Source organism: Corvus moneduloides, chromosome 7 (assembly GCF_009650955.1).
Source record: "Corvus moneduloides isolate bCorMon1 chromosome 7, bCorMon1.pri, whole genome shotgun sequence".
NCBI lineage: Eukaryota > Metazoa > Chordata > Aves > Passeriformes > Corvidae > Corvus > Corvus moneduloides.
In genome coordinates, this window is record NC_045482.1 from 27,583,755 (window position 1) to 27,866,840 (window position 283,086).

The 283,086-nt window shown below is 44.2% G+C and overlaps 1 protein-coding gene across 4 annotated transcripts; it reads left to right on the top strand.

The window, feature by feature from the left end:
* Positions 1-27,127: 27,127 nt before the first annotated feature.
* GLI2 (GLI family zinc finger 2) lies at positions 27,128-217,989 on the top strand. 4 transcript variants are annotated; one of them, XM_032114616.1, is made up of 15 exons: positions 27,128-27,476; positions 69,292-69,453; positions 75,863-76,025; positions 149,128-149,233; positions 175,971-176,173; positions 177,851-178,042; positions 188,396-188,597; positions 190,698-190,911; positions 192,471-192,584; positions 195,993-196,124; positions 199,733-199,882; positions 203,499-203,663; positions 208,112-208,393; positions 211,448-211,784; positions 212,827-217,989. In XM_032114616.1, the coding sequence occupies exons 3-15, from the start codon at positions 75,893-75,895 to the stop codon at positions 215,181-215,183; spliced, it is 4,587 nt and encodes a 1,528-aa protein (XP_031970507.1). In that variant the 5' UTR covers positions 27,128-27,476; positions 69,292-69,453; positions 75,863-75,892; the 3' UTR covers positions 215,184-217,989. The 4 variants fall into 4 exon arrangements, with proteins under 4 accessions (XP_031970507.1, XP_031970506.1, XP_031970508.1 ...); XM_032114617.1 differs by lacking the exons at positions 27,128-27,476; positions 69,292-69,453 and adding exons at positions 58,100-58,109; positions 59,684-59,686; XM_032114615.1 differs by lacking the exon at positions 69,292-69,453.
* Positions 217,990-283,086: the final 65,097 nt, after the last annotated feature.

Consider the following 283,086-nt stretch of genomic DNA (forward strand, 5'->3'; position numbering starts at 1 on the left):
ATGAATGATAAAAACCAAAATAATCCAATTACTTATGGTGCCATCCTTCTTAGACACATGTGCAGGGGTTGACTGTCTGTATCTCTGATTGCTATGTTTTACATTTCTGTAATGTCTTTCAAATGAGGATGGAGATACAGCTGCTGGAATTAGGAGGGCATTGTCATTTGCTCTGTGAAATGGACACACATTTTTGTATGTGTGATTAGTGTCAGAAAACAGGAACTGGAGTAGAGTGTTCAGCATCTTTACTAGTACTCTTGGGGTTTACACTTATTTTTTATTTCATTTAATTTCTTTTTCTGCGGTGAGATTTTACACTGAACCCTAATATACTCCTGCAGAATGGCATTCTCCTGGGCCTATTTGAAATTCTTGATCTTTTCTGCATCTGTTTAAATCCTGCATTCATGCACGTACAGTACAAGGTCAACCCTTTTGTTTGTTATTTTTATGGAGTTTAAAGAAAGTCCAAATACCTGACCGAGGTACCTGTCTGGTGCAGCCTTGTGACAGTTGCAAAATCCTCAGGCTCGGAGAGTCACCTGATTAACTGTTTCTTGAGGAACACAGGGAGCCATAAAATCAGGGGTGCTCTTTGCAGCTAACGGGTGGTTCGGGCTGGCTCCCCACTGATCAGAATGCAGAAGGTGCTGACTTGCCTGCTCAAAGGAAACCAGCCAAGAATATGTTGCCGACTTGTGCTCCAAACAGAGCCCTGCGTACAGGGAGGTTAAGAGCTCACAAACAAACCACAAAGCTTAGCTCTTCCTTAGGTTTATCACCTTCAAATTCAATCTTACCCCACAGCATAGCTGACCAGCTTCAGAAGATCAAAGGGTATGCAAGTAAAGATGATCTGCCAAGAATATTTTGGGTTATTTCTGCAGAAGTTACACTTGAGTCCAGGACTGGCACTTTCCAACTCAGTATTGAACCGAGCCTCCAGTTCAGTGTTATTAGAGGTGTCACACTCCTAGGGGGTTGTTGCTCATCTCAAACACAAAGCTGTGCTGCCTGTTGTGCAACTGTCTGCACTGCTAAAATTCCAAGAACTTGCTCATGAAAGGTTTAGTTTTGGAATGGCTACAGTTAGCCCTGAAATTATAATTCCTTACAATTTTTATCTGCTTCTTTTTGTTTTTCTTTCCAAAAGAGAAACTCCCTTCAGACGTTAGAAGGGATTTTGTTATATTTCTGCTACATTTTATTGGTGTGAATCTTTGGGGAGAGGCTGATGTCTAAAGGAAATTTATTATTAAGAACTAGCTATACTGTTTCCCGGCAGTGAGCTTGTTACTGACACATCTTCGTCTAAACTCTGTAATTGGTAATTATATTTATCTGACCTACATTCTTCCACGTAATTGTACTGAGATATGGTATCTTTCAATTCCTCAGTAAAAATGTCCACACCAGTTGTGAAGTGTTGCTGGGCAGAAGCTTTCACCCTCAAAAGGCAGTAGTATTTTTGTGGTAGGGGGTGCATTTTTTTTAAATGTATGTAGCACTAGAATCCTATGGGGGTAAAAAGCAATGTTGAAATAAGTTAGATATAATGACATGATTTTTCAGAACCTAGGAAACTAATGGTCAATTAAGTCCCAGTGGAGGGTGTGTATTAGCTTCCTAATTTGTTTTGGATCCATGACTGGAATGTGTACGCACATGCTATTCAATCCGGAGCATTCATGTGAAAGATCCTTTGGGTAATTTAACAGCTACAAATGGTACTTCCATCTAAAATTGTTATGTGCTGTGTTTCTGCACCAATTGAGCCTTCAGTAACAGATCTGATGATCAGGTTAGAAAGTTCCCTCTCCTATTGACTTTATCATCAAAAAAAGGAAAATTCAGATTCCTTATAAAGTTCTTCAGAGAATAAAAAGCCTTCCTTTCCACTTAACAAAAAATTTTATTTCCCATAGATAACATGGGAAATATCTTCCTTACTGCTTCATCTCAGAAGTTTTTCAACATTTTGCACCCATGAAGACTGGAGGAGCTAGTGGATTATTAGCATTTTCTGGTATGTGGACCAGATAATTTGACCAAAAACCTTGTTACTGAGCCTTTCACTCTCTGTCTTATTGACCCAAAAATTTTTCATCTGTTCCTTGGGGGCTACTGAGAATTCTGATATTTTCTCCATCTGTTTCTCAAAATTTCCCTTGTGAGCACTCAGCATGTTTCCCTGTTCCTTCCAGATGACCCTCTCTTGCTGTTCCCACTGGGTGTCATAAACTCCATGACTCCTTCCAAGAAACGTTAAGGTGAGTCGCATTTTATTTATTGTGCTGAGTAATGCCATTAACACGTTCCAAATTGATCCATCAAAGAAGTCAGCCTGGAGAGCCTGCTCAGTGAGCAACTTCAGGTCAAATATTTAGGTGGGGCACTGCCGCTCACCTGAGCACTCTGTGAAGTTGTTATTGAAGTGTATCACCCAAAATACCCCTTTGGACTCTGCTGGAGTTGCTGGTCTATTCCATTAAGTCAACCAGCTGCTCTTTTTAGAGCACTCCTCTGAAATGTGAGCACAGGACAGGGAAATTGTTGTCCCACCAGATCATTCATCTGGAAGAGACATTATTAATAAAAGGTGATAGACTTCCCATTGATTTGATATGAAGGGATGTCTGTTTTATAGGTGGTTTGTTTTCTCATGTTTTGAGCCTAGTGCTGAGCCCCTGAACACAGCCTGGCAGAGGTTGAATCTTGCTTTGGGGGAAGTGCAGTGTTGACACTTCCAGTGGCTGCGATGGATGCAGTCTCTTCGTCTGAGGGAAACCAACAAAGTGAAAAAACCCCAGAATGAGATAATTCCTTGCGATGTATTAGAAATATGCAAGCTGCCATCCAGAGAGTCTCAGAAAATTGCCTATTTGTCCTCAAGCTGTCTGTGGGGGACAAGAAACAGATATTTGTTCCCTAAAAACCCAAAGAGGTTAATTGAATAAAAAGTTACACTAAACCTGTTTCTCCTTACATATTTTGCTAGGTGACTTCACTGAAACTGTGTTGTTGCTCTTGATCCTGTTCTCTTCCAGCTGTGCATCCACCTTAGTCTGCACATACCATAATGTTTCATGATCCACCCTTTGGGAGAGGGGGGAGCAACCCTAACAGGAGTCCCAGCTGCAGGAGTGCTGGGCAAGCTGGAAGCCTGGCACACGGGGGAGAATGGGAAGAACAAGTCCACAGAATGACAGTGTTCCTGGTTACCAGGGAAACAATCCTAAATTGGAGCATTTTTTTTTCAATCAGAATATTTGTTTTCATTTGAAATATTTTGATAAGGGGTTTAGTATTTGATTTAAAAATAATTTTCACGGGAATGTCTGTTTTTAAATTCTTACCTTATTTAAAAATCATTATTTATAACATACAGATTTCAGTTAGAAAAAATTTGGTGAGCTAAGTCATTTTCATCTTTTCATAAACACCTAACCTTGTACATAACTTCATAGAAATACAGAGATCACTGATGGGCCTGGAGGGACTTAGAGGGGTCCACTGCTACAGAACAGGATTAACCACACCTGAATTTCCCCCAGCAGGTATTTGTTTAACATGCTTGCAGGGAAGCTCCCATGGTGGAGATTCCTCAGTCATCTTAGGTGATCTTACAGCTTCCCTACCCCCACAGTTAGTAAGTTTTTTCTGATATCAATCTAATCTTTGTTACAACTTTAAAACAGTTAAACACAAATGTTGACTTCACTCTGCAAAGCAATCTTTTGCATGTTTGCAGACCATTATGTATCCCCAGCCTCTTCCAAATACAGTAATGTCAACATTACTTTCTTGGTCAGAGGTCTATAAATCCATGACCTCTCATGCTTGTTCTCTTCATGCTTTGTATCTTTCTGGAAGCGTCATGCCCATGGCTCACATGAATGGTTTTATCCCAGCATGCACATTTCTGATTGCAGAAAGGATCCTACTTTTTAAGCAATATCTGCATCTTTTCCTTTGAGCTGAACAGATATCTCACTATATCCAAAACTGTGTGTTTAAACATATTTTACCCTTCATGCCTATATAACAACAATATTTTGACAATGTAATTCGTCAGTAGCATCCTCCTGTTAAGAGCTATCATCTATAATCTGAAGAAGTGATACAAATCTTAAGTACTCATAACCCTCTTGACTTGTTCATCGAAGATGATCTTACGTAGCCTTCACACCTGCCATTTCTCTGGCATTTTCCTCCACAGTATCCATTTGATGCTCATTAGGTTTTCAAGTTATTTTCCCAGCTTTTTAACTATGTGTGCAATCTTGTATTCTAAATAGGGTTGTTTATGCCCCATGTGTTTCAGTGAGTATTTTGGTAACAGTACACAAGCAGGCGATATATTTGTCCTACACATCTTTGTCCCAGCATTCTGCAGTTCCTTCCCACTCGTGCCTGAAAATTGGAGTACACTGGTTTTTTTCCTTCATCTCATCATTGTTGTTGTATTTTTTTTACCCTTTAGCATTTTTAGAACATAACATATTTTCATGTAAGTAGTGTTAATTATGTAACAGTAATTTATCTCAGATAAGATCTTTTATTTTTGTTTCAATTTGGCAATTAGAATGCAGAAAATTTCAGGCTTTGAACCCTGCCTTTTATGTCAAGTTGTCTGCCCACAACTGATGAGTATAAGTATCTTATTTGCTTCAGAAAAGGAAGTGAAAAAAGTACCATCTGCAAATTTATTGGGAATTTAAATATCTTGGAGGTATGGCTGAAGAAATAGATCATGGAGTAGTCAAAGAGTTGTTCCGTAATAGTGACCACAGAGTACTTTAATTCAACATCCTAAGAATCATTATCAAAGAACATCAGGAAGAAATGTAGATATTGCTTCATACACATCAGGTTAAAGCAACTGGCCAGTGTCTGATGGACAGAGAACTGCATGGGAGGGAACCTAAATGAACCTTTTTTGCTCAGGCATCACAATTTATTGGGGTTCTTGGAAGAGGTCTGCAAGCATGTGCATAAGGGAAAGCCAATACATACAGGCTACCTGGATGTCTAAAAACTGTTTATAATGCTTTTGTGGGAACTGAATAATGGTTGGAGAAGAGGAAGGACTGTTGCATGAATTAAAATGGCTTAAAATGTGTAAAATGGAGTAAGTGGCAACTCTGACAGTGGACTGCTACAGGGATATGTAGAAATGTGAATGGCAGGTCTCACAGTTGAATACTACACAGATCTGTTTTAACCTCTGATCTTATAACCATTCCTGTGTTCTAATTTAGTCAGTGCACCACATGCTTGATCCAGGACTCTTGACTGAATGGTCAGTCTTACCTCATATGTTCCAAATATGTTGCTTCCACATGAACTCCTTCTTTAATGTGACTTCATAGAGATGGTGTTTGTTAGGGAACCAAAACCAGTGAGGACTCGGTACTCTACTGCTTCGTTAAGAAGCTCAATTTCTAACTTCAGTATCAATTACAGCAGACAATTCAGTGCTGGGTACACAGAGGAGTTTGATCCAACATTCCCTGGCTGCCTTCCTGCAAATCTGGATATTGATGTGGTGTCATCTTTAGGACATGGATGTTGTATTATCCTTAGGAGATCTTACTGTGGTGGTACAGAGCAAGCACACTAGGTTTCCCAGTAATGCTGGGATGATCTGTAGTGCTCTGCTTTAATCTTATGGAGAGCATCTCTAGATATTCATCTATCTCTCACCATCCCCCAGGATACCTTAGTGACAGAATTATCACAATCACAGACCATGATTTAGGAATTCTTTCCGTGTTGGTAGAACACCCTAAGTCCCATGTTCTCTATGAACTGCCACGGCACTGCTGTGCTATGGAGGATGTTACTCACTGCACTGTATCTATTGCTGGCAGATTTGACTGCCCTCATCAAACCGATCAGCTGACAAATAGAATGTATTGCCTTGAACGTCAGAGTAGATTTTTCTAACTAGGTCTAGCTACTGAGCATATGCAGGAGCCAGAATAGCAGTTGCCTGCCTTTATTTCATCCTCCTCCTCTGACAAAGCTAAACTAGCTGATGCTCCCTACCCAACGTGATCTTTCAGGCCTTTTAGCATCCTCTATTCAAACACTTCTAACTCTCATAAAGAGAAGTCGTAGCTCCTTCAAGCTTGCTGGGTGGGGATGGCGAAGAGGAATTATTCGGGGTGGGTAGACCCTTGCACACGTATGACTCAATGGATATCATGCATTACCAAGAAATATAACCTCTAAATATCTTCAAATATGTACCTTTCTGACCTTGAGCAAGCACAGAACAGTATTCTCTTGACAATCTAGGCTGTGCATCTAGAAAGGAGTGTAACTTCATCAGTGTCCAACAAAGCAGAGTCTTTTGAACTGTTACTTTGAAATGCTAGCATTGCTCGCTCTCTGCTGATCTGCAGCAGAGCTCCTTGGTGTATAGAAAGTCCTAATGACACAGAACCCTGATGAGCATCACTCTTACACACAGCTCAGCATGGCAAAGTTTTGTTTTGGGAACTGAGTTTTTCGGAGAGGGGGACACTTCACAGGGGTACACAGTGCTGAGGGACATGAGAGCAGTGTAGTGCTCTGAGTGATGCATCTATTTGGTGCGTTTTCTTCACACAGCCAGCCTTAAATCAGTCTCCAGATTTGGGCTGAGGGAAGAGCATTTCTACAGCAGGTACCAACACCTGTGTCTGCTTCCCGTAGTTTAGTCCTTTTCTGCAGCATGGTGCACAGTCCATTTCCAAAGACTGTATGTTCCAAATCTTGTCCACTGTATCCACCTATATTAAGTGGCCAAATAACAGTTATCAGCATTACTAATCTGAGATCACCCACACAGTTTCACCTACAAATGCCCATGAATCACAGTGAACCACCCCCCACCCCCAACAGGCTGTGTCATTAATTTATCCTGTATTTGTCATTTTGCATGGTCCAGTCTTGAAGCTTTAGATCTTCAATGCAGAAGTTTATATTGGGTTTTGAGAGCTGGTTTGTGATTAGAGATGTCTAGGGCTGGGGGGAAGGTAAAGGAGAAATATGTATTTCTTTCCTTACTCTCCTTTCATATACCATGGCAGGGACTGTAGAAACCTAGTCCTGATGACCCAGCTACAATGTTCCAATTTGCTTTTTCCTCTCCCTTGAAGGACTGTAGCTCTTCAGCAAAAGGTAAATAACCCTTTTTCCTCTGACCCAGAAATACTTATATGAGTCATAATGTTCTAAATGTGCCTGTTGGTGTAAAACTACATGCTGATGTGAAATCATTCTTTGGCTTTCAAGGTTGTTTCAGAACAAAGTGGATTATAATTCTTCACGAATGTTTTACTTTATTGTCCTTAGAACTGGGGATGAAGGGACCTATATGTGATTTTATTAACACAGAGCAAATATCTGACTGTTTACTCCCAGTCTCGTAACTGCACCCTGGCGAGGAAAGGAAGGGGAGATGAGGAAAGGAGACTGCAGAGATTTAAGCAATTCTGACAAGGACAGAAAAGAAATCAATGCTTCTAGAGAGGCTCTGTCTCCTAAATTTCTCTATAGTGCCTACTGTAATCCCCACAGAGCAGGATCTTCAGAACTATTGGAGAGGCCACTGAGACTTGAAGTCTTTTATAATTTGTCTTCCTGAGCCAAAGAGATTCCCCTCAAGTACCTTAATGTTATTCAGAATAATGTTATTCTGACTCAGTTAAGCAAAGGGAGCTCACCTTCTAATGAACTCAGGTGGACACAATGCCATAGCTGAAACTTATCTTAAAACCTCAAGTTCCTTGAGACAAACTCCTTTGTGAGTGGAATTAGAGTAGGAGAGAAGGGGGCAGACCAAACTGAACAATTGCTGGGAATATGAAAATTATATAGGGCCAATAATATGTTTATCATAAAGAAGAGCTGGCTAAAAGCTGTAGGAGGACAGTGACAGCTTGCCAGGTTTTCTTGTGGTTTTTTTTATCACTATTTTAAAGTTTCAGAAAAATTATCTGTTCTATAGAAATAACACTTTGAGATACTTTAAAATATATGGCAGCCGGAATAGCCTCTTGCAACTTTGGAGGTGTTGTTCTTTCTGTCTCTGGAGAAACTGTGACCCTGCAGGTCTCAGGTGAAACTCCTCTGTAAGTACAAACGTCTGTCTCATGTGGGCTTTACAGAGTTGGGAGATGCTTAGCTAGCTTTGGCAGCCTGGATCTGAACCTTGAGTGAACACAGGAGGAGAGGAGGAGAGTAAAGACACTGTCATAATTATTCAGGAGGTATTTAAGGCAGTGCCATGGACTCTATTGCCTTGTGTTCCGCTTTGTAAGCACAGCCATGAAAACAGGAGTTCCTCATCCAGCTGCAGATCTAAACCGGAGTTATGAGTACAGGTAAGCAAAGTGTGAGGCAATCCTCAGTGCACCAAGAAATTAGGACTAAAAAAACAATTGAATCATGACAGACCGCAAAAATTGCAGACGACCATGTTCACACACATGAAGGTTTTAAAGGTTTATATGTTCCTCTTTCCTCCTGTATTGAAATCCACATCACAGGCCATAAAATGACTGTCAGAAACTTAAGAGCAATAGCAAAGGGTGTGAAACAAACTATAACATGTTTCTGGCTAAGAGCAAGAAAGAGACAGTTCTGCTGATGTCCAAGGACCCTGTGATGGCCAGAAATCTCCACTGGAGAAAACTCACCAGTGGCTCCTGGGAAGCAGACTATGGTGCAGACTACAGAGAGGGAGGGGAACCAGCAGCACCCATCCCAAAGAAGTTCTCTCCACATTCAAGTATGGTTGTCAGGTTGAAATTTGGGGCTGTGCGTGGATACCCTGACTATGAACCAGATTTAGCAGTTGGGAAGACAGCAGTACAGGATGTTAATGATCTGCTTCAGGCATGAAGCAGAGATGAGGAGATCCTGCTTCCTAATTCTTGTGTTGATTTTCTAGAATAGTGAATTGAAGAAGAAGAAGAGAGAAAAACTGATCACAGAGAGCCTTGAATTGTGCCTACACCTGAGGGTGCAGGGATCTGGGTTTTGCTATGGAGAAATGATCATTAGAAAAGATGGTTTTGAGCCAAGATCAAACAGAAGGGCTGTAAGCAGCAAGAGCAGTGTGATTTTTTTTTCCCTTGCAACTGTTCCTGTGCATACTGTAACTGCTGTACATTGGTGCCATCTACTGCCTGGCCTGGGGCTGTCCCTGCCTGGATCTCTGAGGGCGTCACCAGAGTAAGGTGTAGTGAAAGTGCAACATAGGCTGGAAAAGCTGTACAATTCTCTGTTGATGCCCTGACATAACAAGAGAAATCCTAATTACCCATCCTGATGAAAGCTGCACTGATTTAAAGACAACGGAGCTGTAAACCAGTGATACAGCCCACTTGCCTTGGAGGTAGGACAGAAACCATGGGTGAACATCCCTTTGGCCTGAAGGAAACATAAAGGAATCAGCTGGATTCCTTAACTATGTCCATGTACTATGGCCCAATAAGTCTCATCTAATCCCATAGAGATGCCAACAGCAGTGAGACACTCTGAGAGGCAGGGGAGGAGATCCTGCAGCTTTCGCAGTGCTGATGGTATATGGCTGCTTTCCTGGGGTCAAAGCAGAGGTTCATGTGGCATCCATGCCAGGAGACTGGCACTAGAGCATAGCCCCCAGCTCACACGGTGCAGCCACTGTGATTGTCACCACGAGCAGGCCACTGTGCACTTCTGAAACTCCTCTTTGCATGTCAGGGCTTTTCTGTAGTCCATGTCTCTCTTTTAATGTCATTACTGTAACCACCCATAAAGCTTTCCTTGTGATCTATTAAGCTGCTGTTCACAGTTGCTGTAAAAATAATATATGTAAGGGGTGTGTCCATCAGCTGGTCTGAGCTGCATAGCACAGTTCACATCATCACAGCTAACTCAACTGAGGCTACTCCAGAAAACTTTGTAGGGAAGGTGGGAGAATGATGCTGAAATGTGAGAGAGGTTTTGGTTGCACATAGGGTTATGCTATCAGGGAACTGAATAATGAAGCAGCTGCTCACATGTGTCAGATATTGGTTCCTTAAATAACCACAGAAATTGTGAAACCTCTCTTAATCTAGCAAAATTATTCAGATTGAATTTTAGTAATCTTCATATATCTTGAGTTGACGTATAGGATCCTTATTAAGAGCCTGTGTGCTGCCTCACATTCAGCAGCAGTGGTGTTTTCAGTGAGCAGTGGCATCTGACAAAAAATCCAGAAATTCTGGCAAGGACAGAGAGAAGCAGAAAGAGAAGCTGGAAGTTTCCATGACAGGAAGAGTCTGACCTAAGAGGATGGAAATTCAGCAGGTTATGCTTTGTGCCTTGTATCCTCAGAAAATCTTACAGAGGAATGCTTCATAAACTTCAAGGACTTTAAAATCTGAAATTAAATGCCTCTATATCACATATTATTGATGTCATTCACTGTCCAAAGAAGTTTCTGAGAGATTGAGAGGTTATGACTGACAGTCAAATGACTTAGACACTCAGGTGTGCACTGCAGCATCCAAATCCTCAGGAGCTGCTCAGGCTGGTAACAGTGCTCTCTTCAGGTGGGACAGCCACAGGGATCAGGAGCAGGACCTGACATCCTGCCCTGGTAGAACAGGAATAGGGTTAATATTCCTCTTAGTCCAAGGCATTTGTTCTTATGAGCCATCAAACTGAATATTTACAGGGCCCTTAGCACCACTGTGGTTAAGGGTTTCATCAACACCCTGTGCCCTCTTTGTGAGTGTGCTCTCCTCCTTTTACAGGCAACAGCAGCCAAAATCCCGAATCCCAGGTTTGTGACCAGCCGCCAAGTCAGTGCCCAGGCAGCAAGAGCAGAGCCAATAGCAGGAGAAAAATGCCATCTTCCAATAGACCTGCCCAGAGGAAAAGAGGAAGAGTACTTGAAGACAGACATGGTGTTTGCCTGACTCCAGTTCAAGGTGAAGCCTCATTTAATGGCACAGGTCTCTGTTTACTTTGTGACAGAGATTGTCTGGAATATTTTCAATCTGTGGGTAAATGCTGACTTTTCTAACATGTCATTCTGAAGCCTCGTTTGATCATTATGTTTACAAGGTAGTCTCATAACTAAAGATTCTTTTAAGTGCTTATGGAGTGCCTGAGTTCCAAAGGATCTCTCTTAGTTTCCTCTGCTTCAAATGAAGGTCAATACCCCTCATAAATATCCTAAAGGCAGTTCCTATCCAAGGATAAAAACTTTTGTAGGTAAGAATGTGTATATTTGTTATTATGGAAATTATAATTTAAAACCGCACAAATAACAGGGGTTTCATTCTCTTCTTTAGAAGTTATGGAAAATTGCCTTTCTTAATAATTCAGTTTTATACAAACTGAACATAAACTCTTTCTGAGAACATGAGAAAAAAGAAAGAACGTTTTCTCAGAGCTGCAAATCAGTGGAGACTGCCTTTGAGGAGAAGAAACTTGAGTTTCCCACTGGAAGCTGATCCCACATATGACTTTTAGGAAGACCAGCCATGGCCACCAACAGACACACCGTCAGAGCCAAACATAAGCCTTCGGGGGAACATGATCTGACAAGCAGCTGCCACTGCTGAAAACTTTCTCTGTAGACCCTGACATCTGGCTTCTTCAGCTGCCAGGCTTGGCCTCCTCCAAGGTGCCACAGGAGACAGGTTGCTGCAGCAGGTAGGAAACTGGGACGACAAAGATCACAATTTGATGTGACTGGGAAGTAGGAGATTAGCTTGGCTGGATGTAAGGCTCTAATTTGCAAGCCCTTTGTGTCACCTTTTATTTTCTACGGGTTTGCTTATGAGTTTGCAGTTCTTTATGTATAAATTATTTTAGTAGAAGAATGGAAAGGAATGGAAAGGGCCACACCAGAATTTTCAATCTATGTTTGTATATTCAAAAGTTTGATATAATTTGATGTGGCTTTAAATCAGAGCTCCAAATGCAGTACCTTGTTTCATCTGAAAAGGATGTGCATGCCAGCATTAAAGGTGTCAGCAGAACAAAATTAGATGGGACAAATGTGTTAGTGGTGAAGGTTGACAAGGTGATGGTCTCTTGAACCACCCTGAATATTGTGGACCTGGTGACTGGAGACTCTGCTGATCTCAACATGGCAATGTTCTGGTCCACATCTGGAGCTCAGCTCCCTGCCAGTCTGAAGTGGCTTCATTTGACACACAGACCATCAGCACCTCAATCCTTTATAAGGTGTGGGGGACACCAAGATGAGGCTTTTTCAGATACTGAGTAAGTCAAGATTTCATTTCAAGAGGGGGTCACTTGAGACCTGGATGGCGAGACAGGGTGAAGGGAAATTCATGTTGCTACACTAGGTGTGACTGCAACGTCACAGTGAGAACAAGGTGTTTGTTTTCCCTGGCTTGCCAACTGCTGGCTGTACAGGGAAGGAGGAAAAGACCAAGATGAGTCACTCTTTGAAAGCAGGATTTCTTACTTCTTCCTCTGAAGTGCCTGTTCCCAGTGTGGGAGACAGGCTAGGTCACTGGTTTCAGAGAGGAAACTACTTTGAGTTGAGTCCTGGCACTGTGCAAATATCAGTTTTCCAAAAAGGTTTAAATGGTTCTGTGCTTTATAATAATTTTTGCATATAATTGACTGTACTGCTTTGTTCAAAACTTGGCTCCTACCTAGACTTCAGTGAGGAGGAAAAGTAATTGCCTGAGTTTAAATACTCCCCTGTTTATAATCCAAACACTGCAGTATGGAACCATTGCATGAGAACTGGGAAGTAAACCTGACTACAAGCCAGCTCCTCGCAAATGGGAAACAAATGTCAGCCTTTCATTATCCAAGACAAAATGTAAAGCAAACAGCTTCAAAGGTAATTCACTTTTTAACCTATCTCATTGAAGGATAGAGGTATTCTTTGCAATGCAGAAGAGAATATTTACGATAAATACTTTATAATGGCGAAATCATAGAATGGTTTGGGATGGAAGGGATCTCAAAGATTATCTAGTTTCAAGCCCCATGCCTTGGACAGGGACACCTTGCACTCGACCAGTTTGCTCGGGGCCCCATCCAATCTGGCCTTGAACACTTCCATGGATGGGGCATCCAAAGCTTCTCTGGGCAACCTGTGCCAGTGTCTCACGACACTCAGGAGTGAAGAATTTTTTCCTTTTATCTAATTTAAACCTGCCCTGTTTCAGTTTACCGCCATTGCCCCTTGTCCTATTACTCCACAACCTTGTAAAAAGTCTCTCTCCAGCTTTTTTCTAGGCCTCCTTCACTTACTGGAAGGCTGGTACAAGCTTATGGGCCTTCAGCAAACATATTTTATATCCAGAATACAGCATTATCGCCAGGAATTACAAAAGGTTAAACAGTACCTTTTAATGTCTACCACGAGATGGCAGAGTTGGACTTAGAACAATTACATTTTTGTGTGAACTAATAACTCTGAAACTTCAGACTAAAAAAAGTCTTTGTGTCCTGTAGAAAAACAAACAAACAAGGGCCAGTCATTAAAGAAACATCTTCCCATGGCATGGAATTGCACATCTGTATAAAACCAATAGTAGTAAACAAACAAATCATATCTGACTTGACCTGAAGTTGGACAATGAAATATGGGCTCCCTCCTGAATACCCTGCTCACACTGGAGGGAATTACCTGGATGGTGACATGTAAGAGAATTGAGGAGTGATTTGGTGGTACCTCTTTGTTTTCCAGGGTCAGGCAAAGCAAAAAGCCAGCCAGCAGCAACTGAAAATTAATTCCAAAAATGCCAGAAATGCACCTGATGCAAACATGCCAGTGTTACCATTAAACTTCCACAAATACATTTACCATAAAGAAAAAGTTGCTCACTTCTTGAGAAGTGCTGACCCTTACAGATTGTCTCTCCTAAGCAGCTCCCTCCAAAAATAGCGTCATCCTACAGATCCAGTAGTGTCTTCCCCACAGAAAAGTTGCTGTCTTCAGGGGTATCCTGAGAATCAGATTTCCTGTGCTTCAAAATGGTGGTATGTTCCCCAGGATGACCAAAAGAATGATGCAGAACCATATGGGGAAATTTGGCTGTGTATACACATTTTAGGGCTTCGTTGAAGCCATGTGCAGTCTCCCTTAGTTGTGTGACATTTTGTTGCTGGGTAGCTAGAAGGTGACTCGGGCTGTGCTCAGTTATCACATCGATGGATGCTACATGGTGACTTTTAACAAAGTTCTGTCTGATTCTGTTGTACGTGTACCAGAGCACACACACACAAGAGTAATGTTATGAGCATCATATTTGGTATAAACACATTATATATTAATGTTATACATTTATGGCCAGATGCACTGCCCTTGGGAGGTTAAAATGCCAACAGAGGGTTACTTATGCACGGAGAGTCTTGCCTGTGCATCTCCCACTTTTCTGAAATAGGTCGTTCCACTCTTGCCAGGCTTCACAAAGGGTTTTTTTAGACATTTAAGTGCGTGGTTAAGGTGCGAATTTCACTTTCCCACTAGGTGGCAGATTGTCCTAGTTAAAATCCTCGTTCTGGCCTGTTAATTGAGCATCGTCTTCTTGCCAGCTTTGTAGTTGAACTGTTTCAGGTACAAATACATTGGCACCAGAATAGATATGGTGATGTGCTCTTCACCAATTTGTTTAGAATTCAACAAGTTCATTTACTTACTGATGGATCTCACCTGAGCTCAGTCTGACATTGCAGTACCTGCACAGCACGACACATGGTTCCTGAGAGATGATGTGCATACGTCAGATGCGCTTTGCATCTCCACAGGACCTGCACAGCTCCTCCGGGGCTCTGCAGGAAGGAGTGTGTTGGCCAAACCACTCTCCTACAGATCTAGGACGTGTGGTGTGGCTCTTTGGAATTTCTAGACAGAGGACATCTCAAAAAGCCCAGCACTATGACACAAACCAATTTTTTTTCCCTCTCTGAATGCTAAAGGAATTGAACACTTTTTAAGAGCTGGTAGCTCTCCTGGTTCCATATTCCAGAGTTTTTCAGTTCCCTTTTCCTTCGCAAGTGATGAGCTCCTTTCATTTGGCCAGGTCCAGGACTTCAAAAAGTCCCAGCAATAAAATCTGCAGTCCTGTGCTTGCATGAGGTTCTCCAGGTTCCAGTTCTGGCTTCAAAATTCAAAGCAAACTTTGCTATAACTACCAGATTTTTCTTGTTTCACTCAAACCCATAAATGGTTACAGATTCCTGGGAAGGTAACTTTGACTCACAGGACACTTCATCTGGGTGCAGATTTTTCTCCCCTGGAATTTGTTTTTTATAACCTTAAGAAATTCTGCTGGGGCTTGTGCTAGTGTCACTCACTGAGTTTAATAGAATTTTTCCTGCTTTACTTTGGTGCAGCATCAATGACAGTTGGTCCTGGTGACTTCTCCCTTACCCATGGTTAAGTTTGCTGTAGCGCTCTCCTGGCTCCGCAGTCTGTGCTGAAGAAGAAGATGAGCTGCTTAAGGGTCAAAGTCTCTCCAGCTAAAACTACAGCACAGATTTCCCCAATCAGTGTTGGGGATTTAAGGTCCATTAGCCTCAAAGAAGCCATTGGCACCTGAAATTTCACTTCTGAAGGAACATGTGTGAGCTTTGCATACAAAGGCAAATAACAAATTACACTTGTGGATGTGTCAACTTTGTCATGTGCTGTTGCTTCAGCAATGGGGGCCTTTTAACAGTCCCGGAGAGGTGTAATGTACTCACACCTATCTGTATCTGTTTTCCTAGCTCTAGTGCAAGTCTTTCAAACTTTCATTTGAGAGGATCAATGCTTCCTAATAGGTTTTCAAGGGCATGGAGCAATCTCTCACTTTCCTGTGACCTAGGTAAGGACCTTGGCATCTCACAGAGTTGATTGGAGCCTGTTACAGCTGGACTGACCTGTTGTACTGTAACAGCATCAGACACATAAAGGTCACACAATCTCTTTTTGAGAGGGGGAACAACGCCCCAGACTGTCTATGTCCTGGAAGGTGGTGATCTCACTCTTCACACATGTAATTTGAATTACTCCTGTTGTGGTGGATTAGCACTGATTGGACACAATCATCAGGGCACTTCTGGTGCCCCATGCTGCTGGGAGCTTCCTTGCCCTTGTTACATGGTAATCTTTTCCATGCATTTTGCAGATGTCAAGTTGCCAAAGCAATTCTGTGAGTTTGTTTGTTCTTTCCCTGCCCCAGAATCCTACTAGTTTTTCAGTGTAAAAGGTGGATTTGCAGATCCATCTCTGGGGGAGGGTTTGGCTCTTCAGAGAGCTGTACAAGTCCAGCAAATACAGCCGTGTGGAAATACTTCATTTCCCCCAGATGCAGCCCTTCCTTCGGGCTCCCAGCCTGCTTCAAGCCCATTCCCATTTGTGTCCATCTGCAATTTGCTGCAAGTCTTTTGTTGCCAAGTATTTTTTGACTGCATACAAACAGAAGGTCCCTAGAAACTATCTGAATTGATCTAATGGAAATCTGAAGACCGTGGCAATGAAAAGCCCAGTTATATGGCAGTGACAGGTTTTCTGTGCATAAAAAGCTTGTGACTAAAAGTCCAATACTTCATAGACTGCAGTAGTGGGAGCTTTATATCATTTCCAGCTCACTAATGGTGTTGCCAATTCTCATGATTTTATCATGAGTCTCATGATATTCTTCTTAAAAGTTTAGTTTCTGAAGTCAGGCAATTACATGAGAATCTTTCTCTCTCTCTCTCTTTTTTTAACATTCTTTTCTTAGCAGCAAGTTTCTAGCCCTGATGCTTCCAAGGGGAAAACAAAAAAAGAGGAAAGAAGAAAAAAAAGAGAAAGCTTTGAAAGATGACCAAGGTTTGTCCTGAAGACTCAAAAACACCACGAATGCAAACCAAAAGAGGTACACAGATATTACTGTTTGCTTGTTCCTTTTTAATCTTGTGGGTGTTTTTAAAGCCAGCCTTATGTCCAACTCATGATTTTTGAATGCCTGGGATTGGCAACTCTATTTTGACATACCTAATGCCTATGTGTAGCACTGGAAGTCCTGTTGTGGTATTTATTTTTAGAAAGGCTATTTTAGCTCATTTGGCACATTTTTTATAGCTTCATCTACCTCGTGTAGTTAGACTCATGGGGCCAGATCCTTTGCTGGAGCAAATTAGAGCAAGACCCGTGATTTAAACCATCTGGAGATCTAGCTCATGGTGCAGTCATCTGGCTTTACTGGCAAAGGGATACAAAATATAGTCCCAATAACATTTTTAAAAACTCCATAAACTGTGCCTAAAATAGTCTTCCGTCGTTCTGGAGCAGATGTGGTATATACAGAGAACACAGGATGGAAAGCTTCAGAGGACTTTCTTGATGCTTGTGAGAGTGCATCCCCGTAGCTCACTCCATCAGGTCTGCTTCTCATGGGTTTTGTACTCTCCCCATGCACTGCGCCGCAACTGAGCTGCTGCTTAAGCATGTCTGTGTTGGGTGCTGTAAAATCATCTTCACAAATGTGATTTCCATACAGGGAAATACCTACTGCACTTCCTTCTCTTCATAACCTTTTACTCATTGCAGTGGAACCATGTAGCTTAGCATGAATGAAGGAGCCCCTCAGAGAGTAGCTCACATGGAAATTTCTTCGTGCTGGGCTCCCAAAACCCTCTGAGGTCAGACAAGGTCAGTGCCACTCCGGAGTTGGATACCTCAAGGACCACAGAGGAGCTGCAGGAAGCGGTCTTGGTGACTCAGCTGATGGCAGTCCTCCTGCTGGGTCAGCATTGAGCTGATGCCCAGCATGACATGAGAAGGCAGTGTTTGCTTGGACTTCCTTCAGATAAAGTGCAAGGTGGGGTCTCTGACCATTTCTTTCCAAAAGGTCTTACAGACTATTTCGTAGGAACAAAAATTGGTGTACTCTTTCAGGAGACTGAAGTAGTCAAAGAAATGTGATAGCTAATTCAAATCTAGGAAAATGGATTTAAAAAAAAATTCAACTCATTTCCAGCCCTTTTTCCAGATGTTCTGCAGTAAAACTCCCCACAGCACCATGCAGACCTCCTGAACGTCACTAAACCCTTCCCCTTTGCTGACAGCACTTCATGAGGCTGAGCTCCCCTTGCTGAGCTGTAACCAGTGTTGACTGGAGTTGTTTCAAACTGCTCTTTGACTTTGATTTCTGTGACTGTGTTGTCACTGCACTAGAAGCATGTGAGCCCCTCTCCTACTATTCAGTGATTCCAGTGACAGTCTCTGAGAAAATTAAACATCAATGCTCTGAGTCTCTGCTGTATGTTCTGCTCACTGTCTCCAGTTGCTTCGTGGAAGCCGACTGCTTTGCAGCTCACAGGAGCTCTTTTCAAAGGTGGTGTGGGAAGGAGGCCACTGCTCAGCAGCTCAGTTGCAAATTGTGCAATCCCTGAACCACACTTGTGGCTGGAACTCTTCGCTGGGATGTAGGATGGCCTGTATCTAGGATGGCCCATTTCCTCAGGGACTGTACCCATGCAAGGCCCAGGGCTCACTGTGGTCTTCTGAGCTGCTGGGTTTGTTTATTGTGGGCTTTCTTGTGGTTCTGCTTATGTCACTTCTTGATTGAGTTATTCTCCTACAATACAGTTTGAGCTTTCCACCTTTTGACTACAGCGTGTGCACTGTCTCAGATTATATCAGCTCCAGCCTTTTTCTATGTTTGCTTTGAGTTTTTCTCTGGACTCTTCAGAACCTTAAATGGCTTTGTCCTGGGCAGTTAACTTTTTAGAAAAGCTGGACAAAAAGGGCATTGGCTAGAGAACATTTGGAAAGGAACTGAGGTGGGCTGTGCCTAACACCCCTGGGAGAGTGAGGGACCTGATCCAGGCTGGTGGAAAGTGCTCTGCTGTAATACTTTGTAGATTTACCCTCTTTTTGTCATGGTCTTCCAAAGTGTCACCACTTCAGATGCCAGCTGTGATGTCCTGTGAAAGCTGAGGAAAAGGCTGGACAAGGACAATCCTTCAGGGTGTACCTGATTACTTTTACCACGATTTATTCTTCTGCGGTTGGAACAGGGAAATGTAATTTAGTGGTGTAAGAAAATGTTGACTGGGTTAAGTGTGTTCATTTCAGAACGCTGTGGTTTTCAGACAATTTGGGGGGAGTGTGTTGAGAGAAGTCTCAGGATGTGACAAACTGTTGGGCTGCACTAGGCTCCCATGAGCTACCAGCCCAGTTCTGGGGAACCCTACTGCTCTTTAGGGGTGCTGCAACCAAATGCCAGAAGGACTTTAAACAGTATTCTTTCTGATATTTGGAATATATTCTTAAATTGGGACTACTGGGCTGTACTCTGTGTTTGTCAATTTATTTAGATGATCTTTGAAGAGAGGACTGTTCTTTGCATTGATTAGAATCTCCATGGTCAGTATGGATGTGTTCATGCCATAAGCTCCTGGCTGGGGGAAGCTCGGCTCTCCTTGGGGCTGTCTGGGTGAGTCATTCTCACTATGTTACATTTAGCATTTGGGTTATGTTGTATCAGCTCTGCCAGCTGGAATTGAGAAATTTGCAGTGATACTAGAAGATTAATTGTCTATTAAGAGGTCATATTATCAAAGAGCCAGATTTACCCCATATTTTTATATCAACATAATATAATGGGGTTTTTTTCTCCATGTTTTATGTTAAATAATTATTTGATTGCTGATTCTGAGGAAATCAAAGATTGATAAACTACACATTAGTAGTATAACTTCTCTTCTTGTATGTAAAATTGCTACTACAGTATATTTTCTAGGATTTGTTCACTTCAAATTTTGGAAGTCTTTAGGGATGGAATTTATTTCGTCTTGGTTTTTTTATTAGTATAAATATTGTAATTTTCATTCTGTTTTGGAAAACTTTATTTGAATCCATGCATCCAAATAACTGGATGGTTAGGAGGTGGTAGAAATTAATTTCAGACTTGTGGTGAAAGTTTATATGGTCCTTGCTAGTCACCTTCTGCTGATGCCACTGTTCTGTAAATATATTAACAGATCTAAATTGTATTGGATAAATAAATAGCTACTGCACTTAAGAGAAAGACACTTAATATTGCAGTGTGATTCCAATGTACAGAAGTTGCATGTTTATCCCACGTATGATTCTGGGACCTAGTGTGTACATTATGTTCCACTGGAACTTTATCCCATCTGCTTAGCCCATGAGACATGCACAGATCACCGGCTGTGTGTAAAGCCAGCAGGACCTAGGCTGTTTTGGAAATGTTTGGGATATTTCTGGAAGAGAGAAATCATATTAGTATTTTAGAGCTCCCTTTCTGTGCATTCGATCCTAAAAACCAGGTGCTTTAATTCTGTAGAAGTTTGATGCTATGTGTGTTGCAATGGAAATAACTTTTGTCTCTGTGGATGTGTAACTTCATAGCATCAGTCCCCTAAGTATATGTAACATTCTGCCTGTAAACCACTTCTTGTACAGTCAATATGCATATTTATTGGTAAAACATATGCACACTGTCATCTGTCGAATGTTTTACATGTAACCCAATTTCAAATAAATAGAATAAAACAACTGCATTAGGCTGCAGTACATTGGTAAAAAATATTTATTCTCATCAGAGGGAGCTCTGAAGCTCACGAGTGACTGTGGTCCCTAACACCAAGCCCAATTAAATAGGGTATAGAATCTTGCCACGGTGGCAGTTTGGGTTGTATTCCCTCCATACAGAGCACAAAGTAACACATTAAGTTCAGCAGCGAATCCAGAGAAAAGGGGTATCCAAGCATTAATCATTCATTGCAATGCTTCATGAAAGAAATTGCAGTGAAAACAAAAGCAGGAAACTCAACTATTCTGAGAAGCACTTTGAGATAGCACTAGTTTCAGCTGCCAAGTATTTGCACTATCAATCAAAATATATTTATTTATCAGTTGAATCATATATTAGAACTCCCAGCTATGCAGAATAAGAGGCAGAAGAGAAATATTGAATGTATACATACAAAAATACTGAAGCCTACACTTTCTAGAAATAATACATAAATGTCATTTGCTGACAGAAAAACAGATTGTTGTAAAAGGAACTCCAGCAATGACCTGACATCAGAATCACAATTTCCTGTGTCACAGGTTAGTGAGAAATTGCTTCTTTACAGCCTAACAATTCAAGGAATAATGACCTAACATTGTTCCACTGTGAATTGGGGCAAAGATATATATTTTTGCAGGTAGCAACAAATAAGAACAAACCTTTCAAAGAACTAGAATGCATAAATCCTAAAGCACACCAGAGAATTCACCAGTTTTGACGTAAGCAATCTATAAACAATATAACCAATTTGAAATATATTAGGTATGATTGCAAATGTTCCTTGTCTCTTCAGCAAAACTGGGCTGGACCTCTGTGGGCAGTACATAAGAGTGTTATCATTTAGAGATTTGGGGTCCTTCTGATTCCAGATGTTTGTGCCACTCATTTATTCAACAAATGTAATGGAAATTCACATTGGCTTGATAGAGTTTTCAGACACCTCCCACTGTTCAGCCAGGAGTTTCGTATATCTGTGTCCACATTCTTTGCTCATCTTCATTAGATGTTAGTCAAGATTTACAGTAAAGGATGGGTATTTTGGATGCTTGACTTGAGATAACTCACAGACGACTCAGTTTCGAAGAAGGCAGGCTACCTCCGAAAATCTGAGTACTGAAAAATTGGAGCCTTTTCCGAAATTCTTAGTATTTGTACAACTTTGGCTGTTGTTCTGCAACCTCTGGAGGTGGTATCTGGAGAAAGGGGCTCTGAGATGAACTCTGAGATGTCAATGATATGGTTATACTCTTATTTCTAATCCTTTTATTGCTTTACAGCCCCCTAAAATGAGGACTAGCACAAGAGTTCATGCTTTTGCTGAAATGCCATCCAGCATGGAAGATTTGTAATTCCTCCAAAAGACTTAAAAAAATTGTTTACAAAAGCAAATAAGATGAGATCATTTTGAATGCTTTATATCCCCTTAAAGTCAGGACAGAATAAAGCAGACTGAGCTCTGGCAAAGGATTTTTTTGGGAGACAGCATTATCTAGTAGCCTGAATTTGGGTCTATGAATTGGGATTTCCTTTCCAGGTGTATCAGGGATTCTTTATCTGGCCATGGATTAGAAAAGCATTAGAGATCCTCATTAATACTTATAGAACTGTAAAGTTTAAATGGATAAAGTTTTTTGGCTGGGGGAAAGCACAGACTTATTACAGACACTGGCCACAGTAGATAATGCTTCAGCAGTCCAACCTCAGGACAAATCACTGCAAATTATTCATCAGTATATATACACTGTGTGTATGCAATCCGGCATCATGTGTACAGCACCAGGTTATACATTTTGTACCGACAAGAATTTCTATTTTTCTGCAAAACCTAACAAATTTTCTCTTCCTGGAGCAGAATGAAAAGTCTTCTTGTTAGTTTTCCCTCACAAACTATAAATATAGCTTCCAACAAATCTCATTGACTTCATATCAGTGTCCGAGTTAGCTTTCTGTTCATTGCCAATTCCAGTTGTTTGCAGTTCTTCACACAATGCCATTTACAGGTATCTCAGTTACTATTCTGTGCATTCCTGTGCCTGCTCTCTTCTCCTCCCTATAAGCAGACAACAGATTTCAAGTAACCCAATCAACCCTGGGCAAGAGAATTGTTATCTGGGTCCTCATCAAATCAAGCCTTTTGCTGGGGCCAGATGAATCCCAAAGGAGCCCTTCGAGGCTGCTGTGCTGCCCTGCTCCCTTCTCAACCCGCCAGGCAGGCAGAGCCCTGTAGCCCATCTCCTGGCTGGCAGAGGGGACTGCAGTTAAGAGAGACAGGGAGAAGAGGAATAAAGAATGAGAAACTGCAAAGGATTATGAGAAAAGACCATCCCTCAGAAGCTGAGGATTTTGTTTTCACATATATGCCAAAGAACAGTGCTTCTGCAGGGTCACTTGTTTTCCTTTCCCCACATAAGCACAATGCACTGCTGCTTTTCTACAACTGGAAACACTGCAAGAGGCATAACTTATCCCTAAGCTTTTCACATTAAACTTTCTGTAGTTTGAGCTTGGAGTTGCCAGTCTTAGAGCAAATTGTGCTTCCTTTTTCAGACCTGAGTGAGAAGGGACCTCTCACCATGTGACAACAGGCTGGGTCTGTCAAGAGCAGCCACAAGTGCAGCACTTCTTGAAAACCATGCAGACATGATGGGCTCTGTGCACTTTGAAGAAGCTTTTGTCCTTCTGCTAAGACAGGTAAGGATGGTGTGTGTATCCCTAGTCCATGGTGAATGCCTGTTCAAATCATTTACCATGGGGAATGCCCATTTGCTTATCATTTTATAAGCAGAAATTTCAGTGTGTATAGTCATGTGAATAAGGTCTTGTTTTAGCAGGGCACTTCAATTTGAAGTTGGATAAGATCTTGCCTGGTCTCTGAAATGACAGGCGGGCTTCCAGGCCAGTTTTGCAGTAAATAAAAGTACCACCTTCTTTGCTGATGTAGCATAGAAGTATCATTGCGAAATCACAGAAAACTCTTAGAAGAATTTATGGCATTAGTTCAATAGTCATGATCCAATATAGATTAAACCTGGCAAAAATGGAACCTTCCAATGCAGAAAAAACCTCCCAACCCCTGCCCCCCACCCCCCCCCCCCCAAAACCAAACCAAACCCAAAACCAACCAATCAACCAAACAAAACCAAAGCAGCGACTATCAGGAATTTAGCATTGAAGTTATAGTTTGAATATACTGTGGAGAGATTAAAAATAAAATAAGGTTTAATCACAATGTAGAATGTAGAAAGATGGCACCTGCCTTGAGAAAGTTAACACTGGAGCTTTAAACAAGAGACAACACATACATGAAGGCAGATAGGAATCAGAGCTGCATATCATCCCCATGAGTATTGTCTCACTGTCTACCCACAATTATGATTTCCCCCAGGTAACAGGGCGACTTTAAAAAAAAAAAAGGAATTTACTGTGCCAAAAAGTCTTTCCCATTCTCTTAGTAAAATTCTGAGCCAGCATTGCACATGACATTGTTAATTCATTAAATATCATTGTGATTAATTACATTCGATAGATACGAGGTGCATTCAGGTTCAGTGCAACTTCATTGACCCCAGAGCTGGTACAGCTGTTTAAATCAGGGCAGAACTGATCATGTACTACTTCCCACTTGGACTTAAACCAGACATCATAAAGATAGGAGTTGCATGAAACATGGTTTTAGGCTTCTATCTCCTAGTGATCAGCCCACATGTAATTATTTTCTACATTCTAAAAGAGAAGCATATTTAAATGTGATTTTTTTTTTTCTGGTAGCTTCTACCTGTGAGTATCCTTTGGAATACTCAAATGGGCCTTTTAATTTATCATGAGGATTTATGAGGATTTATAGAAATAAGTTTTATAGACACGAACAGAACAGAATGGAGCATTCCTCGTTGGTTTTTCAACAGTTTTCTTTTAAGATGTACTTTAATAAAGAATTACAGTCCTTTTTCAGAGCTATATCAAACATTTTAACAGCCACGTTTGTGCCTTTTGAGGCTAGTCTAACTTCCACATTCTTTCCATTGACCTAACAGAATTGGGACAGATCCCAGATTAGCAATCCTGGACCTGGTAGTATGTCAGTCTTTTATCATTGTGAGGGGTTTTTTTTTTAAATTGTGATTAAAAAAACCTCTTTCCTTAGTCCTGAACATTTTGGAATGTGTCTTCTATATCCACATGATCATGCTACAGCAAGATATAGTAAGTGCACGTTGCCATATATCTTTACATCCCTACTTGGTTTCATCCCTATCAAGTTGTACAAGAGCAGGAGGGAAGACCAGAGGGAAGGTTTGCACTTTGACCCGTTGTTCATATTTTGGTTCTTTTATGTGTACCAAATGTCAGTCATTCTGTCGTCTATTTAATCTCGGACACCTATGGAAGATTAAGAGAGGACAGTTCAATGAGCAGAGCGGGAGAGGGAAGGATAGATGAGCTACAGCAGGCAGATAATGTAAAAGCCGACTCAAAGTTCTCAAAAAACTCCAGCCGTCGCCGGCCATCATCCTTCAGACAAAAAGGAGGAGTTTCCATTCAGGCTTAAAAATCTCCATATTTTAAAGGATTGACATGTGAGGATTCTAGAAGGGAAAACTGTCCTTCTTTACACAACTCTGAGTTAATCCTTTAATTCTTCCTTCTTTTGATTTTAAGTATGTTCTTGGCCAACAGTCTGGATGTACACATGTTTATAACTGTGCAGCAAGAATTTAGAACATACCTAGTGTTAATGTTTTGCCAGCTTGTCTTTTTGATCCGTCCAAAACCCCCTTATTCTAACCAATCTCCCAAGCTGCCAGGTCATCTTTCCCAAGTAAAGTAACCTGGGAATAAAAGTGGGCTTTGTTTTTAGGAGATCAAAGACTTTTTTTGATCCTACTTTTGGTAACCAAAGCCCCCTCTCTCTTGCGTGGTGCTCCTCAGTACAAGGTGCAATGAAACTCCTCTCAGCACAAAATTATCCACTTGGAGGGGGTAAGGTTGTGCTGCTGTGCCAGCATGGACTGCATGTGTACCATGGAGAGAGGAGGGAATTTCTTTGGATAAAACAGTGGGTGCATATTAATGCGAGACTTTGACCCCCCAAAAAAGTTGCAATATTGGTGGTTGGCAAAATAACCTGTTGCCACACAATCCTTCCCAGCCTATCTGAATGGAATAAATGGGATTTGGGAGTGTATGGGGAGCCAGTTGTCACCTTCAAACACCAGCCTTCTAATGCCATCCAAAAAAGAAAAAAAGAAAAAAAAAAGAAGAAAAAAAAAAAGGTATGTGTGCAAATTTTCATACAGAAGGCACCCAAATTGGTAGCTGGTTTTTAGGATTAAGACTGTAGTGTGGACCAGTCCAGCCAGGTCGCTTTGCACAGGCTAGAAGAGGAAGATTTCTGAGTGGTTTGTGCTCATTTTCCACTTGCCCGGACCTGGGCTGCGTGTCGGGCAAATCCGCTGGCAAATGTTAACTCTGCCCAAGGGACTGAAAGTGAAGCTGGGGGCTGATGTGGCATGCGGTTGCCATGGTACTGGCCATAATCCTGCCGGAGTCAGATACCCTGATGACACAGCGAGTTTGAGCTTGCTCTGGAGTACAGTGCGGTGACCCTTCCCAACAGCATCTGGTTGTATTTTAAACTTTTGATAAATTCCATAGCCAAAGAAATCAAAACAAATCAAATAACAAGCCCAGCCTGGCCGAAGTCCAAGTTCAGGCTGCTGCGTTTCTCATTGGTACTGCTGTTTAATATAGATCGGAGCAAAAGCAAAGATATTCGGGCTGGGAGCGGGGCACTTTTTGGAGAGTCTTTCTCCCCTCCTCGTAGCCTCGGTCCCAAAACACGAGAATTAAACTAGATTATCGCGCTCCGGTGAGGTTGCTTATCGCGTTTAGGGAAGAGTCTTTAATGAATGCTTTTCTCCCCCTAGATGTTCCTGGCGGGTAAAGCTGCCCGTGTGCGGAGATGTTCCGCGGAGCTCTGCTGCTCCAGCCCTGCTGGGGCGGGGGCTTGAAAAGTCGCGCAAACTCGCGGGGAAAAAGCAACCACCAAAGTTGGAGGAAAACCACCCCCAGCTCCATCCCCGCCTCTGCGCGAGCGAATCTGCACAGGCCGAACTTCTGCTGTTTGGGGACGAGGGGGGCGGCTTTCCCCGAGGAAGGGGGATTTGTATGGGTTCGCTGCAGATGCGCTCCAGCTGAGCGGGGTGTGCGGGGGCTCCCGGCGCTCCTGAGCGGCGCGGCGGGGCCGGGCTGGCCGGGCGGATCCCACCGCGCCCCACAGAAAGCCCCGCACCCAAAATGGTGCGGTTCGCCGAGGCGAGGGGGCGATCCGGGATGAAAGGGGCTGGGGGGAGGAGAGAGAAGATCCGGAGCGGTGCGCTGCTCCCGCGCCGAAAGGGTGGGAAGGTTTAGATTTCCCTATTTTTTTTTTAAAGGGCGGGTGGAAGAGAAAACAGACCCTAGAGCCAGTTTTCCTCTTGTGTCAGGGCTTGAAAGCGTTCCAGCGTCTTCCTGCAGGCTGCTCAACTTCATCCATCGTGTGTGTGCATATGTGTGTATATCTATTATATATATAAAGTACGTGTACGTGTGCGCGCCGTGTCCCGCCGGCGGCCCGGGCAGATGGGCAGCAGGAGCTGCCCCGCAGCGCCCCGCACCTCTGCACGCCGCCCCCGGCCCTCCACAGCCCTTCCTCCCTGCCCGCCTCCGCGGAGCTGCTCCGCGGCTGCAGCCGGGAGAACACCGCGCCGCCGCCGGGATCCGCGGCAGCTTTTGGCGAGGAGCGGAGCGGAGCGGGGGAAGAGGCACAAAAGGGAAGGACGGAGGGAAAGTCCCTCCCACGCCCCCCTCCCCCAAGTTTATGATGGGGGTCCGGAGGAGCAGCGCTGCTCCGCGGCAACCGCTCGTCTGCTGAAAACTTGCTGCTCCGCTTTTCGGGTAAAGTTGATGCTTATTGTGTCTTTTCATTGTGCTTTTTATTCTTTTTTTTTCCCTCCTCTTCTCCCGCTTTGGTTGGAGCTGCCCTGCGCCGGTGGGGGGTGTGTGTGAGGGAGGGTACAGATTTGGTGAGGGTCTCTCCTCGCAGCGGGTGCCCGAGGGGGGCCCGTCCCGTGTGTCCCCCCCACCTCGCAGGTGAACGGGGAGGATGGGGTCGCGCGTGTGCCCGGTGTGTGCCCCCCTTTCCCCGTCCAGACCCCTCCGGGACCGTGCCTCCATGGCCATTGTTTTTCCCGGGGGCTGCGGTGACAGTCCCAGCCCCGGGCTGCTGCCAGGACCGCCTTGCCCTGGGTCCCGGAGGACGGCAGGGCTCCCCAAAGCCAGCATTGAGTTTGTCTTTTTTTTCAGAAGAAAAATGAAGTTGCCCCCTCGCCTCCTTGTCATCCCCCCATCCGGGAGGGGCAATCTTTCGACAAGTATATTTGCTGAGGAATTTAAAAAATTCCCTGCTGCAACTTGATCCCTGTGTGATGAGGAGCGGCTTGGAGAGACCCGGACTCCAATCCTATTAAGGACTTAGAGAGTTGAGAGTTTTTCCCCCGGACTCGGTGGCTTTAAAACAATCAAGGAGGAGGGGAGGGAGATGGGCTCATCTAGATGCCTTTTCTGCCTCGAGTGATTGCCATCATTTCCTGGGAAACCTGACTTTTCCAGCGCGGGGGCTTAGGATGATTTATCGGTGGTCCTGCTGCCGGCTTTTCCGAGGTTTATGGGCTTATTTATTTATTTATTCATTTACCTAACCTGCAGCCTGGGCTTCAAAACTTCCCGGGCCGGGGCTGCGGCGTAGCCGCGGGCGCGGTGCGGTGCGCGCAGAGCGGTGCCCCCTCCGCGGGGCCGGGACCCGGCTCGGCCCCCGGTACAAGGGCAGGGTGACCAAATGTTCAGGCGTGGGGGGTCACCGCCGGCCGGGCCAGCGAAACTTGTGTCTTCCTATAGCTGCCCTCGCATTTCATACTGCCCCAGGTGCTGGAAAACTTCGTGCGTACAGAAATTAGCATTTTATTGGCGTATCGTGTTTATATTTTTACGGCCACAGATAAAGGCACTAGTTGTAAAACCTTGTCCACCCCTGCCAATCCCCTTTTCCCTTTCTTTTGGTGTTTTTTTGTTTGTGGCTTTTTTTTTTTTTTTTTTTTTTTTTTTAACAACTGAGGCTCTTGGGATGTACAAGAATTTGAAAGTAAGCGTTTGACTAGCATGTGCATAAAACAGCATTTAAACAAATATTGTATTGGCATGTGCTGTGGAGTTGGTGCCAAAAAAGTTAAGTAAATAAGCCATGAAATTCAAAATACACACAAGTGGAATAGACTGATTTGTTATAAGACTTGCTGATTTTATCTGTTTGTTCAAGCCACCTTGCTTTAAGAAAAACTTTGGAGGTCTTTTTGGTTTTGTTTTGGGTTTTTTTTAGTTCTAAACCTAATATACTTCGTTAGAAAAGAAACTACATTCACCTGGAAAAGAGGATCTTGCTAAATAATTAAATAATTGTTTATGCTGCTGGGATGTTTGAAATGCCTGATAATTGCTGCATCCAGCAACTAGAGTTGGTGAATTGATTTGGTTCAACTTTTCTGAGGGGTGGATATGGTAATTTGTATTTTGGCTGGAACGTCAGGAAATGTTGACACCTGTCAAACTTTGAATTGCAATAAAAATGTTGTATTGAATGTTATTGCAAAACTGACAACTTTTAAGAAGAGAATAAAATTCATTATGGCTTTTCCACTGTAAACAACTCCTGGAAATTTGTCATTTGATTGAAAGCATGACCTATCTGCAGCACTGAAAAGTGCCTGATTCACTGAAGATGAACTTGTTAATCTATGGTTATGTGTATATCCAACCTCTGGTGTGTGTTTGGGAAAGAGTTGATCTTTAAAGCAAGTTGAGGTAAGATTCACTTCATCTCAAATGTTGTTATTGCTTAAAGTATGTGACTTTGAAGTGCCCAGAAATGCAACTGCTGTTCTTCAAAGGAAAACAGATCTCGAGGACTGTTTCCAACTTCCTTTCAATGTCTTTCTTTTTTTTTTCTCCAGTGTGTCAAAAGGGATGTATACAGATGGACAAATACTATTTGTGTTAGGTCATTCAATTAGAGAAAAATTAGAGCCATAGAAGAATTTGAACTAGATGCGTATGTCAATATAAATCTAGCATAATTTCATTGAAGCTGCTCCAGGTTATACTTGGATAAAAGAGAACAGAACTTGACCTCAGACATCCAATACATAGCAGCTTGCATTCCCAAATGTTACACTGAAGTCACATTTAGAAAAGACAGCCTTCTGGATGCATATATTTAATGAGCAGTATTTTTTTGAAAATGAGCAGCATTGTTTTGAAAACCAGTTTAAACTTTTATGTCAAAGAACCATTTTTGTTTATTCTTTTTGTGATTCTAATGATCTTACAGGTTTATACCACGACTTCCCTTTCAGTGGCACAGTTGTATAGAAGCTGCACAGGCTCTAGGGCTGTGTGATCAGCTGTATACAGACAGGGTTACGTGATCGCTACAGTTTTGTCTGACTTGAAAATATGTTTTCATGATCCCGATACTTAATTTCTATTGAGAACCTTTGAATTTTTCAGTCCTCTGGACCCATCTTGTTTTTATTTAAGGATAGGGTAGAACATATGACCTAATAGCAGTTGCATTATTCTCATTCTCTGTTTGCAAGTACAGAGGACACTTGGTTAACTGCTTGCTCCTGGTTTTGGTGGCCTACTGTAAGCCAGTTGTTTGCCCTGTAGTCTGAAAGGTACACAGATACTTCATGCTTTTGTACTCTGAGAAGTGCTCTGTTCATAGTGAAGTTTCCAGTGCAGATTAGTGAAGGTAGTGGATTCAGTAAGCAGTCACCAAAATCTGTATGTATTTGTGGAGCAAACACCTATCTATTGCCCCATCACAAAGCCTCCACTCAATAATCTGGCCAAGGATTTCAAGGCAGTGAGTTTTTTCAAAGAAGCTACTTAGGAACATTAGATGTGACTATAGCATCAAACTAATTAGTTGCCACTCCATTTCTATGAAGCTTCTAGGGCTTTATAGAAATGCAATATTTGCACTTCTCACTTGCTGCTAAGGCATTGAGGTTAAGCGGTCTCTGCTTTTTGTCCGCTTTCTTACTGATGGGAAAGATTCCAGGGCATTGTTCAAGAGCTGCACAGGTAAATATTTTAAACAGTTGCACATTAGGACAACTTGCCACAAAGCATTAAGTGGTATTTAGGGTTTGCTTCAGCTCTGTTGCCAGGACCCTTTTAAAGAAAACCAAAACAACAGGAGGTATTTGGGAATTAATTAATACAACACTAAATAAAATAACAGCAAAGAATGAATCCTTGTATGAATGACAGCAAGAAGGCGTTGTGTTAAAAAGGCAGATAATACATATGTGCCTATGCATATCTACATATATGTACACACATTTGTGCATGTGTGTGGAATATGCACAGTTCTCAACCTGTGCATACAGCAGATCCCATATATGTGCATCTTCTGGAAACTAACTGGTGTTTGGTGTAAAAGTAATGGGAATTGCATCTGGCATAGCAATCTTGATAGTTTAAGAGGCAAAATTGCAGGTTTCCCTTGTGAACAAGTGACTGGAATGGAAATAGTGGGTAATCAGGTCAAATTTTCTACAGACCAGTTCCAGTTGGGAACTGGTAGAACTTTGTAGAAAATGTTAGGTGTGCGCAGTCCAGGACAGGCCACAGAATTTTTGTTCATTCATTCTTGGCTACTGTAAAACCACACCCCATACCCTTTAACTTCTTATAAACAAAGTGAACCCAAATACTAAAGCTGAAATGTGTTGCACAAAGGTAACAGGAAAGTTGTCCCATAATTCAGAAGGTCAGAGCTGTAAAAATTGTTTCGGATTTGTGAATATTCAGTACCACAGAAAAAGAGGCCTGGGTGCCTGGAAGTGGACACCCAAGTTAGAAATAAAATGAAAATAGGCTCCCTTGGGTTCCCATTGTAATGAGTGGAAGCGTTTCTGATACCGTTATGGGCATGACTGCCCAAATACATTAGTCACTGGTGAATCTTTTCTCATCGTTTCACAATTATTTGCGATTGGCTGACACCTTTCTGCAATTATAAATATTCTAAGAGGAAACAATACAAATTAGAACTGTAGGTACCAGGATCTTTGTACTGGATGTATTTCTTTTTACTTTCTAAGTGTTCTTTTTCATATGAAAAGAGTCTTGCAGCTTTATCCTTATTCAAGTCTTTTCTTTTTGTATCTACTGGGGAGAAAACCATTAATTTTGAGGAATGGTGAGAGTAAGCCTTAAGCTGTCTTTGACATTTTAGTTTAACTTGAATAGGTTAATTTTTTTTTTTTTTTTTTTAAGAAAACAAGTTGGTGGGAAGTGTGTTTTAACTGTGAGCGCCCGATTTCGACCATTAGCATAAGAAAAAAAGTTTTAGTGCATTTACTATTGTATTGAATGAAGAGTTCCAACAGTCAGGGAAAAGAAAGTAAAAGGCTGTAAAGAAATGATGGTCTATTCAGATTATTCAGCAGCCCAGAGCTCTGGTCATCTGCCTCTGAAATCTGTGATCGGGATATCACTTTTATCTTCCTGTGCCTTTCTCTCGCCTTTTTCACATGTTCACTTTTGTCAAGGTTTATTGATCACGTTTTCTTCTCTGCAAATCTGTGGAAAATTTAATGAACCAAAAACAACTGAGAAATAAAAGGAACTTTTTATTCATTAGCCACTAGATTGAATTTTGTTCTATAGTCACTACCCTCTTGCCTCTCATGTGCCTCATTGTGTCATTCCTGCAGTAGTTACAGTATGTACAGTGGGGATGGCCACATTATTAATTCTCTTCCAGGGAAAAGTTTGTTTAAAGTTGTGAACTCATGGCAGCCCCAGCTCTGCTCCTTGGCTTTTTTCTGCCTTCCTGACATTCGGATTCTTGACTGTGGTGCTTCTGTCACTAAACCTTTAAGTGTGAATTTCGTAGAGCATTTACCTCTTCAAGAATTAAATGTATTTGCTGCCTAGCAATTAAATCCAAATTTAAATGATTGCAGATTAGTAGTACTTATTTACAGTCCTGATTGTTTTGGTGCTGTGATCCTTGTTCATTACACATCTGCTTTGCCGTGGTGCTGCCCCAGAGCGCTTTGTGATGCAAATGCTTTTGTTAACTTACAAATAGTTTCAGTATCTAGATCATCTCAGGTGACATATTTAAGTCGCTTCTTTTTTCCCAGATGGACTTAAAAAGCTGTAATTAAATGTGGCTTCCAGTATGATTAAGCTTTGCTAACATTTTCCATGGAACGATTTACTTGAACTCTGGCACTTTCTGAACCTGTCACTGAAGATTTTTCAATAAACGCCCCTTTTAACATTCATTTCATTTCATTTAGTGCAGCTTGTAAGTGTAGGGAAATGAGTCAAAATGAAGCATATATCTGCCTGAGAGATTACTTGGGTGTTTCTTGATTCTAAAGAACTTTACTGCTACTCCATGTTAAATGCTAAGTCTAAATCCCAGGGGAATCAAAACCATAGAGTTCTGTAGAATAGTCCCAAATACTCTCCTAATGAATAGTAGCATCAATCCTGATACTTCTAAGGGATGAGCTAAAAGCCACAAAAAGAACTCTGGATTTGAGCTTGTAATTTCAGCTGCAGTGATGGCACATCTGTGACTGCATCTGTTTTTCTGTGCATGGAGTGACTCTGTTCTGTAGGAGTACACACCTGCAAGCTTAAACTGCCTGTAAATCCAGAGAGAGGACTTTGTGCCCAGCAGAATGAACCCTGCTGGGAAAATCTGGGCTTCGGGGGGTGGGGGGGAGGGGCGGGAATAGTAATAAAAAGTCTTCTATCCCCTGTGAAATGTAGGATTTTAGTGTAGATAACTCATTCAGATGGAACTAACGTAATCTCTCCAGAGGAAGACACCTTCTCTGGGATGCTCCGCTACACAGCGGAAGCCGGTGTGGGTCCAGCCCCTCAGAGGTGAGCACCCTGTGGCCACAGTCCGTCACCCCCGCCATGAGGTGGCAAATACCCCCAGCAGGGGACCAGCTCGTTCTTCCCAGAGTCTGCAAGGGATGGTCAGCTGCACATCTTAATTCCTGCAAATGCAGTGGAAAAACTTCCCGTGTTACAAATGCAATTCAGAAGAGTGGAGATGCTGTAATATTACAATTCTGTGGCTTATATTCATCATTAGGAGCTTTAAATACCCTGGAAGTTAAATCCTGTTTTGTTTAAATGTCCTGTAGATTTAGTGATTATATTCTATTCGAGCAAGTGGATCACCTGGAAATTGTTTAGCACTGTGTTAAGCAGTTCGATTCTGTCGCTAAAATTCATTGAAACCTCCTTGAAAACATCTCACCAGTTTTTTTTTTTCAGCTTGGAAAGTGGCATTCCTAGCTAGAATCAGTGTATTGCTCCCCTCCATGCTGACCTGAGGAGCTCTATTAGAGCCCTTTTATCACACCGTCTTTAAAAGCAAGGTCTGTTGATTGCAGCGGTGTTAAAAGAGCATCAGTTCCCAACACCAAGATCGCTCCTTTTCAGAGCAATGCTCAGCAATGCTCCTTTGTGCGGTGGACAATGCAATAAGTCAGACAGGACTTTCTGAGCCACCTCTATAAGGAACTGTAAGGGCTGCTGAAGTACACTTGTGTTAAGTTGAATTGATTGAAATTTAATGGCTGTTAGTAGCTATGAATGGTAATGATTTTCTAGAGTATCTTCACCATGCTTGACATTAATAACTGGAGAGTGTGTATGTGTGACGCTAGTATGTTATTCATTTTTAAAGATGCTTTCTCCCAGTCCTCTTTCCCATAATTTAGTTGTTTTGATGCTTCAGAAAAGAAAAAAAATCTTGGGCTTCGAAGAGCACGTACATCTTGTCAACATAATTTTGTGCTCAAGATTTTTATTTTTTCCAATTCTAACATAAATCAGACTACAATATAGTGAGAGTGATGAATTTGTTTTACATGCCATCATGAATTAATGTTATGCAAATAAAAGCTTTACAGGTGCCGTGATTTACTTAATAATTTCAAGTTCTAATATTTAAGCTCATTCATTATGTTTGAGTAAAAAAAAAACCACAGCATGTTCATATTTTAAAACGTGAAATGTGAGATTTGTGTGCATTTGCTGTGTGTAGTTGCTGTGTAAGCACATTTGATGGCTAAGAAAGAATCAATCAGTGTTTGCATTCGGCATCGTATGCCTGTAGATGTTACAGAGACATTTCAAAGAGAATAATCAAATATTTGTATGCAAGGAGAGGAAGGTGATGGTAAAATATCCTTCATGGATACAAAGAAGCAGAAAACTGCCAAAGAAAAGTTTTTTGGCCTTCAGAATTTGAGCAGGGCAGCACGATTTTGCTATGCAAAGTGGCCTTTATTTCATCCTGAGCAGTTTGCTGCCAGACCTGCTGCCTTTGCCGCATGGTGAAGATGAGCTGAGGAGGTGGTGAGAGCTGTAGGCATCCTGGGTCAAAGGTGAATGCGAATGTGATCGCAGGGTTTTCAGGCTTTGATATGATTTTTAGTGGGCTTCCCAAAGGCTAAGGACAAGGGAGAGAAAGTTTGACACGCAAATACATCTTGAATCTCTGAAGATAAGAATAGATTTTGACTTTATTTCTCAAAAATTGAGGTCACAGTGGTCTGATGACAGGCTGAAAGCCCATCACTCAATTTTTTTGTTTGTTTCTTACTTTTCTTTATTTTTTTTTCCAAATGAACAGACAGATTCTTATTTTTGATACATTGTACACATTGAGTTAGTGACAGCATATCCCGGTTTTGAAGTTTGTGGCCCCAGGATCAAGGTTTAGCACCAACATTCAGGCCTCCCTGCCTGAGTGGCAGTAATTTTACTGATAATGCCATGGAAGAATCAAGCCTCTTAAATCTGGTAACAGTGAATTAAAAGTGAATCTTTACAAAATGCATTTGCTCCATGCACAGGGTCACGTGTCTCTGTGATTGCTGCAGTTCATAGCTGTGGGAGTAGGCTCAAAATTGCTCCTTGACCTCATCAAGCCCAGGGGACCACTGGCCAGGGAGCAGAGTGGTACTTGGCTTTTAGTAATTTTGACAACTTCTCCTTTTGCTCTGTGTTCTTGAGGAACTCAGAGGAGAAATTCATTAGGAGGCACCATTCAAGCCAAGGATTTATCTGGGTGTTAAAGGGCCATTTGGGAAGTGGCACACAGTGTATGTACCGTGATCAAGTTAATTATGTTGCTTTGGCAACCCCAGCTTTGGTATTTCCTGGCTAGGACTCGTTGATGGAATCATATTCCAATATCTGGCGTCATCAACACTAAAATCCTCTACAAAACCAGGTCAGTGTTGTAAAAAAGTAGCAGAAAAGAGATGGAGGATTTTTCTGAAAGTGTTAACAATTCATTGTTTTACAAGCTTTGTGTTGAAGTAAGTTTCTGTTTAGAATTTTAAAGTATAATTCCATTGTAGGAAATACAGTAGCAATATAATTTCTTTTTCAGTGGACTCCAAGTAATTGTTTTAGAATTCCTTTTGTGGAGAATTTCAGCATTTTGAGGTTTTGTTTCAATTCACAATAAGTCAGATTTGGAAATCTTAAATTTCTTTGTAACTGCAGTAACTGTATTCTTAACTTTGCTCTCTGCTTCTGAGAGCTGTAAGGGAACACAGGGCTGAGCACAGCACATGTGTTACTGAACCACATCCATGGCCAATTTTTTCATCTTTGATTTATTATGTGTGCTGTTGGGGGTCTTTCCCCCATTTTTTTCAGAGAAAAGGGAATGAGGGGGAAACACTGTGTGTATTGGGGTTGCATTATCTCAGCAAAGCTTGCACCAATTTACAGACCCTGCTGCAGCCCTCTAAATCTCCATTTTCTATTTGAGAAAACATTCCTACTTCTGCATTTTACTCCAAGGCCTCTGGCAGGGCTTGGTAAAATTTAAACTATATGTTGGACTTCTTCTGAGAAATTCACTGATACTGGAGGTGAGTTCACCCCTCTGGGACAAAGCACATGGGGGAAGTGGGCGATGAAAGGCAGGTCTGGATCTGTGTTGAGAGGACGGGGATGAAACAGGGCAGTGCTGGCAGCTGCTGGAGGTTGCACCATTCTCCCAGGGGCATGCAGGGTGAGAGATCTTCCTCTTCTCCGTTCCAGAGGGCATTTCCAAGGTGCAGATGGCAGGGGGATCTTTGCCAATGCATTTATTTCCTTTAATCTCTTCTCACAGTAGAGAGACACCCAAGAGTCAGACTCCATCCAAGCTGTTGAAGGTGGGAGATAGATGGGCTTTCTTGGTAGAGAGGAACCCACAGCTTGTGAGCTGCCCACTTTGGGCTGGCCCGTTTCTGGTCACTATGGGTTCCTCTGCACCAGTTGGTGGCTTGCCAGGGAGGAGCTGCCTCAGATTAGGCTGGAAACTTTCAGTGCATTGGGTGCAGTCAGGTGATGACATGCTCCAGCTGTCAGGCTGAAGGAAGGGGGCCCAAAACAGCTTGGGACCCCTAACCTTGGTCATTTTGGTGTCTTCCTCCTTTGCTGTTGAAGATGCAACTTTGCAGCCTAAGGGGACCGACCTCCTGGCATCACCCCACTCCCTCCTCCTGTTACTGCATGTGGAATAACTGGTGCCTTCATGGGATTTACCAAAATCAGATCTCCAGTGAAGTGTAGGACCCGCCAGTGGAAGTGAAGAAGGCAACCACTCAGGATGTCTTCTTCGAAGTGACTTCTCTCTCTTTTCATCAGCCATTCTCTTCTCCTGGCGTGGTGCAGCCCAGGGGCTGCCACCTGGGACTGGCTGGCTGTTAGCCCTGCTGTAACAAAGCAGGAGCAGTTGGGGTTTTTTATCTGGTTTATTTTTTTCCTCTCTTGCTGTGTGTTGTTGGTTGCTAGGATGAGGTCTGTGGTCCTGGTGTGCTTTCTGGGTGTGCTAAACCACTTGCCCCACGAACCTCCCATGTAGGCTGGACTGGGAGTCCTTGGTGCAGCAGTTCAAACAGAGTGCAGTGCTGCAGGTGCTCTTTTGCTGGCTGATTGCTTCAAATGTCACACCTATCCTTGGCTTGATGTCTGCACTGTTTCAACATCTCATGTAAGCTAATGCAGTTTAGGCATCACCCGTTTCTCTCTCTGTCTCCCTGGAGGTTACAGATTTCCAGACACCCTTGAGATGGAGTTTTAAGGTCATCAGTGGCATTTTTAGGTCACAGAACTGCAGGACCTTGTCTTCTTGCCAGCTAATCAAATGACTAATTAGTTCGTATATCACTGCTGTTATCTTTCTCTCTAGCTTTGGTTCAGCTCTGCAGGATGAAGCCTGCTAGGAGATGACATCTGAGAATTATTTGATTGGAAACTTAGAGGCAGATATGGTCAAGAGACTCCATATGAGCAATCACTGGTGCCTGTGTTAGTCTCTGTACCCCAATTCATCCACGTGTGTTAAAGCATCTGCCAAAGCACAGTATTTAAAAGCAGCCTTGCTATAAGCCTTTTTATGATTATGGCAGTGAATACACAAAATACACAGCACTCTTAATTCCATTGTAATTTGAGTAATTTCCACAAGACTGTATTTTTAACAGAGGTAGCTGTGTACATATACTTTAATTTATTTAAATCTATGAGCATTTTTACATCAGGGCACTTTATCCTGCACCCTCTAAAATGCTCACAAACAGGGACTTGGGCAGTGCATGCCTTTGTGTGTATCACAGCCACATTAACCCACTTTATTTCCCACTTTTCTCAGGTGTTGATGGCATCTGGTTGTGACAGATGCTTTCTGATAAAGCCTTCAGATCAACATGCCTTGGGAGACATCAGTGCTCTGTGTTGGTACTTGCAGACTGTTGTATCCAAATACTCTTCTTTAATTGTCTTATTAAGTAGAGAATTAAGCTGTGTGCTTTGACTGTTTTGGTGCCAGTGGTTCTTATTGCAGGCTTTGGCACGGCACCACGTTGTGTTTTAAAGAGACAGCATCACTTTAATGATGTGGGAATTGAGTTGGAGGATAAAAATCCGCTGAGAAAATGGCTGACTGAAAGTACGGTACGTAAAATCTGATTTTATGTTCTTCCCCTCAGACTATTAGGTGGGGGGTTTAGTTCAAATGCCTGTGATGATTTAAGAAATAAAAAGCAGAAATTCTCCCTGCTGCCAGACCACAGGCTCCTCAGTGCCAGACTTGCAGACGAATGTCACATGTTGCTGTATGTTTTGAAAGCATACCATGTGTTATTCTTTAGCTGTCTCAGTCTTCCCCCCCCAGCTATATCATCTTCCCCTAGCCAATCTCACAGAAAAACTTTTAATGGAAAAAACCTTCCTCTTCCCCCCCGTCCGGCACAGACCCCAGAATGTGTTCCCCTGTACCTGTCATTCCATAGGAAGGTTTCTGCCTGCAAACTTGCAGAAGTGATTTTAACTTGACTTCATGTAACTCTGCCTCTTATGCTTTAAATCAGGCACTTTTGACACTGATACTGCAGCTTATGTTGTGCGTTAGGATCAAGAGCTCACAAATGACTAAACATATGGTTAAAACTTTTTTTTCATGAAATATAATATGTTTCAGTTTAACTCAGCTGTGGGTCTAGATAACAAACCTCCACAGTTTGCCATTAGAATAATTGCATTTCCAGAAACAATTTTTTACTCCTTCTTTTCTACTGTCTTGGATTAATGTTTCCTCCAGCTAGTGACAGGACTGGACATGCAAACTGGATTACAGCATAGTGTGAGTAGTATGAGCTGAAAGTGCTGGCATCTCACTCTGTTGCCTACAAGGTTAAGTGGTTTACTGTGAGGTTGCAAGAAGTAAACTGAAAGTTAAAAGGCAAATTAATCCGGGTCTCTTGGGTTCCTCCAGTGACGAGAGCGGCTCCCAGGGCATTTGCCTCTCAAATGTTGTTTTGCCCATCCCCCCAACCCACAGCAATGGAGCTTTCCCACTTATGGCCAACTTGTGCTTAGATGGGAGGTCAGAGTCCAGCCACCCCTCAGGTACCTGGCTGTCACTCCGGCAGTGTGGCCACGGGATGCCGCTCCTCCTCCTGATCTGCGGTGCCAGGATGAACGTGGCAGAAAAGTTGGCAGCAGCAGCCTGGTGCTGTGACTCTCGTGAATGGTAAAGGCTGCTTCGCATTAGAGCTGCTCCCTGGGGCTGCCTCCTGCGGGAGGTCTGCTCCCAATTTCAGCAGGGGTAGGAAGCAGCCAGTGCTTGTGCTCGACATCTCTGTTAAGTTCACTGCACCAAAAAAAAAGGGCTACTCAGGAGAGCTGCTGCTTGGGTTTCTGCAGAAAAGACATTGAGTTGGTTCAGTGGCAGAACTTCAGATCACATCTCTGATAAGCAAGAAACTGCTGGAGAGTTGTGTTAGGATAAAGGATAGGGCTGGGAAGACCAGAGCAGATGGTGCAAGGGATCATACATGCATCACACCTATATGTGCTAGCTAGACCTCTGCCGAAAATTCATCATACTTTGTTTGTATTCCTTCTGTTTTTCCTTTTTGTTTTTTTTTTTAAACACTGCCATGAATGGGATTTATGCAAGCACCTGTATCCAGCTATACCGTATAATTGTAGGTGGTATTTCCACCAGCCTATGAGCTTAGGTGCTGGGTGTGCCATCTGATGTCCTAGTTTGCAAGTGTACTGGTCGTACTGGGGACTGAATGTGTCTGCTCACTTACTGTACACAAAAGCTTAGATTTGAATCCATGTTGAAAGGCTGGACCACAGCCTGTGTCTTGAGTGTGTTGGGCTTGTAATTCTCTTTTCAGTAGAAATGAAAGATTTATTGGTTTTCTATGAAAACAATAATAGAAAGTTTGTGTTTCACCTTTAGGTATAATTATGAGTGTGATGCTTGAATGATGAAGTGTACTGTGTTCAGAAAGAAACCTGGCACCATCCCACATGAGTGCAGGGTTTCCACCAGGCTGTGTTTCTGACAGATCAGTTTGACAAGTCCTGTTTTGACTGTGACCTCCTTCCTCACCAGTCTCTCATGTTTGCTGGGGAACTGCAGTGCTCAACTGTACTCAGCAACCTAGCTGTGTTGTAGTGGTAGAAATATTGCTGAGACATGGCAAGTGCCTGTGCTGGGACCACCAGCCTAAGGGAGAATGACTCTTGTGTACTGAGTTGACTGTATAGCTTATGTCTGTGTGGAGGAAAAATAGGTAATATGTTTCCCCTCTTGCACTCACTTCACCAGAGTGCCACCACTTCTCAAATATGGTGGACAGTGGCTTAGCCACTTCATCCACCAGCTCCCTCAGGACCCACAGCTTAGTCCCTTAGAAATACCAGTGAATGTTGCAGCTCTGGCCCCCCTCACCAAGGGCACATGGCTGCTCCTTGTATCCCAGGTTCATGGCAAAGAGCTAGTGAATGATGACTGCTTTGTGAGACCAAGTGTGACCAGGAGGGCACTTCCTGCCTTGTGTGTTACCAGTTCCCTCTCACGTGGACCCCTGTGACCTGTTTGTACTAATGTACAAATGTAATTACTAATGTAATGATCTGGAGCTATGCCTTGAAACCATGCAGAGCTTCTGCTGGAACAGAATGGTGACTTACCCTGCAGCCCTCCACAGACAACCAGTGATACACACTGTGCTTCACTGTGCTTCATCTGCATACAAGTAGGTAGGGGCTGTTCAAGATAATTGCTATAAACTGGAAATGTCCACCATGCTTGGGATTTGCATGCTTGGGACAGACCTTTCCTTTGTAACACTGTCATGGTGGCACATGAGAAGTTACCTGAACCTGATCCCTTTGATTTATGAAAGAACTGGTTGTAAGTTTGAGTATTTCCCATGGGGCTTCTCAGAAAGCAATGCTTTCCCTGCCCTTTCCTTATCTGACAGAGCCCTTCCTGTGGCCTGCAAAGATCACCTTACTTTCGGGGCATTTGTGGGACATGCATGTATTACAGTTCTAGTTGGTAACAATGCCTGTGTGGATTATCTTAGAAAAACTATTGCATTACTATGTAGGAAGTTCATTGAACTTCCATGGTCTATTTTTATAAGGGAGATCTTTGCCCTAAATTCATTGCTCTTTAACAGAAGATCCAATGCCCCAATAGAAGAGGAGGGCTGGAATGTGAAGTTATCAGCCCTCTGCTCTGCTAGACCTGTGGGCTGGTACAAAATCACATTTAGCTCCCAAGCAGCCACTTGGCTCACGTGTAGTTAAGGGACATGAAGGTGTCCCAAGGAGACAGATGCACAGACAACCTGGTTGCAGCTGGGAAAATACTGGGGGGGAAAGAAGGGATGTAAGGCACCAAACCTGTAGGAAACCAGTCTTCATTAGTTCTGCAACTTTTCTGACTACTTGTGCTCTTTTATTAACTTTTTATTATGGCAAAAGTGACTAGAATAAAAATAGTCTAGGTGCCAAGAGGATAAACAGTGAATTAAAGGGATTAAGTTCTGAACACTTTCTTGCTTTTAGAAAGATGTTATAAGATTTACTAGCTTAAGTTAAATTTACGTGACTGAATTACTTCTTAATTTAATAATGAGTTTTGTGGGGTAAAAAATCCGATCTGTTTAGGTGTTTTAGAAAGTCTTAATCCAGAATACATCGTAACTCTTTAGGCCACTATGGGAGAGTAGAGCAGCTATCCTTTGTGTCATAAGCTAAATGAGTGCTGACTGGGATTTGAGTCTTCTGGAAGTCAGCATGACCTGCACGTGGTGTAGGAATTGATAGCAACTCAACATGTAAGATAGCAAGGGAGCTATTACTAATGTTGTGTTAGTTATATTGCCAACAGTGATATTTCTGATTGTTTCAGTTTTCATAAACTCTTGAGATACTTTTAGATAACTTGTTGGAGTTTTTTAAGATATGAAGGTCTTTGTTTTCTAAAGACAGCTCATGGAAAGCTGATGACTGACAGTGGCAATTCTGTTTGAGGTCACCTGCAATAAACTTCTCTCCTGACACCCGTCGATGTAGTCAAGCCAAGCTCCTGCCCTTTATAAGGGTTCAGGGTTGCTGGCAGTTTGTGTTGGGTTCCTCTGAATCCACAGTGCTTGTGTGTGGCTCTTTCTTCCCCCCACAGCTCCTCACACAGCACACTTGCATGTTGGACAGAGTCCAAATTTCCTCCCTCCTGGGGATTCCTTTGCTGTTAATTTAAGTGATGGCAAATGCAAACTTCTTGCCAGAGCTTGCTGTGTGTTTTTTGGATGCTTTTTATAGCTGTTCCCTGAGGGGTCAGCTTTTGTCCTTCCCCACCACGCTTTCTGCTGTGGGGAGAGAGGCCTTGGCTTGGAGCTGATCAGTCCCACCTGGCTTTGAATGCATCTCTGACATGGCTTCAGGACCTCGCTGTCTTCCACAGTTTTCGAAGACTTTTGCTTTGTTGTTGTTTGTACAGAGCTGAGCTTTATAAAAACTTGAGTGGATATGTAATCTTAAAAGCAGAATAAATCATTCATGCCTATAATAGAGTGTGTCTAACTTGTTATTAGATGCTTTTCTGCAGCACTGTGACCTGATGATTTTAGATGCTACATGAAAGTTACAATTAGGGAGAGAGATAACTATTTTTAATAGGTATGCAAAATAGCTTTTCTCTTCAAAAGTAATGTGGTGAAGACATGGTGCTAATATGAGACAGAGTGAATGTGTTGAAGAGAAATGAGTGCCCATCTGCTGTAAGCCTGAACTGTAGATTTATGGGATATCTTCTCAAACTGGGGATATTCACATAGATCAGAGCACAGTCTAGAAAAGCACTTGGTCTCCTTCCAGGTAGACCAGCAGCAGCCAGGAAAGCTGAAAGGCAGGTCTTCAGTTTGAAGTCATCTGTGCCTCTGCTCATTTCCCTTCAAGGGGTCTGCCCTTGTCACCAGAGGGGACTTCAGCACCTCCCCCAGCCACAAGTTCTGCTTCCCAGGGTTATTCTCCAAGGCCTTTGTCCTGCTGCGAGGTTTGTGCTTGCACAACTGAGAATCCGTTTAGTTGTGGTTTTAACCCCTGTCAGCTGTTTTCAGCAGTCCTCCTCTGATTTGTCCAGACAGTTTTGTTAAAGGAGCTGTGCAGCAGGACATGTTCACAGGACAGGGAGGAGCAATGCTGGCTTTATGGAGATGCACATGTTGGAGGAATGTCATCTGTTTATGCTTCATTTTGCACTGGGGTTCTGCAGGACACTGTTTTCTGTGATCATCTGGGCTGTTGTAAAAGGCAGAGCATTTGGTTTAGGACTGAGGTTTGTAATGCCAGTCACTGCATAGGCTTGGTGTCCCATTTCCTGTTGAGTTGAAAGTGTCTAGTGGAATCAGAGAATCATAGGAATGCTCTGCGATGTCACCTGGTAAGCTAGTCAAAATGATGGTGAAGGAGTTCTCCTAGATGGAGAAATAAACCTTCGAGTCTGGAAACAGTGTGGTGGGCAGACTCAGTGTTTGGTGAAGGTGACTTGTGGAGAGCATGCAAGAAGCAGCACAGGACTTCAAAATAGGATTCAAATAGGAAGAACACCAAGATTATCTAGGAGAAAACATCCAGAGGAGTGGACATCCAGCATGCAGCATCTATTGGAATACTTAGGTCCTCAGGCATTAGTAACTGAGCATGAAGATCTTGCAAATTTGCTGCTTTTGGTAACCTAAAAAGACCCCCCCAAAAAACAGTTTGGTTGCTTGTCCTGTGCTGAGACAGCAGATGGGACTGAGGACATAGCGCTAGTAACTGCAGAAAGTGTAATGCATTCAGGTCTGCTTCACTCCATTACAATAGAGGTTGACAAATTGGAGAGAGTTCAGGAGAAAAAAGAAGTAACAAGAGAGCTTGAGGGATTGACTTACAAGAGAAGACCGAAAGAGCTGCATATAGATAACTTGGCTAAAGGATGACAAATGGGGTGGTTGAGATATAAATCTACAAATATCTGAAGGGTGTAAACACCAAGGCTATGAAGAATTATTTAGAGTGGTACAATGGGGTGTAACTAGAAGTAATGGGATGAAATTTAAGAGAAGGCAAATTTCAGTTGAATAATGGGAGAAGCTTTTTGACAGTGTGATGTATTAAGCCGTGGGCTGCTTTTCCAGCAGTAGTCCTGTTGCTCACTATTTAGGGCACAACCCTGTTTGCTTAAGAAGCCAGAGTTTTCTGGAGTCTTTATTAAGGACAGTTTCAAATCATGCCTTTTGTGTTTTATGCATTTGATGCAAAGGCATGCAAACCATACACCAAAGCTGCTGTGCCTCTCCACACATGCACCATGTCTGGGTGTGACATAACAGCTCTCGGTGTTGTGGTGGTGGAGGTGAGGGCAGGGGTGTGAGCAACCTCTTGAGCCATAGCTCAGCCCAGATGGCCCCGCTGGCATGACAAGCTTGGCCAGGTCAGTAGTATCTGCTCTTTGATCAGGACCTTCTTTTACCTCCCACTCTGCTCCCATCCAGATGCTGTAGTGTTACCTTTTAGGGGTTAGTTCACTTACGGTTTCTGGAATAGGTATCAAAGTTATGCTGCAGCTCTACACCAAGAAATCTCCTACTTTGCTACAAAGAAATCAGGACAAACAAGATCCCATTGATGCACGTGGTCTATGATCTTTTATAAATCTACAATACTGTACCTTAACTTTTTCTTTAGAAACTCCCATTTCTTCTTCTGCTTTTCAGTTCACTTGAAATGCAAACTAAGGTCAGAGGATCACTTTCCTACTGGCAGAACACACTGCATTGTCTGTCATTTTAAAATGTCCTCCACAGTAACTGAGGAAAGGTTCATTTCTCTACTCTTTATGCTTAAGAGTGACTCTTAAATGCATTTTGCTTTTCCTTATCTAGAAGGGCTAAATTAGAAAATTAGGTAAACTAGCTGTGTAAATCAAGTTAGAGTATCTCAACTAAAATGGTAGTTTATCTTCGGCATGGGGAAGATGGCAGATTCATGTGAATAGAGAAACACATGCAGCTGTAGCACTTAGCACGCACTGGCAACTTGGCTATTTTGTTGAAGAGAGGGAGGACAGAAAACTTTAAAGCATTGGCATTCTTGGAGCATAAATGAGACAAGAGCTGAAAGTGTCTTTTATAATTGTTCTTAAATGTGTTTTGTATTGCTCGTGCTGTCCCTGAAGAGGTCTGTGTCGGTACCCTTCGGGGAAATTTCTGAATTATATCCTCTCTCAGTCTGTGGGAAGAATGAACCACTGAAGGGTTTCATTCTCCTCTACATGGGAATGAATATTTTTCTTGCTGAAAAATGCAGTTTTGGTCACTTCAGAACTGGATTAATTTGGCGGATGCTTTTCATGGGGAATTTTGTATGTGGGGAAATGTCAAAACAATTGTGTCTTCATTGCATTCCCATCACTGAGAGCTGTGGTGAGAGCACACTTCTGGAGAGGAGAGCTTTGCTTTGAACCACTTTTCACATCCAGACCAAGAGTGGATGTGTGCTCAGGCCCCATCGTCTCAGGAGAGCAGCATAACCACTAAGCTACCTCAAGCTTGCCACCTTAATCTAAGTGGTTTCCATTCAGCAGAAATAAATCATTTATGTCAGTATGACTCCAGAATTATTTTTAAAAAATTGTTTGGTTTCACTGCTGTGCGGGAGTATCAGTTATCCTCCCTACCTTATTTCTGAGGCCACTTTAAAAAGGAATTTTAATTATGCAGCTGGGGGTCTCTAATAGCATTTGCAGGAGACATCATTGGTTTTTTTTTTTCCTGAAGATTGATTGATGATACTTTTGCACCTCTATTAGTAGACTTAGGCCCAACCCATTTACAAGGCAGACTTTCCAGGCAGGCACTCCTCAAGAGGACAGTGCAAACCTGGTCAGGTTTCTTTTAATTGTTGCTGCAAACTTCTCTGAACCTTGCTAGTGAAAGACATCTTTGCAAAGCCAAGCCTAGAGCAACTGAGGGAAGTGTTTGGGGGGAAAGGGTACCTCGGAATAAACTGCAACAAATTTTGGGGTCACCATAGCAGTCCAGGCCACTTTTAACTTCACAGCAGGGCTGGATTATGATCTGGAGCATTCGGAGTATTCCCAGCCTTGTTGGTCTGGGTTGATAACCTGCAGCTGAAGGGCCAGGGAGATGGGTGGGAGCCATGAAGTCCCAGCAAGAGCAGCAGAAATTCATCTCCCAGAAGCCCTGGCTTGCAAGAGCCAGCCTGTGCAGTGTGGCAGACTACAAGGCACAGCAAGCATACTTTTTTGTCAGTATAAGAAAGGAAAAAGCTGCCCTCCCTCCTTATCTGTTGAGGGCAATGAAAAATCTTGAGCCAGTTTGTGCAGTGAAAGGATTAATTTGCTGTGGATGTTTGATTAATAAAGCAGTGGTTTATCTCATTACATTTCTCCATAGTAACTGCAAAAGAGTTTCAGATGTGCGTGGCCTTTCCCGCTCTCCTCCTACTATGAAACAGATGTCTCACTGACTGCCCCTGAAAAGGACAGATCAGCACCCAAACCCTCCTTCTGGTAGGACATGAGGAGAAGCCAGAACTGAAGGAGGGAGTCAGCCCAAGTGCAAGGAACATGCCTTTCTTTTTCTGCTGCTGTATGAGAAAACACATAAATGTGTGTGCATGAAAGCCAGGCAATGGAATCAGATTATTTTGACTTGAAATACAGTATTAGTTTTCTTCATCAGCATTTAAAGGTTGGAAAGTTTTTAGCTAATTTGACGGGGCAGTTGCACAGTTTCTTTACTGCCTTTTGTCATTTTCCAGGGCTTCTATCCTTCATTACTCCCATATTAGTGCCCTGCCTTTATCTCTTGCAAGTCCTGCTCCTCAGCCCAACACCGCGGGCCTCCAAGAGTAAATGTTTATAATGTCCATTTAGCTTTCAGTGAAATCTCTTCCAGCTTTCAAAGAAAGCTCTTTAGTTTGGTCTGCACAGATGTAAACTTTTGATAGGAGAAATTCCCTGTGTTCATCTAATGGCTTCAGGACTCCAAGTGCTGCTGATGTGCTATAGCTCAGTGTCCTTGTAACTTAATGTAAAAACAATGTGCTACCTCTGATTTTGAGTTTAAGCACTCCCTAAGAGTGGATTTAGGCCTTCTATATGTGAAGCATATACTAACAGTACCTTATTTTTGTTTATGTATAAATAAGTTGTCTCTCCGCAAGATCTGTTGGAAGCCAAGTATGGGGTTTAAAAAAGGAATAAATAAGCAATGGAACAGTAATTCTGTCATAAGATGCATTGTGTTAACAGAAGTTTATTTACCTCTTAGAGTAGGAAGTGCTCTGACTTGTTAGAGTTTGTTGTTGCTTTCTGATGTGTTGGGTTCTAACATGGTTCTCAGTGACTTTTGTATTCTGTTTTCCCAAGAAAAGCCTTATATCATAGTTTCAGTTATTTTCCTTGGTAAAACTTAGTATTTTATTTATTGTTAGCTGCCATAGGTTACAGATGAACTAGCTTATACTTAGAATGTCATAGTTCATTCACTTACTTTGCACATTAATTTAAAAACTGAGGAGATAGCACGAGCCATAGGTGATGGAAGCTTTTCCCCGATGCATTCTCCTTTCACAACAAATCTAGCAGTCACTGAAGGACTCAGGGATGTTTCTTTCCATCAACACTCATACAAGTATTTTCCACCCATATATCTCAAAGTGCTTTAAAGAAATGCTTCAATATTATATACCAAGATGCTTGTGTTAAGAAGCTGAGTCACAGATGGACAGTCAGGGGTATCAGCCTGATAATAGTGTCAGAGAATGGGGACCCTTGGCTCCCTGTCCTAGGAATTAGAGCACTGCTTCATGGTGCCCACCTGTGTCCCACTGCAGAAGTGACTTAAGGTCTGCCAGCATTTCAGGATCCTGTATTCTAATGCAGAACAAATTTCCCAGGATTTATTAGGATGTCCAGAAAATCAGCTGTCTTTGCAGTACGTCCACTCTGGATGAATCATTACTTGTCACTTTTCTCTGACAAGATGGGAAACTGAGTGGCCGTAACTCTGAGCTTTGCCCTCCACGTCTCTCCTGAGGGCCAGGAGGAAAGGGCAGTGCTGGGACTGGGTTCATTGGTGTGTGCTGTGGGGTGAGGTGCAGCTCCAGCACCTCTGAGCTAGCATCAGGTAAGCAAGTGATAAGGCAGGCTTAGCAGTGTTCTGGCAGCTCACTGACGAGGTTGAGCAGCCCAATACTGGGTTGCCTTGGACTGGACAGCCCCAGTCCAGAGGTGCCGTAACGTGCTTCATACACAGCACAGCCATGTCTGCAAATGATTTCCAGAGCTAGCAGGCTGGGGACTTTCACTAGGTTAAAAGTCCCTTAGGAATGTAGAAATAGAGGTGAAATAATTAGCAACCAACCAGTGCTGGACCCCTGAATTGGTCTACCTCTGTTATGGTTTACACCCATAAATTCTGATAGCTGTTGTAGAGACATGTGTGTATGGGAGCGGGGAGAGGAGGGGAGAACTGCTGGTAGTGATCAAACTGGATCTTAAACTCTGATTTGTGTTGAGCCAGAAGGGTTTAATTATATATATGTAACATGCAATGAAAAGCAACATGGGACTTGGGTAGACCATATGTCTTAAGTGCTGCTTGGGATGACTGAGAGCTGCAGAACCAAGCTTTAGATTTTGGAGATGTGATTCAGACACAGAATTGTGCTGGTGTCCCTAAACTTTACTGGTTTTGAATAACATTTTTGTAGCTGAGGTTTGGCAAGTATGAAGCCTGAAGCCAGCTTAAGGAAAGTTTATGATGTGAAAATTAAGTTTTCTCTAGTAAGCTGCAGTTTGTCAAAACAACTGCACACATTCCTGTTGGGCTACAGTTTGGCAGGATGCAAAGATTGCATCTCTCCCTTTGAATATGCGAAGAAAATGGAAACCTGGCATTTTAATCTTGCATGGCTTTCTACACATCTCTTTCAACAGCTGGGATAAGCTCCTCTGCTTTATCACACGTTTTCCCTTGTGTTATGAATCACCACCTTCTCTTCAAGCAGTTCACATACAGGATTCTTCAGTCTTTTGAAGTTCATGTGTTTGACTAAGGGGAGCAAGAAAAGGTTGTAAAGGGACTTGCCCAAGGATAAGATGAATCTCAAATTTGGTTGTCTGACAAGAAATGAATTGGAGCTGGTACTAACTGATATTTCTGGTTTTGGGGGAAATAGTTTGGGAAAATTCACTCAGTTTCCCAACAGAGCTCTTAAAAGGGTCTCACAGAAAGGAAATTCCATACATTTTTTTGCTCTGGAAGGAAAAAAAAAAAAAAAGAAAAAAAACAAAACAAAACTGGTTTTAGCAGATTACTCTGAAATGAAAGAGAACAGCTGTCTGCCCCAACTCCCAAATCCCAGGGAAGGAGTGCTTAAAGCCGCCCTTAAGCTTCATGTAGAGCTTGGACTCATGGAGCTCTCACAAGCTTTGTGCTCCTGCCAGCAGCCTGGGATGGGCATCCCGGCTCCCAGGTGCAGAAGGCAGTCCATGAGGTGGGAACAGAAGCTGGGGAGTTTGAGTGTCTGCCTGGACAGCTGCTGAGCAAAGAGGCAGAGTTCTGACCCACCCCATGAGCAGTTACCTCAAACTGGTGCACAGCCACAGACATTTCCAGTGTTGACAACCTGATGCTTTCCATTGGAAATCTCTTGTGACAGGAGCTCCTGAGCTCTGTTACACATGTTTTGGTGTATATGCAATGTGTAGCATATCGCTGATAAGGTTGTATAGTGCCATTAAGATTTGGAGTATTGCTGGAGCAGAGCTCAGTTGGGGAATCTGCTTTGGAAGGTCACTGTTTGGATAGGAGCTTAATGGTGGTACCCAAGCAGTTGTAAGCAGGTGATCAATAAACCAGAAACATCTGAGCTATTCCCTTTGCTTTGCGACCTCACTATTTTATGAAACTTGCCCCGTGTGAATTTGCTCACAGCTGTAAGAGCAATTTAGTTCCACTCATTAGTGATGAAGCAAAGGTCCATAATAAAAAAAGAAAGGATAATACATCACCTAATATATTTTCTTTCTGGGCTTGATGCATATGGAGCACTTTAAAGTATTAGTTGTTTTCAGATATAGTAGAATTATTGTGTATTTTGGAAAACTTAACTGCCTAAGTAATAGGAGACCTCAGCCATACGCTTCACTATTAAATCTTTTCTGAGAAGTATGGAGAAACGTGTTTGCTCTGTGTGTGTTTGTGTGAGTTATGGGCTGTGCAGATCAGTGAAATGCAAATTAGCAGTCCTCTACTGTCCTGTCATATCTCGACTCGCAATAGCAGAGTTCAGAAGTTCATTGCTTGGGGGAGGCAAAAAAAGGAAAAAAAAAAATAAAATAAAAAAAAATAAAGTTTGCTCTGACTTACTTGTGCTTTTATGAAGACTGTCTGGAGCTAAATAACCCCTGGTGAACTTGTATCCTCCACTCCAGCTGCAGCCTTTCAGCTCCAACAAAGACCACTCACTAAATCCAGGAAATCGAGCGGCGCGTGGGTGAGTGGCTGACTCCGCATTCACACCCTGCCTGTGTTCCGGGGGGAGCCGCTCTGCCCGGCCCTGCGAGCAAAACCTTCTGCATGTGTGCCTGGAAAAAGTAATTCCTCACCATCCACAGAAAGCTGCTCTTTCCATTGAGTTTTTCCAGCAGTGCAGCTTTGTAAAAACCACAATAAAAACACGAGGCTGCAGGATTTTTATTCTTTACATTCCTCACTGCACAAAAAGCAGCACCAAATGTTTTTCTGGAAGCAGGATTTCCAGCCATGGAGCAGTGATTTAGGAGAGTAAGAATATCAGTTTCCAAGAATGTTTGGTTTGGAAAACTTTGAGATTTACTTGAGATATCTCCAATCTATTTCCTCTGCTTTGGTTACTCCGTTTCCACATACATTTATTTAGCCACTGGCTGTTGTTCTTTTACCTTCGAAAAATCTGTTTTGATGCCCCTAAACATCGTCTTCTTTGTTATGCTAAGGCGGGAGATAGAGCGGCATGCCGAGAGAAAGATAAAAGCAGTGTTGTTTTATGGATCCTACGCAGTGTACTTTGCAGGAACTTTAAAAATAATTTGCACACTGCTCCTCAGTGGGATAAATGTTCTCTAAGACCATTTACAAAACACGAACAAAAGAATATTAACAAAGACGAGTAAGCACAGATTTCCTCATTTCGCAGGTGAAGAAACAAAGCTCTGTAAAACTTATTTGTTGATACAGGGCCTGCTCAGGGTTAAAAAGGGTGAGGCTCAGCCTGCAGGGCCGTCATGTCCATATGTGATAGTTGCAGTGAGATGGTGGTTTGGGGTGGCTGATTAGCAGTTTAGTCATTAGACTTTGCTTCGTATGTAACATGACATGTTGGAGATGCGTTTAGGTGACATGGATTTTCTATCACTGGGGTGTAAAGACAACCCAGAACCTCAGCTGCCCCTGCCAGATGCTGTAAGATTTTGTATTAGGGAACTTTATATTTTAAACAAAAAATTAAATTTTCTGGTTCTCAAAGACCAGAAGTTTCCTTGGGAACTTCAGCACTGCAGCCTGAAATGAAGCAAGTGGGCTGTTGTGCCAAGGGGGAGAAGGTCCCCAAAGGAGCAGCTCTGGGGAATGCCTGACTGGCCCTGGTACTATCCATGTGCATTTTTTGTTAAAACCAGTGATTAGTGATTTAAAAATAGTTACAATAAAGCTTGTGAGAAGAGGTTAATGCGCAGTAGTTAGAACTTTGCACATCTCCTCCTGACTGTGCTGTTCTCCAGCTGCTGCCTGGTAGCCTCTCTTTGGAGGCAGACGATTTTCAGACTCGCTGTACTCGGGGCAGTGCTCTTGGTCAGTGGCAGATTCACAGGAATGCCATCAGCATAGGACCTAGAGCCCACATGCTCTGTCTGGAAACCATCACGAGTCCACCAATGCAAATGCCTGCCTTTGAGAGGCTGAAAAACTGTCCAAGGGGCCTTGTGGAGCCACATGCATGGACTTTACTGGCCCCTCCACTGGCACCAGGATTCCCCAGTCTCTGCTACTTGTGAGAGAATGTATTTAGAATTTTTCCTCTGCAAGGTGTTGGTCAAAGGCAACTTAAACTGATCCAGCTGTTACAATCCTGTTTCCGTCTTTACCACTCTGGCACTCGTGTAGTCATACAATATACACATTCACATGCTGAAAACTGATCCTTTTTTTTTTTTTCCTTTTTAAATTCCTCCCAGAATCATGGTTTTTGGCAGGATCAGTTCCCTGAACTGATTGACACTGTGATTACATTTATGTGAGCACAGGAGAATGGGAGGGAAGATGGGGGCAGGCAGGACAATGGGTTCACAGCATCCCAGGATCAGTTTGGTGTAGGCTGTCTCCTTGGTTGCTGGAACAGGCTGCATCTGGGGTGTCTGGTGAAGCATAAAAGTGAAGATAATTTGTGCAGGAGAGTACAGCAAAAAAATCTGTTGATTGACCTCCCAAGCCAGTGGAGGTAATCCTGTACGTCAGCTACTACACAGCCTAAGTAATGCTGTCTCTTAGATTTTTTTATTTATTTATTTTTAATCAGTTGGTTTTACAGTGGTTTCACTCTACGTCATCCATGCTTAGTCTTGCTTCTGCAGTGTGATCCTGCTTATCAGTAACTGGGATTATTCTGCAGCTGGAGCTGAATCTCTCATTGAGCAGCTCCAGGAGCAGGGCTGGTCCCCAGAGGCTGGTCTGACCAGATGTACACCAAGAGTTTTGCAGCCTGCAAATGTCAGGCTGATGTTTTTTCCTTTTCTGACTGGACGTCTTTATGTCCTCATAGCTGTAGGTACAGCTGCCTTTTCTTCAACTGCCTACAGCATCAAGACAAAAATTACTTTGGCTTTCAGTGCTTCTGGCTGGGTTGCTATTCTCCCTACTCGTGTTTGCACGAGCATCCTGGGACACAGACTGACTGTCCTGGCCTAGCCTGTCTATGAGCAGCTCTCTGCATGCTCCTAGCTGTGCTTCAGTCATGTCTGCCAATGGGCTTGACAGTAAACTGGAATCATCTGTCTTGCAAATGGTCTTGCCTTTAATTAGAAAATCTTTAATGTCTTCAAAGTCACATGTGGGTGCCAGAGTTTGCAGCTCTGTAATGTAAGTTCCGTTGGCTTGCTGGTTTTAGGTGTAAAGTTTTAAAAAATAATCTCTTGAGCCTTGGGATAGCAGTATCCATTGAACCCTGCTAGCAGATTTTCATTAGTTAATTCTGGCCAAAAAAACACCCCCTCTAATTCATATTTTTCCACCAGTGAAACACTAAAAAAGGTTTTCAATTCATTTTCTCATCTTCATCCCCAATGGCCAGCAGACTATTTATTGTCACTGTCTTTGTACAAGTGCTAATGTGTTGTGTTGTGTTTTTCTGGTTTTGTCCTGTAGTTAGGTATCCTGAGCCTGTTTGTTCTGTGTCAAGCATTAGCTTGTTTTCTATTAATGACATGCTCTTCCTGGCTGCAGCTTTTTGTGGTCTGGCTGGTGCCACCAGGTGTTGTGTATATCGTGTGCTGGGTGGCACTGAGAGATCAGTATGTGACCCCAAACTGCAGCCCCTTTCTGATGAGAGGGCTCTGTGGGCATGCTGTGACTGGAGCCAGTGCAGAAACCATATAGGCTCCTTGGTGTACCCTCCCAGTCACTCTCATCCATGTCCATCCCGTGTTATGGGAACCTACCTTGCTTCAGGCTCTGAAGGAGCTGTGCCAAAGGGCAGGACCTTGGTCGAGTTCTTTACCAATAAAGCCCTTGAGCTTTTTTCCAGTTTTGTAGGAACTAGAAAAGCACAACCATGACTTAGCTCATGGGGTTGTGGAGGAGAGACATAGCCCAAGCCTAGATGGACCACAGGTCTCCTGTTTTCTTTTTCATTGCTATAAATTGTTCCTAAATATTATAGCATGAGGAAAGGATGCTGCTTCTTTCCAGAGACTAATATTCCCAACTTTGGAAAGCACTTTGTGGACAAAGCTTGTTGAGTTGTGCAGAGAAAACTATTAAAATTTATTAATGAAATAAAACAGCTTCATGAGAAGCAACACTTAGTGCTTTGTCTGTGAAGGAATCAGCCTTTTATGAAAGACTTTGTGTTCCCTGATTTATTTATTTATTTTTCCTTTGAATGAGCAAGATTGTTTAAAAAGGGTGGTGGGGAATGTCACTGGGGAAAAGCCCCCTCCTCTACTCACTCATCGATTCTTATAATATTAAAAAAATTAATTTAAATTGCCACTTTCCTCAAAATGAAGTGTAAAGCTTCCATAGTTCTGTTGTTTAATTTCCCAACTGGATATGAAATTAAGGAAATTGTAATTGTTTGACCTCTCGCATCAGGGAGTCTAGGTATTTTTTCGTCTGTTTCACCGGAGTACATCTATATGAGAATAATGGCTTCCCTAGAGGCTCCATTTCTCGTAAAATACAATCTAATGAATTAAAACATATCTCCTCTTCTTGGTGCTTTTTCACGCTGTGACCTGCCTTGGGTTTGAGTTCGGGGTGGCTCCTGTTGAATTGTCTGAAGGCTCTCAGCATACTTTCTCCTACTGAATTGTTCTTCCTGAAGTTTGCCCACTGATTACATCCCCTGGCTTGGGTCGGTTGTCTTTCTTACACGGTTCACTAATTTTTCCTCACTAAGCATTGCTAATGTGCCTTCCACGAACTTGCAGCTTTTTGAGCTTTGATACAGGAACCTTTCCGAATTCAGCAAAAACAACTAAAGAAGCAGGACTTTTTTTTTTCCCCTCCTTTCTTTGTGTCCTTTGTTACTGAAGAGGGCTGCAGATATTTAGCACCGTTTAAAGCCAGACAAAAAAATCCCTCTCATTTGGTGATTTCTCCAAAACACCAGTTGATTATTGTTGGCAAGGAGATCACACTGGAAAGGACTAGCTGTTCTGTGTGGTTTTGAGGCCAGAATACTGCTGGGATTGTCCCTGGTGGCTGGGTGGAGCTCGCTGGGTACCTGCCTGAGAGCCACAGCGTCCTCATGCAGCAGATGGACCTCTCTTGGAGGGAGGGAATAGATTGACACCAAAGAACAAAGCTATTCTTCCCCAAAAGGTAAAAACCAATACACTGAATATCACTGAGGAAGCAGCAAATACTGGTCTTGAGATCTCTGTGCTCTGTATGTCTGACCAGATGGATGCAAGATTTTTCAGGGGATTTAATATACTGTCTTTTAGAAAATAGCTGAGTATGTCAGAGTGTGAAGTAAGGGAAAATTCAATTCAAAACTGAAAAATGCATTCATTTTGAGGGCTCTTACAGAAATTTTTGTCCCAAAATCAGCACTGGGAGAGGTCGGAATGGAGGCTGAACTGACTTGCCATCTGAGTAAGTGTATTTTGCTCTTGAAGAGAGAAGGTGAGCAAACATCAACTTCACTGATCTATTTAGCTCTCAGTGATTGTAAGGATGAGTTCAACTGGATCCATAATCCCTTGCTTAGCTCTTATTTCCCAAACAGGCCACACAAGTGGCCTCATGCACACCCACAGCAGCTGGTAAAACAGCTCTGCTTGCGCAATGGAAGAAGTTGGCAGGAGAGGACTGTCAGGAAGGTTTTGCCAGGATTTCATGGCAGAGAGGTGATTTTGTCAATACCACACAAAAATTGGTCCAGATCCAGTTAGAAGTCAGGACCTACTCTGTCTCCTTTCAGGTATTAGAAGCTCTGATTTATGTAGTATATGCATCTCAGCTCTTAATATGTAAAAATCTTGGAATTTATTTCCCTTTCTTCAATCTCATTGCTGTAAAAGGAGAGGAACTTTTCAGCATGCCCCAAAGAAGAAAGTGACAAAAAGGCCGGCTGTGGTTCAGGGCAAACCCCTCCATCCCAGGCCGGCAGAGGAGGCTCCTGGCAGTGGGGTGACAGCCGGGGTGCTCCATGTGCTGCCAGACCGCAGCGGTGTGTGCGCCGAGCCGAGCAGCAGGATCAGAGCCCTGTCCGTGGCCCACAGGCAGCTGCGAGGCAGCAGCAGCAGCAGCCAGCTCGCTGCCAGCACGGCTCTGGCACCGCAGAGAATCGAGCCCTTTGTATCTAACCATCCAGACCTAATACACTGACATGGTCGTCATCAGATACAGTTGACACATGTTTAAAGGGTATATCTCGCTGCTTTGAACAAGTGGGAAAGTGTTCTTGGACTGCTTTGCTCTCCACATTTCTACGGAGTTTCCCACTGTCCATTTTCCATAGTTACTTACAGCAATTAACTGGAATCCGGGGCTGTGGCGGCTGCACGCATAGTCTCTCAAACCACACCTGTGGCTTTTTTGTGTCACATATAATTCATGACTGAGTGATGCTTCCTGCCTTGTCATCTTTAGTCCTGGATGAATGAATGGTGTAGCTAAATCAGCTTAGCGCCGAACTAAAGCGGTGGTTCATGTTTAGCTGTGGCTCTTACACAAGTCGTGCAGAAACTTATTTGTGTTGGTATGGCTGGGTGTTCACTGGAGGCTCCAGCTCTTTTGATATCGGATCCACTCACAGCTTGCGTGTCCTGCCTCAGCTTTATTTTCCCTTCCAGAGGCATAGATACTGCATGAATCATTGTGTCTTTGCAGAGGCTCCAATGGGCGAAGGTATTTGTGCTGAAACCTCACCAGGCTGTAATTAATCTGTAGACGAAAGGAAATGGTTTTGTGACAGCTAAATGAAGACCAAATAATGCGATGTGATGAAAGGTATGCTCAGCAGTCGGATTCAGGATCTGAAGTTATAAGCATTTAGCTTTATGGTGAGCTGAAAAGTGTTTGAAAAAAGAATTGCCTCAAGTCCCACTTAGCAGCAAACAAAAGCAGAGGAAAACCTGCATATAATTATATATCAATATGCAGAAAACTGAGCAGAGATTTAAAAAATTACACTGTATTATTCAGGGTATTTGAAAACATTTGGTAAACTTACACATAAACTATATGTGAGTGCTGTACACAGAAAGGCATGTGCTTTCTGCATTAGATCTGTGAGATCAGCATACATGCCAGTAAACAGTCTGTCTTTTCTTTGGGCCTTAGTTATGCTGAGATAGAAGACATCTGATAACCTTTACAAAAATATTGCAGACTTTTGTAAATTAGTCTGAGGGTTTTGTTTGTTTCTTTCCCCCTCCTCCCAGACTTGAAATGTTTTGCAGAAGGAAAGAAGTTGCTGATCATCTTGTTTGAAAGTTAAATATTTCTCCAGTGAAAAGTTTGGGGGTTATCTTTTATTTGTCTTTAAAAAAGGAAGTAATATTTTAAATTCATGTTTCAGCTTGTTCATCATCAGTTACACCTTTGATGCAGATTCTCTCACATTACTTCATGTGTAGCTGGGATTGGTTTTAGCAAAAAGGCACAATAGTAAATGTGGCAGCTCCCCTGTAGTTTGCTGACTGTGACCTGTGGAGTAAACACTCAGACTGGTTGATGCTGAACATTTCAAGCAGCAGCAGCAGTGAATCCTTAGCTAACTGTATGATCTTCCAAAGCATTGAGATTTCTCAACTCCACTTTTGTAGGATCACAGAATCCCAGAAATTTCCGGTGACAGAAAGCTGAGGGGGGCTCTCCATCCCCAGCTTCCAGCCCCAGTAGGGCCTGCCACCAACACTAGGTAAAATTGGTCATGGCTTGTCTAGTGGAGTCTTGCAAAGCTCTTTGAAAAGAGGTGCTTCAGCCTCTTGGGAGTGGCCTGGTCCAACACTGCTTGGCCTTCCTGGAGAAAACTTTTCTGAACACCCAGCCTGAACTCTCTAGGGAGTGTTACATCATTTGCCAGTACCAGAAAAGATTTGGCTTCATTAGAGTTATAACTGCAGACTCTTTTATTACATCATGTATACATGCTTATTTTCTCTTTTATAGGCTTTGATAATGAAACTGCAGTTAGACTGTCTGTATTTAAGATAAAGCGAGATTAGGATTACCAAATTTTAATGAAATCTTCATTTCACTATGGCTATATCATAACTATACCTTAGCAGCATTAAGACTGTGACAGTATTGTTATTAGGACTATGATTGTTATCATCACTATCTATCTCTATATTCAATAGGAACATACCATTTTAGGTTGCTATCCCTAATTTTGATAGCAAAAAGCAATGATTTTTATGACTGGGCAGAGTTGCATACTGGTAGGAGAATGAGTTTGATTCTGTTATGGCTTCAGCATCATCAACAAAATTATCAAGTACTGTAAATTTACATTATAATTATGATGTCAGAAGCAATATAACTTGGTTTTCAGGTTGACTGAGAATGTGCCCTGGGAATTTGGAGGAAATATATTTTTCTCATTTGGAAGCTGAATAAGTCCAAACAGAAGTATTTCAAGAATATATATGTAGTTCAATGATGTTATACTCAGCAAGTATTTTATAAATAGCTGAAGTTTTAAAGCCAGAGCATCTCATTTTTGATTCCCATTTTATTTCCTTGTCATAAATGAACTCAGGACTCTGCACCTGTTGTTTTTTTGCTTCAGTATGATTTGCATCCTATACACCTACAGCAATGCTCACTTTTCTCTGAGATGGGAATTACTCATTTAAGTAAGCAGGTTGTAGATAACTCGAATCTTGAGAAGTGAATGTTGAAGGAAAAGCTATGTTTTCAATAATTTGGTTAAGAATAGGACAGTATTTTCAAAAAGTATAAAGAATTGGCTGCTGGAATTTTAGGGACAGTCCAGAATACCCTGTATGTGCAGAGATGAGCCAGGTATCTTAACTCCCTCTGGCTGTGTAATTTCTTTAAAACATCTTGTAATGGACATCCAAAATCCTCCAGAAGTGAACAAAGGTGATGCCTGGGTCACTCGTTGTTAGAGAAGATAATCCAAAGCTGTACAGGACACTGGCTGCTTCTCCAAGTCACCTGAAGGGGACTATTCCTCCTCAAACCAAATCTTTGTACCTCTAGTGACTTAGAGCTTCAGAAGGGCTTCGTCTTCAAGATCTTTCTGGTTCTTCCTTAAGGAAGGCCCTTCTCAGTCCTGCCTTAGGGGTTTTCCAGGATGACTTTGAGGAGGTGGTGAAAGCAAAGGGCACAGTGGTGTGGAGAACGATGCCATCTCTCATATCACAGTGGGTATGTGAGTTCATCTGCTGTGATGGGAAGCAATAGCCCTTCCAGCAGCTGGTTTTGCTCCTGTTGTTGCTAGTGTCCAATGCCAGTCACCTGCTTTGGAAACAAATAGCACTCATTGGAGCTGGGCATCCTGGCTGTGCAGCAGCATGACTCTGTGGGTTTGCTTTCTTACCTTCATGCCTCTCTCCTCCCCTTCCCCCACAGTTTCTACTATGCTTTCTCTTGTAGGCGGCAATATAGGATCAGACTGCTTTTCATTTCCATCACTTTTCCCTGCTGTGACTGAATCTGTTGCAATTAAATTTTAATTGAGATGCACACTGCTTAAATAGACACAAGACAGCGACAGCTATCGCTAATTAATTTTCTTCCAAAATGACAACATTTAATAATTATATTCCTTGTCACTTACATTATTTATACAAGTTTAACTCTGGGAATTTTTTTAAAGACACGTCAGCTGTGAAAGTGCTTTATGGTGTTAATCTCCTGTAAGGCAATTGTGATTAACTTCAGAAGTGGAAGTATGTTTATGATGCATTTCCTAAAATAGTGTGTAGGTCTGCAAGTTTCAGGAAAGATTGAGGTATTTCTACAATAAGGTAGTAGTGTTTCTGGTTTCAGTATTCAAATCTAGAGAAGCCCTAATGGTAGTAGTTTGTGCTCCTGTATTATCTCTGAACTGATGATCTCTAGGCACTTTCTGCCTAGAATGAACAAGCTCACACCTTCTGCAGAGATCCCTCCCCAGTTTCTCACTTCACTTGGCCTAGCACAGAGCGATCATCTGCTGCCCCAGCTTGCAAGAGTCCTTGCCCTCTGCTACCTTGCTCTAAACCTGGGCAAAGAAAATGACCTTTTCGTATTTTAGTCTGAAGAATCCATCACTGGTTGCTGTCAGACAGGGTGTTGGATGAGTGGGACCATTTGTCTGTTGCAGTGTGACAGTCCTTAGGCAGTGCTGTGCCGATTTGGGGATTCTGTCTGTGTTTGAATACATCGTTGCTGCATCATGGCATGACTTCGGTGTTTGCAGAGAGGTGCATCATCAACCTCCAAACTTCAAATATTCACAAAACAGGTAAAAATTTCTTGGGACAGCAGTGAGGAGAATTATTCCAGCCTCTCCTGTGGGGATGTATGGTCGTAATGTTCCCTCTGCAGAACAAAGGAGCTGGCTATTGAAGGTGAGATGCAACAGCCCTGGGGTTTTACTGGCAGATCAGGAAACTTTGGGAATGACTAAAGAGTCTGAGAGTGTTTTTTTTTTCTCAGTGAGGATCCTGTCTAGGGTGAAAGTTTAAGCTGGAAGCTGCAGCAGAGGGATTTTCTGGGTCAGAGAAATAAACATGGGAGGGCAGGGCAGGTTAGACTTGGATCTCTCGGAGGGCCCAAGACCAGTAAAAGTCAAAACTAGATGTGAAAAGTGACTGCAAGTACCTGGGTGTGCATATTTTCTCTACTAGCATAGAGTAACTCTTTAGATATCTTCACACCTTTCTGGTCACTAGCAAAGTAAAGCTGCTCTGGGAACAGAACTCTGGGAAACTTTGTGTTTGCATTTATTAAGGATGTTGGGGATTAGTACTGATGCTGCAGAGCAGAATGAGCTGGATGATGCAACCCCATTCCAGGAAGGCTCAAGAGAGAAGTTTTCCAAGGATGGCAGGAAAAGCAATTGTACTGTGTGCTGCTGTGATCAGAGGAGGCTAAGATGGTGTGGATCTAGAGGGCTGATCAACTGGACATTTATAATGACTCAGCCAAAGGAAATTTGATTATATGTGTTAAATGTGTGTGTAATGAATCTCTTTTGTTGAACATTTGGGACTGTCATAATTATTACATAATTTCAGCATTTTTTTGATGTTATTTTGATTCATTTTATAGTGGATATATAGAAAAATATCCAAAATCATTTTCCTCTGTATTAAGATGGGTTTGAATGAAAAGTTGTCTGGTCATCTGTCTATCCTCATGTACTGTCACAGCAGCCAAATTGCATTACAAAAGCTTTTCATTGTCACTTCACTTTATTTTCCCCTCATCCTTGACAATAGCAAAAGAGACTGGGCAATATTTAGTGCTATTTTGGTGTCTGTTTGGTTTCTTGTGCAGTGTTGCACAATGGCAGGGGTAGGTAAGCCAGGAAACTGCATTGAGGATTTCTTAGAAGCAATGGAACATTTTTGCACCTTTTTTTTATCACATCTCTCAGTAGGCTGTGGTTTCCTACTCTCTTCTTAAACAGGTACTGCAGTTAATTTATTTTGTGCTTATTGGTAATACAGTCACAATACTTGTCAGAGACACAGGTCTTGGTGGCACAGTGAGGTGGGACGACAGTGTGTTCCTTCCAAGTGGGCCTGTTCTGGGAGCTGAGGTCTGCTCCGTTGCACCTGAAGGAACAGGAATCATTTATTCCTCTAACAGATAGATCTCTTCCTATGTGTGTTTTCCCTGAAGTTATTTACACACGATGTTTGCTTTGAGGTCTCGCCTGCTCTGTAATTTGCATGTGGTGCTGGAGTTGCTGACGGTTCGTTCCTTTGGTTGCCGATTCTCACGGTCTGAAACAGGCCTTTAGCTGCCAGGGCCCTTGGGTGGCTGGGGGGGCTGGAACCCAAAAGGCCACAGGTTTGGTAAAAGCTGTAAGTTCTCTGCATGACACACAGTATGAGTGGTTGTGTCCTGGTCCCAGCCAAAGGGCCGGGCAGCAGCCACGTGACCTTGGGGCTGTGTTGTATCATTGCACTGCTCAGCAAAAGGGAAGGCCTAAGCATTAAGGAATGTTCACAGCTACCAGTCCTGTGTTCTGAAAATCTCAGTGGACTGCAGCCATGAAAAGCCAGCCCAGCACGTGCTTCAGGTCTGTTTCTCTGAAGTCATCTGCCTGAACATATTCTCTAAATAAAGACCAGTCTTTGGTTGCGAGAGTGGTAAGGAAAGACATCTACTGTTTTCTCAGCATGCCACTAATGTTTGGGGTATGTCCAACAACTTTTGTTGTCAGAAGATACATCTTCTCTGGGTTTTTCCAATTAACATTTATAAACATTTATTGGCAATAAACCTATGAAACTGAGTTTGCAGTGAAGATAATGGCTCCAAAACATAAAGTATGTTGAGCTGTCTCACTTATAATACATGAAAGGCTGGGAAATGCCCAAGAGGACAAAGTGGTACCAGATGTTGGGTAGCTATGGATATGGTTTAGAGACAAAAAGTTGTGTGGTCATCTATAGCTGATGATAGGTCCTCCATCCTTGTGCCTTCAGTTCTATGAAGGTTTGGACTCCAAAGGATGACTGTAGAGATGGGAAAGAATAAATGTTTAATTGCTTCAGTGGAGAAAAAGCTAACTGGCTTTTCAGTTAAGTGCTAGGTTATGACAGCAATTAAAATGCATACTTGAAGAGGTTTTTCAGTATTTCTAGTGTATAATTTTGAATGTCAAGATTCCATGACACTGTGTGTTGTGCAGAGAGCAAGTGGATATAAGTATAATCTTTCTTCTGGTGAGGGAAAAGCAAGTTATGATAAATGAGTTATGCAAGTGATTATTCCCTTACAGGAGGAAAAATAGAGTTAACTGTGGAACCATAGTACTTGTAAAAACAGAGCAGGTGTGTTCACTAGTTCCTGATTTTCTGAGGGGATCTGGTTCTTAACTTGGAGACCTGTAAAAAAACAGAAGGCAGCCCAAGTTAGTAGTTTCAGTGGTGAAAACTAGTTATGAATGAGACTGGGAGTGGGCAGATATGACCAAACCCACCCAAAGAACACATATTTAGGCCCTGATGGAAGCAAGTGCATATGCATTTGCTGAAGTCTTCCTGAAGCCAATGAGATTGAAAGCATAGTGTGGTAGGCTTTGATAGGCTTTGAAAGAGGAGACAATGGCTGAGGCAAAACAAAAGAGCATGCCATCAAAGGATGTAAAGCAAAGTGACAGGAAAAAAGTGACAAGCTAGGAAAATGTTCTTTGTTCCCACATTCTGAATGGCTGTGAAATCAGCTTTGTGCTCATTAGAGCCAATGTAAAGGAACTTGCTGTAAATGAAAATGAATGGCTTAGAGGCTGGTGTTTTGAGTTCAGATGTGTAGGTGAGTGGCAGGAAGCTCAAGGAAGAGCCAAACTCTGAGACACTGCAGAAGGAAGAAGCAGGAGTCAGAGGTGGCCTAGAGGTAAAATCTTACAGTGGGGTTGGAGGCATCTGAGGACCACCCCAGGTTTCAAACTTGGATAACAAACAAGATGCTATCCACTTCTACAGCATTTGGCATCCTTTGCTACCTTCTAACCACGATCAGACTGCTATGAGAGATATTTGAGAGACAGATTGAAGTTTCTGTGTGGTTGGAAGGAATTAGGTCCAAACTAGGTCAATCTGAGAGTAAAATGTAGGTAAGATTTAGTGGAGAGAAAGCCCGGAGGCAACTGGGCTTTGAATACAGCATAGCTGTGAACAAGAAGGAAGATTGAATGAGTTATAGACACAAGTGGGATTTTGGGTTTAAGAGAGAGGCAGACCAAGGCAGACCAGGGAAAAGAGCAGAAAAAAGAGAGAAAGAGCAAGGAGAGCAAGAAAAGTGGCTGTGACATGGTTTAGGATGGTTGTGGAGGAGTGAGGTAATTAGAGAAAAGAGTAGAAACTTTAGGAAGAGGGAGGGAATTGTAGACAGGAGGTGAAAGAGTTATCTTGTTTTGACTGCTTTCTCGAGGAGGAACTCTAAAAGCCTGCATGCAGAAAAAAGATATGGACATAGAATATAATTATCATGTGCATTGATATACGACAGAAATAATGTACAGCAACTGCAAAGTAAATTGTAATTGTTTCAGTAAATAGTTATATATTACTTATAACTGGTTTAGTTATAACTAAACAATAACTATAACTAAAACTAGATATATGTGTGTGCAGACACACATGCTTCTATAAAAGAGTTCTGTCCCGAAGAATTAATATGAATCCTTTGCATTTTGTCTTAAATTAGAAAGTAGCAAGGAACAAAAGCAAATGAGGAGGCAGTATTTACAGAATCTTCTCAGGCTTGCCTTAATGATTTGGGTCTTATGTAATGAAACAGAATCTTTTTTGTGTCTGGTGGTCACATCAGTCACTGGGCTCTGAAGTCTGGTATAGCCTCTGAAAATCTATGGGGACTCAACAAGAGCAAATGCAGTTTCCATTGCTCAGCCCCTGGCCTGGCTACCACCAAACACAGTTCTTGCGCTTCACTTGCTTCCGCTGTGCAGTCGTGTACGCACAACGTGGTTCCCGAACCTTTCCTCTGAGCCATAGCAACCTGCTGACATTTACTAAAAGTTCACTGCTGGTCTGTGTTTTGTTCCAGTAAGTTTTGGGGACATGAGATATTCCGGCTCATCAGCCCAGCTTGTTTTGTATGTGTAGCAGACACTGCAGGGCTGCAGAGGACCCGACCTCCTTGTATTTCCAGTCTTCTTTAGGTTGTGGAGACTCCACTACTGAGGTTGAGAAGGGAGGTTTTACCCTTAGCTTTTCTAACAAGAGAATGAAATAAATTACAATGTTGTTTCTTTCTTTTTTTTGATGCTGGCAGCTGCTTACCAGATCAAGAAACAAAGTGAGTTCTTACAGGCTACAAAGTGAAGATTGCATGATATTCTGTTGGTGAACGGTTTTATAATCTGTCTCAGTCATCAAAATACTTGTAGGACAGTAGACATAACTGCGTAGTGAAGGAATGTATATTCTGCAACATTGCCATTGGCAGGACATAAACACCTGTCCTAAGTCCTTATCACAAAAGAAAAAAATCGAGAAGTTGGAAGGTAGAAATTAGTTTGGTTGTCAGCAGAGACATACATGCTAAAATTTAATCCTTTTAAATGCAGATGTTTTGATCTGTGAAGGTATGGCAAACCAACCATTAATAATACCCTGATACATAGGTGCACAGAGGATCAAGGTGCTGATCTAGTGTAACCTTCTTAAACCCACCCTGTACTTAAAACCCATGTCCTGTGATAAGTCTTAGACTACAGCAGATCTCCTGGAAAAATATCTGAACACAATGTCAGCTCTGCCATGCTAGAAAGTCTGGCACCAGCCTGAATCTAGTTCTCTTTTCTGTTGAAACTGGGAGCCTTATTTCTAATCTGAATTTCTCTAGTTTAATTTCTGTCTCTTAGCCTTTGCAGTTGTGTATGTGTTAATATACTGATCAAGTCATCCTGCAAGTGCTTCTCTTTAGACCTCTCTTTCATTTTTCTCATGTGAGGCACAGGAGCCTTTGCAATTTTTATCTCTCTGCTTGGACTGTGGGCACCAGAACTGCACATACTGTCAATTCAGGGTTAGGCAGAGGCATTACAGCCTCCCAAACTCTGTGTAGACAAACACATATTGCTTTAATCATTTTAATATTGGTACCCTCCATAGAGCTTCTCAGCCACTGTTTGCCTGCCACAAACTTCAAGTCATCTCCAGGCAGCGTTTCACACAGTCTTCATTTTAATCAATTATTTTCCAGATGTGTGGCCTTGTATGTGGTTGCTTTAGAACCTGTAATCTTTATCTAGGCCATCTAGGGATGGAGAGCATCTCACTGGTACATACCAATCATCTTTATTTACCTTGTCTACAGCCATTTGTCACTGACAGGCTTCATGACTCTGTATTTGTTTCCAGTTCCTGATACACAAAATGATTGTAACTCTCCATTCATATTAATGTTTCCACCAGAATCAGTAATACCAGTCAGGACTAATTTGTGTATTAAAGGAGCTATTCCACTTCTTGTTTATTACTTGTGTTCATAGTGTTACAGTCTACACAATTAAGGAATCTCTTCTCTTTGAGTCCCTTGGTACCTTGATTAATTTTAATCTTGACATCTTGATTTCTGGCTAAATGAGTGCTCATTTTCACCCTTGTCTTTTGTCATTAGCTTAATACCCTCCTGAATTCTTTAGCCTGTCTCCTGAAGGACTTATTCCCATCCACTGAAATGACAGCCAGCCACATTGTAGTCTCTTTTCTCTGTAGAAGATGGACCCGTGCTGCTGAAAACTTAGGGGCTCTGCCATTCACTACTTACTTAACTGTTAATTTCTGGAAAAATATATCACCTTATAACTCAAGTCACAGCTCGCAGAAATGGAGTACTCTTCAAAGTGTTGATTTCATTCTCCCTCATATAATCCTTGCAAGAATTCTTGGTTGTTCTAGAATTTTTGTTTACCAGCATGCTTGTGTCCTTGCAGACTAGGCTTTGTTGTGGTTCATGGGTACATCCCATATAGCTCTGACCTCTCCTACTACAGCAACTTTCAGGTATTTCAACAGTTTGGGGATTTTCAAATGCTAGTTGTGAGCATAAGGCTGACCTTGATAACCTCCATGGGTCCTTTCCAACCCTGAATACTCTTATGTTCCTCTGAGAAACTCTTCTCCCATTCTCATCTGGATGAATTTTTCTCCATTCCCCTGTTTATGAACTGCCAGCCATTTTATGTGGTCTGCATCCTGCCTTCAGCTGGCAACTGTAGTCTATATTATAAAGACAATATGTGGAGTGGAATAAAGTGTGGAATAGCAGCCTGTGTGGTGTGTGTGTTCAGCAGAGGAAAATGAGCCAACTGAAGTGTTGCTTTTTTGTTTTTAATTACATTCTTGTTTCCTTCCCAGGCTTCTCTCTTCTGCATGCTTACACGTGTGCCTCTGGAGGGAGAATTCAATAGGCTGATGAACAGAACTGGAATGTTTAAAAATAAACCAAAATTTTGTAATGAAACATGTTCTGAAGTTGCTATAGGGATTTTTGCAAGGATGCAGTCCTTTCATTGCTCAAAATAAAGATTTTCATTTCTTGAGCCAAATGAAGGGGTTGCTTATCCAAGCTTTGGAGCCTGTTCAGTGTCATCTGGATGGACTAGTCACTACAAGACATTATTACTCATCCCACCCCTACATAAAGCAAACCCATTAAACTTCATTGCATGTGGTTTGTATTTGGGGTTTCATTCATAACAGTTGAAAGTGCCCAAACTACTGCAGCACGGAAGTGAAACCCTGTGAGGATTCTCCTTCAGTCACCACCAAGCCAACAAAACATTCACTTCTCAAAACCTCCCTTGAATCCAGTATCAGGGCAGCTCTTGTCCTGTTAGCCAGATCTCCTGTGCCACCTCTTCCCCGCTCTGTGGAATCTGCATTAACATCTCCATTCAGAATCAGAGTTTCTGCCCCTCTTGTAGTATGTGCAATTTACTTTTTTAATATCTTTTACTCATGAACCTGATGAAAAGTCAATAGGTTATTAGTGATTTGCAATTAGAGTCGAATTTTGTTGTAAACAGTTTAATGGTCCTCCACCCTTAATACAGTCTGTTATCCACCCTGTTTAACTGTAACCCACCCTGGTATAGCTGCCAAGCACCACAGATGTTTTCTCTGACATGTTAGTTGTTAGAGTTTCTGCTCTTGTTGGAGCATGAAGACTTGATGAAGGGGGATTTTTAGGGGTTCTATGTTTTCTTTTTTTTTTTTCCCTATTTTGGTGTGCAAAGGTTTCCTAAAATGAAAACAATACTTCTTCATTAGATACATGTGTGCACACATAGGTACTATTTGTCTTTTTGGTTCTGTTTTTGGAAAAAACCCAGACAATTGTGTAACAGGAAATTGAAAACTTCTTTGGATTTACATCAAAAACACAAACTTAGACAACACTTTGCCACAATTCTCTCACTCTTGAAACAAAACCAAACAAATAAAAAAAACCCAAGTGAAGATTCATGGACCAGTTATAATGGTGACGCATCACTTTTGAGCAATTTGTGTTTACCTGGTGGCATCATCCCATATTTTTTGCAGCATGTTAATGCAGAGTCTGAATGCAGGAGTGTCTTGATTATCTACTTTGACGGTTTTTCACATGTCGGAATTCGCTTAGTGGGAATTTTCTCATGATAAGACATGTAGGATTGGTTTTGTAAAATTACAAGCATGACTTTGTTTTCCTGTTCTACCACAAAAGAGTCTTCCCTCCAGCCCCCACTCCTCCATCTTCTCAGTTCTTCCAAAGAAACAAAGATAACTTCTGAGGGAGAGGAGGGAAAGTCAGGTACCCCAGTCTGCATGTCTGGGCATGGACCACTGCTGATGCTGTGTCTGGCTTTGAGCTTTTATGTCTGTTCGTGTGTTTTGATGATGTATTGTGATTGTTTATAACCCAACATCTGAAAGGTAACTTTTTTTCAAGGCTCTAAGGTTGGCAATTTGAAAATATACTGGAAGTGGGGAAACTATTCAAATGTTCTGCTGTTTTATAAATCAGATTTGTTTGTAATGAAGCAGCAATATTATAGTGACATTAGTGTTTGTGAAAAATATGAACACCAGGCTAAACCCAAAAAATGGGTGAAATGTTAATTTCTCTATTCAGTATCATCTCCCTTCCAACAAATGCAGCCCAGAAAGTAAATGGCTTTAGAAAGGGGAAAATCATTAATGTTGCAATTCAGTGGCCTCAGTGTTGGCATTTGGTGCCACAGTGTCCTAGGATAGCCTGGTCTGTGATTGACATTCCTGAAAGATGCATCTCTCCCACAGGTGCTGTGCCACCTCTGTCAGCCCTGCCCAGGATCAGGGGTCCCAGGGGCTGGGTGCCCCTGTGCAGACGCTGGCATTGCACCCTTGCTGTCCAGGACCCATCAGTGACTGGCTCCTGCTGGAAGGTCTCCTAGGAGCTGCTGAAGGCTGGTTCTGGAGCAGGTAGCTGAATATTTACAGACCTTCCATATGGTGACAATTTCTGAGTGCCACCACTAACTCCACTGTCCTTGTTTGATATAAGTGGAAGGCTGCTGTGGTCAATGTAAGTGGGGGGGACAGCACTTGCAACTCTTTTTGAGATGGTTTCCTTTCACATTGCTGGCACCAGCTGGAGCAGTAGATTCTTTTTGTGCCTAGACAAAGTCTACCTGCTTAGCTAAAGTCTTAGCTGCTCCATGTACAAAGAGTGAGGGAGCACGCTGGAGGGCTGCATTCTTTGAAGCTGTTTGCAGGGCATGTTTCTTCCATCAGAGACCCTTCCATATCACTTTTCTTCCCTGTGTCTCTCTTCTGTCTGTGCACTGCCTCCCTGTCCTGTCCCTGCCATTAGAGATGTCATGTTGTGCCTTCCCCTGCCCCAGCAGTGTGTGTATCTCCATCTCCCATGGAATCAGGTCTGCATGCAATCTCTTGCTTCCTCTTTTCCATGCTTCTCTTCTCTGTTTCCACAGGGTTTGATATTGTCTGTGCTTCACTCACTCACACTTTTCAGTAAGTTTTTAAGGTCATCCCTCTATCCCCTTATTTCTCATTTTCCAAGCTCTTCTCCATCTTTCAGAACTTCCTGCTCTTTCCACATCCATCCAGTCATCCTTGCAAAGATCCCTCCTTCCCTCATGCCTCCTTCCCACCCTGCATTTTTCCTTTCTTTACATTCCTGGACAGAGTTGTGCCTGGAATATCCCAGGATTTCTGGAGCTGGTTGGAGGTGATGTTACTACAGTACAGAGAGACACTACCAAGCACCAGGCAGTTCTGGGTGCACTTTGACCCCTCACAGTATTGCAGAGCAGCTTCTTCCTCGTGCTTTTGGTTTGCTGTTGCCATATGGAAATGGCAGATGGTGTTGATCAGGAAGTTAATCTAGAAGCGTATCCGTTTCATGCCGTACGCGAAGGATTTGTTCATTAAACTTAGAACTCTAATTTAAAGCCAATTAACAGAGTGATTTGAAGAGACTTGTTTTTGAAGTTCAAAAGAGATGCTAAGTCTCTGATTTCAGCCTTAGTACATTCCTGAACCTGTATAACTATTGCAGTGTTGCCAACTCTACTGGGGGTATTTTTGTCTCTTTTTTTGCCCTCTCCTTTTCTTTTTTTCCCCCTTTTCATTTTTTTGAGTGATACAACTTTTGCCATGGGCTGGAACTGTTTGGTGAAGCTTTGTGAACACCCAGATTTCTCAGCAATTTTAACCTTACCTTTGGGAGTAGGCAGGCAGAACTTTTGTGTCTTCCTATCCTGTTTGCTGCTAGCACAGCTCCCTCCTCCCTCCCTTTGGCAGCCTGGTATTACTCTTCTCTGAGCAGGAGTCAGGGCAGGGGGCAGAAAAATAGAATAAGCCCTGAGTAGCTCTGTGCCCTCCTAACACTGCTTCTTTCAGCATGGGTTTGTCTCTGCTTCCTTTCTTCTCGGAAGCTGGTGGGGACCCACCACAGAAGGTTTCTCGAGGGAAAGGGGCAGGAGCAGCCCCCAGACAGAGAGCTACTGCCCCAGTGTACAGCTCTAATTTCCATATGTAATCGACCCTGTAGGACTGGCCCAAGCGGACCATTCCTAAGAAATATCAAGATGGGAAACCTTGTGTCAGAAGGACCTCAAAAGTGATTAGTTCTGCATTAGTATTTATGCTGCTTTTACCTGAGATTGATGTTCTGTAAACAGTTGTAGGTCCTTCAGCAGCAGACAGCATGTTTGGGTAGTCCCAAGATTTAGTAGTGGCATTTAGACAGAAAAAACTTTCTTTAGTAATTCAAAGCTGTTGCTGATATAAAAGAAAATAGAGGGGTCAAGTTTTGCTGTGGTACAGAGCCTATGACTTCACCGGGTTAACTGCTGCTACTTCCCTGTAATTGAGAACATAATTTGGCTCAAACCCTGGGAGACTGAAAAGGATCACAGCAGCCACTGTATTAAGCCAATGTTCAGAGCAGTTGGCTCACACTGAATTTCATAAGTAGATCATGTATTCAGAAGGCTTGAGCTGTATGACACAGTCCAGTGCAAAAGAAGAGGTGGTGGGAGTATGTCCTTGTTTATCTTAACTAAAGCAGCACACCAGGAAAAGCTGTGAAACCTAGGATTGTAGGTATGGGGGTGATGTGACAGAATTGTTTCAGTGTCTCCCTGTGGGTGTGTGAGCACAAACCTGGCAAGAGCTGTGCAAAGGCTGCCCTTGGTTATCCCAGCTCCCATCAGTCTTGCCAGGAGCTGCATCTTGGCTGTGGTGCTGGTCCCAGCATCCAGCACATCTCCAGTGTGTCCCTTGGAGGTTGTGCCACCTCTTTAGCACCTCTGGGGCTGTGCATGGGGAGGTCAGGTAGAGATGAACTCAGACTGAAGAGAGAATACACACTGGTCTGAGAAAGCTCAAAATATTCCCAAAAGTCTGGAAGCATACTTTGGAAATCCCTTTCTGCCCCTACCAGGGGGCTACCAGGCTTGAAGGTGGCATTCAGGATCGGACCTATGTCACACTGTCAGTGGCAGTGCCTGCCCTCTGCCACATAAGATCACTCCCATGGTTCTGCTTAATCTTTGAGCAGAAATAGCCAAAATTGGTCATTCATTTTTCACAGAGAAAAAAAAAATTATGTTTTCTGCCCTGTCTAGGGGAGAAGAAGGGGGTTTCCTGATAAAGAACAAGCCTGAAGAAGGACATAATGCCTTTTACAAAAAAAAGGTGTGCAGAGGGTATGGCTGATGAGTTTATTCCTGAGTTTGCCAGCAGTCCTATTCAGGCTGATACCTTCCAAAGGAGACTGGCATTTTCGGACAGCACTTTTGACCATTCCTCAAGCACTTAGCGGGAGGGATTGTTTTATTAGGAAAGTTTACGGCTTCTTGTTTTCCCTCAAAGGCAAATGTGACTTTGTTGTTTTTAATTCTGTTGGGATTTCTCCCTTTTAATATACAACACAGCTGTTAAAATAGCTGGCATTGTCTAGGGCAAATCATATAGCGCTTTCCTTGTTCAGATCTCAGATGGCTGCCTTTTTAGTGTCACTGCAGAATTATATTACAGGGCATATGAATAGTGCTGGTATTAGTGTCAAAATCAATTACCCAACCCTCCTTCTGCAGAGAAAGCTACAAACCTCAGGAAAAATCTGAGTAATCCATTCTGGTTTTCTAATTCTGAGTAATGACGGAGGGCAGAGAGTTGTGCTTGAATAAGTGCATAGGGTCTTTCTCCACATAGTCACTCCTAAATGCATGGTCTTTACAGGAAAAAGCAGGCTCCCTGTGAAACCCTTTTTCATGCCAAATGGCTTGCTGCTAAGATTAATCTGTCATTGAATTTATAAATTCTGTGTGACACAGAGCAGCAGAAAAAGTTTAGCATCGAACAGAAAGCAAAGTATGTATTGCTTAAAAAATGAATGTTGTGCTCCTGGATAGTGTGGATTGACTGCCTCCACCAATATATCTTCTTATACTGGTAATAAAAACACTTCCATAGCCTTGTGCCTCAAAGGATCTCAAAGCACTTTGCAAATAGGGGAAAGTACTATTTCCTATTTTATGGCTGTGGAAACTGGCTGCAAGAGAGATGTTAAGCTTTTTGCCCAGGGACACTGAGGAGACTGTAGCAGATCCATGATGGGGACCTAAATCTCCAGAGTTCCAGTGCTGTGTCCTGGTCACACGCTGCACTGCTGGGAAGTCTGCTGGTCACCAGCTCTTGGCCACTGTCTCTGAAACCTCAGAGGGTGGGATATGAAATCCCATATATGAGGTGTTGGTCCTCCTTTGCTCACTGGTCTCTGTCCGGTCTGTGGGCAGAGGTTCTGAGCAGAGCAGGATCCAGCAGGACGGATGCTTGTGTCTTCCTGGACTGGGATGGTCAGCTCTGGCAGTGGGGTGCTGTGAAAAGAAAATGACTTTTGGTTGCTGCTGACTTGAGGAAAAGCTTGGAACCTCATAGTCAGCCTGCTCTGCCCCAGGCACCTTTACGAAGCAAAAATAATTATAGACTTATTACCCTAAATCCTGTGAGATCAGACTAGTTGCACTTTTTTTTTTCTTTTTTTTCTAATCTGATATTTGAGGATTTACCTGTTTAATACAACCACTTATTACAAACACTTGAATATTTTTTTTAAGTCGTAATTCATCTGAAAAGAGAGCATTACAGCTGCAAAGACCAGATTTTCAAATACAGGCATGATCTCCTGCCACATTCCAGTTAGATAAATGACACATCTGAAAAACTGGGTCCCTGCTGAGGTGTCTGTGGCAGGGATTTAGAGATTTTGCTTCAGGCATCTCTCTGGAAAAAAAGCACGGCTCTAACCTGCATGTTTCACAGAACAAGTCCTGTTACCAGTTCCTTCCTTCCCCTTGCTGGCTGCTGAGCTCTGCAGTGCCTGAGGATGGTCCCTCACCGCCGGGGCTGCCCCCAGGGTCAGGGTACCCGGAGAAGGGGGGTCGGGGTGCGAGGGCCAGCGTCTGGTTTCAAACAAAAGTGCAAAGCCTTGAAAGGAGGGACTAAGAAGAAACAGGTGGGGGGTTAGTAACAGAGCCTCTGAAGTTTATTTGCTTAACGAACAGAAGCCCAGGCTGTCAGACCTAGGTCAAATACTCCTGCAGTTTGGGTGTATTTATTTCATACGTGGTCTGTAACCCAACCTGATTCCTGGATTAAACCACTGTAAAGTCCTGGCCCCCAGGAACCCATCCCATGTTTGCCAGCAAGCACAGCACATGCCGGGGCAGGACCTTGAGGGGCCACCTCAGTATTCATTGGAGCCTTGTGTCATCAGTAAAGCCTGTAATTGTGGGTCCTGTCATTTCCAATGTGAGCTTCGCAGTTTATGGCTGCAGACTGTGGCCGCAGATCCATCACTTCGTTGCCCCATTAACGTGAGCCATGCCTGAAGGCTCCTGGGATAAACTGCTCAGGCTGCAGCACACAGCTGCTTGGTGGGATACCACTCTCCTAGAGCCCAGGCAGTGGTGACAGTCCTCCACAACCACCGTGCACAAGGTCCTTCCCAGGGTGGGAATTCCTGAAATTTTTGTGCTTTAAAGTTTTTAGGAGAGTTTGCCTTTTAATCCAAGATGTTCAGGAGTCAGTCAGTCCTCCAGAGCAAAGGGAGGGAAGTTTTGAGTTGGCACAATGGCAATAAAAAATATCAACACATGCAAAAAAAAATTTTCTGGTTTCCCAGATATTTTTCGCCTGATCCCGTTAATTCCAGTAACAGCCAGCGTTCTCCAGAGTATTTCAGGAGCTGAAAATTTTGCATTTGAAACTTGCATGTGAAAAATTGCAGATCTGCATTAAAATTAGAAAGGAAAGAGGAATTAGCAGTGGGTTTTCCCAAGACCAGCCTGAGGCTGGTAGTGCCAGGTAACTGTGCTGGTTATGTGCAAGCAGGAGTCAGGTGGAGACATGTGAAATAAAACAAGTTAAAATGAGGGGAACAAAAGTATTTGCATTCAGAAACAAAGTATGCCTCCTCATTTAAGATAAACCTTGTTTTTACACTAAACTTGGGATACCCATATGTTTGCTTTTGGGAGACCATTTAAGTCTGAATCGTGCAGAAAAAATGGTCAAGCTGACAAAAAGTTGAGGAGCTGCTACGTTTTATCAATTTAAGTTTAAAAACCCAGGTTATTTTTACTTTGGTATCTTCTTGTTTTGTGGGTATTTCACAGCATTTAATCCACCATTTCTAATGGGGGTAAAGCTGTAGCTGATTTTCAGATGCAATTGCTCAGTACAGAAGAACTTTTATGGGAGAGAGAGAGGGATTGGTGTTTTTTAGTCCTCACCAGTGAGAACATGATGGGATATGGCAGACCTGCTGTGGCCTATCTGTAAGCACTGCTGAAAAGTTCTGATCATGACACTGGTTCCAAACCAGCGCACAGCATAAGCACCCTCTGTGGGACAGAAAAAAAACCATTTAAAATATATGTTTATCTGAATTGTATTGGAAATTTTTAGCTGATTTTTTTCTTAGGAAGGTCTAGGTCATGTATAGGATGGATAAAGCAGTTTTATGTGTGCTAAATATTTGCATCTCACCTATCCTATAATCCTGGAAAGCCCTTTGGACCTGTAAACTTTACTGTGTAGACCAAGTTTAGCTGGGGAAAGACTGTTTTTTGGTCTTGTTCTTTGTAGGTCTGTGAGAACACCCAGCCCTTTACATGGTTGCAGCCTTTGTGCCTGTGACTGCTGTACTGGCTGCACTGCTGGAGTTAGAAACCCTGGAATTCCTCGCTGCTTGCCGTTTGCTTTTGAACTCTGCCAAACCATCAGCCTTCCTCATGGAGCTGATTTTGCCTGTGTTGTGAGTGGTGACCAGAATCTGGTTTTGTTTTATGTCCTGTAGGGTTCCTGAGCTGGAAGATGCCCGTCTAAGATGGAAACTTCTGCTTCAACAGCTGCTGGGAAAAAAGAAGGGAAAGGTGCTGTTCTGGAGGGCAATGGCTTTACAGAGACGGGGAAGAAACCCGCTCCTTTAGCAGCAGCAGGAGCAGCAGTGGCACAAGGAGGTACTTTATGTTTTCCACAACTTGAAAGCAGCAGGGGTGTTTTTCATTAGACTGTAAGAATTTAATAAGTATGGTGGCATCTGTCTTCCTGTGAACATGCTGAGTTTATTGGGGTTCTTGGCTGTCAGAGGAACTGGCAGCTGTGTCACTGCGTGGCATCTAAACGTCACTGGAGTGTGATGGGTCACCACCACTCCCAGAGAACTGGGCTGGGGTGAGGGGTGGCTGCTGGGGAGTTGGGGCATTCCATCAATGCTTGCCACCAGCTGACTGGTGCTGCGTAGTGTTGGCAGCAGTGTGCCCTCCACTCCTCCATGGTGGAGTTAAAGAATGGCTGGTGAGACTGGCTGGAGATGGGGAGCACCTCATTATCCTGGTCAGGAGGGAGTGTTGTGTGCCAGCTGCGATCCTGCTAATGAGCTAAACAGACTACATGGCCTTCAGTCATTGCTGCTGGGATTTCATGGTTAGGGAGGAGTTTGGGAATGTCCAGACCCAGTGCAAGAATGCTCACAAAGAAACCTCTCCACTTGTGGCATTCCTGTTCAAGTCAATGTGTTAAGCAAGATTTTGGTCTTGCTGCTGTTGGAGTCAGCTGGGAAGCTCTTGTGGACACCGACGGGCATGGAGCCACTACTGGTGGGTGTGACTCTGGTGTGCAGGTGAACGTGCAGGCGTGGTGCTCCTGCCTCCTGCTGCTCGCTGTAGCAGGCAAAATACACCCCCATCTCTGGCACACGTGTGCTGGTGCATCTCCAAAGTAGTGCCAGGGCCCATCATCGTGGCACAGCTGTGGGCAAGGCTGTGCCTGCTGGGGAGCCACCACAGCTGCCCTTGCTGGGGACTGGGTGTCCTCTCTGGACAGGATATAAGGAGGCAAACTTAGAAGAGGCTGCACCAGTTCAGATGTGACAAGAGACACCCCAGCTGTGTAAACTTCACAGGCAGCTTTTTTTTTCTTTTTAAAATATACTTTATTGCTAGCCAGAATCTACCTCAAAATGAACCTGTCCCCTCCCCTTCCTTCACTGCAGGGTGGTTTTCCATCACCCCAGGAGAACAGAACGACTCTTCCGTGAGCTCCTCTCTTTCTTACCTAGCTCAGCTGGAGAGTTCGAGTTTTCTGTTGCCTGAATTTTGAAGATAGTTTCCAACCAAGATGGCTTAGATCTGCTTTATCTCTCCTTCTTTTTCATAAACTTTGCTACTCAGGTTTCTTTTTCACACTGACCTGTGAAGATTCAGATGTACAGAATAAGGTAGGAGTGGCTAGATTATAACCTATCAGATTAGTTCATGTGTTTGATAAACTTTTTCTTAAAAGCAACCATAAAGTCTTCTACAAAATTGTTTGGGGGGAAACAGTTTTGTGCTCCTGGATGGCTCTGAGCCACTTTCCTTGTGAACACCGCACAAAGTGCAGAAAGGAAGACTTGCCAGGAAGCAGAAATAAGGGAGACAGCAATGTGCAGAAGTTTGGCATCCCCAGCACACCCCTGAAGAAGCAAAGGCTATAGGAACTACTGAGGCAGCTCACTTGAGGTATCATCTCAGTGACTGGCAGACCTGAAGGGTTGACTGGCCCCAACAAGCATGTGCTAAAATTCACAGCCTGTAGATAGCTGTTATGAATAAACACTTTCTCCCCACTTGGCACTTGCCTTGAGAGTGCCTCCACTGAGGAAGCAGTCACAAACTTTCCAGAGATCCAAATGAGGATGCCCTGAGGTGGAGTGTCCATCAGCCCAGTTGGCATCCCTGGAGACCTAATTGGTTTTTAAGCGTCCGGTGTAATATGTTCTGTTAGCAGTGTGCTCTCACCTTTGGAGAAAAATGATTTATGGGCTCAATATTTCTCCTTTTATTAGGAAGAAGTGGAGAAGTAAGTTGAGGATTGTTTGAAGATGTCAGGAGAATTGTGATGAAAGCGTTGTGTAATGAGATGTAAAGAGTGAAATCTATGTCATGCTGTGAAGAAAAGTGCTCATAAATGACCCAAAATGGGCAGCAGTGGAGCAGCGTGTGGTCGAACGCTGGCCCCGGGACTCTGCAGGTGATGCATGTGCTCTTGTGGTTCGAAGGGCTTCCCTTTGAACTCTGGCTAGACATAATACAGGCTCCTGAAAGGGAGCAGCATGCTTGTGCGTGTGCTTGGAAGTAGGAGAATTAATACAAAGTTGTCTTCTAACATGAGTTAACTGCAAGGTGTGATCTAGCAGGTGATACCAAAAGGCTGGGTAGAGATGAGACTCTACTTACATGATATTCATGCTAATATAACGTTTGATTCCCTAAACTAGAGTAATTACTCACAACAGGCCAGAACTATGAGTATTTGTGCTCATATTTTTCCAGAAGAAAGCAAACGAGGCTTGGAGATTAATTAGGAAGTTCAGCTTGAGATGGGGATCAGCTTTAAAGGGTGGGCCTCTGAGCTTCCCACCCTGCTTTGAGGCCATATGAGCAAGTCTTTATTCTCATCCAAGACAAACTCTTGATTTCATTTATTGCAGAGGTTTTACTCTTTGTACTAGCACATGAGAAAGTGGCAGTGAGGCTCAGCCAGTGCTGCAAATCACCAAGCTGCTCTCCAGAGCCAAACAACTGTAATTTGCAACACATTTCTTCTTTATTCTACTGAGTCATGCTGAAGGAGTGCCCTCATAGCATGTTTTACATGTTTCTCAGGTCATAAGGTTTTCTTTTTCACTTGTAGGAATTAAAAGATTAATGTGGTTTTGTTTATAATTAATGTAATTGAAGGAATAAGCTGAATATTAGTTAAATAATTGAAGAAAAACTATTTAAATATATTATTATTTAGACTGTATTATTATAAGATGCTATGTTCAGTCTGCATTTCTAGTTCCCTTGCTTTGGATATTTGTCCCACATGTTTCCAGCCTCTAACAAATAAGGTTATGGCTGTGGGAAAAGAGATCGATATTGTTGATGCTGCCAGTAGCGAAGAGTCCTTTTGTATTAAAAATTTGCATCCTATATTTTTAGTCTTCTGAAGCTGCCATTTTAAACATCATCTGAGACAGATTTTTATAGTAACTCATTGATCAGATGTTCAGAAATTGGCCTCACAGATACGATATCAGGAAGTCTCTCCTAATTTTCTATTTTTCCATAAGTCATGTTGGCCAGCGCCTCTTGTCTCTTGCAGTAGGGGCACATGTGTCTGTGTGACTGAGATGGGAACTGTTTATAATGGCAGTGTGTAGGAGCTATAGACGAGTCAGATCTGCAGAAGAGGCTCTCCTTTTGTTGGCTCCACTTCTGGAAGGGCAACTTGTAACAATTTGAATTCAGAAAATCCTTTTGTTGAATGCAAAAGTCCATATTGCTGTGTAGGGTAGGAGGGTTTGGTGCACAGCACCGCATGAGTGAGGCTGTGTTGTGTCCTCCAGGCTGGCACTGGGACGTCCTCTGTACCTACAGGCATGAGGAAGCCTGGGCACATGGCTGTAGGGGAAATTTAAATGAGCCACTCTTTCGAAGGCAGAGATATTTAGGAAGATGAGTTTCTCATCTTGTAATAAAAATTAAATACAAGTTTTCCTAAATGCTAACTGTCTGACTTTAACAAGGCCCAGAATGCACCTTTCCCTCTCCACGCCACCCTCCACATGACACAAACTCCAAGTTCCCAAATTGATGGTGTTTATGTTTGAAACATTTTTCTGATGTCTGGCTCTGTCAAGACTAATTTTAGCATTTCTAAAGCTGGGTAAAAATACAGCCTCATTACTTTGATGTCAGAGCATAGTTTACTATTAGTATATTCTGGGGTTTATCATTTTAGTCATGTTTAACACAGCTACAGCAGGCATGCACTATTAAATCTGGCTTATTTTACATTCCTGTCCGAAATTATTTATTTGGAACAATTTCCTCTCTATCAAAAGACACGGCTAATGCTGAGTTTTAATGTGTTATTTACACACAAAATAACCTATTTACAACTCAGTATCTGCCGCAGGGAGAATGAATGGGGCAGTGCTCCCTTCATCCTGTTGTATCTGAGTTTAACAATCTGGATTGCTAATAGAACCATTTATCACAGGGTGGTAATTTATTTTATGTTAGCTGCACAGGTCTCCCTGCCTCTGATCTATGGAAATACTTTGTATATAATGAAGTTCAACAAGTCATTTGGTGTAAACATGGGGAAGCCAAGCTGCAGAACTAGTAAGACTCTGGCTGTGTTTTTTTTTTTTTCCAGGAGGTAACGACTCTCCTCTGATATTAAGGCTTCAGTTGATGAAATACAGCTCTTTGCCCTGTGTGTGCTGTAAAGGCAGAGTATGGGGCTTTTCTGCAGTGGATCAGAGATTGGGATGGAGTTTGGTCACTTGATTTATGGCCTGGCAGGAATGCTTAGTTCTGCAGAAGTAGCACACTCAGCCCTTTCATAGGCAGAGGAGAAGGGCAGGGAGCACCTCCCATCGCTCTCCAGAGGTCTTCCGTAAGCAAGCCCCAAGTGGCACTGGCAGGGAGTCCTTATGCAGTTCAGCTTGTCTTAGTGCTAGATTATGGGAAGACCATGTAAATGAGGAGGAGGAAATGCCAGCATCCCAGCAGACCTCAGCGCCCTGAAAAAATATATAGTTTGCGTGGCCCGAGACTCAGACAAATTAGAATGAGAGCAGCCCCAATGAAGTCATCTCCTCTGTCCATCCTGGAGAGGCAGGGATCTTCTTAAATAATGTTTTTCATTCAGTTCACATTTTCCAGGAAAAGGAACGTAAGCAGTACAAGCACATTCTTAGCTTCCCTGCCCAGCACTGCTTTGCTGTGTACAGCTTACAGTGCTGAGGAATGTGTTTAACAGAAAAGCTGGGATTGGCTCCCAGGGAGAAGGGGGCAAGTGGTTAAAACTGAATGATGGGAAAATCCCCTAATTCAGACTGAGAAATCCTCCTGACAGCCACTGTTGCTTCTCGTGCATCTACTGCAGAGTTCAGTGGCCCCCACCTTGGGTAGGGCTTCAGTGCAGTGCTGCCACAAGAGCAACAGAAATCAAGAACTGTATTTCATCTCTGACTGTTTCTGTCAGCCTTTCAAAAAACTAATTCTGTTGGGTCTTAAAGTGTATTTCTTTGCTACTGTAGCCCTTCTGAGTGGACAGATTGCCTACAGTCTCTTTTGTGTAGCCACTCACGTCCCTTTGGGCAGACTGGTGCAGTGCTGAGACTGTTCCTCTGTCACGGGATATCAAAGACAGTGGCAAGTTTGCCAGCTTTGAATCATGTTGGTCACATGACAGCTGCTCTTTGGGATAGTTTAGAAGGATTCATGTAGAGGTGGATGAAGTTAAAGCCATGCTGCACCACTGTTATGTTCCCTGAGCAGTATCTGGTGTGTGGGCCTGGCAGAGAGCTCTCTGGGAGCAGCAGGTTTAGTTCTTCAGTTACGTGGCAGAATTTTGATAATTAAGGTTGCCACAAACTGTGCTACAAAAACACATAATCTCTTCTGCCTGCCCTTTCTCCTTTATCCATGGCTTGCAATGCTGTCTCCCTAGTCTCTTCTTTAAAAGAGTCAGCAATACATCCTTGCTAGGCAATCCTTTGCTTTGCTTAAATGAGTGATTGGAGTCTGACTTCTTGGGTTTTTTTTCCTCATGGGGGAAACTCCTTGTCCAAGCCTCTCTACTGACTTTGTGTGGTAGCCAACCCTGTGGGCAAAGGTGCAACCCCAGAGTAGATAACCATTAATGTTTACAGACTTTCTGGTTCAAATTGTGTAGCCCTTAGATGATGCAACAGCTTAATGGTTGGACTTGATGATCTTAAGGGTCTTTTCCAGCCTAAATGATTCTATGATTCATAACATCAGTGTTCCCTGATTGTACACAGCTCCCCCACACTGTCATAGCAAAAGTTCCTATAATTTCAGCCCATTACAGATGCAAAGGCACTTTTGAAGACAGAGTAATTTTATCTCATCCCTAACCACACTGCAGGCTTGAATGCCAAGTTGAAGAGCTTTTATGAATTTAAAATAGAAAAAGTTATTCTTCACAGGCTGGGTCTGGCACTGGTGAACCCAACGATTAAGTACCACCTGGAAGACCTTTGTATGTTGTGAGTGTATTATATTTTCATTAATAATAGTTGTAATAATAATTGCGTCCACGTTTCTATTATTTTGTAAGCTCCAAAATTTTATCTGGCAAATACTGATAAGTCTTCTTTTCTGTGGACCCAGCTTAGACTTCATTAAAGTGCCCCTCATAGAGTACCTAAATATAACCTTTTTAACTGGTGCTAAACTTACCTATTGTGGATTGGTCATTTACTGTCAAGTAAGAAAATCCAGTGGTGATAATGGATTTTCTCCTGGATTGTCTCCTCTGCCAGCACATCCCCATAGTTTGAAATTTTAGTATCTCTGACAGCTTTTTGCCTGAACATCTGTGAATTTGCACAGGTTTGATAAATCAATTCTCCCAACACCATTCATTAACCATGGCATTTCAGCCTGCCATAATCATGGGAGGACCAGGGATGGGAGTTATTTTGTCTAAAGTTGGCTGCCCAAGTGTTAGGTGTCTAGTTTGGGATGCTTTTGCATTAGGGTGGAGTGAATCACATTGTGCAGGTGCCTGCTTTATTCCCTTGAGGGCTTCATGCCTGATTTAATGTTAGGTGGAAAAATCCCGGACTTCCCAACTTTGCCAAAATTGTAGAGTGGGGTTAAAGTGAGGAACTAAGGTGGGACTACATTAATCTTTTAATGCCTTTCATTCATGTTTGTCAGTCCATAGCCTTATGAGCAGTCTGGGAGCCCTGAACTGAAATCTCACGCCATGGCTGCTCAAGTCAGAGGCAAACTCAACACCCAGATGTCAACACAGCCAGGGGAGCTGCTTCCCAGAGCTGCTCCCGCTTTACACCAGCATTGGCAAAACTAGTGTTTTAACAGCCCATTCAGAGATGGGAAATTTAAAATCCCCACTAAAGAGACAAGGGAAAAAACCACAGCAAATTCTCAAGGCTACAAAAAGCTCCTAAAAATAACCCAAGTGGAGGAAGTCTATTAATGCAAAAGTAAATAATTATGTTAAGGGAAGCAACTAGAGAGGCCAGTTGTGTAAGTCACTTTAAGGGGAACAAGCCTTAGATAAAATCCATCCTTTTATCACACAGATTGTCTACCTTTGGATGCTAAATAATTGATGGGGTTTGGCAGAGCATTCTATGGCTGCCTGCACAGAGCAGTGGGACTGCTCCCAAGGTCAGACGAGTGGCAAAGAAAAATGTTCCTAGAAATGCTGTGCATCCAATACCAGCAGCAAGAAAGAGGGCTTGTATTCCCGGCACCTCCTAAAGAATTTGTGCATGGCCTTGAGAAGACATCCATAGACCTTGCAGTGAAAAGAGGACTTGGCATTGTTCCTCAGCTTGTTAAACTGCCCCCCATGAAATCAGGTGGTCTGTTTTCATGGTTTCGTGTGGTGATGAGTGAGGTGCAGAGGCCTGAGAGGACACAGCCAGTTCCACTGCACTATTTTTATTATTTTTTATAATTAGAGAAGATGAATTGTGCTGTCTGGTGGCTTCTGGGAGCCCAGGGCTTGTGGGGGGATTTCTTGCTTTGTGCAGCCCTCACACTGCCTCAACACTTCAGCCTCTGTCTGCGTATGAACATCCTGGCAAGGCAGGGAATGTCATTGCTCCCATTCTGCAAACAGGAAGCACAGAGGATTTTTTCCAGTGCTAAAGTGGCTGAAATGGATTGAGCTGTTTCAGAGGGATGTCAAGAAGTGATTATCTCTGGAACTTCAGAAGTTCATATGTGGTGTACATGGGACATCAATGATAGTAGAGAGGTCTTAGCCCAGATTCCTTGGTTCACCATATCCACTAGAAAGCCCTTGCTCTCTCAATGATATGCCATGTAATCATGGTCAGATGACTCAAATTCTCATGCCCATCTGCCAAACGGAGGCGTTGTTTCTTTCCCTTCAGGAGAGCTGAACACAAGTTGTCTATGCATCATCCAGAGCCTCTGAGAACATCACGATGCAGCAGTCAGCCTCGTTCGTCTTAGTTGCATAAGGGTATGAAAATGCTCAGTAGCACAAATAGGATATTACTGAATTTAAACTAATTCAGCAGTGCCTTTGTCCAGTACCTAGCACAGTGGGCTCATAATTTGGGGCTACAGTTTTTTCCAGAACCATGTGAGACAAAAATTGCAGAAACTTTAAATTCTGAAATCAATATCCCATGAATTCTGTGTGAGGACTATGCTTGACAGGATGAGTTCTCTGTTCTTACTGGTAATGACAGAGAATAAAACCTCAGCCAAGACTTTAAATTTAGCTCTTGAAGGAATGAAGGGGATATAGTATTTTCATGCAAACTTCTTCAGGATTGTGTTAAACTCGTGACTTTACATGTGTTGGAAAATGACCTGCGCTGGGTGTTCTGTGACTTCCATAGTGGTGTTGGGTTGAAATCAGGCAAACCTTCCTGGAAAGAACTGAGCAAAACTTGGGCATGTAGGCTGAGTCCAAAATGAAAATAAATAAAAAATTTGAATGTGATCCCACATGAACACAAACAAAAAGGTTTTCACACAAACTTAACTGAAATCAATTCTGCCTTTTCTGTAGTTTGTTAGAGAGCTCAGTGGGTGTTTTCTCCTCTCTTTTTTAATACCCCTTTTCTTCTCCTGGAATCCCAGATCTTTTTAAGGCCATCCCATTGAAAATTTTTCCAATTGTAAGTAAATCATAAATAAGAACAGGAACATTGAAAGCAAAATATTTATATTTACTGACACCAGTATCTGATTTTTAAAATACAGCGACATTTGCAGGGACTGAATGGTGCCATTTTAGCCAGAAAGCTGTTCTATTCTGTTCTGTTCTCTTACAGTGATCAGCTCCTGACTGACAGATTTTCAGAAAAAATCACAGCTTGCAACAGATGCATCCTTAAGTAAACAGTTAAAGTAGATGTTTTGATGGCTTCAGTTGTATTGATATAAAAGATCAGTGTCTGACATTCCTGAAAAACATCCAATAGAGGAGGTATCTTCTTCTAAGCCCCTGGCCCTTTGTGTGCTGCTTCAACAATAGTTTAATCGTTCAAAGAAAGCAGAGATTTTATGCACTGAATGAGATGCTCAGAGCCAAGAGAGAGTGATAAGGAGTCAGCACCACTGATCCTGGAGCCGGAGTGCTGCGTAATATTTAGATTTTTCCCAAATGAAGTTTTTGTTCTGTTTGTGAGGTGATAAAATGATCTTTCTCACTCAGTTTTTCTACCTGAGGCTCACCCTGGTTTGTGGCTGCTCTTTGTGGGATGGACCAGCAGCAATGGGGGGAAATTAAGCAGAATCCTCTCCTACATCCTGGCTGGTGTGAATATCCATGTCCTGTGTTAATGTGTGCAAGTGCCTTCTTGCAAGTGAGGCTTGAGGTTAAGCTAAATCTCTTTATGCCGGTTTGCAGGTACAGCTGGTGATGTTCTTTCAGAGGAATTTACAGCTACACTATAAAGTAAAACCAGAGAAACACAAAGGCGAGGACTTTAGGCATTGGTTTGCACGTCCCATTTTAATGAGAGGAATTATTATGTGTTGTGGGAAGCTGATCCGACTCCCAGAGGCTGCTTGTGTGAAGATACCCAATTTTTTGGTGGCTCCCTACAGTGAGGGCACAGAACTGAGCCTGGAGAAAATTAGTTTCAGTTCCTGATGAAGTCCCAAACTTCCTTCATGATTTTGGGAAAGCTGCTTGACTTCCCTTTGCTCCCTCATTTATATAATGAACTCGGGTTGTTCTTTGGGCCTCCAGGCCCATCCATCAGCATCTGGTTAGCATGTTTATGGCATCGGTCACACGGAAACACTTAACGGGTCAGACTGTGGGGAGGTTGCCATTTCCCACTCCCCACCACCTGCAAGATGGTGTTGCTGCCCCTGGGTGCTGCCTTACCTTGTTCATATGTCTTAGGTGTCACCCTGCTGCTGTCCAAAGGGGACCATAAAACAGTTTTGCAGGGTTGGGGAAGATAAGGTTAAGTTCTTAGAGTGAAGGTGCTTTCAATATCTGTAGTGGAGAGACTGTTTGGGGATATAGAGGTTGAGTGTATTCCAAAGGGCCATGCTTTCTCTGAAGTGAGAAAGTTTTTCAGGTGATCTTACATGGAACTCAGCTGGAAAACATCATGTTGTTAATAGCTATGTAAATATTCTGTATCAAAACAAGAGAAAATTATTTTTCTTAGCTTAAAACGTTTTCCTACATGCATAGTCTATGGGTGAGCTCCAAGTACCTGGGTGGAGTTTTGAACACACCTGGATGAATTTACAGAAGTCGTGGAGAGCTTCAGGGTTTCATCCTGACCCAAGCAATAGACACCCAATAGACATGTATATTCACCCAGTCTAGCAATAGACAGTGACCTTAGCACAGTCCTTTGTAATTAGACTCTTGGGTGCAAGGTGATGGAAGGATAAAATCACTCTCATGGGATGACAGCTTCAGAGAGAAACTTAGTTTCAGCTGTCTTTCCCCTTAGTCTGCTGTGCACATGCATGCTCTGATACTGTGATCAGCTGCAGAGGAGTTGGCAGTACTCGTTTGGTGCAGTTTTTTCCCTTTGAAAACTCCAGAGGAACTTTCCTGTGCTGTTACAAAGACGTCCTTAAAACATCTTTTACTGCAGGGTCCTGTGTTTCAACTGCTGGAGCAGCAACTCTTAAAATAGATATGAGATGACTGAATGTGTGAAAAACATTTGCATCTCTTTTTCTGAGCTCTGTGCATTCTACATCACTTCTGCAAGCAAGTTAAAAGGGTTGAGAGTTTTGCAAATTTTTGGACTGCTTTTAATTCCACTCAGAACAATGTCTTTGCAGATGAAATAAGATCCAAGGCTATCTTTTGGTCACATGGTGTCACTGACACTTGAAACAGGCTGGATTTATATGTAGTTACTAAAAAATATATAGCAAAATTAAAGTTTCAGACACTGAGTTGACACACACTGCCCATTGTAAAGATAAGTAACGGCTGTTATAAGAACACTTAAATGGTTACCTTTGGGACATAAAAGAGATCTTTGAAGACAGTAAGTCTTAATACAGAAATGTTTACTCATAAAAAATACATTTGGAATGGGGGAGGGGAACACATTTCCTATTAATGTGGGGTTTACCTTTTATCGCAGGTTGTAGCAGGTCTTTAACCTCTGTAGCACTTGAGTGAGGATAGAAATGAGCTTCTCTAAGTATCAGCCCAAAGGGCCTTTCCTCAGTGCCTGTATCGGCAATCGGGTTTTAGTTTATTCTTTCTTTCTGTGGCCATAATGAAAAACTATTCTTTTCCAACCTCAAAACCTTCCTATAGTTAAGTCCTGAGGGCGGAATAGAAATGTCCTCCTGAATTTGCTTCACTTAACCTTGTGTTTTGTGAGATACGGAGCTGATGGCCCAAACCAGTGGGGATTTGAAGGCAATGTCAGCTGAATAAGGCACGAGAAGAGAAGAAGAAACTGGCCCTTGAAAGCCATGGTTATAGATACCACAAAGAAGGGATGATGTCTCTCTAGACACTTCCAAAGGGTGCAGGTCTGCCCAGCATTCCCAATCTGCCTCTGGGTGCACATGAAGTGGGTGGTGGCTCATGTCACCTGTGAGTTTTCTCGTAACAGTTCTGCAGGTAATTTTGAAATTCTTTTTCCAGGCAATTATTATGTTGAGTGAGACAAAAGAAAATGCCAGGAATATTTGATCAGTGTGAACCCCATAACTAGGGAGAATGTGATTTCTACTTCAAAGTTTTGCAAAATTATTGCTTGATGGGGTAGGACACAAGGTGCCAGTGATCTCAGAGTAGTAGAGAGAAGCTGAGTGTCCTTCATGGAAATCATGGTGGATTATAGTCAAAAGGCTTTACTCAGATAAAATAATTTACAGAGCAGCAGAAGTAGCCTGGACCAGTTGTGCGGGAGGAGGGCTGAGGGATGAGAGGGATCCAAAGGCCCTTGACCAGCTGCTATACAGAGGTGTAAGAAACAAGAATGGTTTGAGCCAAGAGACATCTTTTTGTGGGATATTCAAGAGGAGAACTTGGTAAAGAGAAAAGTTAGGAAATACTGCACACTCAGAGAAGTGTAAGAAGAAACTGGCTGGGTGCAGAAAAAGACAAAAGGTAGAGAAGCTGGAAAAAAGTACACATTATTGTGAAGATGAGGTTACCAAGGTGAGATGACTGGATTTCTGATGAACCTTTTCTCTAAGCCCATGGCCCAGTGCAAAATTAGTTCTTCACATGCCAGTGACAGAGCAGAACGATTGGTGGGCTTTGTTATTCTTATTCCAAAACATCATGCTCATCCAGGCAGTAATCATGTAGGTAAGTAACAGAAATTAGGTTTTGAGTCACATACTGACCTGTCTTTGTAGTTAGTACAGCATGTTCTGGTCACGTAATGAGAGAGAAGACAGATTAAATGAAAGGCAGGATTTTCATTCAGGAAATTGGTATGGTAATGACAGATATGGGGTCTTGGCGTGTTTCAGATAGGCTTCATCTAGCCTCTTCAGGTAGCAGATACAAGCACGGCGCTCACTTATATTCACCCAGTCAAGCATGAGGAGGTAACAAGTTCTCCGGGGAGGCTGGTATTTAATATCTGCCAGATGCCTGCTGGAGAATACTAATACAGATCCCAGATTTAGTGTGCCCTGGGAATGCAGATGGTTGGTAGCAACATGCCTGGCCTGACAGCCACATCTCCCTTAGCTCCATGGCAGAGCTGCCTGGATTTTTATCCCCTGCTATTTGGATTGTAAAAGTGATGGCTTGGTCAAAGAAGCCTTTTACTGACTTCCCTGGGAGGAAAGTTAGCAGGCAAGAGAGGGAATGACACAGGAGTTTCTGTTGGGGTATCACACTCATGGATGGGGGAGCAGCAACATCTTACCCTGGATGTCTCTTTGACCATTCTCTTGGGCAGGACAAGCCAAGTGCTGTGAGGCAGTGAGGGCCACAGGGAGGATTTGTGCTGGAGGAGAAGCTTCAGCCAGCTCCTGCAGTGTGTGTATTCCCCTCTGAGACCACAGCAGGGGCAGAGGGAGGGTGGCAGCCCTGTGGAGATCCCGCAGCTTGTCTTCAGGCTGCAGCAGGGAAGGAACTGCTATGAGTTTCACTTTCTTACCAAATAAAGGGAAACAAACCCCAAACCCCTGCAAGGCTACATATAAATCAGGGCAATAAAACTGCCTGTGGTCACAATCAAATTATACGGTCTAAATCTATATAAAAGAACTGGAGCAGGTTCAGTCCAGCACTAATGTCCTTCTTGCTGTAAGCAGTGAATGAGGGGTGAGGAGGAGGAGGGAGGGCGGGCACGGGGCTCCCAACACCAACACACCGGGGAAACAATTTGCTGAGGTGGTTGAACTACATGTTTTCAAAATCTGTTTGTGTCCATAAGAATTTAAGAAAAGGATGTCGTCTGCTTACTCGGTAACTTGTGTGTGGCCTGTGAGTGGTTTCAGATGCCGGGCCAAAACCAAATAATCTCTCCTTTAGGAAATTTGAAAAGTATGCATGCATCCCAAAAAAAGAACAGAGATTTTCACTGATGTCCCATGCTCCTGCCACAATGCCCTGTGTAATTGTGGCACTGTGTGCTGTTGAGATGGGGAGAGAGAGGTTGCTGAACCATCTCTGCTAGAAACAGATACCAGATATGATTTGGGCTTTCATGAGACTCTGAGTTAATAGGTTGTTTTTAACGGGAGAAAGGGATACCAGGGTACATAATATATCTTCAGAATTCAGCTGAATGCTGCAAAAATGTCCATATTAGGACATAATCTTCACTAGAAGTGAAATAACAGAACTAGTGAACTTTCACAGTATGAAGAACTTGTAGATGAAGTTGAAATTTCTGATGGTGTAGGAGAATTTTAAATTGAAGAGTTTCGCTTCTTTTCTGAGTACCCTGGTCACGCTGATGAGTTCATAAATCTCTGTGGTGTTTGACTAATATCCTGAGGATCTGCACTGTCCTACTCAAAAGTGGTAGCAGCCTTCAGTATTAATTAAGGTCTGTATTAGGGAAGAGCAGGGGGAGAAAGAGGGGTCTTTCAAGTCTGGCAGCCACTGCTTTCAGAGGAAATGAGCAGAGACTGTACATGCGCAGCTGAAAGCCGGCAAGACTCCCCACGTCTGCACAGCAGCTCCATGGGGCCACCAGAAGGTGTGAAAGACTCCTTGGCTGGAGGGAGAAACTTAAAATCTTCTGGGGCAAGAGGGTAAAAAAAAGCCAGGAAGCTAAAAGCAGTAGGAGGTTTAGGCACAATCCATTGAAGACCACTGCAGGCACCAAGAAATTTAATAACCTGTTATATTTATGTAGCGCATTTCATCCTCAAAGCATTTTGCGAACTTAATGATGTGCAAACTATGTGCACACGTATCCTTTCATCTGCCAACAACTGTAGCTGCCTTCAGTGTGAAGCCTCATGATGGCTGCTTTGCCATCACAACAGTATAGAACAGCAAGTGGAAAATGCCTGAAGTGCAGGCAGATTTAGGGAGGCAAAACATAACCTTTGGGCAAGACAAAGGGATTGAGAACACTTGTGCTGGCAACGTATGGCAACGTATGGTATATCTTCTGTGACTACAGTCAATCAGATCTTTGAGCAATCCCATCAGATAGAGCTTTCTGTCGGGAAAGCTGGAAAATTCACCTTAGCTGTCTGGAAATCTGGTCTGAGCTTTCTTTTGTGCCAACTGGCAGTCTCCCACCTCAAAAAGCAGTTGCTGGCTCTGACTCACATGAGCTGCTTTTCCACCTGAGATCCAATGGGATCAAGTGACAATGTTCTGCAGATGGCCACCTTGTGATGTTGTCCATTTCTTAAATTTTCCCACCTAATGGCATTCTCATCTCAAAGGAAGTGTGTTTATTTTGGAAAAGGGTCAGTAAGTGACCGTTAGAGATCCTGAGAGGTCTACAAGTTGATAGCATCTCAAAGCTGTCAGGAAAGAAAAAAAAAAAACGCCACACCAGCAGTTTTGCCCGTTATCATCCCAAGGAAGTTCTGTATTGTCAGACACGATAGTTTTCAATGTCACCTGCCCTCTAAGAGTTTTGGTGTGCCGTCTAATCCCCCAGCTTAATCAGTTCTGCAGGGATGCACCATGATAACTAAAGATCATTTACCTGAATTGCTTTTTAATTTCTGGAATGGGAAGCTGCTTGTGCAGCAGGATAATTACATTATAATTTACAGCAATCCAAAATCAATAAATTTAGTCATATTGGTATAGAGAAGGAGGATGAAAATCCCCCCACCACTAAATTATTTCACACTCTGTACTTGATGTTCCAAGAATTCAACAATAAACTTTGGGGGATGGGAGAGAGGGTTGGAGAATCACTGGCCTCCTGAAGCTGGTCAGTAAATCAGCTTTGCCCGGCAATTTCTATAGTGAAATAACACATGGTGTGTTTGCAGAAGGGGGCAAATACAGTGGATAATGTCCTTTTTCTGATTTATTTTAATTATGGAATATTGAAGGAGAGAAAATGCTTTGTGCTCTCTGGCCCCTTATTCCGGTGGGGAAAAGCTGATGAGCCATCGCCAGCTGCAAGCTAAACCTGGGCATCTACCTGAGCTCTGCTCCCTGCCTGAATGTGACAGTGGAGTTGAATAATTATTGGGATGAGCCACTAAGGGAGCTGGTGGGGTTTCAAGCTCTTGATGTCTTCATCAAGATGAGATTGGAAGCTTTCCTCCAAGTTAGTATTTTTTCCATGTACAAGTTCTTTGGCTCATTGCAGGGAGAAATGAATGAAAGCTGGTGAAGTGCGCTGTAAGGAGGGGTGGGCTGTGCGACATCGGTGTATCCTGAGCTTCCCTGTCCAGGAAGGACCACTTGAGGGATGGGTTCTTTTTTTGGAGTGTTCAAAACACAGCAGTCCTCTGGTTGCTGGACACACTAAGGGAGGAAGGATGACTTCAGTGAGAAGGTTGGTCTCAGTGGGTCTTTGTGCCTGCTGCCAGCACCTCTTTGGTGCAAGCCAAGCCCTGGCAGCACCAGTGCGAATGTAGCCCCTCCCTTGGCCACCGGCCTGGTGGTGTCCACAGCACTCCGTGTTTTCAAGGGTCCACCCAGGGCTCAGGTTTGGTTCTGGTAGGTGAGAGGAATGGCAGATAGACACAGGTAGCCCAAACACACCCCTCCCTGATTTAAGAGAAATATTATTCGAGCAGATAGTTCAAAAGAGTTCAGTTGGGCACATGGCAATTGGAGCTGTGGTTTTGGTTTGGTTTTTTATTTCCTTTAAAATAAAGCTTCCTGGTTGTATTAGATCCCACCCGTGTCTTCACTGAGGTATGGCCTCAGTGAGGTATGGCTGAATTCATCTCACAGGAAGGTGTATTAGGTGTTTCTGGACTTCCCCCACTCAGACTGACTCAATTTTATTTTTCCTTTGAAACCACAGAAAAGCTGTCGATGCTGCACCCAAAAAAGGATGTTGTATGAAACGGAAATCACTTTGTCTCTTGTATTTGAGGAGGATTATGATCTGGCATGACCTCATTATGGGTTAGGCGAGGATATTTCTGGAAATACTAATTAAATACTTTTTCCATCCCTTGTGCCCTTGCAGCAAGTGCAGACTTTATAACAAGAAAAAGAGGGGAAAAAAAAAAAAGCTGTCTGCAAGGAGTTTTTTCAAGCTCTTTCTCCACTCAAATGAAGGAAGTACAGTTACAGTCATGGTAGCAATATTAGAAGCTATTAAACAAAGTTTTCCTAGTTGTGATGAACTAGAGGAAAATAATTATCTGAAAGAAGATAGTAAATGTGAGATTCTTTCAGTGCTTTTGTCTGTGCCTGACTTCAGGAGTCTGAATAATTCTTGTTATTTCAGCAAGATCACTCTGGACTGCGGAAACATCCTTCCTTCTGCAGTTTTTTTGCTTTAGTTGCTCCCCCCCATTCAGGTTCAGTGAGCACAAGCACTAGTGCACAGCCCCACAAAGGACCCTGTTGGCAGCAGCTGGTGGTGAGCTGTGGCATGGGCTGCAAATCTGTTACACTGGCACAGCCAGGGAGGAAATTCCATGGTACCATGTCCTGATGTGTTTATTAATGGATATTCTGCTATTTCTTATGGTGGTGTTCTCCTCCTGGGCTTACCCATTTTGCTCTCAGAGATCTGTTCTCAACTTGTGGCATTTCAGTGAGTTTTAGCAGCTCTGAATCCCGCCCTGACCGTCTGAGCTATTTCCTATTGAGGTCAGTGGGAGTCTTCCACTTAACTTCAATGGAAGTTGGACTTGGTCACTGACAAAGTGTCTTCAAAAATCGCCTTCAGCAAATAAGCTTGTAAATGTTAGCACTAAAATAGCGACACGCAGGCCCAAATTTATCTGTATTGAAAACACATGCTATCAGATAAAAATGTGTTCCTACAAAACCTTCCGACATCATGATGAGGAGGCTGTAAAAATTTTTAAAATTTTTTAAATCATATATTTAGCACTTTGGTTTGCTAGTCTGTTGTGTGGCATATGGGGTTGAGTCTAACAAGGGAAACACCAGACTTGTTTGAACGAGCGGTCGGTGGCTTTTGTTTCCAGTTATTGTTCTAAGTCTAGAGATGTGGTTCTTCTTTTCCATATGAGTGTGAGATTTTGTCCAAATTTCAGTATTCCACTGGTATGTAACAATATCCAGTCCTGCATGTTGTTTGAAGTCTCACTACCTCCATGGAAATGAAACAGGACTGCTATATTGTAGCCAAAGGAGGGAAATGAATCCTTTCTCACGATAACTTCAGGAATTGCTTCTTGACCTGCAGAAGAACAACCTTACGTTGGAACATCGCAAATGGAGAGAAGATACAGGGGAATTGCTGACATTTTTTCACTTTTTCTCTCTCTGTACTTCACAATGGCTAAGGTAAATGAACGCTATGGTTAGGGTGGCTTGTGGCAGCTGATGAGTGGACCATGGCTTGTCTGTCATCAGCATTCTCAAGTGCTGCACTTGAGTGATGGTTAAGGCAAATGGAACTGGGTGATGGCTTAAATGCCTGTTGTAAATTTTCGAGTCCCAGGAGTGGATTGATAACGGATAACTTGATTCAGAGCAAAGCAGGGGCAGGGGCAGCTGTGGATGTGGTAACTCCATCAGCCATCCCAAGCCCTGCTGCCTCTGCCTGTCAGAGAGCTAGGAACACCTGGCCTTCAGCAGAAGAAAATGAAAAGATTTTATCCTGGCTCATCTGAGATGACTTGTCTAACCCTCTCCATCCTCCAGATTCAAGTCAGTAATGTTTGGAAACTCCACCCAGCCACATGGGTGATGCAAATGCTGTTGTTTCCTTTGTTTCTGGCTCTCTTATAGAAGTAGGTCTTTGTAGGGGTCAAAATCAAAGCTCTTTCTCTAAAGTCTATTAAAATGAACCTGACTGTCTGGAACAGGGAAATATTTGTCTGGGTAAACCTTCTTGGGGAGCTAATGAAGCTGGAACTCAATGGATAAAACATTGAGATGTGCTGGAGTTTGCCCAGACAAACACTTGGACTTTTCCAGACCACATCTTTGCCTCCAGTGGGACATTGATACTCGTATCAAGGTGTCTTGATGGGTCCCTGTGTGTGGTGGCAAAAGCAGCCTTTTGGTGCAGCTTAGTTTTTTTGTTTGTTTGTTTTTGTTTTTGTTTTTGTTTTTTTTTTTGGCCAAAGCATCTGCTGTCTGTGCTCAGGACTTCAGGAGGGTGGAGCAGGGTGTGGAGGAAAGGTACTAGGACCCATCCCACTACAAAGGAGCTGAAGACATCCACAGTGCTTTGCAGATTGGGTGTGGGGTGGCTGATCCAGCCTGGGCCCATTATCTTGAGGGGAAGAGCACAAAGAAGCACTGTGCAGAGATTTAACCATGCCACAACATTTTTGGCTTTGCAAGAGAAGGGGTCCCCTTCTTCCCCTTAGCGCGGGAGGCTTTTAAGAAGCTCCGACCTTCTTTCTCTCCAGCTCTTGAGCTGAAGTAGGGCTGTTCCTTTGGGTAAATGCACTTGTAGGATAAAGGTGCAGATGGTTCAGGTCCTGGTCACTACTGTTACAACATGCTGTGAGACTAAAGCACAGCTTGGCACAGCCACTGAGCCCAAGCCGATTATGCGAGAAAGTAACACATGAGCAAATTCAGGGTGAGGCGGAAGAACATTATGGGATTTAAAAATCTCAGCCCTGTTATTAATTTCTCTGGAAAAGGTGAACTAATGATACTACTTTTAATTCATTAGTATTTAGGCTAAAAATATGTTGGCTCTGAAAGAAAATTATAAAGTAAAGGGGAAGAGGTAATAAAATCTCCCCTCTTCTTCTCCTCCTCCTCTTAAAAAAATGTTTTGCACAAAGACAATTCACTGATTAGAAATGAAAGTTGTAGTCCCATGGGGCCAGGTTGGAATTACTGCATACCACTTTTCTTTGAAATCAAGGCCTCCAACCTTAATGTCCAGGTGGGGAATTCCGGTGGCTTTACTCTAATCCAGGCAAATCTGAAATCCAACCCTGTTGGGAGGAAACAATGTGGGAAACAGATTCATCTTGATCTCGGCTTTGTGCCTTGGAAAATGATTAAGACCAACTGTTAAGCAGCTCCCGATAGAGTTCACAAACCTGCCGGCCTCTGTGTGACACAGATTTCTCAGTTCAGGCTTCACCCCTTAAAATAACAGATGGAACTGATACGGTTAAACTACAAAGTGGGTTTCCATTATTCCCCAGTTGTTTAAATATTACTTCTGTTGCTGAAAATTATTTTTAATCTGATTTCTTTGCTGCAATTAATTTTTTTTTCCATTTTCTATTGTTACTTTAACAAAATCAAACCCAAACAATTTAATGCTACTGATGGGCTGCCACTGTCACTTCTGTGAGAGCGAGGTCCTGAGACACTAAATCCTGTGCAGCATCACGGAGGTCACACACATGGTCCTATCAAACTCACGCAGTGGGGTTCCTTCTATACCCTTTTTTCCTGTCTCGATCTCAGTCAAGATAACTGGTTTTATAGCAGCTTTTGAGGATTTCAAAGTGATTTAGAAAATCAAGTCCTTTGAGGTAAAAAAGTATTCATGTTCTGCACATAAATAGAAGCGGGAAGCAGAAAAGCTGCTCTTTGTTAAAGCTTATTTTGGCAAATCCATGAAGAAAACCTAGGACTCGCAAGTCCATTTACTGACATAGTTGTTAATAAAATGCCCTCCAGAGAACCTGCTTCTATAAGATTTCAGACCTGGTGAATGCTGGAAGAACATCCTGGCCTTGCAGAAGCCTCCTGAAAATGAACCTTAAAAAGTTTGGAGGTCTTTATGTTCCTGCAACACTGGTTAAGGGAGGGCATTAAGAAAATAGTAACCAAACATTATTGTAATCTTTGTTATTCTTTTTTTTCTTTTATTTATTGGATGTGGTTACAATCAACACCCATGGGTAGCAAAAGTTGTTGCTGGTTTGATTCTCGAGTAATTTTGCAAGTAGTTACTAGCAGATTTGTGAAGTTTGGCACCAGACTATGCTATTCAAGGGTGGGATTTCAAAAGCTTCCAGTGGAATTCGGAGCACAGATCCCTCCGTTTCTCCCCTGCAAATAGACGTTTTAATCTTTATAGTGGATTTATCATTATTGCAGTTTTGGCAAGAATGTATCAGCAAATTTTGTTTAACACCATTCCTCAGCATTCCATTACTTAAAAGGCATGGATTGCTTTGTTCTCCCTTTTTAGACAGCCCATCCAGTAGGTGATTTTTAAAAGTGCGATTAAATGTTCAGTGTTGTGCACCTCTTTTATGCTATGTCAAGGATAAAGGGATTGATTCTGCTCTTCTTTTTATTTTTTATTCTGAAAATACTTTGCTAAAGCCCTGTGTGTATATATGTGCATGTGCTGGCCACCAGTCCAGCTCCATGCTGTAGGCAGAGTTCATGTCTCTTGTTAGGACCAGGAGGAGCCAAGAAACCAGAAGAACCATAGAATCATAGAATGGTTTGGTTTCAAAGGGACCTTAAAAATAATTTTGTTCCAAACCCCTGCCATGGATAGAGATAACTTCCACTAGACCAGGTTGCTCAAAGCCCCATCCAGCCCACTTCAAGAGATGGGGTAGGCACCACTTCTCTGCAAGTCCCTTTCAACCTTAAAATTGGGGCAGAAAGTTTTGTCAGTTTATCATGGGGGAATGTTTCTCCCATTAGTGGGGTTCTCAAGGTCAGGTTTGTTTTCCTCTTTATCAGCTTTTTTTTTTTAATCTTTTCTCCAATGATTGCCCCATTTCACCCCTTGGAGTCTACCCAGACACTACACATTTGAGCTGGAACTGGAGCTTTCTGGTTTGCATGGTGGCTTGAAGAGTCATTTGCTGCCCCCATTCCTAGTGTCCAGCAGGGATGAGCAGGGTAAAGCCTCCCACTGATCTGTTTGAGGATGGAGGCCGGGCTGTGTTCTGCTGCCTGCAGGTGGTCCTGATTCTCCTTGCAGGGTTCCAAGCCCCTTCTTCACCAAATAGCATTCCATACCCCATGGGTGTCAATGCTCTGCTTCCAGTGCGCTTTGCCGTGGTCCCTGCTGAGTTCAGTGATATTTAAGCATGTCCTTGAAGTTTTGAGCACAAAAGTTGGACTGAATGGGGATGTCAATGTAAAAAACACTGTAAGATTCTGGCTGGTTTTTCCCTTCACCTTTGCAATTTTGTAGAGTTGCTTGCAGTTAAGAATAGGCGTTTCCTTCTTCTTGCATGTTGGGAATGCAGTAAAAAACTGGAGCGCGTAAAAGGGAGCTCTGTTAGCACCAAGCCAGAAGTCCAGCTCAGGAGAAGCTGGAAAGAGTTTGAGGAAAATTCACATCTGTAACTGAGTAGGTTTTTATATAGCAATATACATACTTAATTTATGCTTCCAGCGACAGCAGTTGTATATGCAAAAGCAGGCGTGCAGTTACATGTGCACTTCTGCTTGGGATTCCAGGACTTAAGAAAGAAGTGATTATGATCATGGATGAGTTATACTGTAACGGCTCTTAGCGTTGTATAAGCAGCATCTGTATGCTGTATCATGCACATGTGAAACTATTTTTATTATATTAATTTGATTTCCCTGAGAGATTGCATAGTAAGCATTTGTGTTTCATGGCTGCACAGAAACTTGTCTTTCAAAGAGTCCACCGTTTATGTACATGGCTCTTGATAAGGCAGGATGTATTGAGATGGTTGACATTTACATACTTACAGTTAGTATTTTTTACAATGAAAAATCCAGTTTGTTTGCCCCAGAGGAGTTGCCTCGTGAGATTTTCATTGTAATCGCAAACATATGACTTGCCAATTATTCCATTCAGGTACATTTCTTAATGAATAACAAATTTGTTTGGATAAAGAGTTAGTCCTTTGTTCAATGATTATGAGAGAATGATTGGTGAAGATTGGCTGTGAAGGAGCTTTTGCAGTCACCAGTGTGAGATCTCTGTTTCTCTTTATTTATTTATTTTTATGTTTTGAACAATCATTTCCTCTTAGACTTCTCCCCATGATAAAACTCACTTTTCACAGGATGTAATTTCCTCCTTTTCCTGGTTCTTCTAAAGCTTAGGAAAGTATGGTTCAGCAGTTCAACCTGCTATACTGAGCTATGTCCTTAACCAGATGCACAAGACCTTGCCTCGGAAGCAGTGGAGTATATAAACTTCTCCCTTCCCCAAGTCCATCCTTTAACTTGATTATTTACTGTCAGGTGTTATCCATACAGATGTGCTCAGGTGTTTTAAGACTTTTTCTGAACTCTTGTTCACACTAATTTCTTATGGCAAAAGGTTCCCCTGGGGAGCCACGTGCTAAAATCATTTACATTTGCAGGCAGTGGTGAATGGTGTGTTGCAGCTGACGATCTCAAGTGGAGACTTCAGGGTTGCATTTGAGCAGCCACCTTTGCTTCTGACTGTGTTTTTTCTTAGGCTGACAGCTTCCAGTTTTGAGACTGCATCTGTCACAACCAGGAATTTTTTAACTTCAAAAAAAACCCAGGAGGGCGGGTGCATGGATGATCAGCTCTTCATGGTTTTCATTCTTTGCAACACAATAGCAGGATAAAGAAATTACACGTGGAGAGATGGATTCTAAATAATTATGTTGATTCAGTATACAGAGATATGCCAAGCCTTGCCACAGAGGTACTGATGCTCTGTTTTATGTGGCTTTTACATAGTATAGAGGAAGCCTCATGAACACCACAACAGGCTCCTGAAATCTTCCAAGGGCCGTTCCAGTATCCTACCAGTCACCTTCCACAAGAAGTGCTCGGGGGAATGGTGAAAACAGGAGGTTGCTGAGGACTGCAAAGAAAATTCATGTAGTTTAACAGAGTGTAAAATTTTTTGCAGTGGTTAAGTTTGTTTTTGGCACTGGTAAAATAAATGTTCATCTCTGAGTTTTATTAAAAGAATATTTAAACTGTAGAGGCAGTCAAATGTTGATGTATATTTCCTTGGTGGGGCTCTTCCCATTCTTTTTCAGGCTCTGGATTTAATAATAGTAATGTTCTTGTCGTATATTTTAGATAATGGTCATCGTATTTTCTTGTCTCCTTAGAGACACTGTGAAAATTAATTAGCTAGTGTTTATAAAGGAGGAAACTCAGATTCTGTTACTCTGACTAATTACTCTGTGAATACCTGTATTGATTTATAGCAGGAGTGTTCCCAGGACAGGATGATGTTTTGCAGGGAGAAGAGCATCCGTGTCTGGCCAGAAGTGCCCTGGGTTGACACATGCTCCTGGTTACCCAGCCAGCTCTGACAACTAATACTGACAAGTACCTGATACTTACATATGCCACCTTACCTTCTCCAGGCTCTGCAGGATGCATTCATTGCAGCTATTATCTCCCATGGTTTGTTAGACCACATAAAACATGACTTGAGGGAGTAGTCCTCGGGTTTCAGGGTCTGAAGGTTGGGGGAGACAGTATCTCCCCCAGATATGACAGAATGTAGGCCAATATATTTATGGGTGCATGTGTTTGGGTGCATAGATAATGTTTGTACATGTCAGATCAGGAGAAACATATTTCAATATGTATATTTTTCTTCCTGATCTAACAAGTACAAACTTCAACTGGTGGTAAGAGCACCACTTTGTAATTGTATTTAATAAGGAAATGGCCTGGAGCCAAGCTCCCAGAGATCCCAGTACTGCTGGGTTTGGGAATGAAGCAGGTCTTGGTCAAAGCTCTATGGTGCAGATGCATCCTTTCCCTGTAGTCCGTCCTGGCAAGGGCTCTGGCACCCACTGTGGGTGACAGGTATGACAGCTCCAGCTGGATTTTCTCACCAGAGAAACCAGGTCTTCAGGCAAAAACTAGGCCAGAAGAGCATGAGCTGAACAGAAAAATCTAATGGCTAAACAACCACCAGATTCAGTGAACCCCTGAGTTTAGCATGTAAACCTGTTTTTCAGATAGCAGCAGCAGCTGAACTTCAGTAGTCCAGACTGCAAAATCCACACCAGCCCTGTGCAGAATTATCCTGTCCTGAGGCCAAGCTCCCATGCTTTAGCTTGGTACAGACAAGCAGATTCCCATAGTAAAGGATGAAAGCAATGCATTTGCACCAAGGGGCTGGAATGCAAACAGCAGTCAGTGGTGTAAAGAGCTATTAGCCCTGAACATCCCCAGTTTAATGGCTTGCAGTGCTCCAGGTCATGGTGCAGACCAGAGAGTGTACAGAGCAAGACCAGCTCCTCTATGCAACTTGTACCCCATTATTTTCCTGTAACCAGTCCCAACTGAAGGAGAGTGTATCCCAGGCTAGGTATGTAGTGAAGGATGAGTACTTCTGCCTGCTATGACTCAGAAGCAAAGTAACAGCTTTGGTCTGGCAGAGGTGGAGCTGGGTATATGTTGCAGCCCAAGCATAATAAAGGTCTGGAGGCTATAAGTGGGGAAAACCATTCAGTCCTGACTTGGCAAAGCTCTTTAAAAAAGAGCTCTTTGCCCCAAGCCATAGAACCTCCCAAATCTCAGTTGGTTCCCAGAATTCAAACACCAGTGTTCCTACAAGAAATGAACACACACAGTTCATTTTAATAAGGACTGAATTGGCAGCTGCATGGAGTATTAGTTACAAGAACATAATAGACACAGTAGAGGGAATCTTTAAGCCGCTAAAAGTGACTACAGGGAATATCCTGTCACTCCTGGAGTCTTTTTCCTTTGGCTTCTTCCAGTCATGCAGCAGAAGTGTGCAATTCCAAGGAGGTGAACACATGAATGCCTTGTCAGTGGGATAGCACTGCTCTTGAGGCTTCCACCACTTCCTAGATTGCATTAAGGACTGTGCTTTGCTGCAGATTTTAGAGATATCTCTGCTTTTGTCAGCCTTTTCCATGTCTGAATATATTCTGGGTGTTGTGACTTTTCAGCACAGCGTGGTTTTTGTGTGACTCTTGCAATACTGCCTCATTTAACAGTAATGTGGCATCATCTTGGTTCTGCAGCCTCAAGGGTCAGCTGTGATGACTCAGTTTCTGCAGGGACAATATTCACCCTCATGGAAGTTTGTTCCTGCAGAAATTCTTGAGTGTGTGTATCTATACATGTATTTTCATGGTTTATTCTTCTTTAAGCAGCCTGAAATCTTTGTGGATCACAGACTAGATGCAGTGAAAGTATAGATGTGACTCATTTCTAATTTTCTTTGGGACTTAATGGCTTTCCCTGTTGGAGCAAGATGTATGTTGTAAAAGAAAGGCCTTGGATGAGATACTATTTCTGTGAAGCTGAACAGAGAAGCTTTCCTGAAGCCACATAAAATCTGTTTAGGGCATGCTGGAGGTGGTGTACAAATAAGCAAACTTAAGGCTGGAAAGGTTAAGATCGTGGCATCAGAGGAAGAACCTGAAAATGACAAGTTTCACTCCATTTGAAAGCATGTAAGAGAAGAAACCAAAGTTGCTGATTCTCCTGATTTGGCCACTAAGTACAATGCTCATGTACTGCTGCAGCAAAGTGTCTTCATCCGAGGCAGTCCCCTGTGTTGCCTGGATAAACCACTGAGGATTAAACCACAACAAAATATCCTCGTCACTAAGTCTGCAGATCTGGAGGGGAAAGAAGTGAGGGATAGAAACAATGGATGTTTTTTGCTGGTTGCCAAGATTTATAATGATGATTACGATGATGATGAGTAGCTGAAGGAATGTTGCTCACATTGTAAACCACTGATCTCCTGACACTCATCAGCAGAATTTCAGCTCTCAGATATTTTAGTGCTGGGGTGTTTTCTATCCTTATCCAAGTGGTTTATTTAATACAGCTGCAGCCAAACTCCCAGCATGGTGGCTTCCAGCTGCAGAGCCTGTGAACCCCCTCCCCAGGCCCCCCTGAGCGGCTGCTGTGCTGAGAGCCCAGCACAGAGAGGCAAAGAGGTAGATGTCTCCAAGCAACATAATCTTGTTTATCTTTTATTTATTGCAGGTATTTATACAGGGCAGGTCTCTCTGCTCCCGGCTCACAACTTTGCACCAGTGGTGGCTGCCGCTTGCCAGGCAGAGGCAGGAGGAAGGCAAGGGAAGGGACATGAATAATGCAGTGCAACATACTTATCGACATTGTCAAGTTGAGTCTCAGATCAAGTTTAGTGGGTAAAGAAGAGGCTTTGAATTCCTGCCGTACTACACATTAAGATTCAGATAACTTGATTTCGTAGAATAAGTGAGTCCAAGAGGCTGAAACACAGGAATACTGTAGACAAAATGCACCTAGTTTTTTTCTTTCCTTTCTTTCCCCCCCTCTTTGTGTCACTAGCATGGGATTTGATGTGGGGTGTAAATTGCCTGAAAAAGATTAGCTGGCCATGGACATGCTGCTTCTTTCTCCACTGCACATCTCTCCCACCCTGCAGGACTGCTGCTGTGTATGCTGAAAGCTTGTTCTGTGCCTTCCAAATCCTCATGTAAATTTCTGCACTTCTTTGATATGTACCATCATTTGCAATTGTCAATGCAAAAGTAATAAACTATTCCAATTAGTACATGTGGGGTACAGTGCAGCTCCATGGAATGGCCATCATGCTGCAGCAGTGGTGGAGCAGCCCTGTCTGCATCCCTGTGCTCACAGCAGCCTGGGCTTCCCTCACTGCCCCAGTCAGCAGCAGGAATGGCACAGACTGCTCAGGCTTAGAGAACAGTGATTTATGTATTTATTTATCTATCAATTATTTATCAGAACACTGGACTAGGCCTCAAGAGTTATGTTCTGTCACAAACTACTCCAGTTGTTTTGAACGTGTCATTAGGGCTGGGATTTCCTTAAAGCTGGTGGCAGCGGTTCAACTTTTCTGCTGTTTGAAAAGAATGACAGCGAGTCATGAAGAACATCAAGGGGTGGGGAGGAAAGAAGTGAAGAGAAAGTTAAATTAGCACTGAGTACTTCAGAACCCCCCACCCTTCATGTTCCTATTTTCATCCCTGTGTGACATTTTCTTACAGCTCAGAGAGCCCTGAAACATAAACCATCCTTAGCTGCAGTGACTTTGCAGCACTGTGGACACGAATAACTTATTTCAGCAAAAGTTTGGTATATTTTTATATACATAAGAATGCATGTAATCTCATTTTAATGTAAATTGCCAGTTATGTAAACTGCCCTTGCGTTTTGAGTCCTGGACACCAACATCCCTATGCCCCAGCTTTTGTTGTTACACCTTGGTTTGTCCCGTGAATTTGGGGAGACAGGTGCCAGTCCTGGGCTGTGAGGTTAGGAATTCATCTGCAGCTGCTCGCTCACAGTTGTTCCTTAAGGCACAGTTCAGGGGACAGTTATTGATTGATACCGCTTTTGGCTGCAAATAGTAATTGCAGACGAAAAAAAAACCCAATGAAACTAGTAAAGCTAGGTAGAAGCCAGCCTGGCCCTGGTGTGGTGTGAGGTACTTACTAGTTTATGGCCTCTGGTTTTTAAATGTCTGTGCAAGGACACCCCGTTGTGTGTATGTGTGTGTGAAATTAAAATGGGATTGTTACTCAGCCTGCATTTTAAGTGCTTAACCTCTCCATTTTGTCATCCTTCTGCTTTGTGGGAAAGCTCATACTCTTTAAATTGTATTTTTTATTGGGGGCGGGGAGAAGAAGTCCACAGGGAGTTTTGTGGACAGTTCACACTGTCAACTCAGCATTTCTGCACACTAGAAAAATATAAGTCTTCACAGTCAAAAAAAAAAAAAAAAAAAGTCCCTGAAGAAATGATCTTAATTCTAAGCAATTTTTTTTTTATTTAAATGTGAAGGGTCTGGGATTTTTTTTTTATTCAAACAAATAAATATTTTCCAGAAAGCAAACATCATTTCACTCTGTCTATGGCACACAAGGGAAAGAAAGAAATGATTACTTGACCCCAGGACAACACGATGCTCTTTTTTTCTCCGTTGTCTGGTTGTGGTGCAGGAATGTGCAATCTGCAATCAGAACTGGCAGATGCACAACTTTTGTTTGTAAAACTGACTCCATTATTCCTGGTTTAGGGGTGGGCTGGCCGAAGATGGTTGGGATGCTGACAGTTTCTGGCCTTCCTGTTGAATCATCCATATATTTGGCCTGGACTGAACGAGCAGTAGCATCGCTAAGCTCAGATCCAGGGCCTTGGGAATCAGAGAGCAGCTAGCATGTTTTAACCATTGCTTTTTAACATTAGTTCTCATTATCTCAGCCTTATCATGGTTTTACTCCACCCTGTCCCTCAGTTTTGTTTTGACAACTGCTGAGACTACAGACTTTCTGGACCAGGGTCATCTTCTCACATCACATGCAAAGAGTAGAGCAGAGGTGGATTTTATGCAGCTTTACATAGCACTATCACATTACAAATAACTATGATCTAATGTTATATATCACCCTAGAGCTAAAAATCCCAGCCACCCACCAGTACTTAGCTATATTTTACTCCTGATGGCTTGTGCTGTGCTGTACCTCCTGCTTGTATCACTCTAATGACTGTCTTCCCTTATTTACCTTCTTAGATGTCTGACCTAGTCTAAGGTGATTCCCTTAAGGTTAAGACAAAGACACTGGGGACAAAACTGATGTGTGATTATGTAATTAAAGCCTGTATTAATTTATGCAAGATAGTCTGAGCAGCCCAAACTTCTGCATTTCTTTTGAAGTTCTTGAATCAATCTTCCTATTTGTCTAGCAGGAAATACTTTTTTTTCATCATTTTCCAAAGTGAATTTTTTTTGTTTTCTTAATAGAAAATGCCAGTTCCACTATGCCCAAAAATGATATTTCTGTTTCCTTTGCAACCACCCGTGGGGTTTGAACCGCAGACCTACAGCACAGTAACAGAGGTCTCTATCGTGTGCTAATTAAAGGGATTCAAACCAAAGTCAGACAGAAGGGGAAAGCAGCAACTTGGGGCCAGGTGTTAAAAAGGGGGTTTGATTCAGGGACATACCGCATCCCTCCATGGCAATCCCCAGCTGATCTTACTGTCACTGGCCTTGCCTGTTTGTTGCCTGTCTCTTTCCAAGTCTCCTTTGGAAACTTTCCCTTCCCAGTGGGACTGTCTTTCTCCCCCTCTCTCTCTGCTGTTACTAATCTCTCTAATTGTGTAAAACGTTTCGAGCTGTAGTTTCCATAAAGGATGCTATGCAGACTAAAGTTGGTGCTGTATATATGAAATTGTGATCTGTAATTTGTATTTTCTTCACTGTATAACTCAAGTTTATTAAATAAGGACGTGGCTGGATGTAGTTCTTAATATCAAGTAGACAATGCAGTTTGGTTTTACCATTTCCTTTTGCTGATCCCTCTTTATTACTTGTCATCTCACTTAGAAGCACGGAACATTTGAATTATGGCTTTGTGAGCATCTTAACAGTAGGTCAGAGATGCAGGAGATGGAGAGGAGGTCAGCAGGAGTGACTTGAGTGTCTGTGACTCAGACTGACCAGCAAATTCCCTGGGAAGAGTTCAGTTTCTGTGAATCTCATCAGTCTGTTTATTTTATTTTACCCTCCTAGTACTTGATTATTGCTAACACTTAGAAATCCTGCACTTAGGAATCATGTTGACTTGGAGCCTAAAGTACTGAACAGCTCATTACTATAGCAAAGCTCAACTCCTTTGTGTCTCATGACACTTCTGCAGCTCAATAACCTGGTTGGTGGCCCTAGCAAGGCCTCTGATTCTACCTTTTTGTTAGTATAGAGAGGAAAAGAAAAAAAGAAGAAAAAAAGGCATTAAAATTAAAGTCTCGTGACTGTAATGAAAAGGTTATTTCCCCTTCTCTCTCAAGTTAAGTTCTGTGCAATTGCAGCTCACTTTGTCCTGTCCATCTTGTAGTCTCATTAGCTGCTGGGCCACAGAGGAATTGAGGAGAGAGAGTTGGGGGTTTTATCTGCATGCCGTACCAGCGTGGAAGATTCAATGAGATGATGGCTTGTCATTTTTTATTAATGAGTTGGAGCCTGATTCATTATAGATGTGTGGAATGAGCTCGGTGTGGCTGCAGGGGGAGGGGAGGGACTCTGCCAATGAAGAGGTACCCCCAACGTGGGTCTTCTCCTGTTTAGCCTTAAGCAAACTGGCTGATCAGTGCTGCTTTGCCGTCGTGCTGCGCGGCCCTGAGTGAGCGCACGGCTCCGCTGTCCCACCGCCCAAACCCACAGGTTCCAGCATATGACAAGTGACCCCAGAGGAGAAACAAGTATTTAGTGATGCTCAGCAATTAGGTGTTACTAAGAAGGCAGTGTCCCTCAGGGTCTGGCTCTCTGGCAGGTTGGTGGCTGAGTTTCTGTTTGAGCAGTAGATTGGCACGGTGGATTAAATCATGTTCTCGCCAACGGAAGCAAATAGCTGTGTGTCCTTCAGTCCTTCCTTGCATGCTGGTGGCACAAGTCACATGTTTGTGTGATATGTGTGCACAGAAGTACATATATATACACATGTGTATATGCAAAAAAAGGAAACTAAATATGTATTTGTATCCAAAGCCATGTGGTCAGAAGAAACCATTTGTGTTCAGAAGGAGGTATGTCAGGTGCTGGGGAGGTTGTGAGCAGGTGGCCCTCTTACCCTGGGCAAATTTGAATTCCCTTGAGTAGAAGTGGTCACTGACATTCTGAGGACACCCCAGCCACACCACCAGAGGAAAACCCTCTTGGTGGGCACAGGCAGAGGTCGGGTTGTGCCCTGCAGCTGCTGCCCTTTGCTGGTTGCTCCCAGCTCTGGCCACATGGGCAGGCTGTGCCCATCGTGTGCCTCTCCCTTGCTGACCACACAGGTCTCTATGAGATGCTTCCTTGCAGGGGAGGAATTTGGATAAGCAAGAGCTGTTGAATGTTGGAAAACAGGATTAAATTCTTAAGGAGTATTTAAGCCCAGTTTAAAGAGTGTTTAAACCAGCTTTTAAAGCCCAGCATAGGCTCTTCTCCTTGCACAAACCTAATTAATTCCATTTTTGGTGCTTCTGTGTTTCTGCCTATTGCTAGAAGCCCTGAAAAGCTGCAAGAGGGGCTCCTCTCTCACACTTTTTGTGCTATTTCTATGGATCAAAGAAGTGCAAGTAAATATCCCAGCTTTTGGAAGTGTCTGTGACAATAATCTAGCCTTTTGGAGAGTCATAAAGTTGTAGCTAGAGGCAGAATAGGCATCATTTAGATTGCCTGTTGCATTTTATTTATTATGTGTTTAAATTTGTGAGCTCTGTGCTCTTTTCAGAGATGGGTGACAATTCAGCATTAATCTCAGCGCAGGCTGTCAGAGTCATGCCGTTGCAGTTATCTCTTCTTAATCTGCAGTGAAGGTCATGCAGATGGAAGTTATCTGGCTGCTCTTTGTACACAGAAAAGTGTAAATTCTGCGTGTTTTGCAGTGGTCTCCCACTGGGAAGGTGTGGTGTGACCCCCTGTGCCATGCTGGTGCACCCACCTGCATACAGATTTATTCTCTATATCAAAACACCGAGAGCGAATAAGGGAATATTCTTGAGCATCTTGGAGGATCGTTAATTTAATAGCTCTTGTTGAATAAGGGAAATTTTTCCTACTTTGCATTTACACTTGCCCTCAGATAAATTCTGGCTGAGGTTACGTTCTGGTGATCTGCAGAGGACAGAACATGCTGTTTTCCAGTCTTGTTATTTATAATCATGCAGTGTGGTTCAAATATTTTAGAGGTAGCTGCACAACTGGGTACACAGGGAAATAAAGATATGCTGCTCCTGTCTTTGGTGAAAGCTTTCTTTTCCAACATTTTTTCGGAACCCACAAGTATTTTGAAATGGTTGGGAGTACTATGTAGAAACTTAAATAAAAACTCAGGGTTCTGTTTGTTATTCTCTGTTTGCAAGAAAAATAAAAGATCAAACTGTCCCTGCCGTAGAAGTGCAGGCTTGAATGGGTTAATGCAACAAACAGACCTAAAGGAATCTTTTCCCCTTGTAAAATATGCAGCCGTAGTGACAGCAGTATTCCCAGAGTCAAGTTATCTTTTACATTAGTGAATGCTCTTCCTAAAGCTTTAGCTGGGGTAATAAATGATTCATGGTAACCACACCTTTGTGCACAGACGTCCACTTGATGTTCAGTCCATATGCGACTTCAAGAAGCCTTGTGGAGGAGCTCCACGGCTCCAGTTCAGCAGCTTTCTCCCAGTAACTGTGACAGGGAGAAAGGCATTTGAGTAACAAATGTAAGTCGAAGGGAAAGGTTTCTCTTCTGCCTCTTAAAGTGTAAATTAGCAGTGTTTGTTTGTGCTTTCTGTGCAGCCTAAGTTTGATGCATGTTCCTGAGAGTCTGGATGTGGAGAGGAGGTGGCTGAGTCTATTCTCTTCGGAAAAAAGGAAAATAGGAAGGGAACTTTAAAAGTTCTGTGTTTCAGTTCTCCAAGCACATCCCCAACATGCAACTAATGAGACCTCCCAGAGCATCGGTGCAACAAGACCCTGTTGCAGAGGTGCTCCAAGTCAGATAACATTCAGAGGTGGGCTGGAGAGCAGGTCTCCCATTCCCTGACCTTCTGCTCATGTTGTGAAGTGTCCAAGAGTGGGCTCCTCCCAGACCTTTGCCTATGTGCCCATATGCAGTGGTGGACCCAGGCTCCTTCTCCTAGGAGAAGGTGGCTGACCCAGGTAGGATCTCAGCTCTGGGTTTTTAAAAGCCAAGGCTCAGTCCCTACCACCTCTGTAGTTTGTCCTGCTGGGTTAGTAATTTGATAATTAGTTGTGTCTCTTGATAGAACATACTAGATGTGTTAACTGGACCTGACCCAAAAGCGCACAGTCTATGATAAACCGGTTAAGCCACTGGCACAGTTATAGATGCACATTCAGAGAGTTCTTCATCTGATCTGGAGGATGGATTTCTAAAATGGTTGGGAGAAACAAAGTAGGCATAAGGTTGACCCAATTATAGAGTGGATATTGTTAACAGGACACCGGAGGATGATTTATAACACTCATTTGTGCTCTGAGATCCAGTGAGGAGTGGAGAGAGGAGGTATCAAAAAGCAGTCTTGGACTAGCCTGAGAAGTTTTTCAGCAGTTCAGAGAAGAGCCTAGAATTAATAAGGACAGCAGACATTCAGGAATGACAAATACCAATGAAGGGAATTTGTCCCAGTTCATTTAGTTTTCTCTGCAGAAAGATGTGGGGGAGGTTTTTGGTTTTGATCTTGAATAGACTTCCAAAGGGGTAGTCCGTATGTTATTCCCTTATGACTGTCCCCTGCTTGAGAAGGAAACGTTGTGCCAAGTGTGCAGCTGACTTTCCCAGAGCCACGTTTCAGAGTGCCACACTGTCTGGAGCAGCATAATGTATTGGAGACCTGTGTTTTATGTATCTCTCTCTCCAGCAGTTCATGAATAGTAAGCACAGTGGGTTTTACAAGGACAGGTATGGAATGGCCTCCATTGCATTTGAGTAGAAAGTACAGCAAACAATTGACATAGCTCAGTCTTGGGCATTTGCTGGTTTAAAAGCAAAACAATTTCCAACAATTGAGGGGTCTTTTTCTTAGCAGACCAATCACAGACTTTTGAAGCATGAAATGAATTTCACTGGTCCTTGCCAATAAGCTTCTTTCTCTCATATTGGTTTTTATGAAATGGCTATAATCTTTGCAGGTAATGAATGAAAGCTACACTATGAAGTCCCACCTAACATCCTTCTTCTTGATTTATGGTGTATTGGTCCAAATAGTAAGCTGATAATGATCGCAAAATAGCGATAAATCACTATGGGATGATGTATCAGAAACAATAGAAAATGTTCTGGAGGAGGAAACTTGGAGCCATTTGGGGAACAGCTGGGTGTTCTGCAGATATGAAAGATACCAGGGAGTCCTCAAAAATACAAATTAAAAGAATCTCTCCCTTTGTTTCCATCAAGATTGGGCTGTTCCTTGCTTCTGTGTGAAATAAACTCAAGACATTTATGATGAATTAAGGTTCCCACACCCCCAGTGTATCAAATCTAATTAGAAAATGCTGGTGGAAATCAATTTAGGCCAAAATCTTGTCTGGATCTGAAGCTGAGATCTGGACGTGATCATTCCAGTTTATACAGTTCTGCAGAACACTGGTATTTAGAGCGCGCTCCTGCCGAAAAAAATGACCCTTCTGGATAAATTTATGCATTTAATAGTTTTCTAAAGATGAAGCAAACTAATTTTGCTGTCATGTATTGCCTCAGCTTCCAGCTAATGCACCTTTTTTTGTCTATCGGATGTGTTTTCAGACATTCTGTATTTTTTTTGTTGGGATCATAGGATCATAATACATTCTGACTCAGATGTGCTTTGTCTAATGATGTGCCAATAGGTAAAATAACACACAAAGCAAAATCATCCCTGCCAAATGTAGTTTGAAGACACCGTGGTGTCTCCTGAGAACCAAAAAGTTACCCAATCTTTTGGGGACTTGATCTATCCCAAGCAGATCTTCTTAGAAAGATTTTGGGTTAAATTCTTTCTCTTGTCTTGTCTTGTAATGGAAACTTTCTTTGGACTTGGTGCTAATCATACCAATGAGCCAGCTCTGATTGGTACTAGCTTGCAAAAGGCCTCTTTTGTTCTTGTTAGAGTATCTAACCTCTAAATCTATTTAATACCCTTTCCCTGGTTGTCCATCATTATGACACATGATTTTCCAAAGGATTTACTATTAGTTAGCAGCACAGGGCTTTCTCCCTGGGGTAGCAGCTACTTGCAGTGAAGAAAATGCATGTTCGATGTAGCAATTTGTCTTTTTTTATATATTTATTATAAGAGTAAATGAGTTATTGTGGGGGACTTCAATATTATTGCAAATTAGGTGCTACAAGCCAAGCCATGCACATTTGTTATGTTTCCAGGCATACACAGCATGCATAGCAGTTCAAAAATCAGCAGTCATATTATATCTAGGCCTTTTCCTGGGCAGCTGCTACTTTGCAGGTATTTTTGTAGTGTGACTGTTCCATAACTCTGCTTACTTCAAGTGAAGGGAGGGGGGAATCTGTCACAAAAGTGATTGCTATAAAAAATGTTTTGATGAGCATGAAGGCATGAATTATAAAATCTCTCAAGATTTAGTTTCTAAAGTAGGTATGGGCTAATGAATATACAGAGAGCATTGCTTGTCGTATATTTCTTCTATAACAGTAATTTATTAACTGGTTGGTTTTTTTTTTTACTTGCACCTTTCTGGATGTACTTGTAAACTGGAAACTTATTGAAATTATAAATTGCTTTTCTATTCAAAAAAGTGTAAAGATTCAAGCAAAGTACACAGCATCAAATACTACCTGACGTCTGCTTCAACAAGGGACATAATTTAATTGAACTTTAAATCATCATAATTAGTCAAATGTTTTGGTTTCAGCGGCTCACCAAAGCTGAGGTATCTGTTTTGAGGAGGGACTGAAGGGATTTCTGCCCCAGGTCAAGCTTCTGAGTTTCTGGTGTGTGGAAAAGCAGACTCTCACCAGAAAAATCCCTTTTTGTGTAATTTCATCTCACAAGGATGCAGAAATGGCCAACCAGGCAAGAGCCCCATGTTCAGATCTTCTGCTCCTCAAATTAAACCCTTTTTTCTAGTTTGGCCATCAGATTAATCCTGGATTTAGAAACTCATCTGGATTCAAACTCAGTTTCTTTTGATGTTCCTGCAGGACGGGTGGTGTCTGGTGGGAGGGGAAAGCACCCTGTGTACAAAACAGTAAGGAAAAAAATTCTGAAAATCTCCCTAGCTCCAACAGATTTCAAAAGAGAGGAATTGATAAGAATGTGGAGCCCTTCTGCATCTTTTATCTTCTACTTTTCCTTTTTTTTTTTTCCTCCCAGGAAGAGAGCCCAATGTGTCATGTTTCGTGTAACACTGGTTATATTCATCATAGGTGACCTGGATCATTTGTACTTGTGGTTTATAGTCTCTCGACATGCATTGTTTTCTCTAGCTTGAAATATAGCACATTAATGAGGAATGTATCTGTTCAGATGTACGCAGTCAGCTCATGAAAGATGCTTTGGTAGCTCTTAGACTAGTTTGTCAACAGCGAGCATTTTGGCAGCTGCAGAGAAAAAAAAACATCCCAAATTCATACAAAAGACCAAGAAAATCTGGCATTAAACTTTTGTGAGCCATGTTTACACATGCGGAAGCTAACTTTGTAATTAGGCACGTTGTAACCTCCCTAATCCAAGCTCCAGTGAAGCAGCTGTCATTTTACAGTTAAATGCGCATCCACTTCTGATGGGCATGTATCGATACTTCTGTTCCCCTTGTGCTGGAAGCAGACTGCAGCTGGGGTAGCCAACAGCCAGAAAAGGTACACTAGGGTTGCTCACAGTGGTTCATGTCAAGGAGTCAAGGATGAGCATGTTTGGTGAGAGAAACCAAGGATCTGGTAGCATGGTGGGAAGCCTGGGGAGCTGGTGCCTGCACCGTGTTGTGACCTGCAGCATGGAAGACTGACACTAGCCTTCAGTCTGTGTGGGGTGGCCCATGCAAGCAGCCTGTTCCTCTTGCTCTGTGGGACCCCCCCATTTGTCCTGTGCTGTCCCATTGAGCACGAGCAGCCAGTTCTCGGCAGTGCCCAGCTGGGCACTGTGATGCAGTGGCTCCCTGCATGCCGGTTGCTCGCTGTTCCTGGTATTTGCAATGGCTGCAGTGGCATCTTTGCTCCTCCTTACTACAAAAAGGGGTCACCTTTTACTGTTTTCCTTTACAAGACCTGGAGTTGTTTGGTGGTGAGAACAGAATTACTGGGAAATGGTGGGGGTCCTAAATTTAGCTCTTTATTTGGCCTCAGGTTATTACTCTGTGAGTACATGCTTTAGCAGTGCCTTGGAAAGCTGTTAGTGTACCGGTTTATAGCTGTTGACTTCAGTAAGCATTGGACTAGGACCTATTTGCAATGTGATATTAGATCTACAGGAGCATTGGGAACAATTTGGATTGTGTTCCCAGTTACCAAGGCAAGCTGGAAAGACCTTTCAGATAAATTTGGAAAGGGAAAAACATTATTGTTATTTCTCTGTCAGACAAAGAGAAGAAAAAGAACTTCGTTACTGAGAATTCGTGAGGTTTAAGCAGTTGTGGAGTACAGTCCTATCACTGCACATGAATGTAGCTTTTTCTTATTAATACACAATCATCCTGAAAGCTGTCTCAGTTTGGCAGAAATTATTTTATTTGCATGCTGGTGCCTTGTGTATTAATGGATTATGGGTGCCAATCTGGAGTGGCATCCTAAGGACAAACATGACAAACTACATCTTGAAATCTATCTAAACTTGAATAGTTCAAATCTCAAGAGGCAAAACTCTGTTATAAGTATTCCTGTTGAGTAGTAACAAGTCATCCCATTAAGCAGGAGCTAGAAATCAGCATGTCTCTGAGACAGCACAGCAACATTTATTCAGAGACCGAATTGTGGGTGAGATGAGCAGCGCTGCCTTTGTACTTTGCTCTGAAATACTTATCCCCCTAACATCCCTCTGAGCTCCCGGGCTTCCAGAGGCCAGAGCTGCCTCTTAATCTTTGTTTGCATTCACCTCTCAAAGATCAGTATTTTCTCATTACAAATTGCTGTGCTTTTTAAATGACAATAAAGGTAACTTTTAGCCCGGAGGCTGAGCCAGTTGTTTGGTTTAACTGAACTAGGGGTGTATATTTAGGGGCTTTCTGATTCACCGGAGTTTGTGTGTATACATTCTTAGGAGAATCTTTGCTGTCAGGGACCTTTTTTTCTTTGTATAGAGACTCTATCAGAGCTTATGCAGCACACTTTGTAGGAGCTGAGGCCACAAGGATTTTCTCCCAGCTGTACAGAAATCTTTATTGCCTTTAATCATTTAGTATTCCACAGAAATAGTATTGTCGTCATCTCTTCTTTTTTTCCCATGCTCCACTCTAATATAAATGCATCTTTTATGTTCACAGATTTGACCAAACCAGTATGTTATTTCAGCTACTTTTCATTAACAACTTGGGGTATTTTGGCCGTGCTGTAGCTTTTTCTTTGTGTTTCTATGCTCCTTTACTGTTGAATGAAATTTAATACATTGCTTATAATTAGCAGTGAGGAATGTTACCCTCTCATCAGTTTGCTGCTATGAGGCTTGCTTAAAGATTTTAACAAAGAAAATATTCTTTACTCTTGAAATGCTTTGCAGTTCTGCCCAGGCTGCTCAAAATAAACATTGTTTTTGAACCAAACTCTTTCCTCCTACCCCCTCTTCCAAAACAAACAAAGTATCTTCAGTGGCCATCAGATAGAAATTTGACCCTAATTACATGCTTTGTCTATTCATGCCATGTAGTAGGGGTCCAGAGAGTGATAGTTCGAAACTGAATGCACTTTAACATAGCATCAGGTGCTGGCAGAAATACACAGCATGTGTGTTGAAAGGTTTAATGAGAGTTATGTGCTCTTGTAAGCTTCAATTTGCGTATGTGAAGTGAGGTGGATTTTTCTTCTATAGTGATTAGCTCTTCTGAGACATGCCCAGAAATCCTTACTCATCTGTAACTCCTGGTGCTCAATCATTGTTCATGTACTCGTGGTATAAGTGAACTTTTGCATTAGTTGAATTTCCAAAGACCATCCCATTTCCTGCATCACTGTGAGTTTGTCTCTGGGCTAAATCTCCAGTGCTCAGCTCTGCAGTTTTACTTGTCACCTCTTGCTCCAGAATCAGGATGCTGAATTTCAGGGATGGGGAAGTGTCCCTTGGAGCATCTACCCAGTTTATTTGCAGGTTAAGTCATCACACAATTGTTCACACTCCAGGACACTTCTCTGGGAAGTCTGGGAAGGCAGATGGTTTCTGCTGCTCATAGCAAAGGTACCCCATCAGTGGCTGGGTACCTCCAGCCCTGAAAGCACCTGGAAAGGGATCTGCCCAGTCCGGGCGCTGCTCGGTGGGAATGACTCTGCTCAGTGGGAATTTTTACAATCACTGTAAAAATGGGAAAGCACTGAGTGCAGTGGTGGTTCCCTTGGGGTCAGCTGAAGGAGCAGCTTAGTAGATATGAGCATAAACAGCAGCAGTGAGGATATTAATTTGCCTACAGCTTTGCTTATGTCTGTGTACACACAAGTGAGGTTGGTTGATGTCTCAGACCTGAAAGGTGCTGCAGGTTGGTGCTGGTGTGGAAGTGCCCACATGTAGAGCCGAATCACTCAGCAGAAGGAATTCTTGCTCTTCCCTGTGTTTTTATGACCTTGTTGCACTGTCTCAGTTCTTATGCCCCCACTTCTCTTACTAAGCTCAGTAAGCCACGCTAAGGAGTCCTGTTCTTCCCAAATTCAGTGCCTCTTCTTGAACACAAATAAAAACCAGTAACATTAATGTTGTTTCATTTCTCTTTGGTGGTTCTTTTTTGTTTGTTTATTTCCTTGTTTTGAATTCAGTTTATGACTTTGGTTTCTCTGATGTATAGGAAATTGTTATGGTAGTTGTGCACAGACATTACTTCTAGTCAGCGACCTAAAACAAAACAAGAGGGAGAGAGAAAAAGGAGGAGATTGTCTCTTAGTTACAAAACGCTAGTTTGTATTGAGAGAGACTCTTAAAGAATGCACTGTAATTTGTGTTGTAGATTTAATTTGTATGAGTCCTAAGTGCAACTATGCATTAGTGTATTTGCAAAAATTAAAACTTAGAGATGTGGGAAGAGACAGAATTTAGTTTCTAATTTGTGCAAACATTTTAATCTCCCTCTCACAGAAGATTTGTGAAGTCTCTTCAAGCCCAGAATGTTTAATTGTTCAAACAGAGCTTTTTCAATAAGCCCAAGGTAAACAGGGACAAACTCGCAAATGAAAATCACATCCTTGGCCTCCGTCCCTTTTTGACCAAACCTGCACAACAAGAAGCATGGCCAGCAGGTTGACAGAGGTGATTCTGCTGCTCTGCTCTGCCCTGCCCTTGTAAGACCCCACCGGCAGTGCTGCATCCAGTTCTGGGGCCCCCAGCACAAGAGAGCACAGAGGAGGTCACAAAAGTGGCCAGAGAGCTGGAGCATCTCTCCTGTGGAGACAGGCTGAGAGCGTTTGGGTTGCTCAGTCTGCAGGCTCAGAGGAGACCTCATTGTAGCCATTCAGTACTTAAAGGGGGCCTACAAAAAAGATGGAGAGAGACCTTCTACCAAGGACAGGGTGTAGCGGTTTTAAACTGAGAGTATGTTTAGAATGAACATTAGGAGGAAATACTTTACTGTGAGGATGGTGAGGCATTGGAACAGGTTGCCCAGAGCAGCTGTGGATGCCCTGTCACTGGAAATGTTCAAGGCCGGGTTGGATGGGGCTTTGTGCAACCTGCTCTAGTAAAGATGGCAGGGGTGTTGGATTAGTTGATCTTTGAAAGTTTCTGCCAGCAGAAAACAGTCTATGGATCTGTGATTATAGGTTTTCTGGCTTGAAGCATGGATGCTGAATGTTTCAGCGGCATGAGACACAAGCTGTCTGAAAACAGCATGGAGTCTCAAACTGGACTTTCAAAATCTCTTAAAATGCTCTTGAAATAATTCTGTGAGTGTGCTGAGGCTCATTATACCCTCTTCAACCTGCTCTTAAGAGGGTATAGATTTGGAGCGTGGCTTGCCCTAAAGGGACTCTCCCAGACAATTTGGATACTGTGCTCCTGGTAATACTGAATGGTGTGCCATAAACAGGCTATTTTCTATTTTGCACGCACGCAGTCATCAATGGCTTCCTGCTTGGGAACTGTGACATTCAGACACTTCAGCAGCAGCAAAGAGATGTAAACACATTTACACTCTTTAAGTCAAGGCCAGAAGAATGTTGGCCCATCCCAACTAAGAACATAATAACTTGCTAACGAGCACAGGTCCAGCTCATGTACTGACTGAGGTGTTTTCTGGAGTAGCCCAGACTGGTTGCTGTAGCCAAGGAAGCTCCCTGATGCTGGAGTTGACTGAAGTAAGGGCCAGTTGCAAAGTCGTTGCTGCTCTCTTCTTTCCTCTGCTCTGTTGTGTGCTTGAGGCATGATGGCCATTTTGGTCACTGTTTATTCCAGCGTCGTGTTTATTTCCCAAAGTAACCTTTGGGTTGCCAATTCCATTTCATAATGAAAAGATGAGCAGAAATTACGTTGAAACCCACCATTAGGATCTGCTTGGACAAAGCCCTGTTATTTCATAATCAGCTCTTATGCTTTTGGCCCAGCTGCTTGGGAATCAGTTCTAATCATCTTAAGAAGCCAAATTTCTGGTTTTTTCTTGGCTCTGTCATTGCTCCTGCAGTACTGTTATGATGTCTGGCTCCAGTGATGGTTACAGTGAGTTTGTGTGGCCGAATGCTCAGGATGGAGCAATCATACCTAGACTATGCTAAAACAGAGGCTTCAGTGGAGTACATCACCCTGTCCTTGGCTGACACCACAGAGTGACAGTTCTGTGTCTGCAGCACAGCAGTCTTGCTTTGTATTGGAGTCAGTATTTTTGTACCTTAGTGTGTGTAAGTGCCAGCAGGCAGCACTTTACAGGCACTTTACTGTAGTATCAGTGCTCACCGCTGAAGATTTCCAAAGTGCTCCAGAATAAGCTCCTAATGGCTGGGAATATGGGCAGTAAAACCTGACTCTGTATGCTTATTAGTTGATCTACTGATTGATTTTTAGTGCATTTTGAGTGTATGTGTGGTTTTTTTACAAGAGGCAGCTTGCTATTGCAGCTCCAGTCTCAGTGGCCTTAGAGGACTTCTGCACACATTTTACAATGGGTCTTTGAAGGCAGTGACTCATAAGTGGGTTTGGCCTGACTCCATGGAAAAGTGATTTTGATCCCTTCCAACAAGGGGCACTACAGCCAGTCTGTGTCAGCCAGCACACGCTCTTTTCTCCTTCTGTGTGTTCACATATCCTGTGAACCCATGACAAATCTGAGCATGTGTGTGGCAGTGTTTTTCTTTTCTAAGCTAAAAAATGTAGTAGCGATGGTCCAAGTCAAGCCAAACCTAAGCACTTAGATACTTTGGGAATGTTCCCATTATAACAGATAGGAAAACTTCCATTGAATGGAAGGGATTTTGCGAATATAAGTGAAAAGCGACAAATGGAAAGCTCATTAGAATATAGTCATTAATTCTTGAGTTAAGTTAACAAGGTTAAATATAATTTAGTGAATTTCTCAGCGTAGGTCTGCCCAATCCATTAACAGGAGTTTAAAACAAACACTGTGATAACCACATTTCTTAAGAGCTGCATCAAAAGTGCTTTGGCAGAAGGTCAGCCCTGGATCTGTGATATTTTGGGCTATCCCATGCTCTTGGGACCACTTTCAGTGTTTAACATGCAGTGAATAAATAAGCACTCTGGAACTCTTTTTTTTTTTTCCTTTGTTTTTTTCTTCCCCTGAGTGTGAAAGGCTCTGAGAAATTGTATTGGCAGCAGGAACACCTTGTGCAGATCAGAAGAAAAACTGCTCTTCTGACTTGAGCTGACTCCTGCTAATTACATGGCTGGAAGATGGACCTTAGGGAAGCTGCCCCAGGGCATTGTCCTGGACAATCCCCACCAAATTAGGGCTGGTCAGGCCAAATGTGAAGAGAGTGGTGATTACTGAGATTATTTTCTTTTCAAACTTGCTCCTTAGCTCTACTTTACTGGGTGTTGGTTTTCAAAAGGGCCTTATAATAAATGTGGGCCATCTATATATAGCCCAACTTTTGTTCGTTTGAACAGTTCAGAAAGCCTACTGTTTGAGGTTAGCCTTGAGTAAACTTGTACCATTTACTTTGGAGCATTTCAAAGGGAACAAAAACACAAATCATGATGAGGCTAATAAGAAGTTTGGGTGTTTAGTTTAAATGTGTACACAGCAATCATTGTAGAGGAAGTCCTTCTCTTTGGGAGTACATTATTATTAAGCAGCATTGCTGTTTGCCTGGTTTTGTCTGGTCCGCAATTTGCATTCACTTGATGGATTGCCAGGGTCGGAGGTGCACTACTTGGGAAACACTGAAGTGCCGTCTCAGCAAACTCTTAAGAGGAAAGGAACACTAATACGAGCATTTGCCCAAACTCCTTGAGTCTTCTTAGGCTTCCTAAGGCTGTGCTAGATCAATATGACAGTTTGCTAAGAAGCTTTGGACATGCATTCACAAACTCTCTCTATTGGCTTTCTTGGCATGTTATTCAGGAGGTAGTTGCTAGTGAAACATGTCTGCTACCAGCACAGAAGATTTATACATGCATTTTCTTCTCCTGCTAAGTGATTTATTTACTAGCAATAATGCCTTGCAGAGCTGCTTGGTCCAGTTTGCAAGACTCATTATGTCGACCCTCAACAATCTATAGATGAATGGGATCACTATCGTGCTCTCTCTCTCTCTCTCTCTGGTTTCCCTCCCCCTCTCCCTTTTTCCCTTTTTTAAAACTGTGGTCACATGGTTCCAGTCCTCCTGTTTAATGGAGATGATCCCAAGCAGATGAACATTTCTTTCCATATTATGCACAGAGGTAAGTTCTCTTGTGCCACTTGTCTCAGAGCAATGAGGGGTTTGCTTGCTTGCTTGCTTTAATTGTAGTCATTTGCTTTCTGACTGCTTACTGTCAGTTGCTCGCAAATGGATGGGCTTACATGGGAGACAAGTTATATGGCTTATTTCTTGTGATCTACAGTCCCTGCAAAATAGAGCAAAAATGTAATTTTGTGGACGTTTGTAATGACAAACACTTTGTACTGGCCTTTGCTCACCGAGCACTCAAATCTCTTGTTCTTGGGCCACCAGAATCTCATGCTGGTGCTTTTCAGCCTTTCCACTCACTGTCTGGCTTTAATTTCTGCATCTCCTGAGCACTTGGTGAGATTCAGCTCTTCTGCTTCCCACTGCAAAGGATGGGAAATTGGTTGCTCCAGTAGTTCTCACTGTCGATCCCTCTGCTGGGGAGGTGATGCAAAGGTGAAAGGTGACCAGATTATTCACATTTTTATCTGTGAAGCACTATTGGTGCTCCTCGTGTCATGTACAAGAGCAATGGAGGCAGTCTGGGCCTGGATGCACCAAGTGCTCACCTTCCCCTTAAAGCCCTGTGGCCCCACATGCCAGGGAGATGCTGGCCCAGCTGTGACAGAGCAGAATTCTCAGCACCTGTCATGGCTGTGGGCAGTGGGGCCTCTCCATCCACCACGCACTGAGTTTTCAGTTAGTGGTGGAAAGTGCAGTTCAAGATGTGGGTCTTGCCATCCTTCTGGGGAGTGGGGTCTTTCAACTTCAACTGAGTCTTTGTTTAGAGAGGTCCTCAGCACTTTTGGCACCATCTCCTTCCCCAAATGCCTCAACAGATATATGATTCCTTGGACATGTGATTTAAAAATGTTCCACGGCATCTTAAACTGTTTCGCATTTTATTAGCCCTGCCAATTTCTAAGCACACCTTGAATAAATTCATAGTTGGTGGTTGTGGCGTATGTACCTTGGCTACCGTGGGTGGATAAAAAATGTTTTATACCCTGGAGGAGCAGCAAAAGTGCGAGTGAGCTCCATGCAGCAAGGGGAGCGAAAAAGTTGGATTAAATCATGTCTGTCTGCCTGTGGTTGAACTAGCAATGAGGCATTTTCAATCAGAGGTCAGGGCTGTGGTCACATTTGTGCTCCAGTTTTCGCTTGCCGTAATTTTCTCTCATACCAGATTCTCTGTGAAACACCAGAAGAACCGAGACACTCTGTGTCTGACCTTTTGGGGCAGGATTTTTCAGACAGTCCTGTTTCAATTGAACTCGCTGCCAGAGCATGCAGGAAGGAAGCGACATGTGTTAGTCATACGCCCTGGTGTGTGTTTAGCATCCAATTTGTGTACTGTCCAGGAATAACCCGGCATAATTCTGTAAAGCTGGACTCACGCTTAGATGTTTTGATGTTTGGGCTAGGAGGGGATTTCTTCATACATGAAACAGGCTTTCGGCGCTCGGGAAGGATCAATACCTTCCCCCAGGGAGCTCAGGCAATGAAAATATTTTTGTAAAAGATACCGGAGCTCATCCTGCACACGAGTGTCTCGGGCTCTGTGAGCGTATTTCAAAGCTGAAGTTTACCTGCCCTTACCCGCCTAAGCCCACCACGTGGGCACCTTGCCCCGGCTTCACAGGCACATCACACCCCAGGACAGCTGATATGCGCCAGGTTGGGGGAGCGTGTGCCACAAAAGGCAGATTGTGAGAGGTGTGGGAAGAGCCTGAAGCACGCTCGCCTTGCTCACCAGCCTTTGGAGACAGCGCTGGGGGCAGCTGCGCCAGGCTTGACATCTTGAAACAACATTAATTAAAAGTAACTTTTTAATCCTTGAGGGAAGAGAAACTAGAAGTGACAGTCTCCTGGCTACAGCCTTTCGGTTTTAATCCCAGTTTTGACTTTTTGCCGGGGATCAACAAGCCACACAGAACAAAAACATATTTTAAAAGCTTCTTTCAAGGCAGATGAATGTTAATCATGAGGGTGGGATTTTTGGTTGGGGTTTTTTTGTGTGTGTTTTGGGGTGAGTTTTTCCTTTTTTTCCCTTTTTTTCCCCTTTTTTCATTTTTTTCCTTTTTTTCCCTTTTTTTCCTTTTTTTCCCCTTTTTTTCCCTTTTTTTTTTTTCTTTTTTTCCCCTCTTTTATCTTGTTTTTTCTTTTTTTTTTGTGTGTATGTGGGTTTTTTGGTTTGGTTTTGGTTTTTGCTTGTTTAGTTTTTTTTGTTTTTTCTTTTTGACTGCTGCTGGTCTGAAGGAACTGGAACAGCAGAGTGCCTCACTTTAAATGGGTATCATTCTGCTCCTTTATCTAGGACAATATTTCTGCTCTTCGTCATTCACAGTCGTACATTCTGTCTGGCTATTTTTGGGACATCAGGCTGCTGTGCAGATTGGCCAGAACTTCGTATCTCATGAGCATGATGGTGGGACAGTCTGTGTGAATTCTCCTTGACTGTGGTGCTCTGTGGTGGGAGGAACTAGGATGAGCCAGTATTTGGATCCATGCATTTGTGTGTCCTTGAAAATGCGTTCTGAAGCCAAGCTGGAAGTAGAGTGATGCAAGAGAGGTTGGAGATGCTGTTTCTCTTCTTGTTACAAAATCCCACGCTGTTTTCCCTCTGACACACCATGCTAGTAAGTACATTTGCTCCCTCACAAGACCTTGGCCCATTAGTAACGCAGAACACTTCAGCAGACCTTCTCTTCCCAGCTACCTGTTACAGCAGCAAGCCCAGGATTTCCAAATAATCCATTGATCCAAAAACGTGCGTGTGCAGTACTGCAATTAACATTCCTTCTGAGTGCCTTGCATTAAGCATCTTTATATGTGTCTTGAAGGGAACCTCTGAGAGATTGTCTTTTATGGAGGAGTTATAAGAGATTTCTTATGGCTGAGTTCACCTATAGAAAATACAGAATTGTAAGTCTATGTAGTTCAAGAAAGAAACTGAATTAGCCAGACCCAGACAAGAATAAGTTAACAGTACTCACTGAGGAGCCTTGAGTGGAATTAGAAAAGAGAAAAATGGCATGCTGATAAAAACAAAAGCTTAAAAACTTGAAAACCTTCCTTCCCCCATCCCCATCTAATCAGTCCAGGACAGAGCTGGAGCAGGGGTACGAAGGAATGCGGGATTTACTTGGTGGTGTATCTCCTCCTTCCCTTCTTTATTTGACCCTCTTTTAGAGGAATGTTTAGCAAAGCTGTTTATTTTGCATAAACCCAAGTAATAATGTGGCCCCGGGTGACAGGACCTGAATGAAGATGACAGCAGTTTGATTTAACGATTAGCCACCTGACCCGATAGCACCTCTGGAATCTCAACTGCAGAATAAATTCCCATTCTTCCCACATGGGCTGCATGTTAATCACGGGAAGAAAAGCAAAGGGTGGTTGCAATAGGGCCATTGTTCCTGGAGGCGAAGGCTTGAAAAGAAATTGCCCGTTCCTGCCTGCTTTGTGCTGGCTTCACGCTGAGTCTTGGACACTCAAGTTTCTTTTACTGCTTCTGTGTCCCCCCTCCGCCAAAATACTGGTTTCCAGTGGGGTAGATTCAGTTGAGTTCGTTCACCAAGGGACTTGCCTTCCCCCTGAATTATCACTATGTAGTTTCTAGTATTTGTTTCAGCTGAAAATCAGTGCTCGCAGCACAGGAGTCTATTTGCAGAGTTAGCGGAGCAAGTCGCTAAGGAATCCCTGCTTTTTCCAAACGTTCCCTAAAGCAGCTTAGCAGAGTGGTAGGGCTTTGTTTTGAAGGAAACCAATTTGGGGAAAATCTTGCTGTGCTTTTTGTTTTCTCCTTCCCCTCCCCCTGCCCTCCAAACTCTTTCAAAGCCCTTGCATTAAGCACGCCTGCAATGGTACAACCCTCGCCTTAGCGGGCTAATATTCACTTACAGTTCAGCCTTCCAGCTTGGTAGCACAGGGAGAGATGTGGCAGAGGGGAATTAAAAAATGATTGCAAAGTCAATGGTTTAAAGAGTAATTACAGAGTCATTAAAGGTTATTATGGGGAAATGTTCCGCTGAGCAGTGATTAGCATTCCTGATACCTCAGGTTCACCATAGTTTGAGGACACAAGTGAGACAAGTTGCTGAGGTCTCTGCTGCAAGGGGATGGAAGTGGCAGTGAGCCTGCAGCTCCTCTGGGGCTGGCAGGCTGCTGCCATGGCTGGGCACTCGCTGCTGGCCTCCTGCCTCCCCCAGGGCCACCGGCCCGGCCAGCAGCTGCACCAAACCAATCATACCAGCTCCAAACTACACACGGCCATGCTCTGTCCCGGAGCTACACTCGCTCAAGTCGGCTTCTGGCTGCTGATTCCAGCCAGCCATTCAGACCTGCCTCAGTCCTGCTTTGATTCCTCCTGTGAAAAAACCTTCAGGTGCATCAGGATTCAGCCCTCACTCAACATGGCTCCTAGAGGCTTGCACGCTGCCATTTACACCTGTAAATAATTTTGGAGGTTAAAACTCCCAGCAGGCAAATGCTTAAAGTCAGAACCTGAGCATTGCCCTTGCATGCTCACTGCAATGTACTTATGTGTGTGTCACCCCAGTGCCCAGAGCTGCTGGGCATGAGCCCATGTCCGTGACATGGGTGGGCCTTGCTCTCTGCCCCTTCGGGAAGCTGGGAAAGTCTGGTGTCCCTCTGTGCTGTAATTGTGAAAGCCTTGAGGTGCAGCGAGAACAAACAGTGCTGTCTCTTGCATGTTTGCATTTGTTCATATGCAGTGAAAAAAATCTACAAATCAAAGTCGGGTCTGTTGTGTCAGTGTGAAAAGAGTGAAACACTGGCCAGAGTCCCTGATGTTTTATCGTGGGGAAGGCGAAGTAACTATTTAAACAGATAAAACACTTAAGTAAAACAAAACTAAGTATTAATGGCAATATTAGGAAATTATAAACATTTAGGTACAAAGCAGGTACCACTCTTCCCGCTCAGGCACTTGGCTTCTGGTCTGTGCCGCTGTTTGGATTTTCTTTTGAGCCTTGAAAAGGGCATTAATATGTTGCCAGGAAATACTATTTCCAAGGTAAATTTAAAAAAAAGAAATGGGCAGAGGAACCCAGCTGGAGCCCTGGGATATGCAGAGGCAGACCCTGCCGGAACCCGGTGTCGGGGCAGGAATGTGCCTGTGCTTGAACGGGAGCAATGGATGAGTGCATCCAAAGCGGGTCTCTGGAGCAGTGAGGAAGACTCAGACTTTCTTCTTGGGTAACATAAAATGGGATTTGTTTTCAAGGCTAAAAAGAGATGTATTAAAAAAAAAAAAAAACAGGGATGATAAAAAAACTATGTTTTCCCCTCTGAGGGGAAAAAGCAGTTAGTTTGCTTACCAAGCGACACCTCAGGAGGAAAACACTGACGCCCTTTCACCACACCACTGCCTGTGCGTCTCCCTGGGATGGAGAGACAAGGCACGTCCTGCCAGCCCAGCCAGCTTCCCCAGAGACCACAGCCCATCCGAGGAGGGAGGCTGTGCTCTGAGCCTGTCCGGACAGCTGGTATTCATTTATGTTTTACAAGAAAGCCTCTCACTGCAAATAGCTTTTGCAGATCTCTAAGATGTCGGAGCAGCACAGGGAGGGAGGCCTCACTTTTGGCTGCACGGGGCTCACTTCCGCAGCACTGCTCCACACCAAGCCCCGTGTTCTCCCCATCAGATCCATCCTAGTCTGCTGCCAGTGGGGATTTTCACACTGCCGTGACCAGAGCTCATCCACATGCATTCAGTTAGTTCAGTGGCTTTAATTATTCTGGTAGACTGCTTCCACCATCTCTTTGTAGATCTGTGACATCTGAGATAGGGAGTGGTGAAGGCAAGAGTTTGTATCCTGGGCTTTTGAGGCCCAGCAGTGGCAGAGAGATAGCCAGGTGTCCTTGCTGGAGCGTGGTGCATGATAACTGCTCTGCATCTGAGCTAGTGGCAAATCTGAGGCCATCAGCTCTGCCAAAGTGGCAGGGATTGAAGTGTAGCCTCTTGCTGGTGCAGAAGAGCCAGCTCCCAAACCAAGAGTTGGTTTGGGGCTGGGAGTTGGGGATTGCAAGAGGCCACCCTTCAACACACAAAATAGCAAAAGGGAAGGCCCCCCAGTTGCTGCAGGCATCTGGAAATATTCCTTATCTGTTTTTTTCCCCCACTGATGGAAATACAGGCAGCTGTAGATTAGCTCATATGTTTAGCTGCACAAAAGACATTGTGGGTAAGGAAGACCTGACTCAAGCAGGCATTGTTGTTAGTGCCAGGCTGGTCACTTCCCAGCCTCCCCCCTGCCACCATGAGCACTCAGTTGCAGGGCAGGCGTGGAAGCAGCTTCTCAGTGGTGTTCTCACATCCTCGCAAATGTTGCAGTTCAGGGACCAGCTGATTTGCAGGTGGCATGACGGGATTTTTCTTCCATGAATCTGTAGTCATTTTCTGAAATGATGCATCCTTTTAGTGCAAGCACCATCCAACAGCAAGCAGTGCCACAGATAGGCTCTGAACTGTGCAAGAGAATGCCTTTAATCACTGTAGCCTGCGTCCTCTCTGTGTTACTTGGTGGCTTGCGGGTCTTCCATGGGAAGAGACTGTGATCTAGCAACCTGTAGTGCTGTCTTCATCCCAGCCACAACCTGCCGAACTTCCTTAATTGCCTGTTTTAATTTTTTTAACTGATGAGCATAGGTTTGCTCACTCTCTGCATTGAGCCTCATCACAGAGGCAGAGCTCTGCGATGCTGGTCTCCTCTGAGAATTCAGGATGTGCTGTCTTCTCTGTTGCCTGCTGATGATATGGAATCCTGCATCCATAGTGAGCCAAATGTATAGCTTCGTGGTGGGAGTCCTTTCTGCAGGGTTTACCCTTTCTGTTTGAATTTCGGTTGCAGGGGACTTGCAGTCCCTCCCTCAAACCTGTCCTCCAAGGAGCAGTATGTTTTACCTTAGAAACAAGATGCAAACACAGAGTCAAGTTCCCTGCATAGTGAGTAACACCGATGATGCTCAGTGCACTGTGTGAAATGCCTGGGGCTGTACAGAGCTGCTTTGTGCAGACCTGAGACCTGCTGGCTGTCCACTTCTTTGAAAGTATTATGCGTGTGTGATGGTGCATGGGGAAAATTGAGGAGTTGGAGGAAGGGCAGGAACCAGGTATTTTTGTTCAGGGGCTTGCCACATCTCTGCCAGCTCAGCCCTGACCTTCTCTTTCTCTTGCCTTTTCCTGTTCTGTCTACCTGGGAGCAGCATTCCCTGGGGCTGGGAATGCAGATGGGTGCCAGTGGGAATCTGCAGCCCCTCTGAGTTCAACCCACCCAGGCTCTGAACACGGGTCTCCATGGGTGAATGATCAGTGCCTTAAACAATCGCACTGTGCTCTCCCAGCATCTAATTACCAGGACAAAACAGTGCGTAATAATAGATATTGCAGAATAGCTTATTCTCCTGGAGGATTTGATCCAAACCCCAATGATGTCGGTGGAAAGACTCCCATTGATTTCAGTAGACTTTATGTCAAGCTGTTAGTGTGCTGTTGTCTGCTTTGCTGTTAACTGCAATATGCTTTTCCCAAACTTTTTCATTTAAAAGAAGATCTCCGTTTCATAAATGATTTACTTGAATCAAGGAAGTGCCATCCTTTTCAGAGCAACTGTCCCTCTGTCTTTTATTGTGGTGCTGATTGCTAGGAAGATAGCATTGGTTTTGAGTATCACCTGGTTTAGCCGTAGTAATGTCAACTGGTAATTGCTTGCATTTTTTTATGTTCCAGTAAGTAAAGCTGTGCAGGAGCTTGTCCTAATATCATACCATTTCAGGAGCTTGGCAAAACATTTTGTTTGCTTCCTCCTCTGAAAGCACACACGAGGGCTGACACATACACTACAACACTGTTCTCCTGTGCTCTCGCTCCTTGTGGCTGCAGTCTCATTAACATTGCTGCATGTGAAAGACTCCTAAGACTCTTTTTGTAAACTGAAAGTTTTTTCATCTGATGTTTTCATGAGTATCAGGAAAATATTTTGATGTAAACTGGTGGAGGAACAGTGAAAATTGTTGTAATTTGTATTACATCTTTTTAAAAAATGTAATGCTTTACAATTCTTATTGTCCTGTGGGATTCCATCACCCCACACTACTCTAGGAAAAAATGCTTGTGTGCAACTAACACAACCATGTCTCTTAAAATGAACCATTTTCTTTAGGAAACTAAAATTTAAAAGTAGATTATGTTCCTTTGCTGCTTCTTGGTTTGACCCTGGTTAGCAGGAGGATGTGAGAATACCATGCCTTGGTGAAGACTTTGCCTTAAGGATCAAAATGCAGAGAGTGAACCTCAAAAGTGCTGAGGCAGACACAGCCTTGACCATCAGGGAGAAGTTATTGGGAGGAATGGTGCACATCTGGTAGGGGGAATGTTTTGGGGTACCTGAGGGTGGTGGAGTTGTGTCCAAGAGCAGTGGTGATGTCCCTAGGAGATAGAAAAGGGATTTGATGGGGGAATTGATGAATGCCGATACCCTCAGAGCTGGGAAAACCCCTGAAAGGAGCTGGAGAGGAGCCCAGAGATGGAAAAGTGGGACACCTATTGTCATCATGGTTAGGGAGACAGTAGAGAGGCCAGAAATTAAGCAAAAGGAAAATACTGAGAGAAGGACATTCAGAGCTGCCCCAGAGGAGGGTGCCTGGGAGAGAACAATCAGTGGGTGGCTTTATCCCAGCCAGGTGGCATCAATGCAGGCTGTGCAGCTGCTGAGCACAGTCCTGTCCCAAACCCAGAATTTCATGAGCTGTCAAAACCAGAGGAATAAAGTACCAGGAGGGAAGGTTTCACTGCCTCTGTTACCAGCTGGGCTAAGGAGGAGTGGGTATCAGCACAAGAAGAAATCTTCTTTGATCCCTGCACTGGAGCTTATCCCAACTCAACAGGGAATATTGGGCTGTGTATAAACTTCAAACTACAGCCATCCTTGCACATGAATACACAGGTGCCTGGGTGGTGTTTTCTATCTGCTGGGCAGCCAGGCCTGAGGGACAAGCTGCCCTGAACACCACTCTCAGCCTGACATGCCAAGTCCAAGAAAAACAGCACACTTTGCAGCCAAGAGAGACAGCCAAATTTGTCTTCGAACTACAAAGATTTGGAGCAGGATCCCTGCAAGGGGAAGCTGGTTCGTCACGGTTCAGATGATTATTCAAAATGCATGAAATTTGCGTGGAATTTCGTTAATCTGCCTTTATAGGAAAATTCCTTTCCCATTTCCTGAGGGCAGGCCTATATTGTTGAAGGCAGCATTCTTCAGCAGGGGGATATAATTTATTATAAAGGATCATGGGTCAAAGTATCTTAACCTAGATCAAGGGCAAGGTCTGCGGGGACTGCCTGGAGCCTTTAGTGGTAACTCACAATAAAGAGCCAATTATAGAGTGAGCGGCTGACACCAAACCCACGCCGTGGCTGCAGACAGCAAATGCACCCACTTGGGTTGTGCATCTTGGGAAGGGAGAAATTACTGTAGGTTCAAATTCTTGAGCTGGGTGACCATGGCTACCTGGCTAATTACCCCTTTTGAGAGAGAGATCGGTGTTGCTTAACATTCACTATATTTTTCTCAGTAGTTTAACCTTGATATCTTTCCTGGGATTAGAGAGTGATGAAAGGTTGAATTATTTGTCTCTGAACTCCCACCGTGAGCAGTCCGACTGTGTCTGTTCAAGTTCCTGGTTTCTCAATATAGGTGTTGCATCTGAGGGTGTAAGCCACTAAGATTGTATCACTCTAAACTACTTTTATTTGCTTGGGATACATTTTACTATTTGAAAGAGTCAGCAGTTCCAGGAAAAAAGAATAGACAGGTAGGGAATCCCATGCAATTGAAGGAAAACTTAAAAATTAAGGGGTTTACATACATATGCACAGATCTCTCTCCAGTCTTTTTTTTAAAAAAGCCATTTGCAGGCAGTGGTATTGTTAAGAGATTTTTTTTCTCCTGTTCTGCTGCTGGGGAAACTGAGGCACATCTCAGAAGGGAAACCTCTGAAAGGTCATTAAATACGAAGGCACATCTCTGGCTCAGGACCCGAGGTGGGAAATTGCGTGGGGGGAGTACTCCAGAGTATGATGGTAGGCGTCTTCTGGTCCTTTCCCCTCTCACTGCTGTAGATGGGACACCATGAGCCTTGTCTGATCTGGTGGAGCTACACAGAGGTCCTTTGGCACTGCTGAGTATTGCAGTTTCTGGTCAGGAGGTTGGGAGGAGGAGACTGAATGTACCATCCACTTCTAGGTAGTAAAATCTGCTTATTGCGCTGCTTTGAAAAGCCAAACAAAACTTGTAGAGTTGTGTTACATTCCTCTTTTGTGCGTACTTTTGACATGTCCAGCTGCTTGGCCAAGGCAGGTGTTTCTGGGTGCAGCCCTGGCGCACAGAGAGCTCTGCAGGGGAGTGAGGGCTGCGGGAGGGCGGAGATGTGTGGGATGTCTAACACTGCTCTTAGTGCCAGGCTGTGTTAGGAGGTACTGTAGCCTCTCCCCATGTCATTAAGTCTTATCTTGGCCACAGACACTTATTGGAAAAGGCTTTTCGCAAGGCTGAACTGTAAGCAATAAAACTTGCATTCTGATACAGGCATAGTGCACTTAGGTAATAAAAATAGCCTTGGTGTCAAAAGGTTTCAGTAAATGTGGCTAAAGATATTAGCAGGCACTGCATTCGCCTTTCATTTCTCTATGGACCCAAGATGAGGTGAGGTGATAAAAATGGTCATTTTGTTTCCACTGGGAGCCAGAGTCACAGAAGTTTACTTAGGATGGGGAGGGATCAGTCCTGATGTTTCTCAAGGCAGATCATCTCTCTGCTCTCTTGCCTCCATGACAGCTCAGATATGCTCCCAGCTATGATGGTTTAGTGTTGAGTGTCCCAGTTTGGGCAACAGCATTGTCTTTTCCTCTTGAGGAACAAGAGGAAATGCAACAGCATTGTCTTTTCCTCCAGGGTGGAAGGCTGAAACACAGGAGACTGCCTGACAAGGGTGGATGGAGACTTGGGCCTGCCTCTCTCACCAGCTCTGCATGACTGGGGTGTGTTGTGTCACTTGAAAATTCAGGCTATGAAAAGAGGGATAGCTGCGCTGTGATGGAGATAAGGATATGCACCATCATTTTGCTGAATTGAGAGCTGTTTTCTGAAGCCCGAATCTGCCATCCAGTCACAGCTGGAGCTCCCTTAAGTCAGTGAAACTGTTTGCAAACTGTGGTATTACAGGACATAAGCAAGTGTAGAAAACTTGACTTACAAATACAAATTAAGGGTTTCTTAGGACCAGACACTGATAAAAAAAAGAAACATATCATGTAGCTGAAGGTGAACAAGTTAATTTCCCTTATTTCCCAGCTGCTAACAGATTTCTTTCATGTGATCACACAGTTATTTGAGTCAGAGAGAAATGTATTAACCAGTTTGCCTCCCCTTGCCAGTTGTATGTCAGTCACATGGCATTTGCCAGGGGAGGTGATAGGAGTACCTGTGATTTGGATTATACTCTGGAAGTCCCTTCTTGGCAGGGAGCTGTGGTTGCAACAGCTTAATAATATTAATTAGCACTTGTATGTACTGTCAAAGCTGTGTTTGGCAACTGTTTTGGGCTACAGATGTGGCTTGCCTTGATACTAGATGAGATAAAGTCAAGAGAAGATCAGAGAAAAATGCATCCTGAGAAACAGAGAAAACCCAGTAATACGGAAAATTGTTGTGCCCCCAAGTATATTTGCTGGCCAGCCAAGTAACTGAAAATCTCGTAGGGATGAGTGTGAATAATTAAACATAGCCATAGAGATTTGTGGCCATTGGCGTTCAATTAGCAGTTTAGAAAGGGGGCTGCAATAGCCTATCGTCCCTTTCCTTCACATCACAGCTTCCCCTGCTCTATTTCTTCCACCTCTTCTTTTCTCTTTACTAAGTGAACGTGTCAGGGTAAGTACCACCTGATTCCTGGAGAAATGTAATAGGGTGCTGTGAACTCACCAATGTGGTTAGGTGTGCCATGACTTCCACCAGTTGTGGCTTTAACAGCCCAAGTGATGCCGACACGAATTTATCTGGGCACTTTCTTTCCTTCCTCTTCCTCAACAGACCCAGCAATATTTCAAGGTGCTGATGCCTGCTTGGGCCTGTTGTCTCCTGAGAAACAAAGGCACACTTCTTGCAGTGTGGTTTCTTTCCCTCCCCAGTCCCTGACCCAGATCCCTTCTCCTTTCGAGCACACACAGGCTGTTTGTTTGCAAGTGAAGAGTTGTGAAATCGGGGTTGGTGCTGGGAAAATGCTCATTCAGGTGTTCAAAGGCATCTGCTGCTGGAGTTTTGCTGCTCAACATGCTCCCAGGCAGCAGGTAACCCACCTGAGGGATGTATTCAGTTTATACTGATACCTGTACTTGTGGTAGGAAGGAAATACACTTCTGGATGAAGGAAATATTCCTCAGATTGGGAGTTGGGAAACCAAGCCTTCATGAGAGCGCTGACCACTGCCAGTGAGGTGGCACAGGTGACGTGACATGTGATGACATGAGTGCAGAGATTAAGGCGCTGCAGCTTTCTTAGCTGTCAATGCAGCCTCATTCACATGCATTAGAAATTCACGTATAATTTTCAGGAGGATAAGTGGAAAAGTTCCTCTAAAATGACTCTCAACAAGAGTGTCGCCAGCTCACAGGAGCACTCATGTAGGCCATATTTGAGTTATCAAACCCAACAGCTAGAGGCAAATGTCAGCTTATCATAACTGCTCTGTAAACAGAAATCATCACGTAATCTTTTGTCTCAGCCATCACATGCAGGTGACAGCCCGGGAAGCCTATTAGCAAACGCCAACACACCCACCACACCGGGCGAGTTACGTGCCTGGGTTGAACACTGCAAGGAGAGCAGTGAGCCTCAGCAAGGGAACAGCAATGAGTCACCTCAAGTCAGAGAAGTGCCAAGTGATTTTCTCGTGGGAAAAACTGAGATCTAGCATCACTCAGGGGTTGAAAACCTCTTTTTTTTTTTTTTTTCCTTTAAAGTTTCTTATTGAAAATATCATGCAGGATAAAAGAGGGGCACAGAAAGAGTGCATATACCCATACCACTCTGGATGGGTGTATTACAGGCTGAATTTTTCCAGAGGGAAGATAAATTATAGAAGTAACCTGAGCGAAATGAATACCAGAGCTGGGAGTAAAATTGCAAGAATTACAGTACATACTTCAAAGTAAAGTGCTTGTACTAATAGCCTGATAGCAGAACCTGTTTCAAAGTTAGAAGTGTGTTGTCAGTAAAACACAGTGTTCACAGATGTTTTGATCTGCCACTACTGCATTTCTGAAGAACTTAATATACCCATTTCTGCTGTTGCCCTAGATTGTGGGCTCAGGTCACAAGTGGTTGTGTAGATCCCATCCTGAAATGGCACAAGGGGCTCCAAGCAGTGGGTCAAAGCAAATCCAAGGGTCTTCCCCAAGCCTCTCCTGTCAGGATGTCTGGCTGTTTCTCCTGAAGGCACTGAAAACGAGAGAAAAGTCAAGTATGACGCTATATCCATTGGGCAGTGGCTTTTCAACTCAAAGCCAGTGCTAGTGTTGCTTTCAGCAGATGATGAATGAATGAATACATTAAACCCTAAGTGATATCTGAAGCTGTTTGCCATAGGAAGTTCCCCATCTTGCAGATCTCTCAAGGTATCTTGAAGTTAGCAGCACACATCAGCCAGCCTCTGAATTGAAAATGGGGAAACAGCTCTGATTTCTGCTCACTGATAGAGGGACATGCTACAGAATCACCCAACTTGGAAGTATAATGAGGTCTTTTATATATGGGGAATTTGCTATCAGTAATAAATGGAGTAAAAAAAGAAAAAAGAAAAAGAAGAAAAGGGCAATACATTAACCACAAATTAATAAAGCCATCCAAATTTATGCAAAGCATGAGGTTCCAGGGACCTGGGTCACATTTTGAAGTGTTTGCTTTGTGTGTATCCTTTAAGATGAGATATTTTTTTGTGAGAGAGACTCTCCAAATTTTATTGTGGGCTGAGGGGGTTGTCGTGATCATTAAGTTTTTTCAGTGCAAATGTATTTTGCTTAACTCTAGCTTGTTTTAAGACTCAGCTTAATTTTAGTCCCTCACATTGTCACTTCTAACCCAAGAGAAAGGGGTTTGCACAGGTTGCCTTAAATAATAAACTGCACATAAATGAAGCAGCACAGTTTTGTGATCTGGCCAAAGTAATCTGCTTTACTTCCCAAAGTTATGGGATAGATTGACTGGCTGAATTAATATGAGGAGTGATACAGGATATTTGAACTCTTGTCAGTTATTTCATTCTGCTTTTTCCCAGCAGTAAAATGGATTTGTTCTTAAACCTGGAAAAGAAAGAAATAAACTTGGCAGATGTAGCCAGTTTATGATTTATTCTGCGTTTGTAGCCTGATCCAAAAGTCACTGAAGTCTACAGAAATCTTTTGGGGGATTTCAAAAGGAATCTCATCAGACTCTTGATTAATATGCTGGGGAATTGGGGGGCACATGTTTGGGGCCAAGGGAGTCTTGCAGATCTAATCCCTTTTTTTCCAGGGTTTGCATTCTCTTGGTGTACATCCTTTCATGCAAGTCTCTCAGTGTTCCCTGAACCATATGTATTTGGATTAAAAGGTAATATGAGAAGTGCTAGGAAAAGCTGGAGCCAATTCCCATTTTATTGCAGGAAGGCCTCGAAGTGATGTGAGGAGGGACAGTGTGTCTGACATCTGGGACTGTGGGAATGTTACTTAGTGGCTGCAATGGAGATGGGGGTTTCTTGTCAGTCCTGTATCCCTCGTGTCCAAACTCCTGTGCTCATGTGCCAACTGAGAAAATTCGTGGGTGGAAAGGAAACGGGGGACGAAGGAGGAGAGGTTTGGATCGTGTGATCTCCCAGCACGAGCCCCGCTGCGAGGGATGCTCAGCAGGCAGGCGGCTCATCTTGGGGTGGGGGTGGAACAGGGCAAGTCCCAAAGCCCTGTGCTCTGGTGCAATTTGGAGCTCAGTTTCATGAGGCAGTATAAGTGTGTGTGACCTTAATCAAGCTGATTAACCTTGCTGAAGCATCTGGAAATGGAGACGAGAAATAATTGTAGCAGAATTTAGCATGCAGCATCTTTGAACTGTGCAGTTATCTGCAGCCTTTTCTAGATTGGAAAATTTCCAGATTTTTGTAGGACGGGAAGGGCCACTATGTAATGTATAGAAACTAAACAAGCTTTGCATCTTGATTTATTCCCAATCTCATTATTGTGTGACAGAATCAGTTATCTCTCAAGGAGTGGTATCAGTTAATGTTTACAAAACACTTGCAGTACTTGGGGAAAAATGCATCACAGAACTGTGTTATTACTTGAGCTATTTATTGGATGGTACCCTAAGTCTGAAACCCCCTCCTTGTAACTGCAGCCATGTTTGAGTGTACATTTTGAGCTCTCAAATTCCTTTTGGAAGAGCTTGTCTTTTAAAACCTTACTATTTTTTTCTTTTTTTTTTTTCTCCCCTTAAAGTGGGAGGGAATCACAGATGATCTTTCACATGATTCTTCCAACACCCAGTCATTCATCAGCAGAGACTTAAAGATAATAAACTTTTTGTTTCAGGCAATTACTTAATCTCGACAAACTCCTGTGTTAAGCAGGGCTATTAACTGAGCAGGCCATAAATCAGCCTGTTGCCAGGTGGGTGAGTCTCCTGAACTGCAATCACTCTTCAGGACCTTCCAGAGACCCCTTACGGTCTTAAGCATCCTCATTACACAAGCAGCATGCTAACAACCAGCACTTTGCATGAGCTGCCCGGAGAATCTACTGCAAACTGCACTGGGACCATTTTTAATAGCAGTCGGAAAATTTTCATACGAAGGCAGGATGATACATGGGAGTTATTAGCCTGCACCAAAACCACAGCTGGGTAAAACAGATAACTTCCTCACCCCTCTCCTCGTCAGACCTTCTGTGTAGTTAAGAGCAGCAGGCTGCCTTATGCCTGGTTAAAAGCCAGCTCATGCAGTATCTTCTCAGTCTTTATCAACTAGGACTGCTTTGGGGACCAGTGTCCTGAAGCATGAAAGCTCCCAAAACTCTTCTCTGAAGGCTACCTAGATGCTTATCACCTGGGTGTAACTACAAAAAAGAAAAATACCCAGCCCTGCAATTTTACCACAACTGGTAGAAAGCAGACATCTTTTCTTCCATTTCTAGAAAGAAGTTTGGTCAAAATTCAGAGCAGACTCTGCATGGGATTTTCCCAGACTCTATTTGTTCAATTTTACAAATTATATAAACAGACCTTTCATCCGAAGAGGAAATTTTTCAAGCCATTGCCTATAGGAACAGTTTGATTTCAGTTTGTTCTAATGCCTGGAGGAGCATATGTATAAAGAAAGCAAACTGACTCCTGTGGTTTGGATTAGAGAGGCTCGAAATGCCAGTGCTGAATTTGAAGCATAGCCTTGTCCTGGAAGATTGAGCAAGTCTTTGTGGCACGAGGCAGCACAGGTGTCCCCGCCATGGCAGCAGGCAGCCCTGCAGTGGCAGAGACCATTCAGGTAGGTCTGTGCTCAGGGCGGGCTGGCGTGCCCTTTCTTGTTGGCATTGGCACCTGAGCTTTCACAGCATTTAGGCTTCTTCTTGGGAGTTTTTCTTCTGCAAGGCAGCTTTCCAGCTCCTGCAAGTTGTGTTGGCTGGTTGAGCAGACAGCTTGTAGTGTGCTACCTGATCGAATTGGGGAAGTGTATTTAGTTAGCAATGGCCTGTCAGCCCAGCTACTCCTCACATGTTGAAGCAGCCATGCCCCCCAGGACCAGCACTTGGAAGCTGGGCTGTGAGCATCAGCTCCTGGGAAGGTGTATGTAACCTTTCCGTGAGATGTACTCCTCAGTCCAGTCAGCCCTGCAGTCACAGAAAAACCTCCTGGCCACCATAATGGGGTGTGCTGTGTTGTGGGGACAAGTGGCCAAGGGAGGTCAGGCCTAATGCTTTCAGTGGCAGCTGGGCTGGAAGTGGCTGCTGATCAGCAGCCTAAGGGCTTTTGCTTTTTTCTTCACCATCGATCTCATGGTAAACTGTTTCAGGGAGTTGATCCAGCCAAAACCCTGTGCAATAAAATTTTAGGTGATTAGCTTTCAACTGGATGAACTCTCTGAGCTGGCTCAATGTGCGATTGAGCGAGTGCCAGTGCCACGTCAGGGGAGGGGTGTGAATGCGTGGATGGGGGCGTGAAGGCTAAAAGACATCTCCATCTGCAGATCTGCTCCTAGAAATGTGGCTTGGGATGACACTCCTCAATAAGGTTTTATTTACATGAGTGGAAGGTGCATGGTCAGGGGTCTGCTAGATGTGCTGCTCAGATGAGTGCTGTCCAGAAGGTGCTGTGTGATAGCTGATGTGCTCTCCCTCCATCTTCATTCACTGCTTTGCCCTTTGGTACTCCACCAGTCTTGTGGTTTCCAGTCTGAGGTTGCTCAACTTGCCTGTCCCTCCACATCTCACCAACAGAGATCCTGGGCTTGGTCAGGTTGGAGGCAGCTGAGTGCACCAGTGTCATCTGGTGCTCCTGCTGCCTCCTGGTCATAAATGCCAGTTAGTGCTTTCTTCCATAATGCCTCAATCTCATGGCAATATACAGTTTAGCCTTGTATTACAGGTGACCTGAAGCAGTTGCACTTCAGGGAGCCAAGGAAAACTCCTTTACAAGTTTGGAAGGAAAACTGCTCAGATGTTAAATCAAGCTCCAGGAGGACCTGAGCCATACTGAACATCATGTTCAGGTAACTATGAACTCAGGCTCTGGTTCTCTGCTCCCCAGAGTCGCTACTGCGGGAGGCAGGACTGCTGGCAGGGCCACATTTGCACATGCATCAAATGCATTTCTCTCTCCTTTGGATACCCAGAAAAAGAAACCTGTTGAGGACTTGGGATGTCTCTCACAGCCAGGTATTGGGGACCATGGGAGAAAGGCAGGGGGTATTAGGGAATACTCTGGGCAGTCAGCTGAGGTTCACACACTCCCCTTTCACCAGCTGTCTTGAAATGAGGTGGTTCCCACAGTGAAATGAGCTTTAGTGTGAAACAGGCAAGGTTTGTCATCTGTTGGCCTGGTCCCAAAGCAGTCAGGGGCAAATCCCCTTGGCCCACTTTTCTTGGAAGTTGCTAGAGCAACTTTTTGGAGATCAGCTGGAGGTGCAGGCAGTTGCTGAATCCTAGTGGCTTCCCAGGAAGCAGGATGATAACAATTTCTGGAAGACTTCTTTCCTTAAACCCGCAGGTATTTTTTTCTTCTTTGTAAGGATCCCTCCTTTCTTGAGAGATCTGTAAGTTTTCTTAGAAGTTTTTGACAAACTGATTTTTCTCCTACTGCCCGTCCAGGCAGGCATGAGCTGAACCACCATCTGGTCTGCCCCACCTCCCTGCCTGCCCCTCACGTGCTGGGATTTCTTCCTTGCTGGTGGGATTTTTCTTCTTTTTTTTTTCCTTCTTCCCATTCTCTGGCAGCAGCTGTTGGGAGAACAAGCCCCAAGATCCATCTGGTCCTTCGAGCTTATCAGGCTGTGTCTTTTCTCAACAAAGCAGCAGTGGCCGCGCTTTCATACAAGAGTTACATCATATAACAGCAACTTGCTCGAAAAGCAAACCGCCTTTTCTTTGCTTGTGCTGCCTTTCTTCCTTTAGAATTGCAGCCACAGCCAAACCACAATGTAGCCTCAGATCTGAGTCAGTCTAGAGAGCTGCTTTTCTCTTTCTCTTTTTCTTTTCTTTCTTTTCTTTTCCCCATTTTTTTTTTTCCTTTCCCTCCTCTGCTTTCTGGAGTTGGCACAATCCTGTGTTATTAGGACATAAGCTAGCTTGTTCTAGTGGAATTTCCTGTCTGATTTTAATTTCCCCCTCATTTTTTTTTCTCCCCTCAAAGTGAGACAGAAAAGCTTTTTAATTGCACTGCCGTAGGTTGGCCTTTTGGGATATTATTATTCTTATTAAGTACTTCCTGTTGGGAGGTGGCACATGAGTAGAAATAACAAGGATCTCAGTGCAGTCAGGGCTTGTGGCCTCTTTGTTTGTTAATAACTGTCAGATTGGCAGCGTCCTCAAAACACATCTTGGCCTGACAGCCTGGCAATTAAGTGATTTTCAGGACTCTCAGCATTTGCAGCTCACCTGTGGAATTAATAAGCTGCATTAGGCCTTTCCTTTTAGGTTTCTTTTCTGCCATTCAGTGGTCATATCGCCTTACCCAGCTAATACAAAGCTAGCACTAGTGGGAAAGTCTCACTCTGGAAATGCTCAGCATGGATGTAGAAACTCCTGATCAGTTATGGTGGGGTAGACTGGTACATCCCAGGTGGGATTGGCATCCTGCTACTTCTCCAGCAGCGACGTGTGAGTGGAGCGGGTTTCCTTTGCAATGGAAATGTGCACTGCTGCTGTTTCAGATTTCATTGTGTCCCAAAGAATTCAGTGCTTATTTAGTAGAGAAAGGCAATTTTGATTTCTTTCTGATTTTTCAGGAAGCACAAATGCTCAGCAGTCTCTTTCAGAAACTTCCCATTTCAGCAGATATTGTTGAAATAACGTCAAGGCATTTCAACTTCATCAATTCCATGTTCTTGTAGTCTAAAATATAATAGATCTTAAACCATCATAATATCTTTTGTGCTGCTTCTGACAGAAGGTGCAGGTACTTGGAAAACATTAAATGATGTAAAACTGTTCTGCCCTAAAGCTTCCCCCAACTCCAGCTCCTTGGGACTGAAGAAGGTGGCTGGTGGCAGCAAGGCTGATCAAGAGACTTTTCTAATTACTGCTCTTCGAAAAGCCATCAGAGATTCGGTATTTGGGCACCCCACTGCGGGACTTCCTTGTGCTTGTGGGGTTCCTCCAGGCTGCAGGAGAGCTCTGCTTTCATCTTATTTACTCTTCCCAGAGGTATAAAAAATAATGGTTTGTCCCCCCTAAGGCTGCCACTTACCAGTAACCTGAAGACCCCAGGAATTCTTGTAGAATAATAGATAATGCATTGCCTTCATGCACAAATGCTCATCTGAATGTTTGAAAATACTTCTACACACCTGAGTATATTTATCCCCCCACACCATTTTGAATTTTTTGAAAGTTTTGAGTACAACCTGTTTTGCAAGACCAAATACAGGACTTCCTATGTCAGCAGGCTTCAGACAGAAAATTCCTGTTTTCTCACCAAGAAGTGAAGTGCCCCATTTTTGGTCAAACAAGAAAGGTGCTGCAAAGCCAGCTGCTGCATGGGAGCATGTCGAAGAGATTCCTGGTGTCCTCATGTCCCTGCCAGCAGCAGCTGTCCCTGCTCCTTTGGTGGATGAGGCAGGAAAGCCCTTTATGTTGAGTTTCAGAGATGGTAGATAGCAACTAAGGAATTTCAGGGTTTGATTTTTTAATGACAATTCTGTGTTCTTATAGAAGATGTCAATGAACTCTTCAATTTTTAATCCAAATTTTCCATGTAGAGGGAAAGGTCATTTTTAGCTTCACTGTAATTGTTCCATCTCTTTTGCCCAGGAAAAGACTGACAGTTTTAATGCCCTTACCAAAGGTCAGGCAGTGTATGGGAGAGAGCTGAGTGGAGTTGCCAGGAGCTTCAGGATGGGCTAGACATTGAGCTGAACAAGAATATCCTACTTCTATTAGGGCCTGAGTTCATTTAAGTGTGCTGCCTTCTTCTTGGGGTGGGGAGGAAATTTATGGGCAAATTCCTTCAGTGTTACCTCGAGTTGGCCACGGGGCTGCGGGGGGAGCTCGCTGATCTAATCTCGCCGCATCCCAGCTGCAAGAGCCAGCTCGCCCAGCAGCCGCCTGCCTGCCTGCCCAGCTTTTAGACACAGCCCGTGCCTCAGCAGCACTGCCCGATTGCAGGAGCAGTGGCTGGGCTGAAACGTGTTCCTGGCTGCACAGCCAGCAGGGCCATGTTTGTGTTTGCCATGTGCCAGTACCTGTGTCCTAGGTGGGGGCTGGGTAAGGGCACCCCTCAGCATCTTTGAAAGACATTTTTTTTTGTTCTTGCACCTGAGCTGAAGCAGTAGAATAAACTTTGTAAGAAGACAAACTCCTCTGGGCCATCCCCAAGAGGATGGGTGGTTATTGTGACTGCATCCGAGGAGGTTTCCTCTGGGATGGCAGAGAGGGACAGCCTTCCATTTGAAGTGTCTGAGGGAGATGTTTGCTGTCTTTAATGGATTTTATAATGGCATTTATTATGCAGGTAACCCCAGAAATGGGCTTTACTCTGTGTCAAGTAAGTACTGTGTCCACATGCGCATCTGAAGTCTGCATCCCTGCAGGGAGCTGAGCAGGGAAACCGACAGCTCCTGGGTCTGTGTGTGGGAGTGAGGTGCATGCAGGGGCTCCAGCAGTACTGAAGCAGAGAGACAAGCCTTCTCATGTTATCCTCTGCTCCTCACTGAACCTCAATTTCTGAGTGTGAAGTCACACTGACTCTGTCCTGAGGGTGCTTTGAGATGTCAGCACAATAATGCTTTTCAAGGCTTTTTTTTTTTTTTGGTGATTTTATAGCTGAAGGGCAATATGTTTTTTATTATTTCTTGTTTACTTTTCACATATCTGCATCCCAGCAAGGCCCCTTCTCCTTCCAACTCTGCTACAGGGTATTTACCATTACTTGAGCTGTTTGCCTAACAGAAGTTAGTTGTGTGATCTTTATTTCTTACCTGGATATGATGCTGTACCCAACCTACTGTTAAACTAAGCATCTTCTCCAACATCCTGAAATGCATTAAAAAAATAGTTTTGTAAATCAGGCTACCGCCATCTTTCTGCATTAGTTTTGTTAGAAAAAGAGAAAACTGGTTCTGCATCCCCTTGAATGACAACAGCTGGCTGGATGTATTTCAAAATGGTCTGTAGTGCCTGGGGCAGGACAGAGGTCTCCCCAGATGATCTGGTGGGGGCCTGCCTCTTGCTTCTCCTTGCTATAATGATCTCAGTGGGCCAAAATTAATATTTCCTATTACTCTTCTTGTGTAGTTCCTCTTTTATTTTTGTCAAAGCCACTGAGCAGGTAATAAAACAACAGAATAATTAACCAGTAATAATTGAAGTATGCTGTATGAAAACCAAACCAAATGCTAACAAGCCAAACAAAAGGAAAGTAGGCATGGTGCAGCCCTGTTTATAGTGCTGTCTGCTGGAATCATTATACACGTTGATATAATAATACTGAGCACTTAATTACCACATCATTTTTAAAGTGCTGTATAAACATTAACCAAACCTCTGAGGTAGGGAGGTATTATTATCTCCATTTTAAAGAAGGGAAATTCTGACAAAGCGAGGTTAGTCAGTAATTTAGTGTCGTGAAGACAGGCAGCTGATGGGGTGGGAGAAGGGGTTGCAGCTCCTGCCACAGTTTTGGAGACAGAAAAGCAGAGCTGCTGAAGCACCTCCCATGGCTTTTTGTGAAATGCATGGTGCTGCCATTCAGGGAAGGGACACACTTGCCCAGACACCTCTCTCTACTTAGAAAATTCTCAGATTGGTGTAATTAGCCACTGCATAAGTATCCCTTTTTGAGGGAGGCACGCAGTTGGTGTATTTTGCAAAGTAGATAAACATTAAAGTGACTCTCTCAAAGGGGGACTGAGAGGCAGCCACCATAGCCATGTGTGTCTGTTCCTGCTCCTTCCCATATTGATCTGAGTGGTGGTTCTGGGAATGGCTATCCCTGCAAAGCCGTTAATATTCTGCATGGTGGTATATGATTTCATCCGAGGAGAATCCCACAGACGCATCAGCGTGATCTGCTCTGTCATGTTTCTGTGACCCAATTTTCCCTGTTCTTTGTCTCAGACCTTCCCTGACCCCAGGCCTATTATCCCTTCCAATAATTCACCCAGACCATTATTAATGGTGCATTAACTTCGGCTGGCTTTCAGTGAAGATGTTTTTCTTGTGCTCATTCATTCGCTCAGCTCACTTAAACAGCTAGATCATTATTCTGGGGACGTCACACAAACACAAAAACATCTCCCTTGCCGACACCTACAGTCCTGCAGCACTTTGCCAGAGGGGCAGCCATCCAAATACAACAGTGAAACGCCCAGGAGGGACTATCAAAGGGAGTCAAGTAGCCACACACACACTCAGTCTCTCGGGGACGGGTTTGCCTGCCCTGCTCACACACTGAGACTGTCCAGGGATGCTCAGAACCCACCAGCTCTAGGAGACCTCTGATGTGAGGAAAATCACCACAGGAAAGCTGGGGAACAAAGCACGGGCCTGTCTTTGCTGTTTCACAGCCACTGCTCTTGTTGGATGCCAAGATAACATCTCTTTAAATATATGCTGTGGATGAGTAAAATTAGGATGTTAAAAAGTGTAACACAAAAAACAAATGCTGCCTAAAGTTTCTTTCTCACTCGATGCTTTGGGCTTCTCTGGGAGAAGGTTGAGTGAAGAATACTTCATGTTTGTTATACCTTAACCTTGTTCTTGAGAAAGAGAGTAAGATTTGGACATCTGGGAGAAAATGTGCGCAGCAAGAAGGGCCTTTGCAGATATCAGTTGGTTTACTATTATCTTTTTCAAAGAAGCTAGACCTGGGAGGAATAAAATAAGAAGCAAAAGTTGTTGTAAGCTGCTGTGTCGCACCATGCAACGTCCTGCTTTCCCCAGTAAGAGGGATTTGGCCTCTGACAGCACGGCTCAGTTAACCTGTGGAAGTACTGGTGAACTCTCACAAGCATCCTCTGGGACATCCCTTTCCTATTTTTTCTGTCAGTTGCTTGTGCACAGCTGCTAATGACACCTCAGTGACAGGAGAGTGTGAGCTGTTGTCTGGAAAAGTTTTTCTCCCGCTAGCACAAATCAACCCAGTACCCCAGGGCTCTGAAGCCTTTTACAGATAAAGTTGATAAAGTTGCAGTTTCTGCCTGCTGTGATTGAGGTTCATTGGTAACCTGCTCTTGTTTGACTGTGTAGACTTGTGCAAGTTATTTTACATTAGCCTGCTTCAGCCCCTCTCAATTAAAAAAAACAGGACTGTGTTTCAAATGCATGTTTTCTTCCCTTCCTAAAGAGACGTGAAGCTTTGTTTGTCTTTGCAAGGGAGCTTGTGATCCCTTTATGAAAGCTGTGTCCCATGCATCACTGTCTCCATAGGAGATCAAACCAAAAGGCATCTCAAGAAATCAGAATTTGTGTTTCCTCTTTTATAAGATGTTAATTTTTTATGGGGTCTTTTTGCAAATTTGTTGAGAAAAGCACAACAGGTATTATCCAGACAGTGATATTTTACTTTTTTTCCTCAACAAATGACTTTCACTGTTGATTGCAAAATATTTACGCACTATTTCTGATGACAAAGAAGCCTACTTACAGGCTGGACTGCTTGTTCCCACAGGAGACTGTTGGACACCCATAGGAAAGCTGTATATTTTTTAGCCCATGTGGTGGCCTGCACAACTCACATGTGCTTCAGATAAAGCAGGGGGAGCCCAATACTTTCTATGGGGTACCAAGGATGTGGGGGGGACCTTCAGAATCTCTTCCCAGCCAGTCTTGCTGCAGCACCCCAGTTGCAAGTGGCAACTTCTTCAAGTCCTTTCCCAAGGGCTTTCTGAATTGTTTTTGTCAAAGCAAACTGCAAATGAAACCCACTTCAGTGCCGTGGGGCCTGACTTCTTTTCTTAGTCTTTTTTATTTTTTTTTTTTTTTTAAGCAAACGTGTGTAAGCTGAAGTATTTGGAATAGAAAAAGCTTGCTTGACCCTTCCTAATTCTCACTTTTGAGCTCAAAAAGAGATGCTGCTATGAGTGATGTCAAAACAGCTCCTTTGCTTGCTATGCAAACCCATACATGCACTCTGTGTTTCTCTTGAAGCACAGGTTTATCTGTAGAGATAATCAAAAGCCTGCATCATCCTCAAATAAGGGCTGTTTCTGATGCCTCCCTCCCTGATTCCTGGGATTTTCGGCAAAGGGACATCCCCTTTAAACCTGCATTTCTGCCTCATATCTTTTCTCTTTGAAGCCAGAGGGTTGGCTGGCCTTTGCATAGACAAGGATGAGAACACAGCAGTGGGAGGTCTGTGTCTTGCTCATAAACCTTGGCCAGAAAATAGGCTCCGACAAGTGGGGACAGGTAGCAGCGTCTTCCCCCTTATCAAATGGCACAGCAGAGCAGACACATTCCTGCAGGAGCCCCGGTGGGGTGGAAGGTGGGGCCTCCTGAGAGTGCCTTGTGTTTTGCCGCCCTGCTTCACCCTGGGAGCTGCAAGCCACTGACTTGGTGTAGAACTGTGTTGTTTCTGTGCAAAACACCCTGTTCTCTCATTGTCCCTGCCCCTTGGGTGCTGCTTTTGATGTGTTCTTCAGCTTTCTCTTCCTTCAGCAGGAACCAGAGAAAATGTCTGTCTCTGGTTCCAGTGCCTGGGGACTTTTGGAGGTGCCATGTCACGCCTTTGCACCTCAGAGTATTGTACTGCATGGCTTGGTGTGGCCCAACCTTTTCCTGGGGAAAAGCTTTCCCCAGGCCTCCTACTAAAATCTCCCTCCCTCTTGTGTAAAGCAATCATCATTAGCTCTAATTGGGCAGCTTTGGGGTTAAATCTACAAAGATTGCTTGGGTTTGGTAAATCCTCTGCCACTGCAAAGCAGATAATGCTAAACAAAAGATTGCCTTGATTAGATTAACGTTGGCAAATTCATTGCCCTAATCATCATATTGCCCTTCGTGTGGCTATTCAGGAATACATCACCGTAACTTACTTGAAGTAATTGAATATAATTGTCTTTTTAGCTCCTATGTGTAAAACATCCATCTTTGTTAACGGCGTGTGTTGCTGTCCTGCTGCCAGCTCACAGTCCTCTTCTGGCGGGGTGGGAACAAGAAGCAGAGCCAGGCTGACGTTTATGAATTGGTAGTTGATTGCCTATAAAACCATTCATTATTTCTGACCAAGCACCTGGAAGAGAATAAAAAGGAACAGCACCAGCCACTGGAGCCCGTAGGCTTGTCTGGTGCTCCCAGGCAGAGAAGCAGAGGGGAAGTCATGAAGGGGAATGTTGCAAAGGGATGTCAAAAAACACAACCCTTTCCCTTGCCCTTAGTGGCAGCAAAGCACAGGGCACGTGGTGGGGTTGGAATTGGGCGTGTGAAACAGATACCCAAGGCAGAGGCATTGCTGACCTTCCCACGGGCCAAATAGGTTGAAATGCTAAAAACAAACCAAGAGTGCAGTGGGAGGGAGAAAGTTCATGGAAATTTTTCTTCCATTAATAATCAGAGGTGTGAGGAGGGAGAAATTCTCTTCAGATGTCAATTTTATACCAACAGATAGCTAGGAAAGGAGGCCAGGCAGCAAACAGCCCATGTTTTCAATTTCCCAGCTCTCCTGAGTGACAGGGAAAGACTCTTTTAGCACAGAAATTTCCAATATTATCTCAGCAATCAATCATGTAGAAATGCACAGTTACAAAATAAAATATAGCTGGTCTGGCTTTTAAGATATTCAGTTTGACCTGTTTTTAGTAGTGTTATCATTATTAATAAGTTAAATTGCCCTAGGGAACAGGCCAAAGGATATGGGTAACTCTCCGCATCATTAAAACTCAGCTGCAATGGCCAATACAGTTTCAGCCCAGGTCAGCTCTCCTGCACTCTGTGGGTTGACTCAGCCCCAGACCTGTCCATTAGAGGCAGAGTGGCCACCCTGTTTTGGGAGGTCGCTAATCTCCACCTATAGGGATGCCACCAGCAGCACTGTGGGTTGATCCCAGGACCACAGAAGTGTTCTTGCTCTTTTTGGTTTATTTGTATGGTATAAGTATGGGGTGAGCACTGCAGGAAGCCCGGCCTAGGGGCTCAGGCTGGAAGAGATGTTTGTGTTGTCTGCCACTGGATGTCTGTGCAGGGACAGTTGATTTTGTGACCATGCTTTGTAGTGATGATGTAAAAGCTCCTTGCCCTACTTCCTCTGGTCCCCACAGCACCCATGGGTTGTGGCAGCAGCTGTGGCCAGGGAACAGCAGTGTCCCCAGGGAGGAGGACAGCAGCTGTAGGTGTCTGCCCGCCTAGGCTGGAGTTTGAGCTGAGCATGGTTTGGGGAGACCAGAGGCTCTACTGCACTGTGTGAGCAGGGGATGGGGTGTGACAGCTAAACTCTGGTACATTTTTGACCTGGAAAAACACTGGTTGCCTCGTAAAATGAAGACTCCCTACAAGTGTCCTTACGTAACACATCGTCCCTGCCGAGGACGGTTAAAGGGTGAATCTCCTGAAAAAGCAAATCCTGAAGGATGCAAGTTCATTCTCTCCCTGAGCTGCTTTAGGGAGAGGAGGGGAGGGGGGCAGAAGCGGGGGAAGTGGTTAACAGTTACTCTACTGTGTCCTGACGTTAGGCGAGCTGCAAAAATGCTCCCAGTGTATCAGGTGGTGTGAGGTGCCAGCCCTTTGCTGGAGCACGGAGAGCAAGTCTGCTGCGGAGCCTTAAATACTTTCCACCCTGACTACCTTAGCTTAACGCCTTTCAGCAGAGTTGGCAGGAGGGTTGTTTTTGTGTAGTCTCTCACCTCTCCCAGCAGCCTGGCTGACGCGCCTGTGCCGTGCTGTGCTCGGGGATTGAGCGCTGCAATGGGAGTAGGAGCCACAGATCCTCTCGCTGATATGCCGGGAAAGACGTATATGAGGATTACACGCAGGCTTGGCGCGACGGACCCGAGCGGAGCGCAGCCCCACCGGACAGAGTCGGCGTAGCTCTGGTGCAGCTGGAGTCACAGATGCAAAAGGCTGAATTTTAAGTCTTTCATAGAAAAAGAATTTGGCGTTTACTGAAGTTTGCTGAGCGACAGCAAGAGACTTGGCCCAAGCCTTGACATTTTGGTTTTGGATGGTGCTTCCCCAGTCTCCAGAGAGATGGTACCTGTCGCGGAGGCAAGTCACAGTGAAATACCGAGCACAGGCTGGGGTTTGAAACGCTCACTTAGGAGGTTGGGTTTGTTTTACTTTTGGTCTCCAGTTCGACAGAAAGGCCAAGAAGCCAGAGAAAGAATGGTAAAACCTGCAACAATATTAAGTAATCTTTAATGAAGAACTTCTGACTGTTTGTAAAGGCAGAGCAAGACCAGCCTTTTATCCTTAAGCCGATCGCTGCCACAAATGTAGAAAGGGGCACCTTTACAGATGCGCGGAGCCCTGTCAGAGGGTGATTGTACGGGATCGCTGTTGCGGTTGTGCGGTATCGCTATCGAGGCTCTGCTAATTGTATTTCTTTAGCTTCGGTAATTTTAGCAGGAAAGGCCCAGGCAGCCAGGCAGCATTGTTGGGGTGGTGAGGAGAAATAACCTGATGAATTTTCCATCAGCTCAACTCACTCAAATATTCTCGCCGTTAACTTCTGGGGTCAATAATAAATATTAAAACCTGTAGATTTAATAAGTCAATGTAGGTGTTCGGTGCCTTTTGAGACCACTTTATCTTTCCATCAAAGATGAAACAAGCTTCTCAAATGAATAAAAAATAGGGCCTCAAGTGATTACAAGTGAGAGCAATTTGAGCTCCTCTCTCAGAACCTGGCAGTAGGCACTTCTGAGCCTCTTCTGACTGCCTAGACATTCTGCTTTGGCGCAGCTCTTGCTGTTATATTTTTAGGTAAATATTTTCAGCTTGTGTGTACAGACCTTCAGGAACAGTGTTTGCTGCCACTCCAGGCTTGAGGGACGATGCAGGTCTGGATCCCACCAGGCTCTGTTGAGTCTGATTTGCGTTGCAAGTCTAGTTTTCCTTGGTGCTTGCTATAATCTCCTCAAGTTCAAAGAGCGCTTAGCTGCTTGTCTTTGTCAAAAACCCTGTTGGAGATCTTTTATGTCGAAGATGTAGGATTTTTCCGCATGACTTTGATTATTTATTCATTCCACTTCTCTGGTGTATGATAGCGCTGATATCATGAAGACCCCTTGTCTTGCACTGCTCTTGCTCTGAAATTCATGGAGATTTAGTGCCTTTGAAATTGTTTTAAAAGGGAAGGAAAAGTTTTTGAAGTCCCTTTTTTTTCTTCTATTCCCCATAACAGTGCCGCAGCACATTTTTCCGGCCTTCCACGCTCCTTTGCCAATTGACATGCGCCACCAGGAAGGACGATACCATTACGAACCTCACTCTATCCACGCTATCCACGGGTAAGTCTTACATTTCCACTCCCGTGCCTTGCTAAAATGTCAGCCACCTGTAGTATTCCGAATCCCTCTGCTAAAGTCCCTGGGACTTACTGCCCTTCTGGCAAGCTGGCCCTACTGGCCACCCTCCACCTCATTGTCCCCATCCAGTGACAATGCTGACCTGCCTGGCAGGAGGGCTTCACAGCTCTGTTAAGCCTATAGAAGTGCCCTATAGCAGCAGGATGGGAGTATAGGGCTTTTTTGTCATTATTCAGCTCAGGTCCCGGGAACAGGCTTGACTTGTGTTTTTGCACCTTCCGTGTTTCTTACATCATGCCTTGCCTGGGTCATTTCTGTCACCATCTTGGCAAAGACCCAGCAGCGCTCCCTCTCTTTGGAGACCTTGTGTACCATTCCTTCCTCCCTGCCAGTTGTGGGGACGGTGGTAAAAGGCTGCCAGGAATGCCATAATTCAGTTTGATTTCACTGGACAACAGCCCGAATGGGCTGGGCAGCATTTTCTAAAAGCAGTAATAAGTCAGGTCCTCGTGGGGGTGTCCGTGTCTCCTCTGGAGGGGCAGGACTCTGGGTTTTGGTGGTGACCTTCTCATGAAAGTCTCCTCGCCCTGAGGCAGCTGATGGGCAGCAAGCACAGAGACTGGTGTGGGGCTACACCCTGAGAGGGGGGTTCGTGGTTAATCTCCTCATCCAGGACATGACAGCTCAATAGTTCTTGATGTCTTGAAGGAGATGTTTACAGAGAGATCTGTTTTCACCTCCTGTAAGCTTTGATCAGGGCAAGGAAAGTGGAGCCAGCAGGGATGTGAGCAGAGGTTCTAGTGACCATGGGGCTGGAAGTATTTCTTCTAGTCCCTGAAATGCACCTTCCCCATGAGAGGTGAGGAGCAGCGTGATGCAGTTGGCAGTCCCACAGCCATCCCCAAATCCTTCAACCCACAGCTGTAACACAGGGCTCAGACATCGGCTGAGGAACAGGTCCCAGAGCACTCAGTGTAGGGGAACCACTGAGGGCCAGAATCATTTTGCAAGAAGAACAACTCAGGCTCATAACTTAAAAAACCTCTCATTTGATCCCCTGGAGTCCTGTTGCAGTCTCACTGTTGCAGGGGCTGTTTGTGGAGCTGTGCTGCTTCTGAATAGGTGTGAGCAGGGGAACAGTCCCTGGGAAGCAAGTAATGCAGACAGCAGCAGCCAGATCTGTGGAGCCCCACAGCTACCACAGCTTTATTCTGCTTCCAAAATACTGCAAGAAATAAATGATAGGGCATTCCCATGGATCCTACTAGAAGACAAGTCATTGTCTTTTTGGCTGGCAGTCAGTTTGACTGGATGTTTAAAGGGGCAGAGCAGCTTCTTCCATGCTGTGCGCAAAGGGGAAATAACAAAGCAGGTTGCTAACATGGGAACTGGGGGGGATTAGGGAGGCTGCATGAATTCTGGCTGCGTGGAGTTCTGGTCTTTCATGCAAGTACATGCAAAAATTGTAGAAAGAAGACAGAATAATAACTTGCTGAAAGATAGTTAATAAGCCAGAGCTGTGGCTAATAAAGAACATACAGAAAAGTGTGATATTCAAAAGAGGGGTTAGAAGAGAGGCTGGCAGATGTTCTGAGGTTTGTCACAGGTTATTTGTGTGCCCCACTTGGTGCTCCCCTTCACTCCTCATGAGGAGGTTTGGGTGCACTGCATGTACCCTGGGGCTCCACAGCAGTTTCTGTGGTGGGGTCATAAGGCAAGGTCTTCTACAAAATGCAACTGGGAGTTCACCACTGATGATATGTACCTATGAATCGTGTCCCCAGTAACCCCAGTATTTTATCATATTGGTGTTTTCCAGCTGATCAACCCTGGACAAGTGTACAGTGCTGGCAGATCAGGTTTCAGTTCATCTGCACCAATATTAATAATCTACGGTGTTAGCAGCTACCACATTTGTCTATCAGTGGACCAAGCATGTCCTGCTTAGTATATTAGGTAGAGTTGTTGGCAAATACCTGTTGCATTTCTTCTTTGGGATTCCTCTTGTTCCCAGCAGCTCCTCTCACAAAACCAACTTGCAAGGTACTGGAGAGAAAACTTGGTTGTGGGTCTTAAAGAGGAAACACAGTCCTCTTTGAAACTACCTGGGCACTGCACTGAAAGATGCCTTTGTGGCTGGAGAAGCACCAAAGCTGAGCAGCCAAGTGCTTCTTGGCTGTGGCGGTTTTTTAGGGTCGAGGGAATGCCACTTCCGTTTGGCTGTTTGTCAAGTACCCTGCACTATGGCACAACCACATTGGGAAAATTCTCTGCCGCTGTGGAGTTAGTCTCTCAATCATTTTACCTCTTCAAATTTTATCTGCCAACTTCTTAAAATCATGTCTTGCCCTTTACTCCTCTAGTTTTTTATTCTACTTCTCTTTCGTCTTTCTTCTCTCTCCTCCAGTCTCTGCTATGGAGGTCACAACGTAGCGCTCACCATCCTCACTGGAGGATGTCCAGTGTGAAATCATCCAGACACGGTGGTAGATCTGGACTAGAATATACATGACTGGGTGCATGGCTCTTGTTTAATACACTGGGTGGACTCCGTGGGCACAGATGAGCTTCTAGAAGTTTGTACTCTGTCCTGGTGGTGCAGAAATCAATCCTCCTTGTTTCAAAAGTAAACAACTCTTAAAAAAAAACCGAGGGCAGGTGCATATTTTCACTCTAGAAAATGAAGGCAAATGTTTGGAAGAAAAATTGTGTCACTGAGTTTTGGCTTTATGATTAATGTGATCGGTGCCTGACAGAGAGCCCCCAATTCATCAAGTCTGTATTCTACCTGTCTGCCGTCTTGACGGTACCAAATTTATCTAATTACGTGAACATTGCACGGCAAATTAAGTGCAGTGTCATTTGTTGCTAACTACGGGGTCTTATTATCTGCCTGCTGCATTATGTCAAAGGTTTGTTTCCTGATTGCTCGATGTGACCTGCCAGTGTATTCCCCTTCATCACTGTTTGCATTTGGCCTAACGAGAACATACATTATTTTATCTCAACTGGAAGGAACTCATCTGCAAGTGAGCAGAACCACCTGTGGACCCTTTGCTTGGGAACACAGATGGGAATGTGGAACACTTGAGTAATAAAAGACCCCCATGCCAAGACGGCCCTGAAAAACTTGCTGTGTTTCTCCTCAGTGTTGTCATTCCTTGTGTCTGAATGATTTTCTTGTTAAGCAGCATGACAGTAATTTTCAGGACTTGAGTCTTCTTCTAAATCACTGAGCATTTGTTGCATATGTCCAGAAGCAGATTATGTTGGGGTTTCCTTGAAGTCTACTTCTAGAGGTTTTTTTCAGATTGTTTTGGTGTTTCTCCAGTCATTAGGACAACCCACTTTTCTCCACTGTTGGTTTTACTTATTTGGTGGTGAATTTTTTGGACATCTTTAACTTTTGGACTTCTTTTCTTGGTGTTAACAACAATTTGACAGAATCGTGGTGCTTGCTTGGCTTGTCTAGAAAAATTATCTCATTTAGATGGTCCTTGAGCTCTCTGCAGTGCAAACCAACAGAAATATTGCAGATTCAAGATATTGTCCTGGAATCTGATGATTGTGAGCCTGTGGTAATACAGAGGATAGAGGGAGTGGCAGGATTGGAGTCCAATGGACACTGCAAAGGATGTAATGCATAATGGAGTGAAACTGAATATGGGATGAAATCTATTCCAGGAATGTAGAACTAGAGCAGAATGAATAAAAGAAATTGTATTGATGCATATAAATTGTATGAGCCAAGACTTCCACAGCGTAGCATTCATTTAATAGTAAGTAATACTCCAATACTCAAAGGCTAAGAAAAGACAGAAAAATAAATTTGGAGGTTCTGCATTTTTCTGGAGATATGGGATGAAATTACAGAGCCGCATACTGTTTTTCCCTGTGATCCTCTCTTCCAGAGCACAGGATGGCCCAGGCTCTGTGGAAGAGCAGTGGTGGGTCTTACATGCATTTTCTGTAAGCAGCTTTTATTGATTTGTCAGAATTTCACTCTTCACAGTTGGCTGTAGGTCAGCACTATTTGAGTGAAAGTTGTCAGCCAGGTGTGTCTGCAGGCTCAAAGCCAGAGAAATTCACTTCATAAGTTAGCACAGGTTCTTTTCTAACAAAAGGGGTATTTTGTATTTTAGCGAACTTCTTCACAAAAACCTGCTCCACTGGGGCCTGGTCTCTGCAGTAACTCCATCTGCTTTAAACTAAGGGGGCTCAGCATCAGCTTTGCAAGAACAAGCCCTTGACTCCAGAGGAAAGCTGCTGGCAGATATGGGAGGTGATAACATGCTTACCTTTTTTATTTTTTTTTTTTTTTTTTAAATCACAACAAAAATAACTAAAAACTCCTTAGCTCAGCTTAAAAGCCCCTGCCAATGCAAGAGCCTTCGGGGCTAACCCTAGTAAACAGCATGCCTAGGCTTGACTCAGCAAGAAGCTTTTTGACAGTAGCTCCTAAACTGTGGTTAAAACCCATCAGGCATTACGCACTGTGACAAACAAAAGCAGCCTTGTTTTTCTACCAACATCCTGGTGGTGTTTTAGGATGCAGTTCTGACATTATTTATTAACAAAATATTGTTGTTGCTCTTCTGTCCACACATCAAAATAGTAAAAAAAAACCCAACCAAACCCTGAGCTGATAATCACAAATTCCATGGCTTTCATAGGGACTGAATTGTCCCGAAGACCTAAACATAGAGACAATTCCATCTCCATAATAATGTGGAGTTGCCCTAATTTCCCTCTGGTAGGGATTTTATCTCATTTAATCAAGGATCTTCCTCCATTTCCCTGAGATCTTAATATATTATTGCAGATTTTTCCTGATATCCAGCCTACACTTTTTTTCTTTATCTGATCCTATTACCCCTCCTTGTTGAAGTTTTTTTCCTTTTTACTCTGTTAAGCATTACAGAATACCTTTTCAGAACCAGTTAAAATGTTCCTGAGATGTTTAGGCAGGGTGATTCACAGGCAGAGGAGTTGACTGTTAAACTTTTCATCATAAAAAGACTATGTCTCAAGTGTTTACAAATTTACCAAATTTAGTGTCAAACCCAAGATTTTCCATGTTGAATATCTGTTCCAGTCTGGTTCTCTCTCTCCTTTGTTGTTTTTTGTGAGATTCAGCCAAGGGAGGCCAAGTGGGGTTAAGGGAAAATACGTTGTTTAGCCATACAAAAAATAATCATCATCATCTTATAACTGCTTTTAGAAACACCAGTGTCTCTTGCTTTAGAGTTGGAATTTGTTATTGTCACAGATGTGTCTTGTGCTGTTCCCATTCTACAAAAACACACACAAACCCCATCAATTTTGTCAGATAGGAATCCTTTGAAAAGTCTTGCTTCCAATACATGCATTGAAGTGATGTCAGAGTTTTGCAGTGAAATTTTCCAAGTGCCCTGTGCCCCTGAGCACGCTTCAGCTGATCCTTGCCAGGGCTTACCTGACAGTGCTCCCCATTCTCTGCTGAGGCCTCTCTGCCATCCCTTCCATCCGGGGGGATTCATGACTCCATGGAGGAGAGGAGCCGTTTGCAGTGTGTGCTCATGAAGCTGCCTTTGTGCATTATCAGGTGTGCATAGAGTGCCTTCAGTTATCCTTCGTGGGGTACCACTCCCCCGGGGCTGCAGCTGGGATCCTGTCACGCAGTTCGGGATGGGACCCCTGGTGATGGCCATTCCTGCAGCAAGGATGCCGCTCGGCTGAGCCACAGAACGTACATACCAGTAAAACCCGTGTGTTTTCATATTTACTTTGCTACTGGAGTAGAAAATCTTTGGCAGGTCGTGATTGATGGTACTGTGCTGCTTAGGAGACAGAGCGGGCTCCCTCCGGAGTCAAAGCAAACAGCTGCTCAGAGAGGCCTTCTTATGCGTTTTGCAAAGTTTTACGACTTTCACCGAATAGATACATTGCTCATTTGGGAAACAGGTTTGGGGGCTCCCACATCCAATTTATTCTGTCCCCTTCTTTCCCACATGCTTCTTTTATTTATTTAAGAAAATCAGAATGTGCAGGTTTTCAACGGTTTGCAGGGGCTGGTCCCCTCCAGAAGGCTGGCTCAAACCTCTCCCTGGCCTGTAATTAGCAGGAGTCTGTTGCTTTTAGGTGGCTCTTTGGTAACCTACAGGAGGTGATTTGGGGGACTGTTAATACCAGGATTAATACTTGATGGTCACTTGATCCATCTCCAGGAGACCACAGATGAAATACTAGGCTTCTGCTGTCATGTTCTGGGAGCGGGAAAAATTACTTTAATTCCATCTGTGCTTTATTTTCCTCATTTCTAAAATGTTATCACAGTAATATCCTTTTGATATCTTGAGAGCTAAGACTTGTTTGGCTTCCAAGATTGGTCCTGTAGCACATTTTCAGGTACCGGGGAAGAAGTATATAGCGCTACCTGCCTGTGCAGAAACTGAGAAGGTACATGCCTAGCATCTTCTGGCCTCAGTGGGACGACAGGCTGATCAGGTCTTTGGAAAATGGGGAAGGCATAAACCAAAACACTGATCAGGCCTAATATGTTTCTGTAGGCTTTTCCAGTCTCATAAACTATTCTGCAAAACAAAACAAACCAAAAAGCAAACAGACAAGCAAACAAAACCAAACCGACAAACCTCCACATCTTTCTCTTTTGAATCTTGTTAAAATTTTTCAAGCATATTCCATTATGAGAGAGATTTACACATCTATGCTGTTCTTTAAATTCAGGATATTGTTGTCATGTGTGTTTAGTTAACTAGCCTTCAGAGTACTTTGAGTAACTGAAACCTGAAGTCCAGAGGGACCTGAAGTGGTTTCAGACTCACTAAGCTGCAATGAAATGCAGATTGGGTTTAGAAATATTTGGGCTGGATCTCCAGTTGCCGAATGCTGTGACATCGGGCTGGAGTGAGGGGCCTGGGTGAGCTCAGATGGAGTTGTGCCCATTTGCACTTAGTGAAGATCTGGGCCACTGAGTTGCTTGTGCTGTGAAAAACTGCACCTCTCATTTAGCCTAATCACCGCCAGAAGAGTAAAAATGGCTAAGAGGTTTTAGTACTGAGAACAAAAGCGTGATCTTTGAGGTCTTTTATGTAAACCTCTGGCATGTGTTCATTTAATATGATGTCACTCTGTAATCCACCATTGCTTTTAAATGTCATTCTCAGAGCTTCATGTCAGCGAGTCTTAAGTAATAATCCCTTTGCTTACCTCACTTTATAGTAGATTAAAAGTGACTTCATGCTTCCACCTTATCCACTGTTAAGCTTGTGCTTTAGGAAAAAAAATTATTTGAACTCTCTTCTCCTGCTGCTTTCTAAAGAGTTTCTAAACAGAGAGTGCGTGTCTTTCAGAAGCTATCTCCATAGGATTGCCCATTCTCCACTGCTTTCAGCATCTGTGAAAATGGATAAATGTTCAGTGCCAACTTCCTGCCCTTTTAAACTCCAGCGTTCCGAATTTGTTTCTCAAGTTTTCTCTCAGCTAAATGGGGAGCACTGCCCTTCCTGGCCTCTTCTTTTTCTTAATCCTAAATAAGTCACCTCTCTAGATGGTATTTCACCTCTCACCAGCTTCTTGCGGTCATGAAGACAAGAGATGCTGAGACCTGTTGCAGCGTTCTGCTCCTCTGTAGCACTTTCTCTTGTACTGCACGGGGGTCTGTGGGTTTCCCCTTGTATCTCCTGGTTTTGTATCTCCTGGTTGAACTTTTACTCTATCCTCTAGCAAATCCTTTCTCAGTATATAAAGCTCTCCATGCAGTTCTCCTGGTCCACCCTCCTTTTTTTCTCTCCCTGAATTTCACCCGTCTGCTCCTAGCACACCTCCTTGTGTAACACGTCCCTCCAGATATTTGCTGCATGTTGTCATATCCTCTTCCCTGCTCTAATGAACTGGCCAGGCTGCAGCCTGCAGCATACAGTCAAATATCAATCCACTCAGCCTCCTCATTTTCACTGTTTCTCTGAAATCCTTCCAGTGTGTGTGAAGATAAATGGACAAACCCCATCCATCCCATTGGCTTGTGGAATGAAGCCTGCGGCACATCACTTTTCAGGGGCTGGTTAATCTGGATTCCCAGCTACCAGTGGCCATGGGGAGCAAATTACGCAGGGTGCCGAGAGATAAAAACTAATGGCAGGAGTGCTGGCTTGTGATACTGGAAGAAAAATGTAGGATTTTTAATGTCCATACAGAGCGGAAATTTTCAAATCTCATCCAAAAGTTCCCCCCACGCAGCAAAGAGCAGGGAAGTCAATTTACCCTGGATGGATAAGGACTGAGTCAATTCTGCTGGGATTAGAACATGTGGTTCGAAGGATCCTAGGTATTTTGGGTCTGATTCTTGGACCACCCAGATGGCTGGGGGGAAAGTTAAAGAAAAAATACTAATGAAAAAAGGACCTGGTTTGGCAGAACTGTGGATCTGGATACCCTGTGTGCAGCTGACACCATGCAGACACATCTGCACCAACCAAAGGGCAGAACTGGGTGCTGTTACTCTGGCAAATCTCAGTCCTGCACATCACTCCTGCGGGAGGGTGTGTGTTTTAGCGGGCTTTCTAGATCCCTGACTCTGACACTAAACCACATAAGTATGTTTTTCTTCTGTGTGCCAGACCATTTTGAGAATTTGTGATTTTACACAATTTTCTGCCTTGGAGACTCTTGATTCCTGTTCTTTTATGTTTCACCATTGATACTAAATAGCTAACAGCTAAAATTTAGAGAATTTCTCAAGGGTCAAACTTTTAAAAGTACCTGTATTATTTCAGATCATAAATCCCAGTGTACTGGGTCTGGCTAACAATATTTGAAAGCGGGTGTTATGGGTTTCAAAATAGTGTTGACTCTTAGGACTGGCTTGTCGAGTGCTGATAATGCAAAGGCTCAATGTGTTTTTCAAACAAGCTGGATCCTATTTAAGGTCAAACTACTCCAACCTCCATTGAAACTCAGGACACTAAAGCCATCTCTAGTAAAGGAGTTAAGTACCTAAAAATTCATAAAGTGGCTGGAGTGAAGTTAAGAAACATAGACATGTTAATGAGGTGCATTATGCTTGTGCATACTTGGAGCCCAGTGTGCATGCCCAGGCCATGCAGCTCCTGCAGGACCAGTGGGGGTGTTTTCTGCCCTGTCTCCTCTCTGTTGTAGAAGCATGCACATGGCAAATCTCATGGGAGGATGTGCTATGGAAAAACATATCCAAGGTTTAGATTATATCAGTTGGCCAGGCTCCACTTCAAGAGCAAGTTTACTGCATTCCCTGCTCTCACTTTATTGGTGTGTGTGGGGTTGTTTTTTGATATAATTGATTGTGGTAGCTGATAGTGAACCAGGAGAATGTGAGCCTTTTGATGATTTTTTAAAGCAGATACTTGGTGGGGGGGTGGGGGGGTGGTGCCTTAGAGCATGGTAGGAGCTGTCCTTTTCCCCCCCCTGGGCAGCAGAAGGACCTGTACCATGGTTTCCCTGCTGCTGAGCACATACTGTTAGATTAAATGTGAGCATTAGGCTCCACCACCACCTCCTGCCCTTTCTATGGCTGCACTGGTGTGCCAGTGTTTCTTTTGCACAGGTGTAGCCTCCTCACAGCAGAGGTATTTCTTCCTGCACAACTCATTTTGTGTCTCTCTTACATCTCTTCCTACTCTGCACACATGAACTGATGTCACTAATAACAGCACCTGGGTGCAGTCAAGCAAGACTGAAAAAATATGTTGGGGCTGTCTAAAATGCAGTCACATTCAGCTTTTGGGGTTTAAGTCTCTCAAAGAAATAAATTTATGTTCTTAAATCCTGTAAGGGCCTTTGAGATATTTTCCCTTTTGATCCTGTGAAAGCATCCTGGAAAAGAATTTGTCTTATTTCCCCTCTTGCCCCTTTCCTAGCTAGGCTTTCCTAGCTTGGTTATGGAGCTACTTACATGGCTTTTGATTTGCAAACCAGCTGCTGGACATGGTACCTGCTGATTGAATGCTTCATCTGAAAGCCTCTTAAGATCCCACAGAGTAACCACACATCCCAAACTACCACTGGTAGAGGAAGTCTACCAGAGTGTGGTTAATACATTCAAAATAGGAAAGTTTCAAGCTTACAGCTGCATTAAGGTGGTGTTCTTACATGTGCATTCTTGTTTGAGACTATTTGTCTTCACTGTGAGATGAAACACTTGATTTCATAGGCTGTCTTTCATCCTCACTCAAGTGAAGTATGATATTTTACAAGAGAAAACTGCATTGTAGATGACAGAAAGCAGAGTGTAGAATGATAGGGTGGTGAAGGAATTAATGCATTCAGTCATCAAATCAGTAAATTAAAGGAAGATCAATCTAATGAGGACTAGCAAGAAGGAGAAGATTTGGAGAAGATACTTGAAAAAAAACGATGAGCTGATGATGCAGAGGGTCACACAGAAAGTGCTCTAGGCTACAGAACTGTTTTAAAACCTCTTCCTATTCAGGAAAACATGTAAGTATATGTTTAATTAGAAATGCCTGTTTAGGTCTGTTGACTTCAGAGAAACTTAAATGCATCTTCACATGCTGTCCTGAGGAGAGGTGCTTTTCTGAAGATACCACAGAATAGAAATGTTTACTAAATCCTGCTTGTGTATTTGTGCTGTAAAAATAGTTCATATCGGTGGTTTTACTTGTTCCAGTATGGACTTGGCTGTTGACTTCAGGTATGCTCATGAAAGGCTTCACTTGATGATGATTTCTTTAGATGATTTTTGCAAAGTTTAAGTCAAGGTCGAATGAAGAGGGACTCTAGAGCTCTGGTGGTTACTTCCACACAGCATTGCTGTGACTCCAACATCATCACAGAGGTCCCAGAACTGGTGTCAAACAGGACAATTAAAATGTCCAAGTGTCTACTTCCTAGGAAAACCAAATTTTCAAGGAATTAGCAGTGTTTGAGGTGCTGCTTTGGGTAGCTGATGACCACTCAGGTCAGACTATGTTGGTCCTGTTTGTTTGAAAAGACTCTCAAGGAGTCAATGATGTTTGCAGTTCTCTGGGAGTAACTGAAATAAGGCCTTTGCTGCTGTTTTACCCAGATCACAAGGCACCCATTTTGTGATGGCATCTTTTGGGGATCAGGGTACAACATGAGAGTTGGTATATTGGAGGGACCAGGTCAGGGTGAATAATTCTATTTTCTGTAGACCAGCTGGAAGGATTTTGCAGTTGGTTCCCAAGGCAGAAATCATATAGAAGTCATTTCTATTTTTTTCCCTTTTTTCCTAGTCCCCCAGCCCAACTGATGCTCTGTAAGAAGTATTGCTAGGAACTGAGGGACAGTGAGGTATCTGCAAAGTTTTATCCAGTACATTTTAATGCTTAAAGAGTTACTACCTGTTGGTATATTATTTCCAATAATATAGAAATAGAGAAATAGTCACGGTGAAACCAGTGTCAGCAGACCCCAAACCGCTTTATTCACTTGAAAAAATAGTAGACTCCCAAAGTCAAATAGATTTCTATCCATCTTTGGAAAAGAAATTAACAAACACATAACCCAACCATTTTTCAGGTTAGGCCAGAGAAATTCCAACCCTCACTCAGGATGTGGGATGACCAGAATGTAAGAGACTAAAATGGAATTGAGCCAACTTAGATATTTTACGAGTCATGTTTTTTAAGGGTTCCAGAGGATCTTTACAGAGGACAAATGCACTGGACTTTTGGGCTTTAGTGGATAGGAAGGATAACTGCTTCATATTCCTCACCAGAGCATCGTCACGTGGCCTTGCCTAGTGAGTCAAAGGGAAAGGCATTCTCCCACCAACACCACTTCCTCTGTGTCCTGGGATTTTCTATGCAAGTTGTCTACTCAAGGCTTGGCTAGGTCTTGACCTCTCTTGGCATGCGAGAGCTAAACCTGGTATGACTCCAGACTTCCCTCGACCGCGTCTGGTTTGAATCGTGTCAGTGCCCGGATGAGTGCTAGCACAAGAATAAGAATCTCTTCAAAGAGTTGTTTGTTTGTTTGTTTGTTTGTATGTTTAAGAGATGGCTTCTGCCAACTCTGAAGAAGGTAGGAGCTCTGTGAGCTGTAACTTCTTTCCCTTCAAGTCCTGACGTGCTGCTGGAGTTCAGGGTTCTGTCAGCCTGGTTTCTCCTTCCTTGATCTCCGCTAAGCAGGGTTTGCATGTCTGGTGAATTGTGTGACGGTTTCTGATAAGGATGGATGGTGAGCAGAGACTTGAGATTGATTTCTGTGCAGGTGTCAAATTGCTTCAGGTATGTCACTCTGGTGCAGCATATTTGGTGAGTGACCTTTCCCAGGGTGACTCAGTGAGTAAAGGGCACAAATTGACGGACAGAAAATTCCTTAAGGTGTTTTGTGCTGAAGAGCAGATTGTGCTCCCTCCCAAAGTCTTGCACTAGATGCAGTGGTTTCCTATCCCTTCGTTTGGTTTTTGACTACATTGCCAAACTGGACTTTTTCCAGGATCTGGTTTCTGTGATTGACTTCATTACTTTGTTTTTCATAAACCCAACCCTTCCTGCTCTGTGTTTATTGGTGCTCTTCTCCCAGGCAGGGCAATTCTGTGGTTCTCACATTCACCAGCAAAATTGCTGCGATCTACAAACTTCTAGTGGAGAAAGGATTTGTGTGTACATGTGGGGGGTGTGTGTGTAGTCTTCCTTACCTACCAGTGCAAGGTCTCAGTCTAATCTCCTGCTCCTGTTACCATCCTCACTGGGTGAAAGCTGGGCTGGAAGTAGTCTCCTGGACTACTGTGTGCCATGGTCTGCACTCCCCAATCACATTTGAGCTTCAGTTGAAAGAGCCAGTGGCATCCAAGAGGAAATCTTTAAAAATTAACCTGTAGACTTTTAGAAGCTTGAAGGCTGAAGGTAGAAGATGGACATGGTGCAGCCAGGCAGTGTGGCATCTTGGGAGGTGTTACAAGAACTTGACAAATATGCCTGTAAAAATCCATGGGTACAATAGCATGAGCTGCATTTGTTGTTAATTTTTGACTTGTCAAACTTTTGTCCTCCTTCACTGAGCAGAATGAGAGCTTTCATGTGGGATTTCTGTAATTAAAAGCTTATCTCCTGCCAAGAGGTCCTTATAACTTCTTGCACTTGCTCTGTCCCTCAGACACTCTATGACTGACCTTAGAAAATGGCCTGTGCCTTTTTTTTCATTGGCTAGAAACTCCTTTATAGTAGGCATGAACGGTTGTATTAATCCTTGTGGTTTTCACAAGTACTAAAAGTGTACTGCATGCTAGGTAAGAGTAATTATATTGCCATTAGATCATGAACAGCTTTACTGTACTGTGATGTGACGTACACAAAAGGAATTGTGAATATTGGCAGTTCAGATCTGGATAGTTGAATTTCCTTGGTTACTAATAACACTATAGATTATTTAAACCATAAAATATTTTTTAAATCCACATTATTTTCACCTGTTACATCCTTATTTAAACAAATCAAGCAGCTGATAGAACTAAATAAAAAAAACCCCAAAACATGCAAAGTGCAGGATCTTAAGTTTTATTCTCAAAGTAAACTTCAAGATAGAAGAATTTCTTACTGAAATCCCATCAGCAGCCTTTTCCTACAATGAATGCATGTAGGACCTTACACCCCACTGAAATCAGCTTGAGCTGCAAGTGATACTTGATGGTGCAAGAACATGACTGATGGGACTTTCAAAAGCTTCTACCACATGGAAAACCTCACTACTGGGATTTCTGCATAGCTTTGATTTCCAGGTTTGGTTTGTTTGCCACTGAGTTGTCTAAAATGAATAAAGAAATCCACTGCACCTGAGCAGTTCTGATTTCTCATTTCCAGACCACAGTACAATGGCCCTGTGTTTGCCTTTTTCAAAACCAGAGAGAAATGTTTAAATAACATTTTGTGCTGAATTATTAAAACTGCTGCAAATGTTTCCATTAAAATTTGAGTATGTTTAATATCCCTTCTCTTGAATTTTAAATAGAACCAATACTTGGTGACTTAATTGCCCAGCAATATCTCTTTTTTAGTTTTTTGCCTTGTATTAATAAAATGAGTGTATTTACATAGTTCCAACCTAAGCACATCTCGTTTTACTGACTAATTGCCTCATTTAAAGGGCACACAGTGTTAACACCTTTTGGCTTGCCTAAGACTTTACATCATGCTGCATGCTGAATCCCATAGTGAACTTTATCCTATGCAAAAGATAAATCATGTTTTCTATCCTTCTTGATAAAATGTTCAAAAAAAACCCCTCCACAACTCTCTGGTCGTTTTAAACTGTCCCCCCATTGAGGACATTGAGGTTGTGTTCAGACTACCTAGAGTACCATCTCAGACAGAATCTGGCTGCTGTTATGGAAAGCAGTGGCTGTAACCTGTGAGTTGAGCACCTGCAGGTGCCCATGCATCCATCTCTTCCTCGGCTCTGCATAGTTTGAGTGTGCAGAAACAGGGCTGGGGGTCTCATCCCTCTCACCACTTAAATGCCACATAAGCTGGTGTTTGGTGAGATGCAGGAAGGGTGATTTTTGAGGTTGTGAAGTGATGAGGATCCTCCTGCTTCTGCCCCTGGATCAGCAGTAGAGGAGGCACCAGAACTGTTAGTGTGAGGAGGATGTCTGGGGGCCTTTGCCAGCACTGATGCTGTAAAAAACCCCTGTTTTTCAGGAAGCACCCCAAACCCAGCTGAAATTCCCTGGAAGGGGAAGCATAAAGGGTGGCTGTGCCTCTGCCATTGCAGCATTTAGGAGAGAAACAGCTTCAGCGACTTGGCATCAACCTGGTGCTTTTGGGAATTAGATGTGACATTTGAGGTCAGGTTGGCATAACTTAAGGGTCATCTAAGGACTGGAGATACTGAATTTCCTACTTTTACCCAGCTGCGCTTAGTGCCCAGTTTTAACCTGAGTTGAAGGAAGGTCTGGGGTATCTTGTATTGATGAGAGGCCCCATGCAGGCAGAGAGCAGTGGCCAGAAGTGAGGCCATGGCACAGCCCTAAGGACAGAAGCCACTGGAGGGTGGTGGTGTGGTGATGAGCTGTCTGTGCTCAGGCCTTCTCTCCTGCCAGGCCGATGAGCACCAGACCTGCTGGACACCAACACAGCCATGGTGGATATGCAGGACCGGGTTCTCTGGCCTGGAAGGGCCATGTGTGTGTGTGTAGATCACTCTCCAGCTACAATGACAACGGCTCTTTGAAATGCTTTTCTGCATTTGCATTTGCAAAAGCTGGATAAGCCTTTTTAAAAAAAAAATCTGATAAGTAGCAGGCAATTGAATTAACCACTGTTGACTGTATTGCTGTCTCTTAACAAACTCCATCTGTATGGTCTCCCTTTGTAGACACAATTTTATAACTTAATTTCCCTACCAAAACATCAGTGTTTACTTAGTAAGAAATCTGTTCTTTGTCAGCTTAAAACAGTGATTTCTTTATTACCACTCTGCGCAAGGAATGACAGCACAGAGTTGGCACTGGAGCAAGTCTGGTTGAGTCTACAGCGTTGTAATGGAAACAGGGTGAACTGAGGGTCAAGTATAATGGGATTTGTATACAGAAATGTGTCTGCATAAGGAATAGCTGCATGAGATAAGAAAGATGAGGCCTGCAGGTCTCCTGTTGCGTGGTGTTGGGAAGGGGATATTGCTGTAGGTACACAGCTGACACAGGAGATGGGGTTACCTCTGCACTGGCGTGGCAAAGCTCCCTAAATCACTTGTGCCTATTCCTGTGCCAGCTGATGTTGGTGGGTGTAGGATGGATTGGGGCAGTGGTCAGGGATTACTCTAAGAATATTTTGTTTGTAATTTTTACTGATTTTGGGAAGCATAAGGGTCAGTGAGGGGTTTTCAAGCTGTTACAGTCTGTGCCCTCCCTAAAAATTTTCTAGCAGAGTTGTTGAACATAGTATAGTGAATTTGGCCTGAATAGTAAGAGGCATGCAGAGATTTTTTGCTGTCTTTCACAGCCCCTACAGGGGTTTTTAGTGATTCCCAAGGGTTTTGCAAACCACAGGTTGAAAAGCACTAGTGTAAACTTCCAGCAGTAAACAGCTGGGGAACATCAGATCCGTATTCCTGCCTTGATAAATGTGTTATATTTTCCTATGCCGTTGAAAAACTGAAAGAATAGGAGAGCAGCTGTAGTCAATGACACCAACGGATCTGGGAGCAAAGGAGTTTTGCAAGGAAGATTTTTTGGGTGGTTACATGGCAGATGAGATATAAAACACCTCATCTTTTCTTACCATGAGGTGATGATTTGGGGGTGGGGGAAGCATCCTGGCTCCTTTGAAGTATGTTTGTTGCAGTGGGGATCCTGCAACACGCATATATCAAACCAGGAGTCCCGTGGAAAGGAAATATATATGGACAGACAGATTCTTGATAGCTGTTTCAGAGATGTTTATTTCTCCAGCCGCATGGCCGGGGCTCTGCCGAGGAACTGTTCCAGTCACGGGACCAAGGGTCCTTCTGCCCGCGCAGGGAACACAAACCAACCCATGGGAACGAGGCTGAGCAGGGGCAGGGAAGCCCCGTGTCTGTGCCCTCAGGGCCCCTCTCCCAGGGCTACACGGCAGGGGAGGGACCCCGACATATGTTCAAGTTGTACAGTGCAGTGAGCAGTGCTGGGGTTTTACCATAGGACTGGGCTTCTGTTTACTGCTTTTACCTTCTCCTGCTGTAGAGCCTTTCTCAGTCTTACATTGCAGGCTAGAGCTGGCAGAGAAATGCCAGTTGTTTATTGCAGGCTGTTGGAGAGAGACTCTGAATTATTTTGCTTAACTTTTCCCTATGGAAAATTAGACCCTAGCAGAATGTTGTCCAGATTTTTTAAAACATTTATGTCTCATTCATGTTCATTTTCTTCCTAATGATAAAAAAAAAAAAAAAAAAAAAGAAAGGAATAAAATGTGATAGGTTAAAAAGAAGAAATTCATGTTGAAGTGCTGATTTATTGTTAATTCTCTTATTTTGTACAGAAAAGTCAAGATGCTTCCAAGAATAAAGCTTTTTTGGAATAAAAAGGGTTTATTCCCTTCAGTCATATCAGTGAAAAACTTTTACCTAGTTCTGCTCTTCACTATATAATTGCTTGCTTTTCAGCATACTCGTTGCAAAGCAAAGGCTGGTTAGATCAGCCAGTCTGCTGGATCAGATCTTACATTACATCTTGAGCTCTTTGAGTGCCATTAGCATTTCCTTTTAGAAGTGAAGAAATATTGACAGTTTCTTAGGTTATCTCGCATTTTACTGCACGTTAGGGCACTTCAAAGTCTTTATGTAGTGATGGGAACTGTCATGAAGTAGATGTGAAAAGGGCCTTTGGTCCAACTAAATCTGTCAGCAGAAAGATTTAGGGCAGGTGGTTATTATTAGAAATCAATGTATTTATTATATATTGTTCAGGAATATTTCCCTTTGGAGGTTACTGTGAGTGCTATTGCTGTTTAAAATGTGTCAAATGCCAGTAAAATTAATTCCTGCAGAAAACCCAGGGAGCCCCAGCCAAAAGCTTTGTTATTATGGGAAGACACGTCTCTTACTCCTTTGTGCTGTGATGCACCAGAGGCAGGTACACACACAGCACACCAGCAGAGTGCCTGGCACATGTCTGTGTGTGTGTGAGATGTATTTCTGTGCAACTATCACAATCACCTGTATGTACTGACAGAGCTCCTCTGACTGCTGTGTCTGGAAAGGCTTTGTAGAGATCTGTGCTGTACCTGTTCCCATTTTGTTATATTCCCCTTTGTAAACTATGGGGTTTGGTTACTTCTGGTTAGTTACAACAGCTTACTGCTGCTTAGGGCAAGTGTGTCATCTTTCTAAAGCTTGAACACCAATGGTTTTGTCCTGTACTTTAGAAAAGAGAAGCAGGACATTTCAGGGTTTTGTAATTAATTGGATGTAGGTTTTCCTTCCTTGGTGTCTTGTTTAGCTATAGGATTTAAGTTATAGGACCTTGGATTATGGGAAGAGGACATTCCCAATAGAAAAGGAGCATATTAGCAGAAACATTAATGCTGGAAGTTGTTGTCCTGGAACAAAGATTCATTTTCCATTCACCCCATGATTTACAGCACATTCCAACCAAGTGATTTGGCTATGGTCTTCTGGCATAACATTGTTTGCCCTTTCCCTGACATTTTGCATATAAAGAAAAGTTATGAGCTTCTTGGGCATTCAAGGTACCAGGAAATGCAGGAGTCTACCTAATTTGTTAACATGAAATTATAGATGTCAGACACAGACTCTGTTAGTTAACATTGGTTAGAGTAATGCTGCAGCCAGTTGATTGTATTACAGTCATGATGAAGAGGAATGGTTTTTTTTTGCTTTTCTGGGATATGACAGGTATGGAGCCAAGGCAGATTTAAAGTGTAATGAATGAATAAGCATTTTCGGTGGTTTGCCTGACTCTTCCATGAGCTCCGTTGCTGTGGTGTTGCTGCCACTGTCTTTCTCTTTCCTCAATGGGTTAGGGCTGTCATAACACGGAAACAGACTTTTCCAAAGTAGTATAGGAATTGTCTTTTAAATGCTAAACCCATCTGTAGCACTTGAATGTTATAACCTTTTAAGGGAGAGAAGCCTCCACCCAAAAGTAGCATAGGAAGAAGACACTGGGCAGGGATAAAAAATTCAGATTTCTTCCCCACAAACATACACTTCCATTTGTTTTCCCAAGCCCAATGTCTTCACAGCTACAAGCAAAGTATTCACTTGAAAGTGCTAATATCCTCAACATGTGTCCCAAGGGAAAACATTGAGATGCAGAGAAACAGCTGTGTCACATCCGACACATCTCTCTAACACCCATTTCCCACATCCCCACACCAGTGTTGACTCCTCTCAGATCTCCCTCAGCTCTGCCATCAGGATCTGGTCTGTGTCTACACCTCTCCCCATCTTTTTCCCCACCAATTCCCACCAGACTTGCTCCTTCAATCCACCATGCCACTGCCTAGCCTTCATCCCCTCCCCACCCTGAGCCTGCAGCGTTTTGACACCCCAGCTCTCAAATTTTGTGACTATTGGAATCAAGTTCTCGTGTCTGGTGGTTTCAAACTGAAGCTCACATGCCTCCAGGTTTGCACTGCTCCTTAGCTTTGCTTTCTTTCACTGCCTCCTGTACTTCTATCCACACTTTCCTTCATGTCTTTTCTCTCACTTTTCTTCCTTCTCTCCGCCTCATCTACCTTCCTTGAAGTTCCCCTTCTTAAAATATGCTTCTTCTCTGAAGGCTTTCATCACTAATCTCTCAAGAAACTATCTTAGAGCCTCATCTGCTGTGCTTTGATTTATTCGTTGTGCAGTTTTTTTGGCAAGTATCTCACAAGAACTGAGCTGGTCATCCTTCTACCTCCATTCCTAAAGAAAAGCTTGTGTGAAGAGGTGGGCTTTCAGAACTTAAATTAAAAGATCATGTAAGTAAGATAATTGGATAAAAAAAGGATATTAGGATCTGAAACAGAATGTTTACTTGCTTTGATGTGCTTTGGGAACATATGTCTGCACAGTGGGTTGTGTGGCTGATTAAGTATGAAACAATCCAAGAAAAAATCACGACTATTAAGCTTAAATCAAAGATCTCTCCCTAAGACACTAATTTGATTTGGGTTTGAAGGTCCCATATCAACCCTAATTTCTACCTTTGATGTCTTGCTTCTTTGTGTGTTGTATAATGGAGGGCAACCTTACTTATAAAAATTTGCGGTTTTCTTCCATTTTAAAAGCAAATATTGTTATTGTTGTTGTGTTGCAGTTGTGGCTACAAATGTCAGCCAAAACTAGACCCATGTTGTGGTAAATGCAGCACAAATGCAATAAGAAACCATATGTGGTCAGGAGAATTTTTAATCTGAGAACGAATTCCTGTATTCAGGTTCCCAACTTTGCTCCTTCCAAAAGTTGCCCCTGTCCCCTCTGAGGCTGCCAACAACCTGCAAGCTTAAAAACATTGTTAACTTATGGTGAAACTTAGATGAAAAAAGGTTTCAAGCTCTAAACCAAAACACTTTTGATTTCATGGTTAAAAAATAATATATATCAGGTGAAGTCAAATAGGTTGATTTGTTCTTGGGGTTAGATATTTTAAATTTAGGATTGAAGTCAGGTATGTTCTGGAATGGTCTTTCAAAAGGAGAAATGAAAGATGTTTACACTTTTTTTCCACTTTTAAAACCAAAATTTTTTTTTTTTCACCTGGAGCAAGTATTTTAAATTGACCTCATGTGCTAGAAGTTGCATTAAGTCTAAGGGATGGGAAAAATCATGCAAAGAAATTGTACCTGCCTTAGACTATGATACTGTGTAGATGAAAAACAGAGGAGTCACGTTGGAGACCTGTTCTCGTTGCTCCTGCCATCACTGGCAGAATTTGCTTTGATTTCAGTAGTACAAGATTAGACTGTAGGCATGGCAACTACCACTGCCAATGGATGTGGAGTGGGATTTTCATAGTGTCTACCTAAATCCTTCTCAAGGCACTGCCCAAACCACAAATTCACAAATAAGGGATTTCCTATTCAGAGATTTGTGTCTGTTAAGGCCCAATGGAACTACCACAGTTACCTGATCTGACACCTGTAACACTGGCCATGGGATTCCCCTCTTTAATTTCTACAGTGGGAGAAATTACTATTTCCTACTATTAAAACTCCAAGCCTTGCAGTGCACTTAAGGCCCATCTTTTAGAAAAAACATCTAGTTTTGCTGTACAGTCTTGTTGCAATGCTGAATTTACCAATTCCATCCATAAACCCATCTGATGGGAACTTACCCTTGTTGTTAAGAATATCTTTTAAAACAGATGTTTTATTGTTATAAATCTTTTATTATTATTTTTATGCTTCCTTTTTAGCTCAAATACACGTTTGAGGGGAAAAGAGAAAATACAAACTGCATGAAACATGCCCAATAAATTTCTGCAGAAAAGCTGTCACAATTTTTGTCCAGATTCACAATCTCTGTAACATCTTATAAGTGAGAGCATTAACTGCTGAATTAGCAAAGGTAGCTCTGATTTTCTATATATTCATCTTTCTGAATATGAAAAAAAATTATTAACCTTATTTTAGAGCTGAGAAGATACAAGGGAAAAAAAATTACTTGTGCTGTGCATCCTGATGGAGAGGGGGCTGGGAGTTGTCTCTTGAGTCCCCATCCCGATCTCTTTGTAGAGGGACACATAGGCTGGTTCTCCAAGTTGATAGTTTTATATTCGATCATCAGGTCACTTTAGTGGGTAATTATCAACTTGTTGCAGTGCTGGGAGAGCTGGGAAGCACGAGTGATTCCCCATCACCTCATTACCAGGCTGCCCCGCACTCCCTGGCAGCGGCTGGGGGGAGAGGCGGCTGCAAGGCAGCTCTGTGCTGCTCCTGCAGCACATCCTCTGCTTTCCGAGCTGAAAAAACGGCAGGGAGGGAAATCTTTGTGAATGATCAAATGCCATGTGAATTTGATAGTCGTGGCCCAGGTTTGACCTCTGGAAGTTACCTTGTTTTGAGGGACCTCGTGGGGTTTGATCCTGAGGGTACCGCACAACTGTTGCGACCTCTCGCCCTTCCTGTTGTAAGGGACTTTACATCAGAAATAAACAGAGGTGAAGCTGAGGGGCTGGTGAGAGCTGTTTAGACTGAATCATTTAGCATGAATCCTGGGGCACTTCAGGTTTCCTGTTGAATACAGGTTTGGCATCCCATCCATTCAGTGTCTGCCATGAGAGCAGTCCATTTTTCAGTCATCTATATGGCTCTCCTCCATCTCCTTCAGACAAAAGTGGTGTTCTGGGAAAACAGGACTTGGAAAAATGGGCTAGGAAGTTTTATATAAAACAAAACAAAAGCAAGGGGTTTTATGTGGGGTTTAGAAAGGATTGTTGGTTTTAAGAGCTTTTTTCTTATGGCAAAACTCTACCGGGCTATGGTACTCCTCCCCGTGAGTAGTTCTGTTCCTTGCTTCTGTTTAGCAGCTATGCATTTCTTTATTGTAGAACAAAGCAATTGCCTTCAAGTGTCCATATTCCATTAAGCATATGGAAAAGTATTCAGCCCTTTGTTTTCTGCAGAATGAATTTATTTGTCACATAAGTATTAATTTAGACTAGTCATGGAACATTAGTGCTTGATAATTGTCTGCATTTTTCTGGGGTTTCTTTAACTGGTGGAGATTATTTCAGAAATGTGCAACTTCTTTAACTGTTACATTCATTGCTGAGGGCCCCTTGCAGAGGCAGCAGACTCACAGCAGTGGCGAGATGCGGTGAGATGTTGCTTCATCTCCGCCACGTAGGATTTTGGGATTGCTGATGCATGTCCACAGCGGGAGAGCAGGAGAAAGACACCCCAAGGCCCTGTTCAAAGCAGCCAGCACAGATTTTGCCAGTCCCTGTGGTTTTCCCTACTCAGGAGCCCAGCCCAGTTCCTCAGAGAGGATGCTGCTCCTCTGCTGTGGGACCACGAGGGTTCTTTCTTGGCACTACATCCAGCAGTGGCATCAAAGAAGAGCACCTGCCAGGCTCCGAGGCACACACAGGAACATAGTGCTCTGCCTCACTGAAAACCACAGGCTGAGGTTTCTTTGTCTTGGTTTTCAAAGCAAACTACCAGCTCCTTCCCCCAGACTTTGGGATAAGACTGCAGAGCTTCAGCTGAGCTGTCACTCCTTTCAGCAAAACCCGAGAGGCAGGAAAATTAAGCAGATCTCTTTTCCCCAGTGAAGGACTGTTAAGGAGTGACCAGGTCCTGGGAAACCACCAGAAGTCTCCCAGTGACCCACAGGCAGTGTGTGTCTCATCTCAGATGCTGGTATCTCTTCTTCTGCTGATCGTGCTCCTCTGCTGTCATGTGTTACCACTGCCTCACAGTTCTGCTCTGCAGGTAGCTGAAGACAGGGAAATTGTGCCAAGATTTCTGCCCTCCCAGAGGGGTCATCCACTGTTCTGGTAAAGACCTGCTCTCTAAAGCCTTTAGCTGCTTGTATGCCCCCACCATCAGCATGAGGCCCAGCAGCCCTTAGGTGGCATCAGGTAATATCTCTCACAGTTCAGTGTCTCCCTCTGTTAAAGAGCAGCAAAGGAAAAGCCTCTCCTGGGTAGGGGAGGAAATGAATCCAGGCTCATGTGCTTCGTCAGAGATGCAAATTGCTCTACGAGTCCTGAGCATTAATTATAAAGCCTGGGCTTCTCGCTGGAGCCGCGGGGAAAACAGGCCCCTGGCTCACATTAAATTTAATGGCGTTTGGACACCCAATTCCCTTAGCCTATTTGAAAACCAGAATCCCACTTTCTCCAGATATACATGTGGTCCAGTGAAATCCCTCATCCCACTGCAGACGGCAATGTTTTTACAATGTTGTGTTCAGCAAAGCCAAGAGCTCTCCCTCAGGTGGTCGGGTGCTTTCCTCATGCTATCTGTGGGATCCAGGAAAGAAGCATGGATAGCAGAGGTCTGGGCAGGGAGCTCTGTGGACAGGCTGAAGAATGCAGCTCTGTCACCGTGGTTTCGTTGCATGGGCTGGTTCACCACACCAAGCTGAAGGTTGTCCCACTGCAGGGTGCGGGGCATGGGCATGGAGAGCCCTGCATGCCCTGGATGTGAGCTGGGCATGGGGACAGAGCTGCCTTCCTCCAGCACTGCTTCATCTCTCATTCACTGCCTCTAAAGAGCAGGATGTGATGGTTCTCCTCTGCAAGGAGCAGACCTGTGAGGATACAGCTGCCTCTCACTGTGTAGTTGCAATGCCAGTCCGATGGCTCAATGTGGGACATAGGAATGAGGTAAGAAAAAATGCAACATGGAAAAAAGTGGGAAAAAAATTCAAACCTTTGGGGAGTTAGGAGCAGAGGATGCCCCTGGCTGAGTGAGTTGTTCCTGGTAGGCATCTCCAGGAAGCCACGTTATTTTGCAATTTGCTGTGCTATGGGATGTTGTTTTGCTAGAATTGTAGATGTACAACAGTGAGAGGTGATATCTGCCTGGGAGGGCTCACAGGAGCCAGACCTTGATGGGAGTATGGCTGTCCTAGTCCACAGATGGAACAATGAGCAAGGACAGGCTTTAAGCAGAGCCGTAAGGAGCTGCCTGCTCTCTAGCCCAGTCTTTGTGCACAGGGCCAACTTCATGTTCAAACACCAGCTGGGTTTCCAGCTGCATGCATTTTGGGGAAATTCTTGATCTTTTTCCCAGTGTTACCTCTTTGTACAGGGTGGAGTTTTCCTATTCTGAGGGATTCCAGCATTTCTGCCTAATTTAGCACAGAGAAAATGAACAGCAAACCCTTTATATTGTTATACGCATTTTAGATGTCGGCCTCACAGTTTGATCAGCAGAGGCTCCGAAGGCTCGTAAACCTGGTAATACATAGTTCCAGGACTGCATCAAAGAAGTTCACAACCCTTTTGGGAGAAGCTGTGAGTACTGATGAAAGAGGGAACTTATTGTATATGTAAGAAAACTTCTTTCATGGCTTATGTATTAAGGCAGGCTCTGTGGCCCAGGGAAGATTGGGGCTGCTTTTAATTTACATCGCCCCTCACTTATATTAAGTCTTCGTCAGAAGAAAAATTAGTCAGATGTTTTCTTAATGACATCATTTTTTTTAATCCTGTTTCATTTTTTCCAGATGAGGCAGTGGAGATTATTAGAAATGAATTGAAACTAAATCTGGAACAGAGACTTTGATTCACTTCTCCCTCCTCCCCGGTAGAAATAAATTGGTCGGCTCCGTGCTCGGATGCCTTTATTAGCAGCCTCGACAGAAACCAGCCCCAGCGGCCTCGGCTGCAGCTTCCTGAGCTCGCCGCCGCCACGGCTGATGTCATGGCGAGAGGCACCGGAGAGTGACTTTGGTCACCCCATAATTTTGGTAATGGAAGGCCATGGCAACACAGGTGGGGAGGTTATGAGGTCTGAAATAGCCATGCCATCATCAGTTTGTCTTTCAGTGTCATGAAAGAAAACAGGGTCGATGCTGGTGGGTGTTCCTCTGGCAAAACCCCGGCCTGGGTCTGATGAGCCACCTGTTTTGGTGGCTGTGCATCTCCACTGAGCCTTTATGTGTGATGGATTTTCACTGCCTGGTATTTCATGCCACTGAGCCACAGTGTGTATTGCTACAGGAAAGTACTTTGAACTATAAATATTTCAGAAAGCATTTAATTTACTACCCATCAGCAGAAAGTGTTCAAAAAGCCACAAGGTTTACTAATTTATCGGAAAGACAGAGAAACACACAGAAGATCAAACAAAGACAAACATGCTTGTTAAACTGCTGAATAAGTATGCAAAGCTTGTATTACATTTCTGTGTGGTTTTGTTGATATGCAAGTATTACAAATAAATTGAAATACACCTGAACTGTTGATAAGGCAGGGTGGGACTGAGATCCTGAGCTGCTGGTGGTGTATCAAAACTGCTCAGACCATCATGTTTGTAGTCTGTGCATGGAGAGACAGATCTTACATGCACTCACTAATGGCATATTTGGATAGTCTTAGTGAAGGGCCTTTGTAATACCCTCCCTTAGATCAGCCCACATCCCAGATCCCTGACCTCCAAATCCCTGTTGTCTTCTGTGCCCAGGGTGCAGCCCCCCCAGGGTGCACATCCATGTCCCTCAGCTTTGCCAGAGCACCCAGCCAGGGACGAATGCTGTCCCTGCTGTGACCTGTGTGTCAACACCAGCTCTGCTTCCAGCAGTCTGTGAGTACAGAGGGAGCTAATACAAAGCAGATTTTGCTCTTTTGTTTTGCCTAATGACAGCTCTGCCTCATTTAGTTTCTAGCTCAGATTTTCTGCTTCTCAGGTCAGGGTGAGTAACTTTTCCTCCTTTGCACCCTCTGTGGTTTGTCTAAGACGCTGGAGGGTACAGTAGGGCACGTGTCTGGGAGAAGTCTGCAGACTTTCTCTTCCATCCTTTTTCACCCTTCAAAAAACTGCTTAAGCACTGAAACACGCATGTGACTTACTTTTGTTACCTGCTGAATCCCCCAGCATTTACTGACTTTATTCTCAGGTAGCACTTGGGCTGAGGAAGATCTGAGGGATTTAAGAGAGGCGGCCCCCAGAAAGCATGCAGTAAAACCTCTCATGAACTTTTGCCCTCTGAACCATACCACCAACCTGTCAAGGAGGTTTGTGCTGGCCGTGATGGATGCAGGAGGTTGGGCTGCTGCGCCGGCACGGGCCAAGCCACGCGTGCTGGGCTGAGCAAAGCACAGCTCAAGATCGCATAAGTTCTCCTTGCAGCATTTCCATCCTTGCACAGACTGCCCTGTCCAGGGCTTTCTGCATGTGGCAGCACTAAACATCTGGATATCCAGGGGCAGTGAGGAGTTTGCAAACCCCAGGTTTGCTTCAAATATCTTTGTGTGGCTAGCCTCCCTGTGCAAGGAGGTGGGGTGGGATCTCTAGCACAGGGTGTGTTCCATGCCTGCTCTATGTGCAGGCACTGCCTAAAGCAGCTCATGCTCCTTTCCACAACAGCCCAGCTGGGGTGAGCCACCTTGCACAAATACATATTTAGTGCAATATTGGTTCGTGTCCACGGGAAGTTTGGGAACTTCAGACTCTGCATATGCCAAGAAGGGAGGGTTTTCCCACTATGCTTGAACTCCTCTCTTGGGGACGAAGGTAGTGGGGCAGGACAGAGAAGGGTGGCAAGCAGCTTTGCCTGCTCTGGGTGGCTGTAAGTGACAGCGTGTCTGTTTCCTTCCCAGGCCTCCTCCTCTGAGCGGCAGCCCCGTCATCTCCGACATCTCCCTCATCCGCCTGTCTCCGCACCCCGCCGGGCCTGGCGAGTCGCCCTTCAGCCCACCACACCCCTACGTGGCACCCCACATGGAGCATTACCTCCGCTCTGTGCACAGCAGCCCCACGCTCTCCGTCATCTCTGCTGCCAGGGGCCTCAGTCCTGCCGACGGTAAGACACTGTGCTACTGGTACTGCAGCGATTTTGTAGCTCACCAGAACTGAAATTCCCTAAAACCCGGGGATTTACAGCTGCAAAGGCTCCGCAGCTGCTCTCTGAAGTGGGAGAGCTGTCTCTTTTTGTTTTCTTTTTTCCCCTTTAACTACACATTTGTTTTGCATCATCGCACTGAGAAAGCAGAGCGTGAGAATAGCTATTACTGCTGGATCATATTATAAATATTTTGCTTAAAGTACGTTCCTTTCTGCAGCACTCTCTTTCTCTCTTAGGAGCTTCCCTGTTCTTATGTCTCTACTGGGAGCCCAGCTTTCCCCAGAGAGGGTCATAGTTGTTCTGGCTGCCTGACCTGGCTGAGACTGATGTTGCAGGGGAGACAATGCCAGCTGGGTTAGCCCCTGTTGGCTTTGTGTCTGGGGTCAGGGTGGCTCCTGAGTGAAGGCAAGGGGCCATACTTTCTTCCTCCTTACTCCTGAGCTGCCCCACAGCAGTCTTCAGGGAAGGTGAGGATGTGTGGGAAGCTGGCTCTGGGTGCAGGCAGAGGTGATCATGCTCTCTGAGCCCTATCAGACCCCACGTTGGGGAGATGGGGACAAAGAAATCCAATAGGGAAAGGGGAAAATGCACGACACAGCTTCCACTTGGCAAGGTGTAAGTCATGCCTTACTTCCTCAGAAGAGCTTCATTACACAGTTGCAGGTGGCTCCTCAGTGCCCAGGGAAGCTGGGCTTTGGGGACTTGGTCTCTGCATGCCCAGCAAACCCAGCATGCTTTGGCTCCTAAGCTGCTGCAGGGGCCAGCGGCCCTTCAACACTGCAAAGCAAAGGGCACCAGAGAGCAACAAGGCCCCTGGATTAGTATCTGGCAACATGAAACTATCTTGTATGACTAAAACAACATCACTATAGTGATGGGGACATGCATGTGTCTTCTTCCCTCCCCTAAAAGGTCATCCAAATTCTCAGGCACCCACCACAGAGAGGTCTGATGGGTGGTGCATGGGTGCGTTCTGCCCTGTCCTCTCCTTACAAAACCAGTTTCATTGTTTGCTGCAGAAGAAAGGCATTGTGGTTTGGGTTGCTTTTCTTTTCCTCTCTTTTTTTTTTCTTTCCTTGTTTAAGGTGGTGGTAAATAAGTTAATGGGGCAAGCGGGTGGGGAGGCAGGTTTGAAAAATTACAGCTGGGAGAAAGTGAGTGTAATTGGCTTTGGCAGCCAAAATGGTTTTATGCTGCCAGACACTAAACCTAGCTCTATGCATTAGACCTTGGCTTTAATTTCCTCACGCTGCTATCGGGAACTGGGCTGCATTTGTCTTTCCTTCCTAATAGGCAGGGATGTTAATGCCGACAGGGTTACTGCTGTCGGCAGCCTGGGCCCTCTCCCCCCTCCCAGGGGTGCTGGCTGCGTCCAAACTGGAAGATTATTAGAAGGGGGAGCGAGAGATTGTTTATAAATTTGCGGAAATGGAGGAATGCAGAGGCCCCAGCCTGGTCTCCTTTGTCCGCAGAAGCACGCCCAAGCGCACGTCACACGCGCCCTACACGGAGCCGTGCGGCTGGGGCTGGCGGGGGGCGCGTGGGGAGACGGGGCCACCAACGTCAGCTCCGAGGTCTAACACTGCGGTGGGAACCTTCTCCCCATGTTTCTCTCCTCGCTTGCGGCTCCAACAGTGGCTCATGAGCACCTGAAGGAACGAGGCCTCTTCGGGCTGCCCCCACCACCACCGGGAGCCAACCCTGCTGACTACTACCACCAAATGACACTGATGGCTGGCCACCCAAACCCCTATGGGGACCTCCTCATGCAGGGCGGGGGAGCAGCCAGCACAGCCCACCTCCACGATTACTTCAGCCCCGTTGATGGTGAGTAACAGCTTGGGTTCTTCCTGGCATGGCTGAAATTTTGGGGTAGATGGATGGAACTGCCCTCCAGTTGAAGGTTGCTTTATGTGGTCACTCTGCCCTGCTGTAACCTTTGGGTGCTGCAGTATAATTTTTGGCTTAAAAGGTCACCTCCTTCCATAAATATATATAAAATAATCATAATTTAAAATATGTACATCCTGGTCTCTTAGGGAGGATGGCATGGCTGTGGCATGGCTGTCGCATGTGTAGGAGATAGGCTGGTCCAGCAAGCTGGGCATTGCTGCTGTCCTGCTGCACTGACCATGGGGGACCAGAGCATGCGTGGGGACAAGCTTCATCTACAGCTCCCCATCCCACTCTGTGTTTTGACTGCTTGGTGTCTGGGGTGAAGGCGGGCCATGTCCATGCATAGCCATGCTAGGCACAGTGGACTTCTCATCTTGGTTGGGACCTCTCAGGTCTACAAGGAGAGAAAATATCTGAACAGGGAGACACGCTGGAAAGAACATAATAGTACTTTGTGCAAGGAAATACAAAAAAGCAGGAATGTGGTATTTGTGATAGCATTGGGTGTTACAAACTCAGAAAGCTCTTGCTCCTGGCTAAATGAAGAAGAAACAGAATCATGTTAGGCACTGCAGTGCTGAGTCACCCCTGTGGCCTGACTGCTGCCCTGGGAAGAGACTATCTGGAAGCATATATGAGGTCTGAATGATTTTTAGAGCTGTTAGAAATGTCTTTCCTTTCATTTCATGCTACATTTTGCAAGAACTGGGGTTGTCAGATATTACAGAGGGCAGTTTGGGGATTATTTCTGCTGCAAGAAGGCGAAGTCTCAGCTCAACTTTCAGATTCGGCGTCTGTTTCCTGGGATGTCTTTGGATTTGCCTGTGGACCATTATAATTTTTGGAGTGGAGATCTGCATCATTTCATTACCGCTTCAAAGTTTCTGTTGTTGAGCTTTTAAGATGAAAGACTTTGTGGTCTTGCTGCTTCATAAAGCGACTGGCTTAGAATGATAAAAGCTGTTCTGGCTGTTCAGTGATGGGAGTTTACAGATATTTCTAATGGAAAAACAGTTTCTCATCTGCAGCTGCTGTGGAAGCTTTACCTGAACATTTTATGCTGACAATTCCTAGATTAATTTGGAATGTGGATCTCAGTTTGAAAGAGAGAGCACATGCTCCTTGGTACCATCCTGCCCTCTAACACTCAAAATATATCTCAGGCTTCTCTGTTACAAAGCAGCTGGTCAGTAAGACTGCTCTGTCTTCCCTCCCAAGGGTTAATGCCTGTGGTTATAGCAGATGGGTGCAAACGAGCCCTGCCAAGTTCTCCTCGGGCTCATGAATAAGACTCTTTCCTCCTTGCCTCCTTATTAGTCCATCTCTGACCAGCAGTGCCTCACTGAAGTGCCAGATAAACAACCAGTGAGGGAGGCAAACACAACTGTTTTCATGGTGGTACAGCCTGGCTCCCAGCACACCAAGATGCTCATCCTCTGGTTTGCTGAAGATCAATCTTTATCTGAGGTACTGAAATACTCCCCTTGGCAGAAGACTCTCATACTGCTTGCCTTCTCCTGAAAACAACTCTACAGTGAATCATGTATCAAAGGTCTCGGTTTCATGCAGCCAAGCTCATAACCATGATTCACTGCAGAGCCAGGGCTCACCAAGCATTTATTATGATCTTTTGGAAAAGCTTTGTTGGTGATTAACTGGAAAGCCTTTTCTGGGCCTTCGCATGTTCTGCATGAGATGGAAACTTTCAAATATTACGAGAATGTGACATGAGACACTACTTTTTAAGAATGTGTAAAGGAGCACCAGTCCAGTACCAGTCTCTGGTCCACGTGCCTGCATTTATCCATCACCCGGAGAAAAGACAGAATTGTACATTATTAAGGCAGAGAGTAAAATGGATGGCTCTGAAATGCCGGATGAAGAGCCAGTGTCTCCTTCTCTTTTTAGAAAGTTATTTCAAAAATTTAAATCAGCAGGGCCTAAGTAAATAGTTGAACAGATAATTTAATAAAGCATCCTCTTATGGTGTTTTTCTGAGACAAGAATATTAGTAGCATGCATAAACCCCCAGTGAGTCACCATCTCACTGCATCTGTCATTCAGAGAGCCCTTTTCTTCCCCGGGAGCCCAGGAACATAGAAACTTTACAAGAACTAGTTTGCTAAAAATGCAGGTGGCTCTTGTTAAACCACATGCAGCACCATCATTCATCTGTGATAACACTGGCACCTGCAGAAGAAAAAGCAGGAGATAAGCATATATTAATTGTGGCCTATTCAGTATCACGTCACTTCCAGACATCTGCAGGCTGGTCCATGGGAGCCATGGACACTGGGAATGGTAGCTCTTCCACAGACACATACCTGGGCCTTTCTGGCTCCTGTAATTGCATTTCTTGGAGAATTTCTCTGTGTCTTCATGGTTTTTGTCAGTGTTTTTCATTCCATCATGTGTCTAAGGTCAGGAAAAATAATAGGATAAGCTGGAGCTTGTTGGTGCCAACCCTGTGCCAGGGCTGCTGAATGTTCACATGGTGACTAAGCTGGGCTGCTGGGCTGCCCAGAGCTGCATCTCTACTGGGTTTTCAGTGTGCAGCTAGAAGTAGTTAAATCACTGAAGTAGACCACATTTAAGTTCTACGTACCAGACTGCTGGGGTGTTCAGGCCAGTTCCAGTGGAGACTAAACAACCCTTCAGTTAGTTCTCCTGTTCCATTTCCTCATCCAAACAGGGACTTGAAATCCAGGAGTGGAGTTTGAATCCAGGCTTAGTCCCATTTTCTGGAAAGCCTACACTTTCAAATCAAAAATTAATCACTTTCCAATGTCATGGCATTGCTGACGGGGTACATTTGATAGTATTTACAGGTTCTAGTCACCAGATTAAAACAATCTTTTGCATTTCTTTTTTAGAAGTAGTGCTACACGGTGGATTATTCCAGGTGATGGAGTGGTTGCGCAAGAGCATCCCTGGGGCAGGAAAGACTGGTGGGGAACACAATGACCCTGGAGATGGCTACAGCTTTCTAAGCATGTTTAGTACTTCCAGCTGTTTTTTTCCCCCTAGGCATAGGGGTTCCTGTGACTACTCTCAGCCCTTCAGGAGAAGCCATTTTCTCTCAGGAGGAGTGTATCCATACTGACTCAGTGCTGCTGCTGTTATAGCCTGTACATCAGCAGATCTAAAAGTGCTGTACAAAGCAAAGCCATTCCATCACAAAGAGAAAAGAAATCAGTGAGTGGAATAGTGGTAGCTTTAGGAACAAGATCCAGATCTTTGGAATAAGATTCTTATGGCCAAGGTGAAAATTAAAGATCATCTTTAAATCCATCACTTTGAGCAAGCATTGAGACTGTGATTGGTTGACCGTGCTGAGTCAGGGAATGGGGAACAAGCATCTTGAGTGGAAGTTAGGTCCAGGGTAGTCCCTCATGTCCGGAAGGCTGTATAGACATGTTTGTGCAACAGTTACCAACAGCAGGGATGACCCTGCAGTGCTGTCATTTTGTTCAGTTCTGGAGCTAGAGGGGGAATCCCTGCCCTGGTTTTTGCTGCCTGATGCTAGATAGTCAAAAATGTCTTGATTCACAATCAGCAGTTTAACTGGCAAAAGGCTTTGTTCAGCCCAGCATAGACAGCAGGCCAACAGCTGGCACAGTTGCCTGGGATGTGGGCAAGTCATTAAGCAGGACTTTATTTCCCCAAATCAAACAGTGATTCAGCTTCACCAGCCTCTTTCAGTCAGTGTTGTTGGAGCCTTTCTGCTTGAAGGAAATGATTTAATAGCCAGCAGGGTAAGGAGCAGGGCTGGCAGTGCAGCCTGGTGGTGACTGCAGTCGGCAGGCACGTGGCCGGGAGAGGTGAGCTCAGGACTCTCTCCAGCAGGTTCATGTGGAGCAGCTACACAGGACAAAAGCAGAGAGCTGAGCCTCATGGTGACCTAGATAGGAAGTGCTTCCCCTGGGGCTGGAGGGACCAGCAGCCCTGGGTTTGCAGGCTGGATGTGTTGGATCACAGATGACTTCCAAAACAAGCCCGCTGTTGGCTACTCTGGGTAGACGGCGTGCTCTGTAGTCGCTTCCTTAAAAACTCTCAAAGACTTATTTTTTTGTTGTTTTCTTTGTCCCAGCATAGAATGGAAACTTGCTGAAATCTCAGAAAAGGTTCAGAAAGCGGGAAACAATTTCCCACCCATTTCTAGCCAGCAGTGCTGTTTTTCTCCCCAGAAAAATATGTGCAGAAGAGAGAAGAAGTCCCAGAGCACCCCTTAAGTGCTGTGTCTGGAATCCTGCTGCACTCTGGTTTCTAAAGAATTCAATTTACATATGCAAGTTGGGTCGACTAAACAGTTACCTTGTGGATTGGGAGTAGAAGAATGCAGCCTTGTCTTTCAGTGAGGATTTGAGGGAAGCATTAGTATTCCTTGAACTGCAAAGCTGACCGGCCTGGGGAGGGAAGAAAGAAGGGTCCCAGGACAATGTCTGGTGCCAGAACAAATGTCCAGCATCTGCTGCAGTCTAAAAAAGAGGTGTGTTGCCTCTGCAGAAGGAGAGAGGGGAATAAGGAACTGGTTACAATAAGAATGTTTGTAGTTTATTGCTGCTTATCGATTAAGGGACTATCCTGTGTTTTTATGGGGCCCTTGGATTTAATTTGATGATGGGAGTGGGATGGGGGGGGATATTTCTGTACACTTTGGATGGAGTTTTCTTGGTGAATGGTGAGGAAGAGGGACCATTTTGATAACACTGTATTTATCCTGGGGCTTGGCCAGGAGATGCAGGGGAAGCAGTGGCTCTGGCTGGGTTTCAGTGAGGCGGGAGGAGGGCAGGCAGGGTGCGAGCCATCTGCAGCCCATGTGCCTTACAGACTCGTCTGTTAGGGAGCAGATTCCCCTGGTGACCCTGTACAGTCGAGATCACAGCAACATGTTTGTCTGTAAAGAGTTTCCTTACCTTGAAGATTTCCTTACCCTGAAGGAGCCTCGAAGGAGCTCCCACTGAGTGCCTGGCGTTTCCTTTCAGGAGGCTTTGCTGCCACTGTTTCTAGTGTGACATAAGGTCTGACTTCTCCCTCCAGAAAAAAACATCTCTTGTAAAATCCGTCTGGCCCACGGCCACAGAAGTGGTCGGAGCAGGAGCCTCTGCTCCCACATCCCAGGTGAGTTGAGGTCTCATCCTGCCTTTGGGCACTGGGATCAGGCACAGGAGTCAGTCCACAAGCTGCCATGTGTAAGAGCTGACCATTTGGTCATCACTGACCTGTGGATTGATCTAAATTTGGGAGGAGTATCCCAGTTTCTGAGCAACTTGTGGATGTGATAATTCACAGGCACCACAGGAAAGTGCCAAGGATACTCTTGCCTTCTAGCAAAGAAATCTGGACTTTCCTCCCAGCTGGACTGGGCTGGGACATTTGGCAGACACTGCCAATGTCACTCGAAAATTCAGCCTTGAATTCTTGCTAGTTTAGAAATTAGATGTTTAAACACACACATCCCAGGAGAGAAATGGCTTTTGGTTGTGAACTGTGGCATTTACATTTACCCTGAAAAGATAGTGCCACTGTAAAGTCAGGAACTTTTCTACTGAAAAGTTACTCCAGGCAGTTTTGAAAGATTTCCTAAAATATGTGAGTTATATTTATTCTCTAGCATGTAGACCAGAGCCCGTGACAGTCACTGTATCGGGGTCTATGTGTGAAATGGTAAGGAAAAGCCCATGCACAACAGTTAAAACACTCTAAAATGTATCTGGAATTGACTTTTTGTAAGGAGAGGCACCAGGGTCAAAGGCTTATGGTAAGTTTTTTATTGTCCTTCATGAGCTGCCATCCACAATGCTGCCACCAATGCCCAAAGCTTTGGGCTCAGCCTGTGCTGTACCCTTCCATTCACCAGTTCACTTCTCCTCCTGACTTGGGAGAGAGAAGGGGACAGTCTTTTGGCTTAAAAGTTCCTGTGTCTTACTCCAGGCCAAAAGATATTTTTGTTGCTTGAAATCTTAAACAGTTTTATTTCTAAGCAGGTATCTTTAGCTTTTGAAAAAAATAAAAAGGAAGTCGGATTTTCACATTTAGAGCTAAGTTTTTTAATATACACCTAAGAAATAAAACCCAAGATGTTAGTATGTGCATAAAAACGGGTGCGCCAACATTCTATGTTTTCAAAGTGCGAAAGAGTTAGTTTGAAAGTAAAGATGACATACCTCAAATAAGCAAGTCTCTAGGTCAGCTTTTAAACTCATAGTTATTCCACATTCCAAAGTCCATGGAAAGCATCTGCTGACTTTAATAGATGTTTTTTCAAGACAGAACGTAGAAGTAGCAGATACAGAGCAGCCACCACCTACCTTGAAGATGCTGTAAAAGGTACTTGGCTGGAGACACTATCTAACACCAGAGGAGGCAGCAATACAGAGGTCTCATGAAGTTATCTTTTTTCTTGTTTTGCTGCATGGGCTTTGGCCTATCATTTCTTTGTGGGCCTGGGTGACAAAAAAGAGGTTTTTCCATATCTCAGTAGGATTCAAGGGAAAAAAACCTGAAGGTAAGAAAGATTTCCATCTGAGGTAGAGAGGCACAGAGAAATTAATTTTAAAAACTGAAGTACTGATAGAGGACTGGAATGAATTTTGAAATAATTTCCTACATTTATTTCAATGTGTGACTGTTTCAAATTCATGTTAACCTATGATGATTTTAGGTTTCTGAACACAACAACTTTCAGAACAACAGAAAAAATGCCAATTTTTTTTTCTGTATAGGAGTGTTGAAGGGGGCTACTCTGACAGTTTGGGAACTTGCCCCAGCATGTTTTCCAAACATCAAAAAATTCTTTTAACTAGCCCTGTTCATTCTGAGAAGTCAGCAATTTTGAAAGGGGAGGGGAGAGAGGACTGTTAGTGATAAATGTTCCCAAAGCTTTCCATCTGTGTGTCTGAAAAATGAATCCCACCTTTAGCTACCTCTCTGGGCACAGACCCTTCTAAAGCAGTTGTTTGAGGTTTTTCTTTTGGAACAACACTGAACTTCAGGCAGCAGAGGACTTTGCTTATGTGGCTCAGTGGCTGTCAGTCAGCCTGTGCTGAACACCTCGCTATGTACAGCTACACAAATGCTGACCAGTGCTGCTGCCTGGTACCATTTAACATTTGTACTCCATGTCCTCAGATCAGGAGATTCAGGTCAGGCAAACTTTATTATTTAGAACAATCCCAGTGTTGTTAATCTGCTTTTGAATAATAATTTTGAAAAGGTTCTCTCTTCCTAAATGCACTAGTGAGCATTTCTTCACATGCTTAAACTCCTTTTCCGTTTCCCAGATGATTCTCTTCCCAGGCACCTTGGGCAGGCTGTCATTAAGAAGAGAGGAATTGTTCATCCATAGCACGATTTTAGGTCACAGCTTTCTGTGGAAGCCCGCAAGACCTAAGAGACTTTTGTGTAAAGCATGAGCCCAACCTATTGGATCTGCTATCAAACATTTCAGATAGCCCACAGTACCTGCAGGATCTAAATTAGACTGGACACTAACGCAATGCATATTACTGGTTTTGGGCTGGAGAATTCCCAGGCAAGCTTGAAAATCTGACAGCTTCCCGCAGAGTTTTACATGGGGAAAAAACTACATACCTGTGTGCAGCAGGGAGGGGTGCCCACGTCGTCTGCACTGCTAAAACCCAGGTTTCTGTTGGACATCAGGTCTTCTTCCCTCTGAAAATTAATGGAAACCAATGGCTGATCCAGCATTGTGGGCATAAATCACGTGAAGGAACAGCGAGAAATGAGTACAAGGCTTTTCTTTCTATTTAGTAATTTATCAAGGGAAGTGGCACATTAATAAACAGATCTCCCTTGAGATGTGGGAGTAACAGAGATAAATATGACTGTCAAATCTGGCCTGCTTCCTTCTGTTAGAGAAGGAGGAGACTGTGGGAATGCAAATGCAGGAAACAGTATCTATATCTGGAAAGACACATATTATTTGTAGGACAGAAACACTGACAACTCATCTGAGATGGGGCCCCATTGCACTTGGTGCAGTACGTACAGAATAAAATACAAGCCCTGTCTAAAGGAGCTCATCTAAATAGATGACACTGGGAAATAGGGACACAGAAAGAAGCAGCAACTTGCTCAAGGAGGTGTGGCTGGGAACGACTGGGAACAGCACCCAGGCCTTTCCAGGTTGTGGTGCAGGTTCCTTACGGCCAGAGGACCATTATGATCTGAACGCAAGCAATCTTCATGTTGTTTCATCCAGGGCTCTGGCAGGGCTCAGATTTCAGGAACCAGATGTGAAGTTTGGCAATTCTCCATTTCAGCCCTTCAGGCCAACCTTTGCTGAGGGAAGTTCATTTGCTCAGTTTGGTTTTGTCCGCAGTGCCTCTCCAAAGTGGCTGCATCTTTTCCAGCTTCCAGGGAAGTGCCACTCAGGGCTAGAGTCTTCCAGCTGCAAGCACTAGGGAAGTTTGAGCCCAGTCCCTCGAAATCATGGGACAGCTTTAACACCCATGAGGTGGTTTTTGTAGACTGCTGCGCTTTCTGTTTGCTGCCTGATCTTTGATCTTTTCTAGTGTCTTTCTGCCCCGTGAGGCTGCACAATGTAATTATACAAAATATTATAAGAATGTGTTCAACATACATGCAACAATCTGATTTTTAGGAGAAATTCCCAATATTGTCAGTATTGCAATAAAGGCATTGCATCTTGAAGCTTCTTAGGTGTAGGACAAAAGTCAGAAGAGTGCTTGGTTCAAGTACCGACTTAGCCTTGGATTTCCAGTGGGACGTTGGGCAAGTCATTTATCTTGTGCAATGAGGGTCATTATGGGGACTAAGAGGATGGTGATACTAAACCCCATTGATTACACAGCACCCAGGCATGGTAGTGACAGAGCCACTTTGGTGCACAGGCGAGTCATGTGGAGACTGCAGCTCAGCCACTGGTCTCAGGGAAATGTTGACACAGACTTCTGTGAGCCAACGCAAATCAAGGAATTGTTTGATCACACTGGCAGAATATATTTTACCTCCTTCTACATCCCATTCACCCTTTCACATACCAGCACTGTCATCAGGACGGAAAGTTCATGCTCCTACAAAGTGCAAGGTTTGTACCTGGTGGTGTTCAACCAAAATCAGTGCCTTCAACTAGCTAGAGGGAAATAGCTCATATTTCCTGTCTGGGTAGTCTAGTGTTTTATTCACGGTGTGTAATAGGATATACTCATAGTACGCTTTCTAGAGAGACCACCACTGGAAAAGTCAGGTGGTGATACATTGCTGTGCTCATCAAGGGAAGGAGCTGGAGCAGCTGAGCCCTCCTGCACCCCTGGGTGGATGGCAGGGATTACCAACCAGGACCCATTGCCAAGTGCTATATTTTACCCTTAGAATTTTTTTTTTTTTGAATTCACAATCCAAACAACTGCTTGCTTTGGAGGGATGAGTCATTCCAGGCAGAGTTTCGATCTGGTACGATGGTACTGGGGAAGGTTGTGATATGGCCCATCTGCAACTCCTGTCTGTGCCACCCCAGAGATCTGCAGGTGGGTCAGGCCTGGGCAGAGTTTCCTTTGGGTGAAGTCAGTCATTCCAGTTAGCAGTGCCGAAACACCGAGGGATGCCAAACTTGTACAGTAGTAACCCATCATATATTGCAGATCCATAAATGGGCCTGGCAGGGTTGGAAATTACTTCATGCCTGAATGATTGACAATTGCTAATAGGGTCCAGGCACTGGCAGGTCCCCTCGGAGGGGGAGAGCTTGAACTTTGTGCCTGAGCTGCCAAATTGCTTTCCTTAAAACTCTTAATTTACTTTCAGGGTTTCTGGAGCCTCGCCTCCTTCATTAATTGGATGGTCAGCATTGTGCTCATGCTCATTTGGTTTCCGTTCCCCCCGCACGCAGGCACACACTCACCATTTGCAATGGTCTCCCCAGCTTGGATGCGCAGCTCCCCTGGCCTGCTGCTCCTGACACCGAGTCAACGGGCACGGCTGCGCTCATGGAAACCTTGCAGGGCTTTCTCTCTTTTAATTTTAAGTTAATTTAGTGCCTATGAAAGGGGGTGATGGGCAGGATTCTGTACCCCTGAGGACAGCAAAGCAAGCAGGCGCTCATGGTGCTGCCTGACCCCTGTCATTCAGCACCCAGAAGAGAGGAAAACTCCCATCAAAGGGCAGTTGGTCCCTGCGCTGCTCCTGGGTCCTGAACATCCCACAGCAGTCATGAGTGCAGCAGTTCTCAGGACTTCCAGCCCGTCTGCAGGAAGGGAGCAGCCCACTGGTCTTGTCTGACAAAATCTCTCTTTCCTGCAGTGTCCCGGTTTTCGAGCCCACGGGTGACTCCAAGATTAAGCCGGAAACGAGCCCTGTCTATCTCCCCGCTCTCTGATGCCAGCATTGATCTCCAGACAATGATTAGGACCTCCCCAAACTCTCTTGTGGCATATATCAACAACTCCAGAAGCAGTTCAGCAGCGAGTGGCTCCTACGGCCATTTATCTGCCGGGACGATCAGGTAAAGCTCTGGGATCAGCTCCATTCAGCTGAGGAACCATCCCCACGAGAGAAAAGATGATCCTCCAGCAAGGGAGACCTTCCCTTCCTCGCAACCTCTGCTTTTGTGCATCAGGGCTGTGTAGTGTAGTAATTCAAAGCCCCCATCTGGTTTTGCATGTGGAAGGGTATTTCGTGGCATATGGGGTGGGGTTTTTTTGGCTGGATTGGGGTTATTGGCTACCACATTTCCAGTAATTACAGTATGATCGTGCCTCCCCACAAGCAGAAACAGATAATAAATTTATCTTAAAAAATGTTCATTGTGAGCAGTTGGACTGGTTAAGAAACATTTCGATTTAAGAGATTGCCCCAAAGTATTCTCCAAATTATTGGCCCACATTCTTAGAAAAAATGTTGCCTGGGTGGATAGAAGAGCCTAATTCTAAAAGTGTATTTAAACCAAATCTAAACCCTTGAGTCAAGTTTTGTTCAAATCTTAATTAAAAAGCACTTACATTAGGCAGCTGACTCTTGTCAATTCCTACTGTGATTGCTTCACCCAAGTTTCACAATGTTATTATTCTTTTTATTACTTAACTGTTAAAAATGTTAGATCTAATTAACACTGATGTTGCAAAGCAAGGGTTATAAAGATTATGCATGCTTAAAACTTGTGGGGGAAAACAGAGATGTTGTTATTAATAAGTGTAACATTAATTATGTAAGTTACTTTATCCAGCAGCATAATTTAGAAACTGACTGTAAAATCGAACATAAGGCTGACTTGAACACATTGCAACTTCTTATCTGGTAATCATATTTTTTATAGTCTTTTTACCTGTCATCATTAGCTACACATACCTGTAGCATCTTAACTTATACTCAGATATTAAGAGTAATGTCTGGTGTTTTTAACAAATCAGTATCTGGGGACTGACCTAATGATCAACTTCTGGCCTCCAAGAGAATAATCAACTAATAATAAAGAATTTGAAACCCTTCTCAGTGTTCTAAAAATATATCCTAAATGTCAGGATCTGTAAAATGAGTTACATATATAACAGCATAACTGCCAGAACTTTGGCATGAAAAGACTTTTTTGTTATTATTTTAACAGCGTCTTAGGGGCAGGAATGAAATACTCTCTCCAAAAGCAAAATTGGTAATTAAGCGTGTTTCTAATTATGGCACCATTCTCTGAGAACTCAGACCCTGGGCAGTTTTAGTGGTGTGAGAGAAAATACCATGAGGGTAAAGGTTCAGGACAGCCACTTCTTGAAGGTGGCAAATAATCAGTTTTTGGGCTGAATGTCTATGGTTCGTGCATCACATGTCTAGAGTTACCACAGAGCATCTCCTGTGCTTCTCTATCTCTGCCCAGTGAACTTGCCCCTGGGAGTGAGCCCCTTTTTTCCAAAAGAAGAGCTTTGTTTTTACTGCTCTCCAGTGCTGCATCTTGTCTCAGACCTGTTGCCCCAGTTATTGCCCAAGCAGCCAGGGGCGAGTGGTGTTCCTGGTCACTGCTGACCTAGATTGGAGATGAACCAGTGACCTACATAGGAAGGGTGACATGCTTTAGCGGTCCCCTGAGCCAGCACTCCCCTCACCTGAATGCAGAGTAAATTGCATAGTTTTGGATTATGTTTAATGGATACTTATTCATCCCTGCTGTAATCTGTGCCAGGTGAGCCAGGTGATGCTTTTTTTTCATATCCAGGTTAGCATAACCCCAAAGCTGCAAGTCTGCAGAAGAAGTCTGCCTGGGAAAACCCAGGAGCCTTAGGGGCTGCAAAGCCAGATGCGCCCAAGTCCCATCCTCTTCTGCACTCCCTGCCGAGGGCTTTTGTTGGTTTTTTTACATAGGAAGCAAAGAAATTACAGTCAGTCTAATGCTCGGGTGAAAATGATTCACAAGTTTGCTGAAGCATGTGCAAGACAAACCGTGACTTTGCAGTAAAGCAGGCAGTCAGGTTTAACCTGGCATTGAAGGCGTGTAGCTGGGCATTGCAGCCTGGCTCCTGGAGTCTCCAAGACACCGTAGTTGAATCAGTCACTAGCTAATTTGATAAATATTGTTTAAAATAACTCCTTATCATTTCTCTTTCTCCTGTTGCTGCAGTCCGGCATTCAGCTTCCCCCACCCGCTAAACCCCGTGACGTACCAGCAGATCCTGACCCAGCAAAGAGGCCTGAGCTCAGCCTTCGGACACACTCCTCCCCTGATCCAGCCATCCCCAACCTTCCCCCCACGGCAGCACATGGCAGTCATCTCCATGAACCCATCACCGGCACAGAGCAGCAGCAACAGCAACTGCATCTCTGACTCCAGCCAGGTAGGGACAGCCATCCTGCATGGCACATGTGGAAATGGAGGCACATTCTCCATGGGATGTAGGCTTCCCTTCATGGTGGCTGTGGGAGTTTTAACAATTCTCTTTTTACTCGTGCTATCCCCTTATGTTGCTTTTTCTTTTTCCTGGCAAGTGTTTCTGAATTAGTCACAGACAAATTTTGTGCCCATCTCCCTTCTTTGCACCTACCCATGCAGAAACCAAAGGCCTTCATCCATCAAAGTATTGAACATGATATGCAAGGTTCATCCCAGGCAGGAAATCTCCTTGAACACATTATGTCCTGTTGAAATTGAGGGAAATCAGTTGCTGTAGTGTTTTGCAAAACAAGCACCTATGAACCAAGCTTCTTCAGTACCTTCACCAATCCCTCTTTCCTTTTTTGTACTCATGTGAACCATGACGATGGTCTTAATTTTTAGCATGTAAGTGCATCCTATGTAGGACCTCTTCACATTTTACTTACTGTTCCTTCTTTTTCGGTAGGTTTTCTCTCAGTGTGTCCCTGCTGTTGATTTTTACTGCTAAATTTTGCAAAACCAGGGGCCAGATTTTGAAAACCAGGAGTGAGATCCCACACCTTAAGTACGTCTTACAAATATCTGTGAGCACACAAGCGCGTACATGTGTGCACAAGCCCTCCACATGCACTGGGTTAATGAATATGCCTAGCATATTCTTAATCATTTTTCTTTTCCATTTACATTCCTTCGAAGTCTAAATTGCATTGCTTTTCTCCCCAAAGACTTATTTCACCATATGTCACACCCATTTCAAATTGTTGTTTTAGTTGTATCATACTGAACTTTTAAGACTGGTTTATTGTTTTAGGGTTTCTCATGGCTGCTGCACTGCAAACTCTGTTTGTTATTGCAGGTTGTTTGATTGATTGGTTTTGTTTTCTCCTTACAAACTGGCTACCAAAATTATGTGGCTGGCAGGAGTTCTGCCTCTGTTTAATAATTTGCAGGACCAATCTTGAGCAATTAGCAAGAGTATTTAAAATGTTAATGTTCCAATTTTATGCACATACAATGGGATGTTTTTTCTCCTGAAGTTGTTCTTTTTTTTTAAGAGCTTAGCAGATTACACACATAGTCTTTCATGGACTCAGCACGCCAGAGCCCTCACATATAACTAGAGCCCCCTTGCTCCCCCCAGGAATTCCTTTTCTCAACAAATCATTTCGTCACATTGAGAAATAAAACTGTGGCTTGGGTGGGGGGTGTGTAAGGCTTTGATGGCTATGCCATGGACTGTATTGCTCTGGAACAGAGCAGCAGTGGCGAGGCCAAGCTCACTGGTGAGCCTGCAGAAGCAGGGGCTGCCCTTGATTCTTCTTCCCTCTCTCCCATCCCTTCTGCCTTGCACAAACCCACATGGGTTGGTTTTCATATGAACCCCAGGCCAACCCTGCTCTCCCCTGCCACTCTTGAAGCTCAACCATGACTGATTTTTAAGTTAATTTTTAATGAGGAAGTGGGCCACTGTCTGTCGTCCCCAAACCCCGGTGCCATTTCTTGCCTGGTTTTCTTTCCTAGAGCAAGCAGAGCAGTGAGTCGGCCGTGAGCAGCACCGTCAATCCAGTAATTAACAAACGCAGCAAAGTCAAGACTGAAGTTGAGGGCTTGCTCCCAGTGTCCCCAAACACACAGGTAACCTCCCTGCTGTGAGCCATGTTGTGGGGTTGAGGTGGCGAGCTGCTGGGTCTCATCTTCGGGAACGATCCTCTTGGCATCTTTTGCTGCAGGTGGGAGCAAGGCAGCAAAATCTGCCAGGCAGGTGGGTGTATCTTGGAGCACAAAGCCCAGGAAGGTACAGGGCAGAGCTGCAGTGACTGAGTGAAGCATTCTGTGGGTACTTGGGACTCTGCTTGCTGTTGCTGTGCTTGGATAGGAAAAAAAGGAGAGAGCAAATATGTCAAGTGTAATAACATAAAAATGATGTCTGAGTTTTCTGTGCTGCAAAGCAAGCAGTATAAACGTCTCAGAGCAAACATAGATTATGAGGGAAGCTTGCATGTAGGTAGAAAGCTTGCAAAAAAAGGACAACTTCTTGATTCAACAAGGAATTGCTCCTAGAAACATCCTTTACGCTGGTGACACAACATTTGACACCAAGAAGGGCCCAGAGGCCTTTGCTTTCTTTCTGGAGCTCTGTGATTGCAAACTGTTTAATGGCTGACAGTATCCATCTGACCGTCCTTTATCACAACTGTAAACTATCAGGAGTGCTCTGGGCACTTCATTTTCATGAAATATTAGGCCGTGTTATTGTCAAGCGAATGGAAGAGTTGATGACAAATTTCTCCTTCTGCCCTGGTTCAGGAGCAGGTCTCAGCATGATGCATGGGGACAGCAACGTGTGCAGTCATCAGGGGGCTGGTAAAATTGATGAAGATAGCATATCAGGGAAAGATAAACATGCTGTAGTCAGCACGATTAGGGCAAAGAGGCACCTCTCTGGAGCTTTGAGTTTAGGAGTGCATCTACACACTGCTGCAAAATCACATGCCCTGAAAAACCAATCTGGCCACCGCCTGGGCTAATAGGGTAGTGTGTTTATTTCTTGCAGCAAATGAAAAAATATTTGAAAGCTATCACTTACTTTCTCAAAGTATGTGTAGCAGAGGAGCTGTGGGACAGACAGCTGCTTGCTCAATGGCTGCCATCCTCCATGCGCTGCTCCATGCGAAGCCGTGTGCACCCAGTTTGGGAGCACTTGGATAGCACCAGCCTGGCTCACTCCTGTAGCCCTCCTCCAGGGTTTCATCCACTGGGTCTTAAAAACACTGAAATTAGCACTGAATGGAGTGGGGGAGTTGTCTAAAGCAGTGCAATGAGATTTGATTAGAATAGCAAGGTGAAATTAGGAGTAGGAAAATGCATGCTGATCATCTAATAGTTCCTAGTGAGGGGGTATGTGAAGTAATTCCCTAAGGGAAGTGTAGGTTCCACATCTTGCAGCATTTCAGTATTGACTGGGAAATTACTAGAAGGTACCATGTAAGAGACAGCCCATTCTTGGCAAGGAGAACAGGTTAAAAAACTGAATGTAGTGGGTGTCTCCTTTGGTCTAAGCAAGAGGAATTAATTAAATTTAGAAATGCTTTTTCTGCAGGAGACTGTGCTGAAAAGTTGTGTTGCAGTCAGTTAGTAATTGACTGATCCATTTTTTGCTGACTATGAAGTTCATCCATCCCCAAAAGTGTGTATGTTTTGTTTTGGAAATGCTGCATTTGGAACACCTCATGTGAGTTGTGGTTTGGGTGTTCTCAATCCTTGGCCAGCCAGTATCTCCCATGATGGTTTGTGCTGTAAAAAATGCAATCAGACAAGATTTGTGGGACACAGTGAAGTACCAGGCATGAGGGACCTGAGTTACTGAACTTCTACAGTGCCACAAGGGCTCCAGTACAGATTCAGACTAGCATTGAACTAGCTAGAAATGAAATAAGTCAATCCTTTTTAACAAATTAAATTGTTACAATTCCATTTTTCCAGCAGAAGGTATAAAATTTTTGGCAAAAAAAGATTTTTAGTAGAAAATAACAGTTGTCTGGGGACCGCACTTTGTATGGAGACAAACATTCCAAAAATAATAATGTTTACAGCTCAACCAAATAGGAATTGCAGGAAAAAGAAGTTGCTGTTTGAACTTTCTCAGACTGTTGCTCTGGGCTCTGGTATAGTTTGAATCTCCAGAAGTCTTTCTGTAAATTACTACAGTTTCCTGTCCCAAGAGCCACCTTGCAATATCTTTTTTTTTTTTTTTTAATTAAAAGCTAATTAAAACAAATCTCTTTCTGCCCATATCTAAACTTTTGAATTGAAAAGTCACTGCTGGCATGTATGTCATGAGCTAGTTAATGAAAATTGTGGAACTTTGGTACAGCATGTCTCGCTTTCCAAGCCATATAATGCTGTTAAGTCGTTAATCATTGCAGCTCCCCAGTAGGCATTGGAAAAGTGTCGGTGGGGAAGGAGATGGCAGTCAGATAGGTCTGTGTGGGCAGGCCAGGGACAGTTTGGGTTTGTGTCTACACACATATGGGTCCAACTGGAGCACCAGATCATGAGGAACAGTGTCTGCTGTGGTCAGTCACCCCAGATGCTGCTGCCTGCTTTGTCCTATGCAGCAGTAGTAACTGGGAGGAAAGGGCATGAAGGGGGTCAAAACCTGCAGGGTTTTGTCTTGCTAAATTCCCAAGCCAATACTGGCTGCTGATGGCCTTGTCTGTAGTGCAGGTGTCTGATGCATGCAGAGCTGACAATTGTCCTTACTTGGAGTTGTACTGATTATGTTGTCTGTTACTGTTGTGTAGTTGCCCATCCTCATAGCAGCCATAACAAAAATTTTCTGTGCTTCATTTAGCACTGAGGAGCTGGCTAGACAGAGAAGTTAAGGAGAGAGCTCACAGTGTACCCAGCATTAAAGTAACTAATTTATGAGTCCAGAGTCCCAGGAGCTTTGTCCTGCAACCTGCTCTTCACTGGGTCTTGCTGAAGCTTTCCAAATTCCCTTCTCAGAGAAGTGCTTTGAGAGCTCATCACTTTGTCCCTGTGGAGCATCCTGCAGACATGAATCTTTGGGTAAGGGTTAGGTATCATTTTCTCATCTACTGAGAGATGCAGAAAACAGGAGCCCCCTGCCCAGCCCATGTCAGATGAGTCTGGGCTCTGGGCTCTGACTGCTCTGTGGTTTCTTCATGCTCATGTTTCTCCACTCTGCCCAGATCAGTTGTTTTGCTCCAGTAGAGAACACAACCAAAGGTCAGAAGCCAGGTTTTTCCTTTCTCCAGCCTTTCCTGGGACTGCCCACAACCTGGCTGAATCCAGGCACTGCAACAACAGTGGCTTTGGGGTGCCTCGTGTCTTGTAGTCAACTCTGACCCACTTCTGCCAAAACTCTGTAGCTCTTTATTTCACAGTAATCATGAATGTTATGTAGCCACAACGAGCATGGTTTTGTGATCAGTTGATACTTGCCCTGTAATCTATGAGTGATGAAGGAATTCAGATGAAAGAAGTTCACCTTATACAATGCACCGTTATGTGTTGCAGGAGCATCTGACAGACCTGAAAGAAGATCTTGATAAGGATGAATGTAAACAGGAGCCTGAGGTTATTTATGAGACTAACTGTCACTGGGAAGGGTGCACAAAGGAATATGACACTCAGGAGCAGCTCGTCCATGTGAGTAATGGTTGGGAGGAAACCCCAGCGATAAATTTGGGTTTCTGTGCACTTGTCCTCATTTTTTATCACTAGCTGCTGTACAGCCAGAGCTCACCCTGGGAGCTACTAAAGGTGCAAATCAGAGATACGGTGTGTAAACACTGCCAAAGCAGGTCGCTGCTCCTGGAGGAGTTCAGCTGAAGGAAGCCTCTCATAGATTATATGATATTGCTCCCTTCTCAGCTGCTGAGGCTGCACTTCCAGTCTCCCTTGTGCCTGGCCCAATGACAGAAGGCTCAGTGCAGAGGACCTGATCACAAAATGGGGAAGGGGGCTGAGCCCTTCCCTCTTCACTGGCCATATTCACTCAGCCTTCCCACAGAGCTACACCAGCTATGGGTCAGGGATCGTCCATGCTGTCCTCAGTCCTAGTCCAGGCTGGGAAAGCCTTTTATGCTGCTGTTAATGAGCTGTGGAGCCATATCACTTAGAGGCTGTTGACCTGCTCAGCTCATCCCTCCCACAGAAACAGAGCACCTTCAGAGTTTGGAGACATGCTCCAGTGTCTGAAATACAGAAAGTGGGTTGATTTTCTAAGGCTTGGGAAACACGGCTTCCATAATCACAGTGATGTTCCCAAACCAGTGTCAAAACTGCTCTCTGAAGGATCCCGAAACTAAGTCATTAATCAGATTTTCAGTTCTAATTAATTCCAAGAACCTTTTGTATGCTTTGCTTCATCTTGGGTATCCGCCGTTTGGTTTCCTTTGGCTTCTGGGATCAACAAATCCCTCATACTCTGAGAAGTGCCTGTGAAATCAGACACAATCTGTGTCTAAGCCCCATCCCTGCTCTCAGTCCAACACCCTCCCAGTCCTTATTTTGGCTCTATGGTGTGAGTCCATTTGTTTGAAGCCAGCCCATATCTGCTGGGAATTCACCAGCCCGGCAACCCTGATGCTTGCAGCAGAGTTACGGATTAAACAAATTTTGCAACAGGAACTGCTGCCTTCTCATTTTCCTTCAGCCTTTTGCTGCCTTATTCAACTGGGCTCCCAGCTTGCCAGGGGCCACCCATGTGGCTGCCTTCCCGAGGGCTTGTGTCTGCTCTCTCCATTTTTTATATACCTTCATTTCAGATATGTTTAGATGCCCCCAAATAGGCATCAGGCACCATTTGCCCAAGTTCTGCACACAAACATTGTCCAGAGGGACCACACTCTGAATTAAAATTTTGGGCCCATGCTCTTCTTCCATCTAAGGCTAGTGCTTGCCTGCCTCTGCCAGAAGCCAGAAGGTTCAGTGCATCAGGTCCTTGAGTACAGACAGATTTGGAAACAGTTTTCAAGGTCAATTAAGTGATAAGGTGCTTAATGGGTTGCACATTGCATGCCATGGGGTGTTGCTTTTCTGGGATTAAACCACAGCATGCCTGTCAGATGGGCTGGGCTCACATTTGTTCAGTAGTTTTTGTGTGTTTCCCTCTCAGATGTAAGAAAAACTAACTCTGCCCAGAGCAAAGTGCAGAGCACCAGGCTGCTCAGCACAATTTATTTCCAGAAAAAAAAAAAAAACCAAACCAAAGAAAAACATTAAAAACATTTGATGAAATATCCCAAGATTTTCCTAAATTTGGAAGGTTACAAAAATTGAGTCTTCTGTACTGTGATTACTAGCAACATGGAGTTGTGGCTTTGGGATGCCCAAAATACACATGCAAATGAAATACAGATGTCGTGGGCCGGCTTCTGAGGAGGTGCCATCTCACCATGCATGGAAAAACTGTAGTTTGTGTGCAGAGCAAAGTACCTGGGCCAGCAGGGTCTGTTCCCCATACACGGTGTGCTTGTGGGAAAAATGCACGTCAACAGGGAGCAGCAGGAGTGATGACGTATTTTTGCAAACATACTGCTGCTCCCAACCTCAAAGGTCACACTCAGTTTGAGAGAAGCCCAAGCAAACCCTTCAGCCAGGTAGGGGCTAAGGAGCTGTAGCTGAAGTGGGGTGAGCTGTGCAACTCCTCCTACACTATGTGATGGGAAGCAGATGTTGCCCAGACCGGGATTGAATAGTCCTGAATGAGGGCTAGAGTTCCCCTTCCATAAATGTTCTTCCTCTGGCTCAAACAAGACCAAATGGACAAGCCTGTGCACTCCCACACTCCAGCATTGCTGTTTGTAGTCTTGGTTGCAAGTTAGACTCCCACACAAACAAGAGCCTGGAGACATATCTTCCCAGTCTGGTCTGGACATGGTTTAGCATGTCCATGGGCCTCTGGGGAGGTTCATCAGATTTCCACCATCTGAGGCTAAAATCTCATACCAATGCCATGTTGTAAAACCAGAACTGTAGGCAGTAGAACTCCAAACCCGTACGAAACCTCTCCCAAACCCAGCCTCTCTCGACTCTCCCAGCATGCAGCTTTGGCTCTCAGTGTTTATGTGTGGTGCCCAAGAGACCAGCTGAGCCCCACACACCTCCTCTTGTCCCTCAGTAGAACTGGGACCCCAGCAGGACCCTGACCCCAGGACTGGACCGCAGCACACAGAACGCTGAGACTGGATTCAGCTGGGACAGTGAAGGATGATAAATCTGTTTTAATGTACTTTTGTGTCCTCATGCTGCCTCACTGCCCCAAGAGAGTCTCATCCCTAGCTGCAACGTGTGTGCCTGGCCTTGGCCAGGGGAATGAAGGCGGGGGCTGGAAAAAATCTCAGCACAAAAAAAGCCAAAACCCAAACCCAAGTGGTTTATTTTAGGATTTCCTGTCAGTGAATGTCGTCTGAAAACACAGGAGCGAGGACAGGCATTATTTTTGGCAATGAGACCCCATTCAGAGAGACAAGGACGCCACGGGAACGGCGCTGCCGACAGGCTGGCCTCTGGCTCTGTTTATTTTCGGCAGGGCTTCATCTGCCCTGCACTGGGAAAAAACGACCCACTTCTTCCTACCAGAGTGGACGAAGGCACCATTCTGGGTCTGGCTTTTCAACACTCCAGCACAGAATTTCATGGGCCAGAGTAATTAGCAGTAATTGAGCTCTCCCTGGTGCATAGCTCTCAGATGCTGTCATTTCCTGCCAGCCACCAGCACTGGACAGCAGGTGGATGTCATGGGGCCAGCATATGGGCTTAGAAACATAGGATCGTTTAGGTTGGAAAAGACCTTTAAGTTTATTGAATCCAACCGAGGCTTGTCTCCTCCTGTCCACCATCCTCCAGCAGTGCCCCAGAAAAGGGTCTTAGGTGTGTAAATGAAGCACAGGAGGGTTCAGTAGAGACAAAAATTATTCTGTCATCCCCCTCAAGAGTGGCATCAAGTAGCTGGGGACACACTGAGAGGACTCCCTCTCCCCGGCACCATGGGTCCCCATTGCTTTTGCAAACCTCCCATTTTTAGCTGCTTTGGACGCAGTGTGCTGGGTGCTGCACACCTTTCTCTGCAGGACACACCAGACCACAGTACTGGGTCCTGTGTCCCTGGTGTTACCTGTGCACCTGGCACCCAGGTGCTACAGTGCTTGACAAGCGTTGGGGAGAGAACATCTGGCTTTTGGAGCACCGTGTGACATTCGCTGGCATCAGCTCTTCCAGGAGTGACCTGCTTTTCCTTTCTCTCCTACCAGCACATCAACAACGATCACATCCACGGGGAGAAGAAGGAGTTTGTCTGCCGCTGGCAGGACTGCACACGGGAGCAGAAGCCCTTCAAGGCTCAGTATATGTTGGTGGTGCACATGCGAAGGCACACGGGAGAGAAGCCACACAAGTGCACGGTGAGCTGGCAGGGACATATGGTGCATCTCACTTGGCAAGTGGGACACTGGGCTGGGGTGGTCACAAAAATGTGTTTGCAGACACGGGCATGGCTTCAAGTAGGGCTCTACCAGGGCAGCCACTGGCACCAGCTCAGAGCCAGTCCAGCCCTCTGTGTCTGGGTTACAGCTACTTGCAGGTTAGACCCTGGGGACGGGACAAGAGGTCAAGGAGTGTGGTTGAGCAAGGTGTAAGTGGGCAAAACTGTATTTCCATGGAAAAAGTTATTTCAGATCTACCACAGAGATCCAAGGCAACTCAGGACGAGTCACTTAAGGTGGAAATCCAGCCAATTTAGTTGCCTACATCCAAGAAAGAAAGCCAGTAATACCACACTGTGGGGAACCGCCTAACCCTGGTCATGTCTAACTTGGCATTACGCACTACAGCTTCTGGGACTGCAAGATTCCCTCACCCACGGACCCAAGCATGCACACAAGCCTCTTTCCAGCATGGGAATCTAGGCCAACACCTCCTACCTCTGCTCTCTTAATCCAGAGGAGAGGCTAAGCCATAGGTGCATAAACTCCAAGAAGATCTCAGTCCCCAGACCTTCTGCATACCAGCAGCACTGCGCCTAGGGTTAAACACTGCCTGAGGAAGAGTATGGGGTAGTATTTTGTATCTCAGCCCTGGGTGCAGGCTCACAGACGACGTGGGAGAGCTGGGCTCTCCTTCTCCCTAGCCTCAAAATATTAAATCCCATATGTGCCTTCACACTTGGAGCCTCCCACCGCACTGCTGGCTGGTGTGGGGCAGCCATGGATGCCTGATGGGGGGCACAAGAGGGAAGCGAGGTACGGAGTTCAGTAACTGTGATCAGCTGATGGGAGAAGTGTTCACAATCTCCCTCCTCATATGCTCCAGCCCTTACTCCTCCCAAAGGGCCATCCCTGTCTTTTGATATCCTCTGCTGTCTTCATTCTCCTCTTGATGGCGTTTCATATCTCCTCTGCTGTCAGGATTACACTGTTCCTCTCCCCAGAGTCTCAGGAATGAGACTCTTCCTGCTCAGCAAATGTCTGAGCCCTCCTCCCATATCTTCCTCCTCTTCTGCTCCATTAGCCACTTACGGCCCTGCTCCCTCCCTGGCTCTGCCCCAGCTCCTGCTTACAAATATTAGGATATGTATGATTTGCTTGCTGCATGACTCCTTTATCAATCTTCCAGCCCTGTGTTCATTTAATTTAGAGCATAAGCTCCCCCGAGGCACAGGGCCATGTCCTTTGTTTTAATCTTCTAAAGCACTTCGCCCAGTCTAGGGCTTTACCAATCTTCCTTAAAAGTATCAAGAAATATTGATTTTTGGTGCATACAAAGTGAGCACTGAGGGCAAGTCTAGCCTGCCCTTGCAGGTAGAGGGACTCAGGAGACAAAAACAGCAGTGGCTGCATGCTCTTCAGTGCTGTGGTGGAGCAGGAAAAAACACTACTGCTAAATCCTGCCTCTTTCAAGCCTCAGTTGTGTCACACTGGAGCAATGGCAAGGCTGTGTGTGAGTCTTAAGTCATCCTCTGCCTCCTGGAGAACTGCACACCCTCCATATGCGATATGTTGAAGCAACAACTGGACTGAACTGGAGAACCACCACTTTCCAATTGTCTGGGATAGTGGCAGCTCTGCAGACAGTGCCCTTCTGTGGCAGAGGATTCCTTGTCCAAGTCTGGCAGTGATTTTTCAAAGCAGCATTTGTTTCAGACAAGAAGTTTGTGGTGTACATAGAGCTATGGATGAGCCCAATTGTAGTCTGGGATTTGGTCAAGGATTATTTCAACAGATGACAGCCAGAACTCCCACTGACATAATCAAATCCACACTTAAGAGTGGGTACAACTGCTTTGAACATGCACAGGCTGCTTTGCTGAGAAGCTCTTATTTGAAAATGTGGCCCTAGAACTTCTGCTCTTAGTAACTGCGTTTTTGTGTCAGTATCCAGCAAAACTAGAATGGACACATGAGTTGTCTCATGCTGAGTTCCCTTTGTTTTCCAGCAAGAGGAATGATGTATTTCAATAACTGTAAGCGACTTGAGTTGTAAAGGATTGTTTGTACAGGGCAAGAGAAGAAAGAGATATACTGTGCTACTTCAGAGTTGTAGCATGTTCTGTGGGACAAATGGGCTAATGAAAGTTGTCTGAGGAAGAGGAACTGGATCCATCCCACCCCGACAAAGCTGTGGAAGGAATCAGCATGAGCAGAGCAAGTCTGCCTTACATCCACCATCCCTATGCTAGACCGTAAAGGGAATCTTAAGTAATCCTACTTATTTTCCAACGCAACAAAGTTACATGGGATCAACCTGTGCCTACATGCTTCATGGGTTTCATGGGCTGCCTGTTTGCCTCCCTCACTAGCAGTCAGTCAGGTCCTGTGCATGTGGAGCACAAGGAGACTGGTGCTGTTGCTATTGCATGCAGGTGCCTTTGACCAGACCTTTGAATGTGTAGAACCACTCAGCTGCCCATGGGAGAATCAGACACTGAGCATGACCTGTCCTGCTGTGGCTTCAGTTTCTTCACTGGCCAAGACTCAAATAGAGCAGTGTGAAGTCTTGTGACAACTGGACTGAACTTGCAGACACATTTAAGTGATGTGACTAAAATACAACACATACATTACAGCAGGAGGGGCTGTTCGTTGAAATGTAAGGGGTGGTTTTTGTATAGGAAGTACAGCCTGGGCTTTTCAATGCTCCCAGCTGAACTGGCAGTGCAGCATTTAGCTAGAATTTGTGAGGGAGCCTTGCATTTCTTAAAACCTCCCACTTGTTTTGTCAAAGAGCACTTAAGAGCCTCCTCAGTTTGAGGTGAAATCCTCCCATGCTGAGACAGGGCAGGTGCAGAGAGAAAACTCCAGCTCAGTCAGAGTGGAGGGTAACAGGACTTACATCACCAGAAGCCTCTCCACATCTCCCAGGCTGCTCCTTCTCGTTGTGTGGGCAGCTGGTTTCCTTCCAGGAGGAAGGTTCCTGGCCTGTTTTGTCATCCAAAAATCCATCTGTCTTCAAGATTGAGAGTCTTGTTTTTTAAACTGGTAATGTCAGACAGCCTGACCACAGCATCCTCCAAGAGTAGACCCAAGCTGTAATTTGGGAAACTTTAAAGTTTGCTAGATTTCTGTTTGTGTGTTAGGGAATGGTCTGCCCTTTCCAGTGCTGGTGGTAGTGAAGTTGCAGGGCTGGTCAGACTCTGGAGAATCTGTCAGTTCCCTAGGTGGGAAGGAGGGGGCCCCTGTTTCTGAGTGTTTTAGATGCAGAGGAGTGGCAGGAGGGGCTAAGAGAGCTCTGGGAGGAGTGGAGGGGTGTTTAGCCCTGCTGGAAGAAAAGAGTCACTTGTTGAAATGTCAGGTGGGTACCAAACAAGGAGTAGCACCTCAAATATGACTCACTGCTGAAACTCTCAGCCTGCCTAGGGAAGCAAATTCTCCCAACAAAGTGAATGTTGTTCCCTAAAACACAAGCCCTTTAAAAGGAAGAAAAAAAAGAAAGAATGAGAAACAGATGAGAAGGGTTTAGGCATGGGGAAAATCAAATTTTTCTGGTTAATTAATCACTCCTCGTGTGTTTTTTTTACTTTAGTTTGAGGGTTGCTCCAAAGCCTATTCCCGCCTGGAGAACTTAAAGACACACCTGAGGTCCCACACTGGAGAAAAACCTTATGTCTGTGAACATGAGGGCTGCAATAAAGCCTTTTCCAATGCCTCGGACAGAGCCAAGCACCAGAACAGGACACATTCCAATGAGGTAAGCCTGGGCTCACCACAGCTCAACGGAGGGCTTTTTTTTTAAGTTTTGCTGACAATAAACATACACTTTACACACTGGACTCATGTAAAAAGAAACCTACTGTAATGAGAGGTTTATCTTATTTTTTTAATGGGATTTATTTTGCTGCGGAGCCAGACCACATTAGCTTTATGTTTATGAAAGCTGTGTTTGAAATCATAAACAGATGTTAAAGTATGCAAACTTTTTAATCGACTTTGGAAATTAAAACAAGCATTTTCCAAATTTATAATTTTTAATAGCACAGATAGTATTGTACAGTTGTGCAAGTGGTGTTTAATATTACTGTGGAGCAGACTTGCAGTAATATAACAGCTACCCTGGATCCTGATGCTCTGGAAATAATACTCCCTCCATCGTTTGATGTACAATGATAGAGCACAATGCAATGCTTTGTTAACCTTGGATAATTAAGACCCACTATTAGTAGTTGGGGAGCAGAGGAAATTGCCTTTATTGTAACGCATGTGATGGTCTGTTGCAATCAACCACGGCCGACGATTGAAATTTATATTACCACTAATTAGCTGACAGGGGAAGAAAAAACAACACTCTAAAGTTCTAATAGTGTTTTCAGCCATGAAGAATTCAGTCTGTAGCCTAATTTGCAACAGTTAAATATAGACTATTGGAGAATGGAACGCAGTTGCCACGGTTGACAGCCTTTTGAAGCAATGCTGTGTCTACAAAGGGCTTGTTGGGAGTATTTTTATCTCTGGCATAGAAGTAGTCAGTGATAACCAAAACTCTGTAGGTTTCAGAGATTCTGTTTGAGTCAGAATAAGGATTCGAAGCCTAGAATCCTCTTCCATGATGCTGAGATGGACCTGATGAATGACCAGGATCCCAGTGTTTTCTGAATTGGTTTGGGTATGAACCCAAATGTCAGGATTGTTCTCCACCAGCAAGACATGGGTTAAAATTAACCCATATCCACACTTAAACTGGATAGTTTGGGGTTGTTTTAAGGCTATTCCAACCCTGAGGCCAGGAGGGACCAAAAAGATAGGTTGCAGCCTCTCGTCTGCTCGGCATCCTGCATTCCCAGTAAGTGGTGTTTGACTACATCATTTTTCTATGTTAAAGCATCTTCCCCTGAAAGGTAGCCAGTTGTGGTTTAATCTCACATTTTAGGTGTCGGAAATTGCTCATTCTCCAGCCCTGGATGCTTTCTCTGCCTTCCTCCAGTGCTGGATCCAATGCCCCTTTCATTGTTGATATTTCCACGTCTTAATTTTGCAGTGTTAAACCACTCTCCATATTCTCACTCATAAGTTGAATAAATCAAGCAAGCCACTGAAGATTTACATTTTTGCAACATTTTTTCCTGTCTTAAAGGAAATTTGCATCTCTCTTCAATTCCTAAGGATTCTCATGTGAATGGATCAAGACTGCCAGTACAGCTTTCAGTGCTGGATACCGACTGACTCACCGCAGTCTGTGCACACTGACAGTATGTGAGCGACTGTTTTGCCCATAGATCACTTGAGTTCAGATCCCTGGAGCTTTACCAGGAACTTTGCTAGGCAGGGCAGTTTCCCATCTGAGCCAGCTAGTGTCCCATGTCCCTACATGTGGAATATTCATTTTGAATGTGTTAGTAAATGTAATTTCTCCAGTGGGTTCAGATTCCCAAGTGATCCAGATCAGGAACTGCACTGGATCTGGGATGACTGCTCACTTCATCTGAGCAGAGCTTGAACACACTTGAAAGTCTGATCATTTGGGTTCCCCTTGTGCAAGAAGGTGAGGCTGTAGGCCAGGAGCATCCAACTCCGTGTCTCTGGTGGACCCTGATATAAATACACTGATACTTGGCACTAGCTGTTTTCAAACAAGACAAATTAAAGACTCAGATAACAGATAGGGATTTTTATCCTCTGCAGTTGCTTCCCCTGAAGGACACCAAGGCCTTCTCAGGAGTAGGAACAGCACAGCCACTAGTGGAGGATTTGTACCAGACCAGCTGGCCTTGCCGTGGGAACTACAAGGCACTGTCACTATCCAAATGATCTTACATTTTGCAGTCATGCTCACTCCTGAACTGCTGTTCAACCCTGCTTGATGCAGTACAGACACACCCCAAGACCTGTGGGAGATCTGTAGATGCATACAATGGCTCTCTGGGCCATATTTTTGACACCCTCTTTTTGACGAACGTATAACATGATCCTTTACAACAGATGGCATCCCTCACAGCAAAGCTCATCACACTGGGCAGCAGGCCCAGCCAAGGGTCCTGCATCCAGCTGTGGCCATGACCACTGGCTTAGTAAACTGTACGGAGACCTTGGCTCACAAAACCACACAAATGCAAAGCAGAAGTTTGTGGCTGTGAATATTTCCCATTATCCACTGTTAACTCTATTGTGGTTCCTAGCTACCTTCTAAATATTTTCCTCTGCTTGCAGTGTTTACTTGGAATACACCAGTTTCAGAGTTAGTCATCCAAGTCTTCTCTAAGGGGGAAGTTCCAGTTTCCCTGTATTTGTCACTATCATTGTGTGACAGGACGTAGGTGTATGGTCCAAACATGCTGAAGTTCAAGGCTGGGGATATATTACCACACTGGCTTTTGTTTGATTGTTGAAATGTCATACACACTATTTCATTTTAAACTTTCAGTCACTATTTGAATCCCTTCAGGGGCTACCTTCAAAGCTACACCTGGAAAAGGGGCTTTCATCCTGTGACCACTCTCCAGTGCATACACAGAGGAGTGGCACGAGTTCATGGCCAAAGACTCAGAGAGACATCAAGCTGAACAAGGCTAAAACGCATAAATCCAGTTCTGCTTAGTGCATGGGGAGTTCTCCAGTTCTCCCACCCTAATGAGTATTACCCTGTGTGTGCATGAGAGTAGGAGGGAGGTTCCTGAGATATCTAAACTCAAGACTTCACTAGGGTGAAGATGTCACTAGATGTCAGAATCTGGATAACCCAGGGGATAGATGAAGGCACACCAGTGAAACAGCAGTTGTGCTCAGCTCAGTTGCAGGGGGCATGGCCTGATGAAGAGGGTGATTGAATCCTCTTAGGTAGAGTGTCTGCTGTCCAAGCAACAGTGATCCTGTTACCCTAATTGCTGGGGTCTGAGAAATCAGAACTGTTGAGCCTAAAGGATATTTATAAAAAATCTTTGAGCTGTTCATATACAGGTTTTTTTTCAGCACATGTGGTGGGGGTTCTGCTCATTGTAATAATGTTTAATAGCAGCAATAATATTTCTATAATGCTTGCCCAAAAGGTTGCATGATATTTTTAAACAAACTGTTTTAATTTTTGTGCTTTGGTTTACCCAGCTTTAAAATATATTAAATATTTACCTCAGTGGGGTGTTACGTGGATTTAGCTACGTGGATGTGCCAAGATCAGTCAGGAAGCATGCTTTTGAATAAAAAACAGACTTTCAGTGTTTTTCACGTGATTATGCTGGCTTCCTGCAAAGAATATATATACTCCTTTGTATTTTTTCACTTAAGTTTCTGGACAAAATTACAAAACAGATTTAAAAAAAAAAGAATAGGAATGGTCATTTTGGGTAGCCTTCAAATAACATGTCTGTTTTTTCTCATGGATCTGTCCTAGTGCATTGGCAGAAAAATACGTAGAGTAGCTGTGAGGCCAAAAGCAGAACTTGTGATGAATTCAGAGCTTCCAGTGCAGCAGCACCAGCTCAAACAACTGCAGTGCTAATACACTTTGGAATTGGAGACTTGGTAAAATAAAAAAAAAGTTAAAAGAATAAAAGTATCTGTTTGCTGACTTCTGTTTTCAGAAGCATGGCTTCAGCCTTGTTTTCCTATGGCAATCAATGATTCATGAATTCGGGATAGAGTGCTGTCGTCTGAAGAAAAACATTGCATGCCTGTGGTTTGTTTTGCACAATAACAGATTTCAAGGTGACAGGTGCTGGAGTGGTATGATAGATTGAGTAGGGTGAATCCAGTCTGGCTTGAATTCACTGGATTTCCATCAGCCAAAAGGTTTCAGACATCTTCTTGGTGTAGATCCCACCTTAGCAGTGCGAATGTGTTATGCCCAGTCTGCTACATCACCTCCCTCCCATCCTTAATCAGGTAACATTCCTGTGGCCACCCGAGCAAATACATACGTGGGAAAGTAATACTAGGAAAGTATTTCATGAATTCTTAGCTGTCTTTTGATCCAGAAACTAAAAACAAGAAGTTTAGCCAACGTGAAATGACCGGCCAAGTCTCTGTGGATCAGCAGCAGCCCATATATCACATCTTCCGTATCTCAGTCTTACAGAGTCCTGTGGAGCAGATGCTCCACATTTTGCTGCTGCCTGCTGCGATGCTCATTGTATTTTCCTGGCCCATACACTGTACCTGGAATATTTGGGCTTATTCTAAATATAACCCAAGATTTGTTTGTACTGACAGAAACCCTACGTCTGTAAAATCCCTGGCTGCACGAAGCGGTACACAGACCCCAGTTCCCTCAGGAAACACGTCAAGACGGTGCACGGGCCTGATGCTCACGTCACGAAGAAGCAGCGCAATGACATTCACCCGAGGCCACCTCCACTCAAGGAAAATGGGGACAATGAGGCAAGCGCCAAGCAGAGCAGCAAGGTGTCCGAGGAGAGCCCCGAGGCCAACAGCACCACGAGGAGCGTGGAGGATTGCTTACAAGTCAAAACGATAAAAACAGAGAATTCTGTGGTAAGAGCAGTTGCTTTTGGCAGAAATGACGTGGTTCCTGATCTCTCTGATGCAATAGGGGCATGAGGCATTTGTATTCCATTTACCTCTCTGGGCACGTGCCCTGCAACTCTAGAGTTCAAGTCCAGAAATGAAACTGCAGGTCGGGGCACAATCCAGTATGTTTTGCACCTTCCTACCCAGCATCATAAATTCCTGCCCTTGTAGTTATGGGGGCCATGTGATGGCCCGTGCTGAGCTTGGCATTCCTGTGCTGTGAAAGTGGGTAAAACCCAGGAGTGTTGTGGTCAAATGAGCTTTACCTACCTCACCAGTTTAAATTGAGCAATGACCACAGGGCACAGACTGATGAATGCTTCTTGAAGCAAAGGTCCTGGCTTAAGCAGTCCCGTTTTTCTTCCTCCCTTCGCCTTTCACTCCTTTTCTTTCTAGGCTGCTGCTGTTTGATGAAGCCAGTGGGGATAAAACTAGATGTTTTATTTTTGTTGAGTATCTTAAAGCAAGTTCAATTCCTTGATCCTGTCCACCATGCACAGAGGCACAATGTCACTGGGGTTGTCAGGGACCTCTTGAGATCATCTAGTCCCACCTCCCTGATCAGTCCATGTCTGCTAGAGCAGATTACTCAGGAGTACACAAATTCAATACATGACTTCCAGCTGCCATAGAAAATTGTAGCGGGATGATGGGGCAGGAGAGGGAAACTAGGAATAAACATGGAAGCAATGCTGTGACCCACAGAGTACAGGCTGTCACACAACCATAACCAAGCTTTACAACTCCATGAGTGGACACCAGCTGAAGCAAAGACCACTTATCAGTTTTCTGGCCATTACAGCAGCTCCACAATTGGCTGTAGTGTGGTCAGTGGTATTAAGGAGCTGTGTATAGTGATGGGTTCAAACACATCAAGCTTCTTACACCCCATCCAGGGTGGAGGAGGAGATGGAGCATTGCAACACACGGATCACTTTTGCCTTTTGATGTTTCTTTTCACTTTCTTACCCAAAGTTCTGGTTTGCTGCATCAGCTCAGAGTGGGACAGGGTATGGGCTGAATACAGAAGAAAAGACCTTCACCTGCAAAGGAATATTCACATACTCCCCAGACTTCTCACTGGAGCTGAAAGGACATTGAGCTCCAAAATACATATTTTCTTGATTTGAATCCAGGCTAAAAGATTTTTATTCCTGTGAAAAATATGCCCTGGAGCTACAAAGATTTTCTCAGAAGGGTTAGGGGATGTGTTGTCGGACAAATTACCAGTGAGCAGCATGTTTCAGTTAGGGAAAAATTGAGTATTTACACATCCAGAATGTCTCTAATCGACTAAAGAAACAGTTTACTGTGATGAGGCTCTGTACTGTGTTACAAAAGCTAAATGTGAGAACCACTGGACAGAATGACCATTCTCCAATACTCTTCCTCCATGTGTTTTATTGGTTTTTTCCTATGTAAACACTGACACAGTTACAGCTCCCCACCCTGTTTCTCCTGAAGGTATGGGGTTGTTTTCCTAGCACTCTATGCTTGCAGGGTTCCAGCCAAGCCATCTCACTAGCAGCAGGGCCGTGGTTCATGTGTTTATCTTCACTGTCCCTCTCCAGCACTGCATACCTCACTTGTGCACATCTAACAGGTGGCATCTCATCTGGTGGGTCCACATCCAACTCCTGTTTCCTCATTAAGGTTGGGGTGGTGGGAGGTTCCCATCACTGTTCCCATGATTCCCAGGCTCCTTGTTTTGACCCATCTTTATGTGTCACCCCAAACCCATGGAAACAGGTAGAAAGTCTCTCCTAGGAGCTTATATTTGTACCCCTGAAGAGGGAAGGCAGGGAAGATGGGGTATGGGAGTGGGGGATATATTGGTAATTTGTGCTGTATTCTGCATTTCCCTCTTCCTCCTTTTTACTAACCTGGTCCTTTTTGTTAATGCTGTCTTTGTCCTAACAACCTGTTCTTTATTCCCACGTACCCTTCCTTACTCTACCTTCCTAAGGACAGTCGGTACTAAGGTGAGCAAAGAAATCCTTTGTATTAAAATAGCTGTATAAAGCATGATCTCCTGCAGATCTCTGTCTCCATTTAACCCTCACAGGGTGGAAGTGGAAGTATGTGGGGCAGTGGGGAGGGATAGGGGAGATCTGCTTGAACACAGAGAAGGAGAGGATGCAGTGCTCAAAGATTCCCTTTGCCACCTTTCTCCCAGCGTCACAACTTGCCATTAAATCTTGGGATTGCAGTCTCTATCATCTGGACTGAAGGGCAATTAGAGCCAGTCAATCCTGCTCATGGGGGGCTGCTATGGAGTAAAGTAAGAACACTGCAGCACCCTGCATTCCCACCTTGGCCCAGGGCAGAGTATGTTGCCTTTTCAGCACTCCCATTTTTTGCTGGAGCCTGGGCCTGGAGCAGAAAAGCCAGGCATCCTGTTTGGTAGCAGCAGCAGAGCAAGTTCAAACTATATAGTGTCTGCTGCAAATAAACTACCCAATGAGAGTAGTTTACATTCCTAATGTAAATAAAATAAATATGGTGCTTATCTGCCTTATCTGCAAGTGGGAGTTTGCAAACAGTGAACCAGGTTTTTATCTGGTGGGGAAGTTTGTCAGCTAACCTAATTATATGTTAGGGTATTTTAAAGACAAAAATACGTTGTGTCTGAAATACTTAAGCCTTGATCCTATGTTGGATAAGCCAGTGTTTGCTGCAATATACCTTGCACAACCAGGTGACGTGCTGCTTTTCTTCGAGAAACATCTGTCCTTCTTCTTTTGGAGGAAGAGCATTTGGTTTCTCTCCATCCTGCAGTTGAATCACCATAGTTTTTCCAGCTGTGAGGTGCTGTCCCATCCTCCTCTCACAGGGAAGGGGCACCTGCCTTTTGGAAGAGCTGAGATCCTGCAGCAGGGAGGGGTAACAAGAAAGGGGAGACCCTAGGACAGGAGCTCTCCTAGCCTCCAGGACTAACACTGAGGATGTTGGGCTCCTGATTTTTTTCCATCAATGTTTTCACCTGGCTAACTCTTTTTCCTCTTTTCCCTCCCCAAGATGTGTCAGTCCAGTCCTGGTGGCCAGTCGTCATGCAGCAGTGAGCCATCACCCCTTGGCAGCACCAACAACAATGACAGTGGAGTAGAAATGAACATGCACAGCGGGGGAAGTCTGGGAGATCTGACAGCGTTGGATGACAACGCTCCTGTCGTGGACTCAACGGTCTCATCTGGTAACTCGGCAGTCAGCCTGCAGCTAAGGAAACACATGACGACGATGCAACGACTTGAACAGCTCAAGAAAGAGAAACTCAAGACAGTTAAGGATTCCTGCTCATGGGTGAGCCCAGCTCCACAAGCCAGAAACACCAAGCTGCCTCCCATCTCAGGAAATGGTAAGCCCTGGGCCTGGACCATGTCCTGTAGGAACCTCCCAGAGTTTGACTCTGGTTTCATAACCAAGAGTCTGCCCTGGAGGAATGAGGATCATTTCTTATTGCCTCCGAGTCCTGCTTTGCTAGATTAAGATGTCAGGTAAAACAGACAGCTTGGGTGTAAACACAGCCATCTGGTGATGTGCAACAGAAGCCCAGGTGCTCAGTTCTACGGATTTATGAAGGGAGACAGAGGTGTTGGTGTCCTTATTTCTGAGCTTGCCCAGAACCTAGACACAGCTGTCCTCATTGTCCCTGTTACAGTCCCAAGACTGCTTGCATTTCTTTCAGCAGTAACAGTTCCCCAAGGGCTAATATGCTTCCTAGGAGACCACTGGAGCACAGCAGCAATCCAAACAAGACCTCCCTCCATAATCTTGCTCTGACAGGCCTTTTGTCACTTCAGAAGCTCCTGGCTATTGCCTCCAGCTTCATAGGCTTGTTTCCCACTGCTGGTAATTCCTGATAAAAGCATCTTTATGAACCCTCTAGAGATCCTCTAACTTTTCCAAGAAGTCCCAAGGCATGGTGCCTGGGTTATACTAGATCTCAGAACTTCTTGGGTTACTCTTGGAAGAGCCTTTGAATGTCAGCCTTTGGGCTCTCAGCCTGCTATCCCTGACTGCTCTGCATCTGTCCCAGAGGGCAGCTGTGGTTGCAGCTATGTTCTGTCCCTGTGGCACTTTTCACACCAGTCCAACCTTTGTCCTACTGAGGGAAGCCCATGTGGAGATATTTCCTCAGAAGCTGAGTTTAAGGGGTGTACATGTTACCAAGTCTCTGCAGTAGGGACTTCTTCTTTCCCCAGACTTCTTGCTCCTTTTGCATGAACATGGAGCTAGAAATGAAGCTTTGAATTCACTAGCAGCACATGAAACTCACCATCACTCCCATGAAATATTTGGGGGTGGCTTTGTGGGTCTGTATTCTGGCACCTAGAACACTACCAAGTGAAATTTCTCAGCTAACTAGACCTTTTCCTTCCCTGCAACCTTTCTCTCAGGCTCTGTTCTAGAAAATAGTGGTGGTTCTTCTGCTATGCTGCCTAACCCCAGAATAATGGAGCTGTCTGTCAATGAGGTTACAATGCTGAACCAACTCAACGAGCGCCGTGATAGTACAACAAGCACCGTCAGCTCTGCCTACACCGTCAGCCGCAGATCCTCAGGGATCTCCCCATACTTCTCCAGCCGCCGTTCCAGTGAGGCTTCACATCTTGGGCACCGCCCCAATAACACAAGCTCTGCTGACTCCTACGACCCGATTTCCACGGATGCCTCCCGCCGGTCGAGCGAGGCGAGCCAGTGCAGCGGGATGCCAGGACTGCTGAACCTCACACCAGCTCAGCACTACAGGCTGAAAGCCAAGTATGCTGCTGCCACAGGGGGCCCTCCTCCGACCCCCCTGCCAAACATGGAGAGGATGACCCTGAAGAACAGGATCTCACTTATGGATGGACCAGACCCCACCTTGCCCTCCATCCGCCTCCCGCCAGGCCCCAGGCGTTGCAGCGATGGTAACACTTATGGCTACCCATCAGCTCCAGCATTTCCCCAGGAGGTGCAGGGCAACTGCACCAGACGGGCAAGCGACCCAGTGAGGAGACCTCCCGGAGACCCCCAGGCTCTCCCACGAGTTCACCGCTTCAACAGCACCAACAGCGTGAACCCCTTCCATCCTCCACATGCGACAGACAGGAGGAATTTTGGTCTCCAGAGCTACGGGCACTCAGATGGGAGCCTGCCCCGGCATACCTACTCACCCCGACCACTGAGCATCAGTGAAAACATTGCCATGGAAGCCATGTCTGGGGAGACAGACGCACCCATTGGAGATGATGACATTATGCTGCCAGATGACGTGGTACAGTACATCAAATCCCAGAGCAATGGGACAGTGGCTGAGAGCACTTCCATGGGGTACAGCAATGACATGCAGAACTTCCAAGGAAGTGGGAAGCTGCAGCCTCCAGCCTTGACCAGCCAGCGCAGGATGGCGGTGGCTGAGACAAGCATGAGCCACTTGGGACCCATGATGGCAGAGTGTTCCATGAGTTTTGATACTTCTTCAGACATGAATAAAAATAACATGCCTGTCCAGTGGAATGAAGTCAGCTCAGGCACAGTTGATATCATGTCCAATCAGTCGAAGCAGCAGTTTTCACAAGGGAACTTAGCAGTGGTCCAGCAGAAGCAGAACTTTGGTCAGTACCAGAACTACAACCAGCAGCAGATGCAGCTGCCAGACAACAGTATGAATGTAACACAGCAGAGCTTTATGCAGAGAAACATGGGCATGGATGGGCAGAGGCTAAACTGCATGCAGCTGCGGCAGCAGCCCATGAGCCTAGGTCCCAGCATGAACCCTGACATGGGCTTGCACACAGGGTATAACCAACCTCATCAGATGCTGAGCCCCAGTGCAATCAGTGGCAACCCAAATCAGATCTCTCCTAATTGTAGCAACATGGCAGCAAAGTCCGGACCCCACCTTCACCCTCAGCAAATGGACGTGGCAACCGACCCTTCTTTGATGGTCAGGAGCAACAGTGAGCGCACAGTGCTGGGACAGGTCATGCATGAACCAAGTCAGCAGAACTACTCATCTCAGCCAAGCCACCTGAACTTCCCTGTGGCTCAGGAGACCTTTCCTCAGCCCATCATGACCTCCAATCAGCCCAGTTTTGAGCCTCAGCAGAGCATGATGGGTTCAGCTGCGCAGGCGTATCCTCCTGGCATGATCCAGCCTCGTCCCCCGCTGGAGCCAAACCCGGGCAGCAGACCCCGAGGGGTCCGCACCACCCAGCAGCTGGGCTACATGAGAACTCCCCATCCTACGAACACCATCAGCCCGGGCCAGGAGACGACGGAGGCCATGCATAAAAGAAGCAGCGACATGTTGGTGGCACCAGCCCAGCAGTGTGCGGACGGCACGAGGGACAACAGCTTGATGTACTATTACGGCCAAATCCACATGTATGAGCAGAACAACGGCTTCGAGAACCACGCGGACTGTCGGGTCAGGCAGCAGCAGTGCACACAAAACAGCAAGCCAGCCACTCTGCCTTCCCCAGGAACAAACCAGGTGTCCAGCACAGTGGACTCTCAAGGTCTTGAGCCGCCCCAGATAGATTTTGATGCCATCATGGACGATGGGGACCATTCGAGCCTGATGTCGGGAACCCTGAGCCCCAGCATCCTGCAGAATCTCTCCCAGAACTCCTCTCGCCTGACGACTCCACGAAACTCTCTGACACTGCCCACCATACCTGCAGGGATAAGCAATATGGCAATAGGTGATATGAGCTCCATGCTAACCACGCTGGCAGAAGAGAGTAAATTTCTAAACATGATGTCGTAATGGTAAAGCACAAGGCCTTGGTGCTATCCAAGGGGCTCTGCGTGAAGCAGTTGTATGAATGTGCTTGTCAAAAATAATGTTTCAATAGGGTAGGGTTTTTTATAACTGTTAAATACATTAAAGGATTTCAAAATGAAAATTTTAAAAAGTCTGTGTACAGAATTATGTAAACTATATGCAGGCAGTACCACAAGGGTGCACCTCTAGTATTATTTTTTTGGCTTGGTTTCCCAGAGCACTGAACAGTATCACCACCAAGCTAGGAGCCAGCATGAGGGTGGTTAGAGATGAAACCCTCCCTTCCGGGAAGCCCTGTAAAATAGCACTCCCCATCTTTTTCCATTAGTTACATTTGCAAAAAAATTTCGTTTTCAACCCGCCCCAGAAAGAAATGGGAGGATGCGGTTTTGGTTAGAATAAAAGCCATACTACGTATTCTGCTCTGATGAGAGTAGGGTTTAGTTACGTCTCCAAACAAGCCCTCTGCCAGCAGTATTGTTTTATACCGTAAATACCTTTGTACCTTGCAAAGAGCAGTGATTCCAAGCGGCTTCTCGGCAAAGTGCCTTACCATGCTTTCTTGTTAAGTAGCCAAGGCCTCTCTCTTCCTTTAAAAATCAAATATAGTGTATTGTCAGAAGCGTATATAAAATGTACATTTATAAAAACATAGTGGTGTTTCTGAGAAAACATTGGAAAGACACATTGATGAGACACATAAAAGGTGAATGCACACTTTGATCAGATGTGTTTACAACGTGGTTTATATCATGTGCAGAGTGGAGCAGAGGCCGGGGAACAGCAATCACTGGGAAATAATCCCCTGTGGCAGGAAGGCTCTGGCATGCAGACTGACACACATGCATAACTTTGCACCTTCTGAACACAGTGACTCTCTGTGAGTGCCCCACATGCATCTTTAATGTCAGAGTGCTGGAGCACACATTACTGTATCCCTTGGAGCTTTGCAGCAGCTTCTCTCTCTGGCGGGTTTTCCATGCTGAGGTGCTCACATAAAACAAGTGATGGTGATGGAGAGAGTTTTATGATCATTCCAGCCGAATGTGCACTGTGGCAGCATTGGGGGAGCAGGTTAATCTGCGAGGGTTCGTCTGTGTGATGTGCTCAATGCAGAGCTCTGCCTGGGCTCCATATGCACAACAGGAGCCTGGCTGCACTGATGTGGGCCAAAACACCCTGCCCCACAAGCAGGCTTGTTGGCATGCATCCAGTGCTAGCTTAACATGTCCCACAGCATGAGAAAAACTGTTGTATCCAAAAAATATACCACAGTCAACCCAAGTTGTTCATTTGACTAACAGACTGCACCTGCAGCCTGCAGCACCTGCACTAGCAGACTGCACCTGCAGGACCAAACATGTGGATAGTCTCAAAACAAGTATTTGAGTCAGAATAGTAGCTTGGTCAGTGAGAATCTCTTGGAAGCATCATTGGGGAAGAGATAGGAGGAGCCTCCCAAAGCCAAGGTCTCCACCAGAGTATAACTGCTCATAATAGTGATCAGCTGTTTCCAGGACAGTCCCACCTGGCACTGAAGTTTAATCTTTGTTGCATTATTTATTTTTGCTGTCATTAGACAACAGGGTAGAAGCAGTGGGGTACATGTACTTGGGAGGAGGCCTTGCTTAACTTCAGACAGCGTTGGACAAGGACAACTCTTCTCATCCTGCTCTCATAGCCTCAAATACTTTGTACCCCATATGTTGAAGGGCAGGGAACAACAGGTTCTTACAGCTGGACTGAGTAAGCATCTGCAGAGCTTCACTCTTTCCTCCCCATCTCCTCGTCATATCAGTGTGATGTTCTCATTTGCACCTGACTCTGTCTCCTGCACAGGACCAGGACAGCTTTATAAAGGTGCTTTCTGGTGTCTTTGCTTTCCTTTTGCACAAACTGATCACTGTTCCCAGCATGACCAGGGGCTATGAAAATGCCACGTGTTACCTCCAGGCAAACTCTGTGATATCAGATAGGCAGGAGCTGTGCTCGGCAGTGGTGGATTGGGACAGCTTTGCTGCTGGGTAGCCCTGGGTATGGCTGGTGCAAGGCAGTGCTGCTCAGCATCCCGCAGTCTCATCCATCCTCATCCCAAATGCAGAGGGTGCACACAGGGTGCTCTCAGCCCTGCCCTTCACCCCTCAATGACTCCTGCTGATGTCCAGGGTGCATGAGGACAGGGAAGCAAAGCAAAGTGCCTGGCTGTTTATTTGTGTCTCCTGTGAAAGTTGTGTTTAAAGGGATTTTTTTATAGTCTGCTGTATATATTCTCCTGCAGTTACTGACCTTGCCCTTGCCTTTGCCTTTGCATTTATGAAAAGAGGGCAGTACATGTTTTAGGACGCTGTATGTTGTCCTGGACGCTTGGAGTACAACTGGGCATCTCTTGTGCTGAGATGGATCAGGCTTTCGTGTGTCCTTCAATTGCTAATCTGATTTTTTTAACAGCTGCATAGGGCAACGATGGCTACTGAGTCCCTCCTCACAGATATCTCATTAGCAAAAGTTCAAATACAAAAGCAAAACCAAATCTCCAATGACTTGAGATTTTTTGGACTTTCCAGTGGTGGTCTTCCTTCATTTACTGAAAAAGTATTATAATAATCTTTCCAGCACTGTATATATTATGTATAGAAGACATCATTACTAAAATACTGTAGGTGAATTGTTCTGTCAAATTTATATCTTAAGAACATTTTTAGCTGTTTTCTACATCATAAGAATGGAGGTAACATGCTGAACCTGTATATAAACCTTTTGTACATTAAAAAGTAATTTTTTTTCATAATTCATTGTGTCTGTTGTTATTTCTTTTCATTGGCAAATGGTGGTTGGTCTTGGTCTGTCGTTACCACACCAACACAGTCAGTTGGACTCCGGTGGTGCTTAGGAACAGCAGCAGGGACAGCACAGGAGAGGGATTCAGAGCAAGGACTGGACAAATTTGTCAACCAGAAGATTTATGATAAAAATGGCTTGTTGACTGACTTAGTCGTTGTCCAAAAGGAGACAGAAGTAGGACAGATTAGCAGAGCTGTGATGGGCCATGACAATGGCAAATTGAATATTGGGTTTGGAGAAAGGAGAAATTAATCTGTGTATTATGTGATGGGAAGCAATTATTGGGTGAGCAACTGATAGATACATCAGTTGTGATCTCGTTAGAGTCTTGTCCAGCCTGTGGATGAGAAAGATTTAATTTGGCTGCAGCAAGAGTCAGCTCAGCTACTCAAGAGACTGATTTTCAACTTGTTTTTGTAGAGGTGGGTTGGTGTGGACAGGGCTAGAGCTTTAAGGGAGGGTGAGGAGGCTGTTCACAGGTGATCCTCATGGGCACAGCAATGAGTTTGGAATGAAAGCTGTTGAGCAAAGCAGTTGGCCAGTGAATCAGTGAATTACACTTGGTGCAAATGAACCAGCAGTTTCATGCAGAAGCAACTGAAGGGGATGCACTCCTTCTCTGCAGGATCCTTCCTGAGCTGATTGGCAGAATCAGGTATGTAGAATCAGGTACATATGGGACAAACCCTCACCCTGTCTTCAGGATTCCTACATATGGGACGAACCCTCTGGGTTCCTTCAAAGTCCGTGGCAAGAGATTGGCACATCCCTCTTGGGAAATTAACCTTTCTTGGTTTAGACACCTAGAATGGGGCGGACTTTCCTCTGAAAGACATGTGTCACTCACTCTCCTCATTGATTACAGAGAGACCCTGAGTAGCCAGCTTAGATGCCTTCTCCAGTGGGGCAAGGTGAATCCCGTGCTCCTGTGGATCTCTTACACTGATCTGGTCACCCTCAGCATGATCTGAGGTTGAGTCAGTGAATGTGTTAATGATCCTGTTAGTCTTTAAATCCATTGAATAAATATCACACCCCTCTGTACTGTCCAAGAACTACAGAAATCACAATAAAAATGCAGTAACATTATTAAAAGGAAATTGTTCAGATCTATTCTATTGACAAAAGGCTTTGGAGACTCAGATCAGCTCCTACTGCTTTTCTACTTCAAACACTTAAAGTAGGTTTCTAATCTAGATCAAATGCTGCTTTTAGTTGGTGTTTCACTTCAGAGTTCAGTCAGGGCACACCTCTGCCTGTGTGAGAACATATTTATTACTTAAACTGGGCTAAGATTTCCTAGGAGCCCACCTGAGGTCATGTACCAGCATGTGTATTTTTACTGCTTCACCATCCTGGAATAAACAAGGAATGAAAGGCTCATTGCTCCAATTGTAAGCAGGTAATAACCCTTCTGCAACAAATGTTGTTTATAAGCCAGGGCTTGGAGTTTATACTACTGTGGCAGCTGCATAATATTCAATTAACCTTCTTTTTAATCAATCGTATCCCTTATGAAAACAAACCATCCTAACAGGTCTGATTCTGACCTTCTTTGGTGAGTGTTAACCTCACTCCACTCCCAAAACCAGTGGGAGCATAGGAAGAGTAAGATCCCACTCTGGGTAAAACCATCACAGCTCTTTAATATTGCACTAATATCTCAGGTTTTCCTGGAGGGGAGAAAAAAGCCCATAAAAGCTACTGTTGCTGGATCTGATTGCACTTACTGAGTACAGAGTCATTCCAACAGCTCTTTATTGCAGTGGTCTCTGTAGGGATGACATAGGGGCTCTTGTTCTTTACGAGCTGTTGGATCTACTTGGAAGCGCATACGTGTTGTAAACAAATGGTGTGTTTTATATTATTGGAAGGACTATTTATGACCAACCAAGGCCTCTTGCAGACAGCCATTTAACTTGTAAGTAAAATGACCTAACACTTAAGAAATTTAGAAGCTACAAAACAACCCATGTTGTGGCCAATACACTTATTTCTCTTTGATTTATGATTCATGTAAAATGTGAAATGGCCATATTAAATATGTTTGGTGTAAAAAAAAAATGAACAAAGCGATGTTTTCACATATGCTGAGGGTTTGTGACTACTGTAGCTTCCTCCAATTGCACCAGCACTTCTGATTCATTACATGCATCCCTTTGCTTCCCTCTTTCCATTTTCCCCACACTGACCTGTCAGGCAGATATGTCAGGGGCGTAGTAGCATGCCTGCTGTCACCTCTGGAAGAGCTGCTGCACACAACTACAGTGCACTTGCTGGAAACATCTCTCCAAGTGTCGATGGCTTACCAAAAAGCAAATTCTGGCTGAAACCTTTGTCTGTCAGAGGCTGTTTTACCATCCCACCTTTACCATCATGTGTAGGGTGGTATCAGCAGGCAGCAGAAGACATAGCAACACACCACAAAAGGCAGCTCTTGCACCAGGAAGCAGGGAATGGGGCTACATAAATCTGTGATTGACATTCCTCTGTCTAGCCTTAACTTACTAAGTACAGCCCAGGGTAGCCTTCATAGAAAAAGGATGTTTAAGGAAAGACTTTGAAGCAGAAGCTTGGTCTGATGCTCTGAATGTCTTCTAAAGGACTTTCTTTTTCCCTTTCTCCATTCACTGTACAGAAAGAGTACAGATGAAAACAACCTCCACAAATGTCACCTCTCCCCTGTCACTATGCCTTTGCTGTTCCTCTTTGGGAAGGACCCCAGTGTGCTCTGCCCATACAAACATCTTCTCTGCCAGGCTTTCACAGACAGACAGTTGCATTTTTTGACTCAGGAGTATGAGGAACAGCTTTCCTGACACCTGCAGAGTGAATCATGCAGAAGAAGAGCACACATTTCACAGCTGGATGTTGGCCAAAGCACTAAGGTTTGTGCTACAGAGTGGTAGTAGTGGTTAAAATAGATCAAATGAAATGAGGAGAGCAGGAGGGAAGGAAACAAAACTCTGGACAAAGCAGGGCTAATTTTCCTCATGGCTTTGTGTCTCCCAGTGTGTCTTCCACTTGGAAAATTCCATGGGCCATGAGGTGTAACTGGCCGTGACAAAAACAAAACAAAGAAGTGATGCTTATGAGGGTGTAAGAGAGATCTATCTTTTAAGAATTTAGATCTGTAGAGCTTCACACAAAGGGATTCTGGAACAAGAGCACCATCTTTAGCTCTGTTACCTCTTTTTTACCACCACTTGGTTGACCAGTCGTGCGAGCAGCCATCCCCTGAAAAGGTGGTGTGACCAGTGGCACCGCAGTCCTATGGCACTTGGAGAGCTTCAGCCACCTGCTCCGAGGGAAACAACCATGGCAGTGACAGCAGCTGAGGAACACACCTGGGACGGATTTGCAGCAAGCTTGGAAAGGCGCTCCAGCCCCATGCCTGGAGTCTGTAGGTGGGCTGCCCCACCCTTTGGCAGCACCAGCATCCTGCCCTTGGCTGTAGAGCTCAGAGCAAAGGCACTCCCAGGCTCTGCGGCTCAGCCAAGCTGCAAGAAACAAACGTGCTTCTCCCTTTCTGCCACTGTTACTGTAGAGCGAGAACTTGGTAATCTCCAGGTGGCTTCATTGGGCCCCTTCCCAACTGGAAAAGCAGCCCTCTGAGAAGGTACCTGCTGCACTTACCCATCTGATTGGCATCTGAGCAAAGTGTCTCCACTGACTCAAAACTGATGTACTCTTTTTTTTTTTTTTTGAGCAAAATGTCTTGATACGAATCGTTTAACCTCGGTGTCACTCATCAATAATGACGATAAGTGAAATTCGATGAAATGCACAGAGGATTAAACATCACTCCAGGCACACTGAAAGAGGGCGGCGTAACCGTATCTGGAAGATCTTAAGGAGGGGTGAGAAAATGGGGTTTGCTCTGCAGTCCAAAAGGCTGAACACCCTGTAGCACCAGCACCAGCTGAGGAGGGTGCTCCACGTGGTGATCCTAATCACATCCTGCAGGCCAGTGAATTTCTCTTGTTAGCAGCTGTCCAAGAACCAAACAGGTCTCACCTTGCTTGAGGAGCTCTCAGGAAATGATCGCTTGTCTTAGCAATGTCAGGAGATTCATCAGAGAATGTGAAAAATGTTTTCAGGGAATAGAAACTGGGGCTGAGCCAGGTGAAGGTTTCTACTTAACTGGAAAAAAAAAAAATAGATCCCAGCATTTCCATCATTAACTGGAAATAAGTGGGAGCATTTTGAACAAATCAGCAGTGGTCTATGTGTTGAAAGCACCAATGACATCAATGTGTTTGAGAAGCTTTTCCTAGAGAAGAGAGCCAGCTTTGTGGTCATTGAACACTTCCAAAAAATGGTCTGTATTTGCCCAAATTATAAGGGAAATTTAAAATCTGAACCCATTCAAAAGCTTTCCCAAAATTTAACACATACTAATAATACATCAATGACTTTATCCTAAAAACCCTCCAAATCTTAACCTTGAATTTACAAGAGCATGTGGTTGAGACATGACTTCTCAAGTAGTCTTGTAAAAAAGTGACATCAAAAAGATTTTCAACTAAACTATAATCTGCGCATTTCTTCAATAATGTTTTAACTGTCATTTACATTAAAAAAAAAAGATTTATTATGCAGAGAGCTGGGCTGGTTTCATCACAGGTGAATCAGTACCAGAAAAAGTTAAATCTCTCAGGAGTTCACATGAAGTTCTTTTCCACTCCTGCTCTTTCTACGGAGTTGTTCTGCTTGCAGGAATTTGGGATGGAGCAGATCCCACAAAAGAAAAAGGTGTAAAATAAAGTGAGGGGCTGAGGGCCTTTTAGATTAGCATCATCCCTCCTTTTGACAGGAAAAACCACATTTTTAGTGGTGTTTAAAATTATTCCAGGTAACACACAAAATACTGTACTGTGTTGCAATTAGATTACCTAAGGTAAAATCTCTTTCCCAGCCCTTATTTAAGTGCTGACAAAGTCCTTCAGGCAAAGCACTGGCCCACAGATGTTCCAACAGATTCAGCAGGGCTTAGAAATGGCTTTTTTGTGAATACAACTGGCAAACAAAAAAGGTATTTTCTCCCCTCAGAGTAAACCCCAGTGATAGAGAGGAAGAGGTTTATTATTTTAAGATATTTCAAACACCTGTCGTACTAATGAAAATAAATTGACATTTTTTTGACTAAAAATAGCAGGAGAACCATCAGGGGATTGTAATTGTAAACTAGCTCTTGTGTACATGCATCAGTGTTCTCTATTAGAGTAAATGAAAACAACTCAAATTAGGGGAATAAAATCCTCAAATGACCTGGGTTTTTGGTCATTTGTTTTTTTCTTAACAAATTTCGAGCCTACCATTTCTCATAGTTAAAACACAGAGCACAGAGCACTCATGGGCGAAACTAGTTCAACCTCTGTCTCACAGAGCAACCTGCTGCTTCCTTTAAGAGTGGGCTGGTTTTTTTGAGTTTTCCTACCATATCCTGGAGTTCTTGTTTGGGGTTGGGTGTTTGGGGTTTTTTATTTATAAACTTGCATATGTTACTTTTCTCTCAGGGGAAACCTCCCCTTTACCAGGAAAGTGGCCTTTGTCAAGCTGGTCAACCAGCAATGGGAAAAAGAACAAACCAACTTAGTTTAGGTCCAAGGCCCAAACAATGCCAGTCACAGGTGTGTGCCTTCAATGGGGAAGTCAGAGCTTTCCTTCCACCTCTGCAACTGTGGAAATCCCACTCAGAACACGAAATTCCTGTAAAGAATGTGACACCTGTTGAGAAAAGTCTTTTCTTTTTCGCTGGAAGTTGTAATGAGAGACACAACTGATGCCTTAGGTTTTAACTTTTATATTTTTCAAATCCTGTACTGCTTAGTATGTAACTCTGAAACTCCAGATAGCCTGTTAGCTACTGTTCTCTCATGCTGGTTAGACATAACAAACCCTCTCTGGGCCTGAACTCAAGGACACCTTGTTGTCCCAGGCCCCAAAATATGTAAACTAAAGCCTCTGACAGGGGGAGCAAACTTGGGGTAATTACATCATTGCCTGAAATTATAATTGGAGAATTAACCCTGATATAAAAATGGACGAAACTTATAAAAGTATGAAAAACTTGTGACCCAGTGTCCGTCTTGGGTGGAGCCCCTCAGAGGCTTTTGACTGCACAGGGTGTACCTTTGAAGGCCCTTCAAATAAATACCTGCTTTTATTCTCTTACTCTTGTCTAGCCTCTGTTTTCAGTTGGCCACTTTAAGCTCACGGCTGTGAGCATTAGAGAATCACAGAATTATTTAGGTTGGAAAAGATCTCAAAGATCATAAAGTCCATTAAACTTGAATGACCATAAAACTAACACAGCCAAATCCACCACTAAACCATGTCTCGAAGCACCACATCTACACATTTTTTGAACACTTCCAAGGATGGTGATTCCCACCACTTCCCCAGGAAGCCTATTCCAATGCTTGACAACCCTTTCAGTGAAGAAATTTTCCCTAATATCCTCTCTAAACCTCACATGAAATGCAGCAGAAAGCAGACATAGAAGCAGGAGTAGGTCTGAGCTTAGTGACAGAAGTGACAGGCTGCATCCACTGAAAGACCACTAAGATGTACAGCACAATGTGTGACACCAAGCGCGTGGAGCCTTCAGAGTGTGCTCAAGGTCACACTCAAAGAAGGACAGCTCGGTATGTGCTCTGTGTGTCAGGAAGCAGGAGATGGAGCAAATCAGGGTATAGCCCAGTTATGTGGGACATTTAAAAGACCATTGGAATGTGTTGGAGGCACAATGACTTTGGGTAGGTTTTTTTGGCAGCCATAGGAGATTATTTTTTTGTTTTGCAATGTACTGGATGAGACAATGTGGGTACCATCAAGGCTTCATCTCATTTAAAAGTTTATTTTAATGAAGTCACAATAAGGCCTCCAGCTGGAAAGGTTATTTATTAACCTCTTATTTACAAACTGAGCCCTGATTTGAAAATTAAGGCATTGTAATTTAATATTAACCCACATGTCAGAAAATAATGAGACAAACTACAGGGAAAATTGCATTCCATATTGCAAAAGACCCATTTTATTTATAATGACCAGGATTACAAGTCATGCCAACATTGATGGATCATACTTTAAAAATCTTGATAGCTCATTCATTTCTATAATTATATTTATTACAAATTAAATAAGTTGCGGACACCCTTGATATACAAAGAGACAAAATTAATTTGTGAATCAGTATTAATCTGTCATCAAACTAAATGAACTCCCTTTCTGGCAGTCTACTGAATATAATGTACTGTACCAGACTTTCCGTGATCCTTGGGACATGAAAGCAGTGAAACTGCAAGTCCAAGCTGTTGAAGGAACACCTCTTCAGTTGGATGTATGTGATTTCTCAGTACAGCTTTTAAATCAAAAGATTAGACCACAACAGAAAACTTGCCTGACCAACTTCTGGAAAGCAAAACAAAGTCTGATGTTTCCAGTCACATCTGTTCTTCGCCTCTGCTCAGAGCAGGAGTAAGATGCAATGTGCAGCTCCTCAGTACTTCTCCTGTGACCCCTATACCTACATCACACTGGAAGCTGAAAGGCTGGTACACTGCTGCTTCCTTTCCTGACCATGCAGGTCCTGAGGCCCTGGGGCAAACCCCTGCACTGTGGCAGCAGTGAGATGTTTGTGCTGGAGGTCCACCTGAGCAGCACGGGAGATGCTCACTCCCCTCGGCCGAGGGAGAAGGGGAATGCTCAGATGTTCCTGGATGAGATTACAGACCTTAATGCTCAACAACTGCCACTGTGGTTAGCCAAAACCTGTGCCCATCTGCTCAGGGGTTTTGTGACTGGAGACAAGGAGTTCTGCCAGCTTCAGGAGAACTCAGGCTTTCCTCCAAAGGATAAATTTGGAGAGGGAAAAGGAAAAAAACAAAGGACAAAGACTCAATGCTGCAGGTTAGAGCACATAGTCCCAGTGGACACAAGCAAAGTACAGTAAGATGGGTTGTGGCTGCATGTCCCCTTGCCTACACCATTCCTACCCCAGCATCATCCAGACTCAGTGCTGACAAACTACTGCTTGGGCTGTTCCTCTTCGAAATAGGACATGACTCATCCTAAGGCAGTGGAAGTGTTGCTTGTCTGTGGAGGAGGAAATCATCCCTGTGTTTACAGACTTATTATTTTTAAATTTCCACTGTATTATCTCATCCCCTTTCCTCTTGTGTTAATCATCATCAACGCCTCTTGAGTTCATCATCTCAAAGGCAAATTTCCAACTTTAGCAGGTTGGACCCCATCTAAAACTGGCCAAAACAACTGAACTCCCCTGCCATAATGTGCTGATCTCTCCCTGTCATTTAGCAGCTAGGATCAACTAATAAAGTGCAAGATGCAGAAATGTCATTCAGAGTTACCTACCCGTAACTAAATAACTTTGTAATGAATGAAAGGCCATTTTGAGCTGCAGCCTTAAAGACTAACTCCATCTCCATAAAGAAAGAAATATGACTCAAGCAGAGGCAGCCTGCATGCGGCATTAACAAGCCTTCTTTGTGTTTCTGTAGGAAAGACTGACATCAAGTGAGTTGTGTGCTTGCATCATCCTCACATTATTTTCCTTTAAAGTTGATAAGTCCTCTTCAAAATATTCCTGCAACTTAAGGTCTGCTTGCAGCGAACAGGTGGGCCCCTTCACTATGAAACAGAGAGTTCAATAGGTGTTTCTGAGCTCAAAAAATTGTCTTAACTTAGCTAGAGAACAAGAATGGTACCTGGTTTAGTAATATAACAGTAATTAATTCTGACTGTTCATAGAGGAAAAACTCAGTGTTGCCAGAAGAAATAATTTATACATCTTTATATGACAGTGTTTTTCCATTCACCTTTTTTGGAGCATTTCCTTCAAAAGACATTAAACCCATACATTACTATTTAAAGAGCTTAATTCAACCCAGGCAATAATGATCCATAAATATTCATGATTTTGTTTTAACATTAAAATAACATCTGTTTCAAAACATCTGCAATCTGTTTTCAATGCTTCGGTAACATTTAAATTAACTGTAACTAATACAATAAACCACTATTAGGGATAATGATAATGAAGGATGCCCTATTAAGAGACATGAACAACATGGAATTGAATGAAAAACAAAATGGGGGGTGGAGGGGATGAACCCAACAGTCAGATACCAAAGCTCCTTGGAACTTAAATCCACCATTCTGGGAGAGTTTCCTGTGTGCAGGACCATTGTTTAACCATCTCAGATACTGCATCTCTGCTCCACTTGGATCTTGTTCAAATTTCCACTGCTAGAGCACTAATTTATGGTGGAGGCAGTGTGACTACTTTTAACACTGGGGTGGAAGGGAGACTCACTCTCTCCAGCTGAGGGGGCCTGCAAAGTATTTCTGAACTGGGAAAGCAGCTCACAATGTGCCCAGGGCTCTCCCAGCCAGATGTGCTTAACAAGCCTGTTAACCTCCCACCCAGCAGCGTGATGTCCCCGTCCCCAGTGAGTGCCGATGGCTGGTGACTGCACTCACGTCTGTGCCGTGCTCCAGGCCACGGGGTTAACCAAAATGATTAACTTCCCCTCAAAAGGGGCTATTGTTTTCTGCTGTGATGTCTCCCTGTGGCCAAGACAGATGACGTCACTGCACATCTGTATATCGTTGCAAGGGTGAAGGTGAAGGTCAGGCGTGTGACGGTGCTGGGAAGGAAGGTTCTCATCCTCTGCCGGCGGCAGCCAGTGGGCTGACACTTGGCACCCAGCTCCATGAGACCTGCATGGACCTCGTGCCCACAGCCCCCAGCTGGAAAGTTTTACTTTCATGGAAAGCCTCGATGGGTCACCAGTCATAAGTTAAAAATTATATTTAAGGGGCTTTGTGGCTTGTTTAGTTTTTTTCAAGTCAGCCCTTCCTCTTTACGTCTCCCACTCCCTGACAAAAATCCAGGAGGCGTTTCTAATGTCCTGGACATAATGTAAAAGGCAAAAGAATATAGCAGCTGGTTTGCTCTTATCTGATGATTTTTTCAAAAGTAAATTCTATGTTAAAATACATTTTTTCAGTCAAAACAAAGCCGGGACTTGCCACACATCTGTACAACCTTGATGCAATAAGAGCAGCTGTTTACATTGTCAGGGTGACATCTTTTTACACCAAAATGCCCAGGCAATCTAAAGAGACCATAGCATGGGTACAAACAGCTCCAGGAATAGCCCTGGAGGCTGTTCATCCTCGCTGGCCCGAGTGCTGCACCCCTGGCAGACACCCTGCATCCTGGCTGTGCTCCCAGCCCCTGGCACCGGCTGGACCAGGTCCTGGCGGGCCACCACGGAGCCGTGCCTCTGTGCCTTTCCAGCAGTGGCAGTAGCCCGTGGAAAGCAGAGCATAAATCCAAACCATTTAAAGTGTGATTAAGACTTCCCCTGATTACTGCTCTGCATGATATTGAATGCTTCGGCTGTCGGTGATTTATTGAAGTAATATATAATATGCTGCATTCAGTTAACAGTCCCCATCAAGCACAATCTAGCTGTAAAAAAAAAAAAAAAAGAGGGAGAGTCAGAGAGAGAGAGAGAATGTGCTTTAACAGAAAATCTCCCTGGATTTAAAGGAAATTGAAATATGTGCATGGTAATCTGTGTCCAAGGCTTTTAGCACTTTAAAAAGTGCCAGTTGCTAATACCACTGGCTAAAATCAGCATTTCTTCAATCGCTAGTGGTCCCGGTGCCATCCTCACCCACTCCTTCCCTCCACCACCACCAACTGGCTCCTTCACCTGCACTACTTCAGCTTTTTTTTTTTTTCAGTTTTATTCCAGAGTGAAGTTTCAGTTTCTTTAGCAAATGAAAAGCTGTGCCACAGTGTTTTTTGTATCACCACCCAGCACCAAATCAGAGCAGAGGAGGTAAAACTGGAGGTAACTGTAGTCTGAAGGGGAATAAACTGGGGCTGTCATTAAAAGGAAAAAAAAAAAAAAAAGAAAAGAAAAAATAGCAGTATAAGCACTCAGTATAGTTCCAGTGCTTTAAATGCTTCAGCTTTATAGCAGAAGTATCTATTAGTTATGCAGGGAAGAGGTTTATTTATTTTCATATATGGTACTTAATGCATTACTGCTCCTTTAGGATCTAATTCAATGAGATACCTCTGCAGTGGGCTAATTTTAAGGTGTCATCTTCAATTAACACTGATCTCAAACACAAGCCTTCCAAAATAAGGTGGCTGTCTTAGAAATTATAAGAGTATAAATAAAAGGTTTTATTTGACATTTTCTTTTGAGGATCCATGCCTCCAAGCTGTTGTGTGCCTTTTTTTCCCCCCCATGAAGGCATAAACTTTGGAAATTACTTTTTAAAACCAGCAAGAATGAAAGCAGATACTCTCACAAAAGCACCCTTACTCTGCAGCCTGGGGCTTTCACAAAACCCAGATGTAATGCCCAGAAATCATAGGCTTTTCAGTGCACTACTCAAGCTTCAGCAAAACAAAAAATGGCACCTGAAAACACATACGGGGTTGGGTTTGGTTTCCCTTCTTCAGTTTCTAAAACTGATTATAGAGGCCCAGTAGCAGCTCTGATACTGATGATAAGGACTTTGCTTCAGCTCTGACGTTCTTCACAAAAGCCGCAGAGGTGTTTTGTGCACTGCAGCAGAGAGCTGACTTACAGTCAGTGTGTCGTGGACATCGGTGCCCATGTGCATTTCTCTCTCAGAGAATGAATGGTTCAGGTGACAAGGGAACATTCTTGGCATTGCCCTGGCTTAGCTGGCAGAGAGAGACACCTCAGCTTGTGTCTTTAGCTGTTTTCATTCTGGATGCCAGAGAGACATCCTCCATGGCGACTACCAGGAGACACAGTCACTGCAACAGGGTTCCTTCCCTCCTGTCAGCTGAGACCTCAAGCACACAGAGTTCAGCTGTTGAGCTCTAACATCTCTAAAGTACACACTGACAAACAGATCTTTTTTTCCCTGCAGTTAATGTGGGTGCATTTTGATGGGAGCAGCAAAAGTGCAGCCCTGACCTGAGGGTAGGCACATGCAGACTGTTGAGGTCTTGCTCCAAGGCCCTGGAGCCCTAGAGCTTCTCTGGAAAATGTCTGCAAAAATATTTTAGCCTAAGCATAGTATTTTCCCTTAATTTCACTCTAACCAATGTCATCAACATTTTAGTTTGAAACTTTCCAAATTTAACTCAGCCCAAGGTGCAGACTGTTAAAAGTCTGTCAAAATTGTTGACTCCTGGGTCTCCAAATGGGAAGACTCAAGGCAGCCTTGCAGAGAGGTGGAGGTACCAGCTCTGCTGATAAGCTGAAACACCATGTGCCCCCTGAAACCCAGAGAAGTGTCACCAGCCCAGGACCTGGACATTACAAACCTCAAAAATGCAGTAGCAAAACTATTGCTATTTCTCAGCCCAATAAAGCAAAAAATGCATATGCAATAAATTGCCTTTTTTTGTTGTTTTTTTTCACTGTTTGATTATCCGTCATGATAAGACATTACTTAAAGCAGTGGTGACACTGTCTAATCATTCTTGTGAAATATAGACTTCTCTCTCCACTTCAGACAGAGCCGACATTAATACACATTTATGCAAAGCAGAGCTGGAGCTGTCAGGGGCTAATCTTTACAAGTATGATAAATGATGTTTATTTTCAGTGATGGAACGAAACACCCGGGCTGACAATAATTGTAATAAAAAGGACAGATCAACTTCTATAAAGTGATTGAATTACCAGTCTATTGCATTAATGCCTGATCTTGGCTCTGTCATAAACCTGCTTTACCTTACCAACGAGCACATTAGGAAACATCCACCTTCAAATAGACACCCTGTCCTTGACCTGTGGGAATGCAGGAGAGTCACTGCTGGATGCAGGGTTTGGCCATCCTTACTTAACATTTGTTTACAGGGAAGTATTGTTTCCGCCTCTTAGGCCAAAAAAGCAGCAACCTGTCTCTCCTAAGCCTTGCAAAAAAGTTTCAAAACCTCAGCAGCTGCACTTGCAGATGCTAATACTGAATTTAGTGGCTGCAGTGCAGGTCAGATCACCCACATCCACAGGGACCAACACAATGACTGTGGATCACCAAAGTCCCCCCGAAGCAAAGAAGTGGAAAGAGGTCAACCTTCCCAACCTTCCCCACCCTCCTGGGCAAATGGATGCTACCACCAGATTTCCTGTGATTGCCCTGGCTGTGACATGAAGGAAAAATAAAAGGAACTTGAAGTCCCTTCATCCATGGGATGATCAAAACCTCTCATAAATAACTGGGTCACTTAACTGCTTTGTAATTAACTCTCTCATAGAAAGTTTAAACAGCTTCAGTTTCCAGAATGGGACAGATGCTGTAGGAAAAAGAAGGAAAGAGACAAATAGAATAAAAGTGTAGCTATATCTGTGTATGTTTATAAAACATTCATGCATCTATTGCCCCATATTTCCCTCCAACTAGGATTTCTGACATAAGACTAAAACCTGAACAGGAAAGATGAAATTTGGGTTCATCAACAATCCCTTACAAAACAATACTTTGGAAACACTTCCTTTCAGGTCAACTGAAGCATTTGTTTGCATTTTTTGATTATTTCTTCTCTTTTCGATTCCACTATATTTGTATTTCATGTATATTTCATATTTTGAGTATTCCATGTTTCTATTCCAGTCCAGATTTGTATAGTATTATTCTGTTTCGTAATTCATTTTGCATTATATCATGTAAGAATTTGTACTCTGGTGTACATTAATGCACAGTGGTGCCAAAGAGAAGGCATTTGAGACTGAAAACTTGAAATGTGCCATTCTGACAGCTGACTGCTGACTGCTGTGAATTTATTGAAATGAGTTATTCTGATTTTTTTTCCCTAAACTTAAGTTTGTCCAAATTGACACACTCCCATGGGGATGGCTCAATTTTAGCAGAGGAGCGTTTTCTGACAGCAGACACTAAGCAGGAAACTTCCAGTCTTTCTCAGCTGCATGTATTTGTCAGGGTATGAGCGTGTGTGCTGTGCCCCAGGGCAGGACCCCACCGGGACTGGGAGCTGATGACCACAGCTGGGCAGCCAGAGCACGGATCACAGCCCAGATGATGGTTTCCAACAGCCCTGGCTCCCGCCCAGCTGATGCTCCTGAAGGTCCTAACAGAGAGAGTTGTGATTTTGAAACAATATTTTTAAAAAAGTAAATAGAGCCGATCTAGAGATTTTGCTGACTTTACTGAAGAACATCTCCTGCATGAATTTTTTCATGAAATAAACTTAATTTCTGCTGGATCTGTCTGTTCCTAGCATTGCTGTCACAAGGTTTCAGGCTCTGCAGATGTACCTGCAGTCAGGAATGTGACGGTCCAGCATGCAGTGTGGCTCGTGTGTGCAGACCTGGGAACATCTGGGAAGCCGACTTATATGGCAGATTCCTGGGATGGTCCTTCAGCCACAGGGAGAGAGGAGGAAGGTGGGCAGCTGGACTTGCTTATGCAGCTGGTGCCATGCAGGGGCTCAAGGCTGGAGACAATTCTGACCAATGGATCGGGGACAACACATCCATGAGTGCAAATATTCCCTGCGAAGGGCAGTGAAAGCTGAAACCTCAAGTGCCTTTTACTGCCTCCCATTTCCTACTCTGAACACTGTGATTTTCTAAATACTCCACTGTTATAATTATTAAAAGGGGATTATGTGCATTGGATGTGCATCTCATAAAGAGGGCAGGAGCCTCTAAGTTAGATCATAGCTCAATTTTACATGTCACGTAACACAATATATTCTACAGGGTGAACTATTGTCAGAGTAAAAATCAACCTCATTGGCAGCTAAATTTTTTTTTTCCCCAGACAGCAGTGAGAAAAGATTCAACACAGTCCTGACCATTCAGCACTGCCTGTGTCTACATTTTGATGTCAAAAATGCTTGAGGGATGAGTCAGAACAGCTTTAGCTGCTTCTGTCATGTCCCACACATCAAAAAGACATGTAGGGGTTTGTTGCCCCATCATCCAACAATGTCAGCAAGACACTGCCACCTCAAAGTGTTGCTGACCCAAATGTGCTGCAGCTCAAAAGCCAGCTATGCAAAGTACACATTTTATCTAAAAGACAGAAAAAACTATTTATTTTTGAAGTCATGTGTTTGAGATTTTCCTCTGTCTGGCCTTAGCTCAGTATTTCTGAGTGCACTGCAGAGTGCAGAGAAAACCCTTGACAGAAAAGGGGTCAGAAGCAGCCAGGCTACTGCTCCCACAGCTTTGCCCAAAACAGCCTGACCCACTCACATTCCAAATGTTACTGGTGGGTTTTGCCTGGGAGAAGGAGAGAGCACTTGCATAAACTGCTCCCCCAGCAGGGATGCAACAACCCTGGAAAAGGGAATCATAGAATATGCTGAGTTAGAAGGGATACATCAGGATCATCGAATGCAGTTCCTGGCCCTGCAGAGGACATCCCAAGAATTCCACCATGTGCCTGAGAGCATTGTCCAAACACTTACTGAACTCAGACAGGTGCTGTGGCAACTTCCCTGGGTAGCCTGTTCCACTGCCCAAACACCCTCTGGGTGAAGAACCTTTCTCTAATATCCAACCTAAACCTCCTCTGACTCAGCTTCCTGCCATTCCCTTGAGTCCTGTCCTTGAGCAGGAGGAGACAAAACACAGAAAGCTCCTTCACTGGCACAGACCACAAGAAGGGCATCTCACTGCAGCACAGAGCAACCATGTGAGGCTGGGAGAGGGCAGGGCCAGGGTGTCAGGGTGCGGGTGCACTTGCTCACAGGCATTGCATAGTGGAGGGGAGGTGTGGGGCTTTTTCTGGGACTGCCAGAGCAGGGAAAGAGGCTTTGACACTCGAGAGGGTCAAAAAGCAGCATAAAAACTGTGCAAACAGCAGGAACATTTCTTTAATAAGTCTCCAGACAGATAAATCACAGCTTAAGGAGAGATTGCAGTGCTATTTATTAGTCATTTGTGCATGATTTGCTCACTCCATTGGTAGTGGAATTTCTTTTTTGGGTATTTAATTTTCATCAGAAATGATTTGTGTGCTGCACAGCAGTTCATACTGACACCACTGCCCTGCACAGGCACCTGTAAACAGCCACCTACAGACGGCTCCAGCCTCCAAGAAAAGTGCTGACAGTGACCTCCTAAAGGAGATGCCCCAGTGGTTAAATGCATCAACTTTCACATGTGCCTTTCCTATTTTTCAGAGCTCTTAGGTTTCCTTGCATGGCTGAGCAATACCCATGAGGTAGCACGCACTCCTTTGAGCTGGATTCCCCATTTCCACATACCAGCTTCACACTGGGTAACAACATGCTGGGTGGTAATGGGTGACAAGGCACAGAATGAGTTAGAAGGCTAGTGTAAAGGAAGACAGGAATTATTAAATACAAATAAATTACTTTCTAGAAGACTGAGTTAAATGCCACTGCAATTTGTACCCGCTGTTAATCCAAGGGGTTGAGTCAAAGCTGAATTTTCTTCCTCTATGTAGCATCCAGCAATAAAACTGTGACAGGAATAAAGTAACAGTGCAGAATCTCTAGAGCAATTTTTTTTGTAGAGAACAGATCTTGCTATTTGATGGTTCTCCAGAGCAAATATTCCCAGGTTTTGGAGAAGTAATTAGCTGTCTCTCAGAGATACTCATTATAGGACCTGATGCTTGGTTTGACTGCATATATTGCTGGGCAATTTTTACATTCCCACTAGCAAAAGGTAGCAAAACAAGATCTTGCATGGTTGGCAGAAGTTTTCAAGCTCTCCAGGACTAGCAACAGCAAAGACTAGCTAGACTTGGAATAGCTTAACTTACTTACAAACTAAAAATGATGTCTATTTCTTGTTTTTCTAATAGCTCAAGACACATTCAATCCTTCACTCAAAGCCCCACTTCTCAGAAGCAGCTGTTAACCAAAGGGTTTGGACTTTGGAAGCCATTATCTGAGAAGCATGAGGAACCGGAGAGTAAGGATCTGCCCTCATGTAAAATCCACTTTTTACCTTATTCAGACACACAGAGAAATTCGGTCTCTAATCTACTCCCTGCCCAAGTCCTTGAACTTGCAAGGACTAGCAGATGTTCATTAGTGCATTGGTAACCAGAGAATTGGAGGCACTTGTCAGCTCTGTGTGTGATGAATAAATGCTGTAAAGTTTCTGCTGGGGAATAGTACTGGTTTGGGGCCAACTGGATGCACTCAAGAAAAGTGTGTGAGGGGTGGGGCAGTTTGACCAGAAGTTCCACTTTGTTGTTATTATTAGTTTTAATTGTAAGTGTGAGCTGCCAAACACCTGAAGCTATCTACCCCCTACCTAAACTTTAGAAATAGCAAATATTTGGGTGAGATTAATGATCTTTTCAAGGTTTAATAAAGATTTGGCTGCTCGTGGGCATGTGTATAATGTCCTCCTGCTCCCTGGCACCACAAGAGCCACGACGTCACAGTAAACCCCACAGACCAAGAGCCAAAGAGAGCAAAGCTCACAGGGGAGCACTGCAAGCACCAACGTCACACATGGTCATAACATGCTTCCCAAACTTGTCTTCAGGCTTGTATTTACCTTGCAAGTCCAGGATGTTTTCCTGCCCTGCAAATACCCCTCCAGAGCCTGAGCTCACCACCAAACCCTCCAAAATCCAGCAAATATCTCCCACCCCTGGCTGGCTGTCACTCACACGAAGTAGTTCCTTTTAAAAGGAAAGAGTTGCTTTCCCCAGCATTGAACTATGCTGCGTGTTTCCCAGGCTGGGCTGGGACTGCAAACAAGGTAACACTGCAAAGAAAACTCCTGAACAGTGCAAGGAAACAAAGGCTTGGTGGTGGAGAAACTGCTTCGCTTTGAAAAACTCAAACATTTAAGCGCTCTTTGGTAAAGTAATTCAAAAATGCAACACTGGCCCAAGAGGAGAAAAGCCAGTGCAAAAGACAGCTGTGTGAGCCAGAGCTCTGTCTGTATGGGGGAGTGAGTAGCTCTGTTCAGTCTGTTAGCAAGTGATCTGCTGGAAGCTGTCTCCACACACAGGCATCCGGACACAGACACGCACACACACAGAGCTTTGATATGTGGGTCTGACTCAATCATAGCTGGCAAACACGAGGGCTAGATATGCTTGAGAATGACGCTTGACAAAACTATACCCCACAACAGAGAACTTGGTTTCCCAGAGTAAAATAAAGCAAATAGTGGCCCACATCTGGATTTCTTCTCACTCTCACATCACTCTGCATTTCCTGCTTAGAACTGGGATCTCCCCAAGAGAGGCTTTTCTTGTGGTATTTCTAGCTGGGACTGGACGCACCACAAATCTCCTGAGAAGGTCTTTCCTTCCAAGATTCATGAGCTGGAGGCTCATGAAGCACAGATAGTTCAGGGAAGTGATCGACTGTGTGGATGCTTTCCAAGCTCTCAGCCTTTTGGGGGGTCTGGTAGCACTCACAGAAATAGAGGGTCCCCTCTCACCCCCTTCCCACCCGCATGGACACTTGACATTACAACTGTCTGGAAAGCTCCTTACTTCAAAACATTACAAGGGAGACAAGAAGTCCTGCTGTGTCAGAGCAGGCAGGGCTTGGAGAGCTGCCTGGCTGCCTCAAGGCCATGCAGCAGGAACCCCAAAACTGCTGGTAATACACCAAGAGCAGAGGGACACCACCAAATCACCCACCTGCTGATTTCCATTTCTGGGGGATACCGGCTTTGCTCTGTGCTGGGAGGTGAGCAAAGTCCAGTGGGACTCAGACCTTCCCTTACAGGAAAAAAAGCCCTCACATCAACATGAGCTGTTCACTCCAGTCAGTTCTGGTCCAATTCACCTCCATTGCACACATACCCCTCTCTGCTGGTCTCTGGGTTTTCTGAAAAGGTACAAAACAAGCAGTTTGGACAGCATTTAGTTGATTGTGGGATACTTAGGATCTCAGTTCCCTATCCATAAAAACAAGAGGGAGAGAGAAGCAGCAGCATTTCCTGGCTTCCCTGGGATCTTGTGAAGATTAATGCATTAAAGAACAAAGTGCGTCAAGATTCTCCATAGGAAAAGCAAGTTAGGTCAGTGTAGCACTGAGGAGGAGTGCATTTCAACACAAGGCTTGTTTATTCCATATTGTTCCTGTCCAAGGGAGATTTGAAGGTTCAAATTAAAGCAGAATAAATGCCTCTCTCTGTGCTCCAGAGAGGACTGCTCAGCATGTGGGCATCTAGGAATGCTCCCAGGAACAGGAGTTTTGGAAACTATTGTGAAAACTGCAGTCAAGAAGAAGAGAAACCCCTGAATTCCCCAAGTAGCCTTTACTGCAAACCACCCAGAATTCTCCTTATAGACAGACTCTGGTGGTTGCAGACTTCTCTCCTCTTTGACCCAATGCACAGACCGGAGCCACATAGTCTGAAGGGGCTCAGCCTCCAGGTCTCAAATATGTCCTTCCTCTGTCTTGCTCTGTTGTGGCTTCAGGGTAGTTCACACTGACCCCCCCAAAACCAGCAGGCACCTCCTGGCACAAACTTCCTGCAGGGTTAGTGTTAGACACCCCTTTGTTCTATAATCCCACTCCTGAAGCACACAACCCTCCTTCCTTCCACTTGATCATCCTTCGAGCCTGAAGGCTTGTGTCTCTGTCTGTCCTGGAGGAAATCTCACTCTAACAGTGTGTTTTGGCACAGTGTGCACTGGCCAGGGTCACAGCACATGGGGACTGTGGTATCATATTTTAGCACAGGACAATGGGGCTTCCAGGACCTCTCCTTTTCACACAAGGCAGCCACTATTCCAGAAATGTGGAGCCAGCTGGGAGCTGAACACCCTCCAGTTCAAGCTGCAGCATCATGCTGCATGTTTATTTCCCTTCTGGACCCATGAGATGCATGTTCCTGAAAGGGGACCTTTCTCTCCAGGGAAGGTACTACTCTATATTCAGGCTTCCTTTGACTGACAAAAAAAAAGCACCTAAAATTCAGGTTCACCATTTCTCAGGATCTATTAGGAAATGTTTACCATTATCATGAGCCTATCTGAAGAAAAGTGAGCTATTGCTATTTAAGCACTTATCCTGGAGAACTCAGCACAGGACACACTGCCTCTAAATCCTCATGCTGTTAAAACAACCACCTCAGAGCTGCAGGAACCTTCCAAAGTTACTTCAGGTACTTTCAGATTGAAAGGTATCAGTGGTACTTTCAGCTAGGTCAGACCTTCTGTCATACCCCCTTTCCCAGTCAAGATTGGTGTGCTTAGGAAAATGCTATGAGCCAGTGTTGTGCATCCCAGTGCAGCGCTGGCATCACAAGCACTCCAGGATGAGACCAGCCCTGACTGCTGAGCTGCACAGCTTCCATTCATCCAGTTTGCCCAGAAATGCTAGAGAGAGTCCCTGCTTTCACACCATCACATGCAGCTCATCCATCTAGACTTCAGATAATTCAAAGAAACATAGCTAGCGCTTCCACCCCCCTCTGAATTACAGAGGTGTGCAAATATGAATCCAGGCAGGACGTTTGAGTGATGGGATGCTGACACACCCCCAGTCTGCAGCACCTGTCACCCTTCATCCTTTGAACTATTATTTTAGATAGTGCAAAAAATTCCTAAGGTGAAATGTGATACACTAGAGCCAGGGAAGAGCATGGAATGCTGAAACTGGTGCCTCACTCCCTGCCTCAACCTCCCACTGGGGGTCCAGCTTCCACAAAGAAGCCTGGAAAGCACAAACTAAAGCAAGCAGGTACTGAAAATTCAAGCTGGTCTTTGGTCTAGCAGGAATCAAGTGTCCTGGGTGCTGATCTGTGGTTGATTAATCCGTTTGCCTGGATCTGCTCAGCCTGAACCTCAAGGAAGATTTGGATAACGGGGAAGAGCACACAGAAGACGTGTGCAAGGGGTAGAGGTAAGATCAGGAAATACTGGTGTCTGAGTGCAGGTGTGGGAGTGGGCTTCAGATATGCAATAAACTGTAGTCAAAAGGAAAAACACTTTTCCTGTCCAGGGGGTATTGCACAAGAAGTCAGGGGCATTGAGTGCAGCAAAAAAAAGATTCAAGCTAGACAGCAAGAAAATCTCTGAAAGGATAAGGGTAATGCAGACTTGAGGGAAGCTGCAGAATTACCTCATTAGAGCCATTTAAGCACTGGTCAGATGAATAAACACCTGTCCAGCAAGAGCCAGGTGGTTTTGATCCTGCCTTCAGGTGTGACTTCTTTAAGCCACTGCCACTCCTCTGATCTTCCAGGGTGTGTGAAAGGAGCTCAAGCACACCAGTCATCTGAGGCAGCTGTGAATCCTAGCCCTGGGCTGTCACTGGGAGGACTGCAGATATCAATAAGAAACCCGCCTTTTGAGGTGTCAGGGCTCCTCCTGCCAACATTCTTGTCCCTCTATCCAGGCTGGGCATGAATCCTACCTTGGAATAACTCCTGCACCTGGCTAAACCTGCTGTCAATGAAGATGTGTTTGACTTGTGGGAGGGAAAAATCAGGGAGCTATAGGGAGTTAACATCAGTGGAAAACACTAAAGGTACTGTCACTGCTATGCAGGCAGTGCAGGCTTGTGGGCAAAGCTCACCAGCTTTGTGACAGGCTGTGGTGATGCTGGACTGGCATGTGGTAGATGCAATCAGCATGAACACTTCCCCTGCCTCCCTCTTTCTTTTATTGGGTACAGCCCATTTCAAACCATATTCCCCAAGACCAATCAGTAAAGGGTCATAAAATACCCACAGATGTCAAAAAAAGTGTGCCACCAGTGCCTGGCACAGCAGTTGCAGTGGCTGGTGAAGAGCAGGACCCAGTGTTTTCATGGTGGCACCCATGCTCTGCCCAACACCCCATCCACCGCTCACCTCTCCCCCAGCTCTCTGCAGTGGCACCTCTCTGACATTTGGATCTGCTGCAGTCTCGGCTAAAACAGAGGTCTTTGGTTTTATACGACCTCCCTTCCTTTCTTGCTCAGCTGTGAGAAACCGGAGGATTTTCAGCCAAGCTCTTCTCTACCACCTAGTGGGAAACAGAATTATTCATGTCATGATGAGCACAGAGCAGAGCAGGATTTCTGGCGTGACCCTGAGCAAGCCCTTTACAGCCCACACCCACTGGGGACATCCCAATGGCCCCGAAGGCCAGAGCAGCCCCAGCAATGGTTTCTTTCCTGACTGTCAGTAGCACCCTGGCTTAGGGGCCAGAAAAACTTGTTGGGAGAAGTTGTCCCCTCTATTACTCACTATTTCTAGTGCAATTACAGACTGTTCAAGCCCAGTTTTCAGCCAATCACCAAAAAAAGGGCACCTGAATTTGCATGATCTCAATGCCTCTCAATGCAGCACCCAACATACACATACAAATAAAGCTGAATTTTCCTCTTGTGCCTAACCTCTCCATGTTTTTCTGCCTCCATCCACCCCAGACAAGGTTTGGGCATCAACCACAAGGCCCCGAGCAGCCTCCAGAGCTGTGCTTGACCCCACAGCACCTGAGCGCCAGCCATCGGCGTCCAGCCCCGTGGCGATGCTCAGAGGAGCGGGGCTCTGGCCAAACTCCAGCACAGGTAATTGCAGTCTGGGCACTTAAATTCCCCCTGCAGATGCAGCCGCCTTCATTTCCTGTCCTAAACTGTAGGGTAGTGTTGCAGCGTGCTGTTAAACAGCTGCCATGCGCTACCCAGAGGGGCTTGTATTTCGGCAGTGGGTGGGTTTGGCACGCTTCAAGGATAGTGAGAGAGCAGGCAACAAGGGCACTGGCTTAGGCTGCTGCTTGCCTCCCCACCTTCCCAGCACGGTTTAGGCACTGCTGGCTCTCCCTGCTCTTTCTCACACGGCCAAAATCCAGACACCACCTTCCCCTTTTCTGGTAAGCAAGCACCCCATGCGGAAAGCTCGGCTTTCCTCCAGCAGCTGCCAAGTGGGAGGAGGCAAAGGGTTAACGGTGAGACCAGCGAGGGAAGGTTCTCCTTGCAAACTGGAGACCCCTGTGAGTTTTATGGGGAAGGCTCATGGGGGTGGAGGGACACGGCAGGGGGAAGAGAATTTGCTTTATGGCTTTGACAGGAACTCCCATCATGGTATAATTATGGAAGCGAGAAGTCTGCGTGTAATGAAGACCATATGCCGTGTTAAAACACACATGCACAAATATTAGGCTCCCGTGAGGCCTGCGGGGGAGCTGGGGAGGGGATCAGGAAGGGGTGGGGGACCCAGCCCTCCCCCAGGTCTCCTTACAGAGCTTCCAGCCCAGCCACAGCCAGGGCAGTGGGGATGTGGAGCGGCTGAAGAGTCCAGTGCAGCCAAACACAGCTTGTTTGGGGTAAGAAACATCCAGTTTAAATAACATTGAGTAGAAGGAAGAACCTTGATGCCAAAAAACCGGCATTTCACCCTGAATTTCTTCAGACAGCCCGAGAGCAAGGTTTCCTTCAGCAACAGTTTTTCTCCAGCTCCTGCTACAATTTTTTCCTTTCCTTTCAAACTATGCCCTCAGTGCTCTTCCCTCAGTGGAAAACCTCTGCACACAGCTGCCTGTGGAGGCGACCAGCCCTCCTCCTCGCCCAATCTAGCTGTGCTGGTGGGAGCAACAGGAGCCACGTGACATCCCCAAGCATCTCCTGGGCTGGGGAAGATGACTTCAGCAAGCACCAAGGCCACCCAGCTGCTGTTTGAAGTCCCCATGCCATCCTCTCCATCACCCTGCCCACGCCTTAAAATGTAAAGCTTTCTTGGCTGCAGCATATTAATCTCTCCTCTCCTGATCTCACATGTCTTCTGCTTCACATCTCCCACTCACTGTCTTTATGGGTCCTTTTGGCTTCTTTGAGGCTGTTTCTTCCTTTGCTGGTCACATGCTTCCAGGATTACTTTGCTGCTCACTTTCTGCATCTGTCACCCTGCGAGTCCCTGTGACACCTACGCCCAGCAGCACACACTCAACCTCAGCATGCTCAACTACCCACCACATCCCTCAGGGAGCATCCTCCATATTAACATTCATATGGATGGACACAAGCTGTCCTTCACAAGCCTTAAATGCACTTACTATGTCCATCCCCCCACCTTTGTCCACCCTTTTCCCTGCTGGCAGGACAGACTCCGGCCTGGAGCAGGTGATCCTGGTTTTCCCCACTCTGGAACATTTTCTCCCTGCTGGTGGTGGCTTAACTGGGAGTCCCTGGCAGCCAGCCTAGTTTGTTCTTCCAACTATTTTGCCAGCAGAACGGGAGCTGTTGCTGTTGTGTACCAGGGCTGGAGGTGAGAGCTGTGCCGGAGGTGCTGTGGGCAGCGATGCCGCTCTCCTTTCCAGGCAACATCAAGGGTGTCCAGCTGCAGGTCTGGCTGGGGTAAGCAGGGGAATGCAAGGCTATGGGAAAGCAAAACTGATTAGCTCAACATAAGCTCTCCTTGCATCAAAGGAGGGAAAAACACATCCCTCTGTCTCTCTGGTAGAAAAAAGAGGTGACAGAAAAAATCCCATTCTCTGTGGAAGAAATACCAAATGCAGCAAGGAATAATTTCAACTGGTTTCACTGGGACCAACAACGTGCATGAGAAGAGAGCCCATAATTTGTATTTGCCTTATATTTCATAGAGCCTCCATATAAAATACTCTTTCCATTCATCCATACATATAGTATTGTCTGGCCTCCTAAAAAAACGTAGCTGCTTTCCACCACCCATAGATGCACTACAGATACAGGGAAGCACAACTCCCATAGCACTGCAGGGCAGTATAAGAAGGTCGTCCACTTCAGGAGGGTGAATTTCCCAGGCATGAAAAGGTGATCCCTCCATGACTACAGCACAGAAAATACCTAGATGAACGCTGCTGCCAAATGCATGCTCATTTTAGGATGTATCTGTCCTCCTCACTTTATCAGTCTAAGTTCTTCCCTCATGTTTCCCACCTGCATCTGCTCTGAGGCAAAGCAATCATGAGCATTCAGTGTCAGGAGCAAAATTTTTAATTTTTGCTCTGATTAAAGGTATCCCTGACCACAGTGGTCAGAAGTTGCTGACAGTCAGGGCTCATCCTCCTCGACGCTCACCACCCCTACGCAGCAAATCCTCCCCTCTGCTGCCTCTGTGCCTGATGAGAAGCGGAGCCATCCCCAGACAGGCCCATCCAGCCCAGCTGTGATGCTGTGAATTTTCCAGGGTTCCTGCAAACTTTTACATCCATTCTTAGCGGGGAGAGCTGTCACATGGAGGTAAGTCACAGGTGTAGTGCTGTGCCACGGCCTCCCTCCGCTGGGGACAGCAGGGCGAGGAACAACCTCTTCTCTTCCCAGTGTCTGCTGCGATCCGCGATTCCCGTCATGCACAGTGTGTCATCTCCCATGAGTGCCTGCCTGTTTCTGCCATCTGCCGTGATTTATAGAAAATGGGCAGTGATTAATAGCCCAGTCAATGCCAAGTGAAGCCATTTTCTTTCATTTACCTGCTCCCTGACCTCCCTGCACAGCCCCAGACAGGGGCTGGGAAAGTGTATTAATCATGCACTTAAAATATATTTAAAAGGGGAGATTGGCTGGGAGCTCGGTGGTATTTATGGAGTCATTTTCTACAGAGGATGCAAGCTAATTTCCAGATAAAACAAATGGGCTCTTTGAAATGGAAACGAGTCACTCAGAGGTACTCAATGTTTGGTCCTTGAGTGATGCTCCAAACCCACACTCCTCCTGGGGCTCTCTGTCACCTACCTGAGTCCAAGTCCAGTGGCAGCTGCAGCTCTCACACACAAAGGATGGGGGATGCCACACCAGCTCTAAGTGTGAGCATGGTGCTAAGAGGTCTTTGGCACCAGAGAGGTCTGTGCTCCCACTGTAGCATGGTAACAGCACTAGGGCAGGGGGCTGCAGGGGTACAGAGAGATCCTGCCAGGCCACAGTCCCCCTGAAGAGTTCTTGCAACAGAGAAAGGCTGCTTGGGGAAAAGACCTTGATTTCTTATGACATGAGCTGTATTCCTAGAGCACTTGGAGGCATTCGGCCCCTCTCTGGACCCACAATCTGAACAGTCAGTAGGCAAGCTCCAGGACACCTCCCCAGACACAAGGCAGGTTGTCTACATGAATTTTTATGAGCTCCAAGCAGCACAACTGACCCTGGCATTCCTCATCCCTCAGCAGAACCAGATAACATTTTGGAGATAAGCATTAGTGACCCTTGCTTCCCCAATCTCAGAACACGAGCCCACATTCTCCTCTATCCTCTGTGGCACAGACCCATGGTGACACATCTGGAGTTGCACCCTGCAGAATCAGAGGTGAGGCTGGAAGGGAGCACAGAGGGTCACCTGGTCCAACCTCCCTGCTCAAGCAAAGCCACCCGAGAGCACATGGCACAGAATCGTGTCCAGACAGTTCTGGAATATCTCCAGTGAGGGAGATTCCACACACTGGGCAACCTGCTCCAGTACTCATTCACTGCACAGTAAGGAAGTTCTTGCTCATGTTCAGGTGGAATTTCATTTCCCCTCCTTGTGCTACAGCCTTGGGGCAGCACCATGTGCACAATGTCCCGTCCAGCTCTGTGCAGCCTCCCAGAAAATTCCGCTGTGCCATGGGCCCCCAAAGACAGCTGGGGTTGATAGCAATAAAACGAAAATCCCCCTTCAAGCCGAACAAAATTATTGAATTATTCTCACCAGTCAGAGACCAAAGGTTTGTTGACAACTTAATTAACTGTGTTTGTAATGAATTTTTGGCCACATACAACAGACTAATTATCAAAGCAAACATTAATCTCTTTCTAGGCACATCAAAGTATTGAGAGCACAAAATATTTACATAAGTCTCAGATAAAATTCTTTGCACTAATTCTAACATAATTAAAATTATGTTGGGGCTAAGGTAATTATGCAAGGTGCTTATGTGGCATAACAATGTAATACAAGACAGTGCTTATTTTTACCTAGAGTCAATCAGCAAAGTTCTCAAACAAATGTAATGTCTAGTAAATACGTTTTCAAGGGAGAGAAAACAGCACCACTTTTGAGCTCAGTTAAGGCATTTTAAACGACCCACTAAGGCTGCATGAGATAAGCACCTACATTATTTGTACTATCTGAACTTTTCCCAGCAATAACTAGACATGAGTAAAATTGGTGAGCTTTAAAAAGCCCTTGCAGCATTTCCAGCTCCCTCTGTGCAATAAGTGATGGTTTGCCTTTTCTTTCCTTCCAAGTGCTGATCTGAATTTGATGGCTGAGAAGTAGAGCAGACTGTGTCTATCCATTATTTCCTAAGGGATGCCCTTCCCAAGAGCAGGGTGCATAAAAGGAAAAGAGAAGAGCAGAAGGGAAAGGGACCAGTCTTTTTCTGAGATGAGCTGCGGCAGGACATCTCTTTGGTCTGGAGGGGGAGTCACTATGACACCAGGCAAAAGTGACTTTCCCAGATATCCCCATGGCTGCAGAAACTGCCTGGCCACAGTGAGCTCAGCACCTGCTGTACGTGTCACCAAACAACTGCCTGCAGTGCACCAACTAAGCCTCTGCATGAGAAAATGACCACAAGGCAAGGTCATTCCCAGGTCCCACCTGCCATCTGTGCTGAGAGTCACTTCTACTATCACAGGAGGTGACCTAGTTTCAGGAAGCAGGTCCCAGAGATGTTACCCTCCATCCCCCACCATGTCCTTCTGTCCCTGGGACAAGCACACCTGCGCTGCTGTGACCTAGGGCCTTGTGGTGTGGGCCATGCAGATAGTCCATAGTGACCCAGAAAATCCTTCAGCTGATGAGCTGAGAGGGCAAGTTGTCTGGATGCAGAAAAAAATTTAAAATGCTGCCTTAGATCTGCATCACAGAACTGCAGAGACTTGGCTCCAGAGGTCCTTGACTTGCTTCATCGTGATGTGCTTGTGGCATGTCTGCCTGATGCTCTGACCCATCAGAACAAATCTCCAGCAGTGGAGGTGAACAGCTTGTCACTTCACGCTGGCACTCCCATTAGAAAGCTGTTAGAAAGGTGTGTGATCTTCATGCCCTGCCCACCGGTGGTGAGCAGAGGTGAAACTTTCATGGGCACAGCAGCTTTGTGGATCTCATGGGCATCTCCCAGAATGCCCATCCGGCACCTGATCCCCCTCCTGATTCTCAACAAGGAGGGTCACCTCCATGTGGGTTGTACTGGGCTGGAGCCTTCAGCTGCTATTAAAAACTGCCCATTCTTGACAAAACATGGAGCTCAGCTCCCTCCTGTCCCACCACACTGGCTAAACCAGCAGCAAGGCCACAGGGACTTGTGCTACAGCACCATTCAGTAGCTGCACCCAGTTCCAACACCATCCCCACTGCAGATGTCAGGGCATATGTTCCTGTTTTGCCAGCTACTAAAATCAGCTCCTTTCCATGGCCTTTGGAGACATTTGCTGGAGGAAAGTCTGCCTTTGAACAGATTTCTGCCTAGGTTTCACTTCATTAATCAAATCATTTTTTGACACAAAGCACCAAGGACTTGCTGGGGGTGCAAGGCCAGAGAGCGGGGTCATGCCAAGTGGCTCTAAGGGGCTGTCCAGTGCCAATCCCACAGACACAAAACTTTGAGGCAATTGTTAAGCTTTCAGCTTGATTTGCAGACTTAAAAAAAATTAACAGGTAAGTTCGGAGCAACAACAAAAATGATTCTTCCAGTATCAGCTGGTGTTACTGTCCAAAAGACAACTAACTTTACACCAAGAAAAAGAGAGAAACATCTCAAGGTCCTCAAAAGGTGACACAGCTATAGAGAGACTCTCTGAATTTCTTCCATAGTGGTGGGGCTTAGCCTAGAGTTAGTCAGAAGACAAACCCTGCTGTTTGGCCATATCAGTATGGCTCGGCTAATTGTCCTGATGAATCTGAGGGTGGGACAGAGAAAGTCTGGTCATTGAATCTGTGTGCAGGAGAGAGCTGTAACAGCCTTTCCTCTCCCTGACTCTGGCCAAACAGTTTTGGCATTTGTTCAGCATTTGAGTAGGTGAAGCCAAGTCTGAACACTTGACAGACTCCAGTGCAGTGCTGCTCCTCAAAGTCCACTTGCCCAAAAGACAACTCCCACGTTCCTCAAGTTTCTGAGCAGCTTTGTGTTTGGGGTTTCCTTAAAACCTTCAAAGCTCCTACAGGATTAGCACTTGGCTTAACCTCTGGCAGAATTGACAGAGGCTTTAGGAGCTGGAAAGATTTTAGGGCTTTGTCCTTGGCCTCTTGGCAGAGGCCAAAACTTTTATATTCAGGTCACCTTCCAGCCAGAGAGTTGCCAGGGGTGCTCTCTAGTAGCAGCTTGCAGAGAGAGGAGAGAAGCAGTGTGCAGATGTTACCCTCAACATCTGGCGCAGCTGAGATACAAACACAGCTGAGGAAGGAGGCAAGCTTTTGAAGTACAGGGAAAACCAGAAAACATTAGCTAGGGGGGTGGCAGGCTACAGCGTGATATCTTCTGCCCAGGTTGCTCTCAACAAAAAGGCATAACAATTTCCAGTATTTGTCCAAAGACATTTGTGAAAGCTGTTCAGCACACTGCATTTTAGCTGCTTGCAAAAGGGAGTGCCCTTACTGTGGTAACTCACCAGCTCCACATAGTTTTTAAGGTTTTTTTCATCCTGACAAAACTCACTTTGAGATTAGGGGGTATTAGCCCCATTTCAGTGATAGGAAACAGAGAGACTTCAGGTGTCTAAAGGGTTTTTAGCACTGACATAGAGGAAGTTACTCAGCATCAATGGAAAAGGTGCATGGACAGCCCTCTGTATTTTAAGAAGTCGTGATAACTCCAAAATCTGGACCAGAGTATGGAGAGGGATAATTTTAAAACGTATGTTTGTAATCTTTTCAGCATTACCGTTTCAAATTATAAATAGTAAAGACTGGGAATTAAACAGACTATTGACATTTCCCCACTATCTAACAGGGAAGTAGTCTGAAAATCTGGTGGGAGAAGGGCTTGTAAAAAATGAAATTTAAGAAAAAACAAAGTCAGCAACATTTTCCACTTCACAGCTACAAAGACTTTTGGCCTTTTCTCAGAGGAAAACAATAATCTCACGTTATTCTCAAATTATCACTCCCATCACCCTGAAAATGATGGGATTTGTTTATTTGACTAAAAACTACAAGAGAAGAAAAAAACTGGGGGAGAAAAAGGTCTAGTTCCAGCCTCTACACCAGTTGCTGCCAATAGCTGCCCCCCTTTTGAGGCCATACATGAAGAAAAGGGGTCAGGGTAGGATTCCCAACCAGGATGGACCAGATGCTGCATACCTGGGTCCCAGGAAAATTCCCAGGGCAGTAACCAGCCATCTGCAGGTTCTGAGGATACCCTGGACTTCCTTACCTCCAGCCTTCCTCAGAGGCACAAACTGCTGATCACACCAAAAGCTGCCGTGGGTCCGGGAAGGATCTTGGCGGGCCGGGACCAAGACTTGGGCTTTTCCTTCCAGCTGAATGAGACCTAAAACTTTTTTGCCCGCTGCAGAGCAGAAGAAAGAATCTTTATTCACAATTCCTTAAGCCCCTTGCGGTGAGCAAGCGAACCTAAGGCTAATCCTTGCTGCAGGGAGGAAATCGCCCGCAGCCCCGCTCCGGGATGCGCGCAGCAACAGCAGATGGAGCTGCGCGACCGCGAGTGGGACCGGTGCAGCTCCGGCTGCAGGGCTGCGGAAAGAGCCCCTTGGGGTGTAAGGAGAGTCGGGAAGTTTCTGCTCAACGCAGCCTTTTGAAGCTCTCCTTCCTTGTCACAAATAGAGAAAGGGAAATGTTTGTTTTTAAACGAGGTTGGGAGAGAGCAGAACCTGCTGGTTTTTGCAGGAAAGACGGATGCTCTGAGGCTGGGAGGTGGTGTTCAGCTCTGCCCCCGCTGCCACCACAGACTTCATCTGCAGCCTTGCCTGCGTCACTCAGGGAGACACAATTTTCCCGGGAACTCAGGTAATTGCCAAGCAAATGGACTCTGGAGCATCCCAGCTCCTACTCCCCCACTTCCCCTGGCAGCTCCCCATGATACCCACCATCCTAACAGCTCCTGCAAAAGCTTTCAGAGGTAGCTAAAAATGTCCTTCTGCTTGTAACCAAAAGGTAGAGCCACAGCTTACCTAGGGAATTTGGGGATTCTTGGGGGCTGCCCCACAGGGCAAAGTTACAGTTTGCCGGCTCTGAGCCCCCTGAACAAAGAGCTCTGGTGCTGGCCCCAGTGAGTGTTCCAGTGTCCCCAGAGGTGCTTCTTTAGACACGTTGCTTTGGTAGGTTATAAAACTCCCTTACAAAGCGATTACAATTAACTGAGGCTTTATAGATGTAAAGTGCTCTTTGATGGTGTTTGGCTCACAGGAAAGAATGAAAAAGATGACTGATGCAAGTGTGCCATGGCCAGCAAGGCCAGGCTGACCTTGCAACAGATTCATTCATCCTCCCACCACATGCTCAACACACCAGCGCTCCAGATTGTGAGAAATTTTATAGAAGAATAAAGCAGTAATCGAAGCGTAATAAGTTCACACACAGCCCTCCTTAGCTTAATTTTTAACTGCAAGAGTGACAATCAAGCAGCAGAACAAAACATCTGTGGGGAGTGGTGGATTTGACATCCTCAACGGACCAGATCCATGTCCTCCTGTGGGATTTTTCGGGGGTGGCAAACTCAGTTTCTGGGGCAGGCCTGGCTGACACCCCAGCATCTGACATTAGGCATAACTAAAACATTTTTAAAAGAAGCTCATTTAAAGATAAGCTGTATGCATGCTGTTAGGTTTAACTCACTGCCTCTGCAATAACTGCAGTGCAGTTACATGTACACTATGCTGAGCTATCGCACCATCCTAAGAGCCTCAGCACAGGGCTGGGTCCCACCCTGAACTCTCACAGCAGCCCTGCACACCCTGGCAAGCTTGGTTGAAGCTGTTCTTCAGGCCAGGTCCAGGCCATCCCAATTATCATCTAATTTATGGGCTCAGGGCAGCCAAAATGGGAGAAGGTTTTTGCTCAAGGCACATGTGAGCCAACATATGACTGCAATGGCTCCTTCTCACATTCACATCTCTGGAGTGCTTCTGCCACACAGTAACAGCAGGGAACTGGCTGTTTTCTCCACGAGCATAACCACAGCCTAACATTGCATGAAACACGTAGGAACAAAAATAAAAGCGTGTTCTAACCATGTTGCAGCTATTGTTCTTCCACAGGATTTTCATCTCGTGGCAATTTCTGAGGGAGTTGAAGTCTTTGTGGTTTCTTGCATTTGGGGGGAAAAGAAGATCAAAGCACAACACCCTCTGAGATCTGGCCTGGGCAACACTGTCCCCAGATGACTTGGTGTTGTGTGACATTGTACCCTGCAAAACAGGCTTTAACAAGGCAAGACACACAAGTGACTCAGTGCTGGCTGCCCCACCATGGGGGTGAGCAGCAGGACAAAGTGGGTAGAGGCACCTGAGCCCTCCATGGGGTGTGGCGGAATGGACAGCTGTGTCCTGAGTGAGGGCAGCACAATGTCCTACAAAGCCCATCCTTTGAGACGTCTACCCTGCTGTATCCCAGTACCATCTGCCCTGGGACAGGAAGTCCCTTCACACCCCAGGTCAGCTCCCACTCACCAAGAAAGAGAGATTTTAAAAAGTTTTTTGAAGGAAAACGGCCTGGAGAATTGTGGGCTCTCACAGTGGGCATCTCCTGGTGCCTTGCCCATCTCCACAAGCCGTAGGCATCCAGCCTGTGCGCTTCCACCACACTTCCCTGCAAGGCCCCAAGCAACCTGACCCAAAATCAGCACTGATTACAGCAGGGAGTTGGACCAGAGACCTCCTGAGGTCCTTCCAGCCTATTTTACTCTGCGACGATACTTTTGTTTGCCACGGGCGGTCATCCCAGGCCACCACTACATCTTTTTATGCACTGCTGTAAAGGCTAAACCACTTGGTCCTCCAAACCTTGACACAGAGGCTCTGCAGGCAGATTTCTCCTGATATTTAGCTTATCCCTTCTTCCAACTCAGCAGTACAGATCACTGCCTGAGCTGGAACAGGATCTAGAGGAGCCCATGCATCACAGCTGACTCAAGCCCAGCCTTCCCAGGATTTCTTCCATTTGAGCCAAACCAGAACAAACTCACATGTCCCAGAAACGTTTTGCTACAATTGACTAAGATGATGCAGAAAATCCAAGGCTTAACTCCTGAACCCCTGTACAGTTTGCAAGGCTAAAGCCTGAGGGAACAGACATTAAAGCCCTTCATACAGCAGCCTCAAGAGGCAAAGCAGAACTTTGAGCCTGGGAACTTTGATCACTTTGGTAAACAAACAGGCAGGGATTGGGAGACTGGAGAAAGACTCCTCTAACATCCTGGTCTGCCCATAAAATGAAAGAATAGGCTGTACTTTTAAGAACTTTGCATGTTTTATGACATTATTGTCTGTAAACCTTCTTAGTTTCCTCAGTAATCAGAAAACCGACGCCTTTAATAGAAAACGCAGTGTACCTGCCACAAGAGCAGAGAATGAAAATTGGTCTCCTATGCAAATAATTCAATTATAATCAAGCACTGGAAAAGGTCAGGTTCCCAAAAGGATGTATGTTTACATTTTAAATAAGGAACTGGGAAACAGGAACAATATGACAGCTTTGCTGCTTGGGAGCTGTGACTTGCAAAGGTAAACTGCAGTTTCACAAGGGGGCTCAAGGTGTGACAAATCCCAGTGGTGGCACCATGCTGCTTGCTTTTTCTTGTCTTTTTTTTTTTGGGGGGGGGGGGGGGAGGAACTGCAAAAAAGTTCTATTCTTTTTCACAAAATCATGAGGCTGAATCCCAGAGAAGGTGGCAGGGTTTCTTGTTTGGATTTGTCCTGGGTGTTTGCTTAGTTGACCTGAAATCAGCACAAGCAACTCTGAAGAAAGCAGAATTTGTCCCTTAAACTCTTCACTGAAGATAAAATAGTATCTAAGATGGGTCCACATCCTCAGGTTATGAGGAGAAATCAGCTCCTTATAACTATATTTTTAACTCCTTTTTGTCCCCAGTCATGGATTGTTGGAACAGTCTGGCTTTAAGTAATTTAAGCTTTCTTGGAGTAACAAAATCAAAACCACTAAATATTTTACTACTTATAAGTAATCTGTTACAGGCAAGTAATGGAGTCCTACTATAGCTTTGAATTAATGTATAACTTAAATAATCACTAGCCTAGTGCTGGTGTGCTGGTTTACATCCAGGAAGGCTTTAGGCAAAAGCAGGGCCTGATGGGGATGGTTGAGTAATACAATCTAAAGAAAGCAAGCCTAACATAAGAAGGAAAGCAAGCCCAGTACATAGAGTTATAAATATAAGAGAGGAAATACATAAGGAAATATAAGAAATCTTGCTATAAGCAAAGACAAAAATTTCCCTCTGTCACTTCCCAGGAGGAGCCTCAAGTTTTGAGGGGTGCAGGCTGAGTGCATAATGCAGCTCTCAACTCCCAGCTGCAGGAAGCGGTGGAGGCTGGAGATGATTTGCCACAAACACCATGTAGGTGTAAAGCACTCATCTCAAGAAACATTAAAATGAGCTCGAGTGCCCAGCAATGAGCCATGACTGCTCCACCCCTCTGAGAGCAGGAACAGCACTCTCCCAGGCCATCCATACGCACGCTAACACACCCACTTGGAGTGGGTGCTCCCAGAGAGAAAGCAGTACCCATATTCCCCCATCCATGCTCAGCTCCTCAAAACACAGAGGGATCTTTCAGGAGTGTTGTGCCTGTGACACTTCCTGAGGAAGGCAGCAAAACACCTCCCAGGGGACACGGAGGGCCCTGTCCAGGGACCACTCGTCCAGCCTGGCCCTGCCCTACAGGTGGTATGTTGCCAGCTCTTTGTGGTTCAACGTGCTTTTCAAAGCAAGACAGGTAGGGATTATGCATGATTCATTTTATCAACATACTTTCAAAGTGCATTATCAAAGTATTTTCCAAGCACAATTTTATAGGTGGAAAAACTGAAAGACACAGAAACCAAGAATCTTCACTTCACTTTTGATATACTAAGCTGGATACATTCACGGATTTCAGTGTTTCTTTGGGAAAAATCCATGTGAGGAAAAAATGTATATAACCATGATCAAGTGACAGAAGGCACCCACATGAGTTGGTGCCTCTAACTCCTGAATCAACTCCCCTACCCCCAATTAATCAGGATAATCACCAAATTTCCAGCTCACTAAAATCACATTAAACATTACAAACTTTCCTGAGCACTTCCAAAGCTGAATAAAATTTCCACTTCCAGATAAACACAACCAGACGTACAGTGCCTCCTGCCTGAGGCCAAGCTACCAATAACATTGTTCTTTTACCTCCCCTAAGCAGTTCAGGGTATTTTAAGCTTTGGGAGAGTTTTGGCCCAGATATGTCCCTGCTCCCAAATGCATGTTCACCTTGTACCTCAGCGTGACTGCAAAGGTAAAAGGACACAAATCCATATGTCAGCAAGGCTCTGAGCCTGCCTCCTCTCCCCACACACCCTGCTGAGGTTTCAGCTTTCCCTAGGAAAGTCAGGGATCAGCTGCACCAAGCACATTGGATCAGACTGGTTCTTTGCCCAGATGCAAATGTCAGAAAGGGAGGGAGCACACACCGGCCAAAACTGACCTATTGGAAATGTAGGACAGACCTGCCAATGCAGGAAAACTCAAGCATTGAAAATACCCAGAAGAAGAAAAGGGATGGCCTGGGGGGCTGAGTAATAGAATGCCTTTTTCTCCTCAGAGCCCAAAGGAGAACAAACACTCAAGACAAACAATCTTGCTCCAGCTAAAAGAGGGATTAGGGACTACTTCCAAGAGGAAAGACCCACCAGTAAATTCAAAGAGATTCAGCAAGGATCGCAGAGCAGGACCTAGGTCACTTGGACTCTGTGGTCTTTGTGGGTCCCTTCCAACTCTAGATATTCTATGACTGACAGCAGTTGTTTACTATGGGCTCATACAAACTTCAGTGAGGCTCTGTTTGCTTCTCCTCCTCTCCTACACGTTACCTAGCACTGCTGTGCAGCATTTAACAGCCGCAATCCCAGACCCCCAGACGTGGCTGCACACCAGCAGGGAGAATGTCTGCACACAGCACATTAAATGCATATGTCTCTGTCTATGCATGAACCACTCTCCAGGCTGGCTGCAGAACGACATCTGTGTGACACCCAGTGCCAGTGCTGCGCAACCATTTGAGAAGCCTGAGTGAAGAAAAAGCACAGATGTTTTCCAAAATCCTTCAGGACATTCTGACTGTTACCAACAGCTGGGCAAGCTTTCCTATGGTAACATCACAGCAGACAGTAATGCAGAAGTAAAGAAAAAGCTGGGGCCTGAGCTGAGCTGCCAGCATTCCAGCAAGAAATGTTATTTCAATAAGGAGCACAAATGCAGATGCTATTTCTGAGCAGAGCAGAATCCTTCCCTACCAATTCTTTACATGCAGCTTGAATTTTCTACCATCTCTCCCATAATAAATGAAGTTATTTGTCCGTGTGATTTTTGCTACTGTATCGATATTCCCACAAGAAAAAGAAAAAACGTAGGGCAGGCTGAGATGCCTCTTGCACCCAGGCCTCTGTCTGACTGCCATCACTTGGTCTCCACATGTGGTGGGAGATCCACAGTCCACGGTGGGCCCTGTGCCATGCAGAGCAGTGGGGTGCTGGAGTCAGGATCCAGCTGGGAAGCTCAGGGACGGGAGCCCTTTGCATGTGCATTTTAGTCGCAGGTGCTCGCAGCAGCAAAGCCATTCTGCAAATGCTAATCTTGTTTTCTCACACCCTGCCTCTCCATTACAAAGACAAAGGCTTGCCAAGATCACAGTGTTTGCTGAAATGACCAAAGACCTCAAAAAACTTCCCTCCAGCCACACAGGACCAGAGGACCAAAGCGACCTCTCTCAAACAGACCTTCAGCATTCCGAGGAACGTGCAGTGTTTTGCCACATCGTTGGAACAAGTTTGTTTCAAGAGGTGTGCAGAGGAAGGAGGGGCAGGTACTAATGGGCTTAGCTCTGTGCTGGAAGACATGTAATTAAAGAGTGAAAGCCAAATTATATCTCAGCGCCACATATTAACGCAGTATTTTCAAAAGCTCTGAGGTTGTGCCCACAGGAAAAAAAACAAATGTACTTGGAGCAGTACAAACCTGTATGGTCACATTACCACAGCTTCTTTCCATCTAAGAAAAAAACATCGTAGCAAGTCAGTGCAGAAGAAAGCCTTTTGTTTTGGTGGTGTTGTTTTTTTGTGGGGTTTTTTTGTGTGTGTGGTTGTTTTTGTTTGGTTTTTTTTTTTTTTTGTAATTAAGTTCGTCTTGCAAACAAACAAAAAGTGGAGATCGACTGGATTTGTGGGAGAGTAACATAGGGGAGCCCAGAGCTACACACTGCACCTAAAAGTCACTCTTTCTGTGCTTTTCTTTCCTCCTCGTCTTCAACTGCTCTGTCAGGCCCTATACACAGCATCTTAATACAAATATTCATGTATCATTAATACAAATATTTATTCTATTTATTCTATGGCACTAGAACATAGGAGTCCTCCGTCACAGGCAGAGTCCTCACTGGAATTAGTGCTGTGGAAATGTAGAAGCACAAACTAGTTCCTGGCCACATTAGAGGCAAAAGCTATCCAACATGAAAAGTTCTGCAGGACCCCACCAGTACCTATGGAGCAGAGTCAGAAATAACTTGTATTCCTTATCTCTAGTCCATGAGATCCATAGGCAGAACACATAGGTCCAGCCCGCAGAGTTGCTTTTCTGGGCATGCCACGTCTCTCTGAGGTTTGGTCCACTGTCCAAAGTGCTTCTACTCTCTGTTTTAATTGAGAAAAATGCAGAGACCGCCTCAGGCGCCGTTTGTACCAACCTGCAAAGCAATTCAGTTATAGTTTAACTTCTGCTTGAAAATGAGGTCAAGAGGTGAAGCCTTCAAGCCAAGGAGAAGTCCTCCAGCAAGCATACAGTTATTGGGTGCAGCACAAAAAAATCACCTATGCCATCTCTAAGCACAACATTATGATTCATCACGTGCACAAGTCTTTGCAATCTGTTGAAAACAGCTAATGTCCCTGGAAGTAGCAGCTAAATTGGGTAAGAATGTGATGACTTTTTTTGTATTCATTAAGTGCTTTCTCCTACCAGATATAGTACTGGGCAGCAAAAATTTTGACCCAAAAGAAGCTGAACTGGCACATCAAATCTCGCAAGGATCTGTATGCCCTCAGCTCAAAGCCATCACTTGTTTTCACTCTGCCAGGGCTTTTGGGACTCTAAAAATCTTCTAAGGCATTCAAAATACAACTTTACAAACTGTGACATCCCTCTCTCTATTCTCTACAAGCAAGGAAAGCCCTGTTGCTTCTCACAAGTCTCAGAACATGGCATTCACCCTGAAAAGCACAGAAGACCTCAGGCAGCTTAAGCAGAGAGGTGCCTGCTGTTGGAAATCTGGTCTTGTTGAAGGGGAAAGGAGCCATGATTGAGATTTGCTAAAGCAGGGCACTGTACAGAGAAAAGCACAGTACCCACTACACTGCAAGAGAGCTGGGTACAAGTGAAGCAACCAGATGTGGCGGTGCTTCCACAGGACTCCATCCAGCAAGAGACATGTGCTGTAGCTGACAAGGGGACATTGAAAATGCTGAAGCTGTGAGTCAAGGCTTCATCTTTTATCTGATCTCACACTTCTGTCACTTCAGTCAGTATCTTAACACAATCTCAAGCTTTTCTTGGTAAATATTTCCACAGAGCAGCAGTGGTGTGTGCTAACTCTTTCCATTTGCCCTTTGTATTTCCCAGGGTTGCAGGCGATTTCCCATTCATCGAGGCTGAGGAGGCTCCCCTGAGGATAAAGCCAAGCAGGGCATGTTCTTTTCTCTCTCCCTTTCCCTGTGGTGACAGTTATGCCCTGCCCTTCCCATCTCTCAGCCCAGTTAGACAAGTCAGTCAGTCTCCAGCCTGACCCTGCTCTGCACATTACCTTCCAGCATTTACCATGGCACAACAAAAGTGCATTTCTCCAGAAAAACTCTGCCTGACCCACACCTGTCCATGGATTCTTCTCAGAACCCATTTACCAAGCTGGGTGGAGATATTTCGGCAGGCTTAAAATGTTCATGTGGCCTTCACCCACAAGATCGCAGAATGAGCCTACAACCCTTTGTATTTCCTGGGATCCATGGAAAAAAAATAGGGATTTGACAATAATATCTGGGTTGTTTACAAGGTATTTCTGCATCTTTGAAGAACTATTGAGCTTGGGAAATAGCTGTCAATCTAAATAACACTAAAATGGAAGATTTCTCTATCCATCCATCTCCAAACATCTGGGCAGATCTTCAGCTGATGTAAATCCATGTAGCTGTGCTCAGTTACTCCAGCCGAGAATCTGGCACATGTCTTATAGTTCTTCCAATATTAAAAACACATTCTCTTTTTATGTAAGCACAAATATTTATGTGATGTTATTTGCACAATTTTGCTTTTTTTGGTGCAGATTAATGTCCCCCAAAGAGATGGGTAAGTAAAATGGTTGCAGCACTCAAGCTTTATTCAATCCCTGGGTTCTCTGTTTCTTCTGATTCTTGTTTGCATCATTGTTTTAATGATGTGAAGGGTACATGAAAAAATCCATGTATGGGAAAGGAACTGATGAAAGACCAAAAGCTGTTTACAGATGAAATGCAGAGTACTTAATGGGGTTAATACCAGCAGAGCCAAATAAGGCCAGCTGAGTTACATGGGTGCCATTCTTGAATTGAGAAGCAGATTTTGTGCATTTCTAAATCTTATGCGCCAGGTCACTGCATTGGAATATATCCACAACCATTGAGATAATGGATATATGCTCATTTACATCAGAGGATGAACTAGCCACTTATCTATATATGGAAATGCATTCATCTCCCTGAGATTAACCCACAAATTTGTCTTTAGACTTAGGTCCCATGAAGTTGAATTTAAAAGCTCTGTGTCACTGTAGCACCCCAGCTGCTCAAAGGATAAAATCCAAGCTCTAATAGTCTTCTGCAGCATCCCTGCCCTGTAGTCATGCAGGAGTCTGGGAAAATCTTATTTCCCCAGCTGCGAACCTCTCCATCAGAAGACTTTTCTCCTGACTTTCACTGCTTTTTACATTATTTGATGGCCATCTCTTGATTACTAGGGCAGACTTGCTTGATGACTTCTGAATCTGGACTGCAGTTCATCACTCTTTTTCACAATGGTTGCCGAAACAGCTGCATGTTAACTGCTACATAAATCTCCTATTACCCCCAAACACAGACAGTTTGGAATCTTCTTCTGTGTGACTGTAGAGTTTTTCCTTCTCATCCGTCACACTAGATAAGTTATTAAAAACAGTGCTTTTAATAAATCCCAGAAAGTTATGCATTTCCTGTACATGCCTGGCTAGCAAAAAAGGCTCCTTTTCAGCAGTGCCACGTGCAAAGCTTCCATCATCTGCCAGGAAAACTGTACCTGTACTCAAAGCATCAGAAGTGACTGAGCTAAAAGAAGAACCTGTGCATATTTCCTTTACCAACCAACCTCCAGCTGCTTCAGAAAATTTACTAGGGATGAGATTTCTATGCATTTTTAAAGCCCACAGGATTCCTCTTGTCAGCATTAGAAAAAAATCTTATTGCAAAACCCCTCTCCATCTTGTCTGCCTACAGAAGGAGCTGGATAAGAGACACGGTTTACTTGGTCTGTCACAACATCTGGAAGTCATAGTGACACATCCAAGCAAATGAGAGCTGGAGACCAGCAAGTTAGGGACAGAATGAACATGTCTAGGAGACCCTCTCCCAGGCACCACTTATCATGAGGGGAGATAAAGGGAGCCCAACAGGGAAATGCAGGTGCAAGAAAAGGGAAATGCAGGTACATTCACCATCATGTCAAAGGTCCTGAGTTCAATTTTTGTTCAGAAGGAGAGATGAAAGTTCATATTGATCAATGTGTACATTTCTGTGCAGGAGTTAAGGGAGATATAGAGAAATGCTGTTAGGAACATTTAGAGAGGTAATTACTCCTAAGCTTTATTTTTAACTCATCAATTGAGTTAAAGAATAGTCCTCTCAACTGGCATACTTTAGTACCATAGTAGTCATGGTTGCCCTGAAGTTAGTGGTGACAGCATCATGCCTTGCAAATAAAGCTCTGTTTGTATGTGGCATTTCTTCCATAGGGGCTACTGACTGGCAGAATTTCTATATTTTCATGTTGCCTCTTTTCCCAGCTCAGCATCACACCATGTGAGATGCTCCAACTTGAGCATCATGATAATGCATGACAGCATCAGCATGAACTACAGTTCTCACTTGATTTTATCTATATTACATCTTTTAGGTCATCTTTTTGCTCTTCCCTTACCCATCAACACTGTAACTCTGTTGTAGGAGGCTACTGCATTTGTTAGGTCTGATTTGTCCTTAATGAAGCCACATTGGCTGTCACCAATCACCTCCTTGGTTTCCACATGCCTTAGCCTCATTTCCTGGTGGATCTGCTCCATGATCTTGCTGGGAACAGAGGTGAAATTCACTGGCCTGTAGTTCCTTGGGTTTTCCTTTTTTCCTTTTTTAAAAATATGTGTTGTATTTCCCCTTTTCCAGTCAGTGGGAACTTCACCAAACTGCCACAACATCTCAGATAAGATGCACAGTGATTTAGCCCCTTCATCCAACAATTCCCTCAGAATATGCAGATGTGTCTAATCGGGTCCCAGGGATTTGTGCACCGTAAGCCACTAGAGTGAGGCACTAGGTTGATTTTAGGGCATTTTTCTTCTGGCTGAAAGTGTTTTGGGGTTCAGGTTATTTATCAACAGCTTTTAGGGTATTGGAGACAAAATTTGACTCAAGTGATGACATGCAAATTTGGGATTAAGGACCAGATCCTGCCCCTGAAATGCTGTCTCTCAATTACACTGGAGAGCAGCATTTGAACAGGGGAACAGCCATCCCCTGTGCAGACTTTCTTTGGAAAAGGCACATTAAAGTGATTGATTTAAAGTGCAAAGTTTCCTCCATACTGTGGAGACAGTATGGAGCTGTGGTAACAGAATAACAAAGTACCTAATTTGTGTAGGTCTTACATAAAGCTTATATTGTTTATAAAGAGTTCATATCAGCTCCTAAAAGCTGGACAGGCAGCCTGTCTGCAGTGCAGACAAGCAGCAATGCCCATCTGTATGTCTGCTAATCCCATATTTTGCCAAGACCACTGAGTTCTAGGTAGGGAATAATTTTAATTTTTTATACCCAGAGGAAGCAAGGAACTGTTGTAAAGGCAGATCTGGGCCCCAGCACATGGCCCAAAAACTGTAGAAGTTTCAAAGGCATCTCTCCATGGCAGTTACCTACGTCAAGTTATTGCACTGAATTCAATTCAGGCTGAATTTCAGGAGCTCTGAAGTTGAATGAGCGCCAGAAATTCAGCCTATATACTAAAGGGGTCAAAGAGCAAGTACTGCATAAAATACAATAAATTCTTTTGGTCAGATGGGCAACCAACTGGTCTTGATTTGACCCAAACTGTTGTAGAGCTTTGTTGCAAACATTATAGTTTGCAACGCTGAAATACCATGCAGGCATTTCATTTGTTTTTACCCTTGGCTGTTATCATCCCCCTGGAGCTGGCTCAGGCAGAACCAGGTCAGTTGGTTCCAGTCTAACCTATCACAGGGAGAGGAAGAAGGAGGGACAACTCATTTGCACTGTTAAGCAAAGCCAATCTTTCTATGACCATCTGCCCTGCTCTTTTGCTAGGTGACTTTTTCAAAAAAAAAAAAAAACAAAAACATAGCTAGGAAGAAAAAAGAAAATACAAAACCCACCCAGCCTGCCTCCCCTACTTAGCTGCCCTAATCAAAGGCTAAAAATGAACTCAGGCCAATGAGATGGAAATAGAGAATAAACACGCAGAAGCATCTGAGATTTACTACTCAGATAGGACTATTTTCCATAGGATTTGACTAAGAATTCCTGGCAGAGGAATGGAAGGCAAATCTCTGTCCTTTGAATGGAATGGGGATTTTCAGGTCTTTCTCTGGCTGAGTAAGTGTAGGCATGTGCAGCTTTCTGTTGATGTGAGCAGATGTAAATACCACGTTCAGCAGTCAAAGGTTCAATGTAAGCTTGCTGCTTTCAGAGGAGCTCAGATTGAAACAAAGCCCATAAAGGTGGCAGGAGCCTTCCTTGGCTCAACTGCCTGGTCCAATAGCCTAGGGAAGCAGCATGTCATCTGAGTATGGATGATCTGCTCACTCTGAGTTGAGAGTTTTCACTGAAATTCACTACGAAGTTTGCAGGAAAAGTTGCAATGATTAGGGACAAAAGGTGCAAATTCCCCTTACTGCCCCTCATTTCATCTAAACAGCTCCAGACCTGAGCAAATTCCAGCTCTGCAGCCTGAACCCTCAGGAGATCTCTCTCAGCAGTCATAGACACATGTATGTAGCTCTCAGTATATGCCAAACCTATTTTTATACAAGAACTGTTGTCATTAAAGCAGTCAGTCTTTCCTAGTCTGGGAACACCATACATCCCTAATTGGCATGTCACACGGGTAGGATATCCTTAATTAAACCCCATATAATTAACTGTGCATCTCATGCCACTCTAGGCACCTGAGCAAGATCTCTGCAAGGTGTTGTTCTAAGACATATGGATGTACCCATCTGCTCCAGGCTAGTGTGTGTACCTCCAAAACCCCTGCCTGGCACAGTCTGATCTCATTCCCACACACCTTCAGAGGAGAGGCATTCCTTTGACTCAGCCAGCCACATGCACCGTAAAAGCTTTCCTCAAAGCACAAGAGACCAAGTCCTCAACTGGTATTAACTGGTGAGATCCAGTAATATGATCCATTTATCTAACCAAGTATATTCCTTGGGACTGCATCGTGCTTGGCAGCAGCCTCCCTGTTCTACATGTGCTCACAACCAGCACAGCCCATGTTCGATGGAGGAGATTTCCAGCCAGAGCATTGTTAGGAGTCTGGGATTTGGAGGTGGCTCAGCAAGTGAAACATCCCACATGACTTCAGTTCACAGCAGTGGTCAAAAGCAGATCCGTGCATGCTGGCTGTGCCTGAGGAAATCCAGAACAAACAGCAAACAAGCCAGACCTTGCCAAGATCAGCAAAGGGAGGCTATGGCTCAGCCTTTTACAGTGTACTTACTATGGGGCCCTCTGGGCGCATCAAATAGAAGGGTGAGAGAGAGAGACTTCGTGGATGCTTTTGGCTGAGCCATGATGAATCTTCCATTTGTTACCTCCTTCCCTCAACATATCTAAATTCTTAATATGATTGATCCTATTAAATTGCTCAATGGGATAAAGAAACCTCCTATTTTCATGACACAGTTGCATCACAGATTCACAATGTGAGCTTGAAAGCATTCAACATCCTAATTCTTATCAGTGTACCCAAATTTCTATTTAGGGACCTAAATATCATGGTGAAATTTAATCCAAATTGACTACTTATTTTCAGACCTGCTGAGTCAAACATGGAACTAAATATCCCTTTGAGCCTACTTGCCGATGGCTCATCCCTCAATCATGGTGGATCCATCTAGCTTCAATGGGACGTGCAGGGAAAAATCCAGGCAGAAAATCTCATGTTCCCACATCTGGATTCCTATCCAAAGAAAAGTCCTCACCTGCAGAAAGCTTAATTTGGTTTTTCCTGGAGCTGTGTTTCCATCCAAGTGCCATGCAAACTGGGCTGAAGAGCAAGCCTGCTGGACCTCCCATGCCCATCTGCCAGCTTAAGCATACAACAAGTCCATCTCTTGCCTCTGGCATTTTGCATTAAGCAAAGATGAGGACAGCAGCAAAATTCTGCTTTTACCCCACCTCTGCACATGCACAGCAAACTCCATGAATTCCACGAGCATTGAGCCTCCTCCCTTCTCTACCATAGACTCAAGTCCATGGGCTAAATCCAGGCAGGGTTTGACTTTAAAGGAACCGAGTCAACTTGATGGACATTTTGGGACAACATTCACTTTCCATGATTCTTAGCAGGAACCATCCCTCAGCTTTCATGTAAAAGAAAACTCTGGCACACTCCAGAAAGGTGAGAGCCTCATTCTGCTCCCTCTCTTCCTAAACACCCCAGCAACAGTTCACACAGTGGCTGGAATCAGTCCCATTCCAGACCATGGCCACTTCCCGCAGTTTAAATCAAGTTGATGTTGAGTCACCTACAGCTCTCCTTGAAGGAGAGACAACTCAGCATCACTAGCTCCAGCTTTCTGAAAATGTCCTGCATTTTTCCTAAATTACAATGAACCAAGAACATTTTCTTGGCTTTCTTGTAAACAAAAAGCTAACCTAGGTTCTACTCTTCCATCACCAGAATTAGAAGGGTTAGCCAACAAAAAGCTGAGCTAAGGAAGCAAGCACAAAATTCAGGAACTAGTTCATTAAACCAAAAGCTGCTACAATATTTTGACAGACTTTTAGGAATTTTCTAAATGCAAGACAACTACTTGAACTTAATACCAACAAGCACAACCAAGGATTATTTAACACCAGCATGGACATAAGACAGCTACAACAAACACCACTCCTTCACAAATCCTTTTGACCTCCAGCTTCTGTTCAGGTCTGTGTCCTCAGGGACATCTTTGTGTTGCTCTGTAGTATCTTCACACTGAAGTTGGGAGCTTTTGTCTTTATCAGTCTGCTGTGCTAAATAATCTTCTTGTAACATTGCTTTTTTTTTTGGCCATGTTTGTAACAGAAATTCAATAGTCACAGGCATTATGAAAATAAGTGTGAGTAAAAACAATGATCCAAGAAGCACTAAGGCTACAAGCTACTATAAGGAAGCAATGACCTGAACAATCTCTTTCAATTTTAGTGTAAATATTTAAATTTTCACGAATAGGTAGGTTTTCATATACATCACTCAGCAACATTTTTGGGTGAAACTAGGGCAGGCAGAGTACAGCTATACACTTCTGAGGTGCATTACCTAATCTACAATAGCTATCCCCATGTTTGCCCCAAAATATTTATCTATCCATAATGCCTACTTTCTACTAAGATTGCAGGCTTTTGGATGGACACAGATCAGCCTTTTGTTCCCCTGCAGTATTTCCTTTACGTCAGCCCAGCAGATCTTACTGCATGATGAGGAATCCTGACAGAAGGAAAAAGAGCCCTTCAGTGTATGTCAAAGTATCTAATAAAGGAAGTCAGTATCACAGATCCTGGTTGACAGAGGGGCAAAGCTGAGAAGGAGAGGTCATGCCTATCCCAGTTTGAAAGGGCAGGTTTGAGCAGCACAGGCTCCCGCCTGCTCTCCTGTGCTTACCTGTGGAAAGCCCAGTTGGCTTTGCCCGGGGGCACGATAACTGCGGTGTGTGCCTGGGTGGATGAGATCATCCCTGCCCTGGATGATGCCTCGGGCAGGGTCACTGGCTGCTTGTACAGCAAATGAGGATGGCCTGAAGGCACACATTGCCAGACAGAGAGCTCAGACATCCCACAGACCACTTCTCAGAGCCAGGAGAGGGACTTCAGATTCCAGGTCCTGTTCTGTCTATATCCTCCAGTCTTCCAGTCCACAGGCATTTAAAACACCCCCCAGCCAATTTAGAGAAGTTTTCTTTTCAAGGTACTGATATCCAACCTGAGGATAATGGTTCTTTAGCAGCAAAGAGGTGGTTCAGAGTGTCCAGCACCTGTGATAGCGACGTTATCATCAATACCCTGAGTGACATACTGAGTGTGAAGCAGGGCATGGATGCTAAGAGGGTAATGATAACCTGCAGAGGGTCTCTAGATCTCTGTAAAGCCAACCCTCAAGATATGTGTACTCTGGAACAATGGGATTTAAAGGAACAACTAGAATTTACCAAAAAGGTTTTTCTTTTCCTTGTTTCGTAGTGATATCATGCCTAACACTGCAGCATGTGCTACAGTACACGATGACAAAAACTGGGCCATAGTGTAACATGTTCCAAGTGCTAAAAAGGGCAAGGACATCTGCAAAAGGTAAAATCTGATGTTTAAACACCAGAAGTTATCATTTAGGTGTTCTGATAGGAATTCTACCATGACAGAGACAGTCAGAGTACTTGTTTCAGCTTCAAGCAATGTTCTTTACATAAGTGTCTGCTGGATACACTACAAAGAATTGCTCTAGTCATAATGACTGGATTTGCTGTGCAGAGTTTGAAGGCATATAAAAAGTCAGATTCAACCAGAGTTCTGGACCACCTGTGCTAGTGCATAGAACAAAGGCATCAGTGCTACTAAGAAATTAATGCTATGGCAAAGCAGATATTTCACACAAGTTGCAGGTCCTGTTTCCTCAATATAAGGTGCTAGAAATGTGTCTGTAATAACACTGATGTAAGATGTGCTACAGGGCTTGAAAGTTCATTTGGTGTGAACACATTTTTTTCCTTGGATAGGTTCTCTCCTTGGATGAATCGCTCTGAACAAGAGGTCCTAATCACCCACCCCAAATCAGATAATGTTCTTCACCTGGCTACAGCTACCTGGTAGCTCTTTCCCACACTGAATTCATCAAATTGCTAGTAATTCACCCACTACTGTAACTGGTACAAGTCAAAGGTAGAGCTTACTCTGATTTGATTCAATTCAATATCCAAGAATATCAAAGAAGAAAATCCCAGGTTGCAAGGACAGTTATCAGGACAATACTCACTTAATTAGAACAAAACCAACTAAGTTTGACAATAAAACCAACTGTAAGAAATTAGTCTTTTTGCTGCTTCACCAGTGTGCCCTTCACTATTTCATCCACAAATATGACAGCTTTTTATATAATTTTCAGTGAATCTCAAAGGATTGGGTTGAAAATCCAAAACTTAAAAAGCTTTTCCAAGCTATTTGACCTTCTGAAGTCTGCAAGGTCTGGTACCAAATACTTAGTCATTTACATTTCCAGCCAAAAACAGAAGCGTAAAGACTCACACAGATGAAAAACAAGGTGGAGAAAGGCATGCCTAGGTCGCTAGACTTGATTACCCTGCTGATTGTATAGAGCTGCAGGTGTCAACAGCCACCATTCCTTCTCACGTGACAGTCAAAGTGAAGTTTGTACAGTTGAAGACATGGGTGTAACTACTACCAAAGGGCTTTTCCAATTGGTTTCTGCCCCAGCTTTGTTTTACAAGACAGCTCCATCCTTTTTGGAAATTGCTCACAAATTTCTTTAAGGATTCCGCTGGGAGATGAGGTTTTCTAGGCTAAGATTCAACCCAAAAGGTTTTAATTTTCACCAAATTGATTTGACAGTTTTTGAGTGGTGAAGGAATGGAAGAAAATACTTTTCCCATATGTTCCAGACAGAGGAGCACATTTGCTGAGAAGAAAGAATCCTTGAGGACACAGAGGGGGAGAGGGGGCAAATATCTCTAAAGGATAAAAATATTCCCAGACACAACACCACCATGAGCTCAGCCCTAACCTTGCGTCAAAGAACACAGCAGCGATGGCATTTGCGTTTACACCAGCTGAGTATCTGGCCCATAGGAATGGAGACGAAAGCTTTCCATTAAAATCTTGGATAGGATACATCAGAATCTAAACAACATGGCAAAAGCCTTGTATGTTAAACTCCCTTCTTGTTTTTACTCAAGACTAAATACAGTGTATTCAAATGCATGGAGAAGACAATCTGCTGCAAGCCTTGCCTAGACGTAATGAGTCCCTGCAGTAAGATATCTCTGCCCAGACCTTCAGTAAGAGTCAGGACCCCCAGGGATCTGGGCTCACGAACCCCAAGGGTTTGCTAATGGCTTTGTGCTCCTGGCAGATCAGCTGCTGAGCCTCTCTGGGTCAGACCAATCCTCCTGTGTCCCACCTGTTGCCTCTTGGCTAAAGTGAGGAAATATGAAGCCCAGGAAGAAAATGGAAAAAGTCAGTGGTGAATAGAACTCAAAATTAGAGTTGCCCCAATCTTAGCAGTTCCAATATGAGAGAAAGACAAACCTTAAAACCATCAGCTTCCTGTCCTGACCGTGGAAGCCCATGGATCTATACCAAAAAACAGCCCACGCTGTGGTGCTACCTTAGGCAAAATTCATAAGGCTTGAGACATATCCTGTTAATAAGAGCACCAGGTTCTCAGAAGAACCCAGCTGCACAGCATGAAGCCCAGAAATTAAAAAACATAGTTCATCTCTTAACTTACTCTCAATAGAGCCTCTAAGGTTTGCAGATTCTTGGTGTCATATGCCAAGTCCAAGAAGTTCCAGTTTCCTCAGCTTCCAAGGAGATTCTCATCAAGAAATCATCATGAAGCTGTGGATAAATGAGACCTGGAGTCATGAGCAGCACACTCATTTTTATTTAATAATAACATCATTATTAAGTACCTGTGTCCCCAGTACTTCATCAAGATTGCCAGATGTCATGCAAAAACCTCTGCCTTAAAGAATTCACAATTTATAAAGATGAGCAGCAAATACAGGAGAAACTAGATGAGGATAGAAATAAAAAAATATATATAATTGATCATCAGTTTGTAGTGAGTAAACCTATAGGTATGCTAACAAGTACCTGTGCATTAACTCCATCTGTGCTGCCCCCTTAGCTGCTGCTAGTCCACTGGTTCTTTCCATTAGTATTTATTACAGACATAGACCTTGGAGAAAAGATACCTGGTTTTGTTCTCTGTTTCTTACAGTCTCCTTTGAAAGCCTGCCATTGAGTTCTGCTGGACACAGGCTCCTTGTAAGTGCATGAGAACAGCTGCAGGACATTGAGGATGCTCATAAGCATTTGATAGGGCACAGGTGAGTAGGGGGCACCAGGCAGGTAATGAAGGGTAAAAAAAAGCAAACAAGGTCTGAAAGGCAAGACTCTCACATTTGGTACAGATAGACAGAGAGAAGTAATAATGAAAAAGAAGTGCAGATATCTTCAACAACATCATAAATCAGCAGATTTTCTTAGTGGTGATCTAGCATCCATACCTTTAGCAGCAATAGTCTGTGGGAGGTTAGATTAAAAAAAGGAAAGCTAGCAGAAGGCTGAGAAGGAAGAGAAAAATGAGAAAAAGATGGGAGAGTACTTTCAACATAATAAAAGTAACAGCAATGTTGACATAGGTTATATGTAGCAGAAAATAGTCATAAAAATGAAAGTAGTCATTTAAGAGTCAGGAAAATGGTAGAAAACCATTGGGATGGTATTTTAAATCCCAGCAAAGTTTAACAGTAGCTGGTCCATGATGATGAATAACCCATTTATATTCCATGCCATGGACACCTGGAGACATGAGTGTCTGTAGGAAGATAAGACAAGTCTATTCTAAAACTTCCTCCAGTGTAACTACACCAGCATGAAGACACACGTGCAGACAGCTTACAAAAGCCCTCATGCTGGGGCAGGTTAGCCTGAGTGATAGATCTCATCCAAACAAAAGGCTTTTTTTACCATCTTGCTTTTTACACAGGACCTTTGCCAGCACAGCTCCACTGGATTTGAATGTATCCAACTATTGCTGGTCCACAGCTTAAGTATGTTCTTGGAAAAGACACCTGAGATCCCAACCCTGCAACAGGATTGGCAGTGTGACATTCTAAGAAAGGTTTCCTGTATTGCAACCTGCTAATTTACCTGCTATTTTCAAATCTTAGTGATTAAAGACATGACTCACACCCCCTAAGAGCAGTATGTTTAGGTTAAACACGATGGGGTTTTGAAAACATGTTAGGTAATAAACATTGGGCTTCTTTTTTAACTGCCTTTTGTTTAGGGTTGTCAGTTGTGCAGGCTGGAACTTTGATTACAGGTAAAGGTGATTTTTTTCGTCCTGGGAACTGCAGCCAGAGCCAGGTGTGTAGGATTAGCTCGTTGTATCCCCAGAGCAGAGCAGCACTGCAGTGTGAACCCAAGGCAGCACCTACAGTCTGCTCAACCAGCCACCCCTCCAGGTCCAGCCACCAGTGGGGACAGTGGCATGGGCCACACAAGGTAGTGACCCTGAGTCTGAATGTGGTACAGCCCTCTTTCCCAACCAATTAGAGGATTCCTGTGCCTGGCCGATGACTCTAGTGAGGACATGGAGCTCCTTGTGTGGCCTTGGCTCCTTACAGGACCCTATATGAACTTAGTTGAGTGTCTTTGTGTCCAAGTTTTCTGTCCCTCAAAGGGGACACTAATCCCACGTGGGACCTCACTTGTCTCAACTATCCAGAGCAGCTGAATAGTATGCAAAAGAGTTGAGAGCTTCACCTTCAAACACAATTCAGTCATGGGTATAAATTCTCTTTCATTTAATTCAACAGCATACTTAATTTTGGTCCAGGATAAGCACATTGACTTGCAGACAAGCACCAAGGCACTAAGGTGTGATGAGCAGTACTTTGCCACTTCCGAAGTTCTCAACCCTTGTGTGACAGAACCTGTCTCTACACCAAAATCAGCTACCCTGAAGAAAAACAGGACGGTTCTGTGCTATTACTGCAGGGTCTGGGCTGTAGGCAGGTGAGGAAGTCCCTGAGTTTAAACATTAGGACTATAGCAACCAGGAAAAGGCATCAGCATGAAAAGCAAGCCCCAAGCAGGAGAAATCACTAACTTGCTGCAGTACTGCAGTAACTGTGAGCACATATCCTCTGAGGACATCAAAAGTCTCCAGAAGAAACTGGTTACCATGAAGTTTTGTGGGTGAAAAGGAAAGAGAAATGGAACCCATAAATGGTTCCATTTACTTGATGATGGGGCACACTCATCCCCACCCCTCATTTCCTGTACCACCAGCTTATCAAGGATTGTGTTGACCACAGAACTTCTGAGATCAATCCTGATACCCAGCTGAGATGTGGAGAAAATCTTCCCTGGTTTGGATTTCAAGACTTGGCCAGAAGGGAGCAGAAGAGTCCTGCAGAAGTGCCCCGCAGAATGCACGCACTGGGCACAGTATCCTGCACAGAGCCAGGCTTTGCTGTCAGCATGCGGCAGCCAGGCTCCCAACAGATATGACAACTGCAAGATTAAGCAAACTCACCAACATCACCTCACAGCCTAGGAAATCGTAGCTTTGCAGTTCTCTACATGTGCAAGTTGTATGCCTATAGCCATGCCAGTCCCTGAAGACAGTAAAAGTTATCCATTTCCTATCCCACTGCTGATATACTTTCAGTTTATAAATACATGTACACCAGAAGAGTTCAACCCTATATAAAAAGGACACAAACGAAGTCCAATTTCACATACTTTTCTAAAAGTGGAACTGTATCTATGCTTATTGGAAGGTCAGGTTAAGACCAAATCTCCCCTTCCCTACTGAGCTGGATATATCGGTTCCTGTAATAAAATTTCAGTCAAGAATTGAAAAATTGAGTTTTAAGTGAGCACCATGACAAGAATGGCAAGAAGGAATCTGTTTCAAATCATTTCTAGTTAGAAACAATATTTCAGAACAGGTTTCACAATAACACAGAACAGTAAACACAGAAAACCAAGGTTTTGCCTTGTGCAGAAGGGTTTCCTAGACACCAGTTCACGAGGCCCTGTCCTGGACACAAGGCTCCAGTTGCTGTCTGGCACACAGTTGCAGAAGCAGTCCTGCAGCAAGTTTTACAACAGGTTTCTTGGAAGATCAACATTAGCAAAACATTCAATGTAAATATGCCAGCCTTTAACTGTTTAGAGACCTGCTCTTACAGCAGACTCATCTGACAGCAGCTCCCCTTCAAGCATGGTCCAGGTCCCTCTACACTATCACTGAAGAGTCAGTGCCTTATCTGGGACATTTTCAGACTTGTATCAGAGTAAAGAAAGGTCTTGTGTTTCACGTCTGGTCCAAATTCAGGGTGACATTCTTTGGGAAGGCTTAGAACCATGGGTTTTTCTCAACATTCTCATATCACCTGTGTTAGTCACACTAGTGGATGTAGTAGCCAAGAAACTTTGGACACCCAACACAAGCATCCATGAGCATGTTATGGTCCATCTGCCAGAGAGCACTGTGACCACTCACCTGGATCAAACAGTTTCGGTGGCAGCTCTGAGCTAGCCCAGCTGATTTTGCCTGTGAAGGAAGGCAGAATCACATCAGCACAGGTAACACTCAAATCTTGACTGGGCATCTTCAGAAGCATGGTCAGGAGCCCTATGGGCTGAGCGATGGATTCTGTTTATCCCCTAAATTCAAAGCGGAGTTAGAACACATCAAGCTTTCCTAACAGCAGGGCTATATACACAAAACTGGGTGTTGATGTTTACAAGAGCCAGAGCTCATTTCTGTTTATTTCTATGCACAAAGAATAAAACGCTTAGGTACTTTTCCATCTCAAATAACTTCATTATTGTCTTTTTGCCTCAGCTGTCCAAGAATGAGGGCTCTGTGTGACCAGAAAAAGGGAAATGCTTGGAAATCCATCTTGTTCAACTGTTGCTGTTCCTTGCTGACATTTAGCCCAGACAATGTGAGCACCACCCTCAGTTACACCCAGCTGGGCTCAGTGACTTCACTGGGAAGCCATGGTGCAGCACGGCTGCAAACAACAGCAAACACAGCTCAAGTATTTCTCTGTGGAGCATGAGATTGTTTGCAAGATTGATTCTTTGCTCAGTATATTTTGGGTGTAAAATATGTTGCTTGCACCTTGCTGCACTGCTCCTGATCCCAGGGGTAATGGCGCAGGGAAGAAGAGATGGGAACACAGATTCCCTCCTCCTGGCTCTGCCCCAGGCAACGCTCTCAACTCTGCTCCTCTGTTCTTGTAGCTTTGCAGGACCTTGCAAGCTAGAGGTGGAAGAGTAGTCTGAAGAGCAGCCTACTGCAGCTGCTATCACTCACACCTTCCAAAATACCCAGTGTGATAGTGAATCAGAGAGGGGTGCTTAGGGGGGACATAGTAGACCCCGTGCAAAAGGATCAGGGATTCAGACTGCTTCTCTGCTGATCAAGTCATGCTGTTTCAATGCTTCAAATACGCAAATCTCTGAAATCAATCAATGTGGCCCAAACACTGACTCAAACCAAGATATGCCCCAGCTGAATAGTAAAATGCAGCATCAGGTGAGGAATGAAGGCAGAAGAAGGGATCATCTCCCCACCAACCACCTCTAGCCAGAAGTGAGCTGGAACTGGCTCGGAATAGCCTAAGAGAGAGCTCTGAGCCCCAGTGCAAGAGCCACAAACCCCACATGTTGGGGAAAGAAAACCCCATCTGCACCTCCCTCCAGCCCTCCCCACACCACACCACCCCAGCCCCAGGGATCCTCCAGGGATCCTCCCACTGTGACATGGTTTGGTTCTTGCTGTGACAACCCAACTCTCCACATGCAGGTGCCCAAGTCCTGGCTCTGGCCTTGGCTTTTCCCATTGCAAGGCAGGCTCCTCGTGCTGACACTTGCAACACCCAGCACGGAGCAGCTCCCAGCCAGGACCTTCAACAAAGCCAGAGCTCTTATGAGTAACAGCCGGTTTTGCTTCACTTTGTCACTGGAAGCTCTGCTTTCAATTCTGGCCAGCCTTGCGCTGCTCAGCTTCATGTACACAGGGCAGAGCACGTCTGAGCTCCAGAGCTCTGTGTGTGTTTCAGCCTGCCCTGTCCAACAAGTGTCTCCCCTCACAAAAATCTAGACATAAATAAAAAAGTTTAACAGCTAGAACGTCCCAGTTAATGATTAAGCAGGGACAGTTGCACAACTTCCCCTGGAATGTCTATGTTGATGGCTGCGGTACACTGACGGGCTAGAATGGCAAAAACTGTCTGACAGCGAGGAGAGGATGGGGTCCAGGTGATGCAGCTGCCACAGCAAGACTTGGCAGGAGATGGGCTGTCCTTCTGCAGCAGGAGACTGTTCCGCCTGTTAGCGTGTCAGCCCCAGGCTCCAGGGATTTGGGGCACAGGGCTGGTGGTCACCAGCGTCAGCAGGTTGTGGGAGTCCTACCATCATGGAGAGCAGGAAAATAGAGCACTGCTTTGTGTTTTATACAGCTGGTTCACTTGCAGGCATGGGTCAGTGCAAAGCAAATGAAAACCTCATGCCTTAGTGTCCTCACATAGGAGTTTAAAAGCACACAGCACACTTATAAAAGGGCTGTGTCTCCAGGCCTAACCTATAAGTGCCAAGCAAAAATCCATCGAGATTGACGAGTTGGAGGATTTTTACAGCATTTAGCACATCTGACATTATACTGGACTTTAAAAAGCCTTTCAAGAACAAGGGCAAATAAATATCTAGAATAAATACAGTCAAATAGGAGTTCAGACACCCACCTCTTAGTTTGCATGGGCATGTCCTGTACTTGGAAATGTGGGAAGCTTTCAAGTCAAATTCCTGGAAAGATTAGTCTGATGCACAACTCCCACATCCCACAGCTCATTAGGAAGAGGCTCTAATGCAACACCTTCTGAGCAGCCCATGCGCATGCTGGCAAGGCAGTTTCCAGTACACAATTGTTGGAGACAAAAATCTGCTTGGCTGGTCATTGGGTCATTTCAGCTTCAGAGACATCACCCAGACACAGACAGCATCCACCCAGCGCTTCAGGGTGACAAGGAACAGAGAAACCTAATGCTGCTGCTAGAAAATGGGTTAGTGAATTGATTCATCTATAGGAATAATGTCCTTATGACACACCTTTTGCTGGTTCCAGCGGAGGGCAAAAGGGCACACGTGCAACAGCCAGCACAGCACGTGGGCGATTTAATGATGTCCTGCAAAGAAAACTCTCCATTGCCAACTTAATTACCTAAAGAAAATACATGAAATTCCCTGATGCAGCCTGCATGAAGGCCTCTGGAGGTGAACAGGTCATTTCCAGTTTTAGCAATTTTTTCCTCTAATAAATTTCAGATGGGGGATTGCTGTAGAGGCTGTTGAAAAGCAGGCTCACAGAGAGCCAAGGCAGAGGGAGGGAGGTGGTCCCACTGGCAGTGGTCAAGAAGGACCATTTTCAGGCAGACTCCAACTTGCAAGCTCAGAAACCACCCCATTTTTCTCATGCTGAAGAAAACACAGGTCTATGGACAGACATCTGTTGCCAATAATCCATCTGCACCACACAGATGCCTGACTCACCTTTAAATGAGCAAACTTCTCAGTCTTGAGACCAGTTCTGTCCCTCAGCCATGCCTTGGCCACCCACTGGTTCCTGCCTGGTTGAGACTGCAGAAATGCTTCATAACTAACAGCAATTATCATTCTGGTTTCATCACTGCTTTTCCAAGCAGCTTCTGTCTCTGCTGTTTGGAAACAATGCTCAAGGCTACCAGCACCAGATCAATAATTCATCTGTGAATAAACAACTGAGATGAAGGAAGATGGTCAAGGGAGGACCTTTTTGCCGTGGGAAGGTTTTCCGCCCCATGATAGGAACCAGAGACGGTCATGAGAACACAGGCACAGAGAGCAGAGCACCAAGATGGGAGGCCAGACATGGAGCAAAGGGAACCACGTGCTGGGGAGCATTGCTACATTCTGCTGACATTAGTGCTCCTCACCAACTTGTCTACAGTCAGCTGAGAACACATGATCCTTGTAGCCATGGGGGCATCATATATAGACCCCAAAACTCCAGAAAGAAAGCTGATGCAACTTTCTTTATAATGAATTAATGTACACTCATAGACCACTCATCCAAGAGTATCCAAAGTACTTTTCACATGTTCTTGTTTCTTTCCCATGTTCTGAGAATTGAGCAAAAGGTTTTCCCATCTAATTTTTTCCTACCAGCTCATATGAGGATTTTTACCAAATGGACAATGTGTTTGCCAAGAGGTGGAGCACAAAATACTGTGCATTTGTAACAGTATTAGCCAAAGACTCAGATTTTGACAAATATTCAGCCCAATATTTACACGGGGCTGATGTCTCATAGAAATCTCAGCATGGGTCTCTGTCATGTATCCCCATCCTCACAGCAAGGCCCATCCCTCTCCAAAAGAGGGGAAAACAACACAAAACATACATATGCACCTACCTTCCCAGGAAGGGTCAAGGGGGCCATATCATGAAGAATACAACAGCATAAAACCTGCTGACTGTAGCAGAAAGGAATAAACATCAAACATCAATCTTTGAGCATCTGGCCTAGGACATAATTGGGTCTTTTCCCAGGAGTGCACACTGGAGGAAGGTAGACTGAACTTCATAAATGGCTTGGCTGCAAAAACCAGCAATACCTTGATAATTCAGAGAAGTTAAAGCCAGAAGAACGCATACTACTTGTCAGTTCTCTTTCTAATACTAAAATGGCTTCTTCTGTTTAAAATAGTACTTTGGTATGACTAAAACATACCTTTCAGCAAGGACCTTATTCAGTAGTTACCAAGAGGCAGATAATCAATGCCATCCCATAGCAGTTTGGTTAATCACCCTCCCATTAAAAGTTATGCTTTAAGTTCCAGCATCACTCTTCACCTGCAAACCCTTCACGTTGCTGCTCTTTCCAAAAGAAATGGCATGCTGCTCTTGCTGCTGCTTCTACTCAGGGTGATAAAGTGAGCCTGCCCTGCCATGAGCTAAAGACAGAGAGAGTTTCTCACATCTCTTAGTGTAAAAAAGAGGCTTCTCCCAATGCCCCCTTTTAGGGTGCTTTTCTGTGCCCCATTCATTTTTTAAATTTCTTTTGAAAGCTCTAGAGAGGAAGGAAGGCTCTATGCCAGTGTCAATCTCACCTATTCCTGATAAAAGCAGCACAACCCAGCTGAACAGGCAACTGAATGATAGAATTAGAAGCTACAAATCTACTGAAATTTTAGTCACATACTTGACACTTCACCACCACTGAAATGCAGCCAACTTCCAAAAGCACTATTGGTGCTTTAAAACTACACTTCAAATACACACCAGTTGCTTTGGCCATGAAAAAAAGCACTGTAAAATAAAGTATGACACAGTATAATAAAGCATAATTACTAGAACTGTGGAGATTAATATCGCCCCATTTAGAAGAAGTGCCTTTTCAGTCTTTAAGAATCATATCTTAAATCCTTTAGCAACCACTTGATTTTATGGTAGTGCCGCTACGTCTGTGCTGCTGCACGTGATTCAGTCTTTCATACAGCCATGTACAAAAGATTATGCTTTGGTTATATTTTAACTGAAGCAAAAATACAAGTCATACAGCTCTTTCATACATGGTAGTATCTTGCTTGTGTACTGTGATTGAAGTGCACTCAGAGCTCATATGCCTGCTAGAGATGTCTTTGGTCAGTACACTTGGACTACTGGTAATGAATCAGTTATTAAAATCACTGTGGAGATCTATAGCACAAGTCACATTAGATCACAAAACCACAAGAACAATTTTTCTAGGTCACAGATAAATATATTTGAAACAACTGTTGGTTCTCCCCTCAAAAATGTTTGCAAATTCCTCAAGTATCTCATAAAATCTGTATTTCTCAGACTGCCCTGGCAGGGATTTCAAGTTTGCACTTTGTATCATCACTGAGGAGTTCATAAAAAGCAGACTTCCAAACTGGACATACTTTTTCGCTTTCAGCCACACAGTGATCCTAAAGGCATTGCATTTTTTCCCTGGATCCACCATAAGAATCAAATCAAATAACTCACAGCTTGTCACTAGATTAGAAATTAAAGATGAACAGGAGCAACAACCAGACTAACAACTTGCTAATCTGAACAAGATGATCTGATCTTATTACAGGAAAGGTTTTTCTGGAAGCTCCTGCAAGAACAAGGGTGTTCATTGCTACTCCAGATGCTCTGCAGAAAAAACACCAACCTTCAGCTAGGTTTGTAATTGCCCCTCAGCGTGAAAACTGCTGTCAGCAGGTGTAACTGGTGGAGCAAAGCTGAGAACTCGAACCACAGACCACCTTTGCTGTGGAAACTGATGTTGTCTTATACAGCCCATGTAAGGAGAAGCCCTGTAGGAGTGTGAGCACGTGTGCAAATCATGTCTGAAAACACAGCTGGCCAGCTCTATAGTCAATTATTATTCATGTTTTCTCAGAACAACTTAGAGTCTCTTTAAGTGTGGCACATATGAAATTTTATGTACAGGTGTTTAAAGACTTAAAATTAGGACAGAGGAAATCTGTGTTTCATGGAGGAAGTCAATGCTCTGATAGGGATTATACATTGTTGAATATATTGATTTTCAAATATAGATGCTCAGAACTTTTATAAAACTGATTGCCAGCCCATTGTAAAGCAAGCACTATGATAAAGGAAGGAACACAACATTTTCCAGACAGTGTCAGCATCAGCACACCGCATGTCTTATCTCTAAAAAGTAAAACAGAAGATTTACAGCAATAAATTTCCAGTTACCATATCTGTGTGAATAATTTCCATCTTGTCACTAGACGAACAAAACTCTATATAATACTGAGCAAATGACCAACACAGCAGTAAAATACCATTGATATTTCTATAGGTATTTGACAGCTGAAAAATGAGTCGAGATTATTTACAGAGCATTATGTAAATGAAAGTACTACCTATATGTAAGCATACACACATATGCATACATTATGTTTATTATGCAAAAACTTACCCAAAATTTCTTCAGCCATGTTGGTTTGAATGGATGCCATTCCCTTCTCACCAGCTGCTCTAAAGAGCATTCCTTGGCTTTAAACTGTAATGTGTTTATGGAAAACTGGCTACAACCAGCTCAAACAGGTTGAAATTTATGTCCTTTCTATCAGCAATCAGTCTCTTGCAAGGAAAGCCAAGGGGAAATGATCCTTGACACACTACTCTGGGTGGCTGTGAAAATCCTTCTAATTGTACACTACTCCCAACAATGACAATAAGTAGATACTATTTGCCAATAATACTGATTGCCATCAGTCTGGGGTTACTATACTTTCACACATATAAACTGCATCTCAGATAACCCATATATAAGAGTAGGAGTGGTTGTGAATGTGTCCTCAGTTCACCTCAGCATTAACTACTTCCCACAAAGTGGGAGGTGGAGGCAAGTGTCAGGCAAGGGGTTCAGGTATTGTGGTGATGCAGCTTTCCCTCAGGATGCATTACATGTCTGTGGTCTCTTCTACTGCTAAATCACAGTGACTTTTCTGCAGGTGACACATGGATTTATATGTTGCTACTTTAAAATACCCATAAGATAAAGATGAGGGTGCCCGATGACATGTCTCTAGCTGGGCACACAAAATCCTCAGCCACTTGTCCCTCTAGACAGTTTCCACACACTGGGGAAGATAAAGGAGTGATATCATGCTGGTTTAGGTGGTATCAGGAGAACACTCATAGCCACACAGTGGGCATGGCTGCACCGTGCAGCAGGCAGGGAGTACAGCAGGCTGCAGTGACAAGCTGAATCACAGAATCTGTCATTTAGTTTGGAAAAGACCTCTAAGATCACTGAGTCCAACCATTAACCCAGCACTGCCAAGTCTGCCTCTGAACCATGTCCCTAATCACCACATCTACAAGGCTTTTAAATACCTCCAGGCGTGGTGACTCAACTGAAATGCTAGACATTTCCAGCAAACTCGAATCTCCACAGACTAGTCCAAAGCCTGGCAGAAGTCCTGCAACAGGACTTTTTCCAAGGGAGAATCTTATCTGTGTGCATGTTTGCAAAAACATCACTAACTAAGGTTAGAAATTAGGGACCCACTGGGCCATTCAGACCAATGGGCAATATTGGTCAAGTTGGCAGCACAGGCAAAGACCTCATGCTGATGGAATAAGAAAAAGTGTCCTTCCTAGGTCAATGCATGTGCAGTTCTTTAAATTTAATGAGAAATTAATCTGCATTTTTATTTTCATTTCCTTGAGCTGGAGATAACACAGCCCAAGCAATGATTTGTGTCAGGTGTATTTTTTGTGGGACAAAGTTCACCTGACTTGGGGGCGGCAGTGACATAGGCTACAGCTCTGTTGGGTTTTAAAGAGCTTAAGGTGTTGTTTAGGCAAATACCTGCTTGACCTCACTGCTAGCAATCCAACAAGCCACTTTAAAACATTTTAAAAATAATTAAATAACTCCCAGAAGGATTTTGATTGATGCATGTTTAGCCCTTCTAAGGTACATTTCAGTTCCATTAAAACCTGCAGATGTTTTGTGAAACAGAAAGCTGAAAATAAAAATGCTTGGAATGGCAGAATCCAGGACCAAAGGAAGTCAAGATCTGTAAACATATTAAGAAACAGCTAACATCAAGCTTAACAAGGAGCCTGCCTGAAATTAGGCTGCAGGAATGCTCCCACTTCAACAATATCACTCTGATCCACCTGAGCATAAAAAACTGCAGCTTTGCACAGGGAGACACTCAGAGAAGACTGGGGATAATTCCCCACTTCCCAGAAAAAAAGAAGGATACGCTTAAGGAGAACTGGGCTCAACTAATTCAATCTCTAGCATTTAAAAGCTAATCACCAGTGTATGCTGGTCACATAGGCTCCTTCTGCATATCAACAGGATTCACCCCAAATGTGTGGGGAGACCTGAGCAGGCTGGAGTAGTTACTCCATGCAAGCTGACCATAGTGGGATATGAAACCCCTAGCTTAGATACTTGACTTTTGGAGGACTAAAGATGACTCCTAAGCACAGTTTGCCATTTTACCTGGAATGGTTTCAGCACCAGACAGCGCAGGACTGAGCACTTCCTGATCTGCTGAGAACAGGTCCAGTTTTCTTTACTGGGTAATACCATGGCTTCCTCCAGGCCGCTACATCCAGGTTTTCTTGACATGGAAAACCAGACTGTGCATGTCAAGATCTTATCTCTGCCAGGTCTTGAGACACAGCATGATTAGGCACTGGGTCTGGCAGTCACAGTAAAACTACTTTTGATCCCATGCAGTTCCAGAGCCACTGCCTATTTTAAGTATTTCAGTTTCTCAGGCGAGGGAGATGGCATTTTTCTGGAAGGCAGATCTGTGTGGAGCTGCATTGCTGAATACTGAGGGTTTCTTTCAATGACATCTGTCTGGAGTGACTGTGGAATCCTGTTCAGCTTAGCTAAAGTTATCATCTGACTACCTCCAAAATATCATAAATTCATCTTCAAGGAAACGTTTGTTCTGAGCACTGACAGCCTCTCTCTAATAAATGTCTTCTAGAAAAGGCAGAGTATAGTAAATCTCATTTTAAAAATAGGAATTATGGACATTTAACAAATCTGGATCTTGAGAAAAATACCCAGTTAATTCAGCATGTTTGGTAACAGCATTACACTGTCACGTCCCAGCAGATATTGTCATCCACCACAAGCAATGTCTGCATTCCTAAGTCAAAAAAACTGGCAAATATTTTTCTCTGAAGACTTGAGTCTAGTGCCTCATTCCTCTCATCAACCACTAATGTCTTCCTTAATGTTAGGAGGCATCTTATTTCCTTTGTACACATCAAACTTTTCCCCCATATTTTCCCCTCAGGAAGGCTTCACTCCTGTATGTTGAGCCACTTTCTTCCTTTCATTTTCATCGATAAAAAAAATCACATCACCAGATACTCTTACATGAATAACCCAGATCATTGTTTTGCCTCATTATACATTGCTACAATGTTTCGTTTCAGTGCTTAGATCCCATGATCAGGTTCACTGCTGGTAGAATTGCCTTTTGCCATTCCTAGTGTCTTTATGAACTTCTCTAATTTCACTGCTCTTTGAAAGAAGCAGGGTATCTGGGTCAATAATTTCCATCTTCGGAAGGTCTCATTAATATTTTGTTATTTCTTGTGGTGTCCTTGTGACTATGTTGAGCTGCTATTCCTAAAACAGTTTTAGCCTATTTTATTCTTCCCCTCCAGGGATGAGAACACACCACATACTCCTAGTTCACATCATCTTGAATCCATTCCTCACAGCACTGCACACATTTTCAGCACTTTCCTCCATTGTAGCTCATAAGCCATAAGTTGTCATGGCTCGTGAAAATCATTGGTACAGCTTCACCAGCTGGTACTCAAACTAACTTCATCAGTTGATGAGGGAACTAATCCATGCAGTCATCTCTTTTCAAAACAGTTCCATCACTTTATTTTATTTTTTCATTTCTGTCTACACCTCTGATCCTAATGTCAATCTTCAAGCTGCCAGCTGAACTGTTCCCACTTGTTTCAGTATCACTGACAAACCCTTTTTGGTAACACTAACCATTGTCTGCTGGTCTGGGTACTTGGCTTATGCCCCTTCACTATTACCAAATTTAGCTTTGCCATTATGTTGCAGCTGGTGGTTAATGCCATATGTTAACATTCCTTTCTAATTAGCTTCTACATTAAACACATGTGACAAAAAGAAACCTTTTATTATTTTAGGCACATACTGCCAAGAAAAATTAACTTACAGCATAGCCTTTGTGTCTTAAGTGAGAATGGTGGCTTTATGGCCAAAATACCAACAAAGCTATGACAACACAACCCAGGCGATTACAGCATGAAATCTGCCTGCTGATGCCACAGGCTGGTTTTTTTTAGCTTGTGACTCAAACACAGGTAAAGCAAAACAAAAAACAGAGAGAAAAAAGATGAAGGCAAAGAGGGGATGAAGGAAAGTGTTGTTTCTCCTCCCCCCCAACTGCACAAGAGGGAGAAAGGCATCTGAGCAGGTGACTCAGCTAGGTCAGGGAGAGTCATCAAAGGCTGAGAATTTTGGCATCATGAAAATATTTTCCTGAGAGTTTAGGAGCCTAGAGCATCTTCAAAGAATTACAGACATAAGTTGAGACATATGATCCACTATCATGGTAAACCTGACCAGCTAGATCCCATGCAGATTCCATTTAAGACCCCTGTATGCTCTGTTATTGCTTTCCTAAGTCTCCTGTGCCTTCAGTCCAGTTTGCCTCCTGTTCTCCAGCACAATGACACTTTGCAGAGATGACATTATCAAGTGTCAGAAGGTGCTCATGCAAACCTTGTTTGCTACATAAAAGAGTCAGTGAGAAAGAGATAGCTGACCTTCTCTCCAAATTTCAGTGTTCAGCTCAATACTGATGACCCCAATATTGCTCGAGTTATCTAGTGTGCTTTGTCACCTCGGTAAGCCCTGTTAGCTAAGGACAACCAGGAGCCAGGCAGCACTCAGTCTGCGTGAGGATGGATGGGAGCCACAAAATCTGGATGCAATCTCATGCACTACATGTCTCATGGATATATATGTCTTTTATTAAGTCACATAAGGTGGCTAGACAAGACAGTCTGATTCCCACCTCTTTCAAGTCCTGCAATAGCCTTTTTGAGGCCTCATCAGTGTTGCCTCTTGCACAACCAAAATTTTGCTTGCTTCTTTTCCATGCTTAAGAACCGGGCAGTCCTCAAGCCAGCACTGTTTAAGGACCAGGGAGTCCCAGTGCTCTTTCCATGGCACTGGACTGCAGACCTTCAGGAGGAAACTGTGGAAGTGGTGGGTGCCAGGTTCTCTCTGCCATGTTAGCCCCAGCAGGCAGGACCCAGAGTCACTCCAAGGCATCTCTGAGATGCTGCAGTGACGAGAACACGATGACCAGGCTGGATAGAAAGAAGAGAAAACCCCCAGTCCAACACACATGGTGAAAGTCTGCAACACCAGCACGGGTGCATAAACCAGAGCCAGTTGGAAACACGAGCAGATCCTTGCAGGAAGGCAGACAAACACTTAACACCACTGCTCATAAAGGGCAAAGCAGAAACAGGGAGGTTAAGTAGTTTACTTAAGCTATGGAGCAGAGCCTAGTTAGACACCCTGGAGCTGGGCTCAAGCCACTGTTAGACCAGCAGCTTTCAAATAATCATTCCCACAAACTTCTTCTGTGGTGATATTTCTGAACAATACCAGGGAACATTCCACCATAAATTGTGCTGTGCTCCAGTTTCCACATTATAGCTATGATGTAACTCAGTAACACTTTGTCCCATCAAGCCCAACAATAATAGATTTAATCAGAACATTTGTCTCAGAGAGACAATGGGGAGTTCTGATTAACCTGGCACCAAACTCTGGCAGTTGCCTGCAAGGGATTTTTTATTTTAATTTTTTTTCTAAATGCTTGCCCTTGGCAGCTCTTCAGCCTTCAATCCGCCAAGCCTGTGGCTGCCAGGAGAGCTGTGAAAATGCCCCATGCCATTTGACATGCAAACAACATACTTCATTTCAGAAATGCAACATTTCTGCAGAAGTGCAAGGAGGAAGACACTGTTGCCTGAGC

What these genes read in the sequence shown, in the direction of transcription:
- GLI2 (XM_032114616.1), top strand. Translation starts at nt 75,893, where the DNA reads ATGGAAACTTCTGCTTCAACAGCTGCTGGGAAAAAAGAAGGGAAAGGT. An exon ending in TCTATCCACGCTATCCACGG is followed by an intron (nt 149,234 to 175,970) that starts GTAAGTCTTACA and finishes TTTCCTTCCCAG; the next exon opens with GCCTCCTCCTCTGAGCGGCA. An exon ending in TAAAAACAGAGAATTCTGTG is followed by an intron (nt 208,394 to 211,447) that starts GTAAGAGCAGTT and finishes TCCCTCCCCAAG; the next exon opens with ATGTGTCAGTCCAGTCCTGG.